We start from the raw sequence: 288,358 nt of genomic DNA, 5'->3' as shown, positions 1-288,358 counted from the left end.
TCTCAACTGCTCCAGTCAGTTCCGATTGATTCTTTTTCAATCTGTTCCCATTAAATAAGGTTCACCATATCCCATTACGTTCCAGGAGTATATGAGGGGTCTTTGGCAGAAAGGTATCTTGGTGTCAACACACTGGTCTAATTCTTCATCAATGCACTCCTTTCCAGCTCTCTTGATTCAGTTGTCATCGGCAGCCACCAGGTGGTAACGTGTTTGAGCAAACTCTTTGCATACAAATGTGGCATTCAGAGTAAGTGAAAAGTCTGGTGAGAATGAGCAGTGACGACAGTCGTTTCATCAGAAGCGAGTGTGATGCTTTGGCGGCCATCGTCAAGATCGTTGAAACTTCCAGAAGAAGGAGGTGGAGGAGTACAGTGAAAGGGCTGTAAGTCTGCATTATAAGAAGCACAGTTGGTGCCGGACTCACAGTTTACATTGCTGGCACGGGAAATCGCAGGATACGAAGGAAGGATTCGCCACAAGACTGAAGTGATCGACAGGAGGAAAGAAGGTAGATAATTGCAAAGGTATACCCATCCAAATTTAGCATTGACTTGGCACTTTACCGGACTGAGTTGGAATTTAGCTTTTGTAATATTGAATACTGTGTAAACAACTCACACTCAGATAACCTCAAATCAAAGTACCAATGATTGTCAAATTCAAAAGTGCTTCTCTTTGGGGTCGTCTTGGTTGTGAGTTCTTCGGCACACAGACAAACCTAAGCAGTATCAATGTACATGTTCCGTGGAACTGGCTAAATGAGTAAAGTTGTAACCAAAATGACCCTAATGTTAGCACTGACTTGAGGTGCTATTGCAGTAAGTGCTACTTGTTGGGGTAATTTTGCAGACCAATGAAGCGAAAGCCTTATCAAAGATATATGAGGACAAATGAAAATTAATCTTGAGGATAACCAAGACTGGTTTTTTGATGGAAGTCCCACTCCTAACTTAAATAAGGGCTTGTCTCTTTAAGTTAATAGCTGTTTTTTTGGGGGGGAAAGCCGCACTTATGGTTGTTGGTGATGAAGGACGCATTTAACAGCCCGTATGAGAAGAAACATTTGTTTGTTGGCACATTTAGATAACCTCAAATGGAGACACTAGTGATGCACAAACTCACAAGTGCTTCTCTTTGGGGTTGTCTCAGTTGCGAGTTATTCCAATCAAGACAAGATGATTTGCAGATTAAATTTTGACAATACAGGCTGAAAGAAGGAATGGATAGATACAAACACTTGCTTGTGGACTAAAAACACTATGCGCTCCATCCTGGCTGGTTGTATGTGTATGAAATCCCAACAATCCTTGAAGATATTCTTTCGAAAAGATCCAAGAAGTTCCGGCATTCTGTCCAGGATTCTGCTTTGACATCATGTCATGAAGTCATCATTATGACCCTAATAAGAGCATTGACTTTATTGTTGCTTTAAGTAAGTGCTACTTGTTGGGGTGGTTTTGCCTGACGAAATTTCACACGAGGTGAGAGAGCAAACATGCCGGTCAACATGAGAGACACTGCTGAGTTTTGTGTTCACAAGTGCTTCTCTTTGGGGTTGTATCATGAGTGCCTTTTTTTTTCAAATGAGGAGACCCTGAAACCCCACTGGATGGATTTAGCTGGCCATTTAATGAACCGAGAAATAGAGCTCATAGAGAGGCACTCACTTGATTTCTGAATGACATCAGTGTTTTTCTTTGTGGATATTTCTGCTGACTGCTGAAACCATGGGTTCCAATATCCATAAGAGGTTTCTAGGCTGATAAAGATCTGTGTGTCTTTTTTTTCACGGATTTTGGAATTACCCTAACAGTTGCATCGACTTGACTGTTTAAAATCAGTAAGTGCTTCTAGTTGGGGCAGTTCCGATTGACAATAGGCACAAAATAAATTCGGAGACATTTTCCAGTTATCTGCTTTTTTCTATTTTATCTTGCGTTAACGTTGGTATTACTTAACTCACGATCGGAAAACCCCAGATCAAAGATCTAATGATTGTCGACTTAAAAAGTGCTTCTCTTTGGGGTCGTCTTGGTTGTGAGTTCTTCGGCACGAAGACAAACCTAAGCAGTGTCAATGCACATGTTCCGTGGAACTGGCTAAATGAGTAAAGTTGTAACCAAAATGACCCTAATGTTAGCACTGACTTGAGGTGCGATTGCAGTAAGTGCTTCTTGTTGGGGTAATTTTGCAGACCAATGAAGCGAAAGCCTTATCAAAGATATATGAGGACAAATAAAAATTAATCTTGAGGATAACCAAGACTAGTTATTTGATGGAAGTCCCACCCCTGATTTAAATAAGGACTTGACTCTTGAAGTCAGTAAGTGGTTGTTGCTGGAGATGGCTGTGGAGGACACATTTTACTGACATGAGAAAAGATCCAACATGTTCTCCCATTCCGTCCAGGATTCTGCTTTGAGATCATGAAGTCATCATTATGAACCTAAGAAGAGCATTGACTTTATTGTTACAGAAATATTTGTTTTTGGGCACATTTAGATGACCTCAAATGGAAACACTAGTGATTCAGACACTCACAAGTGCTTCTCTTTGGGGTTGTCTCAAGTTGCGAGTTATTCGAGTCAAGACAAGACGATTTGCAGATCAAATTTTGACAATACAGGCTGAAAGAAGGAATGGACGGATACAAACACTTGCTTCTGGACTAAAAACACAAAGCGCTCCATCCTGGCTGGTTGTATGTGTATGAAATCCCAACAATCCTTGAAGATATTCTTTCGAAAAGATCCAAGAAGTTCCTGCATTCTGTCCAGGATTCTGCTTTGACATCATGTCATGAAGTCATCATTATGACCCTAATAAGTGCATTGACTTTATTGTTGCTTTAAGTAAGTGCTACTTGTTGGGGTGGTTTTGCCTGACGAAATTTCACACGAGGTGAGAGAGCAAACATGCCGGTCAACATTAGAGACACTGCTGAGTTTTGTGTTCACAAGTGCTTCTCTTTGCGGTTGTATCATGAGATCCTTTTTTTTTCAAAAGAGGAGACCCTGGAACCCCACTGGATGGATTTAGCTGGCCATTTCACGAACCGAGAAATAGAGCTCATAGAGAGGCACTCACTTGATTTCTGAATGACATCAGTGTTTTTCTTTGTGGATATTTCTGCTGACTGCTGAAACCATGGGTTCCAATATCCATAAGAGGTTTCTAGGCTGATAAAGATCTGTGTGTCTTTTTTTTCACGGATTTTGGAATTACCCTAACAGTTGCATCGACTTGACTGTTTAAAATCAGTAAGTGCTTCTAGTTGGGGCAGTTCCGATTGACAATAGGCTCAAAATAAATTCGGAGACATTTTCCAGTTATCTGCTTTTTTCTATTTTATCTTGCGTTAACGTTGGTATTACTTAACTCACGATCGGGAAACCCCAAATCAAAGATCTAATGATTGTCGACTTAAAAAGTGCTTCTCTTTGGGGTCGTCTTGGTTGTGAGTTCTTCGGCACGAAGACAAACCTTAGCAGTATCAATGCACATGTTCCGTGGAACTGGCTAAATGAGTGAAGTTGTAACCAAAATGACCCAAATGTTAGCACTGACTTGTGGTGCGATTGCAGAAAGTGCTTCTTGTTGGGGTAATTTTGCAGACCAATGAAGCGAAAGCCTTATCAAAGATATATGAGGACAAATAAAAATTAATCTTGAGGATAACCAAGACTAGTTATTTGATGGAAGTCCCACCCCTAATTTAAATAAGGACTTGACTCTTGAAGTCAGTAAGTGGTTGTTGCTGGAGATGGCTGTGGAGGACACATTTTACTGACATGAGAAAAGATCCAACATGTTCTCCCATTCCGTCCAGGATTCTGCTTTGAGATCATGAAGTCATCATTATGAACCTAAGAAGAGCATTGACTTTATTGTTACAGAAATATTTGTTTTTGGGCACATTTAGATGACCTCAAATGGAAACACTAGTGATTCAGACACTCACAAGTGCTTCTCTTTGGGGTTGTCTCAAGTTGCGAGTTATTCGAGTCAAGACAAGACGATTTGCAGATCAAATTTTGACAATACAGGCTGAAAGAAGGAATGGACGGATACAAACACTTGCTTCTGGACTAAAAACACAAAGCGCTCCATCCTGGCTGGTTGTATGTGTATGAAATCCCAACAATCCTTGAAGATATTCTTTCGAAAAGATCCAAGAAGTTCCTGCATTCTGTCCAGGATTCTGCTTTGACATCATGTCATGAAGTCATCATTATGACCCTAATAAGAGCATTGACTTTATTGTTGCTTTAAGTAAGTGCTACTTGTTGGGGTGGTTTTGCCTGACGAAATTTCACACGAGGTGAGAGAGCAAACATGACGGTCAACATTTAGATCACCTCAAATGGAGACACTGCTGATTTTTGTGTTCACAAGTGCTTCTCTTTGGGGTTGTCTCATGAGTGACTTTGTCCTCAAAGGAGGAGAATCCCCAGCTCTTCTTTACAGACTTTGCTGAGCCTTCAAATGTATTGGTGATACTTCCTTGACACAGACACGCACTTAATGTCTGCATGACAGATCTGCTTTTCATTGGGATGTTTTTGCTGACTGCTGAAATCATTGGTTCCCATATTGATATGATGCTTATCAACTGCTCCAGTCAGTTCCGATTGATTCTTTTTCAATCTGTTCCCATTAAATAAGGTTCACCATATCCCATTACGTTCCAGGAGAATATGAGGGGTCTTTGGCAGAAAGGTATCTTGGTGTCAACACACTGGTCTAATTCTTCATCAATGCACTCCTTTCCAGCTCTCTTGATTCAGTTGTCATCGGCAGCCACCAGGTGGTAACGTGTTTGAGCAAACTCCTTGCATACAAATGTGGCATTCAGAGTAAGTGGAAAGTCTGGTGAGAATGAGCAGTGATGACAGTCGTTTCATCAGAAGCGAGTGTGATGCTTTGGCGGCCATCGTCAAGATCGTTGAAACTTCCAGAAGAAGGAGGTGGAGGAGTACAGTGAAAGGGCTGTAAGTCTGCATTATAATAAGCACATTTGGTGCCGGACTCACAGTTTACATTGCTGGCACGGGAAATCGCAGGATACGAAGGAAGGATTCGCCACAAGACTGAAGTGATCGACAGGAGGGAAGAAGGCAGATAATTGCCAAGGTATACCCATCCAAATTTAGCATTGACTTGGCACTTTACCGGACTGAGCTGTAATTTAACTTTTGTAATATTGAATGCTGTGTAAACAACTCACACTCAGATAACCTCAAATCAAAGTACCAATGATTGTCAAATTCAAAAGTGCTTCTCTTTGGGGTCGTCTTGGTTGTGAGTTCTTCGGCACACAGACAAACCTAAGCAGTATCAATGTACATGTTCCGTGGAACTGGCTAAATGAGTAAAGTTGTAACCAAAATGACCCTAATGTTAGCACTGACTTGAGGTGCTATTGCAGTAAGTGCTACTTGTTGGGGTAATTTTGCAGACCAATGAAGCGAAAGCCTTATCAAAGATATATGAGGACAAATGAAAATTAATCTTGAGGATAACCAAGACTGGTGTTTTGATGGAAGTCCCACTCCTAACTTAAATAAGGGCTTGTCTCTTTAAGTTAATAGCTTTTTTTGGGGGGGGGGAAAGCCACATTTATGGTTGTTGGTGATGAAGGACGCATTTGACAGACCGTATGAGAAGAAACATTTGTTTGTTGGCACATTTAGATAACCTCAAATGGAAACACTAGTGATGCACATACTCACAAGTGCTTCTCTTTGGGGTTGTCTCAGTTGCGAGTTATTCCAATCAAGACAAGATGATTTGCAGATCAAATTTTGACAATACAGGCTGAAAGAAGGAATGGACGGATACAAACACTTGCTTGTGGACTAAAAACACAAAGCGCTCCATCCTGGCTGGTTGTATGTGTATGAAATCCCAACAATCCTTGAAGATATTCTTTCGAAAAGATCCAAGAAGTTCCTGCATTCTTTCATGGATTCTGCTTTGACATCATGTCATGAAGTCATCATTATGACCCTAATAAGAGCATTGACTTTATTGTTGCTTTAAGTAAGTGCTACTTGTTGGGGTGGTTTTGCCTGACGAAATTTAACACGAGGTGAGAGAGCAAACATGCCGGTCAACATTAGAGACACTGCTGAGTTTTGTGTTCACAAGTGCTTCTCTTTGGGGTTGTATCATGAGTGCCTTTTTTTTCAAAAGAGGAGACCCTGGAACCCCATTGGATGGATTTAGCTGGCCATTTAACGAACGGAGAAATAGAGCTCATAGAGAGGCACTCACTTGATTTCTGAATGACATCAGTGTTTTTCTTTGTGGATATTTCTGCTGACTGCTGAAACCATGGGTTCCAATATCCATAAGAGGTTTCTAGGCTGATAAAGATCTGTGTGTCTTTTTTTTCACGGATTTTGGAATTACCCTAACAGTTGCATCGACTTGACTGTTTAAAATCAGTAAGTGCTTCTAGTTGGGGCAGTTCCGATTGACAATAGGCACAAAATAAATTCGTAGACATTTTCCAGTTATCTGCTTTTTTCTATTTTATCTTGCGTTAACGTTGGTATTACTTAACTCACGATCGGGAAACCCCAGATCAAAGATCTAATGATTGTCGACTTAAAAAGTGCTTCTCTTTGGGGTCGTCTTGGTTGTGAGTTCTTCGGCACGAAGACAAACCTAAGCAGTGTCAATGCACATGTTCAGTGGAACTGGCTAAATGAGTAAAGTTAGCACTGACTTTGGGTGCGATTGCAGTAAGTGCTACTTGTTTGGGTAATTTTGCAGACCAATGAAGCGAAAGCCTAATCAAAGATATATGAGGACAAATGAAAATTAATCTTAAGGATAACCCAGACTAGTTATTTGATGGAAGTCCCACCCCTAACTTAAATAAGGACTTGACTCTTTAAGTCAGTAAGTGGTTGTTGCTGGAGATGGCTGTGGAGGACACATTTTATTGACATGAGAAAGGATCCAACATGTTCTCCCATTCCGTCCAGGATTCTGCTTTGAGATCATGAAGTCATCATTATGAACCTAAGAAGAACATTGACTTTATTGTTGCAGAAATATTTGTTTTTGGGCACATTTAGATGACCTCAAATGGAAACACTATTGATTCAGACACTCACAAGTGCTTCTCTTTGGGGTTGTCTCAAGTTGCGAGTTATTCGAGTCAAGACAAGTCAATTTGCAGATGAAATTTTGACAATACAGGCTGAAAGAAGGAATGGACGGATACAAACACTTGCTTGTGTACTCAAAACACAAAGCGCTCCATCCTGGCTGGTTGTGTATGTATGAAATCCCAACCATCCTTGAAGATATTGTTCAGAAAAGATCCAACATGTTCGTGCATTCTGTCCAGGAGTCTGCTTTGACATCATGTCATGAAGTCATCATTATGACCCTAATAAGAGCATTGACTTTATTGTTGCATTAAGTAAGTGCTACTTGTTGGGGTGGTTTTGCCTGACGAAATTTCACACGAGGTGAGAGAGCAAACATGACGGTCAACATTTAGATCACCTCAAATGGAGACACTGCTGATTTTTGTGTTCACAAGTGCTTCTCTTTGGGGTTGTCTCATGAGTGACTTTGTCCTCAAAGGAGGAGAATCCCCAGCTCTTCTGTACAGACTTTGTTGAGCCTTCAAATGTATCGGTGATACTTCCTTGACACAGACACGCACTTAATGTCTGCATGACAGATCTGCTTTTCATTGGGATGTTTTTGCTGACTGCTGAAATCATTGGTTCCCATATTGATATGATGCTTATCAACTGCTCCAGTCATTTCCGATTGATTCTTTTTCAATCTGTTCCCATTAAATAAGGTTTACCATATCCCATTACGTTCCAGGAGTATATGAGGGGTCTTTGGCAGAAAGGTATCTTGGTGTCAACACACTGGTCTAATTCTTCATCAATGCACTCCTTTCCAGCTCTCTTGATTCAGTTGTCATCGGCAGCCACCAGGTGGTAACGTGTTTGAGCAAACTCTTTGCATACAAATGTGGCATTCAGAGTAAGTGAAAAGTCTGGTGAGAATGAGCAGTGACGACAGTCGTTTCATCAGAAGCGAGTGTGATGCTTTGGCGGCCATCGTCAAGATCGTTGAAACTTCCAGAAGAAGGAGGTGGAGGAGTACAGTGAAAGGGCTGTAAGTCTGCATTATAAGAAGCACAGTTGGTGCCGGACTCACAGTTTACATTGCTGGCACGGGAAATCGCAGGATACGAAGGAAGGATTCGCCACAAGACTGAAGTGATCGACAGGAGGAAAGAAGGTAGATAATTGCAAAGGTATACCCATCCAAATTTAGCATTGACTCGGCACTTTACCGGACTGAGCTGTAATTTAACTTTTGTAATATTGAATACTGTGTAAACAACTCACACTCAGATAACCGCAAATCAAAGTACCAATGATTGTCAAATTCAAAAGTGCTTCTCTTTGGGGTCGTCTTGGTTGTGAGTTCTTCGGCACACAGACAAACCTAAGCAGTATCAATGTACATGTTCCGTGGAACTGGCTAAATGAGTAAAGTTGTAACCAAAATGACCCTAATGTTAGCACTGACTTGAGGTGCTATTGCAGTAAGTGCTACTTGTTGGGGTAATTTTGCAGACCAATGAAGCGAAAGCCTTATCAAAGATATATGAGGACAAATGAAAATTAATCTTGAGGATAACCAAGACTGGTGTTTTGATGGAAGTCCCACTCCTAACTTAAATAAGGGCTTGTCTCTTTAAGTTAATAGCTGTTTTTTTGGGGGGGAAAGCCGCACTTATGGTTGTTGGTGATGAAGGACGCATTTAACAGCCCGTATGAGAAGAAACATTTGTTTGTTGGCACATTTAGATAACCTCAAATGGAGACACTAGTGATGCACAAACTCACAAGTGCTTCTCTTTGGGGTTGTCTCAGTTGCGAGTTATTCCAATCAAGACAAGATGATTTGCAGATTAAATTTTGACAATACAGGCTGAAAGAAGGAATGGATAGATACAAACACTTGCTTGTGGACTAAAAACACTATGCGCTCCATCCTGGCTGGTTGTATGTGTATGAAATCCCAACAATCCTTGAAGATATTCTTTCGAAAAGATCCAAGAAGTTCCTGCATTCTGTCCAGGATTCTGCTTTGACATCATGTCATGAAGTCATCATTATGACCCTAATAAGAGCATTGACTTTATTGTTGCTTTAAGTAAGTGCTACTTGTTGGGGTGGTTTTGCCTGACGAAATTTCACACGAGGTGAGAGAGCAAACATGCCGGTCAACATGAGAGACACTGCTGAGTTTTGTGTTCACAAGTGCTTCTCTTTGGGGTTGTATCATGAGTGCCTTTTTTTTTCAAATGAGGAGACCCTGAAACCCCACTGGATGGATTTAGCTGGCCATTTAATGAACCGAGAAATAGAGCTCATAGAGAGGCACTCACTTGATTTCTGAATGACATCAGTGTTTTTCTTTGTGGATATTTCTGCTGACTGCTGAAACCATGGGTTCCAATATCCATAAGAGGTTTCTAGGCTGATAAAGATCTGTGTGTCTTTTTTTTCACGGATTTTGGAATTACCCTAACAGTTGCATCGACTTGACTGTTTAAAATCAGTAAGTGCTTCTAGTTGGGGCAGTTCCGATTGACAATAGGCACAAAATAAATTCGGAGACATTTTCCAGTTATCTGCTTTTTTCTATTTTATCTTGCGTTAACGTTGGTATTACTTAACTCACGATCGGAAAACCCCAGATCAAAGATCTAATGATTGTCGACTTAAAAAGTGCTTCTCTTTGGGGTCGTCTTGGTTGTGAGTTCTTCGGCACGAAGACAAACCTAAGCAGTGTCAATGCACATGTTCCGTGGAACTGGCTAAATGAGTAAAGTTGTAACCAAAATGACCCTAATGTTAGCACTGACTTGAGGTGCGATTGCAGTAAGTGCTTCTTGTTGGGGTAATTTTGCAGACCAATGAAGCGAAAGCCTTATCAAAGATATATGAGGACAAATAAAAATTAATCTTGAGGATAACCAAGACTAGTTATTTGATGGAAGTCCCACCCCTGATTTAAATAAGGACTTGACTCTTGAAGTCAGTAAGTGGTTGTTGCTGGAGATGGCTGTGGAGGACACATTTTACTGACATGAGAAAAGATCCAACATGTTCTCCCATTCCGTCCAGGATTCTGCTTTGAGATCATGAAGTCATCATTATGAACCTAAGAAGAGCATTGACTTTATTGTTACAGAAATATTTGTTTTTGGGCACATTTAGATGACCTCAAATGGAAACACTAGTGATTCAGACACTCACAAGTGCTTCTCTTTGGGGTTGTCTCAAGTTGCGAGTTATTCGAGTCAAGACAAGACGATTTGCAGATCAAATTTTGACAATACAGGCTGAAAGAAGGAATGGACGGATACAAACACTTGCTTCTGGACTAAAAACACAAAGCGCTCCATCCTGGCTGGTTGTATGTGTATGAAATCCCAACAATCCTTGAAGATATTCTTTCGAAAAGATCCAAGAAGTTCCTGCATTCTGTCCAGGATTCTGCTTTGACATCATGTCATGAAGTCATCATTATGACCCTAATAAGTGCATTGACTTTATTGTTGCTTTAAGTAAGTGCTACTTGTAGGGGTGGTTTTGCCTGACGAAATTTCACACGAGGTGAGAGAGCAAACATGCCGGTCAACATTAGAGACACTGCTGAGTTTTGTGTTCACAAGTGCTTCTCTTTGCGGTTGTATCATGAGATCCTTTTTTTTTCAAAAGAGGAGACCCTGGAACCCCACTGGATGGATTTAGCTGGCCATTTCACGAACCGAGAAATAGAGCTCATAGAGAGGCACTCACTTGATTTCTGAATGACATCAGTGTTTTTCTTTGTGGATATTTCTGCTGACTGCTGAAACCATGGGTTCCAATATCCATAAGAGGTTTCTAGGCTGATAAAGATCTGTGTGTCTTTTTTTTCACGGATTTTGGAATTACCCTAACAGTTGCATCGACTTGACTGTTTAAAATCAGTAAGTGCTTCTAGTTGGGGCAGTTCCGATTGACAATAGGCACAAAATAAATTCGGAGACATTTTCCAGTTATCTGCTTTTTTCTATTTTATCTTGCGTTAACGTTGGTATTACTTAACTCACGTTCGGGAAACCCCAAATCAAAGATCGAATGATTGTCGACTTAAAAAGTGCTTCTCTTTGGGGTCGTCTTGGTTGTGAGTTCTTCGGCACGAACACAAACCTAAGCAGTATCAATGCACATGTTCCGTGGAACTGGCTAAATGAGTGAAGTTGTAACCAAAATGACCCTAATGTTAGCACTGACTTGAGGTGCGATTGCAGTAAGTGCTACTTGTTGGGGTAATTTTGCAGACCAATGAAGCGAAAGCCTAATCAAAGATATATGAGGACAAATGAAAATTAATCTTTAGGATAACCCAGACTAGTTATTTGATGGAAGTCCCACCCCTAACTTAAATAAGGACTTGACTCTTTAAGTCAGTAAGTGGTTGTTGCTGGAGATGGCTGTGGAGGACACATTTTACTGACATGAGAAAGGATCCAACATGTTCTCCCATTCCGTCCAGGATTCTGCTTTGAGATCATGAAGTCATCATTATGAACCTAAGAAGAACATTGACTTTATTGTTGCAGAAATATTTGTTTTTGGGCACATTTAGATGACCTCAAATGGAAACACTATTGATTCAGACACTCACAAGTGCTTCTCTTTGGGGTTGTCTCAAGTTGCGAGTTATTCGAGTCAAGACAAGTCAATTTGCAGATCCAATTTTGACAATACAGGCTGAAAGAAGGAATGGACGGATACAAACACTTGCTTGTGTACTCAAAACACAAAGCGCTCCATCCTGGCTGGTTGTGTATGTATGAAATCCCAACCATCCTTGAAGATATTGTTCAGAAAAGATCCAACATGTTCGTGCATTCTGTCCAGGAGTCTGCTTTGACATCATGTCATGAAGTCATCATTATGACCCTAATAAGAGCATTGACTTTATTGTTGCATTAAGTAAGTGCTACTTGTTGGGGTGGTTTTGCCTGACGAAATTTCACACGAGGTGAGAGAGCAAACATGACGGTCAACATTTAGATCACCTCAAATGGAGACACTGCTGATTTTTGTGTTCACAAGTGCTTCTCTTTGGGGTTGTCTCATGAGTGACTTTGTCCTCAAAGGAGGAGAATCCCCAGCTCTTCTTTACAGACTTTGCTGAGCCTTCAAATGTATCGGTGATACTTCCTTGACACAGACACGCACTTAATGTCTGCATGACAGATCTGCTTTTCATTGGGATGTTTTTGCTGACTGCTGAAATCATTGGGTCCCATATTGATATGATGCTTATCAACTGCTCCAGTCAGTTCCGATTGATTCTTTTTCAATCTGTTCCCATTAAATAAGGTTCACCATATCCCATTACGTTCCAGGAGAATATGAGGGGTCTTTGGCAGAAAGGTATCTTGGTGTCAACACACTGGTCTAATTCTTCATCAATGCACTCCTTTCCAGCTCTCTTGATTCAGTTGTCATCGGCAGCCACCAGGTGGTAACGTGTTTGAGCAAAGTCTTTGCATACAAATGTGGCATTCAAAGTAAGTGAAAAGTCTGGTGAGAATGAGCAGTGACGACAGTCGTTTCATCAGAAGCGAGTGTGATGCTTTGGCGGCAATCGTCAAGATCGTTGAAACTTCCAGAAGAAGGAGGTGGAGGGGTACAGTGAAAGGGCTGTTAGTCTGCATTATAAGAAGCACAGTTGGTGCCGGACTCACAGTTTCCATTGCTGGCACGGGAAATCGCAGGATACGAAGGAAGGATTCGCCACAAGACTGAAGTGATCGACAGGAGGAAAGAAGGTAGATAATTGCAAAGGTATACCCATCCAAATTTAGCATTGACTTGGCACTTTACCGGACTGAGTTGGAATTTAGCTTTTGTAATATTGAATACTGTGTAAACAACTCACACTCAGATAACCTCAAATCAAAGTACCAATGATTGTCAAATTCAAAAGTGCTTCTCTTTGGGGTCGTCTTGGTTGTGAGTTCTTCGGCACACAGACAAACCTAAGCAGTATCAATGTACATGTTCCGTGGAACTGGCTAAATGAGTAAAGTTGTAACCAAAATGACCCTAATGTTAGCACTGACTTGAGGTGCTATTGCAGTAAGTGCTACTTGTTGGGGTAATTTTGCAGACCAATGAAGCGAAAGCCTTATCAAAGATATATGAGGACAAATGAAAATTAATCTTGAGGATAACCAAGACTGGTGTTTTGATGGAAGTCACACGCCTAACTTAAATAAGGGCTTTACTCTTCAAGTTAATAGCTGGTTTATTTTTGGGGAAAGCCGCATTTATGGTTGTTGGTGATGAAGGACGCATTTAACAGACAGTATGAGAAGAAACATTTGTTTGTTTGCACATTTAGATGACCTCAAATGGAGACACTAGTGATGCACATACTCACAAGTGCTTCTCTTTGGGGTTGTCTCAGTTGCGAGTTATTCGAATCAAGACAAGAGGATTTGCAGATCAAATTGTGAAAATACAGGCTGAAAGAAGGAATGGATAGATACAAACACTTGCTTGTGGACTAAAAACACTAAGCGCTCCATCCTGGCTGGTTGTATGTGTATGAAATTCCAACAATCCTTGAAGATATTCTTTCGAAAAGATCCAAGAAGTTCCTGCATTCTGTCCAGGATTCTGCTTTGACATCATGTCATGAAGTCATCATTATGACCCTAATAAGAGCATTGACTTTATTGTTGCTTTAAGTAAGTGCTACTTGTTGGGGTGGTTTTGCCTGACGAAATTTCACACGAGGTGAGAGAGCAAACATGCCGGTCAACATTAGAGACACTGCTGAGTTTTGTGTTCACAAGTGCTTCTCTTTGGGGTTGTATCATGAGTGCCTTTTTTTTCAAATGAGGAGACCCTGGAACCCCACTGGATGGATTTAGCTGGCCATTTAACGAACCGAGAAATAGAGCTCATAGAGAGGCACTCACTTGATTTCTGAATGACATCAGTGTTTTTCTTTGTGGATATTTCTGCTGACTGCTGAAACCATGGGTTCCAATATCCATAAGAGGTTTCTAGGCTGATAAAGATCTGTGTGTCTTTTTTTTCACGGATTTTGGAATTACCCTAACAGTTGCATCGACTTGACTGTTTAAAATCAGTAAGTGCTTCTAGTTGGGGCAGTTCTAATTGACAATAGGCACAAAATAAATTCGGAGACATTTTCCAGTTATCTGCTTTTTTCTATTTTATCTTGCGTTAACGTTGGTATTACTTAACTCACGATCGGGAAACCCCAGATCAAAGATCTAATGATTGTCGACTTAAAAAGTGCTTCTCTTTGGGGTCGTCTTGGTTGTGAGTTCTTCGGCACGAAGACAAACCTAAGCAGTGTCAATGCACATGTTCAGTGGAACTGGCTAAATGAGTAAAGTTAGCACTGACTTGGGGTGCGATTGCAGTAAGTGCTACTTGTTGGGGTAATTTTGCAGACCAATGAAGCGAAAGCCTAATCAAAGATATATGAGGACAAATGAAAATTAATCTTTAGGATAACCCAGACTAGTTATTTGATGGAAGTCCCACCCCTAACTTAAATAAGGACTTGACTCTTTAAGTCAGTAAGTGGTTGTTGCTGGAGATGGCTGTGGAGGACACATTTTACTGACATGAGAAAGGATCCAACATGTTCTCCCATTCCGTCCAGGATTCTGCTTTGAGATCATGAAGTCATCATTATGAACCTAAGAAGAACATTGACTTTATTGTTGCAGAAATATTTGTTTTTGGGCACATTTAGATGACCTCAAATGGAAACACTATTGATTCAGACACTCACAAGTGCTTCTCTTTGGGGTTGTCTCAAGTTGCGAGTTATTCGAGTCAAGACAAGTCAATTTGCAGATGAAATTTTGACAATAATCGGCTGAAAGAAGGAATGGACGGATACAAACACTTGCTTGTGTACTCAAAACACAAAGCGCTCCATCCTGGCTGGTTGTGTATGTATGAAATCCGAACCATCCTTGAAGATATTGTTAAGAAAAGATCCAACATGTTCGTGCATTCTGTCCAGGAGTCTGCTTTGACATCATGTCATGAAGTCATCATTATGACCCTAATAAGAGCATTGACTTTATTGTTGCATTAAGTAAGTGCTACTTGTTGGGGTGGTTTTGCCTGACGAAATTTCACACGAGGTGAGAGAGCAAACATGACGGTCAACATTTAGATCACCTCAAATGGAGACACTGCTGATTTTTGTGTTCACAAGTGCTTCTCTTTGGGGTTGTCTCATGAGTGACTTTGTCCTCAAAGGAGGAGAATCCCCAGCTCTTCTTTACAGACTTTGCTGAGCCTTCAAATGTATCGGTGATACTTCCTTGACACAGACACGCACTTAATGTCTGCATGACAGATCTGCTTTTCATTGGGATGTTTTTGCTGACTGCTGAAATCATTGGGTCCCATATTGATATGATGCTTATCAACTGCTCCAGTCAGTTCCGATTGATTCTTTTTCAATCTGTTCCCATTAAATAAGGTTCACCATATCCCATTACGTTCCAGGAGAATATGAGGGGTCTTTGGCAGAAAGGTATCTTGGTGTCAACACACTGGTCTAATTCTTCATCAATGCACTCCTTTCCAGCTCTCTTGATTCAGTTGTCATCGGCAGCCACCAGGTGGTAACGTGTTTGAGCAAAGTCTTTGCATACAAATGTGGCATTCAAAGTAAGTGAAAAGTCTGGTGAGAATGAGCAGTGACGACAGTCGTTTCATCAGAAGCGAGTGTGATGCTTTGGCGGCAATCGTCAAGATCGTTGAAACTTCCAGAAGAAGGAGGTGGAGGGGTACAGTGAAAGGGCTGTTAGTCTGCATTATAAGAAGCACAGTTGGTGCCGGACTCACAGTTTCCATTGCTGGCACGGGAAATCGCAGGATACGAAGGAAGGATTCGCCACAAGACTGAAGTGATCGACAGGAGGAAAGAAGGTAGATAATTGCAAAGGTATACCCATCCAAATTTAGCATTGACTTGGCACTTTACCGGACTGAGTTGGAATTTAGCTTTTGTAATATTGAATACTGTGTAAACAACTCACACTCAGATAACCTCAAATCAAAGTACCAATGATTGTCAAATTCAAAAGTGCTTCTCTTTGGGGTCGTCTTGGTTGTGAGTTCTTCGGCACACAGACAAACCTAAGCAGTATCAATGTACATGTTCCGTGGAACTGGCTAAATGAGTAAAGTTGTAACCAAAATGACCCTAATGTTAGCACTGACTTGAGGTGCTATTGCAGTAAGTGCTACTTGTTGGGGTAATTTTGCAGACCAATGAAGCGAAAGCCTTATCAAAGATATATGAGGACAAATGAAAATTAATCTTGAGGATAACCAAGACTGGTGTTTTGATGGAAGTCACACGCCTAACTTAAATAAGGGCTTTACTCTTCAAGTTAATAGCTGGTTTATTTTTGGGGAAAGCCGCATTTATGGTTGTTGGTGATGAAGGACGCATTTAACAGACAGTATGAGAAGAAACATTTGTTTGTTTGCACATTTAGATGACCTCAAATGGAGACACTAGTGATGCACATACTCACAAGTGCTTCTCTTTGGGGTTGTCTCAGTTGCGAGTTATTCGAATCAAGACAAGAGGATTTGCAGATCAAATTGTGAAAATACAGGCTGAAAGAAGGAATGGATAGATACAAACACTTGCTTGTGGACTAAAAACACTAAGCGCTCCATCCTGGCTGGTTGTATGTGTATGAAATTCCAACAATCCTTGAAGATATTCTTTCGAAAAGATCCAAGAAGTTCCTGCATTCTGTCCAGGATTCTGCTTTGACATCATGTCATGAAGTCATCATTATGACCCTAATAAGAGCATTGACTTTATTGTTGCTTTAAGTAAGTGCTACTTGTTGGGGTGGTTTTGCCTGACGAAATTTCACACGAGGTGAGAGAGCAAACATGCCGGTCAACATTAGAGACACTGCTGAGTTTTGTGTTCACAAGTGCTTCTCTTTGGGGTTGTATCATGAGTGCCTTTTTTTTCAAATGAGGAGACCCTGGAACCCCACTGGATGGATTTAGCTGGCCATTTAACGAACCGAGAAATAGAGCTCATAGAGAGGCACTCACTTGATTTCTGAATGACATCAGTGTTTTTCTTTGTGGATATTTCTGCTGACTGCTGAAACCATGGGTTCCAATATCCATAAGAGGTTTCTAGGCTGATAAAGATCTGTGTGTCTTTTTTTTCACGGATTTTGGAATTACCCTAACAGTTGCATCGACTTGACTGTTTAAAATCAGTAAGTGCTTCTAGTTGGGGCAGTTCTAATTGACAATAGGCACAAAATAAATTCGGAGACATTTTCCAGTTATCTGCTTTTTTCTATTTTATCTTGCGTTAACGTTGGTATTACTTAACTCACGATCGGGAAACCCCAGATCAAAGATCTAATGATTGTCGACTTAAAAAGTGCTTCTCTTTGGGGTCGTCTTGGTTGTGAGTTCTTCGGCACGAAGACAAACCTAAGCAGTGTCAATGCACATGTTCAGTGGAACTGGCTAAATGAGTAAAGTTAGCACTGACTTGGGGTGCGATTGCAGTAAGTGCTACTTGTTGGGGTAATTTTGCAGACCAATGAAGCGAAAGCCTAATCAAAGATATATGAGGACAAATGAAAATTAATCTTTAGGATAACCCAGACTAGTTATTTGATGGAAGTCCCACCCCTAACTTAAATAAGGACTTGACTCTTTAAGTCAGTAAGTGGTTGTTGCTGGAGATGGCTGTGGAGGACACATTTTACTGACATGAGAAAGGATCCAACATGTTCTCCCATTCCGTCCAGGATTCTGCTTTGAGATCATGAAGTCATCATTATGAACCTAAGAAGAACATTGACTTTATTGTTGCAGAAATATTTGTTTTTGGGCACATTTAGATGACCTCAAATGGAAACACTATTGATTCAGACACTCACAAGTGCTTCTCTTTGGGGTTGTCTCAAGTTGCGAGTTATTCGAGTCAAGACAAGTCAATTTGCAGATGAAATTTTGACAATAATCGGCTGAAAGAAGGAATGGACGGATACAAACACTTGCTTGTGTACTCAAAACACAAAGCGCTCCATCCTGGCTGGTTGTGTATGTATGAAATCCGAACCATCCTTGAAGATATTGTTAAGAAAAGATCCAACATGTTCGTGCATTCTGTCCAGGAGTCTGCTTTGACATCATGTCATGAAGTCATCATTATGACCCTAATAAGAGCATTGACTTTATTGTTGCATTAAGTAAGTGCTACTTGTTGGGGTGGTTTTGCCTGACGAAATTTCACACGAGGTGAGAGAGCAAACATGACGGTCAACATTTAGATCACCTCAAATGGAGACACTGCTGATTTTTGTGTTCACAAGTGCTTCTCTTTGGGGTTGTCTCATGAGTGACTTTGTCCTCAAAGGAGGAGAATCCCCAGCTCTTCTTTACAGACTTTGCTGAGCCTTCAAATGTATCGGTGATACTTCCTTGACACAGACACGCACTTAATGTCTGCATGACAGATCTGCTTTTCATTGGGATGTTTTTGCTGACTGCTGAAATCATTGGGTCCCATATTGATATGATGCTTATCAACTGCTCCAGTCAGTTCCGATTGATTCTTTTTCAATCTGTTCCCATTAAATAAGGTTCACCATATCCCATTACGTTCCAGGAGAATATGAGGGGTCTTTGGCAGAAAGGTATCTTGGTGTCAACACACTGGTCTAATTCTTCATCAATGCACTCCTTTCCAGCTCTCTTGATTCAGTTGTCATCGGCAGCCACCAGGTGGTAACGTGTTTGAGCAAAGTCTTTGCATACAAATGTGGCATTCAAAGTAAGTGAAAAGTCTGGTGAGAATGAGCAGTGACGACAGTCGTTTCATCAGAAGCGAGTGTGATGCTTTGGCGGCAATCGTCAAGATCGTTGAAACTTCCAGAAGAAGGAGGTGGAGGGGTACAGTGAAAGGGCTGTTAGTCTGCATTATAAGAAGCACAGTTGGTGCCGGACTCACAGTTTCCATTGCTGGCACGGGAAATCGCAGGATACGAAGGAAGGATTCGCCACAAGACTGAAGTGATCGACAGGAGGAAAGAAGGTAGATAATTGCAAAGGTATACCCATCCAAATTTAGCATTGACTTGGCACTTTACCGGACTGAGTTGGAATTTAGCTTTTGTAATATTGAATACTGTGTAAACAACTCACACTCAGATAACCTCAAATCAAAGTACCAATGATTGTCAAATTCAAAAGTGCTTCTCTTTGGGGTCGTCTTGGTTGTGAGTTCTTCGGCACACAGACAAACCTAAGCAGTATCAATGTACATGTTCCGTGGAACTGGCTAAATGAGTAAAGTTGTAACCAAAATGACCCTAATGTTAGCACTGACTTGAGGTGCTATTGCAGTAAGTGCTACTTGTTGGGGTAATTTTGCAGACCAATGAAGCGAAAGCCTTATCAAAGATATATGAGGACAAATGAAAATTAATCTTGAGGATAACCAAGACTGGTGTTTTGATGGAAGTCACACGCCTAACTTAAATAAGGGCTTTACTCTTCAAGTTAATAGCTGGTTTATTTTTGGGGAAAGCCGCATTTATGGTTGTTGGTGATGAAGGACGCATTTAACAGACAGTATGAGAAGAAACATTTGTTTGTTTGCACATTTAGATGACCTCAAATGGAGACACTAGTGATGCACATACTCACAAGTGCTTCTCTTTGGGGTTGTCTCAGTTGCGAGTTATTCGAATCAAGACAAGAGGATTTGCAGATCAAATTGTGAAAATACAGGCTGAAAGAAGGAATGGATAGATACAAACACTTGCTTGTGGACTAAAAACACTAAGCGCTCCATCCTGGCTGGTTGTATGTGTATGAAATTCCAACAATCCTTGAAGATATTCTTTCGAAAAGATCCAAGAAGTTCCTGCATTCTGTCCAGGATTCTGCTTTGACATCATGTCATGAAGTCATCATTATGACCCTAATAAGAGCATTGACTTTATTGTTGCTTTAAGTAAGTGCTACTTGTTGGGGTGGTTTTGCCTGACGAAATTTCACACGAGGTGAGAGAGCAAACATGCCGGTCAACATTAGAGACACTGCTGAGTTTTGTGTTCACAAGTGCTTCTCTTTGGGGTTGTATCATGAGTGCCTTTTTTTTCAAATGAGGAGACCCTGGAACCCCACTGGATGGATTTAGCTGGCCATTTAACGAACCGAGAAATAGAGCTCATAGAGAGGCACTCACTTGATTTCTGAATGACATCAGTGTTTTTCTTTGTGGATATTTCTGCTGACTGCTGAAACCATGGGTTCCAATATCCATAAGAGGTTTCTAGGCTGATAAAGATCTGTGTGTCTTTTTTTTCACGGATTTTGGAATTACCCTAACAGTTGCATCGACTTGACTGTTTAAAATCAGTAAGTGCTTCTAGTTGGGGCAGTTCTAATTGACAATAGGCACAAAATAAATTCGGAGACATTTTCCAGTTATCTGCTTTTTTCTATTTTATCTTGCGTTAACGTTGGTATTACTTAACTCACGATCGGGAAACCCCAGATCAAAGATCTAATGATTGTCGACTTAAAAAGTGCTTCTCTTTGGGGTCGTCTTGGTTGTGAGTTCTTCGGCACGAAGACAAACCTAAGCAGTGTCAATGCACATGTTCAGTGGAACTGGCTAAATGAGTAAAGTTAGCACTGACTTGGGGTGCGATTGCAGTAAGTGCTACTTGTTGGGGTAATTTTGCAGACCAATGAAGCGAAAGCCTAATCAAAGATATATGAGGACAAATGAAAATTAATCTTTAGGATAACCCAGACTAGTTATTTGATGGAAGTCCCACCCCTAACTTAAATAAGGACTTGACTCTTTAAGTCAGTAAGTGGTTGTTGCTGGAGATGGCTGTGGAGGACACATTTTACTGACATGAGAAAGGATCCAACATGTTCTCCCATTCCGTCCAGGATTCTGCTTTGAGATCATGAAGTCATCATTATGAACCTAAGAAGAACATTGACTTTATTGTTGCAGAAATATTTGTTTTTGGGCACATTTAGATGACCTCAAATGGAAACACTATTGATTCAGACACTCACAAGTGCTTCTCTTTGGGGTTGTCTCAAGTTGCGAGTTATTCGAGTCAAGACAAGTCAATTTGCAGATGAAATTTTGACAATAATCGGCTGAAAGAAGGAATGGACGGATACAAACACTTGCTTGTGTACTCAAAACACAAAGCGCTCCATCCTGGCTGGTTGTGTATGTATGAAATCCGAACCATCCTTGAAGATATTGTTAAGAAAAGATCCAACATGTTCGTGCATTCTGTCCAGGAGTCTGCTTTGACATCATGTCATGAAGTCATCATTATGACCCTAATAAGAGCATTGACTTTATTGTTGCATTAAGTAAGTGCTACTTGTTGGGGTGGTTTTGCCTGACGAAATTTCACACGAGGTGAGAGAGCAAACATGACGGTCAACATTTAGATCACCTCAAATGGAGACACTGCTGATTTTTGTGTTCACAAGTGCTTCTCTTTGGGGTTGTCTCATGAGTGACTTTGTCCTCAAAGGAGGAGAATCCCCAGCTCTTCTGTACAGACTTTGTTGAGCCTTCAAATGTATCGGTGATACTTCCTTGACAGAGACACGCACTTAACGTCTGAATGACAGATCTGCTTTTCATTGGGATGTTTTTGCTGACTGCTGAAATCATTGGTTCCCATATTGATATGATGCTTCTCAACTGCTCCAGTCAGTTCCGATTGATTCTTTTTCAATCTGTTCCCATTAAATAAGGTTCACCATATCCCATTACGTTCCAGGAGTATATGAGGGGTCTTTGGCAGAAAGGTATCTTGGTGTCAACACACTGGTCTAATTCTTCATCAATGCACTCCTTTCCAGCTCTCTTGATTCAGTTGTCATCGGCAGCCACCAGGTGGTAACGTGTTTGAGCAAACTCTTTGCATACAAATGTGGCATTCAGAGTAAGTGAAAAGTCTGGTGAGAATGAGCAGTGACGACAGTCGTTTCATCAGAAGCGAGTGTGATGCTTTGGCGGCCATCGTCAAGATCGTTGAAACTTCCAGAAGAAGGAGGTGGAGGAGTACAGTGAAAGGGCTGTAAGTCTGCATTATAAGAAGCACAGTTGGTGCCGGACTCACAGTTTACATTGCTGGCACGGGAAATCGCAGGATACGAAGGAAGGATTCGCCACAAGACTGAAGTGATCGACAGGAGGAAAGAAGGTAGATAATTGCAAAGGTATACCCATCCAAATTTAGCATTGACTTGGCACTTTACCGGACTGAGCTGTAATTTAACTTTTGTAATATTGAATACTGTGTAAACAACTCACCCTCAGATAACCTCAAATCAAAGTACCAATGATTGTCAAATTCAAAAGTGCTTCTCTTTGGGGTCGTCTTGGTTGTGAGTTCTTCGGCACACAGACAAACCTAAGCAGTATCAATGTACATGTTCCGTGGAACTGGCTAAATGAGTAAAGTTGTAACCAAAATGACCCTAATGTGAGCACTGACTTGAGGTGCTATTGCAGTAAGTGCTACTTGTTGGGGTAATTTTGCAGACCAATGAAGCGAAAGCCTTATCAAAGATATATGAGGACAAATGAAAATTAATCTTGAGGATAACCAAGACTGGTGTTTTGATGGAAGTCCCACTCCTAACTTAAATAAGGGCTTGTCTCTTTAAGTTAATAGCTGTTTTTTTGGGGGGGAAAGCCGCACTTATGGTTGTTGGTGATGAAGGACGCATTTAACAGCCCGTATGAGAAGAAACATTTGTTTGTTGGCACATTTAGATAACCTCAAATGGAGACACTAGTGATGCACAAACTCACAAGTGCTTCTCTTTGGGGTTGTCTCAGTTGCGAGTTATTCCAATCAAGACAAGATGATTTGCAGATTAAATTTTGACAATACAGGCTGAAAGAAGGAATGGATAGATACAAACACTTGCTTGTGGACTAAAAACACTATGCGCTCCATCCTGGCTGGTTGTATGTGTATGAAATCCCAACAATCCTTGAAGATATTCTTTCGAAAAGATCCAAGAAGTTCCTGCATTCTGTCCAGGATTCTGCTTTGACATCATGTCATGAAGTCATCATTATGACCCTAATAAGAGCATTGACTTTATTGTTGCTTTAAGTAAGTGCTACTTGTTGGGGTGGTTTTGCCTGACGAAATTTCACACGAGGTGAGAGAGCAAACATGCCGGTCAACATGAGAGACACTGCTGAGTTTTGTGTTCACAAGTGCTTCTCTTTGGGGTTGTATCATGAGTGCCTTTTTTTTTCAAATGAGGAGACCCTGAAACCCCACTGGATGGATTTAGCTGGCCATTTAATGAACCGAGAAATAGAGCTCATAGAGAGGCACTCACTTGATTTCTGAATGACATCAGTGTTTTTCTTTGTGGATATTTCTGCTGACTGCTGAAACCATGGGTTCCAATATCCATAAGAGGTTTCTAGGCTGATAAAGATCTGTGTGTCTTTTTTTTCACGGATTTTGGAATTACCCTAACAGTTGCATCGACTTGACTGTTTAAAATCAGTAAGTGCTTCTAGTTGGGGCAGTTCCGATTGACAATAGGCACAAAATAAATTCGGAGACATTTTCCAGTTATCTGCTTTTTTCTATTTTATCTTGCGTTAACGTTGGTATTACTTAACTCACGATCGGAAAACCCCAGATCAAAGATCTAATGATTGTCGACTTAAAAAGTGCTTCTCTTTGGGGTCGTCTTGGTTGTGAGTTCTTCGGCACGAAGCCAAACCTAAGCAGTGTCAATGCACATGTTCCGTGGAACTGGCTAAATGAGTAAAGTTGTAACCAAAATGACCCTAATGTTAGCACTGACTTGAGGTGCGATTGCAGTAAGTGCTTCTTGTTGGGGTAATTTTGCAGACCAATGAAGCGAAAGCCTTATCAAAGATATATGAGGACAAATAAAAATTAATCTTGAGGATAACCAAGACTAGTTATTTGATGGAAGTCCCACCCCTAATTTAAATAAGGACTTGACTCTTGAAGTCAGTAAGTGGTTGTTGCTGGAGATGGCTGTGGAGGACACATTTTACTGACATGAGAAAAGATCCAACATGTTCTCCCATTCCGTCCAGGATTCTGCTTTGAGATCATGAAGTCATCATTATGAACCTAAGAAGAGCATTGACTTTATTGTTACAGAAATATTTGTTTTTGGGCACATTTAGATGACCTCAAATGGAAACACTAGTGATTCAGACACTCACAAGTGCTTCTCTTTGGGGTTGTCTCAAGTTGCGAGTTATTCGAGTCAAGACAAGACGATTTGCAGATCAAATTTTGACAATACAGGCTGAAAGAAGGAATGGACGGATACAAACACTTGCTTCTGGACTAAAAACACAAAGCGCTCCATCCTGGCTGGTTGTATGTGTATGAAATCCCAACAATCCTTGAAGATATTCTTTCGAAAAGATCCAAGAAGTTCCTGCATTCTGTCCAGGATTCTGCTTTGACATCATGTCATGAAGTCATCATTATGACCCTAATAAGAGCATTGACTTTATTGTTGCTTTAAGTAAGTGCTACTTGTTGGGGTGGTTTTGCCTGACGAAATTTCACACGAGGTGAGAGAGCAAACATGACGGTCAACATTTAGATCACCTCAAATGGAGACACTGCTGATTTTTGTGTTCACAAGTGCTTCTCTTTGGGGTTGTCTCATGAGTGACTTTGTCCTCAAAGGAGGACAATCCCCAGCTCTTCTGTACAGACTTTGTTGAGCCTTCAAATGTATCGGTGATACTTCCTTGACAGAGACACGCACTTAACGTCTGAATGACAGATCTGCTTTTCATTGGGATGTTTTTGCTGACTGCTGAAATCATTGGTTCCCATATTGATATGATGCTTCTCAACTGCTCCAGTCAGTTCCGATTGATTCTTTTTCAATCTGTTCCCATTAAATAAGGTTCACCATATCCCATTACGTTCCAGGAGTATATGAGGGGTCTTTGGCAGAAAGGTATCTTGGTGTCAACACACTGGTCTAATTCTTCATCAATGCACTCCTTTCCAGCTCTCTTGATTCAGTTGTCATCGGCAGCCACCAGGTGGTAACGTGTTTGAGCAAACTCTTTGCATACAAATGTGGCATTCAGAGTAAGTGAAAAGTCTGGTGAGAATGAGCAGTGACGACAGTCGTTTCATCAGAAGCGAGTGTGATGCTTTGGCGGCCATCGTCAAGATCGTTGAAACTTCCAGAAGAAGGAGGTGGAGGAGTACAGTGAAAGGGCTGTAAGTCTGCATTATAAGAAGCACAGTTGGTGCCGGACTCACAGTTTACATTGCTGGCACGGGAAATCGCAGGATACGAAGGAAGGATTCGCCACAAGACTGAAGTGATCGACAGGAGGAAAGAAGGTAGATAATTGCAAAGGTATACCCATCCAAATTTAGCATTGACTCGGCACTTTACCGGACTGAGCTGTAATTTAACTTTTGTAATATTGAATACTGTGTAAACAACTCACACTCAGATAACCGCAAATCAAAGTACCAATGATTGTCAAATTCAAAAGTGCTTCTCTTTGGGGTCGTCTTGGTTGTGAGTTCTTCGGCACACAGACAAACCTAAGCAGTATCAATGTACATGTTCCGTGGAACTGGCTAAATGAGTAAAGTTGTAACCAAAATGACCCTAATGTTAGCACTGACTTGAGGTGCTATTGCAGTAAGTGCTACTTGTTGGGGTAATTTTGCAGACCAATGAAGCGAAAGCCTTATCAAAGATATATGAGGACAAATGAAAATTAATCTTGAGGATAACCAAGACTGGTGTTTTGATGGAAGTCCCACTCCTAACTTAAATAAGGGCTTGTCTCTTTAAGTTAATAGCTGTTTTTTTGGGGGGGAAAGCCGCACTTATGGTTGTTGGTGATGAAGGACGCATTTAACAGCCCGTATGAGAAGAAACATTTGTTTGTTGACACATTCAGATAACCTCAAATGGAGACACTAGTGATGCACAAACTCACAAGTGCTTCTCTTTGGGGTTGTCTCAGTTGCGAGTTATTCCAATCAAGACAAGATGATTTGCAGATTAAATTTTGACAATACAGGCTGAAAGAAGGAATGGATAGATACAAACACTTGCTTGTGGACTAAAAACACTATGCGCTCCATCCTGGCTGGTTGTATGTGTATGAAATCCCAACAATCCTTGAAGATATTCTTTCGAAAAGATCCAAGAAGTTCCTGCATTCTGTCCAGGATTCTGCTTTGACATCATGTCATGAAGTCATCATTATGACCCTAATAAGAGCATTGACTTTATTGTTGCTTTAAGTAAGTGCTACTTGTTGGGGTGGTTTTGCCTGACGAAATTTCACACGAGGTGAGAGAGCAAACATGCCGGTCAACATGAGAGACACTGCTGAGTTTTGTGTTCACAAGTGCTTCTCTTTGGGGTTGTATCATGAGTGCCTTTTTTTTTCAAATGAGGAGACCCTGAAACCCCACTGGATGGATTTAGCTGGCCATTTAATGAACCGAGAAATAGAGCTCATAGAGAGGCACTCACTTGATTTCTGAATGACATCAGTGTTTTTCTTTGTGGATATTTCTGCTGACTGCTGAAACCATGGGTTCCAATATCCATAAGAGGTTTCTAGGCTGATAAAGATCTGTGTGTCTTTTTTTTCACGGATTTTGGAATTACCCTAACAGTTGCATCGACTTGACTGTTTAAAATCAGTAAGTGCTTCTAGTTGGGGCAGTTCCGATTGACAATAGGCACAAAATAAATTCGGAGACATTTTCCAGTTATCTGCTTTTTTCTATTTTATCTTGCGTTAACGTTGGTATTACTTAACTCACGATCGGAAAACCCCAGATCAAAGATCTAATGATTGTCGACTTAAAAAGTGCTTCTCTTTGGGGTCGTCTTGGTTGTGAGTTCTTCGGCACGAAGCCAAACCTAAGCAGTGTCAATGCACATGTTCCGTGGAACTGGCTAAATGAGTAAAGTTGTAACCAAAATGACCCTAATGTTAGCACTGACTTGAGGTGCGATTGCAGTAAGTGCTTCTTGTTGGGGTAATTTTGCAGACCAATGAAGCGAAAGCCTTATCAAAGATATATGAGGACAAATAAAAATTAATCTTGAGGATAACCAAGACTAGTTATTTGATGGAAGTCCCACCCCTAATTTAAATAAGGACTTGACTCTTGAAGTCAGTAAGTGGTTGTTGCTGGAGATGGCTGTGGAGGACACATTTTACTGACATGAGAAAAGATCCAACATGTTCTCCCATTCCGTCCAGGATTCTGCTTTGAGATCATGAAGTCATCATTATGAACCTAAGAAGAGCATTGACTTTATTGTTACAGAAATATTTGTTTTTGGGCACATTTAGATGACCTCAAATGGAAACACTAGTGATTCAGACACTCACAAGTGCTTCTCTTTGGGGTTGTCTCAAGTTGCGAGTTATTCGAGTCAAGACAAGACGATTTGCAGATCAAATTTTGACAATACAGGCTGAAAGAAGGAATGGACGGATACAAACACTTGCTTCTGGACTAAAAACACAAAGCGCTCCATCCTGGCTGGTTGTATGTGTATGAAATCCCAACAATCCTTGAAGATATTCTTTCGAAAAGATCCAAGAAGTTCCTGCATTCTGTCCAGGATTCTGCTTTGACATCATGTCATGAAGTCATCATTATGACCCTAATAAGAGCATTGACTTTATTGTTGCTTTAAGTAAGTGCTACTTGTTGGGGTGGTTTTGCCTGACGAAATTTCACACGAGGTGAGAGAGCAAACATGCCGGTCAACATTAGAGACACTGCTGAGTTTTGTGTTCACAAGTGCTTCTCTTTGCGGTTGTATCATGAGATCCTTTTTTTTTCAAAAGAGGAGACCCTGGAACCCCACTGGATGGATTTAGCTGGCCATTTCACGAACCGAGAAATAGAGCTCATAGAGAGGCACTCACTTGATTTCTGAATGACATCAGTGTTTTTCTTTGTGGATATTTCTGCTGACTGCTGAAACCATGGGTTCCAATATCCATAAGAGGTTTCTAGGCTGATAAAGATCTGTGTGTCTTTTTTTTCACGGATTTTGGAATTACCCTAACAGTTGCATCGACTTGACTGTTTAAAATCAGTAAGTGCTTCTAGTTGGGGCAGTTCCGATTGACAATAGGCACAAAATAAATTCGGAGACATTTTCCAGTTATCTGCTTTTTTCTATTTTATCTTGCGTTAACGTTGGTATTACTTAACTCACGTTCGGGAAACCCCAAATCAAAGATCGAATGATTGTCGACTTAAAAAGTGCTTCTCTTTGGGGTCGTCTTGGTTGTGAGTTCTTCGGCACGAACACAAACCTAAGCAGTATCAATGCACATGTTCCGTGGAACTGGCTAAATGAGAAAGTTAGCACTGACTTGGGGTGCGATTGCAGCAAGTGCTACTTGTTGGGGTAATTTTGCAGACCAATGAAGCGAAAGCCTTATCAAAGATATATGAGGACAAATGAAAATTAATCTTTAGGATAACCCAGACTAGTTATTTGATGGAAGTCCCACCCCTAACTTAAATAAGGACTTGACTCTTTAAGTCAGTAAGTGGTTGTTGCTGGAGATGGCTGTGGAGGACACATTTTACTGACATGAGAAAGGATCCAACATGTTCTCCCATTCCGTCCAGGATTCTGCTTTGAGATCATGAAGTCATCATTATGAACCTAAGAAGAGCATTGACTTTATTGTTGCAGAAATATTTGTTTTTGGGCACATTTAGATGACCTCAAATGGAAACACTAGTGATTCAGACACTCACAAGTGCTTCTCTTTGGGGTTGTCTCAAGTTGCGAGTTATTTGAGTCAAGACAAGTCAATTTGCAGATGAAATTTTGACAATACAGGCTGAAAGAAGGAATGGACGGATACAAACACTTGCTTGTGTACTCAAAACACAAAGCGCTCCATCCTGGCTGGTTGTGTATGTATGAAATCCCAACCATCCTTGAAGATATTGTTCAGAAAAGATCCAACATGTTCGTGCATTCTGTCCAGGAGTCTGCTTTGACATCATGTCATGAAGTCATCATTATGACCCTAATAAGAGCATTGACTTTATTGTTGCATTAAGTAAGTGCTACTTGTTGGGGTGGTTTTGCCTGACGAAATTTCACACGAGGTGAGAGAGCAAACATGACGGTCAACATTTAGATCACCTCAAATGGAGACACTGCTGATTTTTGTGTTCACAAGTGCTTCTCTTTGGGGTTGTCTCATGAGTGACTTTGTCCTCAAAGGAGGAGAATCCCCAGCTCTTCTTTACAGACTTTGCTGAGCCTTCAAATGTATCGGTGATACTTCCTTGACACAGACACGCACTTAATGTCTGCATGACAGATCTGCTTTTCATTGGGATGTTTTTGCTGACTGCTGAAATCATTGGTTCCCATATTGATATGATGCTTATCAACTGCTCCAGTCAGTTCCGATTGATTCTTTTTCAATCTGTTCCCATTAAATAAGGTTCACCATATCCCATTACGTTCCAGGAGTATATGAGGGGTCTTTGGCAGAAAGGTATCTTGGTGTCAACACACTGGTCTAATTCTTCATCAATGCACTCCTTTCCAGCTCTCTTGATTCAGTTGTCATCGGCAGCCACCAGGTGGTAACGTGTTTGAGCAAACTCTTTGCATACAAATGTGGCATTCAAAGTAAGTGAAAAGTCTGGTGAGAATGAGCAGTGACGACAGTCGTTTCATCAGAAGCGAGTGTGATGCTTTGGCGGCAATCGTCAAGATCGTTGAAACTTCCAGAAGAAGGAGGTGGAGGGGTACAGTGAAAGGGCTGTTAGTCTGCATTATAAGAAGCACAGTTGGTGCCGGACTCACAGTTTCCATTGCTGGCACGGGAAATCGCAGGATACGAAGGAAGGATTCGCCACAAGACTGAAGTGATCGACAGGAGGAAAGAAGGTAGATAATTGCAAAGGTATACCCATCCAAATTTAGCATTGACTTGGCACTTTACCGGACTGAGTTGGAATTTAGCTTTTGTAATATTGAATACTGTGTAAACAACTCACACTCAGATAACCTCAAATCAAAGTACCAATGATTGTCAAATTCAAAAGTGCTTCTCTTTGGGGTCGTCTTGGTTGTGAGTTCTTCGGCACACAGACAAACCTAAGCAGTATCAATGTACATGTTCCGTGGAACTGGCTAAATGAGTAAAGTTGTAACCAAAATGACCCTAATGTTAGCACTGACTTGAGGTGCTATTGCAGTAAGTGCTACTTGTTGGGGTAATTTTGCAGACCAATGAAGCGAAAGCCTTATCAAAGATATATGAGGACAAATGAAAATTAATCTTGAGGATAACCAAGACTGGTGTTTTGATGGAAGTCACACGCCTAACTTAAATAAGGGCTTTACTCTTCAAGTTAATAGCTGGTTTATTTTTGGGGAAAGCCACATTTGTGGTTGTTGGTGATGAAGGACGCATTTAACAGACCGTATGAGAAGAAACATTTGTTTGTTTGCACATTTAGATGACCTCAAATGGAGACACTAGTGATGCACATACTCACAAGTGCTTCTCTTCGGGGTTGTCTCTGTTGCGAGTTATTCCAATCAAGACAAGACGATTTGCAGATCAAATTTTGACAATACAGGCTGAAAGAAGGAATGGATAGATACAAACACTTGCTTGTGGACTAAAAACACTAAGCGCTCCATCCTGGCTGGTTGTATGTGTATGAAATCCCAACAATCCTTGAAGATATTCTTTCGAAAAGATCCAAGAAGTTCCTGCATTCTTTCATGGATTCTGCTTTGACATCATGTCATGAAGTCATCATTATGACCCTAATAAGAGCATTGACTTTATTGTTGCTTTAAGTAAGTGCTACTTGTTGGGGTGGTTTTGCCTGACGAAATTTCACACGAGGTGAGAGAGCAAACATGCCGGTCAACATTAGAGACACTGCTGAGTTTTGTGTTCACAAGTGCTTCTCTTTGGGGTTGTATCATGAGTGCCTTTTTTTTCAAATGAGGAGACCCTGGAACCCCACTGGATGGATTTAGCTGGCCATTTCACGAACCGAGAAATAGAGCTCATAGAGAGGCACTCACTTGATTTCTGAATGACATCAGTGTTTTTCTTTGTGGATATTTCTGCTGACTGCTGAAACCATGGGTTCCAATATCCATAAGAGGTTTCGAGGCTGATAAAGATCTGTGTGTCTTTTTTTTCACGGATTTTGGAATTACCCTAACAGTTGCATCGACTTGACTGTTTAAAATCAGTAAGTGCTTCTAGTTGGGGCAGTTCCGATTGACAATAGGCACAAAATAAATTCGGAGACATTTTCCAGTTATCTGCTTTTTTCTATTTTATCTTGCGTTAACGTTGGTATTACTTAACTCACGATCGGAAAACCCCAGATCAAAGATCTAATGATTGTCGACTTAAAAAGTGCTTCTCTTTAGGGTCGTCTTGGTTGTGAGTTCTTCGGCACGAAGACAAACCTAAGCAGTGTCAATGCACATGTTCCGTGGAACTGGCTAAATGAGTAAAGTTGTAACCAAAATGACCCTAATGTTAGCACTGACTTGAGGTGCGATTGCAGTAAGTGCTTCTTGTTGGGGTAATTTTGCAGACCAATGATGCGAAAGCCTTATCAAAGATATATGAGGACAAATAAAAATTAATCTTGAGGATAACCAAGACTAGTTATTTGATGGAAGTCCCACCCCTAACTTAAATAAGGACTTGACTCTTTAAGTCAGTAAGTGGTTGTTGCTGGAGATGGCTGTGGAGGACACATTTTATTGACATGAGAAAGGATCCAACATGTTCTCCCATTCCATCCAGGATTCTGCTGTGAGATCATGAAGTCATCATTATGAACCTAAGAAGAGCATTGACTTCATTGTTGCAGAAATATTTGTTTTTGGGCACATTTAGATGACCTCAAATGGAAACACTAGTGATTCAGACACTCACAAGTGCTTCTCTTTGGGGGTGTCTCAAGTTGCGAGTTATTCGAGTCAAGACAAGTCAATTTGCAGATCCAATTTTGACAATACAGGCTGAAAGAAGGAATGGACGGATACAAACACTTGCTTGTGTACTAAAAACACAAAGCGCTCCATCCTGGCTGTTTGTGTATGTATGAAATCCCAACCATCCTTGAAGACATTGTTCAGAAAAGATCCAACATGTTCGTGCATTCTGTCCAGGAGTCTGCTTTGACATCATGTCATGAAGTCATCATTATGACCCTAATAAGAGCATTGACTTTATTGTTGCATTAAGTAAGTGCTACTTGTTGGGGTGGTTTTGCCTGACGAAATTTTGCATGAGGTGAGAGAGCAAACATGACGGTCAACATTTAGATCACCTCAAATGGAGACACTGCTGATTTTTGTGTTCACAATGGCTTCTCTCTGGGGTTGTCTCATGAGTGACTTTGTCCTCAAAGGAGGAGAATCCCCAGCTCTTCTGTATAGACTTTGCTGAGCCTTCAAATGTATCGGTGATACTTCCTTGACAGAGACCCACACTTAATATCTGCATGACGGATGTGCTTTTCATTGGGATGTTTTTGCTGACTGCTGAAATCATTGGTTCCCATATTGATATGATGCTTATCAACTGCTCCAGTCAGTTCTAATTGTTTCATTTTCAATCTTTTCCCATTAAATAAGGTTCACCATATCCCATTACGTTCCAGGTGTATATGAGGGGTCTTTGGGAGAAAGGTATCTTGGTGTCAACACGCTGGTCTAATTCTTCATCAATTAACTCCTTTCCAGTCTTGATTCAGTTGTCATCGGCAGCCACCAGGTGGTAACGTGTTTGAGCAAAGTCTTTGCATACAAATGTGGCATTCAAAGTAAGTGAAAAGTCTGGTGAGAATGAGCAGTGACGACAGTCGTTTCATCAGAAGCGAGTGTGATGCTTTGGCGGCCATCGTCAAGATCGTTGAAACTTCCAGAAGAAGGAGGTGGAGGGGTACAGTGAAAGGGCTGTTAGTCTGAATTATAAGAAGCACAGTTGGTGCCGGACTCACAGTTTCCATTGCTGGCACGGGAAATCGCAGGATACGAAGGAAGGATTCGCCACAAGACTGAAGTGATCGACAGGAGGAAAGAAGGTAGATAATTGCAAAGGTATACCCATCCAAATTTAGCATTGACTTGGCACTTTACCGGACTGAGCTGTAATTTAGCTTTTGTAATATTGAATACTGTGTAAACAACTCACACTCAGATAACCTCAAATCAAAGTACCAATGATTGTCTAATTCAAAAGTGCTTCTCTTTGGGGTCGTCTTGGTTGTGAGTTCTTCGGCACACAGACAAACCTAAGCAGTATCAATGTACATGTTCCGTGGAACTGGCTAAATGAGTAAAGTTGTAACCAAAATGACCCTAATGTTAGCACTGACTTGAGGTGCTATTGCAGTAAGTGCTACTTGTTGGGGTAATTTTGCAGACCAATGAAGCGAAAGCCTTATCAAAGATATATGAGGACAAATGAAAATTAATCTTGAGGATAACCAAGACTGGTGTTTTGATGGAAGTCCCACTCCTAACTTAAATAAGGGCTTGTCTCTTTAAGTTAATAGCTGTTTTTTGGGGGGGGGAAAGCCACATTTATGGTTGTTGGTGATGAAGGATGCATTTGACAGACCGTATGAGAAGAAACATTTGTTTGTTGGCACATTTAGATAACCTCAAATGGAAACACTAGTGATGCACATACTCACAAGTGCTTCTCTTTGGGGTTGTCTCAGTTGCGAGTTATTCCAATCAAGACAAGACGATTTGCAGAACAAATTTTGACAATACAGGCTGAAAGAAGGAATGGATAGATACAAACACTTGCTTGTGGACTAAAAACACTAAGCGCTCCATCCTGGCTGGTTGTATGTGTATGAAATCCCAACAATCCTTGAAGATATTCTTTCGAAAAGATCCAAGAAGTTCCTGCATTCTGTCCAGGATTCTGCTTTGACATCATGTCATGAAGTCATCATTATGACCCTAATAAGAGCATTGACTTTATTGTTGCATGAAGTAAGTGCTACTTGTTGGGGTAATTTTGCAGACCAATGAACGACGGCCTTTCTTTATCAAAGATATACGAGGACAAATGAAAATTAATCTTGAGGATAACCAAGACTGGTGTTTTGATGGAAGTCACACGCCTAACTTAAATAAGGGCTTGAATCTTTAAGTTAATAGCTTGTTTATTTTTGGGGAAAGCCGCATTTATGGTTGTTGGTGATGAAGGACGCATTTAACAGATCGTATGAGAAGACACATTTGTTTGTTTGCACATTTAGATGACCTCAAATGGAGACACTAGTGATGCACATACTCACAAGTGCTTCTCTTTGGGGTTGTCTCAGTTGCGAGTTATTCGAATCAAGACAAGAGGATTTGCAGATCAAATTGTGACAATACAGGCTGAAAGAAGGAATGGATAGATACAAACACTTGCTTGTGGACTAAAAACACTAAGCGCTCCATCCTGGCTGGTTGTATGTGTATGAAATTCCAACAATCCTTGAAGATATTCTTTCGAAAAGATCCAAGAAGTTCCTGCATTCTATCCAGGATTCTGCTTTGACATCATGTCATGAAGTCATCATTATGACCCTAATAAGAGCATTGACTTTATTGTTGCTTTAAGTAAGTGCTACTTGTTGGGGTGGTTTTGCCTGACGAAATTTCACACGAGGTGAGATAGCAAACATGCCGGTCAACATTAGAGACACTGCTGAGTTTTGTGTTCACAAGTGCTTCTCTTTGGGGTAGTATCATGAGTGCCTTTTTTTTCAAATGAGGAGACCCTGGAACCCCACTGGATGGATTTAGCTGGCCATTTAACGAACCGAGAAATAGAGCTCATAGAGAGGCACTCACTTGATTTCTGAATGACATCAGTGTTTTTCTTTGTGGATATTTCTGCTTACTGCTGAAACCATGGGTTCCAATATCCATAAGAGGTTTCTAGGCTGATAAAGATCTGTGTGTCTTTTTTTTCACGGATTTTGGAATTACCCTAACAGTTGCATCGACTTGACTGTTTAAAATCAGTAAGTGCTTCTAGTTGGGGCAGTTCCGATTGACAATAGGCACAAAATAAATTCGGAGACATTTTCCAGTTATCTGCTTTTTTCTATTTTATCTTGCGTTAACGTTGGTATTACTTAACTCACGTTCGGGAAACCCCAAATCAAAGATCTAATGATTGTCGACTGAAAAAGTGCTTCTCTTTGGGGTCGTCTTGGTTGTGAGTTCTTCGGCACGAAGACAAACCTAAGCAGTATCAATACACATGTTCAGTGGAACTGGCTAAATGAGTAAAGTTAGCACTGACTTGGTGTGCGATTTCAGTAAGTGCTACTTGTTGGGGTAATTTTGCAGACCAATGAAGCGAAAGCCTTATCAAAGATATATGAGGACAAATGAAAATTAATCTTTCGGATAACCAAGACTAGTTATTTGATGGAAGTCCCACCCCTAACTTAAATAAGGACTTGACTCTTTAAGTCAGTAAGTGGTTGTTGCTGGAGATGGCTGTGGAGGACACATTTTACTGACATGAGAAAGGATCCAACATGTTCTCCCATTCCGTCCAGGATTCTGCTTTGACATCATGAAGTCATCATTATGAACCTAAGAAGAGCATTGACTTTATTGTTACAGAAATATTTGTTTTTGGGCACATTTAGATGACCTTAAACGGAAACACTAGTGATTCAGACACTCACAAGTGCTTCTCTTTGGGGTTGTCTCAAGTTGCGAGTTATTCGAGTCAAGACAAGACGATTTGCAGATCAAATTTTGACAATACAGGCTGAAAGAAGGAATGGACGGATACAAACACTTGCTTGTGGACTAAAAACACAAAGCGCTCCATCCTGGCTGGTTGTATGTGTATGAAATCCCAACAATCCTTGAAGATATTCTTTCGAAAAGATCCAAGAAGTTCCTGCATTCTGTCCAGGAGTCTGCTTTGACATCATGTCATGAAGTCATCATTATGACCCTAATAAGAGCATTGACTTTATTGTTGCATTAAGTAAGTGCTACTTGTTGGGGTGGTTTTGCCTGACGAAATTTCACACGAGGTGAGAGAGCAAACATGACGGTCAACATTTAGATCACCTCAAATGGAGACACTGCTGATTTTTGTGTTCACAAGTGCTTCTCTTTGGGGTTGTCTCATGAGTGACTTTGTCCTCAAAGGAGGAGAATCCCCAGCTCTTCTTTACAGACTTTGCTGAGCCTTCAAATGTATCGGTGATACTTCCTTGACACAGACACGCACTTAATGTCTGCATGACAGATCTGCTTTTCATTGGGATGTTTTTGCTGACTGCTGAAATCATTGGTTCCCATATTGATATGATGCTTATCAACTGCTCCAGTCAGTTCCGATTGATTCTTTTTCAATCTGTTCCCATTAAATAAGGTTCACCATATCCCATTACGTTCCAGGAGAATATGAGGGGTCTTTGGCAGAAAGGTATCTTGGTGTCAACACACTGGTCTAATTCTTCATCAATGCATTCCTTTCCAGCTCTCTTGATTCAGTTGTCATCGGCAGCCACCAGGTGTTAACGTGTTTGAGCAAACTCTTTGCATACAAATGTGGCATTCAGAGTAAGTGAAAAGTCTGGTGAGAATGAGCAGTGACGACAGTCATTTCATCAGAAGCGAGTGTGATGCTTTGGCGGCCATCGTCAAGATCGTTGAAACTTCCAGAAGAAGGAGGTGGAGGAGTACAGTGAAAGGGCTGTAAGTCTGCATAATAAGAAGCACAGTTGGTGCCGGACTCACAGTTTACATTGCTGGCACGGGAAATCGCAGGATACGAAGGAAGGATTCGCCACAAGACTGAAGTGATCGACAGGAGGAAAGAAAGTAGATAATTGCAAAGGTATACCCATCCAAATTTAGCATTGACTTGGCACTTTACCGGACTGAGCTGTAATTTAACTTTTGTAATATTGAATACTGTGTAAACAACTCACACTCAGATAACCTCAAATCAAAGTACCAGTGATTGTCAAATTCAAAAGTGCTTCTCTTTGGGGTCGTCTTGGTTGTGAGTTCTTCGGCACACAGACAAACCTAAGCAGTATCAATGTACATGTTCCGTGGAACTGGCTAAATGAGTAAAGTTGTAACCAAAATGACCCTAATGTTAGCACTGACTTGAGGTGCTATTGCAGTAAGTGCTACTTGTTGGGGTAATTTTGCAGACCAATGAAGCGAAAGCCTTATCAAAGATATATGAGGACAAATGAAAATTAATCTTGAGGATAACCAAGACTGGTGTTTTGATGGAAGTCCCACTCCTAACTTAAATAAGGGCTTGTCTCTTTAAGTTAATAGCTGTTTTTTTGGGGGGGGAAGCCACATTTATGGTTGTTGGTGATGAAGGACGCATTTGACAGACCGTATGAGAAGAAACATTTGTTTGTTGGCACATTTAGATAACCTCAAATGGAAACACTAGTGATGCACATACTCACAAGTGCTTCTCTTTGGGGTTGTCTCAGTTGCGAGTTATTCCAATCAAGACAAGACGATTTGCAGAACAAATTTTGACAATACAGGCTGAAAGAAGGAATGGATAGATACAAACACTTGCTTGTGGACTAAAAACACTAAGCGCTCCATCCTGGCTGGTTGTATGTGTAATAAATCCCAACAATCCTTGAAGATATTCTTTCGAAAAGATCCAAGAAGTTCCTGCATTCTGTCCAGGATTCTGCTTTGACATCATGTCATGAAGTCATCATTATGACCCTAATAAGAGCATTGACTTTATTGTTGCATGAAGTAAGTGCTACTTGTTGGGGTAATTTTGCAGACCAATGAACGACGGCCTTTCTTTATCAAAGATATATGAGGACAAATGAAAATTAATCTTGAGGATAACCAAGACTGGTGTTTTGATGGAAGTCACACGCCTAACTTAAATAAGGGCTTGACTCTTTAAGTTAATAGCTTGTTTATTTTTGGGGAAAGCCGCGTTTATGGTTGTTGGTGATGAAGGACGAATTTAACAGACCGTATGAGAAGAAACATTTGTTTGTTTGCACATTTAGATGACCTCAAATGGAGACACTAGTGATGCACATACTCACAAGTGCTTCTCTTTGGGGTTGTCTCAGTTGCGAGTTATTCGAATCAAGACAAGACGATTTGCAGAACAAATTTTGACAATACAGGCTGAAAGAAGGAATGGATAGATACAAACACTTGCTTGTGGACTAAAAACACTAAGCGCTCCATCCTGGCTGGTTGTATGTGTATGAAATCCCAACAATCCTTGAAGATATTCTTTCGAAAAGATCCAAGAAGTTCCTGCATTCTTTCCAGGATTCTGCTTTGACATCATGTCATGAAGTCATCATTATGACCCTAATAAGAGCATTGACTTTATTGTTGCTTTAAGTAAGTGCTACTTGTTGGGGTGGTTTTGCCTGACGAAATTTCACACGAGGTGAGAGAGCAAAAATGCTGGTCAACATGAGAGACACTGCTGAGTTTTGTGTTCACAAGTGCTTCTCTTTGGGGTTGTATTATGAGTGCCTTTTTTTTCAAATGAGGAGACCCTGGAACCCCACTGGATGGATTTAGCTGGCCATTTAACGAACGGAGAAATAGAGCTCATAGAGAGGCACTCACTTGATTTCTGAATGACATCAGTGTTTTTCTTTGTGGATATTTCTGCTGACTGCTGAAACCATGGGTTCCAATATCCATAAGAGGTTTCTAGGCTGATAAAGATCTGTGTGTCTTTTTTTTCACGGATTTTGGAATTACCCTAACAGTTGCATCGACTTGACTGTTTAAAATCAGTAAGTGCTTCTAGTTGGGGCAGTTCCGATTGACAATAGGCACAAAATAAATATGGAGACATTTTCCAGTTATCTGCTTTTTTCTATTTTATCTTGCGTTAACGTTGGTATTAATTAACTCACGTTCGGGAAACCCCAAATCAAAGATCTAATGATTGTCGACTTAAAAAGTGCTTCTCTTTGGGGTCATCTTGGTTGTGAGTTCTTCGGCACGAAGACAAACCTAAGCAGTATCAATGCACATGTTCCGTGGAACTGGCTAAATGAGTGAAGTTGTAACCAAAATGACCCTAATGTTAGCACTGACTTGAGGTGCGATTGCAGTAAGTGCTACTTGTTGGGGTAATTTTGCAGACCAATGAAGCGAAAGCCTTATCAAAGATATATGAGGACAAATGAAAATTAATCTTTAGGATAACCAAGACTAGTTATTTGATGGAAGTCCCACCCCTAACTTAAATAAGGACTTGACTCTTTAAGTCAGTAAGTGGTTGTTGCTGTAGATGGCTGTGGAGGACACATTTTACTGACATGAGAAAGGATCCAACATGTTCTCCCATTCCGTCCAGGATTCTGCTTTGAGATCATGAAGTCATCATTATGAACCTAAGAAGAGCATTGACTTTATTGTTTCAGAAATATTTGTTTTGGGCACATTTAGATGACCTCAAATGGAAACACTAGTGATTCAGACACTCACAAGTGCTTCTCTTTGGGGTTGTCTCAAGTTGCGAGTTATTCGAGTCAAGACAAGACGATTTGCAGATCAAATTTTGACAATACAGGCTGAAAGAAGGAATGGACGGATACAAACACTTGCTTCTGGACTAAAAACACAAAGCGCTCCATCCTGGCTGGTTGTATGTGTATGAAATCCCAACAATCCTTGAAGATATTCTTTCGAAAAGATCCAAGAAGTTCCTGCATTCTGTCCAGGATTCTGCTTTGACATCATGTCATGAAGTCATCATTATGACCCTAATAAGAGCATTGACTTTATTGTTGCTTTAAGTAAGTGCTACTTGTTGGGGTGGTTTTGCCTGACGAAATTTCACACGAGGTGAGAGAGCAAAAATGCCGGTCAACATTAGAGACACTGCTGAGTTTTGTGTTCACAAGCGCTTCTCTTTGGGGTTGTATTATGAGTGCCTTTTTTTTCAAATGAGGAGACCCTGGAACCCCACTGGATGGATTTAGCTGGCCATTTAACGAACCGAGAAATAGAGCTCATAGAGAGGCACTTACTTGATTTCTGAATGACATCAGTGTTTTTCTTTGTGGATATTTCTGCTGACTGCTGAAACCATGGGTTCCAATATCCATAAGAGGTTTCTAGGCTGAAAAAGATCTGTGTGTCTTTTTTTTCACGGATTTTGGAATTACCCTAACAGTTGCATCGACTTGACTGTTTAAAATCAGTAAGTGCTTCTAGTTGGGGCAGTTCCGATTGACAATAGGCTCAAAATAAATTCGGAGACATTTTCCAGTTACCTGCTTTTTTCTATTTTATCTTGCGTTAACGTTGGTATTACTTAACTCACGATCGGAAAACCCAAATCAAAGATCTAATGATTGTCGACTTAAACAGTGCTTCTCTTTGGGGTCGTCTTGGTTGTGAGTTCTTCGGCACGAAGACAAACCTAAGCAGTATCAATGCACATGTTCAGTGGAACTGGCTAAATGAGTAAAGTTAGCACTGACTTGGGGTGTGATTGCAGTAAGTGCTACTTGTTGGGGTAATTTTGCAGACCAATGAACGACGGCCTTTCTTTATCAAAGATATATGAGGACAAATTAAAATTAATCTTGAGGATAACCAAGACTGGTGTTTTGATGGAAGTCACACACCTAAGTTAAATAAGGGCTTGACTCTTTAAGTTAATAGCTTGTTTATTTTTGGGGAAAGCCGCATTTATGGTTGTTGGTGACGAAGGACGCATTTGACAGACCGTATGAGAAGAAACATTTGTTTGTTTGCACATTTAGATGACCTCAAATGGAGACACTAGTGATGCACATACTCACAAGTGCTTCTCTTTGGGGTTGTCTCAGTTGCGAGTTATTCGAATCAAGACAAGAGGATTTGCAGATCAAATTGTGACAATACAGGCTGAAAGAAGGAATGGATAGATACAAACACTTGCTTGTGGACTAAAAACACAAAGCGCTCCATCCTGGCTGGTTGTATGTGTATGAAATCCCAACAATCCTTGAAGATATTCTTTCGAAAAGATCCAAGAAGTTCCTGCATTCTGTCCAGGATTCTGCTTTGACATCATGCCATGAAGTCATCATTATGACCCTAATAAGAGCATTGATTTTATTGTTGCATTAAGTAAGTGCTACTTGTTGGGGTGGTTTTGCCTGACGAAATTTCACACGAGGTGAGAGAGCAAACATGACGGTCAACATTTAGATGACCTCAAATGGAAACACTAGTGATTCAGACACTCACAAGTGCTTCTCTTTGGGGTTGTCTCAAGTTGCGAGTTATTCGAGTCAAGACAAGACGATTTGCAGATCAAATTTTGACAATACAGACTGAAAGAAGGAATGGACGGATACAAACACTTGCTTCTGGACTAAAAACACAAAGCGCTCCATCCTGGCTGGTTGTATGTGTATGAAATCCCAACAATCCTTGAAGATATTCTTTCGAAAAGATCCAAGAAGTTCCTGCATTCTGTCCAGGATTCTGCTTTGACATCATGTCATGAAGTCATCATTATGACCCTAATAAGAGCATTGACTGTATTGTTGCTTTAAGTAAGTGCTACTTGTTGGGGTGGTTTTGCCTGACGAAATTTCACACGAGGTGAGAGAGAAAACATGCCGGTCAACATTAGAGACACTGCTGAGTTTTTGTTCACAAGTGCTTCTCTTTGCGGTTGTATCATGAGATCCTTTTTTTTTCAAAAGAGGAGACCCTGGAACCCCACTGGATGGATTTAGCTGGCCATTTCACGAACCGAGAAATAGAGCTCATAGAGAGGCACTCACTTGATTTCTGAATGACATCAGTGTTTTTCTTTGTGGATATTTCTGCTGACTGCTGAAACCATGGGTTCCAATATCCATAAGAGGTTTCTAGGCTGATAAAGATCTGTGTGTCTTTTTTTTCACGGATTTTGGAATTACCCTAACAGTTGCATCGACTTGACTGTTTAAAATCAGTAAGTGCTTCTAGTTGGGGCAGTTCCGATTGACAATAGGCACAAAATAAATTCGGAGACATTTTCCAGCTATCTGCTTTTTTCTATTTTATCTTGCGTTAACGTTGGTATTACTTAACTCACGTTCGGGAAACCCCAAATCAAAGATCGAATGATTGTCGACTTAAAAAGTGCTTCTCTTTGGGGTCGTCTTGGTTGTGAGTTCTTCGGCACGAAGACAAACCTAAGCAGTATCAATGCACATGTTCCGTGGAACTGGCTAAATGAGTGAAGTTGTAACCAAAATGACCCTAATGTTAGCACTGACTTGAGGTGCGATTGCAGTAAGTGCTACTTGTTGGGGAAATTTTGCAGACCAATGAAGCGAAAGCCTTATCAAAGATATATGAGGACAAATGAAAATTAATCTTTAGGATAACCAAGACTAGTTATTTGATGGAAGTCCCACCCCTAACTTAAATAAGGACTTGACTCTTTAAGTCAGTAAGTGGTTGTTGCTGGAGATGGCTGTGGAGGACACATTTTACTGACATGAGAAAGGATCCAACATGTTCTCCCATTCCGTCCAGGATTCTGCTTTGAGATCATGAAGTCATCATTATGAACCTAAGAAGAGCATTGACTTTATTGTTGCAGAAATATTTGTTTTTGGGCACATTTAGATGACCTCAAATGGAAACACTAGTGATTCAGACACTCACAAGTGCTTCTCTTTGGGGTTGTCTCAAGTTGCGAGTTATTCGAGTCAAGACAAGTCAATTTGCAGATGAAATTTTGACAATACAGGCTGAAAGAAGGAATGGACGGATACAAACACTTCCTTGTGTACTCAAAACACAAAGCGCTCCATCCTGGCTGGTTGTGTATGTATGAAATCCCAACCATCCTTGAAGATATTGTTCAGAAAAGATCCAACATGTTCGTGCATTCTGTCCAGGAGTCTGCTTTGACATCATGTCATGAAGTCATCATTATGACCCTAATAAGAGCATTGACTTTATTGTTGCTTTAAGTAAGTGCTACTTGTTGGGGTGGTTTTGCCTGACGAAATTTCACACGAGGTGAGAGAGCAAACATGCCGGTCAACATTAGAGACACTGCTGAGTTTTGTGTTCACAAGTGCTTCTCTTTGCGGTTGTATCATGAGATCCTTTTTTTTTCAAAAGAGGAGACCCTGGAACCCCACTGGATGGATTTAGCTGGCCATTTAATGAACCGAGAAATAGAGCTCATAGAGAGGCACTCACTTGATTTCTGAATGACATCAGTGTTTTTCTTTGTGGATATTTCTGCTGACTGCTGAAACCATGGGTTCCAATATCCATAAGAGGTTTCTAGGCTGATAAAGATCTGTGTGTCTTTTTTTTCACGGATTTTGGAATTACCCTAACAGTTGCATCGACTTGACTGTTTAAAATCAGTAAGTGCTTCTAGTTGGGGCAGTTCCGATTGACAATAGGCACAAAATAAATTCGGAGACATTTTCCAGTTATCTGCTTTTTTCTATTTTATCTTGCGTTAACGTTGGTATTACTTAACTCACGTTCGGGAAACCCCAAATCAAAGATCGAATGATTGTCGACTTAAAAAGTGCTTCTCTTTGGGGTCGTCTTGGTTGTGAGTTCTTCGGCACGAAGACAAACCTAAGCAGTATCAATGCACATGTTCCGTGGAACTGGCTAAATGAGTGAAGTTGTAACCAAAATGACCCTAATGTTAGCACTGACTTGAGGTGCGATTGCAGTAAGTGCTACTTGTTGGGGAAATTTTGCAGACCAATGAAGCGAAAGCCTTATCAAAGATATATGAGGACAAATGAAAATTAATCTTTAGGATAACCAAGACTAGTTATTTGATGGAAGTCCCACCCCTAACTTAAATAAGGACTTGACTCTTTAAGTCAGTAAGTGGTTGTTGCTGGAGATGGCTGTGGAGGACACATTTTACTGACATGAGAAAGGAACCAACATGTTCTCCCATTCCGTCCAGGATTCTGCTTTGAGATCATGAAGTCATCATTATGAACCTAAGAAGAGCATTGACTTTATTGTTGCAGAAATATTTGTTTTTGGGCACATTTAGATGACCTCAAATGGAAACACTAGTGATTCAGACACTCACAAGTGCTTCTCTTTGGGGTTGTCTCAAGTTGCGAGTTATTCGAGTCAAGACAAGTCAATTTGCAGATGAAATTTTGACAATACAGGCTGAAAGAAGGAATGGACGGATACAAACACTTCCTTGTGTACTCAAAACACAAAGCGCTCCATCCTGGCTGGTTGTGTATGTATGAAATCCCAACCATCCTTGAAGATATTGTTCAGAAAAGATCCAACATGTTCGTGCATTCTGTCCAGGAGTCTGCTTTGACATCATGTCATGAAGTCATCATTATGACCCTAATAAGAGCATTGACTTTATTGTTGCTTTAAGTAAGTGCTACTTGTTGGGGTGGTTTTGCCTGACGAAATTTCACACGAGGTGAGAGAGCAAACATGCCGGTCAACATTAGAGACACTGCTGAGTTTTGTGTTCACAAGTGCTTCTCTTTGCGGTTGTATCATGAGATCCTTTTTTTTTCAAAAGAGGAGACCCTGGAACCCCACTGGATGGATTTAGCTGGCCATTTCACGAACCGAGAAATAGAGCTCATAGAGAGGCACTCACTTGATTTCTGAATGACATCAGTGTTTTTCTTTGTGGATATTTCTGCTGACTGCTGAAACCATGGGTTCCAATATCCATAAGAGGTTTCTAGGCTGATAAAGATCTGTGTGTCTTTTTTTTCACGGATTTTGGAATTACCCTAAAAGTTGCATCGACTTGACTGTTTAAAATCAGTAAGTGCTTCTAGTTGGGGCAGTTCCGATTGACAATAGGCACAAAATAAATTCGGAGACATTTTCCAGTTATCTGCTTTTTTCTATTTTATCTTGCGTTAACGTTGGTATTACTTAACTCACGTTCGGGAAACCCCAAATCAAAGATCGAATGATTGTCGACTTAAAAAGTGCTTCTCTTTGGGGTCGTCTTGGTTGTGAGTTCTTCGGCACGAAGACAAACCTAAGCAGTATCAATGCACATGTTCAGTGGAACTGGCTAAATGAGTAAAGTTAGCACTGACTTGGGGTGTGATTGCAGTAAGTGCTACTTGTTGGGGTAATTTTGCAGACCAATGAACGACGGCCTTTCTTTATCAAAGATATATGAGGACAAATGAAAATTAATCTTGAGGATAACCAAGACTGGTGTTTTGATGGAAGTCACACACCTAAGTTAAATAAGGGCTTGACTCTTTAAGTTAATAGCTTGTTTTTTTTTGGGGAAAGCCGCATTTATGGTTGTTGGTGACGAAGGACGCATTTGACAGACCGTATGAGAAGAAACATTGTTTGCACATTTAGATGACCTCAAATGGAGACACTAGTGATGCACATACTCACAAGTGCTTCTCTTTGGGGTTGTCTCAGTTGCGAGTTATTCGAATCAAGACAAGAGGATTTGCAGATCAAATTGTGACAATACAGGCTGAAAGAAGGAATGGATAGATACAAACACTTGCTTGTGGACTAAAAACACAAAGCGCTCCATCCTGGCTGGTTGTATGTGTATGAAATCCCAACAATCCTTGAAGATATTCTTTCGAAAAGATCCAAGAAGTTCCTGCATTCTGTCCAGGATTCTGCTTTGACATCATGCCATGAAGTCATCATTATGACCCTAATAAGAGCATTGATTTTATTGTTGCATTAAGTAAGTGCTACTTGTTGGGGTGGTTTTGCCTGACGAAATTTCACACGAGGTGAGAGAGCAAACATGACGGTCAACATTTAGATGACCTCAAATGAAAACACTAGTGATTCAGACACTCACAAGTGCTTCTCTTTGGGGTTGTCTCAAGTTGCGAGTTATTCGAGTCAAGACAAGACGATTTGCAGATCAAATTTTGACAATACAGACTGAAAGAAGGAATGGACGGATACAAACACTTGCTTCTGGACTAAAAACACAAAGCGCTCCATCCTGGCTGGTTGTATGTGTATGAAATCCCAACAATCCTTGAAGATATTCTTTCGAAAAGATCCAAGAAGTTCCTGCATTCTGTCCAGGATTCTGCTTTGACATCATGTCATGAAGTCATCATTATGACCCTAATAAGAGCATTGACTGTATTGTTGCTTTAAGTAAGTGCTACTTGTTGGGGTGGTTTTGCCTGACGAAATTTCACACGAGGTGAGAGAGAAAACATGCCGGTCAACATTAGAGACACTGCTGAGTTTTTGTTCACAAGTGCTTCTCTTTGCGGTTGTATCATGAGATCCTTTTTTTTTCAAAAGAGGAGACCCTGGAACCCCACTGGATGGATTTAGCTGGCCATTTCACGAACCGAGAAATAGAGCTCATAGAGAGGCACTCACTTGATTTCTGAATGACATCAGTGTTTTTCTTTGTGGATATTTCTGCTGACTGCTGAAACCATGGGTTCCAATATCCATAAGAGGTTTCTAGGCTGATAAAGATCTGTGTGTCTTTTTTTTCACGGATTTTGGAATTACCCTAACAGTTGCATCGACTTGACTGTTTAAAATCAGTAAGTGCTTCTAGTTGGGGCAGTTCCGATTGACAATAGGCACAAAATAAATTCGGAGACATTTTCCAGCTATCTGCTTTTTTCTATTTTATCTTGCGTTAACGTTGGTATTACTTAACTCACGTTCGGGAAACCCCAAATCAAAGATCGAATGATTGTCGACTTAAAAAGTGCTTCTCTTTGGGGTCGTCTTGGTTGTGAGTTCTTCGGCACGAAGACAAACCTAAGCAGTATCAATGCACATGTTCCGTGGAACTGGCTAAATGAGTGAAGTTGTAACCAAAATGACCCTAATGTTAGCACTGACTTGAGGTGCGATTGCAGTAAGTGCTACTTGTTGGGGAAATTTTGCAGACCAATGAAGCGAAAGCCTTATCAAAGATATATGAGGACAAATGAAAATTAATCTTTAGGATAACCAAGACTAGTTATTTGATGGAAGTCCCACCCCTAACTTAAATAAGGACTTGACTCTTTAAGTCAGTAAGTGGTTGTTGCTGGAGATGGCTGTGGAGGACACATTTTACTGACATGAGAAAGGATCCAACATGTTCTCCCATTCCGTCCAGGATTCTGCTTTGAGATCATGAAGTCATCATTATGAACCTAAGAAGAGCATTGACTTTATTGTTGCAGAAATATTTGTTTTTGGGCACATTTAGATGACCTCAAATGGAAACACTAGTGATTCAGACACTCACAAGTGCTTCTCTTTGGGGTTGTCTCAAGTTGCGAGTTATTCGAGTCAAGACAAGTCAATTTGCAGATGAAATTTTGACAATACAGGCTGAAAGAAGGAATGGACGGATACAAACACTTCCTTGTGTACTCAAAACACAAAGCGCTCCATCCTGGCTGGTTGTGTATGTATGAAATCCCAACCATCCTTGAAGATATTGTTCAGAAAAGATCCAACATGTTCGTGCATTCTGTCCAGGAGTCTGCTTTGACATCATGTCATGAAGTCATCATTATGACCCTAATAAGAGCATTGACTTTATTGTTGCTTTAAGTAAGTGCTACTTGTTGGGGTGGTTTTGCCTGACGAAATTTCACACGAGGTGAGAGAGCAAACATGCCGGTCAACATTAGAGACACTGCTGAGTTTTGTGTTCACAAGTGCTTCTCTTTGCGGTTGTATCATGAGATCCTTTTTTTTTCAAAAGAGGAGACCCTGGAACCCCACTGGATGGATTTAGCTGGCCATTTAATGAACCGAGAAATAGAGCTCATAGAGAGGCACTCACTTGATTTCTGAATGACATCAGTGTTTTTCTTTGTGGATATTTCTGCTGACTGCTGAAACCATGGGTTCCAATATCCATAAGAGGTTTCTAGGCTGATAAAGATCTGTGTGTCTTTTTTTTCACGGATTTTGGAATTACCCTAACAGTTGCATCGACTTGACTGTTTAAAATCAGTAAGTGCTTCTAGTTGGGGCAGTTCCGATTGACAATAGGCACAAAATAAATTCGGAGACATTTTCCAGTTATCTGCTTTTTTCTATTTTATCTTGCGTTAACGTTGGTATTACTTAACTCACGTTCGGGAAACCCCAAATCAAAGATCGAATGATTGTCGACTTAAAAAGTGCTTCTCTTTGGGGTCGTCTTGGTTGTGAGTTCTTCGGCACGAAGACAAACCTAAGCAGTATCAATGCACATGTTCCGTGGAACTGGCTAAATGAGTGAAGTTGTAACCAAAATGACCCTAATGTTAGCACTGACTTGAGGTGCGATTGCAGTAAGTGCTACTTGTTGGGGAAATTTTGCAGACCAATGAAGCGAAAGCCTTATCAAAGATATATGAGGACAAATGAAAATTAATCTTTAGGATAACCAAGACTAGTTATTTGATGGAAGTCCCACCCCTAACTTAAATAAGGACTTGACTCTTTAAGTCAGTAAGTGGTTGTTGCTGGAGATGGCTGTGGAGGACACATTTTACTGACATGAGAAAGGATCCAACATGTTCTCCCATTCCGTCCAGGATTCTGCTTTGAGATCATGAAGTCATCATTATGAACCTAAGAAGAGCATTGACTTTATTGTTGCAGAAATATTTGTTTTTGGGCACATTTAGATGACCTCAAATGGAAACACTAGTGATTCAGACACTCACAAGTGCTTCTCTTTGGGGTTGTCTCAAGTTGCGAGTTATTCGAGTCAAGACAAGTCAATTTGCAGATGAAATTTTGACAATACAGGCTGAAAGAAGGAATGGACGGATACAAACACTTCCTTGTGTACTCAAAACACAAAGCGCTCCATCCTGGCTGGTTGTGTATGTATGAAATCCCAACCATCCTTGAAGATATTGTTCAGAAAAGATCCAACATGTTCGTGCATTCTGTCCAGGAGTCTGCTTTGACATCATGTCATGAAGTCATCATTATGACCCTAATAAGAGCATTGACTTTATTGTTGCTTTAAGTAAGTGCTACTTGTTGGGGTGGTTTTGCCTGACGAAATTTCACACGAGGTGAGAGAGCAAACATGCCGGTCAACATTAGAGACACTGCTGAGTTTTGTGTTCACAAGTGCTTCTCTTTGCGGTTGTATCATGAGATCCTTTTTTTTTCAAAAGAGGAGACCCTGGAACCCCACTGGATGGATTTAGCTGGCCATTTCACGAACCGAGAAATAGAGCTCATAGAGAGGCACTCACTTGATTTCTGAATGACATCAGTGTTTTTCTTTGTGGATATTTCTGCTGACTGCTGAAACCATGGGTTCCAATATCCATAAGAGGTTTCTAGGCTGATAAAGATCTGTGTGTCTTTTTTTTCACGGATTTTGGAATTACCCTAACAGTTGCATCGACTTGACTGTTTAAAATCAGTAAGTGCTTCTAGTTGGGGCAGTTCCGATTGACAATAGGCACAAAATAAATTCGGAGACATTTTCCAGTTATCTGCTTTTTTCTATTTTATCTTGCGTTAACGTTGGTATTACTTAACTCACGTTCGGGAAACCCCAAATCAAAGATCGAATGATTGTCGACTTAAAAAGTGCTTCTCTTTGGGGTCGTCTTGGTTGTGAGTTCTTCGGCACGAAGACAAACCTAAGCAGTATCAATGCACATGTTCCGTGGAACTGGCTAAATGAGTGAAGTTGTAACCAAAATGACCCTAATGTTAGCACTGACTTGAGGTGCGATTGCAGTAAGTGCTACTTGTTGGGGAAATTTTGCAGACCAATGAAGCGAAAGCCTTATCAAAGATATATGAGGACAAATGAAAATTAATCTTTAGGATAACCAAGACTAGTTATTTGATGGAAGTCCCACCCCTAACTTAAATAAGGACTTGACTCTTTAAGTCAGTAAGTGGTTGTTGCTGGAGATGGCTGTGGAGGACACATTTTACTGACATGAGAAAGGATCCAACATGTTCTCCCATTCCGTCCAGGATTCTGCTTTGAGATCATGAAGTCATCATTATGAACCTAAGAAGAGCATTGACTTTATTGTTGCAGAAATATTTGTTTGTTGGCACATTTAGAAAACCTCAAATGGAAACACTAGTGATGCACATACTCACAAGTGCTTCTCTTTGGGGTTGTCTCAGTTGCGAGTTATTCGAATCAAGACAAGAGGATTTGCAGATCAAATTGTGACAATACAGGCTGAAAGAAGGAATGGATAGAGATAGCAAACATGCCGGTCAACATTAGAGACACTGCTGAGTTTTGTGTTCACAAGTGCTTCTCTTTGGGGTAGTATCATGAGTGCCTTTTTTTTCAAATGAGGAGACCCTGGAACCCCACTGGATGGATTTAGCTGGCCATTTAACGAACCGAGAAATAGAGCTCATAGAGAGGCACTCACTTGATTTCTGAATGACATCAGTGTTTTTCTTTGTGGATATTTCTGCTGACTGCTGAAACCATGGGTTCCAATATCCATAAGAGGTTTCTAGGCTGATAAAGATCTGTGTGTCTTTTTTTTCACGGATTTTGGAATTACCCTAACAGTTGCATCGACTTGACTGTTTAAAATCTTTAAGTGCTTCTAGTTGGGGCAGTTCCGATTGACAATAGGCACAAAATAAATTCGGAGACATTTTCCAGTTATCTGCTTTTTTCTATTTTATCTTGCGTTAACGTTGGTATTACTTAACTCACGTTCGGGAAACCCCAAATCAAAGATCTAATGATTGTCGACTTAAAAAGTGCTTCTCTTTGGGGTCGTCTTGGTTGTGAGTTCTTCGGCACGAAGACAAACCTAAGCAGTATCAATGCACATGTTCCGTGGAACTGGCTAAATGAGTGAAGTTGTAACCAAAATGACCCTAATGTTAGCACTGACTTGAGGTGCGATTGCAGTAAGTGCTACTTGTTGGGGTAATTTTGCAGACCAATGAAGCGAAAGCCTTATCAAAGATATATGAGGACAAATGAAAATTAATCTTTAGGATAACCAAGACTAGTTATTTGATGGAAGTCCCACCCCTAACTTAAATAAGGACTTGACTCTTTAAGTCAGTAAGTGGTTGTTGCTGGAGATGGCTGTGGAGGACACATTTTACTGACATGAGAAAGGATCCAACATGTTCTCCCATTCCGTCCAGGATTCTGCTTTGAGATCTTGAAGTCATCATTATGAACCTAAGAAGAGCATTGACTTTATTGTTGCAGAAATATTTGTTTTTGGGCACATTTAGATGACCTCAAATGGAAACACTAGTGATTCAGACACTCACAAGTGCTTCTCTTTGGGGTTGTCTCAAGTTGCGAGTTATTCGAGTCAAGACAAGTCAATTTGCAGATGAAATTTTGACAATACAGGCTGAAAGAAGGAATGGACGGATACAAACACTTGCTTGTGTACTCAAAACACAAAGCGCTCCATCCTGGCTGGTTGTGTATGTATGAAATCCCAACCATCCTTGAAGATATTGTTCAGAAAAGATCCAACATGTTCGTGCATTCTGTCCAGGAGTCTGCTTTGACATAATGTCATGAAGTCATCATTATGACCCTAATAAGAGCATTGACTTTATTGTTGCATTAAGTAAGTGCTACTTGTTGGGTTGGTTTTGCCTGACGAAATATCACACGAGGTGAGAGAGCAAACATGACGGTCAACATTTAGATCACCTCAAATGGAGACACTGCTGATTTTTGTGTTCACAAGTGCTTCTCTTTGGGGTTGTCTCATGAGTGACTTTGTCCTCAAAGGAGGAGAATCCCCAGCTCTTCTGTACAGACTTTGTTGAGCCTTCAAATGTATCGGTGATACTTCCTTAACAGAGACACGCACTTAACGTCTGAATGACAGATCTGCTTTTCATTGGGATGTTTTTGCTGACTGCTGAAATCATTGGTTCCCATATTGATATGATGCTTATCAACTGCTCCAGTCAGTTCCGATTGATTCTTTTTCAATCTGTTCCCATTAAATAAGGTTCACCATATCCCATTACGTTCCAGGAGTATATGAGGGGTCTTTGGCAGAAAGGTATCTTGGTGTCAACACACTGGTCTAATTCTTCATCAATGCACTCCTTTCCAGCTCTCTTGATTCAGTTGTCATCGGCAGCCACCAGGTGGTAACGTGTTTGAGCAAACTCTTTGCATACAAATGTGGCATTCAGAGTAAGTGAAAAGTCTGGTGAGAATGAGCAGTGACGACAGTCGTTTCATCAGAAGCGAGTGTGATGCTTTGGCGGCCATCGTCAAGATCGTTGAAACTTCCAGAAGAAGGAGGTGGAGGAGTACAGTGAAAGGGCTGTTAGTCTGCATTATAAGAAGCACAGTTGGTACCGGACTCACAGTTTACATTGCTGGCACGGGAAATCGCAGGATACGAAGGAAGGATTCGCCACAAGACTGAAGTGATCGACAGGAGGAAAGAAGGTAGATAATTGCAAAGGTATACCCATCCAAATTTAGCATTGACTTGGCACTTTACCGGACTGAGCTGTAATTTAACTTTTGTAATATTGAATACTGTGTAAACAACTCACACTCAGATAACCTCAAATCAAAGTACCAATGATTGTCAAATTCAAAAGTGCTTCTCTTTGGGGTCGTCTTGGTTGTGAGTTCTTCGGCACACAGACAAACCTAAGCAGTATCAATGTACATGTTCCGTGGAACTGGCTAAATGAGTAAAGTTGTAACCAAAATGACCCTAATGTTAGCACTGACTTGAGGTGCTATTGCAGTAAGTGCTACTTGTTGGGGTAATTTTGCAGACCAATGAAGCGAAAGCCTTATCAAAGATATATGAGGACAAATGAAAATTAATCTTGAGGATAACCAAGACTGGTGTTTTGATGGAAGTCCCACTCCTAACTTAAATAAGGGCTTGTCTCTTTAAGTTAATAGCTGTTTTTTTGGGGGGGAAAGCCACATTTATGGTTGTTGGTGATGAAGGATGCATTTGACAGACCGTATGAGAAGAAACATTTGTTTGTTGGCACATTTAGATAACCTCAAATGGAAACACTAGTGATGCACTTACTCACAAGTGCTTCTCTTTGGGGTTGTCTCAGTTGCGAGTTATTCCAATCAAGACAAGACGATTTGCAGAACAAATTTTGACAATACAGGCTGAAAGAAGGAATGGATAGATACAAACACTTGCTTGTGGACTAAAAACACTAAGCGCTCCATCCTGGCTGGTTGTATGTGTAATAAATCCCAACAATCCTTGAAGATATTCTTTCGAAAAGATCCAAGAAGTTCCTGCATTCTGTCCAGGATTCTGCTTTGACATCATGTCATGAAGTCATCATTATGACCCTAATAAGAGCATTGACTTTATTGTTGCATGAAGTAAGTGCTACTTGTTGGGGTAATTTTGCAGACCAATGAACGACGGCCTTTCTTTATCAAAGATATATGAGGACAAATGAAAATTAATCTTGAGGATAACCAAGACTGGTGTTTTGATGGAAGTCACACGCCTAACTTAAATAAGGGCTTGACTCTTTAAGTTAATAGCTTGTTTATTTTTGGGGAAAGCCGCATTTATGGTTGTTGGTGATGAAGGACGCATTTAACAGACCGTATGAGAAGAAACATTTGTTTGTTTGCACATTTAGATGACCTCAAATGGAGACACTAGTGATGCACATACTCACAAGTGCTTTTCTTTGGGGTTGTCTCAGTTGCGACTTATTCGAATCAAGACAAGACGATTTGCAGAACAAATTTTGACAATACAGGCTGAAAGAAGGAATGGATAGATACAAACACTTGCTTGTGGACTAAAAACACTAAGCGCTCCATCCTGGCTGGTTGTATGTATATGAAATCCCAACAATCCTTGAAGATATTCTTTCGAAAAGATCCAAGAAGGTCCTGCATTCTGTCCAGGATTCTGCTTTGACATCATGTCATGAAGTCATCATTATGACCCTAATAAGAGCATTGACTTTATTGTTGCTTTAAGTAAGTGCTACTTGTTGGGGTGGTTTTGCCTGACGAAATTTCACACGAGGTGAGAGAGCAAACATGCCGGTCAACATTAGAGACACTGCTGAGTTTTGTGTTCACAAGTGCTTCTCTTTGGGGTTGTATCATGAGTGCCTTTTTTTTTCAAATGAGGAGACCCTGAAACCCCACTGGATGGATTTAGCTGGCCATTTAATGAACCGAGAAATAGAGCTCATAGAGAGGCACTCACTTGATTTCTGAATGACATCAGTGTTTTTCTTTGTGGATACTTCTGCTGACTGCTGAAACCATGGGTTCCAATATCCATAAGAGGTTTCTAGGCTGATAAAGATCTGTGTGTCTTTTTTTTCACGGATTTTGGAATTACCCTAACAGTTGCATCGACTTGACTGTTTAAAATCAGTAAGTGCTTCTAGTTGGGGCAGTTCCGATTGACAATAGGCACAAAATAAATTCGGAGACATTTTCCAGTTATCTGCTTTTTTCTATTTTATCTTGCGTTAACGTTGGTATTACTTAACTCACGATCGGGAAACCCCAGATCAAAGATCTAATGATTGTCGACTTAAAAAGTGCTTCTCTTTGGGGTCGTCTTGGTTGTGAGTTCTTCGGCACGAAGACAAACCTAAGCAGTGTCAATGCACATGTTCCGTGGAACTGGCTAAATGAGTGAAGTTGTAACCAAAATGACCCAAATGTTAGCACTGACTTGTGGTGCGATTGCAGAAAGTGCTTCTTGTTGGGGTAATTTTGCAGACCAATGAAGCGAAAGCCTTATCAAAGATATATGAGGACAAATAAAAATTAATCTTGAGGATAACCAAGACTAGTTATTTGATGGAAGTCCCACCCCTAATTTAAATAAGGACTTGACTCTTGAAGTCAGTAAGTGGTTGTTGCTGGAGATGGCTGTGGAGGACACATTTTACTGACATGAGAAAAGATCCAACATGTTCTCCCATTCCGTCCAGGATTCTGCTTTGAGATCATGAAGTCATCATTATGAACCTAAGAAGAGCATTGACTTTATTGTTACAGAAATATTTGTTTTTGGGCACATTTAGATGACCTCAAATGGAAACACTAGTGATTCAGACACTCACAAGTGCTTCTCTTTGGGGTTGTCTCAAGTTGCGAGTTATTCGAGTCAAGACAAGACGATTTGCAGATCAAATTTTGACAATACAGGCTGAAAGAAGGAATGGACGGATACAAACACTTGCTTCTGGACTAAAAACACAAAGCGCTCCATCCTGGCTGGTTGTATGTGTATGAAATCCCAACAATCCTTGAAGATATTCTTTCGAAAAGATCCAAGAAGTTCCTGCATTCTGTCCAGGATTCTGCTTTGACATCATGTCATGAAGTCATCATTATGACCCTAATAAGAGCATTGACTTTATTGTTGCTTTAAGTAAGTGCTACTTGTTGGGGTGGTTTTGCCTGACGAAATTTCACACGAGGTGAGAGAGCAAACATGACGGTCAACATTTAGATCACCTCAAATGGAGACACTGCTGATTTTTGTGTTCACAAGTGCTTCTCTTTGGGGTTGTCTCATGAGTGACTTTGTCCTCAAAGGAGGAGAATCCCCAGCTCTTCTTTACAGACTTTGCTGAGCCTTCAAATGTATCGGTGATACTTCCTTGACACAGACACGCACTTAATGTCTGCATGACAGATCTGCTTTTCATTGGGATGTTTTTGCTGACTGCTGAAATCATTGGTTCCCATATTGATATGATGCTTATCAACTGCTCCAGTCAGTTCCGATTGATTCTTTTTCAATCTGTTCCCATTAAATAAGGTTCACCATATCCCATTACGTTCCAGGAGAATATGAGGGGTCTTTGGCAGAAAGGTATCTTGGTGTCAACACACTGGTCTAATTCTTCATCAATGCACTCCTTTCCAGCTCTCTTGATTCAGTTGTCATCGGCAGCCACCAGGTGGTAACGTGTTTGAGCAAACTCCTTGCATACAAATGTGGCATTCAGAGTAAGTGGAAAGTCTGGTGAGAATGAGCAGTGATGACAGTCGTTTCATCAGAAGCGAGTGTGATGCTTTGGCGGCCATCGTCAAGATCGTTGAAACTTCCAGAAGAAGGAGGTGGAGGAGTACAGTGAAAGGGCTGTAAGTCTGCATTATAATAAGCACATTTGGTGCCGGACTCACAGTTTACATTGCTGGCACGGGAAATCGCAGGATACGAAGGAAGGATTCGCCACAAGACTGAAGTGATCGACAGGAGGGAAGAAGGCAGATAATTGCCAAGGTATACCCATCCAAATTTAGCATTGACTTGGCACTTTACCGGACTGAGCTGTAATTTAACTTTTGTAATATTGAATGCTGTGTAAACAACTCACACTCAGATAACCTCAAATCAAAGTACCAATGATTGTCAAATTCAAAAGTGCTTCTCTTTGGGGTCGTCTTGGTTGTGAGTTCTTCGGCACACAGACAAACCTAAGCAGTATCAATGTACATGTTCCGTGGAACTGGCTAAATGAGTAAAGTTGTAACCAAAATGACCCTAATGTTAGCACTGACTTGAGGTGCTATTGCAGTAAGTGCTACTTGTTGGGGTAATTTTGCAGACCAATGAAGCGAAAGCCTTATCAAAGATATATGAGGACAAATGAAAATTAATCTTGAGGATAACCAAGACTGGTGTTTTGATGGAAGTCCCACTCCTAACTTAAATAAGGGCTTGTCTCTTTAAGTTAATAGCTTTTTTTTGGGGGGGGGAAAGCCACATTTATGGTTGTTGGTGATGAAGGACGCATTTGACAGACCGTATGAGAAGAAACATTTGTTTGTTGGCACATTTAGATAACCTCAAATGGAAACACTAGTGATGCACATACTCACAAGTGCTTCTCTTTGGGGTTGTCTCAGTTGCGAGTTATTCCAATCAAGACAAGATGATTTGCAGATGAAATTTTGACAATACAGGCTGAAAGAAGGAATGGACGGATACAAACACTTGCTTGTGGACTAAAAACACAAAGCGCTCCATCCTGGCTGGTTGTATGTGTATGAAATCCCAACAATCCTTGAAGATATTCTTTCGAAAAGATCCAAGAAGTTCCTGCATTCTTTCATGGATTCTGCTTTGACATCATGTCATGAAGTCATCATTATGACCCTAATAAGAGCATTGACTTTATTGTTGCTTTAAGTAAGTGCTACTTGTTGGGGTGGTTTTGCCTGACGAAATTTAACACGAGGTGAGAGAGCAAACATGCCGGTCAACATTAGAGACACTGCTGAGTTTTGTGTTCACAAGTGCTTCTCTTTGGGGTTGTATCATGAGTGCCTTTTTTTTCAAAAGAGGAGACCCTGGAACCCCATTGGATGGATTTAGCTGGCCATTTAACGAACGGAGAAATAGAGCTCATAGAGAGGCACTCACTTGATTTCTGAATGACATCAGTGTTTTTCTTTGTGGATATTTCTGCTGACTGCTGAAACCATGGGTTCCAATATCCATAAGAGGTTTCTAGGCTGATAAAGATCTGTGTGTCTTTTTTTTCACGGATTTTGGAATTACCCTAACAGTTGCATCGACTTGACTGTTTAAAATCAGTAAGTGCTTCTAGTTGGGGCAGTTCCGATTGACAATAGGCACAAAATAAATTCGTAGACATTTTCCAGTTATCTGCTTTTTTCTATTTTATCTTGCGTTAACGTTGGTATTACTTAACTCACGATCGGGAAACCCCAGATCAAAGATCTAATGATTGTCGACTTAAAAAGTGCTTCTCTTTGGGGTCGTCTTGGTTGTGAGTTCTTCGGCACGAAGACAAACCTAAGCAGTGTCAATGCACATGTTCAGTGGAACTGGCTAAATGAGTAAAGTTAGCACTGACTTTGGGTGCGATTGCAGTAAGTGCTACTTGTTGGGGTAATTTTGCAGACCAATGAAGCGAAAGCCTAATCAAAGATATATGAGGACAAATGAAAATTAATCTTAAGGATAACCCAGACTAGTTATTTGATGGAAGTCCCACCCCTAACTTAAATAAGGACTTGACTCTTTAAGTCAGTAAGTGGTTGTTGCTGGAGATGGCTGTGGAGGACACATTTTATTGACATGAGAAAGGATCCAACATGTTCTCCCATTCCGTCCAGGATTCTGCTTTGAGATCATGAAGTCATCATTATGAATCTAAGAAGAACATTGACTTTATTGTTGCAGAAATATTTGTTTTTGGGCACATTTAGATGACCTCAAATGGAAACACTATTGATTCAGACACTCACAAGTGCTTCTCTTTGGGGTTGTCTCAAGTTGCGAGTTATTCGAGTCAAGACAAGTCAATTTGCAGATGAAATTTTGACAATAATCGGCTGAAAGAAGGAATGGACGGATACAAACACTTGCTTGTGTACTCAAAACACAAAGCGCTCCATCCTGGCTGGTTGTGTATGTATGAAATCCCAACCATCCTTGAAGATATTGTTCAGAAAAGATCCAACATGTTCGTGCATTCTGTCCAGGAGTCTGCTTTGACATCATGTCATGAAGTCATCATTATGACCCTAATAAGAGCATTGACTTTATTGTTGCATTAAGTAAGTGCTACTTGTTGGGGTGGTTTTGCCTGACGAAATTTCACACGAGGTGAGAGAGCAAACATGACGGTCAACATTTAGATCACCTCAAATGGAGACACTGCTGATTTTTGTGTTCACAAGTGCTTCTCTTTGGGGTTGTCTCATGAGTGACTTTGTCCTCAAAGGAGGAGAATCCCCAGCTGTTCTGTACAGACTTTGTTGAGCCTTCAAATGTATCGGTGATACTTCCTTGACACAGACACGCACTTAATGTCTGCATGACAGATCTGCTTTTCATTGGGATGTTTTTGCTGACTGCTGAAATCATTGGTTCCCATATTGATATGATGCTTATCAACTGCTCCAGTCATTTCCGATTGATTCTTTTTCAATCTGTTCCCATTAAATAAGGTTCACCATATCCCATTACGTTCCAGGAGTATATGAGGGGTCTTTGGCAGAAAGGTATCTTGGTGTCAACACACTGGTCTAATTCTTCATCAATGCACTCCTTTCCAGCTCTCTTGATTCAGTTGTCATCGGCAGCCACCAGGTGGTAACGTGTTTGAGCAAACTCTTTGCATACAAATGTGGCATTCAGAGTAAGTGAAAAGTCTGGTGAGAATGAGCAGTGACGACAGTCGTTTCATCAGAAGCGAGTGTGATGCTTTGGCGGCCATCGTCAAGATCGTTGAAACTTCCAGAAGAAGGAGGTGGAGGAGTACAGTGAAAGGGCTGTAAGTCTGCATTATAAGAAGCACAGTTGGTGCCGGACTCACAGTTTACATTGCTGGCACGGGAAATCGCAGGATACGAAGGAAGGATTCGCCACAAGACTGAAGTGATCGACAGGAGGAAAGAAGGTAGATAATTGCAAAGGTATACCCATCCAAATTTAGCATTGACTCGGCACTTTACCGGACTGAGCTGTAATTTAACTTTTGTAATATTGAATACTGTGTAAACAACTCACACTCAGATAACCGCAAATCAAAGTACCAATGATTGTCAAATTCAAAAGTGCTTCTCTTTGGGGTCGTCTTGGTTGTGAGTTCTTCGGCACACAGACAAACCTAAGCAGTATCAATGTACATGTTCCGTGGAACTGGCTAAATGAGTAAAGTTGTAACCAAAATGACCCTAATGTTAGCACTGACTTGAGGTGCTATTGCAGTAAGTGCTACTTGTTGGGGTAATTTTGCAGACCAATGAAGCGAAAGCCTTATCAAAGATATATGAGGACAAATGAAAATTAATCTTGAGGATAACCAAGACTGGTGTTTTGATGGAAGTCCCACTCCTAACTTAAATAAGGGCTTGTCTCTTTAAGTTAATAGCTGTTTTTTTGGGGGGGAAAGCCGCACTTATGGTTGTTGGTGATGAAGGACGCATTTAACAGCCCGTATGAGAAGAAACATTTGTTTGTTGGCACATTTAGATAACCTCAAATGGAGACACTAGTGATGCACAAACTCACAAGTGCTTCTCTTTGGGGTTGTCTCAGTTGCGAGTTATTCCAATCAAGACAAGATGATTTGCAGATTAAATTTTGACAATACAGGCTGAAAGAAGGAATGGATAGATACAAACACTTGCTTGTGGACTAAAAACACTATGCGCTCCATCCTGGCTGGTTGTATGTGTATGAAATCCCAACAATCCTTGAAGATATTCTTTCGAAAAGATCCAAGAAGTTCCTGCATTCTGTCCAGGATTCTGCTTTGACATCATGTCATGAAGTCATCATTATGACCCTAATAAGAGCATTGACTTTATTGTTGCTTTAAGTAAGTGCTACTTGTTGGGGTGGTTTTGCCTGACGAAATTTCACACGAGGTGAGAGAGCAAACATGCCGGTCAACATTAGAGACACTGCTGAGTTTTGTGTTCACAAGTGCTTCTCTTTGCGGTTGTATCATGAGATCCTTTTTTTTTCAAAAGAGGAGACCCTGGAACCCCACTGGATGGATTTAGCTGGCCATTTAATGAACCGAGAAATAGAGCTCATAGAGAGGCACTCACTTGATTTCTGAATGACATCAGTGTTTTTCTTTGTGGATATTTCTGCTGACTGCTGAAACCATGGGTTCCAATATCCATAAGAGGTTTCTAGGCTGATAAAGATCTGTGTGTCTTTTTTTTCACGGATTTTGGAATTACCCTAACAGTTGCATCGACTTGACTGTTTAAAATCAGTAAGTGCTTCTAGTTGGGGCAGTTCCGATTGACAATAGGCACAAAATAAATTCGGAGACATTTTCCAGTTATCTGCTTTTTTCTATTTTATCTTGCGTTAACGTTGGTATTACTTAACTCACGATCGGAAAACCCCAGATCAAAGATCTAATGATTGTCGACTTAAAAAGTGCTTCTCTTTGGGGTCGTCTTGGTTGTGAGTTCTTCGGCACGAAGACAAACCTAAGCAGTGTCAATGCACATGTTCCGTGGAACTGGCTAAATGAGTAAAGTTGTAACCAAAATGACCCTAATGTTAGCACTGACTTGAGGTGCGATTGCAGTAAGTGCTTCTTGTTGGGGTAATTTTGCAGACCAATGAAGCGAAAGCCTTATCAAAGATATATGAGGACAAATAAAAATTAATCTTGAGGATAACCAAGACTAGTTATTTGATGGAAGTCCCACCCCTGATTTAAATAAGGACTTGACTCTTGAAGTCAGTAAGTGGTTGTTGCTGGAGATGGCTGTGGAGGACACATTTTACTGACATGAGAAAAGATCCAACATGTTCTCCCATTCCGTCCAGGATTCTGCTTTGAGATCATGAAGTCATCATTATGAACCTAAGAAGAGCATTGACTTTATTGTTACAGAAATATTTGTTTTTGGGCACATTTAGATGACCTCAAATGGAAACACTAGTGATTCAGACACTCACAAGTGCTTCTCTTTGGGGTTGTCTCAAGTTGCGAGTTATTCGAGTCAAGACAAGACGATTTGCAGATCAAATTTTGACAATACAGGCTGAAAGAAGGAATGGACGGATACAAACACTTGCTTCTGGACTAAAAACACAAAGCGCTCCATCCTGGCTGGTTGTATGTGTATGAAATCCCAACAATCCTTGAAGATATTCTTTCGAAAAGATCCAAGAAGTTCCTGCATTCTGTCCAGGATTCTGCTTTGACATCATGTCATGAAGTCATCATTATGACCCTAATAAGTGCATTGACTTTATTGTTGCTTTAAGTAAGTGCTACTTGTTGGGGTGGTTTTGCCTGACGAAATTTCACACGAGGTGAGAGAGCAAACATGCCGGTCAACATTAGAGACACTGCTGAGTTTTGTGTTCACAAGTGCTTCTCTTTGCGGTTGTATCATGAGATCCTTTTTTTTTCAAAAGAGGAGACCCTGGAACCCCACTGGATGGATTTAGCTGGCCATTTCACGAACCGAGAAATAGAGCTCATAGAGAGGCACTCACTTGATTTCTGAATGACATCAGTGTTTTTCTTTGTGGATATTTCTGCTGACTGCTGAAACCATGGGTTCCAATATCCATAAGAGGTTTCTAGGCTGATAAAGATCTGTGTGTCTTTTTTTTCACGGATTTTGGAATTACCCTAACAGTTGCATCGACTTGACTGTTTAAAATCAGTAAGTGCTTCTAGTTGGGGCAGTTCCGATTGACAATAGGCACAAAATAAATTCGGAGACATTTTCCAGTTATCTGCTTTTTTCTATTTTATCTTGCGTTAACGTTGGTATTACTTAACTCACGTTCGGGAAACCCCAAATCAAAGATCGAATGATTGTCGACTTAAAAAGTGCTTCTCTTTGGGGTCGTCTTGGTTGTGAGTTCTTCGGCACGAAGACAAACCTAAGCAGTATCAATGCACATGTTCCGTGGAACTGGCTAAATGAGAAAGTTAGCACTGACTTGGGGTGCGATTGCAGCAAGTGCTACTTGTTGGGGTAATTTTGCAGACCAATGAAGCGAAAGCCTTATCAAAGATATATGAGGACAAATGAAAATTAATCTTTAGGATAACCCAGACTAGTTATTTGATGGAAGTCCCACCCCTAACTTAAATAAGGACTTGACTCTTTAAGTCAGTAAGTGGTTGTTGCTGGAGATGGCTGTGGAGGACACATTTTACTGACATGAGAAAGGATCCAACATGTTCTCCCATTCCGTCCAGGATTCTGCTTTGAGATCATGAAGTCATCATTATGAACCTAAGAAGAGCATTGACTTTATTGTTGCAGAAATATTTGTTTTTGGGCACATTTAGATGACCTCAAATGGAAACACTAGTGATTCAGACACTCACAAGTGCTTCTCTTTGGGGTTGTCTCAAGTTGCGAGTTATTTGAGTCAAGACAAGTCAATTTGCAGATGAAATTTTGACAATACAGGCTGAAAGAAGGAATGGACGGATACAAACACTTGCTTGTGTACTCAAAACACAAAGCGCTCCATCCTGGCTGGTTGTGTATGTATGAAATCCCAACCATCCTTGAAGATATTGTTCAGAAAAGATCCAACATGTTCGTGCATTCTGTCCAGGAGTCTGCTTTGACATCATGTCATGAAGTCATCATTATGACCCTAATAAGAGCATTGACTTTATTGTTGCATTAAGTAAGTGCTACTTGTTGGGGTGGTTTTGCCTGACGAAATTTTGCATGAGGTGAGAGAGCAAACATGACGGTCAACATTTAGATCACCTCAAATGGAGACAGTGCTGATTTTTGTGTTCACAAGGGCTTCTCTCTGGGGTTGTCTCATGAGTGACTTTGTCCTCAAAGGAGGAGAATCCCCAGCTCTTCTGTATAGACTTTGCTGAGCCTTCAAATGTATCGGTGATACTTCCTTGACAGAGACCCACACTTAATGTCTGCATGACGGATGTGCTTTTCATTGGGATGTTTTTGCTGACTGCTGAAATCATTGGTTCCCATATTGATATGATGCTTATCAACTGCTCCAGTCAGTTCTAATTGTTTCATTTTCAATCTGTTCCCATTAAATAAGGTTCACCATATCCCATTATGTTCCAGGTGTATATGAGGGGTCTTTGGGAGAAAGGTATCTTGGTGTCAACACGCTGGTCTAATTCTTCATCAATTAACTCCTTTCCAGTCTCTATTCAGTTGTCATCGGCAGCCACCAGGTGGTAACGTGTTTGAGCAAAGTCTTTGCATACAAATGTGGCATTCAAAGTAAGTGAAAAGTCTGGTGAGAATGAGCAGTGACGACAGTCGTTTCATCAGAAGCGAGTGTGATGCTTTGGCGGCCATCGTCAAGATCGTTGAAACTTCCAGAAGAAGGAGGTGGAGGAGTACAGTGAAAGGGCTGTAAGTCTGCATTATAAGAAGCACAGTTGGTGCCGGACTCACAGTTTACATTGCTGGCACGGGAAATCGCAGGATACGAAGGAAGGATTCGCCACAAGACTGAAGTGATCGACAGGAGGAAAGAAGGTAGATAATTGCAAAGGTATACCCATCCAAATTTAGCATTGACTCGGCACTTTACCGGACTGAGCTGTAATTTAACTTTTGTAATATTGAATACTGTGTAAACAACTCACACTCAGATAACCGCAAATCAAAGTACCAATGATTGTCAAATTCAAAAGTGCTTCTCTTTGGGGTCGTCTTGGTTGTGAGTTCTTCGGCACACAGACAAACCTAAGCAGTATCAATGTACATGTTCCGTGGAACTGGCTAAATGAGTAAAGTTGTAACCAAAATGACCCTAATGTTAGCACTGACTTGAGGTGCTATTGCAGTAAGTGCTACTTGTTGGGGTAATTTTGCAGACCAATGAAGCGAAAGCCTTATCAAAGATATATGAGGACAAATGAAAATTAATCTTGAGGATAACCAAGACTGGTGTTTTGATGGAAGTCCCACTCCTAACTTAAATAAGGGCTTGTCTCTTTAAGTTAATAGCTGTTTTTTTGGGGGGGAAAGCCGCACTTATGGTTGTTGGTGATGAAGGACGCATTTAACAGCCCGTATGAGAAGAAACATTTGTTTGTTGGCACATTTTGATAACCTCAAATGGAGACACTAGTGATGCACAAACTCACAAGTGCTTCTCTTTGGGGTTGTCTCAGTTGCGAGTTATTCCAATCAAGACAAGATGATTTGCAGATTAAATTTTGACAATACAGGCTGAAAGAAGGAATGGATAGATACAAACACTTGCTTGTGGACTAAAAACACTATGCGCTCCATCCTGGCTGGTTGTATGTGTATGAAATCCCAACAATCCTTGAAGATATTCTTTCGAAAAGATCCAAGAAGTTCCGGCATTCTGTCCAGGATTCTGCTTTGACATCATGTGATGAAGTCATCATTATGACCCTAATAAGAGCATTGACTTTATTGTTGCTTTAAGTAAGTGCTACTTGTTGGGGTGGTTTTGCCTGACGAAATTTCACACGAGGTGAGAGAGCAAACATGCCGGTCAACATGAGAGACACTGCTGAGTTTTGTGTTCACAAGTGCTTCTCTTTGGGGTTGTATCATGAGTGCCTTTTTTTTTCAAATGAGGAGACCCTGAAACCCCACTGGATGGATTTAGCTGGCCATTTAATGAACCGAGAAATAGAGCTCATAGAGAGGCACTCACTTGATTTCTGAATGACATCAGTGTTTTTCTTTGTGGATATTTCTGCTGACTGCTGAAACCATGGGTTCCAATATCCATAAGAGGTTTCTAGGCTGATAAAGATCTGTGTGTCTTTTTTTTCACGGATTTTGGAATTACCCTAACAGTTGCATCGACTTGACTGTTTAAAATCAGTAAGTGCTTCTAGTTGGGGCAGTTCCGATTGACAATAGGCACAAAATAAATTCGGAGACATTTTCCAGTTATCTGCTTTTTTCTATTTTATCTTGCGTTAACGTTGGTATTACTTAACTCACGATCGGAAAACCCCAGATCAAAGATCTAATGATTGTCGACTTAAAAAGTGCTTCTCTTTGGGGTCGTCTTGGTTGTGAGTTCTTCGGCACGAAGACAAACCTAAGCAGTGTCAATGCACATGTTCCGTGGAACTGGCTAAATGAGTAAAGTTGTAACCAAAATGACCCTAATGTTAGCACTGACTTGAGGTGCGATTGCAGTAAGTGCTTCTTGTTGGGGTAATTTTGCAGACCAATGAAGCGAAAGCCTTATCAAAGATATATGAGGACAAATAAAAATTAATCTTGAGGATAACCAAGACTAGTTATTTGATGGAAGTCCCACCCCTGATTTAAATAAGGACTTGACTCTTGAAGTCAGTAAGTGGTTGTTGCTGGAGATGGCTGTGGAGGACACATTTTACTGACATGAGAAAAGATCCAACATGTTCTCCCATTCCGTCCAGGATTCTGCTTTGAGATCATGAAGTCATCATTATGAACCTAAGAAGAGCATTGACTTTATTGTTACAGAAATATTTGTTTTTGGGCACATTTAGATGACCTCAAATGGAAACACTAGTGATTCAGACACTCACAAGTGCTTCTCTTTGGGGTTGTCTCAAGTTGCGAGTTATTCGAGTCAAGACAAGACGATTTGCAGATCAAATTTTGACAATACAGGCTGAAAGAAGGAATGGACGGATACAAACACTTGCTTCTGGACTAAAAACACAAAGCGCTCCATCCTGGCTGGTTGTATGTGTATGAAATCCCAACAATCCTTGAAGATATTCTTTCGAAAAGATCCAAGAAGTTCCTGCATTCTGTCCAGGATTCTGCTTTGACATCATGTCATGAAGTCATCATTATGACCCTAATAAGTGCATTGACTTTATTGTTGCTTTAAGTAAGTGCTACTTGTTGGGGTGGTTTTGCCTGACGAAATTTCACACGAGGTGAGAGAGCAAACATGCCGGTCAACATTAGAGACACTGCTGAGTTTTGTGTTCACAAGTGCTTCTCTTTGCGGTTGTATCATGAGATCCTTTTTTTTTCAAAAGAGGAGACCCTGGAACCCCACTGGATGGATTTAGCTGGCCATTTAATGAACCGAGAAATAGAGCTCATAGAGAGGCACTCACTTGATTTCTGAATGACATCAGTGTTTTTCTTTGTGGATATTTCTGCTGACTGCTGAAACCATGGGTTCCAATATCCATAAGAGGTTTCTAGGCTGATAAAGATCTGTGTGTCTTTTTTTTCACGGATTTTGGAATTACCCTAACAGTTGCATCGACTTGACTGTTTAAAATCAGTAAGTGCTTCTAGTTGGGGCAGTTCCGATTGACAATAGGCACAAAATACATTCGGAGACATTTTCCAGTTATCTGCTTTTTTCTATTTTATCTTGCGTTAACGTTGGTATTACTTAACTCACGTTCGGGAAACCCCAAATCAAAGATCGAATGATTGTCGACTTAAAAAGTGCTTCTCTTTGGGGTCGTCTTGGTTGTGAGTTCTTCGGCACGAAGACAAACCTAAGCAGTATCAATGCACATGTTCCGTGGAACTGGCTAAATGAGAAAGTTAGCACTGACTTGGGGTGCGATTGCAGCAAGTGCTACTTGTTGGGGTAATTTTGCAGACCAATGAAGCGAAAGCCTTATCAAAGATATATGAGGACAAATGAAAATTAATCTTTAGGATAACCCAGACTAGTTATTTGATGGAAGTCCCACCCCTAACTTAAATAAGGACTTGACTCTTTAAGTCAGTAAGTGGTTGTTGCTGGAGATGGCTGTGGAGGACACATTTTACTGACATGAGAAAGGATCCAACATGTTCTCCCATTCCGTCCAGGATTCTGCTTTGAGATCATGAAGTCATCATTATGAACCTAAGAAGAGCATTGACTTTATTGTTGCAGAAATATTTGTTTTTGGGCACATTTAGATGACCTCAAATGGAAACACTAGTGATTCAGACACTCACAAGTGCTTCTCTTTGGGGTTGTCTCAAGTTGCGAGTTATTTGAGTCAAGACAAGTCAATTTGCAGATGAAATTTTGACAATACAGGCTGAAAGAAGGAATGGACGGATACAAACACTTGCTTGTGTACTCAAAACACAAAGCGCTCCATCCTGGCTGGTTGTGTATGTATGAAATCCCAACCATCCTTGAAGATATTGTTCAGAAAAGATCCAACATGTTCGTGCATTCTGTCCAGGAGTCTGCTTTGACATCATGTCATGAAGTCATCATTATGACCCTAATAAGAGTATTGACTTTATTGTTGCATTAAGTAAGTGCTACTTGTTGGGGTGGTTTTGCCTGACGAAATTTTGCATGAGGTGAGAGAGCAAACATGACGGTCAACATTTAGATCACCTCAAATGGAGACAGTGCTGATTTTTGTGTTCACAAGGGCTTCTCTCTGGGGTTGTCTCATGAGTGACTTTGTCCTCAAAGGAGGAGAATCCCCAGCTCTTCTGTATAGACTTTGCTGAGCCTTCAAATGTATCGGTGATACTTCCTTGACAGAGACCCACACTTAATGTCTGCATGACGGATGTACTTTTCATTGGGATGTTTTTGCTGACTGCTGAAATCATTGGTTCCCATATTGATATGATGCTTATCAACTGCTCCAGTCAGTTCTAATTGTTTCATTTTCAATCTGTTCCCATTAAATAAGGTTCACCATATCCCATTATGTTCCAGGTGTATATGAGGGGTCTTTGGGAGAAAGGTATCTTGGTGTCAACACGCTGGTCTAATTCTTCATCAATTAACTCCTTTCCAGTCTCTATTCAGTTGTCATCGGCAGCCACCAGGTGGTAACGTGTTTGAGCAAAGTCTTTGCATACAAATGTGGCATTCAAAGTAAGTGAAAAGTCTGGTGAGAATGAGCAGTGACGACAGTCGTTTCATCAGAAGCGAGTGTGATGCTTTGGCGGCCATCGTCAAGATCGTTGAAACTTCCAGAAGAAGGAGGTGGAGGGGTACAGTGAAAGGGCTGTTAGTCTGCATTATAAGAAGCACAGTTGGTGCCGGACTCACAGTTTCCATTGCTGGCACGGGAAATCGCAGGATACGAAGGAAGGATTCGCCACAAGACTGAAGTGATCGACAGGAGGAAAGAAGGTAGATAATTGCAAAGGTATACCCATCCAAATTTAGCATTGACTTGGCACTTTACCGGACTGAGCTGTAATTTAGCTTTTGTAATATTGAATACTGTGTAAACAACTCACACTCAGATAACCTCAAATCAAAGTACCAATGATTGTCAAATTCAAAAGTGCTTCTCTTTGGGGTCGTCTTGGTTGTGAGTTCTTCGGCACACAGACAAACCTAAGCAGTATCAATGTACATGTTCCGTGGAACTGGCTAAATGAGTAAAGTTGTAACCAAAATGACCCTAATGTTAGCACTGACTTGAGGTGCTATTGCAGTAAGTGCTACTTGTTGGGGTAATTTTGCAGACCAATGAAGCGAAAGCCTTATCAAAGATATATGAGGACAAATGAAAATTAATCTTGAGGATAACCAAGACTGGTGTTTTGATGGAAGTCACACGCCTAACTTAAATAAGGGCTTTACTCTTCAAGTTAATAGCTGGTTTATTTTTGGGGAAAGCCATATTTATGGTTGTTGGTGATGAAGGACGCATTTAACAGACCGTGTGAGAAGAAACATTTGTTTGTTTGCACATTTAGATGACCTCAAATGGAGACACTAGTGATGCACATACTCACAAGTGCTTCTCTTCGGGGTTGTCTCTGTTGCGAGTTATTCCAATCAAGACAAGACGATTTGCAGATCAAATTTTGACAATACAGGCTGAATGAAGGAATGGATAGATACAAACACTTGCTTGTGGACTAAAAACACTAAGCGCTCCATCCTGGCTGGTTGTACGTGTATGAAATCCCAACAATCCTTGAAGATATTCTTTCGAAAAGATCCAAGAAGTTCCTGCATTCTTTCATGGATTCTGCTTTGACATCATGTCATGAAGTCATCATTATGACCCTAATAAGAGCATTGACTTTATTGTTGCTTTAAGTAAGTGCTACTTGTTGGGGTGGTTTTGCCTGACGAAATTTCACACGAGGTGAGAGAGCAAACATGCCGGTCAACATTAGAGACACTGCTGAGTTTTGTGTTCACAAGTGCTTCTCTTTGGGGTTGTATCATGAGTGCCTTTTTTTTCAAATGAGGAGACCCTGGAACCCCACTGGATGGATTTAGCTGGCCATTTCACGAACCGAGAAATAGAGCTCATAGAGAGGCACTCACTTGATTTCTGAATGACATCAGTGTTTTTCTTTGTGGATATTTCTGCTGACTGCTGAAACCATGGGTTCCAATATCCATAAGAGGTTTCTAGGCTGATAAAGATCTGTGTGTCTTTTTTTTCACGGATTTTGGAATTACCCTAACAGTTGCATCGACTTGACTGTTTAAAATCAGTAAGTGCTTCTAGTTGGGGCAGTTCCGATTGACAATAGGCACAAAATAAATTCGGAGACATTTTCCAGTTATCTGCTTTTTTCTATTTTATCTTGCGTTAACGTTGGTATTACTTAACTCACGATCGGAAAACCCCAGATCAAAGATCTAATGATTGTCGACTTAAAAAGTGCTTCTCTTTGGGGTCGTCTTGGTTGTGAGTTCTTCGGCACGAAGACAAACCTAAGCAGTGTCAATGCACATGTTCAGTGGAACTGGCTAAATGAGTAAAGTTAGCACTGACTTGGGGTGCGATTGCAGTAAGTGCTACTTGTTGGGGTAATTTTGCAGACCAATGAAGCGAAAGCCTAATCAAAGATATATGAGGACAAATGAAAATTAATCTTTAGGATAACCCAGACTAGTTATTTGATGGAAGTCCCACCCCTAACTTAAATAAGGACTTGACTCTTTAAGTCAGTAAGTGGTTGTTGCTGGAGATGGCTGTGGAGGACACATTTTACTGACATGAGAAAGGATCCAACATGTTCTCCCATTCCGTCCAGGATTCTGCTTTGAGATCATGAAGTCATCATTATGAACCTAAGAAGAACATTGACTTTATTGTTGCAGAAATATTTGTTTTTGGGCACATTTAGATGACCTCAAATGGAAACACTATTGATTCAGACACTCACAAGTGCTTCTCTTTGGGGTTGTCTCAAGTTGCGAGTTATTCGAGTCAAGACAAGTCAATTTGCAGATGAAATTTTGACAATAATCGGCTGAAAGAAGGAATGGACGGATACAAACACTTGCTTGTGTACTCAAAACACAAAGCGCTCCATCCTGGCTGGTTGTGTATGTATGAAATCCCAACCATCCTTGAAGATATTGTTCAGAAAAGATCCAACATGTTCGTGCATTCTGTCCAGGAGTCTGCTTTGACATCATGTCATGAAGTCATCATTATGACCTTAATAAGACCATTGACTTTATTGTTGCATTAAGTAAGTGCTACTTGTTGGGGTGGTTTTGCCTGACGAAATATCACACGAGGTGAGAGAGCAAACATGACGGTCAACATTTAGATCACCTCAAATGGAGACACTGCTGATTTTTGTGTTCACAAGTGCTTCTCTTTGGGGTTGTCTCATGAGTGACTTTGTCCTCAAAGGAGGAGAATCCCCAGCTCTTCTGTACAGACTTTGTTGAGCCTTCAAATGTATCGGTGATACTTCCTTAACAGAGACACGCACTTAACGTCTGAATGACAGATCTGCTTTTCATTGGGATGTTTTTGCTGACTGCTGAAATCATTGGTTCCCATATTGATATGATGCTTATCAACTGCTCCAGTCAGTTCCGATTGATTCTTTTTCAATCTGTTCCCATTAAATAAGGTTCACCATATCCCATTACGTTCCAGGAGTATATGAGGGGTCTTAGGCAGAAAGGTATCTTGGTGTCAACACACTGGTCTAATTCTTCATCAATGCACTCCTTTCCAGCTCTCTTGATTCAGTTGTCATCGGCAGCCACCAGGTGGTAACGTGTTTGAGCAAACTCTTTGCATACAAATGTGGCATTCAGAGTAAGTGAAAAGTCTGGTGAGAATGAGCAGTGACGACAGTCGTTTCATCAGAAGCGAGTGTGATGCTTTGGCGGCCATCGTCAAGATCGTTGAAACTTCCAGAAGAAGGAGGTGGAGGAGTACAGTGAAAGGGCTGTAAGTCTGCATTATAAGAAGCACAGTTGGTGCCGGACTCACAGTTTACATTGCTGGCACGGGAAATCGCAGGATACGAAGGAAGGATTCGCCACAAGACTGAAGTGATCGACAGGAGGAAAGAAGGTAGATAATTGCAAAGGTATACCCATCCAAATTTAGCATTGACTTGGCACTTTACCGGACTGAGCTGTAATTTAACTTTTGTAATATTGAATACTGTGTAAACAACTCACACTCAGATAACCTCAAATCAAAGTACCAATGATTGTCAAATTCAAAAGTGCTTCTCTTTGGGGTCGTCTTGGTTGTGAGTTCTTCGGCACACAGACAAACCTAAGCAGTATCAATGTACATGTTCCGTGGAACTGGCTAAATGAGTAAAGTTGTAACCAAAATGACCCTAATGTGAGCACTGACTTGAGGTGCTATTGCAGTAAGTGCTACTTGTTGGGGTAATTTTGCAGACCAATGAAGCGAAAGCCTTATCAAAGATATATGAGGACAAATGAAAATTAATCTTGAGGATAACCAAGACTGGTGTTTTGATGGAAGTCCCACTCCTAACTTAAATAAGGGCTTGTCTCTTTAAGTTAATAGGTGTTTTTTGGGGGGGGGAAAGCCACATTTATGGTTGTTGGTGATGAAGGATGCATTTGACAGACCGTATGAGAAGAAACATTTGTTTGTTGGCACATTTAGATAACCTCAAATGGAAACACTAGTGATGCACATACTCACAAGTGCTTCTCTTTGGGGTTGTCTCAGTTGCGAGTTATTCCAATCAAGACAAGACGATTTGCAGAACAAATTTTGACAATACAGGCTGAAAGAAGGAATGGATAGATACAAACACTTGCTTGTGGACTAAAAACACTAAGCGCTCCATCCTGGCTGGTTGTATGTGTATGAAATCCCAACAATCCTTGAAGATATTCTTTCGAAAAGATCCAAGAAGTTCCTGCATTCTGTCCAGGATTCTGCTTTGACATCATGTCATGAAGTCATCATTATGACCCTAATAAGAGCATTGACTTTATTGTTGCATGAAGTAAGTGCTACTTGTTGGGGTAATTTTGCAGACCAATGAACGACGGCCTTTCTTTATCAAAGATATATGAGGACAAATGAAAATTAATCTTGAGGATAACCAAGACTGGTGTTTTGATGGAAGTCACACGCCTAACTTAAATAAGGGCTTGAATCTTTAAGTTAATAGCTTGTTTATTTTTGGGGAAAGCAGGATTTATGGTTGTTGGTGATGAAGGACGCATTTAACAGACCGTATGAGAAGAAACATTTGTTTGTTTGCACATTTAGATGACCTCAAATGGAGACACTAGTGATGCACATACTCACAAGTGCTTCTCTTTGGGGTTGTCTCAGTTGCGAGTTATTCGAATCAAGACAAGACGATTTGCAGAACAAATTTTGACAATACAGGCTGAAAGAAGGAATGGATAAATACAAACACTTGCTTGTGGACTAAAAACACTAAGCGCTCCATCCTGGCTGGTTGTATGTGTATGAAATCCCAACAATCCTTGAAGATATTCTTTCGAAAAGATCCAAGAAGTTCCTGCATTCTGTCCAGGATTCTGCTTTGACATCATGTCATGAAGTCATCATTATGACCCTAATAAGAGCATTGACTTTATTGTTGCTTTAAGTAAGTGCTACTTGTTGGGGTGGTTTTGCCTGACGAAATTTCACACGAGGTGAGAGAGCAAACATGCCGGTCAACATTAGAGACACTGCTGAGTTTTGTGTTCACAAGTGCTTCTCTTTGCGGTTGTATCATGAGATCCTTTTTTTCTAAATGAGGAGACCCTGGAACCCCACTGGATGGATTTAGCTGGCCATTTCACGAACCGAGAAATAGAGCTCATAGAGAGGCACTCACTTGATTTCTGAATGACATCAGTGTTTTTCTTTGTGGATATTTCTGCTGACTGCTGAAACCATGGGTTCCAATATCCATAAGAGGTTTCTAGGCTGATAAAGATCTGTGTGTCTTTTTTTTCACGGATTTTGGAATTACCCTAACAGTTGCATCGACTTGACTGTTTAAAATCAGTAAGTGCTTCTAGTTGGGGCAGTTCCGATTGACAATAGGCACAAAATAAATTCGGAGACATCTTCCAGTTATCTGCTTTTTTCTATTTTATCTTGCGTTAACGTTGGTATTACTTAACTCACGATCGGGAAACCCCAGATCAAAGATCTAATGATTGTCGACTTAAAAAGTGCTTCTCTTTGGGGTCGTCTTGGTTGTGAGTTCTTCGGCACGAAGACAAACCTAAGCAGTGTCAATGCACATGTTCCGTGGAACTGGCTAAATGAGTAAAGTTAGCACTGACTTGGGGTGCGATTGCAGTAAGTGCTACTTGTTGGGGTAATTTTGCAGACCAATGAAGCGAAAGCCTTATCAAAGATATATGAGGACAAATGAAAATTAATCTTGAGGATAACCAAGACTGGTGTTTTGATGGAAGTCCCACCCCTAACTTAAATAAGGACTTGACTCTTTAAGTCAGTAAGTGGTTGTTGCTGGAGATGGCTGTGGAGGACACATTTTACTGACATGAGAAAAGATCCAACATGTTCTCCCATTCCGTCCAGGATTCTGCTTTGAGATCATGAAGTCATCATTATGAACCTAAGAAGAGCATTGACTTTATTGTTGCAGAAATATTAGTTTTTGGGCACATTTAGATGACCTCAAATGGAGACACTAGTGATTCAGACCTCCACAAGTGCTTGTCTTTGGGGTTGTCTCAAGTTGCGAGTTATTCGAGTCAAGACAAGTCAATTTGCAGATGAAATTTTGACAATACAGGCTGAAAGAAGGAATGGACGGATACAAACACTTGCTTGTGGACTAAAAACACAAAGCACTCCATCCTGGCTGGTTGTATGTGTATGAAATCCCAACAATCCTTGAAGATATTCTTTCGAAAAGATCCAAGAAGTTCCTGCATTCTGTCCAGGATTCTGCTTTGACATCATGTCATGAAGTCATCATTATGAACCTAAGAAGAGCATTGACTTTATTGTTACAGAAATATTTGTTTTTGGGCACATTTAGATGACCTCAAATGGAAACACTAGTGATTCAGACACTCACAAGTGCTTCTCTTTGGCGTTGTCTCAAGTTGCGAGTTATTCGAGTCAAGACAAGTCAATTTGCAGATCAAATTTTGACAATACTGGCTGAAAGAAGGAATGGACGGATACAAACACTTGCTTGTGGACTAAAAACACAAAGCGCTCCATCCTGGCTGTTTGTGTATGTATGAAATCCCAACCATCCTTGAAGATATTGTTCAGAAAAGATCCAACATGTTCGTGCATTCTGTCCAGGAGTCTGCTTTGACATCATGTCATGAAGTCATCATTATGACCCTAATAAGAGCATTGACTTTATTGTTGCATTAAGTAAGTGCTACTTGTTGGGGTGGTTTTGCCTGACGAAATTTCACACGAGGTGAGAGAGCAAACATGACGGTCAACATTTAGATCACCTCAAATGGAGACACTGCTGATTTTTGTGTTCACAAGTGCTTCTCTTTGGGGTTGTCTCATGAGTGACTTTGTCCTCAAAGGAGGAGAATCCCCAGCTCTTCTGTACAGACTTTGTTGAGCCTTCAAATGTATCGGTGATACTTCCTTGACAGAGACACGCACTTAACGTCTGAATGACAGATCTGCTTTTCATTGGGATGTTTTTGCTGACTGCTGAAATCATTGGTTCCCATATTGATATGATGCTTCTCAACTGCTCCAGTCAGTTCCGATTGATTCTTTTTCAATCTGTTCCCATTAAATAAGGTTCACCATATCCCATTACGTTCCAGGAGTATATGAGGGGTCTTTGGCAGAAAGGTATCTTGGTGTCAACACACTGGTCTAATTCTTCATCAATGCACTCCTTTCCAGCTCTCTTGATTCAGTTGTCATCGGCAGCCACCAGGTGGTAACGTGTTTGAGCAAACTCTTTGCATACAAATGTGGCATTCAGAGTAAGTGGAAAGTCTGGTGAGAATGAGCAGTGACGACAGTCGTTTCATCAGAAGCGAGTGTGATGCTTTGGCGGCCATCGTCAAGATCGTTGAAACTTCCAGAAGAAGGAGGTGGAGGAGTACAGTGAAAGGGCTGTAAGTCTGCATTATAAGAAGCACAGTTGGTGCCGGACTCACAGTTTACATTGCTGGCACGGGAAATCGCAGGATACGAAGGAAGGATTCGCCACAAGACTGAAGTGATCGACAGGAGGAAAGAATGTTTATAATTGTACAGTTATTATTACAGACCACCTTAAGTTCGAGTCATGTTGACGTTTTACTTCTAAACTAATCCAGCTTTGAAAGAAACAGACAATTTAAAAAATATAAGGTATGATTCAGTTGCCAGATCAGTTCTGGCAAGCTGCTAGGTCTACATTTAAATTTAGAGTTTGTTAGCTGCTAGTTTGCTAGCTGCCAGTGTCTGCAGCCTCAGGGCAATGAAACATATTGCTAATGTATATCTAACTTAGTTATTCATAATAAGCTATGAGGGAAGTTTGAACGGAAAGTAAAGGGGTGTGCTGCACACACACACAGCATTCTCTCTCTCTCAAACACACAATCACAAATACAAGGCCTAATTAAATTGTTTCTATTTCTCTCTCTGAGACCTCTTTGAAGCAGTGATGGTCATACTTGTTCAAGTTCACTATTTAGTGCAATGTTTATTGACATAATGAAATATTTATCGCAAATTAAACAGACGGTTGTCTTCCAGCTTATTATAGTTTTGTGACTTGACTTGTGACTTACTTGACCAAAGCTATGACTCGAAACTCACAAAAATGACTTGCTTGAGACTTGAGGGTTAAGACTTGTTGACTTACTCCCACCTCTGCTCTCCTCTTCTGTCCTCCTGTACTCATGCATGTTACTAGGGCAGGGCAAGACAACACAAGAACAAACAAAAATAACTATTCAGGCCTGGGGGCCGAGCAGCAAGTCATGGGGAGTGAGCGGCGTCCAATGATACCCTCAGAGCAGGAGCAGCATCTGACGAGACTCTTGGAAGCAGGTGTCGCGCCCACCAGGACCCTTGTCCAGTCTGGCATCCAGTCCCCCATCAAGCTGGCTTGCTCTCCCTGCCTCCCCTTCCAGAAGCTTCCTTCTTCAACTGTTATTAACCTTTCCATGTGTTCCACATGTTGTATTGTATTGTAAACTGTTTTCTTCTCTGTAACAACATCTACTGCACACCTGTTCGTCCTGGGTGAGGGATCCCTCTTCTGTTGCTCACCCTGAGGTCAGATTTTTCCCTGTTAGAAGGGTTTTCTATGGAGTTTTTCCTCAGTCAATGTGAGGGTCTAAGAGCAGAGGATGTTGTTAAGATGCCATGTAAAGCCCTTTGAGACAAACTGTTTGTGAAAACGGGCTATACAAATAAAATTGCCTTGCATTGCGTTGTCTTGCCTTGCCTTGCCTTGGTGCCTGAAAAGGAGTGGCACCAGCCAGGACCCTCGGCGGCGAAGCAGCGGTGGTCTCCATCAACACAGGAGTAGCGCCCACCAGGACCCTCGGTGCTGGGACAGGAATGGCGCCAACCAGGACCCTTGATGACGAAGCAGGAGCGGCGTCTGCCAGGACCAGAGTGATGCCCACCAGGACCCTCGGTGCCAGGACAGGAAAAGTGCCAGCCAGGACCTTCGGATTCGGAACAAGAGTGTCAGCCAATGGGACATGACTGATTCCCATTCCACCATTCCTGACCCTTGGTGCCGGGACAGGAATGGTGCCAGCAAGGACCCTAGGCATCGCAACAGAAGTAGGAGTGATGCCCCCAGGATCCTTGGCGCTGGGACAGGAATGGCGCCAACCAGGACCCTTGACGGCAAAGCAATAACACAGGTGAGACACATGAGGTAATCACAGGAAGGAGTACAGGAAGACAGGATATGACTACAAAGTAAAACAAAAAACACAAGACAGGGATCATCACAATGTGTTTGAGGAACACAGCCAGCAGCTAAACTAAATTGTTAGCTCCTCACTGACTGCAGTTCCAATGTATTCATGGCTGCACTGTGATGGACAGAGCTGATATCACCATTCCAGTAAATGCTTTGGTTTCCAGCAAAATGCTGTGGCGTATTTCAGGTGCCTCCCAGAATTGTTTGATTGACATGGTACACAGGAATGTATAACAGTGTGTTAGTGATTGAAGAAAATGTGGGTAGTTAAGACAAACAAATGTATGGTGATGTGATGTGTGCACACGCATGTGCATGTTCACACTCACACTGACCGCCAGCCCTGCATAAGCCAGTGATTTGGTATTTTGAAGCTGACTTCATTTGCTTTGGAATTGTATTTTACTGGAAGATTAAATTATCTGTTTACTCACATATTCAGTTCTCAGGATTCCATTTAATTTCTTTATTTTCAATTTCAGTTTACTGAGAAAAAAATTCAGTTCTGATGAGTAATCCAGTACAGTTTAAAGAACTCCTATTCACAACTGTGATGATTCCTTTATGGTTGGAGGGGTGGACAAATATGCCCAAGCTGATTAAACTCTTTCGAACATACTTTAATCCACATATGAATTTTGTGCAGGATCCACTCACCAATACAATTGGATATTCAACAATACAGATTCCAAAGCCACTGCCTGGCACTAGGTGGAGTAGCAAGAGTTGACTCCACCAACGCACTCAAAGAAAATTACATTAATATTAGCGAGTTCTTGGGTAAGTTTGCAAACATTGCAGACAAGGATGATACCAAGCATGAGGCAGCTTGTTTGAGATCCTTGATCCCCAACTCAAAAAAATCTTCAAATGTGGAGGGTTTCACACAATATTAATATGACATACTAAGGACAAAGAAACAAAAAAAATCCCCAAAATCTGGGGATCCATTTGATCTGTGATGTGTTTGATCTCTGTGTTCTGTCCGTGTCTTTCATTTATTCATGAATTCTGTGCTTTAATCTCCCTTTCTGTCTTTGATCTCTCACTTACTTACACTAGACTTTAGATGAGCATATTTGTGCAGACTTAACATAGTGACTTTACCAACTAAACTATAACAATCCTTGTTGCCATCTGCTGTTGTGGCACAAACAAGGAAAAAAATCTCTGACCTGTTGCTGTGGAGAAAGTCACAGCGTTGTTTAGCAACTGCTTTCTCCAGAATTTTGGAGAGAAAAGGAAGATTTAACATTGGTCTGTAGTTAGTTATCTGGGTCCAGATTTGTGTTTTTGAGAAGGGGTCTAATTACTGCTTCTTTAAAGGACTGTGGGACGTGACCAGATAACAGCTACACATTGATCATATCTTAGAGAGAGGCGCTAACTAGGGGTAGAGTCTTTAAGCACCTTAACTGCGATGGGGTCTGATTGCTCTTAGCTCATGAAGGCTAATGGGAGAAAAACTATTAAAGTGTATGTCTGTTCTTACAGCTGCCTCTAAGGTTTCTGGGGTTATAGGTGCTGTATTGTCAGTTGATGGCAGCAGGAGAAGAATTTTCTCTCTGAGAGGTTCTGTCATTGTCATATGTCATGTAATTCTGTCATTAAAGATGTCCATGATATCATTACTACCCAGGAAAACAGGAATACTTGGCTCTGTCAGTCTGGCTACAGTACTGAAGAGGAACCTGGGGTTGTCCTTGTGTTCCTCAATTAGTGCGGAGAAGTAGGCTGCTCTAATTTTATGACAGGCTTTCCTATAGGTTTTAAGGCTGTCTTGCCAGATTATTTGTTAATCCTCCAATTTGGCGGTGTGCCATATTCTCTCCAGTTTCTGGGTTTTTTGTTTAAGCTGTCTGGTTTCAGAATTGTACCAAGGTGCTTGTTTCCTTGGATATATAGATTTCTTTTTTAGTGGGGCAATCGAGTCCAAAGTTGCTATTAAGGTGCCTGCTCCACTATCGATAATATGATCAGTTTAAACTCTCCCCAATTGGGAGGGACTAAGGTTGACATCAGCGTCCTCCGTTATAATGGGACATGACACTGAATTTAGTGCCAATGGAATCGCTTTCTTAAATCCAGCTACGGCCTGATCAGACAAATACCTGGAAACTGCAGTTTTCCTGAGTGGAGTGCAGTCATTAGTACAATTCAAAAGTGATTAATTGCTGGTCAGATAAAAGCGCGTTCTGTGGAAATACAACTAGATGTTCAGCTTCAATTCCATATGTTAGGACGAGGTCGAGGGTGTCGTTGTGAGTCGGTTCATGAATAGACAGATGGAAACCAATTGAGTCTAGGAGAGAGAGAAAAACAGCACCCAGACTGTCGTTATCAACATCCACGTGAATATTGAAGTCACCTACAATCATGACTTTATCTGATTTGAGAACTAAACTGGATATAAACTCTGAGAATTCAGATAAGAATTCAGAGTAAGGACCAGGAGGGCGGTACACAATAATAAATAAGAGTGACTGTAGATGTTTCCAGGCGGGATGAGACAAACAAAGAATCAAACTTTCAAATGAACTGAAACTTATTTTGGGTTTGGGATTTATTACTTAACGTCTGTCAAAAATGGCAGCAACTCTACCTCCTCGGCCAGAGCCTCAAGGAATGTGAGTGTTAATGTGACTGGGAGGAGTGGATTCATTTAGACTAACATACTCATCATCACACAGCCAGGTTTCAGTGAGACAGAGCAGGTCAATACAATTGTCAGATATCAGTTCATTTACCAATTCAGTTTTTGGCATCAGAGATCTGATATTTAATAGTCCACATCTAATTTTTACATTCTTTTGACTTAATTTAGTGGTTGTGTTAATTTTGATTATTAGATGCATTTTTCTTATTAATCTTTTTTTTAACATTGAGCATGGGATTCATACGGCAAGGGACATGTTCAGAGGGATCCAGTGCAAAGAGACCCTGGTCATTGAAATCCACGACAGGACATCAGATCCAGGATAAGCCAAAAGGTGTGTTGGCTGTCAATTCCAGAAGTCTGTTGGACAGAATGTTGTAGGTTCTTCCATTTCCAATAAAAATGTTTGTGTGCGCGGTTCCTTTCATGTTCTGCAAATCTCTCAGAAAGCTTTCTGTATTTTATATGGATATTTTCATCCCATCTTTTGAATTTGGTGCACAAGTTGACATTTTCTCTACTCGAAAGGAGAAGTGCAAGCATTGCATGCAAAATAAGGGCTTATTAGAGCTGCTATATATTTTCCAGCCCCATCAATTTTATCCTGTCCATTGTGGGATGAGGAAAACGTTGAATAATTTGGGAAATCCCTGCCCTCTGTCTCTGCTGGCAACTCCTTTGCCCTCTTTGAGAACAGCGTTTCTTTTGCCATAACGCGTATGATGTTCACTCTATCAGTGTCGGTCACTTTATTTTGGCCAAAATGCAGGATCATTCAAATCAAGTGTCTAATAAGTCTCTGATCCAGCCTGCTCAATCAAATCAAAATATTGGAACAAAGAAAACATTTTTAAATGAAAGGGAACCTGGAATATACAATTTTTAGGCAAATTTTGCTTCATTATTCAGATGGTTTGCAGAGTTGCAGGTTATGTCATCAGTCTCCTTTAGGAACATAAACAACACTGTTATTAATATTGCAGTACTACAGCTCAGTTGTCAAACAGTCTCTCCCTTTGGACCGTGATATCAAGGAGTCCAACAGTAACTCAGTAACTCATCCAGGACTCTCAAGTAACACTACCCTGAATGGTATCACTGTCTTTCTGCTACACAGTCCACACAATGTTCACAGACAGTTCTTTTGTAAAGAACCAGTCTCATGTAGGTACGTCTGAAAGCCTGAATGCATTTTTCTTAAGATAACAGTGGATTATTGCATTATATTTACATATGGTGCATGCTGAAAATGAACAACAGACAGACAACTTTGAGCTTGTTGCCTCCTAAGGCCAATCCCAGGTCGATGTAGCGGCAGGAGTCTGTTGTTTTTTTCTGTTGATTTGGATGAAGAGGGACAAGGGCCTTGGAGCAAAATGCTGTCATGCACAGGTAAGGCTGTTGTAAAGTGGTTCCATTTTGAATGCACAGAATGCAGATCTGTAGTTGGATACACAGTTGTGAGCAATAGAATGCAGAATTCACACTGGTCATTTCATTTCCCACATTGCAATGATACAAAATGTACTGATAACTGACATACATTAATATATATATATATATATGTGTGTGTGTGTGTGTGTGTGTGTGTGTGTGTGTGTGTGTGTGTGTGTATTTATTTATTTCATTTATTTCATTTATATTGAGAGAGAAATACTGAGGATCAGCATTTTACAATGCTGAGGATTCCACTGCATTATTTCATTAACTTTTTTCATACTACAACTGCCAGAATACACTGAGTCTGAATTCTTGCTTGTGTTGTGTATGTCGCTTTGGACAAAAGCGTCTGCTAAATGAAATTGTAGAATTGTAGAATTGTAGCTTATTATTACCAGTGCTTGTGGCCTTGCTGCTCTCTCTATAATTTAAACTAAAATTTTTCTTTAACATTAACACATACATTCTACAATGACTATGACCTATCCTGTTATGAGAAATGATGAGGGTCTGCAACTGAATAATGAAGTAGGTATGTGAAATTAAATTAAATTTTTATATACACATATTGGATAAAATTGGTATATTCTAGAATACACAATATAACAACCAACTTTTAAATGAAATAACGTCAACCAATTTTAGTGCTTGTGGAAGATTCAAACGTATGCAACAGTATGTTTTCCTTCTATTTGGACACTTGCTATGGAAAAAGTCAGTCATTATTTTCTGTATGTGTCGTGCACATATTGTCTTCATTTTTCTCTTTTGTTATTCTGTGAACTAGATGACAGTTTTGGATGAGTCTGTATCACCGATTACTTTGCTTTGCTCTATTGTGTTATTTACGTTCTCATCTGCGCTCTATCTAGATCATTTATCCATCTCTTCTCAAGTTATCTGATACCTGCACGCTCTGTTCCATCTTCCCCCCTACAGCACTGAAAGAACCACCACTGCCAAACTCCTTGTCCGAAATTCTTCTGACCATCCCTCAACTCCTGGAACATATTAAAAAATTCCTTAATGCATGAACAATGCCTCAGTGGTAGATGGTTAATGGAATTTTATCAAATTCGCTGTCTGGCCGAGTGTAATGTCCACATTCAGGGTTCCCACGCATCCTGGAAAACCTGGAAAACAATTGACCAAATTTCCAGTCACGGAAAACATATGGAAAATGAGAAAAAAAGGACAAATGTCCTGGAAACGGTTAATATTTCCAGGAAAAATATTTATCCTCCCTCTGCCTTGTGAGCGAATGTAAATGGCTTAAAAGTTACTCGCATGCATGTCTGTTGTCACCTTTTTCTGGGCACAGTGACACTTGTTAAGTGTCATGAGATAACTTTTGCTGTGATTTGCCGCAATATAAATAAAATTGACTTGACTTGACTTGACAGTGAGTCTCTGCTTCTAGCTGGTGCAGCACCCTGCCAATCAAATTTTCATTTGATCCCGAGTCATATCTGATCCATGGAGGCTTCACCTTGCAATCACTGGATCTGCCACTGATAACTTTGTGCCCAATGCAATGTCATGCGATTGCTTATAAATAACAGGCCACTTATATGAACATACTGTGTGAAATATCTAAACATTTCCACATCATTTAATGCCCCATGTGTGTCATGTGCCTACACATCGTTTACAATGGTTTCCAACATGGTGGCATGGTATAAACAATCTTATTTTACAAACTTTTTGTACAATAATTGTTTCTTAATACATTTTATGTGAGAAATAGGCAATGTAGTAATTGAGTCTTAATTCACATTTTAACCATTTCATTGTTAAAACAAATTCGTACAAATTCATTATGTCATGCTGATTTCCATTTCAGCAAAATTATAAGAAATGTAATGACTTGAGTAAAAGTTAAAGTCACCCATAAGAAAATCACTTTGATAACCCTTTTTTCTGGTAAAAATAAATGCAGTTTTGATTCCAACTTTTGCAGATGTGGTCTGTATCCGGTCATTTTTCAATGCACTTTTTCATATCTATTGAACAGCATGCTATTTCACTGCAGTTCCTATGGACAAAAATGCAAATTTACGATATTGCTTAACATCAAGTTACAGATCCTGTATGATCTGTTTGTTTGTTTTTAAATAAAGTGAAGAACTTGATATTGAAAGTTTATCATTCGGGATATTCGAGCCCACCCTCCAGGGTGGACTCACCCCAGACCTTTTGTCTTCACACGGCTTCAGGAGATAAAAGACCAAGAGGCTGTTCTTAAATCTATGAGCGGTTTATTCACTCCTCACAGCAGAATTACATGTACAGCAAAGCACAGCACTGGAAGACCTATCTCAGATCTAGCTTCTGTGGAAACTCAGTGAGAGCTGACTCCCTCCTGCAAGAAAACAAAGTTATATTACATTCTTTTAGAAATTGTCCTGACTCTCTAGCATTTGTACCTAATTGGTCAATTTTGCATAATGACATATGTTGCCACAGCGTGCAGATGTATCAAATTTTTCAAATGAAACAAAGGTGTGTGTGTGTGTCTGTGTCTGTGTGTGCGTTGAAGCAAACCTGGTCAGTGCTTATTTGCAATCGCTGTGTCAATACATTTAACACAGAAACCTGATACATGGAATACATCAACAACCATGCAGGCCAAACAGTGAGACTTCTACGACTAGTGAAATGAATAAGGAAGACAACATGTTTTTCCATTTACCAAACATTCATCCCATCCAGTCTCCAAATGGATTATTTATACCAGTGTTCTGCCATTTCTTCAGACAGTGTTTTGAGTAATAAAGTTTTTAATTATTACTTATTCATACTCAAGGCTCATGAAATGACATCGGTAGCAATTAACAGGATTTAATTCACTAACTTCAATGTGTTTCTCAAGGTTGGGTGGAGAGTTTTTAAAAGCCTTTATTTCCTGGAGTTTTGGAAGGCACAAGGGGCTCTTCATTTGATATGTTTTGGGATTTTCCCCTAACCCAAGGTAGCCAAACATGGATGAAAGGTACGACCATGGGTGACGGTCGTTGTCAACCAAAGGAGCTGTCAGTGCATTAAAGTCTCCCATGTTATTGACATTAACTGCAGAGGTAGCTATGTTGATCATTGTGATCTCACTCTTTCCTCTAATCTTCACAAGTACACCTTATGTGGTTCTTCTCGGCCTCTCAGACATTCCAGATAATCCTTTGATGATTAAATTATAATGAGTAATGAGGACGCAAATGTCAAAGTAATGGAGTAAAAGTATATTTTTTAACTTTGAAATGTAGTAGAGTAAAAGTAAAAGTCCTGATGAAGGAAAAAAAACTCAAGTAAAGATCCTAAAAAATACTTCTTAAGTAGTGTAACGAAGTACATCCACTTCGTTACTGTCAACCTCTGCCTCAAGGGGGGATGCATACCAGAAGTTGCGGGCTTTGTCTGCAGTGATTGTCAGTATTTCAGCACCAAGGAACAGTGGCTGACCAGAGTTCAAGCAGAGCTGAACCGACAGGCGGTGAAGATCAGTCAGGTAATACATGAGCTCAGACTGCAGTATAAGACAGCAAGGGAGGAGGAAAAGGCTGACCTAGCAGATTTCCACCACATCTTGAGGAAAAAAACTCACCATCCTCCGACAAGCTGAGGCCAATTTAAGAGCACTTAAGTCACGCAGAGATAGGGGATGGATGCACTAATAATCTCAGTGGAATTTTTAGCCTCCCAGGCCAATCATAATTGCTTCCATCCATCGTCATCTTCCGCTTATTCCTACACATTAAGGGTCACGGGGGGGGGGGGGGGGGGGCTGGAGCCTATCCCAGCGTCAATGGGCAAGAGGTGGGGTTCACCCTGGACAGGTTGCCAGTCCATCACAGGGCCAACATAGAGTGTCGAACAACCATTCACACTCCCATTCATACCTACGGTCAATTTAGAGTATCAATCAGCCTAGTCCCCAATTGCATTTTTTTGGATGGTGGGAAGATCATAATTGCTTATTTTTTATCATATATAATCAAAGTAACAATGTTCGAAACAAAACAAAGAAAACTATCAATCTTATGATTGACAATTACTTCTTTTGAAAAAAAAATTTCCCCTGATGAGAAAAACTGTTCAAAAGTGCTAGCAGTGGAAAAACACTTTTGAAACAAATTAAAAGGCAGGAGAAGACTATGATTTATTTCCCCATTGCCTAGCGATTCATTGCTGTGTTGGTGTGTGGTAATGACAGTCATTTTCTTTGTCAGATAACGGAGTCAAAGCTGAAGCCTCTTCTAGTCAGTTGAACCCTGTCAAGACATCCAGGACTCACAATCAGCTTCACAAGGAACTGTTGCTGGCCCACAAAAGGTAAATAACCTTCTATGTCACAAACAACATAATGGTGAAATCCTTTCCTTTCCAAAACATGAACAAGTGAACTCAGGCAAATTTTCCTGAAAAAGTATTGCACTTAAAGTTTACAGACTTGTAAGACTACTAAGACCAATAGCTTCCTCTTACATACTGTTATAGAGATCAAGGCAAAAGTATTGCCACTGTTGATAAAATAAATACTATTTGTGTGAACAAATAGTCAATCCGTTTGTAAATGCAAACACATTACAGTTTACACAAATAAAGGACATCTGTCAGTACATGAAATTAATTTGGAAAGAAATACAGCATATTCTTGAATATCTTCCAAACATTCACAGCTTTAATACAGGCCTTTTCAATTAGATTCTTATTTCAGACTCAAAATGGTATTTATTGATCTCAAATTGAATTATTAAATTCATGTTTGTAAAAACTACTGTTGTTAAAATGCAGAATAATATTGATATTGGTAATTCATATGTGTGTTGTTTAGTCATAAAAGTGAAATTTATATAAGACTTTTGGTTTTGGTATTGTTGGACCTCAGTGCAGTTTCTGACATAGTCAACCATAACATATTACTTGATGATCTGGGAAAGTTCCCCAAGACTTTATTCTTGGGCTCCTTCTGTTTAACATATAAATCCTTCCACTAATTCGGATCATGGAAAGCAACAAATGAGTTATCATAACTATGCAGATGATACACACATCTGCATAACCATATCACTGGAGGATTATGGTCCTACACAAACATTGTGTGCCTACGTTCATCAAATCAAAGTTTGGATGTGCTAGAATTTTCTTCACTGAAACAAAGACAAAAGTGAGGTTCCAGTAATTTAAGTATGATTATGGACTCAGACCTGAATCTGAACAGCCACGTGAAGACAATTACAAAGTCGGGCTGCTATCACCTTAAAAAACATTGAGGATAGAACTGCTCAGGTCTCAGCAGGAGCTAGAAAAACTAGACACGCATTTATCTTGATCAGGTTTGAGTATTGTAATGAGCTGCACGGTGGTGCAGTGATTAGGCGGTCGCCTCACAGCAAGAAGGTTCTGGATTTGAGTCCCGACTTGGACATGAGATCTTTCTGTATGGAGTTTCCATGTTCTCCTATGGTTTAGTTTCTATGAACAAACTCTCAGAAAATTACAGTTCTGAAAAAAACTTAGTGCAGGCCGTTGTTTCTTCTGCATGTGGATGTTTAGCAAATTTTGTTTTGCAAAACTCACTTTGTTGTCACTTTTCTCTGGCTTTCTATGGCTCCTTAAATGTTTTGTTATTCAATTCACGCCTTTGATGCAGTGATGTGGGGGTTGGCCCACAGCACACAGGGCTCACATGGTAGCCAGTTTTGGGTTGCCTTTTCAGAGAATATAATGGTTTGGGAGGGCAGGAAAAAAGATGAATGATTATAATCTGTCCCTCTTCTTCAAACAGCTTTTTCTCCTTCATCCCTTACTGTCACCCTTTGCCAACTCTATTCCTGTCATTGCTTTCTGTGTTCTCTACCTGATTTGTCATTTCTACTTCTCTTTCCATTTTGAAAATGCTTTTTGCATTTCCTCTGCTCTCCACTCCACCTTCAGTTTGAGGACTATAAATAGTTGTCAAGAACTTTGAGGTACAGACATACAGACATTGAAAAAACATCTCTATGAGCTTACAATTTTTTCTTTACATTTATGAAAGGTGTATACATGAATGCAAAAATTGTCACAACCACCACGAATAATATTAAAACAATTTTTCCAATAAAACGAGTGTCAGTAAACCAATCATACCCTCATAATGTCACATTACCTTCTTTGAGGAGGCAACAAGTAATTTTCCTCTGTGAGACAATTACTGATCTTAGCAACATTATCTTTGCATTTTCTAAGGGCTTGTTTGCTTGCTGTCCATCATCACATGTAATACCTCTCTTCTCTGTCCTTCTCCTCTAAAGCGGGCACCATTAAAAATACATGTGACTCTTCTTGCTAACAAACCTGCAATCAAATACTGGCTCTCCATGCTGCTGCAGTGCCCTAGGCAGTGTAAAGTGATATTCCTACCACCAGAGCACTTCTTCTAATGGCAAAATCATTCTGTTTGCATGTTCTTGTGGAAGATTAAACATATTAAGCGCTGCTCCAAACTGATGGGGGGGGGGGGCCCTTGAAGCGGTGCGTCTACATAAATGCAGACTTGAGCATTAGCGATACCTGAATTTGTAACTTTACAAATGTAAGTTCAGTTTGACACCTCAAAATAATATTTACTATTTACAATCATTAACTACGGACTGATGAGTGATGAAAGAGATGTAGTATAAAAATTAGTCATCTTTTATGGCATAGAACATGGCTGCCAAATGTTACCATCTTTTAGAGTTTAAGAATTTAAAATTAGATTTTATTCAACACCAAATATATCCTCTAATCCAAAAAATGGTAGATGACGAGTTCATTTCATTGTTAAGTATAGTATTTATGCAGAGACTGCTTTGGCTCTCGAAGTGAATGGAAATAAATAAAAATGTTGTTTCACTATGTAATATTCAGTGTGTACATTAGTTCATCGGGTCACTTAAGTCTGCTCACATTAGCCTTCCATCCTCCATGAGTAATGCAGGACTTTCAACACTAACATGCAACTCAGTCAAGTCAATTTTATTTGTATAGCATCAAATCACAACCAGTTATCTCATGACACTTTACAGGTAGAGCAGGTCGAGAACCACACTCCTTCAATGAATTTACACCCAACAATTCTCCATCAGCAAGCACATCCTGCAACAGTGGTGACAAAAACCTTCCTTTTAACAGGCAGGAACATCAAGCAGATCCAGGCTCAATGGGGACGGCCTTCTGCTTTGACCGGTTGGGGGGAAAGAGAGCAGGAGAGCGGGGCAGAGACAAAGACAGATGATGGAAAAAGAAAGACATAGAGAAGGAAAGAGAGGGGCAGAGATAAAGAGAGAGAGGAGAGAATGACAGACAGGGCAAGAAGGAGAAAGACAGTAAAAAACAACATATAGTGACCAATAAAATCTACGGGTTACTCAGTCTATCAATTTCAGTCTTATATGAGCAATTATGTGCTTGCAAATACAATACAAACCCAATGCTGATGTTAATGCTGGTACATTATTGAGAATTTTATATAAATACTACTAATACTAAGACTGATACTAAGGTTGACAGCTTGAGCCTCTTCAGGTCGTTAGACTCCTCCAGTCAGATGTCTGGGACGTGGAGAAGCACAAAGGTTTTGGAGAAGAAGTTGAGTTAGTCACACGTAGGAGTAAAGGAGGACAGAGAGGACATAGAGAAGGAAAGAGGAGCCCAGTGAATCATGGGAGATCCCCCATCAGTCTAAGCCTATAGCACCATATCTAAATGCTAGCCTAAGTTAAGCTATAAGGTTTATCGAAAAGGAAGGTCTGAAGTCTACACAGAAACGTGGAGAGGGTGTCTGTATCCTGGACCAAAACTGGGTAACAGTTCCACAGGAGAGGAGCTTGATAGCTGAAGGCTCTGGCTCCCATTCTACTTTGAGAGTCTCTAGGACCACAAGTAACCCTGCAACTTGGGAGTGAAGGGTTCTGGCTAGATAGGAGGGAACTATGAGCTCTGTCAGAAAAAAGTGCCTAATTGCAGCTGCCAGCATTAGAAGAGGAAAGGTGTTTCCATTCATTGCATCAGACCTGGATCACTCCAAATCACTGGATTTCAGCTGACCATCAGACTGGGGTTTTGATAGATTTTTTTGGACTTGTTAATAGAAAAAAAGGAAAAACACACAAAAATAGCTGATTACAGATATTTATGCAAAATGCATGTCTGTAAATGAGGAGAAAGTTATTATCCTGCACCATTCTAATGCTGAGTTGTTTAACCAAAAATTACATCAGAATATTACTACTATTATTACAATTTAACATTTTTAACCAAAGTTGTCATTATGTTTGTCTTGCTAATGACAGATGCAACTCTGCACTGTCATATCTTTTTTATAAGGTGACAATTATAAAGAGGAGTGCTTTGAAATTTATGTTATGAAGGGAAATGGTGAAGTTGTTTGTTAATAGAGATTTTCCAATGCTTATTTTTCCATCCCAATTAAAATTCCGATACCTGCCAGTAGTGACTACTGACAAATAAAAGTAAATGTTGCCACTCCTCCAAACTAAAACCTTGACTATACATGTTGTTGTTTTACCATGACTTACTCATTAAAATTATTTTAAAAATGGCTGACTTGGTTTCTTTTCAACAGCACTGAGTTGCTGCAAGTTACTATTGATTTTATGTTAGTAAAGAGTAAGCAGTGATTTCCAGTAATGTTTGCAAGCATCACAGCTACTGCTAGCTACTTCTTCTTCGCTGTTCTAAAACAGTATTTGCAAATAGCAAAATAGCAAATAAAGCAAAAAAGCAAATAGGACCCTATTTCTAAAAAAAAGAATGAATACTATTTTTTTCTTGCATTAAAAATGTGGTATCAGATCAGCACACACAGTACTTGTGGATACGAACAGCCCACCAGGATTTTTAGTGGAACTGGAAGAATTTTCAATAGAAGTATTTATATATATATATATATATATATATATATATATATATATATATATATATATATATATATATATATATATATATATACTTGTAATGTAGAATCAGAGCAACTCTACTTCCTTATCAGTTGGAGTGCTCACTGGGAAACTAGTAGAACAAAGGAAGAGCAACAAAGATAACTTTTAAATTGTTTATAGTGATGTGAACACAAATTTCAAAGCACTAGAACTAATCAAAACCATGTTGTTAAAAAAAAAAGGTGTCATTGGGTCTTTTCTTTTTAAAATAAGTCTTATCTTCTTTTACGGACATCACGGTGGTGCAGTGGTCAGCACTGTTGCCTTACAGCAAGATGGTTCTGGGTTCGAGTCCCGGCTCAAGTATTGGGTCTTTCTGTGTGGAGTTTGCATGTTCTCCCTGTGCCTGAGTGGGTTTTCTCCAAGTACAATGACATGCAAGAGGGGACTGGGCTAATACTCGAAATTAAATTGCTGGTAATTTATTTACTGGTTGAAATGACAACACTTTTACATAGAAACAACCCACTTCAGTAAAAAGACCTGATATAGTATGACTATCCCTAATGTTAGCTAGCTAGTTAGCCTATCATACTGACTGAAACCAGCCTTGCCTGCTGTCCGTAAAAGAATTGTCACATATGGGAATAGGAGTTTCTTTAAATCTGTGTTCAACTACTCTTCCTCAAGGGCCACAATACCGTCTCGGTGAACTGAGATTGAATTATGAGAGCTGAAATAGAATTGACAGAAGTGAATGTGTAAGTATACACAGAATTGAATGTTCAGGTAGGGTAAAACGGAACTTCAAAGCAAATTAATTTGGTTTCATAAGATTAAGGTCAGTTTATTGTAATGCAGTGCCAAATAATAATTACATTTAAAAATTCTGCTATTCAAATCCAGTTTTTAATGCTATGATTCAAGCTGCCGAGTTCAATTTTTTTTTTTCAATTCATTCAAATTCAGTCTTTAGTGGCCAATTTTTCACCCCTAGGTTTTTATCGTGTAGTGATAAGAATGAGCTTAAGAAGACATTATGTGCTTTATTAAAAGAAATTTCCTCATATGTCTCCAATTTGAATTTATTTCATAAGTGCAAAAAGCATCTTTTTTGATTAGCCTGTACTTTTACTGTTCCACCATATCTAATTAAAAACCTGTCTCTGTTCTCTGTGATCTAAGGGGTCTTGCACTGACCAGCAGGTCAGAACTTCAGCATGTTTTAGAGAGGAGGAAACGGTTGCAAAGTGGCCGAAAAGAGGAGGGTCAGACCAGCACTCCTCTGGAGGATGAGCTGCTCAGACGTCAGCAGAAACAACTTGAGGTAACTGATTATGTTTTTAGGGAATCCATAACATAATAAAATTGTTTTCATGCTTTTGGAAACCCACTGTGTTTATTAGATTAATGGTGTACGGGCAAAGCTAAAACAAAGCACTAATGGTATGGTAGGACTGCAACGAGCTATAAAGGTCCAGGGCACAAATTACAAATGGTCAAATGTGATGGCATGTAAAATGACTATTTACATATGTAAACAAGATTTACAGAATAAAGGTGATTACACCTTCTGACTTGGAGCAGAATCCGATCTTGAAACCCCTGATGAATCTGTGAGGATCAGTCACATTCTTCAAATTCTCAAGCATATACAATACAATCTAGCCTTGACTGCTGAGAAGATGAAGGAGATGCAGGTGGAGCAAGCACTGGTTCAGTAGTGCATGGACTATGTGTCCTGCAGACTGTCTGGAGCAGCATGTGGGTGCGTCGAGGGACTGTCACTGTTCCTGTTTAAAATATATCAGCAAACTTCCAATATAACACTGACTGCTTTCTCCACAAATACTCTGATGATTCAGCAGGTTTTGTATGAATCACAGGTAGAGAGAAAAAGGAGTGCAGGAGAATGATTAATAATGCTGTGGTCTGGAGCAACCACAACCATCGCCAGCTAAACACCTTAAAGACTAAGGAGATTGATGTGGAATCCAAGAGGAAGAGGACTAAGCCAGCACCCATCAACATCCAGGGGGCCAAGGTGGAAGTAGTTTTCAGCTACAAATACCTTGGAGTCCTGTTTGCTGGACTGAACGAGTCACATGGAGACAATGTGCTAGAATGGCCAAAGCTGACTTTATTTCACCAGGAGGTTAAGGTCATTTAACATCTGCCAACCTATATAATACTGTGTAATGTGTTTGCCAGACAGTGGTGGCCAGGGCTCTGTTTTGTTGTAGTGGCATGCTGTGGGGAGTGTAGAATCAAGAAGCATAGTCAACCAATTAATCAAGAAGGCCAGCACTACTGTCAGGTCTGATCTGGACATAGTCAAGCAAGTGGAGATAACTCTACACCCTACATACCAACTCTATGCCCCAAAAGTGACTGAAAACAACACCTTCAGTCACGAACTGATTGCACCAACTTGCAGGAGTAAGCACATCAGCGGCTCCTTCTTCAGCTGCTATCAGGCCATTCAGTACACTATAGCTGGGGTTGGGTTGTCATATGGTGATGTCATACCCTGAAGTAATTATTATTATTATTTGACTGTACCATTTGTTTGTGTGCAGGTGTGCAAATATTTTATTTATCTTTTTTTATCCTTTTGACAGTTTTTATGTATAGATGGGTCCTGGGTTTGACAATTTTGTACCATACATGTCTATCTGTGAACATATGGGTGATGCTGCCAAAAAAAAAACAATTTCCTGCAAAAGATTAATTAGGATATATGAAATAAATTTCCAAGGGTTAGTGGTCACTCAGAAAGTGACGCTTGCTAACCTGAACCAAGGCAGTAGGGATGCAAATAAGAAATTTTCCCCATTAAAATAAATAAAACATTGTAGAATACAAAGCAAATATTCCCATTAGGTTACTTGATCACACAGGAGAGATATTCCAAGTGTAACATTCAGAAAATATTCTTAAGGCCTGAGATTACAGAACATTTTTGTTAAACATTCTGAAATTTTGAGTAGTAAGCAAAGGTAAAATACAGTATTTAGTTGGGATGTTGTTTTGGTAACAGACAATAGAATGTCATTTAACAAACATTCCTAAAATATTACTTGATAAGTGTCAAGTGATATTGTGTGTTTTCAGGTACGGACATCTAGTTTTGGACTTTTAGTTTGTATTAGTTGTTGTTTAGTTTTGGAGGTCATACATTTATTGTGGGGTGGCACAGTGGTGAAATGGTTAGCACTGTCGCCTCACAGCAGGGAGGTTGTGGGCGACCCGGCTCAAGTACAGGGTCTTTCTTTGTGGAGTTTGTATGTTCTCCCTGTACCTGTGTGGGTTCTCTTCAGGTAGTAGTTTTTTTTACAATTTTAAATTTTTTGTCCTCTTGCCAAAGAGACGTCTTTGGTTCTATTTAACTGGTAGAGAGTTGCCGGCTTTAAAATCTGTGAGTATGTGACTCCTGAAGTGTTAGGTTATGTGAGCTCTGGGTTTCAGAGTCCTTGGTGTCTTTAACTTCAGTGTTGTCAACTTTGCGACTTTGCTGCCATATTTAGCATGTATTCAGACTCCTCTAGTGACTCTTTTTCCAAAAAAGTGACTAGAGTCAAATCTAGCAACTTTTTTTGGTGATATTGGAGACTTTAGGGGACCCTCGCATTAAAGCATGTGTTGCTCTTACACTTCTCAACAAGCAGCATATGCTGAGTTGAGTTTGTCCCAAAGTGCTCACAGGCAGCCCAGTCCTTGCAGGCAACAGAAAGTCCATCACTGATGTTGTCAGAGCAGGAGATGTTCACCCCACTGCAAATTGTGCATGCATGTAGCTTCCACTGGCTCGTGTTGCCAACATTGTTTCTCAATCTGGTGACTTTCAAGACCCCCTCAGTGAAAGGTCACTCGTGGCAGCTATAATAACTTTTTCTGGTCTTTGGGAGAATTTTTTTGTTAACACCAATAGATTGTCCCAAAGTCCAGTTTGACATAGATGGTTGTTTCATTCTCCTTTCAAATCTCTGTTTTCTCCGGCCAAGATTTGTACCTCTGTCTTGAAAGGAATGTCCCCTCTTCTCCAAATGTAAGTGGGAAGCAGTGAGGTGTGAGTGTGAGGAGTTTCCTCTGCTGTGTTGTGCCATCCATTAACATTAAGTATAGTTACAATACAACTCATCACTTAAAAGTTATCATGACCTGGATGACTTTCAACATTCACAAACATTTTTTTAGGAAAATGGCCAAGACCTATTATTAAAATAGGGAGACAGAATTTCCATGTTTTGTCTTTCACAAGCATTATTTTCTCATATCATGAGATAATGCTTTTCTACTTTTACATAATATGTATTTACCTTTTTTGTCAGAGGGAGAAGGAACAGGAGGAGAACGTCCGGGAGGAAGTCCAGTTAATGGAGTTTGTCAGAGTCCGACAGAACCTGAAAAAGATCCACTCAGTGATCCAGAACAAGGCTGCAAACTGCTGAACTTCCTCTGACGAATGCATACAGACTGTTAATTAAGCACTTATCTATCTGTGTTTACTGCGCATTTATCAACCTTTGTGTGCAAGACTAACAAAAATCAGCATGCAGAAATCTGCTTAAAAGAGTATTCCAAGGAAATTGAAATGTGTATCCCAAAATGACTACTGTATTGAAATTTGCTGCTTTGTAAAACTCAAACTTTTTGTCAGTATTTTGAAAAAATAATTGTTACATTTCCGTGGATGGAAACCAGCAAAATTATTGTGGTGAATACTCATTTATTAGGCTTGGCCTTCTAAGAGCTTCACTATTCATTTATCCATAGCACACAACTTTACCCAACGGCATTTCTAGTAACAAGGATTTTAATTAGCATTTGCCAGAAACATTCTGATACATGCATGTGGTATGTGTTTCAGCTTGCGTTGTTTTTATATCTCTCCCTTTTCAAGTAATCCATAAAAAATGTCTCAAGGTGGATCTCACAACAGGGAGTGGTGTATCCATCTGACATTGTCAAACCATCTTGTCCCCTGGGGATAATTGGCTGCTCCTGACTGAACACAACCATCAAGGAAACAGTAGAAGAAGAATACAGATCAGATCAGACAGAGCAGAAGTCATCATTGCTGAAATCATTTAGTAGGGTTGATGAGTGTGAAACACTGCCATTAATGACATTTGTGATTGCAGTGATAATGATGAATGGTGACATGATGAATTCCAATTAATGCACTATACTTAAATTCTTTTAATTCCTTAACATTGTACCATTATTTTTACTGTCAAATGCATACACTTCCAGGGGGGCAAGATAATTTTTTTTTTTATTGCGGCCCCTGCAAAAATTCAGGAGAATGGAGTAAGATCTGTTAGACCTCTCAGTGCCCTGTGATTTTTTTCTGTTTGGATGCAAGATGGTGATTCAGTATTGATGCGTGCACCCACAAAACATTGGCCTAAAACATTGTTGTGAGCATTAACATCCCCCTTGTATTCTTATCCACGAATGAGAGCAGAGAAGCTGTCACTAATTATGGAAGTTCCCAAGCACATTAACATGTTATGGTTCTTTGAGATGTCACATCTTCTCAATGGGCGAATCATGTGGCTGACTAAGCACAAGCAGATGGTGCCATGGGCCAGCAATCAATCATCAGTCAGTGCAAATTAGCTTCACTCCTGAGAGGGGTTGGTTGAAGTGGCAAGGGCTACCACCTGCATTGAACTGAAAGCTCAGCATGTACGCCATGTGTCAACCACTAGCAAAGCTGTTAGAAGGCTATGTCTAGCCATTGTTTTACCTGCAGTTGGTCAAGGTCAAGAAAAGGTTTTAGGTACAACTCACATCTCATGAATGGTACTGGAGACATAGCCCATTTGTGAGATTAAGAGAGTGCAGCTCTGATGGTCAAATAAAATGTATTTGTATTGATTATCTCTGTGTGCATTGGATGAACAATACATTTATTTGTTGCCCTTATAAGAAAAAAGAAAACAAATTGCCATCTAAAAGCAGCAGAAAAGGTTTGTTTTGTCAGTACCTATTTCTACCTCAAGTTGAAGCCTATGTTAAATGACAGTGTCACAAGTTGTCTACAGAGGTGTAAAAAGTTCTTGGAAAAAAATGGAAAAGTACAAGTTTGAGTAGGTTAAAAAACTAACCCTGTTTAATTGACACTCCGGCAGAACAATTTGCGCAAGATATTATCTAGAATGTCTAATGAAATCGTTTGTGTGTGGGGGGATAGGTTTATTCATACACTACCATGTGTGACATTAACGTTACTAGCAGTGTTAGCTTGTACATAATGTCAGCTAACGAAATATGAAGGCTAAAATTATATTTTATCAGTAATTATTATATATTTATACTCCAGGCACATGAAATGACATTGGCAGCAAATAACTTTACTTAATTCACTTACCTCAAATTGTTTCGTAAGGTTCTTGAGGGATTTTTTAACAGCCTCTATTTTGTGCAGCTTGGAATGCTCAAGAGGCACTTCATTTGGTAAGTTTTGGCATTTTCCCCATCCGTAAGTAGCCAAACATTGATGAAAGGTATGACCACGGTGACAGTCGTCTTCGACCAAAGGAGCTGTTGGTGTGTTAACGGCTCCCATGTCAACATTACCTGCAGAGGTAGTCATGTTGATCATCCACAACCCACCCTTACCTCTAATCTTTGCGAGAACAGCTTACATTGTTCTTCTAGTCCTCTCAGACATGCATGATTAATTAAGTTGTAACAAGTAACAAGGTGGCAAATGTCAAACTAATGGAGTAAAAGTGTTTTTTTTTTACTTTGAAATGTAGTAGAGTAAAATTAAGTCCTGCTTCAGAAAACAAACTCAAGATTCTCAAAAATACTACTTAAGAAGTGTAACAAAGTACATCTACTTTGTTACTATCCACCTCTGGTTAACTGATATATCAAAAAAGTGACAGAAGTCACTGTCTTATTTCAGCAGAATGTCCGTGGTTAGTTCAAACACTGTGCAGAGCAGCTTATGGTTATTCTTTTTCAGTTGAGTATCATAGACATGTTGTCTTACAAGAATATATTGCAGTGTGCACTTCAGCTAGTCCAAGTCAGTTCAGGTTACATCCCAACTCTCGCTTGGTCTTAAGTTTATTTCAAGCTACGCAAAGATACCTGCTGTTGACTGGTGACATCGCAGATCCTGAGGTGCTGTTCAATACCAACAGCAAAAGTAAAAAGTTAAACAGTTAAAATATTGGAAGATGGATATAATATCCACCCAAAATTAGGATTATGAATGATTAAATTGTGCATATGACAAATACCTTTGGGCGAGAGGCGTGGTACACCCTGGACGGGTCACCAGTCCATCGTAGGGCCAACGTACATAGCCAGACAAACATTCACACTCACAGCCACACCTTGTTACATCCAACATTGTCTATTCCCAGTGTCTCCTCCCCTCCTTGTGTGTGTTCCCTCCTTCCTCCTCAGGGGCGGGTCCCAAACGCTGGCTGCTGCTGGTAGGCACGCCTGAAACTCATCTGCTCATCACACTCCTGCTTATATGCTCCGGTTCTCCATACACTCATCGCCAGATCTTTACAGTCTACCACGCGGTAAATGCATCAGGCCCATTGAGAACTTTTTTGATCTCTTGCTTCCCCGAGCTTTTTGTCACCTGTGTTTCCTGCCTCACGTCCTCACTCTGCTCTCCTGCCTTCCCAGATTCCCCGGCCATGCCAACCAGCAGCCATTCGGACCCGCTCCCTCCCTGACCTCAATCTTCCCTGTGCCTCATCCTGGACCCCCTCCTCCGTCTCTCCCTGCCGTCACCTGTCCCTCTGAACCTCCAGCAGCCCCTCCCCTTCCTCGGCAGCTCACAACTCCTCCAGTTCCTCACTCCCTCCGCCATTAACATCCCTGTGTTTACAAATAAACTGTGATTTTGAGTTAACCAGTGCCTGCCTGCTTGGTCCACCTGCCTCCTGTCGCTACACACTGACGGTCAATTTAGAGTATACATTTAGCCTAGTCACCATTTGTATGTCTTTGGACTGTGGGAGGAAGCCGGAGTGCCCAGAGAGTATCCACGCAGGCACAGGGAGAACATGCAAACTTCACATAGAAAGATCCCGTGCTGGAGCCGGGACTCGAACCCGGAACCTTCTTGCTGTGAGGCAACAGTGCTAGCCACTGCACCACCTCGCTACCCTGGATAGCATAGACTGTCCTGAAAAAAACAAAAAAAACAAGATATAGCACGTAGAGATTGACCATACTGACCAAGATAATTGCTCAAAAGCAAAGGATGTAAAATTACCCCAATCCGCTTACTTTGGGCTTGGGGCCCAAACAAGTAGTAAAGGTTTGCTGGGAAAGCCTGGTAGAAGAACCTGTCAGGTTGATTTTCAACTCCCTCCTCTGGCAGAGCTTTGACCGGGGGGGCAGTGGGGTACATTGAGTCTGAATGGACCATGTTCCACTCTGCCATCGTTGAGGCAGCTGTGCAGTGAAGCAACTCCATGGTGGCAAAGCTCTGAGGGTGGATGATATCCATTATGGGTATCTCAAGGCTCTGGATGTTGTGGGGCTGTCTTGGTTGACACATCTCTGCAACATTGCGTGGACGTCGGGGGCAGTTCCTTTGGAGTGGCAGACCGGGGTGGTGGTCCCCATCTTTAAGAAAGGGGACCAGAGTGTGTGTTCCAACTATCGAGGGATCACACTCCTCCGCCTCCCTGGAAAGGTCTATGCCAGGGTACTGGAGACGAGGGTCAGTGCAATAGTCGAACCTCAGATCGAGGAGGAGCAATGTGGTTTTCATCAGCTGTCTCTTCACCCTTGCTAGGGTGCTGGCAGGGGCATGGGAGTTTGTCCAACCAGTCCACAAGTGCTTTGTGGATTTGGAGAAGGCAATGACTGTGTTCCCAGGAGCACTGGGGGGTACTCCGGGATTATGGGGTGGATGGCCCCTTTCAAAGGGCCATTCAGTCCTTCTCCCAGAGGAGTCAGCATCTGGTTCGCATGGCTGGCAGTACAATGGACTTGTTCCCAGTGAGGGTTGGACTCCGCCAAGGCTGCCCTTTGTCTGTTCTGTTCTGTTTATAACTTTTATGGACACAATTTCTCTGCACAGCCAGGTGGTGGAGGGTGTAGAGTTTGGTGCCGGGAGGATGTCGTCTCTGCTTTTTGCGGATGACGTGGTTGTCTGAGCTCCATAAGGCCACGACCTCCAGTTCGCAGCTGAAAGTGAAGCGGCAGGGATGAGAATCAGCACCTCCAAATCTGAGGCCATGGTCCTTAGCCAGTAAAGGGTGGCCTGTCCACTCCAGGTCAGCGGGGGGGGGGGGTGGTCCTGCATCAAGAGGAGGAGTTTAAGTATCTTGGGATCTTGTTCACGAGTGAGGGTAGGATGGAGCGGGAGATTGACAGATTGACAAGCGGATTGGGTTTTAAACCAGTCTGCTGTGGTAAAGAGGGAAGCTTTCGATTTACCGGTCAATCTACATTCCAACCCTCACCTATGCTATGGTCATGAGCTTTGGGTAATGACTGGAAGAACAAGATCGCGAATACAAGCGACCGAAATGAGTTTCCTCCACAGGGTGGCTGGGCTCTTCCTTAGAAATAGGGAGAGAAGCTCAGTCATTCAGGAGGGACTCAGAGTAAAGCCGCTGCTGCTCCATGTCGAGAGGAGTCAGTTGAGGTGGTTCGGGCAGGTGGTGAGGATGCCTCCTGGGCGCCTCCCTCAGAATGTTTTCCAGGCATTTCCGAGCAGGAGGGGGCCTTGGGACCAACCCAGGACACACTGGAGGGATTATATTTCTTGGCTGGCCTGGGAACGCCTCGGGATTCCTCCAGAAGAGCTGTTGGAAGCAGCTGGGGAGAGGACAGTCTGGACCTCCTTGCTGAGGCTGCTGCCCCCTTGACCCGGACCAACTGGGTAAGTGGAAGATGACGACGACGACGCTTGGGGCTCTAAGGGTTAAGCTTTTTCCTTGGGGGAGTTGCTATACAGTACAGAGAAAGTATAGAGTGAAAATATTACTTATAGTGCTTTTTCTAACTGTTGTTTAAATATTTCATCATAGCTAATAATGCATCAAAATCCTATTTTATTCTAAACTGAATTAATTTTATAGTGCTACAGATTACCTGCCTGAATATTATACACTACAGACTTGGACAATGTCTTTATGTTATGGACTGAGCTACACAAACTCACCCCATGATCCTTTTGAGTTTATTGGGAATAATGTGAAAAATTTACATTTCCTCACCAATTCTGTTATATCAGTCCAAAAAATTACAAGTTTTTTTAAACTTGTAGAGACCTACCTTGACACCAGTGTAATGTTTCATGGATGAGACAGAAACATTGACAGTAGTATCACTTGAGGTTTATTAATGCAAGAACAAGCAGTGGCATTACAGTCTGTGCAATAATCTATAGTCAGACGGACATTCGCCCTGGTGAAGATACACACTACAAGGGAGGGCAACTCATGCCCCTCAGCCCAACCAATAACTGTTAGGTATTCTGGCCTTCCTGTTTTTAATGCCACTGCGAAGCTTCAGTTGATGGATTGACAGTGGAATCAGAAGAAATTGTCAACTCTTAGATGTTTTAGAGTCACGCTAAAGATCGACGTATTAATTAGTAGTATATTTGTATTCGTATCGCAGTCTTTCAATACTTGATACTAATTTGGCCCACTTTATATTTATATAGTACATTTTAAGTGTACTTTAAGTGTAAAAAAATAAGTAAACATGATGTACACAACTGCCTCTTATAGTTGTATTAAGTAAATTGGATTTTGGACTGAAAGTATACAATTGGATTGAGACATATGCTGCTAAATTACTCGTTACAATTGTAGCTCACATCCTAGTTTGTTAAAGGATACTTTGACATTTACCTCCCCATCCAAAAACAAACCAAGCCTATTTTTTTTTGCAGAAACTCACTTTACGAACAATAGTTGATATAAAAGTGAAACACTTTAATTTTTGAGTTTTTAATTACTAAAAAAATATACTCAAAAAGTAAACAAAAATAATGTCACAGTAACCAGTTTCTAGAGAAGTGAGATTTACAGTTTCCCAATCTGCAGTCTTGTACAAATAGCTGTTGGGTTTTAATTTTATCTATTAATGTAATATATAGTGTCATAAATTTATTACTACATTATACTACAGACCAAATATGCAATTCTGCAAAGTCGTTTATTGAAAATAGTCACATATGACAATTTGATTCACTATCAGAAATAAAGCAATTTGCTATCAATCAGACTCCTATTCGGAAAGTAAGGATGTTGCATTGTGAGGGCTCCAGCTGAATCCTTTATTCAACACCTTTCATGAACTCCAGGAACTCTGCCAGAGAGAAAATATGCAGTTAAATGCTTCGACAAGACATTGAAAAAAGCATTTTTCCTTTAGTGAGTCATGGTACAGGCTAAATGACTGCAGTTAGTCACAGGTATTTATCTACCATAGTTCTGATTGGCAGTGAAGGGAAATGAGTTGTAAATTTTAAAATGTAAATTTTAACCTTATTTCCACCACAGTGCTATGACATGTTTTCCTGCCGACAGACATGGCACCTGTCCAGCATAGTGCTGGTAAACCAGAGCAAACATTAGCATGACATTTCATGATGTCAAATAATATGCTCCAAGGTTTAAGATACAAACACATTGTATTTTCTGATTGTATAGCAATACATAATGTATCCTCAAGTGTCTTTGATACCCCTTTCACACTGAAAAACACGTGTCAACGCGAGTTTTTGGACCCACGTTTGCTCGGCATTAGGGCACATTCAAGCTTCCAGAAGACCCAGGTCTGAACTCCCGCTGTGAGGGCTGTGTGCCTGTGTTTTTCTCTCTTGTACATCATCGCACTGACAGCGTCACCATTTCACACAAACGTGCGCCGGAACACTGAGAGGTAAACAAACAACAACGTGGACGTCTCCACGTCAAACGTTAGCGTTGCCGTTGCATGCATTGCGATGTTGTCTCTTTTGCAAAGCATACAAACTCGGCACAGATTGGAAAATGTCAGAGCGCTAAAGCAGCAAAGGGGCATGGAGTTTTTGGCTCGTCTGGAAGGGAGCCGAAGAAGCAGGCGAAGCCTGACAGGCGGCACAGTGACAAAATCAGAATGCGACAGGAAGGTCGCGTGAAACCTGAGACGACGCGGGTTGCCTTTTTCACACCGCAGGCCAAGCTGAGCCACTAAATACCCCGGTCACTTGGCGAGTCGGTCGACGCAGGTCGAAATGCCGAGTCGACCCTTTCAGAGTGCCGAAAAACCTGTGTTGACCTGTGTTTTTGGTGCAGTGTGAAAGGGGCTTGACAGACACATAGGTTTAAAACTCCCAAATGAACACTGTGTCTATATAAGTTGCATTTGGCTTGACATTAATGTGGGAATGTCAGCAAGAGGTTGGAGCTGAGATGAGTTTCTCATTTCTGTCGAAACACTACCAACACTTAAATAGTGACCATAAATGGTTTACAGCAGAAAGCAATACCCCTTTAGAAGTTAGATGTAAGGGGATATTTGAAAAGAAAAGCATTAATTACCAAGCAAGGCTTGCAGTCATGCAATGCAGAAAAGCAAAGTGTGTCTTTAATACAAGAGCTTTATGTACTGTTACCAAGTAACTCTAATGTCTCTATAGCGATCACGGAACTAAAACTATATAGATATATTTATACGTATATATATGTACAGTAATATAACAGTATAAGAGTAATATAATATATAAATAAACTTAACTTTTTCTGTTTCATATTCATAATGGATCTTGCACTATTGGTAGTGGAAATTTGTGGGGACAAATTCACAAAGAATTTTACAATGCAATATAACCCCAGCAGCTAACTTTTACTTTTAGAAACGTCAGCTTTTGAAGTTTGGTTCTGTCTTTGTGGAAATAATGACAAGAAAATGCTCACAATTCATTTTTTCAGTTTCATATTCAGAAAAATGTATTTATCCCCGTGAGGGGTAATTAAGGAGTAGCAATGTATTTTGTTCTGTAGTTTGGATAACTATACCTTAACTAGCTACCTAACTTACCTAAGTTATCCTGCAAACCAAGATAGGTTTGCAAATCCAACTTTTGACATAATTGCAAGCAAAATTCAATTATTGAGTGTTTTATGAAGAGAGTGTTACTATTAGGTTGATTTCTGTACCATCATAGTCAATCTTGCCATCGTTGTTTTTGTCTCCATCTTTCATCAGCTCTTCAATGTCATCTTCTGTGATGGCCTCTCCAGTAGACTCCAGCATGGCCTTCAGCTCCTCTAAGTCTATGTAACCATCCCCATTCCTAAACACAAGATTAAGAAATTCAATCTTAAACTCGTGTGAAACATTTCACCCTTTTCACCCGTCCAACTAAGGTGGAAAAAAAGTTGGACACTAAACTGTTCTCAGAGTACCGTGCCGTACTTGTTTGTCATACTGATTTTTTGCTATTAGTCAAAGTCAACGTAATGCTTCAATTGACAACTAAATAACCATATTTAACACAATCATTCAGTCTGCTACTAGTACTCTGTGTTAATTTCTTTACATTGTGCAGCATGTTTGGATAAATTCAAAGACAAACCTACTTGTCAAACATCCGGAAAAGTTCTGCCAATTCCTCTTCTGATTTTCCTTTGCTCTCCTCCTTCATGCAGCGGACCATCATAACTAAGAATTCATCAAAGTCTACTGTGCCACTGCCTGTGACATACAAAAATGTAATATGTTAGGTGATGTAATGCCCCTCTAGTTACTTATATTTTATTGAAGTCATTTAAGACTTTGCTATCAGTCTCGTGAATTGATGTAGCATCTAGTTGTAACTTGTCATTAACTGTAGTGTTGTGTCCTGAGTGAAATATTCATATTCAAAACTACATCATTTGGTTTCAATGGGGCACCAATACCTTCAAACTAAACATATGTGGTGTGCTTTTTCTGCATTCTGGAAATGACACAATGGTGAAAAAGTATTGAGTTTAAGGCATCTACTTGGGATATAGGCTAAATCCCCTTACTGGGTTAAATATTTGCTTTCAGGGTCAAGCTATCATTTTGCAAATTATGGCACAGGTTTCACTGTTGCCTGTTCTGTTGTAACTATTTTGGCTAGAAAATGGTTATTGGTTGGATAAATTATTCATGATGTCATGCAGTAAATTATTCTTTTCATAATTTGATTCATTTGGCCTGATAACATTTGTAAATACATAAGAGCTGCATGATAATATTATTTATATACATTCAGTTTAAATGAGGGCTAACCTGAAGTAGCAATCTATGCAGTGGCCTGCTCCATTGTGGCTGCTGCAGCCAAATTGAGATTGATTTGTTGTTTAAAGCATCATATATGCCCTTTGAAATTATAAATTTCACCACCACAATCTGATCCATTTCATCTAATAACATTTAGAAAGTCTTGAAGAGCTACGCTACTAAGTTGTTTATCCATAGTCAAGATATCAGAGGGTTAACTGAAGGTTGCCAGCTCAGTCAGCAAAAGCGTCTTTGCTGCGCAGAAATGTTGGCACATACAAAAAAATAATCCTTGTAATGTGAAATGCAGGGATATTCCTGGCAGTGATGTTGATGACATTATGAGAACTAGATGGCAAGGGCTAGAATCCTTGTTCATTTTGTCTATTCTTAAATTATAGACAGTAAATTGCACAATTCTTTAAACAACTTGGAACTGTTCCTGATCTATGGGCATCGATATCACTGGCTTAACAGTGCTAACATACCATCTTCATCCACCTCATCAATCATCTCCTGCAGCTCTTCAGGAGTGGGATTTTGCCCCAGCATCCTCATCACCTTCCCCAACTCCTTGGTGCTGATGCAGCCATCCTCTGCATCCTGGATGAAGATATCAAAGGCAGCCTTGAACTCTAGAAGAGACATACGGACCGTTACTGTCTGACAATGTGATTAGTGGTTAAGTTACTCACTCATACAAACAGAAATGCATGTCCTAACTTTAATGTCGTAATTCTACATGACACTCAAATAATGCATCCACAACTATGACAAAAAGGCACATTCTCAAAAGCTACTACAGTGGTCCCTCGCTATAACGTAGTTTACCTTTAGCAGCCTCGCAGTTTCACTGATTTTTTTTAGTGCAATTTTGAATGCTTTTTTTTTTTTACAGCGCATTGTGTTCTGCGTCCTGATTGGCTGTAGACCATTGTCAATCAATCAGAATGCGTTCAGTTTGCCAAATTTACATAAATCTTTGATCGCTAGCAGTGTGACTCTGAAGTGCTGTACTGTATGCTTGCGATTTGTCTCCCCAAGAAACCCCATAAATGTCAACTAAATGTTGTGCACCGTACAAGCACCCCCTCTGCACCCCTCATCTCTTCCCCATTTCTCATAGCAATAGCATTTTCCTGAGCAAGTGTTTTTTAGAGGCTAACCTAACCAGACTTAAGCACTGATACATCATAAAACATCATTTTTGTTTAAGAAATGACTTTCCTTTTAACAGGGTGTATTATCAGTATTGATACAGGATATGTCAAACTATTGACATGTAATTTAGACGTATGCTTCCCCCGGGGACTGTCAAACTGTCCGTGAGCAACATACTGAACCCCTAATTGCTCCTGATGAATAGGTTGGCTCTTTGCATGGCAGCCTCCGCCATCAGTGTGTGAGTGTGTGTGAGCCAACATTGCTAAGCGCTTTGAGAACTGCTTTGGTAGAGAGGCAATGGGATATTACCTGCATTCTATCATCTACAAGAAAATGACAGACTGGAACAATCTTACATGTGGATTTCTTTCATCCTTCCCACTTGAAGAAAAATAATACATGAGTTTGTACGCGTCAAAAAATGGTACACATTTTGTTTTAACCACCACATACATTAATCAGATCACCAGATTAAACTGGGACAAAATTACTTGTGATCATTTTTACACATTCCCCCATGATCTACTGCAGAAATCATATTCCATCACAGGTAAATGAATACCACTTTTCTTGCTAACAAAAAACAAAACAAAACAAAACACTAATAAAAGCTGTAGGGGAACTTGGGACTTATAGTGCCCATAAAACTACAAGTAGTCACTGACATTTTTGAGCAACAAATTAAGGGTTAGGGTCCTGTCAAGAATTATTTTTCCAAAACTCTTTGTATTTCAATCACATTTGAAGAATATAGGGATATCCACCTTTCCTGCCTCAATGCATATTCATATGTACAGTATAACGGACCCATATCCCAAAGTAAATTTTTCAAAAAAAGCTCATTATTTTGGTTTATCTCGTGAATTATAAACTATCTGAATAAAATTAAATATTTTTAATGAGTGTGGTATGGTGTGAAGATACAACTTTGATTAATGTTCATCTGACAAAAAAAAAAGCAAGAATCAATTTGAGGGTATTTGTAGAACCGCTAGAGGGCGTTAAAAGACCATGCATGGGCCCTGCAATCTAGAAACACTTGGTTAGACCAAGAATGAATTCAAAATGACAGCCAGAATCTTTAACAGATTCCCTAATATTCCCTCGTAAAAGTGCTGTGAATGAATGTTGAGGAAAGTGCAATTTCCCTGGCGGAACGTCATAAAGGGATTAATAAAGTAGTCTGTCTGTCTGTCTGTCTGTCTGTCTGTCAGTCTAACCCATATACACAAGAAGCAACAGTGTATGCATATTTTATTTTTTTCATTTTTGAATTGTGAGGGAAAATTGTGGAAGTCAATAATGCAATTCAGTAGCAGAACGTCTTCTTTATATACTATCGCAGTAGTTGTTCTGGTCGGTTATTGTATAAATGTACTATATCAGCAATAACTGCAGGACTTTCCTCACCATTTTTTTGCTCCTCTGTCAAATTCTCAACCTGAAGAACAAAAGACACAGAACACAGAGACATTTACATGATGTTTTGACAAGTAGATTGGATTTTAAACTCCATGGCTGTACTAAACGAATTATTGTATTTATTTTATGATTAACAAAACATAAGGCCCTAATTATTCATGCTACATGTACTTTGTAACCATTCTTAGCTGCTCAGCTCCACTGACATGCTATTGATTGTTGAATTGATAACAATGTATGGAGTCAATCAATCTGCCTCTCTAAAGTATTATTTTGGTTCCATTATGTATGCATTGTCAAAGATGTATTTCTGTTTAATGTCAGATATAAAATAGACTCTTGAAGTGAGTCCCAAATCGTATACTGCAATCGCATTCCATACTGCATACTTAAAAGTTTCAAATTGACTATACTAAGCATACTATGTACTCACTCGGGCAGTACACCAGTTTCGAGGGTGCAGTGCTGTCCCAAATCGGACACTGCCGCGCAGAGCACTCACCGGAAATGACGACATGATGTCTTCTTCTACGCCGATATGTGATCGGCTCACACCGCATCAGCATCAGCTAATTACCGCCACCTTTGGCCTGCGCTTGTTTGTCAATTGTTGAAGCAGTAAAACAGCAAACTGAACGCTCATCGCGCACGTTGTTACGCCACAATCGGCCGCCATTTTTATCGATGAAATAAGTGCGGCGAGTGTCCACAGTCGCATACTCAAAACCTTGATCGGTTTGAGTAGGTCATCCGGGTACTTTTCATACTCAATGTTTGCATACTATCCATATTTTTTTCCATTTTGAGTTGAGTAGACTCAAAATTTTAAGTATGTAGTATGGAAGTATGCGATTTGGGACACACCTTTAGTTAGGACTGTTTTTGTAGACCTTTCCACGTGTGGAGGGTATCCATAGACCTTTAAAAATCTACTTGATCAAATGAAATTATTTTTAAAAGTACTGTTGGTTTATTTCATGCCTTTTGTAGGGTGTAATGTTCTAATTTACCAGAAGATGGCAGTATAATCAAAATCCCACAGCTGTGTGTGTGAGAAAACTTTCTATGGCAGAGCTTTTCTGGCTACAAAAGTTTGATTTATGTTGCAAAAGGCTTTTAGCTTGGCAGCTAACTTTAAGACATATGCACACTATTAAAAATTATGTGGCTATAGCCTTGTGCATTAGTTATCTTTTTTTGCCTGTAGGTTAAACTGAACCAGTTATTTTTGTGGAATTTAATTTAATTGACAGGAGATCCTTTGATCACCCTGTGATTCTCTTAGTGCACAATGACTGCAATGCACTGCAGTCATTGTTATGGAATTTTTATTCTTTTTTGGGGGTGGGTGGGGGTGTCTGTTCTTATTCTGTCCGGCTGATCTTTGTTCTACTGTCAGTCAGTATGCCCAACTCCAGCAGTATAATACATATATACAAACAGTATAATATACAAGTAATGCGTTTTTTTTTTTTTAAAGAAAATGATTGGTTAACACAGGAGATTGTGCATTAATTCAGAGATAATCTCAAACCACTACAATTTGGTTACAGTCCAGATTTGGAGCCCATCCACATGTAGGCTCCATCGTAATTATTTGAATATTTTCACATTTCTTTCAGAAAGCTAACTGTTATACTGTATATTTTCTGTAATAGTCTCAGAGAAGAAAACAATTCTTCTTACAAAAAAATTAAATCAAATGTTTTTAACCACGGAATATTCACTCCTCCTGTTTCCTAATACTTCAATTATCAGCCAAAAATACATGGCCACAGTGTCCTACACATAATTTGAAATGAAATGTTCATATCACCTTGACCTCTTGAAATATATATTACTTACATCAATGAATAAATATTCTTCATCTCAAAATGGCAATTTTGCTACAGTCCTTCTGTTCTGCATGTTGTGTAAGTTCTGTTCTTCAGAGTAATACCAAAACAATTGGATCAATCTTTGATATTCACAGCAAATTGTTGCTTCAAGGTTAATCGCTACTGCAGGACAGTCACGATTGATTATCATATAGTGTTGGGTGTTCTTGTCCTACCATTGATGAACTCTACAGTAACTCTGCTCCTCTAGTTCAAAGTCAACAACTGTCATTATAGCCCCAAATTTGATCAAATGGATCACAGTTAGCAGATGCCTGCCTGATCATTTTATATGAGGTTTTTTGTATAATTGCATATTTCAGAAATTGTCATCAGAGAGAGGAATGTACTTGGCCTTATCTGTACTCACCGCTGCTTTATATACATCATCCATGGCTGCTGGGCTGTCCCTGCCTCTGATACACTGCTGTACTCAGATAGAGGACAAAGACTAACAGCTGCAGTGCTTTAGCCTTTACTGTCAGAGGAGTGTGACATAAAAAAGCCCTTGACCCATCCCACAAAATTCAAGAGCAAGAGGGGGAGTGGTAATAGACCAAAGAAGAGAAAAAAGAAAGAGAGGGAGATCTATAAATGGGAAACAACAGAAGCCACCTGACAATAGTGGAACACTGACTGAAGCGCCACTCTAAGTGTAGACAAGCTGGAATTACAAACTGTCTCTGTGTTCAGCTGAGGATGTACTTAGACATGACCTCATTCTCATCTGACTAGTACTTTACATGGTATACTTTTATTGTCAGACTTCATCTACGGTATACTGCCCTTTCAAAAACAAATATGGTATTTTAAATCTGGTCAAACTTAGGTAAGATACAAGCTGTGTAACTATATACAATACTGTGATATGTGTGAAACTTCAAGCTAGAGACAGTCAAATTAAAAGAGCAATGCTAAGTTAAAGATAACATGATGCAGCATGCTGAGAATTGATTTGGCCATAACTAAAATTAGTAATGCAGTCAAATTTTTAAAAAAACAAAGCAAAAGTTGGATAGTAAATGTCTAAAATGATGTTTATCAGAGTCTGTTATGTTATGTCTGATATGTACTCTGTCTAGATTAGTACAGTATTTTGACTCTGATTTGTGGTTATTTCAGGTGCAGAAGTACAGGGAAGCAGAAGTTTTTGTCTATGGTCCTCACCTCTGGAACAGCCTGCCACAGAAGCAGAGGGTGTCAAAGTCACACAGCATTTTCTTAATCCATTCATCTATCATCGTTTGCTGTACTACAGGGTTCTACTGTACCTTTTATTAACTGCGCTGTCATTTTCCTGGATTGGAGTTCATTATACTGTGTTGCCTTACTTTACTTTTTGAGCCCATTGTATTGTAATTTTGTAGAAAAGCTCTAACTGATTGAAACTGATGAGAACCATTGATGGAAACGTTCTGTTGATGGACACTTAGCTTAATCTTGTGCATTCCCTCAAGATTGCTAAATTGCATCATATAAATCTTTTGTAACAGCTGTGAAAACAAATTTCACATTTTTATCAGGTGGGGGGGCTCTCTGGCAAAGAGGTGTCTCAGAGAATATGTATTTATGCTGATGTTGATATTGCAGATGACATATTCGCTACTATTTGTTTCAGTAACAAGCATTTTGATGAGAAGCCATTCAATTTTGTTCAATAATTGTAACTCAGATTCAGTTTGTTCAGACTGTAACATTTACTGGTGTAATATGAGCTTGTCAGAGCTCTCTGCTGGGCAAACCATGCACTCCACTCTTAATAAATCACTTTAACATGTCGTTTGCCTGTCTGTACGTATTTTTTTACGTTTTTTCTAATCCCTTGACAGCTAACCATGCCAATATGTCTGTAATAAGCTAATAGCAGCAGTAATGGACTCATTATTCCATCTTACATGATCCTCATGGGACAAAGTAAAGACTCTAAGATAAGAATTACATTACAAAGAATGTTTGTTAAGGTCAATCATATCGATTTCCCCATAAACACATAAGCCCTCCATATTGCAACAATCTGAAGAGTAGCGACCCTGGTCAGATTGAAGGTGAGGTGTTCATGTACTATGAAATGTTTAGTTTACATATCTACACATCATTTTCTTTTTTGTGTCATGGATATAGAGTTGAGTTAGATGCCTTGGTGATAATAGAGACACAGTTATGGCTATTTTGAATGTCTTGTGCCCTTGACTAGAAATAGTAGTCCTTTAGCAATGGGGAGGGAGGGAGGGACTATGGTGATAAATCTCCTTTGTAAGGCTAACACTATGCAGGACGGACAACTAACACCTGTCAATGTGCAGCAGCTGTAGAGTAAGATCAGAGGTCATGCTTCTGATTTTAGCTCTGGTAGCTATGATAGAGAGTGACACTTTTGCTAATCTATTTTCAAAATGTATTGACAAAAGTCAGTACAAACAGTAGGAGCTCACATGTTAATATTGTTTCGGGTAAGAACTGATTCAAATGACATCAAACAATTTTACCAATAAGCAGGTCAGATATTTATTGTCATAGAAATCAGATTGCTTCTGTAACTTGCTGTTGTTAGCTAAAATGACCATGTGTATAAGGTTCATTCATAGTTTAGTATGTTTTTAAAAAATAAAAGCCTGCTTTCACCAAACCTTTTCATGACTCATGATCAGTTTTAGCACTATTAATATGCTTAATTTTGTTTCATAGATGTCCATGTAATACTTTCTGAGAAAAGAATAGAATTATTAATTCCTCTCACAAATCAAAACATCTGCAATTGAAAACATCACATAGATCTGGAAATGTTTTTGAAACTATGGATATAAGTCAGAATTTCTACATGTGACATTTCCTCACCCAGTTGTTTTTGGACTCTTGTTTTGAGGCCTTGATTTGGGCTATTTGGTGCAAACCTTTTCCAACCTCAAATGTGTGTGTTTCAGATATTTAGGAAAACAATTTTTTTGTGCTTGAATCTGACCAAACCCTAAGCATAGTGGATACATCATGAAGATAATCATTTTCCCTTTTTGGGTACTTAAAGTGGGTACTGTAAAAGCACAACAGAACTTTAAAGAACTCGATGAGGTGTAGTTTTAGGACTCGTCTCTGAATTGTCACTCTCTTTTCTTATGCATACTCAATCACTTCTTAGCTGTCAAATACCCAGGGGCGTTACTGAGTTTCAGCTGTCTCTTCCTGATCACTTTATTTTCATGGCTGGCCTAACATATTGCTACTGTTGTTTTAAAAATGTCTCCCCTTCTGCTTAGTTTTAGCTTGCTGCTATTACATGCACGTCTCCTCCTCATCTCCCCGGCGCCTTGTCTCCAGAGGATCATCAGTCCCATCTCATCATCTGCTACTAGTCCCATTGATAACTATCTACTACCACTGTCACCTGTATCTCCACTCCATCACAGCTGCTCTGGGATCAGATGTCTTTGTGAAGTCTACTCGCTAAACACAATACTTTCTTTTTTTTATCTGTATAATAAAGATGATCCTTTTCCTTCTGTGTTCTCTCCTTATTGAAAAATCTCCAACTGACTCAACATCATGAAGAAGGATGAACAAAAAAAACATGCTGTACTGAAGTCAGCTATAGTCTCATGAACCCCCATTGTAAACTCCCTCGATAATCTAGTCTCATTTTGAGGAACCCATTGATAAGCATAGTGCCACCTAGTGAGTTGAGGATCTCACTTTGGTCAGACAGACCCAAAAATTTATAGATAGGGCCCATAGTCTTCCTAGTAACTCATCACCACCAGCAAATGAACTTGCGCTTTGCCTCCAGCTGCAGGTGCTTAAGTATGTTAATGAGGCATGCTCTGGTGCAACAAGGGTGTAAGGTTATTTCGGGACACCAGAAAACATTTGCGCCATGGATCAAAAAGAGGCTGGTCTTTGGTTAATGATGTTATGGGTGAAGTGCTATTTAAAGGTTGCATCAATCAGACAAGTAAACGCACCAGCATATGGGTTCCCAGAGTGCATACACACTGCACTGTAAACGACTGTGAGCTACACAGTATGATGGAGCTGCACAACCAATGCTGCCTCAGGAAGTCCCTGAGGGACCCTAGCCTGTTACTCTCACTGCCTTCAGGGAAGACCCTCACAAGTCAGACTAGCAGGCTGAGGAATAGTTTCTTTCCTCAGGCCACTAGACTTTTAAATACATGACCTAACTTACACCCTTGCACACATTTACACATATGTGGAATATTTGACTTTTGCAGTTCATTGATTTAGCATGTGACTCTCTTAATTTGATAGTGCTGTAAATTTTTGAATTGTCTTTTATACCTAGTGGGTTTTTTTTTTAACAGAATGTTTTATGCACTTGAGTTTTACCCAACAAAAGTTACGCTTGTACATCAGAAAGACAAAAAACTTCTTGAATCGTCAATCTTGAAAAAAGTCGGCATGATGTTTAAGCAAATAGATGAGAAGCTATTTCTCAGTAGACAATCAAAAAAAAACCTTTGGTCGTGAGTTAATGAACCGAATAAGGTAATGATGTCAAATCAAACAACGTTAAAGTGATCACTATCATGGCCCTGCGAACAAGACTGTTGCTTTGAATGGCATTTGCAGACAATTGCTCCTTAGACTAGTGCTGCAGTGCAGTTTTACTGCAACAAATTGCAATTGAGAGTATTTTGAGCAGTTATGTTGTAAAGTTTGGGGTGAATCTTTTTTATTCATCTTGACACATCTTGTATGCAACATTAATGGGTTTGCAACAAATACACTACAGCAGCCGGAGAAAAAATGTGAACACAATTTGAATTTATGCACCTGCAGTGTTGTTTTAAAAAAAACATACAGTAAATGTTGTGTTGTGTTTGCTATAGACAAAAAAAATCATTTTACATGTTATATTGTTTGATGTAGGTGCTGACTGTCTTTTGCACTGTTTTCTCTGTATCTGCTGTAGAAACAAAATGTCAGCCGACACGTTTTTCGGTTATTATTTTTATAATGTGGTTGAAAAAAATGTCTAATTTTACTTAGCAACTCATAAATAGCAACTTTCTCCGTGACATCAAATTAATACGGGTAATCCATCCAGCCATCCATCCATTGTCTTCCGCTTATTCCTATTAAGGGTCGCGGAGGGGCTGGAGCCTATCCCAGCGTCAACGGACGAGAGGCGGGGTTCACTATACACAGATCGCCAATCCATCGCAGGGGCAACACAGAGAGACAAACAACCATTCACACTCACAGTCACACCTACGGTCAATTTAGAGTATCAATCAGCCTAGTCCCCTCTTGATGTCTTTGGATGGTGGGAAGAAGCCAGAGTACCAGAGAGAACCCACACAGGCAGAACATGCAAACTCCACACAGAAAGATCCCATGCCGGACTCGAAGCCTGAACCCTCTTACTGTTAGGCGACAGTGCTAACCGCTGCACGGTGGTGCAATACGAGTAATAGTTTTCTACAAATTCAATTTTCACTCGGCCTGTCCCCCTCCGATATACACGGTGGCGCTAACACACCAATAAACTGGACAACGTCCTACCTAAATAATACGAACAAGAAGAACCCGGAACTGAACTCTCACGTAAACTGGAAGTTCTTTCATTTTAGCTGAGGAAAGAAAAATGTCCTGTTAAATTCCCCGTGGTGTCTGTTTGAGCACCCAAAACATAAGGCGGTTTCCTCTATTCTGGTCAGAAAGACGCACTGCTACAGATCAAGAGACTTGATGTATAGGTATTGAATATTCATCGGACAGTTAAACGGAACTGTTCTGTCCTGGAAGAAGCTTTGCTTTGCCAGAGGACGCTGGGATGCTAACTTATCGTTAGCTGCTACTAACTTAAATAGTATCGGACTCGCCAGGAATATCTAAAAGACGGGAGGTAATGTGACCTTTCATAATGAAACACTTCGCTCTGCTATCAACTTGACGCTGATTCTTAATCATTCGTGTGGCTAACGTAGCATTGACGTCGCCAGGCAGTGTTGACAAATGTTAGCGAATAGTCACAACAAACGAAAAGGCAGCTCTTGAAGGGACGACGTAACTGAATGTACACTTAATCAACCCTGGTAAACCACTGGCTTTCATTATCGCAACTCCCCGTTTTGACTCTGAACGTGTCGGTATTTAGTACCACATCCCAATGCTATTAATTACTTTGTGGGTGGTTATCGTTAGCCTGCTAGCTAACTTCTCTGTGAACACATTACCTTGTCACCGTTAATGATCTGTGTTGCTTATTGCTAGTACTCGTACAATGAGTGCTGGTGTGCTGCCGTCCATGGAAATCCTATAAATTATATAATTGGCATTTTATGTTGAATGCCTTGTCGTTGTGCCTTAGATGGCTAATGTAGCTTTAGGTTGTGTTGGCTTCAAAATTAACATTCACATGGTTACACACATACACACACACACAAACATATAGTTGCTGATCTTTCGGACATAAATGTGTATTACAGGGTACTACCCAAAAAGAGGAGTTTTAACCTGTAATGTAAGGAGCAGGGTCATGTGGTGCTCTTTTCAGGCTGCTTTTAATCCTGTAATCCATTGCAATTGTCCACACTAGGCTGGAAGAAAATATCTTCATACCCCCCATAGCATGAAGACAAACACCACACTGATACACCGAAATGTACCATTAGGTGTCACACATGGCTTAGCTGATGTTCAAGCAGTGGAAAAGGAGTGACCCAATGCAAGTGGTATTGATATAACTCTATTGCTTCTCTATATGCTCAAACAGTAAATAAAAGCTGACAGACATGAACACACATGTGGTCCCAAATGGGATTTTGTCACATCATCAGTGGCTTCTATTCTGATATGATGCAGTATTTTCACTATTTTCTTTTTAGCTCACCTGCCAAATGTATTTTGGATAAAACATTTGACTCACCAAAGTATATATATATATATATATTATACAGTGTGTATATATGTATGTGTATATATATACACATTATATTATATACATACATATATATTATATACATTTTCCTGGATGCATGGCCATTATGGAGATGCATTATGCAGATTCTTATCAACTCAAAATATATGATATGTTGTAGGTAAATTTGTCATGTTTGGCCAAGTAAAAGATGTTCAAACAGAAATGCTTCAGAAGCAGAAAATGCATAGAAGCGGCTAGAACGTACAGAGAGGGCCCGAGTCAGCACCAAAGTGTGCAGTATATGGGGAATCTGATGATTATTGATGGTGAACCCAGCTGGTGACAGCTCTACAGTTCTGCCATGTATTTCATAATCATGACATCGTAGATTAGCTCGGCTTTTCTTCAAGCCTTCGCAACATCACTGAACATCTTAAAAGTGACAAAGCCTTGGAGGTATACGGCTAAGAAAAGGACCATCATCTCAGAATGTGGGAAACCGCAGCTTAATCTGTGTGCATGCACTTACAATTCAATGTTAGCCCACTGTTGTTCTTACTAGTATTTCTTATCAGTAATCAGTCAAAGCAGATTGTAAGTAAATAATATTTTATATTTAGTAATATGTATTTTTCAGTTAAGTCAAGTAAGATTTCTGTTCAAATCAGTGGAATGTTTTGTAACAGTTGACATTTTACACAAAACTTAAAAAAAAAAACAATTTAGTGTATCTGAAATCTTTTCATATCTTGAAACACACATAAGGCAAACAGCTACAGTGTTTTATCATTCACAGAATTTGATCGTAGTATTTTTATTGTTGGCTTGAATAGCATCTGCATTCGTGGTGGTGCAAAAATCTAAGCGAGGCGAATCTACTATTTGTAGAATAGTAGACTCTGCTTCTGTGGGGTTTAAGTATGAAATCAAATCAGCTTGCTGTAGTGAGTGACTCTGACCTCAAACACAATTTGAAGAAAACACATAGATTTGCTAAGCTACAAATAAATAAATAAGATCTCAATCAGCAAGCAATAATTAAAAAGATGTTTTTAAAAAAACTTGCAGTTGTTAGCTTTGTCATGACATGCCTGACAGTTCAGTTTTCTTTGTAACAAGTTTATGTGCTCAAATTAATGTCAGAACTTGTTAAAAAAATACATAGTTGTTGAGTGCTTCTATAGTAAGCTCTAGGGAAGCCTGTATGTGTTTAATGATAACAAACTCTAACTCTGTCTAAAATAATTGTTCTCGTGATCTCCCACCCTCTGTACCCAGCTTATCCATCAGTTGGAGCCGAGGAAGACAGCAGAGGTCTCAGGGATTTGAGCATCCCTTATTACCATTTCGTCCTGAGATGACATCACAGCAGCCTCAAGTCCCTAATGCTGTTATTGCTCCCCAGTCTGCCCAGAACTCAGTTCAGCAGGCCCAGCCTCACATTCACGCCAATCAGTTTGAATCAAGTCAGAGCGGTGCAGCAGCTGGGCGTCTGGACAACAGGGTACTGACAGGGAGGCCTGGGTGCTCTGGTGTGGCAGCAGCCAGTGGGGAGGTGGCCAATCGGAACCTTTCTGCCCTCTGTCCCAACTCCAGCCTATCCAGAAGAGAAAAGGGATTGGAGCCATGGCCAGAGGAAGCAGTAGACAACTCTCATGGGTTGTACTCGCTACACCGCATGTTTGATATTGTTGGAGCCCAGCTAACACATCGCGATGTGAGAGTACTGTCATTTCTATTTGTTGATGTGATCGATGAGTATGAGCGTGGTGGCATCAGAAGTGGAAGGGATTTCCTGCTGGCTCTAGAGCGTCAGGGTCGCTGTGATGAGACCAACTTTCGACATGTACTTCAACTTCTGAGGATTATCACCCGCCATGACCTGTTGCCTTATGTAACACTTCGGAAACGTCAGGCCGGTGAGTATTAAAGTATCATCAGTATTTTCAAATCATGTTCAAACATCCCACCTAGTAACCCAAAATTTGTTCTAAAGTTCTTCATGTTACAAATGTTTCATCGACATGATCCATCTATTTTATGGGGCACAAAACAGCTGGATAAACTTTTAAATTGAAATCATGAAAATGCTATGCCTATTTAGGACTGTGGACTGTAATATGATATTCATATTGAGTAAGTTAACAATATTTTTATGCAACATTTTAAAATTCTTTTAAGTCTGAAAATTTCTTAAAATCCTGTGGTCAAGGGTTTGATCCCGACTTTTGAAATCCATTGAGTATTAAGAAAAATCTAAGAATTATGTGAAGTTTCATGGCCACAGAACAGGTTCAGCCACAGAACAGGTTCAAACTTTGTGGCGTGTTCAGTTACAGTTGGACGCTTGTCTGTACAATGGTGGCATGTTGGTATGTGCAAGAGAAACATGCAGAAATGATCACAGCAGCCATTAAAGGGAAAACAGGAGGAGTTTTTAGGAACGATGGGGCCACTGTCACTGTTTGTTTACTAGAGTTAACTAAAATTTGTGTAATGGGATGATAATGATATGTAACATGAAAGGGTTTGCCTCAAAATAAATGACAATAGACAGATGTGTATATTTATGCTTTAGATATATCATTTGTCATTACTTTGTAATTCCATCCATCCATTCATTTTCTACCATTTATCTTGTTAAGGGTCGGGGGGGGGGCTGGAGCCTATCCCAGCTGCCTTTGGGCAACAAGCGGGGTACAATCTGGACAGGTCACTAGTCCATCACAGGGCCAACACATAGAGACAGACAACCATTCACACTCACAGTCACACCTACAGTCAATTTAGAGTATCAATCAGCCTCGTCCCCTCTTGATGTCTTTGGACTGTGGGAGGAAGCTGGAGTACCAGAGAGAACCCACACAGGAACAGGGAGAACATGCAAAGAGAAAGGTCCCGTGCTCAAGCCGGGGCTCAAACTGGTAACTTTCTTGCTTTGAGGCCACAGTGCTAACCACTGCACGCAAGTCAGAAAATGGCAACCAAATATTGGTGTAATTGCGCAGTCTGGTATGGATTCATTACCCATCGGCTGCAACTCCAGCCCACTGGTCAGAGTTCACCTACAAGTGCATGCGAGGTGAGGTTGATTTTTATAAATCTATTTTAGCTGCATGCATGCGTCGGCATACAGGCGACATGTTGTCTGTCTGCAAACCTGCTCACTCAAGCTCTATTTCTTTGAATATATATTATTCAAATATGTGCGCACTTACTTCATTCCAACCCATGTTCACATGGCTCTTCCCTGTTGGGTCAGCAGTCAACAAAGAAGAAACCTGAAGTGGCATTCACAGCATGTTCATAGAAAAAGGTCATCAAAAGGGACATAGTTTGTTAGTGATAGAGGCTTCATAAGTGTTACTGAAACAGGATGAAGCGCTTAATTCCAACATACTTGAGTGTTTATAATGATAAATACCTTAGACACCGTTCATTTGCAGAGAGAGAAAGATAAGTGGCACATTATTGCTTGCACCGGCCCTCACTAATCATATTACACTGTGGAGATGAACCCTTTGTATTTTAGGCATCAGAAGAGAAACAGAGGAAGGGACAATGAAGGAAAGACAGAAACCCTGTATGCTAATCATAAACAGCTGCTAACCCTCCATCTCACACAGACACACACAGACACACACACACACACCATCATCATCATCATGCAGATCTTCAGTTATCAGTGAATATTGCAAACGTTCTGATTCATGTAGATAATAAAGCCCTCCTTTTTTTAATCCTGATGCAACCCTTTAAATAATGTGAATGCTTGTATATAAAATGATTCTCTTCATTAAACAGCTACAACCTTAGCCAATCATATAATTTTCCTTTTCTTGGTTTGGTTTGGTTGAATATTTAAACTTCAATCATATTTATGAATTAAAGAAAAAAAAATCCTGAAAATGCCAGATTTTACTATTTATTTATTTATTTTATTTTATTTGTTTGCATAATGCTCCTGCGTTCTCTGAAAACCCCCACAAAGGTCTTAACAATTTCTGGAAACTAAATGTCAGGGGGATTGTTTTATTAGGGATCATCCCAGTCTGGGTTGTGTCATTGATTAGAAACAACATTTATTTGCTGCATGTCATTTTCAGTGTGCCCAGACCCAGTTGACAAGTACCTGGAAGAGACATCCGTGCGCTACATTTCACCAAGAGGAGCAGTGCAGAGAAGAGACACTGCACCTCACAGAAGGACAGGTGTGTGTGTGTGTGTGTGTGTGTGTGTGTGTGTGTGTGTGTGTGTGTGTGCGCGTGTGTGTGTGTGTGCGCGCGTGCGCGCACACTCTGCTTTGTTACTTTAATGAACAAATAAGATGAATGATGTGCAAGCAGTGCAACAACCATTAATATCAAAACAAATGTCATCCTTTAGGTCCCCAGTCAGTTATTTGCTGTTCCCCGTCAGGACCCCATGTTGGCCCGTCCCGAACAAAGCCAACTCCGCCTATACCCAATCGTAAAAGGAAGAAAAGTCATTCTTCAGCGGACTGCAGAGAGAAGCAAACATGTGGTAAAAAGAAATACAGCATAAGATTGATCAAAATATATTTTTTTTCAATCTTATCTCAATATTTATTCAGTCTTAGATCACGGATGTATCTACAGAGGATACAGACTCCAGCTTAGTAAGAGCCTACTTTTTTCAGGAACAGATATTTCCTGAGCCAAGATTTCTTTGGCATATATACAGTTTAGACAATTTCAAGTTAATTATACTTGTCTTGCGCCAAATCACACAAAACGTTATCTCATGACTCTGTATGAGCAGGTCCAGCACCACACTTCTTTATTTAATTTACACCCAACAGTTCTCCATGAGCAAGCACATCTTGCAACAGGGGCAATGAAAAGCTTCCTTTTAACAGGTAGAAACACTGAGCAGACTGAGGCTCATTGGATAACTCACTATCTAACTGGGATTTTCTAAGTACACTGATTAATTTTGCTCTAGACAAGGCAAGGCAAGGCAAGGCAATTTTATTTGTATAGCCCGTTTTCACAAATAGTTTGTCTCAAAGGGCTTCACATGGCATCATAACAACATCCTCTGCCCTTAGACCCTCACATCGACTGAGGAAAAACTCCATAGAAAACCCTTTTAACAGGGAAAAATCTGAGAAACCTCAAGGTGAGCAACAGAGGAGGGATCCCTCACCCAGGACGGACAGACGTGCAGTAGATGTTGTTACAGACAAGAAAACAGCAAAATAACAAGGGAGGAAGGAGTGTGAGAGCATTGCTCCTACTAAAACTGTTTAAAAAATTCTCAGCAGGCTGCCTGGTTGGTGACACTTTTTCAAAAGGAACAAAACACCAACATTCGTGAGGATAATTGAAAGTGTTTTGACTGAAAGTCAGCAAGTGCTGCTTCCATAAATAAAGTCTGACTTAAATGAACTGCTGTTTATCCCACTTCATTTAACAAATTGAACCAGATATTCATAACAAAACATCTTGTGCCATTTTTTATATCAAATAATGTTATGTTACATTAATTAAACAAAACATTTATTGTCATTTGTGACAAGAAGGCATCCAATATTGCAGACAATTTTTCTTTTTTTTTTTTTCTTTTGTACTGTTGGATGGACAAAAGAAGTCATTTGAAAATGACACTTTGGGCTCTGGAAAATAGTGATGAGCATTTTTCTTTTTTTAATTTTACAAACGTAATTATGCATAGTGTAAATGGCAAAATAATCTGTAGAGTAATTGATGAAACTAATCATCCATTGCAGTCACAGAGTAAGTGATCAGACTAATAAAGAGGAGATTGGCAGATTGATTTAAATTTTAGGGGTTGGCAGGTTGTGATATTCTGAGAAGAGAGAATGAACAGACTTCTTTTTGGGGACTCTCCTACAATGCTGCATATCTAACTATTAACCTTTGCTTCCCTCCCTCAGATATCCGTCTGCGGGTTCGTGCTGAATACTGCCAGCATGAATCTGCTCTTCAGGGCAACGTGTTCTCTAACAAGCAGGAAGCTGTGGAGCGGCAGTTTGAGCGGTTCAACCAGGCTAACACTATCCTCAAATCCCGAGATTTGGGCTCCATCATCTGTGACATCAAGTTCTCTGAGCTCACTTACTTGGATGCTTTCTGGAGGGACTATATCAATGGATCATTGCTAGAGGCACTTAAAGGGGTCTTCATCACAGATTCCCTTAAACAGGCTGTAGGCCACGAGGCTATAAAACTGTTGGTCAATGTAGACGAGGAGGACTACCAAGCTGGTAGACGCAGACTGCTCCGTAATTTGGTCACCGGTGGAGGTCCACCTGGAAGTAGCAAAGACTGTACATCTTAGACACACTCTCCATGTGATAACATATGGGAGGAACACTGCCGTGTCTCTCTGTGGGGAGTGTGATGTGGTAGTGTCATATGTGGTGCCTGAAGTGTGCCTGAAAGGAACTTACAAACTTGCAACCCACTGATTCCTTTAGAGCTATGATTAGAGGAGATCTAGTTGGCGCCCCGAAGCATAGCATGCAAGGTGAAAGGAAACTGTCAGCAAAAAGAAATGGGCAGTGCATACAAATTGACACACTGAAATATGAAATTGCTCATTTCTGTCAAGGGGGCAAATCTGATCTCATTTGTGCATTCAATTTAAAGGCTAATTTCTTGTTTCAGGTATGCTAGCTCACATTTTTCCTTTTAACTCCTGTTCAATAGTGGGTTTATTTTGAATACAGAAAGTATTCTTAACACTGATAACTTACTCCAAGAGAGGATGTACCTTATGCAGATAATTTAAATTTTTTTTAGGTACATTACAGATTGATTGAAGTAACCCATTGCAAAAGTGTTCTGTAAGTTCTAGAAAGCACAGACTGTAGTAGACGCACTTTTTTTTTTTTTTTCAATTCCATTTTTGAAATTTCTTTCTTCTTTCAAGCATTCAAATAACTTTTTTTTACTGGCTCATATTTGGTCATTGTTGACATTATCATGTCCTGAATTTTTTTGTCACAAATTCTCATGGCTCCTCACCAGCTGCTAATTTGACATTTCAGTAATCCAGTCACTGCCAATGTTTATAACCTTGCAGATCTCTCTGTTGAATTGTTGAACTGTTTTTAACTTTTATTCGGTTTACAGTTGAGTCATACTGTGTCATTTACTGGTGTCTGGTGTTTGTTTGGATGGGAGACAAGTGGCTGTTTCATTGTCAGTCTGTACCTCTGGACCTCTACTCGCCCTTGAAACTCCACTCATTATATAATAAGGAATGGTTTTTTTTTGTCTTTTTAATTTGAAATGACACTCAATAACAAATGAACAGTTTGTTGTCCAAGGTAGTAAGGTTCCAGACATATTAAAATAATCCACCGGCTTGTTCTTGTGAAGTTGAAGATACTTTACTACCCATTTGCAGTTGATTTTGAAAGTAAATCCTTAGCAGCCTTCACTGTGAATATGTCATTCCTCCACAAGTGGGATTCATTGCAATCATTTCCTCATCGAAACATTTAAGTAGGCATTCATTGACCAAGCTGATGATTCTTGTAGTCAGGTTTTTAAACTGACAAAAAAGAAATACAAGTATAAGGAATAATATCCCTGTATAATTATGTGTGAAGCAACACAATAGTAATACAATATTTGGTTGATAATTTGGCATCGATCATATGGGTTGAGACAGGTACCATGTTTTAGTGCCACCTGAATTCCCTTTGGTTTGAAATTTTAATTTAGTACATGATAAAATCTTTTTGTTATTCATGGATTAATGAGGATTAAAAGGATGAGGTTTGACGCGTCCCCGTAAACAGCACATGTTGATTTGATCATTTCAACACTTTTATTTAGCTTTACTTCCTTAAACTAATTCTGGGAATGCGCTTGGTCAACCACAAATCTTCATACCGGTGGCTTCATAGAGGATGCAGGATATTTTTTTATCACACTACCGTAGATGCAGTAATGTGTTGGGTACATAATGAATGCATACATTTGCTGAAATCAAATCCAAGATTAATGATTTCTTGTACTCAGTCCCCCGTGATGTCCGAAAGGCTTGGGACATCATCAGCATATCTGGAATGATGGTTGTTTTTGTTTCATTTGTTTTTTTAAGGAAAAGACTCATGATGTCAGCAAACCACAGAAGGTATACGTCGTATTAAATGTTCCTGACACACCCACCCAAAAGTCCTGTGAGTGCAGCCACCTGGAGCTTTTGTAGTCCCTCATTTATTAGCTGTTGAAAGTAAATGATGAATGATAGTGAATGATAAATATTTAGTATGTCTTCCCACATCTGCTCAGAACAGTGGCATTTGATGTCAATTGCTATGTGCAAAATTTATCAGTGTGGAGTAACATGTATGGTTACTGGGCTGGAGCTGACACAAATGTCAAGAAGACCCCATGGTCTTGGATCTAAAATTTCCATGCGTGACTAAAAAGGTTGTCAAATGTGGAAAAATTATTTCTGGTCTACCAGGACTGGTATGTATCTTTGTTGGACACAAAGTTGAATAATGCAGTTTTCTGATCAGATTAGATCCATTATTTATATCTTGTAACTAAAGTAGACTAGGGACTGAAGGTCATCACTATTTCAACCTCTGATGACAATGTTTTTTCATTTCCTTCAGTTTCCTGTTATTCAATGCGTATAGCAAAATGGTTGACATCAACAAACTAGAAGTCAGCTTGGAAGTTTACACTAGTTGTATTGAATGTTTACTCACAATTTGAAAGCAATTCCTCCCCTACAAGTACATGCTGCAATATTTAGGTTTTTTTGCCAATTTTTGTCATCGGATGCCTCTCTTAAACGTTCAGCTGAAATCTCGCATTTCGCTTATATTAAAATTTCAACATTTATGATAATATGGTATTATCTTCCTGCCAAATAAGTGGTCTTTGCTGTCATGCGATTGATGCCCCCATATTCGAGTATGGAATTCATGATTGGAAAGCCACTACAATTGTGAATTATATCGTCTGCAAACATTTTCTATTTTTACCGCATTGGATTTCCCTGTAAAGGATGCAAGTCAGTATGTATTTAATAGGTCAGTGTATTTTACGTTAACTGTATGTTATGTTAGTTATTAAATGCAGGTCGTCTTTTACGCAAAATGCTAAATTGCATGTAACATGTTCTAATCCCCAGAAATGTCATAAAAACTCATTACTAACATTATGTAAATAACTTTATTGGATGTCAGGTTTACTTTAAACATTTTCCTTTCATTCATAAAACAGACAAATAGGACTATTAATAAATGAAGTCAATGGGTTTATGTTGGTCTCAGTACTAATCACAATGTTTTTGTCATGACATCACAAATATAAAAATGTGTCACTCATATATATACACACACACATATACATACATATATGTGTGTGTGGTTGTGTGTGCAATGCAGCCGCAGTGCACTATTTGATGAACTCTGTGATTACTGTTATCCTCTTCTATACCAAATATGCCTTTAACTCAACTGACCTATCTTGAACCAGGTAGCTCTTCACTCAAACGCAACCCGAGTAAAACCACATCACAAATATGTCAACACAGCCTCCATATGGCTCCATGTCAGCTTCTCTGGCATAGCACATACTTTCTAGTCTTCCAAATACACACCTGAACAAAATATTAAGTCAGTGGGAAAATTACAAGTATTTTTATTTCAAGGTGGTGGATTGCAACCAGGTTATAAGTAGAGCTTCAAAATAAAAAACAGAAGAAACAAGAGCAAAAAACTAAAAACATAAAGTAAGCATTATATTGAAAACTGCATTAAACTCAAGTAGGCTGGTTGGCTGATCAAAATTTAAGACCATAAACCCAAAAAACTCAAAGTATCAAAAAAGAAGTCAATATTTAGTCACCCCTCCTTCTTGTAGATCACTTTAAAATTTTGTTTAGGCATACTTGATGCAAGTGTTTCCAGGAGGCTGGTGGGAAAGTTGCTCCATGTGGTGAAGAGGGCTTCGTGAAGTGCATGCACAGTCTGGAACTGATGATCTTTTTTGCAAACTTCCCTTGCCTTCCTTCCCAAATGTTCTCAATGGGATTTAGATCAGGGGGACGCATGCAATGGTCCAAAAGAGCAACATTATTCTCCTGGAAGAAGTCCTTCGTCAGGTGGGCATTGTTGACTGCAGTGTTGTCCTGTTGAAAGACCCAGCCATCACTGCACAGACAAGAGCCCTCTGTCAAGCAGGATGCCTACTGCAACATCTTCATGTGGCCAGTTGCCATTTGGCACCCCTGCATAACCTGAAGCTCCAATGTTACATTGAAGGAAAAACTCCCTAGATCATGATGGAGCCTCTTCCACTGTGCCATGTAGAAAACCAGTGGGAGCTTCTTGTCAACATTGTAACATTGAAAGCCATATGGACCATCTATCTATCCATTTTCAACTTGTTAAGGGTTGTGAGGGGGCTGGAGCCTATCCCAGCAGGGCCATTGCAGGGCCATTGCAGGGCCAACACATATAAACAGAAGACAACCATTCACACTCACAGCCATGCCCTAGGTCAGTTTAGAGTATCCAATTAACCTGATCCCCTCTTGCATGTCTTTGGACTCTGGGGGGAAGCTGGAGTACCATGAGAACCTATGCAGGCACAGGGAGAACATGCAAATTCCACACAGATAGACCTTGTGCTTGAGCCGGAGCTCGAAGCCGGAACCTTCTTGCTGTGAGGCGAAAGTGCTGACCACTGCACCACCGTGCTGTCCGCCACCAGGACCATCCAGGTTACTTACTTCTCATCAGAGAATAAAACTTTCTTCCACTTTTCAATGTCCCATGTTTGCTGCTCTCTTGCTCCTTGTTTTAACCTAGTTAGATCACTATGGTAACTGATGCAGCAAACTTAACCTGGTCCAGGGCAGGTTATGTTTGGAGTTTTACCTTAAATTGGCTTTAAGAAGCACTGCCCTTTCACTAATTACCTCGTTTGAAAATGGCATCACCATTTTTAATAATCTGGTGGACCTTGGTGCAAATTATTGTGCAAGGTTCTCTTTGGAGGGAGAGAGTATAGACTGGAGTGAGCACTATCTTTTCCTGACGTCATTCTCGATGAATGCGTTATTTATGCAAACTGCTCAAGCCATATGTCAGTAACTCCTCAAAAAGGAGCTATGCGCTAATAGTAGAACAAACTTTGTGCATATCATTGTGTTTTTTATGCCACAGAAACCTACATGATTCAGTTGGTGATGCAGAAAGTCTGAGTAAGAATATCTGCGCTATTCACAAAGTTGTACTTGCTCTCACGGAACTACTGAATATGTTTTTAGTGTTCCCTTGCCATTTGCCCACAATGTATATAAAGGAGATCTTCTATAAAATCACAGGTAACATACATTTGTAGTTTACTATATTAATAATCAGTACGAAGTATACTTGCATGTGAAATATAATGTATAACTGTAATTCCTTCATAGGATTCCCTAGGGTGATAGGTGCAATTGATTGCACCCATATTCCCATGAGTGGAGCCTTAGGGGAACATGAGGGCAAGCTCATTAGCAGAAAGTAATTTCCTAGTATCAATGTTCAGGTAAACTACCTGGTGCTCTTTTTTGTAAGGTAATTGGTGGCACATAGCATGCAGGTACAGGAAAGCTTTTTAATATGGCTGCACATTAAACTTTGCACAATTGTATATATTATAATAACTACACACAGACTGTGTGTATACATATAATTATCCCTTTAAAAGCCTTAACTGGTACCTTTTCCTTGTTTTAGTGCTTTCATTGTGAAATTAACCTCATTGCCTTTGTAAATGACTTGTGACCACCAACTGATGGTCCCAAGTGTGGAGACCAAATGGCCTGGCTCAGTTCACTACTCCTGCATTTTCATCACTGGGTCATCAGTTTGAGCAAGGTATGGCAAATACATACAGTTAATACTAGTGCTTGTTTAATTGTTGCACTGTTCAAGGAATTTCCTCTCCTTTTATTAATAGGGCACTATGATGGGCTTCTGCTGGGGAACAGAGGATACTCATGTACAAGGTTCTTGACGACCCCCTATCCTGACCCACAGACACCACCACAGAGGCGCTTTAATGTGGCCCTCAGCAAATGCCAGGTGGGGATTGAGCTTATCTTTGGGATCAGCAAGTCTTGTTTTAACTGTCCCTCCTCAGGGTGTCTCCTGAGCAGGCCTGCCAGATCATAACAGCTCCACAACATCACCACCATCCGAAAGGAGAGAGCCCCTTATGTGCTATTGCAGCCTATTCCAGTGTCAACGGGCGAGAGGCAGGGTTCACCCTGGACAGGTCGCCAGTCCATCGCAGGGCCAACATACATAAACAAACAACCATTCACACTTACGGTCAATTTAGAGTATTCAATTAGCGTTGTCCCCTATTGCATGTCTTTGGATGGTGGGAAGAAGCCGGAGTACCCAGAGAAAACCCACGCAGGCATGGGGAGAACATGCAAACTCCACACAGAAAGATCCCGGGCCCGAGTCGGGACTTGAACCCGGAACTTTCTTGTTGTGAGGCGACAGTGTTAACCACTGCACCGCCATGCAACCCTTATCATTGGTTTCCACCTGAAATAATTTAAGAGAACTGCATGAAGTGGATTCAACACATCAGCAAATATTGGTGAGAGCACATGACACCTTGCTTTGACATTTACCTCTGTGTGGGGGTCAACAAGGATTTGTGCTGGCAGCTCTGGCAAAACCATAGTATCTCCGTCGACTGTAATTTAGATAAAGTCTTTTAACACCCGATGGCCAACACAAATATGCATTTAGTACTTGAACACCAAACAACTTACACATAACCAGGACCAACAAATGTTGCTGGAAGCTGACAGCACCAGGTTCAGATGAGACACCCCCCTTCAATCCCCTCTATTATCGGTCGACCTTCAGTGTTAGAGGGCCAGCTCCTCTGAAACTGTGAAGTTTGTTGATGCTGGCCCCCCTCTTTTCTTCCTCCTCTCAATTTTTTTCTGTTTGCTTCAGGTAATATTAACTTTTTTTTTCCATTTTACACGGCATATCATCCATGCACAAAATATGATTAAGGCACAGCAATTACATACCACTTTGGAGGATGTTTTTATGTCCTGTTTTGCTGCCAAGTTCTTTTAACACTGCTGGTACCACAGCTATGACAACACCAATTAGAAAGTTGATTAGTCATTTTAGTATATTTACCATTGTTTTGATATATCATCTTGCAAAGGTTGTGTTAGGGTTACTTGTGGGATGGGAGTTCCTTGAAATATATTAAACTGTATTTCAAATTGTAAAAAGAAACTAATAAAAAAAACTAACAACTAATGAAGACATCCATCCATCTTCTTCCGCTTATCCTGTTAAGGGTCGCTAGGGGGGAGCCTATTCCAGTGGCTTTTGGCGAGAGGCCTGGACAGGTCGCCAGTCCATCACAGGGCCAACATATATAGACAGACAACCACTAACACTCACACCTACGGTCAATTTAGAGTATCAATCAGCCTAGTCCCCAATTGCATGTCTTTGGACAGTGGGAAGAAGCCGGAATACCCAGAGAGAACCCACACAGGCAGAACATGAAGACTCCACACAGAAAGATCCCATGCCCGAGCCGGGACTCGAACCTGGAACCTTCTTGCTATGAGGCGACAGTGCTAACCACTGCACCACCACGCCACCTGCCCATTGGGTCATAAAATCTTATTCATTAAACACAAACAAATGTAAGTATGACAAATGAGAGGATTCCAAAAGCGTATGTTTTATGTTTTTATTTGTAGTTTCATAGCTCCCAATATTATTGAATCTGTGGACAGCAGTAACCCGTCTCCATAATTGTAATGTATGGAAGATGCTACCATTGCAGCAAGACTAGTACCTTTCCTCAAGAGGAAAGCAAGTTTATTCTCAGAAAAAAAACAAGTTTTTTTAAGGATTGCACAGCATATGCTTAGTCTGATTTTCTTGCAATTTAATTTAGGACTGCAGCACTTCTCTGGATGTATTCATCATCAATCATTCAATCATTTTACAAGTACATTACTTTACTTTGGGATTGCATTTCAGTAGTCACAGGTGCCATAATATAGATTGCTGATCTCATTCAGTGCTGAAGTGGTTTTGTTGTTGTGTGGTAGCATTGATGGCAGAACCCAAATGCAGAGAGGAGCCAACAAAATAAAACAGGAACTGAACAGAGTGAACAAAAACCCAGGTTGTAACACAAACTAGAGAAACACTAGTGAAAAACAAGAAACACCTTAACGACCAAACAAATGGTCAGAATACAAACCATAGAATACAGAACTAGAATTTTTTAACAAAACTAGACCAAACTAGGTCCTGATGGGACTGTAAACAGTCTTTTTCATTTTCATTGCCATTAGCTACATATGTGATACATAACTACACTAGCTGGAATGTCAATGCATTTTCACACAGTTTTTGCACCCACTTCTCTACCCATATAAACTATGTTTACGTAAATGCCTTCCCTAGACTTCATAAGTCTGTATATTGTATATTGTTCATCACTTTGTTTTTATATTGCTTTTATATTGTTTTTATATTTATATATTTTCTCTTCATTGGAAAGCCTGCACCTTACCTTTTCGTTATACTAGTTACAATGACAATTAAGTGAATCTGAATCTGGAGATTATCTTATAATGCACCCTTTCATAAGTTGGCACAAAAATTTTTGTTTTAGAGAAGTAAAATCACTTAAAATCTGCGTGTATAAATGAGAAGCAGAGGTTTGACTTTCCAATTGAAAATTGCTTGACACTGAGAGGATAGATTTTACATTTAATACTGTCTGGAAAAAATAGCAGTTGATCCCCCAGTTTCCTTCATGCATCAAGTGCAGCCAAGCTGAGCCAAATTATGTTTTAGAATAGGTTCACTGAAGAGGTTGTTTACAACTGTTTTATTTGAGTTTAACAAGTAGCAAGACGGCTAGCGGAGTTCTTCCTGCACACCAGGGTGTTTAGAGCACACAGATGTGGTCAAACAGCTCCTCAGAGATGCAAAGGAGAACAATCTGGCCAATGCCTATGGCTCAATGCCCCACAAACTCATCCATGAAACTCTGGAGAGGCACCATGTTCCAACCCTGGTAAGAGAACTCATCCAGGAGAGTCTCTGCAGGATCAGTAACATCAGAATGGCACAAACTAGAGGTGGGAATCATCACAGGCTGCACTTTCAAAGTGATCCTGTTTGCTCTGGCGAGTTGTGAACGCAACCCACCTCAGCTCCTCCCCTAGCTCCTCCCCTTGACCCCAGGTGCAGTATAAAATGCCCAGCATGGTACATTTCAGTCCCTGGCGGGTTGCCCCCATGGGTGGTGGTGGTGACTAAATACCATGGTATTTATTTAACGGCAAGCTTTCTTTTAACCGATCTCTGCCTTTTCATTTTATAGGATCCCCTGCTGCTGTTCTATTCTGTGCCGTTCTGTTCTGTTTTGTTGTAGTTAGATTTATTTTGATTTCTTTCTTTTTTCTTTTTTTGTGGACTAGTGTTTTCTTTTGGCCCCTCTGTTTCATGCTTTGAGAGCTCTGACTTTGGCCATTTTTGCTTTCTGGTAGTTTGTGATTTGTTGTTATGGTCCAGATTTAAGTTCGTATATTAAGTGCTTTTCTGTTAGGTTGTTGAGATTGTCTATCAGTTGGGTTGTTGGTTTTGTTAACTTTCATCTGCTTTTCTGTCAGGGAGTTCTTTTTATTCTTTTCTTTAATTTTCAGTGTGGCCTGGGTCTCGTCAGGTGGGAGGCTAGGCACCATGGTGAGGACCTCACTCTCGTTGCATGCAAGTCGGCACTGGGCAACACCTTTAGTGCATGTTATGTAGTGATTTGTGTGTTGCACCCCAGGCCAGTGGGAAGGGTCACATTCCTAGTAGTCTACCTCCCACTGAGGCCCCAGGCCACTGATTTTAGTTTTCTGTTACCGAGCTCCTCCAGGGGCTCCGTCAAGATAACCGCCGCTTTAAGCGGTATTTTTCGGATGGCGACTGGCCAGTTTGACGACCTGCTACCTAGGATAGAATTTCACCAATGGACACCAATTTATTCAACTGGTACTTGTAATTTTGACACAAAGTGTCATATAGCACCAGGTTTCCACACATAGCCACAATCAACTTGTACGCCATCTTGTCAGTCACAGTCAGTCAGTCACAGTCAGCCGTGATGTCGGGACATCCTTAACGCTGATTGGCTCTTGTAGCGAATTTTTCGCCAAAATTCAATATTTTCAACTTGCGCAAATGGCAAATATTTTGCCTCGCAGATTCGCGCCACCAGACTGAAAATTCACATCATTCATGGGTTTGCATTGACTTTGAATAGAAACTGTTCGCACGAATGTACGAATTCGCGTTCGGTGTAAACACACAGTTAGGTTGAACTTCGCTTTATTATTTAAATAAATTATTTATGTTACTTACTGCCTCTGCCTCCTTAGTCTCTCGACCCTGTGCCCTTGTGTTTTGCATTACACTGGTTTAATTTCTGTACTTTACTTCCTAGGGTGTAAGTCCCCAGGTGACGTTGTCGGTACCTCTTTAGTTATCTTTGGTCCCCCCCCCCCCCTCCCGAATACCGTAGCCTATTGCACCTCCCCCTCGCCACATGTGCAAGAGACTCTGTGAGTCATCAGACCTGAAAGTCTCTGGAGCAGGGGTAGCAGGCAGAACTGGAAGGAAATGGAAAGCAGAGGCTGTAGTGGAACAGGTGGAGGCACTGTTATGCCATCGAGTCCTGGTGGGAACAGTGGCCAAAGGAAGGGCAGGGCTGGAACCATCACAACCCCCCGGTTTGACAAGGCTCGGGGGAAGGAGCAGAGCTGGTCCAGAAGGAGGTGAGAGCAGTTTCAGAGGAGGAGAGGACCAGCAGGGCAGTAGGAATGAGACAACCATGGGTTTGAGGCAAGATGGGAGCAAGTTGTGGAGAAGAAGATCACGTGGGCTGACATCTGGCAGGCTGAGCCATACCACATAATGTCCCAAGTCCAGGCATTCTACGATATCCTTCCCAGCCCATCCAACCTGCACTGCTGAGGCTTGGCCAACACACCAGCATGCCCCCTCTGCCAGAGGAAGGGGACACTGGACCATATATTGAGTTGCTGCCCAAAAGCTCTGGGGGAAGGCTGATATAAATTGTGACATGACCAGGGCCCTCGTGTATCAACGCAGTTTACGCAAGAAAAACTTGTGTATGCCAGGATCGACGCTCACGTTCAGATGCATCAACACGAAATGTTCGTCGATTCTTGCGCTGTTTCACGTCAACTCCGGAGGTGCCGTAGAAGTTGGTGGAAAGCCGATCCTTGCGTTAACTGCACTTTGGTCTGTTGGCGACACCCTGTGGTGGTGTTTGGTAACTGACATTATTTGGTAACCGCACATACATCAGGCACAAAAAAGCCTTCCAGCGGGAGATGGCGGACCGTTCAGGGGTGAGTCAGTCGACCCTCGACCGGGCTATGCCCTGGTTGGTGGACCTGATCATTGAATAATATTTTATTAAATATTAAAGTACAATTTGCAGCAATAGCCAGATTCTCTAATGTATTCAGAGCCACTGATAGCACTCCTGTTTCCATAAAAGTGCCGTCCCATGAGGAACACGCTTACGTTCATCGTAAGGGTTTCCACTCCATCAATGTGCAGATCGTTGATGCGCAGAGGCTGGAAGGATGGACGCCGATCCCGGCTGGGCAGCTGTCTTCACACGCCAGAATTTCATTTCCACAATGTGAAAGGGTAAGAAGCGATTACACAATTCATGAAGCCAGATTAATTTATTTTGCCACGAAACATCCCAGAAAATTTATCAGTTGGTCGAGCCGCTCATTGTCCTTCTTATTCCCCTAATATTGTCCTCCTGCGAGTACAGGACCGCCCATGTGAGGACGGGCAGGCCCAAATGCCGTTGGTTGATGCCGTTGGGGGATGACTGAGCCGGCAGGTGTGCTGCACATCGGCGGCATGGCTGACGGATCAATTTCTATTAAACATATAGGTTTATTTAAGTGGCTGATTCTGTGTATTTGTTGCCTTTACACCTGTGGCAAAGCATGTGGAAATGTTGCGTAAGAAATGGAGTTGCCACGTACCCTCCAAGCACTGGGTGGCAGTGACAATGCCCCCCCCCCCCACAGAGGTGCTGCCCATGACTGCCGCCACCCACTGCTCAAATTCCGTCAGGTGCCCCTCTCCCTGACCCCCACCTGTCTGGCCCGCACTCCTCTGGAGGGCAGCTGTACGCCACTTGACCTCCACCTTGAGGTCCTGTTCGTGTCATTTTCCATATTGTTATTTAAATTTAAGCCAATTCATTATTGTAGTTATTGCATTTAGTGATTGCACAGTGTTGAATTTAGTCCTACGTTAGCTTGCATTGTTTAGGAAGTTAGAATTGCAGACATGCATTAGAAACAGAGGAAATCTTTCAGAGCGCTAGCAGTGGTGCAAGCTGATGACGTAGTGATGCTCACACAGGTTTAGGAAGGAAAACTGTGCTTTGTATCACTTTGATGTTCAGTAAAGAAGGAGCGAACACTTTTCTACCGTCGTCATAAAACTTCAAACACGTAGCGACTAATTCTTTCCATCATTAGAAGAGGTTATGATGTATGAACATGATGATAAACAACACTGGTGATGAGAAGGGAACTTTAGCCAATAACCGGTCTGACCACTTTTTTTTCCATCTCCGTGGGGGTGCGTTGTTCTGAACCCACCATGTTCACCCTCTCACTTCTTATCCCACTCACAACGTTTATTGTTTATCCTGACACCACTGGACAGGCCGCCAAACAAAATCTGCTGTCTCTCCTCCACCTCCCCGACCTGCACCTCCAGCTCGCACGCCGTGAACCTCCTTTTCTTCGACATTATTTTGCACGCGCGGACAGCGGAGACCCTGTTTAAATGAATTTGCGTATTTATAGGTGGGCGCAACAGGGGCGGACCCGGTCCTCCGACATCTGCGCTCAATTCCACGCTGATTGGGATGTATCAAGGAAACGTGCGTGGATTCCGGCGCTCGCACAAATTGATACATCCGGATTTTTTTGTGCGTACGCAACATACGTGATTCTTGCAACCGCAGTTTTTTAGTATGAGATCCACGCAAGTATTGATACATGAGGCCCCAGGTGCTTAAGGTCATTGCAGAGTGCATATGCAGTGTCATCATAAGTTCTCAAGGGTCCAAACCTGTGAAGAAAACCACTTACTTCATCAGAGCTGGGGAGAAACCAACATCACCATCTAGAGCAACATCAGGGCTTCTCAACACTGCACAGGACTGGCAGCTGTCAGTGGATATTGACAGCCAACTCAAGCTCCCGCAGCATGTTGCTAAGACCACCCTCAGGTCTGACATCGTCCTGGAGTCAGAGGCAATGAAGGACATTGTCATGCTGGCGCTCACAGCGCCATGGTGTATGGAAGAGGCATGTGAGCACAAGAAGGGTAAGTATAGCCTAGTCTAGTCAGTGACTGCCACAGAAAAAGCTGAAGGCAAAGTGTTTGCCCGTGGAAGTTGGGTGGAGAGGGTTTGCAGGACAGTCTCTCTGCAGAGCTTACACTGCACTCGGCTTCACAGGTGAGAGGAGGAGAAAGGCCATCTACAACAGCACAGAGGCAGCAGAGAAAGCCTCTAGGTGGCTCTGGTTAAAAAGGGCAGATCCATGGTCGAGCACTGCTAGGACACAGGCTGAGGTCTGATCAACCTAAGCTGGGTCACCTGAGTGAGGGTGTCTGATGTTCGAAAGACTTGAAAAACCCAATGACCTCAGGTAATATCACTGATAAAGGGCCTTAGCTTTGCATCAGGAGATGTATCAATACAACAAAAAGGGGTTGCTTTGCTTTATTTGTGCTCGGATTTTTCTTGATCAGAAATAAAAACTTTAGTTATTGACATCTAAATGAGTTTCAGAATTGACATCACAGTGTGAATGACCATGTACACAATTTTGATATACTGAATTTCTCATCAGCCTGTGAATAGTGCCCTGTTATGCATCTACAAAGTCTTTTAATCACAGTAAATGATCCATGAAGTTCTTGGCAAACCCTGATGCTTCTTTTCAACTCAAGCGTCTATAATAAAGCTGGCCTACCCCAGACAGTCCCAATTGACATTAAAATACAAATTTAAATATTATTTTAGTTTGAAAAGCTGAAAATTCCTGAAAAAGCAAGTTGTCAAATTTCTTGAAGCTAGGGATCACTCTTACCTTCCCAGTCAAGTGCAACAAGAACCTTACAGGAAAGAATGTATGGGTTTGAACTGTTTGAGGACCCGTGGAGGGACATTATGTCACCTATGATTTTATGCTACAATGCATCGTCACCTGAATTACAAGGTGGTGATGACAAAGGGGATGAAAAGGTCCGGGGTTTCCCATGAGGCAAGGGTATTGAATGAAAGTGTCCTGAAGCAGTTGTTTGAAAGGCACTTTTTGCTGTTGGGTATCATTGAAAAGGAGATAATTGGAATTCACGCCAGTGGCTGCTCACCCCTGTCCTTATGTCCATATGTGTCCACAATGTTGGTTTTAAATGCAACAATTTCCATGCAGTTCTTGCTGAGATGTACTATATCATTTTGCAGTCAGATGGTAACCAAATGTATGAGACGTGGAAAGCATATAAATGTCTGGAGATGTTAGTCCATACCTTTCTTGGTTTTTCTGGTTTCAACTGAACTTCTTTTTGTAATATGTTTCCTGTGTTTGATTTAATCATCTAACAGAAGTGCTTGTCCCTCACTTCAGTTTTCGTTTATTATACAAGGTGCAAACATAAAGTTGTTAATCTCATAGATTTATGTTAGAAACATTTCTTCTTCTTCTTCTTATTATTATTATTATGCATCTTCTTGGAATGTTTGTTTAAAGTAAACTTGACTAAAGATTTTCACAATTGAATATGGAATTTGTCTGAATTAATTTTTACTCAAATATATTATTAGAAGCGCTCTTATGGGAAATGTGGATCCATGGGATGCTTATCAAATAATATAGGCAAATCTGTTGATGATGACGCGATGGTGTCACTTCCTATGGGACAATTTTGGCTTAAACTATGTAGGTGCTGATGAATTATTTTAAAACTTTTTTTTATCTAAAAATGTAATTTACAAAAAACCCTTACTAAAATTAGTAAATATACCCAAAATAAGAGAACAATAAAACTATGAAATGCATGGACTGTGATTTAAATGAGAACACATTTAGAAAGACTGACTGAAAGTGAAATGATCAACATATCAAAATGAACCTACATCATAACACTGCAATGCTTTTGTTTGGAATTACAGTTGTTGAGCAACACGTGTTTTCTTACAAGTGAAAACATTTTTGAGTTACACACTTGTATTAATACAGAAATCTAGTGAAGAACAGTGCTCTGCTGTTTTAAGTTCCACCTTGTGGAAGTGAATTGCATTCTGAGATTAGGATGTCATAATTCTGAGAAAAAACTCATAATTAAAAGACAATACCCTGGAAATATTGATCAGTATCTCATTATAATGAGACAATGATAATGAGAGTCTTGCAATTATGAGATCAGGCCTATCCACCCATCATCATTTTCTACCGCTTATCCTGTTAAGGGTTGCGGGGCGGCTGGAGCGTATCTCAGCAGCCTTTGGGCGAGAGGCAGGGTACACCCTGGATGGGTCAGAGATCAGGCCCGTATTCAAAAAACATTTGATCTTACCAAATAAAGTTAAAAAAACAACTTGTTAAATGTTTCCTCTCCAGGCCTCAGCAAGGTTTGGTATGGCAAGTTTGAATGCAGTGTGCTTTTGTACCACTTTAATCAATGAATAACTAGTTTCTTTAGTGCATCAGTGGCTCAGCTGAATTTTAGCTGAGGTCAAACTTTTATAGAAAAGTGACAATAGGTGCAACTGTGATCAACAATGTCAAACAACTAGATGATGACGATGATGAGAAATGAATGATGAAATGTTTGCAAGGTTTTTAGGATTTCAGATCATTCTTTGTTGTAAATAGAAGTGTGCACTTGGCTGTATTGAACTGTCAACAACACCTCAGTTTCTAGCATGTCAGGTCCTTTTTACTGTAGGGCTTGTGTCCCAAGATGCAATCCACCTCAGAAACAATGGACAGGGATAATTTTGGAAGAACCTGTGGCAGGAAAAGAAAGAATATACTTTCTCAGATACTATTTTTACAAGAGAAAAAACAGGTTTTATTATGGACACAACAGTCATGTTTATATGGCTGTGTCACAAAAGCACAATTGTGAGAACAAACTGGGAAACTTAGGTTCTCATGGGAACCCGATATTGTGTTTAACAGGACTTCACAGTTCAGTTGAACTCACAACATTATGCAACATATCATGAACATTTTGTGTGTGTATGTATATATGTTTATATATATATATGTGTGTATATATGTGTGTATGTATATATATATGTGTGTGTGTGTGTATATACACATAAAATAAGCCTGACCTGTATTGCTCTGATGTTTTCTATCAGCTGCTCAGTTTTGGAAGCTCCCAACAGGACAGAATTCACACCTTCGTTCCTCAGGCACCAGGCTGCAGGAATGTGTAAAGAAAAAGAGGGGTCTCTCAAGACCACAGAGGCCAGTGTAATATGTATGTGTAGTAATTGTATAATTCCATATATTTTACTTTGTTTTACGTGTTACCAAATTCATTTATATAATTAGCATAAAAATAACATTAAAATATGCAGCAATATGGAATGAAGCACTGGTATATAAGGATATCACTGATGCAAAGAAATACATTTTTACCAATAGCCAGTTGAGGTAGAGTGCAGCCCAATCGCTCAGCAACTGCCAGTAGCTCTTTCAGCTTCACTTGCTGTCGGTGCCCCTCCTCACTCAGGATCTGGTCCTTCATCCACTGATATCCCTGCAGCAGACAACAGAAATCAGAGATACCAAAATGCAAGACAGATTCTAGTAGCTCTGAACACAAAAGGCAACTTCTCTAGTTTGAACTGCACAATAAGACTTTGTCAAAACTTTCATCATCTTCTTATTACCTTCCACCCTGGACCCCCTATGGTTCACATATTGCCACAGCTATCAACAGATGATGCCACAGCCCACATACTCCAAACAAACTTTGCCCACTTGGGCACCAGGAAGGGGGCTTATATTATTGCTCTTTGTCAACCAAAGCACAGTAGCAGTAGCCAGTATGTGTGGATCATGTCAGGGCCTATCACTCTCTAGCTTTTCATAATAGACACTGTGTTGGATGTATGCCCTTGTAATGGTAATTGGATCTTGTTCTGGGCAATCACTGTGGTCTACTATTATCCACTAGCCGCTGACCATAAGTGTTAACTTTGAGATTTACATATTCAACAAGATAAACTTGTTAAAAAATTCCCCTTTTATGATGTTTGAAATATGAATACCATTTGCTAGAGGTGAGAAAGGTAACTTTAGTCTATATACATCACAGAGTTCAACATCACCAGAACTATGGTTCAGAGAGAATCCCTCACATATCAAACATCAGCTGCTTTATTTATCATCTTTGTGTGATTAGGATATGATTTTTAAAAACCATTGTTGTAAGAATTCATCAAGGTCGTGGGTCAAGATGAGGATTAATTTGATGAAACTGAGACTAGTTCACAGGAGGGATGTGACACAATGGAATAACAAAATAGAATTGTGGGAATGATAATAGTGTTACCTTAAGTGAGGCACGTGAATAAGGTGGGATGCCACTGTCATACTTCCCTGAGATAATCCCACAGGCCAGTGGAGACCAAGTCACAGCTCCAATGCCTGCAGACACAAACAAGCCTTGAAACTGACCAAATCACACTTCATTTATGTACCTGTTCCTTGTAAAATTGCCATTTTACAATCTGGGGGAATGGGAGGCCAAGAGTAACTTAAGTGCTTCTTCTCTTTTCCAGTCTGCATACTCGCTATTTTCCTCACTGTCCTCTCCTCACATCTAATTTCAGATGTTGAAATTAGACAAATGAGAAGAGGCTCAGAAAGGCCATGAAAACAAAACAATCTCAAGACTATCATTACATACTCCCTTTAAAATTGGCTGAAATCCATCCATACATCCATTTTCTACCACTTATCCTGTTAAGGATCATGGGGGCCCTATGCCAGCAGCCTTCAGGTGAGAGGCGGGGTTCACCCTGGACAGGTCACCAGTCCATCACAGGGCCAACACATAGAGACAGACAACCATTCACTCTCACAGTCACACCTACGGTCAATTTAGAGTATCAATCAGCCTCGTCCTCTCTTGATGTCTTTGGACTGTGGGAGGAAGCTGGAGTACCAGAGAGAACCCACGCAGGAACAGGGAGAACATGGAGACTCCACACAGAAAGATCCTGTGCTGGAGCTGGGGCTTGAACCCGGAACCTTCTTGCTGTGAGGCGACAGTGCTGACCACTGCACCACCGTGCAGCCCAATGTACTTAAATGTTATCTTGAATTTGTAATTAAAATTTCCAACAGGGACCAGCCATCAGCAATGACTCGAGGGGTAGGGATGGCCCATAGGTTCACTCCCTAAACTGACAGGATAAACATGGGTTGGGAAAGAGAAGAAACTGTGCTTGCAACTCCTTCAGTCGTCCTCAGTAGAGCTGCTCGGTGGCATCTGATCAGATTGGGGTTTTACTGAGCATCTTCCAGGTATGACTTTGCAATTTATGAGTGTGATCAGAATATTCCTGTAAAATAGAGGTCTCAGTGAACTGCCCTTTAATGAATAAAGACAATAAATCCTTTTACAATGCAATTAGTGAGTATTCATCATCATTATTATCAATGGCTGCTGTTTACCTATCTTATGGAAGAGTTGAGGGAGTTGCACTTCAACTTTCTCTCTCTGGAACATGTGGTACTCAGCTTGTTCACAGATGGGTGGGATTTGGTTGAACTGTCGAGCCACAGAGTATGCCTCCTGCAGAAAAGTATATTATCATTATTATTATGATTATACTATAACTGCTTCATGAAAAACATGGTCAGACCAAATAGGCAGAAATCAATGCATACAAAGAATCATGAGTAAACCAACCATGATCTCCATGTAGCTCCATCGAGATGTTCCCCAATACATTGCCATCCCCTGGTTGATCACATGAGTCATTGCCCTCACTGTCTCTACAGCCGAAAGAAACAAAAAATATCATTTGGATAAACAAAATCCCACTCCAAATATAATTGTACCAACAAACGTGATTATTGTTTGGACAGACATGTTGGACCAGGCCAAACTATAGATAGTAGTGTCACCTACTTAATAGGAGAAAATTCCATGGAAACATTGTAAGGTGCTTTGAGTTTAAGATTAAAAAAAAGACCAAGCACATCTATTGAAGGTTAAGAGCAGAAAGAATGCTCCAATCAACACAATAACGCCAACAAATGGAAGTGACGGAGTACAAATACATTTCAGGCTCATTTGCTCTCTTATGTATGCCCACCTTCTATAGGTGTGTTGGGATCTGGGCGATTGGCGAAAACTACATCCACGTACTCCAGCTGAAGTCTTTCTAGAGATGCTCTTAGACCTATTTTCAAAGTATAAATGCATTATGTGATATGACACATGGCATACATAGCATTCAAAAGTTACATGGCTGCAAAAATCAATTCATTTTTGTTTTCACAAACTGCTTACAACCTTATCTTATAAAAAATCTTACCTTCAATTATGTGTTTCCTAGATAGTCCTCTTTCCATTTCTGCCCTGAAAAAACAAATTTCATTACTCGAGGCATTAACTCTAGAAAATCTAAAAGTCAATGAATATTTTACACATTTTATTTTCTTCATTTTTCTTAGAACATATGGTTTATTATAGTATTATGAAAAAAAAATGACAGGACCAACAGTATAAACTAATCCTCACAGAATTTGAATGTTTTTTTATATAATATGGTATTATATCAGTAATTATAATGTTTATAAAGAATTGCCTGAGAGGAATCAAGTTAATCACTCTCCAAGGAACTCTCGTCTTTACAAGGAATTAGTTTCAAGTTTTGAAACCCCGTGTCTTGGGGGTTTCTGGGTGCTCTGGTGGCCTGGTCCTGACCTGCCTGCTATCCTGGACCGGGGGTGTGATGTCCTGGCCCCCCACATCAGCTACAGTCAGCTACACACAGCATCCAAGACAAACCGTAGCACACACATGCGGTGCACAACTGATCCATAATCACACACTCAGACATTCATTTTAAAATGATATCAAACCAAATGGTAAGCCTGCACTGGAAATTCTGCAACCAATTTTTTTCTTTTTTCCTGTTGTTATTGTTGTTACTTGTTTTTTGTTTTTGTTTTTTGTTTGTTTGTTTTTGTTTTTTGTGCCCCCCCCCCTTGTCTTCCCTATCCTGTCCCTGTTCTCTCTTCCTGTCCACTCCTGAGCCTCAGTCTGGTAGCTTTAACAATGAACCAACACCATTCCTAATCAAATTAAACACAAATGGCGATAGGAGGAGTTTATCAGATTCCTCCTATGCAGAGTAAAACTGCTTCAGTACAACAAGGCACCAGGAACATTGATGCTGCTTGCCTCAGCTGCTGAACAGGACAGGTTAAAAAAAAAAAAAAAAAAAAGGAATTAGTTTCAACAGCCTATGTTGATCCTGGCTCATTTGAATGAACCTCCCACCTTTTTCACTTCTTTTCATGCTCACAATATTTTTCATACTTTGGTTTGAAAAAGAGAACAAAGGAAAGAAAAAGGCAATATATACATACTTTCCTCCCCAGAAGATTTTGGTGGTGATGACTAAACTGGAACGCCTATGGGTAAAAGACATAAAAAGGTCTGGACAGTTTGTACTGAAACTGGGTTGTATTGACCCAAATGCAATCACACTTAACAGTTGTTTAATTGGCAATGACGTTTATTCCAACAGATTCAGAGAAAGGGACAGACAGGAGCATGGCCGAGGTTCAGGTGTAGGTCAGTACTGGGAAATCCAGAGATGTCGGGGCAGACAGGGGCAGTTACCGGGATGGAGGTAGAGAGAGGTGGTTGAAGCAAGCATGGTCAAAGCCGGGAAGTCAGTCCAAAAGATTTTGCTGGAGAGTCTGGCATGAATGTGAAACAATCTGGCAGAGAACAAAGGGAGAGGGAGACATACAATGTGGGGACAGGTGCAGGTGGTCGAGACTGATTGGCAGAGGAAGTTGGCTGAGAGAGTGAGAGGGTGACCGAGAAATCAGTGGTGAAAAACTGCAAACCATGACAGTTCAAACTCATGGGTGGGGTGGGTGCATCAGCGACCGTAAACTCTGCTGGTGAAAATACCTCCCAAGGAGTGGCTGCCAGTGGCTGGAAGGCATCAAGCCTTCATAGTCTGGACTGATGAATCCTAGCATACATCCTATTTCAGAGGTGGCTGAACTATCCAGTGGTAACATTCTTTGAAAGGTTTAGCTTTATTCTTAATTACTGTCCTTGTTCCAGGAATATAAAATCAGACACACCCTCCTGTCAGTTCACTGACAATGCCCCTTCTGAGCCCAAGGAGCTACTAACACTGGAAAGGCAAGTCAAGTCATAAAATTCTTTAAAGTAAGAACATGAACATACAGACTGATAAGATGTCAGCCTGCCATATCCTTTCCAGAAAGACAAATTTCAAGCATGCCACAATGCCTTGGTTTGTAAATAGAAATCACAAGTCTGAGCTACAGAGGCAAGCAAAGAAACTGAAGGGGACAAGTGTACTTAAAAGAGCATCTCACAAAAAAAGATTATTAAAAATTTAAGACAGACATGGATCTATAGGAAACAAAACAAGATTCAAATGACATGGGTACAAGACTGCAAGATGATGCTATGACTAAATGAGAAAAAGCCAAAGTAGTCTTGTTAAGAGATCTAAAGGACCCCTATATATATATATATATATTCATGACAAGAAAATCAATTCAAAAGCCATTGTTGGTCATGACATTTGATGCCTTCCTGGGCCAGAGGAAAAACACAGGTGGATTTGGGCAGTGTTGGAAAGTTCATTTTCTACATGAACTAGTTCAAAGTTCAGTTCACAGATTTTAAAATGAACTAGTTCAGTTCAAAGATCATAATTCAAAATTTTGAACTAAGTTCACAGTTCTAAAAATGAACTCATTCAGTTCTTTTTTCCCATGTTGCTTTGAGCTCTTATTTTTTATAATTATTGCTACAGCCCATGTAGTACCACAGACAGCAATTATTTTATCAGTTCTAACAATGAAACAATGTGTCAGATTGTATCTTCATTTTCAATTTTGTATCCTTCTACATCCTTTATCTACTTGCACACACCTTGAAAGGCTACCCGGGTGCTTCAGTTCAATATGCCGTTTCAGGTTTGCGGTGGATGTGACTGAAGTGCGCATTTTCTTTTTGAAACCTGGCAGGCAAAGTTTGCACAGACATGTAAGATTTTTCCCATCTTCCTCGACTTTGTCATAAAACTCGTTTAAATGACCATACGACGCATCCTTGCTGGTTTGTTGAGTCGAGTTTTGTCTTGTCCGTGGGCTACAACTACATGCCGCCCCTGTCACCTCCTCCATGCTGCTTTCTGTTTTGATGACGCGTGCGGCGGCGCGACACTGGTGGCTGGCGTTGCCAGATTGGGTGTTTTTCAGTTATATATTAAAAGGTGTTTACGGAGTTTTTTCAGCCGGATTTTTACCTGAAATCTGGTACCCCACTGAACGAAGATGAACGAGAGAGCGAACCGTTCACAGACACCAGATGGAACGAGTTCACAGTAGCGTTCACTAGGCAGCAGTGCTGTACGTTCATTTCATGTTCCTCCAAAATATGAACGCGTTCATGCATGAACGCTGCAGGCACAACACTGGATTTGGGACAAAGTGATGTAAGTGAAAGACTCTGCGGTGTTGGACTTCACAATCCAAGATGGACGCAAATTTATTGCATTACTGTTTTTTTTAGTCGATATTTTTGTCAAAGTGAATTACAATTGCACATTTTGTCAACAGTAGTGAAATTAACTACACACCACCTCCTGGTGACTATGTGAAAGTGTCCTTGGGCAAGATACTGAGCCCTTAATTGCTCTTGATGGCTCTGCGACAGACTGGCGACTCATCCAGAATGTCGCCCTCTCGCCAAGTGTCAGCTCGGATAGGCTCCAGCCACCTCTACCCCTCGCCCCCCGCAACCCTTAATAGTCTAAGCTGTATAGGAAATGGATGGATGGAAAATGGATGGATGGATGGATGGATGGTCATGGTAAGAAGTAAGGATTAGTTTAGGAAGGCTCCAGGTGTAGTCTGAGCAGATGTCTTTATTCACCTCTGAAAGTTGGCCAGTGACAAAGAATTTATCAGCAGCTATAAGAGAGGCACTATCTAAGTAGCCTACATATCTGCAAATCTGATCACTCTTGGCCACTGAATAACATAAGAATGTAAGGCCAAAATGGAGAAAGGATGAGAGTTGTTCCAACATTCGGTTAGCTCAACTTCAATAGTATTTTAACTTCACATGAGGTCAGACTAATTGGTCTGAAGTGAGAAGAATGCCATTACAAGCAGAAAATACGAGAGCGATAGTTAGTTACATACTGTAACTCCAGCTTGCATGAATACATGGGCAGCCCTCTGGTATAGCTGGGGCTCCTTCATGCTACAGTGACTGAATATAGAAGAACAAAGTGATATTACAAGACAATTCAGTTCAATTGCTTTTAAGGTGCTTACACATTATCCCCTTAACTGAATCTTCTTATATGCTTCTTCTGGGTCTATGTGAACAAGTATGGCCCACACAAGATACACAATAGGAAAACTGTACCTCCATCCTTTCTTCTTTATAATCTTTCCCAAAACCATTTCAGCCCTGTAAAAGATTAGCAGAGAGAGAGAGAGAGAGAGAGAGAGAGAGAGAGAGAGAGAGAGAGAGACATGATTTTACTCAGTTACAGACAGTTCCCTGTGTCCTTGGGGTTTCTGGGTGCCCCGGTGGCTTGGTCCTGACCTGCCTGCTATCCTGGACCGGGGGTATGTTCTGGTCCCCCACATCAGCTACAATCAGCTACCCACAGCATCCAAAGACAAACCGTAGCATACACATACACACACATACACATACACACACATACACACACGCGGTGCACAATTGATACATAATCACAACACCCAGAAATTTATTTTAAATTATATTAAACCAAATGGTAAATTTGCGCTGAAATTTCTGCAACCAATGTTTTTCTTTTTTTCTGTTGTTATTGTGGTTACTGTTGTTTTTGTTTTTTTTTTGCTATTGTTTTTGTTTTTGTCAAAGACACAGTAAGTAATTGAGAATTAAAACTTAAGTTAGGGATGAAAAAATGACTTCAGTCTAAAGATTTGAGTTCTTGAATGTATTCATTTGGGCTATACTTACATTCCATCATTATACACTTCAGCTGTGTCGAAGAGATTGATTCCATTCTCATATGCCACAGTCATCAGTTCCTCTGCCACCTTCAACAGCAAATTTGAGATGATAAAATAATTTTTTCATTGTATTTTCTTTATACCTGATATCTCAGAAGTCAGGATTTACTGAACAGTTGAAGTTTTCCTCAAAATCCAGTTAATATTATATTATACACATTTGATGTCTTTTAAACAATCAAATAAAAGTACATTAGGACAACAAGTGTAAAGTTAACGCAAACACAATGCAAATGTAAAGCTGTACTGGATTAAATACAAAGTTCTCCAACATCTTCATGATGGGCTTTTTAGAGATTTAAAGATTAGATAGCAACCTAACAAACACAAAGAAACCAGATTCTTGTAATTGAGTAATATAATGCTGGTATGGTGGATTTTTTTTTTTTACACTGTCAATGCACTTTGTGTGGTGGACAATATTGGCATGTTGAAAATTTGTTAAGCTTAGACTGATTTAGTATTCGTCAAGGAAGCTGAAACATGACAAAAATATACTATTTCAACATGTTTCACTTTGAATGCTCAATAAAAAAATAAGAAATCTTAATTTTGGTTTGTATGTTTATTCCAGTTATTTTATTTTCCAAGTTTTGTATTTTTCTTACCTCATCTGTTATCTGGCATCCAAAGGTAACCCATGTGCCTGTACAGAAAGTTAAAAAAAAAGAAAAAAGTGGTTATACTTTGTGTGTGTGTGTGTGTGCGTGTGTGTGCAACAAGTGGCCAAAAAGAATGCACATTCATGAGGGCAATGCATTTAATCCCTTTATACCCCATCGGGGGGGGGGGGGGGGGCAGTAAGTTTTTGCTTGTCTTCTGTATTGCATAATTGTTAAGTTTTTTCATCCACTGGTTTGAATATATTTGAGAATGCTTCATGCAATATAATGTCTTTACAAGCCTGGGCCAAGCCTGACTGCTAGTTTTACTGTTGTTTTAAGTTGTTTTAGGAGGTGATCTCAAAATAAACTGTGATATAACAAATAATCATTACATTTGATAAAAAAGGCCTCTATTTTCTGGAAATCATGAAATGATTTATCATAGCCAACATTGTCTATAGAATAGATGGGATAATATGGATAAGCTGCCTGGAGACCACAAATACACATGCAAAGATGGAGTAATATGTTGCGGTCCTGGGTAAATCCAGGTGCACTCTGGATCATTAAATGGAGCAAACTCTCCTATTGCATATGGTGATCGCAGTCAATGTAGAACTGACTTGAATTCTACATAGATAGTAAATTGTAAATGGTTTATAAGATTAAGTGTTAACTAATGAGCCATGAGAAGGGTTACAAATGGAAAGTGTGTTATTCTCTTTTTTAGACATTTAGCATTTTTTATTAGTGTTGTGTCAGTAAGAATACTTCATTGTAAAAGTTTATTTTTCACTTTTATGTTTTAACTTTTTGATTTTATTTATTTGGGGACCATTGCCAATATAAAGTCTTTTTGATTTTCTCCTCTTCCAGTTCCCCACATTGTCATATTGTCTTTCACACATTGAATATTTTCTAGCTTCCCAGTTTTCTCACAAAGCCTTTTGTATTTTTACTATTGTCTTCTTTTGTCCTCTTTTGGTCTTTTCAGGTTATCTACCTGTCAAGGGAATACAGATGTAATACAGATGTATTCTACTAACTCTGGCTAAATTGTAAATGTATTAATACTGATCAATATACACTATTTATCTGTATTTATCCATCCAGATCTTTGTTTGTCATTTCTGTTTTGCCACCAAAATGCTGTCATGTATGAATTTCTAAATTTACCATCCAATTTTCACTGTGTAAAAAAAAAAAAAAAAAAAAAAAAAAATATATATATATATATATATATATATATATATATATATATATATATATATATATATATATATATATATAAAGATAAGATACTCACCTAATCCAAGACAGGACACCCTAAGGCCTGATTTCCCCAGATTTCTGTTGACAAACAGTAGAAGCTGAGTGAGAACTGTTCTTTATGAGCTACCGCAAACAGTGGGCATAAATGATTTATGATTTAAGTAGAGTATACTTAATGTAGATACAAGGTCATGCTAAAAAAGGTCAAAAGTGATCGCAAATCCTTCAGCATTCAGCCTCCAGGGGAAGTCTCTCAGCCAAGAGTATCATAGGATATCTGCAAGCTGTCTTTATGGCACAGACAAAAAAAAATCTTGACCACAGTCCCAAAAATAAATCTTCTCTTTAAAACCATTAATCAGGCATATCCTCCATTTAGGACTGATGATGATCTGTGTCCATTCATTTGGTGAAGCAGCTGGATAGTATAGTTTAACTGACTTGAACACTGGAGGTCAGAGGTTTGAATTCTGCCCATGTCAAGGGGTCATCCGGTAAGGGTTCTTAGGTAAGACCCCTAATGCTACACCGTGTCAGGGCATGAGTGACAAATAATAGAGTCATACTGGCTCGAATGTCTCCCGGGTCAACAGGGTCTGCGTCAGTTGTTAGGGAACTAGAGAAATCTGATGAGAAATGGGATACTGGGATGAGACACACGCGGACATGGAAAACATGGAATTGTTGGAATGCTACTATACAAGCAATCCCAGAGAGAGGGGATCATGCAGAGAATGTGGGACCTATGCGTACTTGTGTTATAGCCCAGTGTTCCAACATTCGTAACTAAAAATTACTGACACAACTAGAGATTAATGAGATGCAACAACTATGCTACAGCAAGGGGGGGCCAGGATGATTGGTTGGGGGGCTGCCGTTATCACCCCCATAAAATGAGATTGGGTGCCAAGCCCCAAAAGATAAGAACAGCTTCAATACAAGAGCTATACAAACATCCTCAGTAGAAGAGCTGCTGACCTAAGAAGGAAGATCGTAAACCAACTAAACTCCAACAAGCTGACGACAGTATGGCAACAGTAGTCCTGGAGATACAAGCTAGCCATGGACATAGAGCATAAGAAACAATACCCTGGATGGAAGAGAAGGATAGATAAAATAAAATAGGATAGATAAATAAAGGTAACACGGAGAAGTTAGCCAGCTAGCAGGTATAATGAAGGTGTGCCCCAGAAATACACCAAGCTATCCATGTTATCCAGCTATCAATGCTTACAGGTCTGGCCACCCAACTGAAGAACTACACCAAGGAGATAGAGGGCAGGAGAATAGCCGAAGTGTACTCTCAGTGGCAGGGCAATAACAACAAAACCAGGCCCACCAAGGACTGAGATGGAAAAGTACTGGAAGGGCATATGGGAGAGAGTAGCATCGCACTACACTTATGCAAAATGACTAGTTGGCCTGAGAACTGACCACAGAATAAGAACCAGTAACCATCTTAATGGCAGGCATCTATGACAGGGTGTCAAAGATGAGAAGCTGGGCAGTACCGGCCCTGATATGTTCCTCACATACTGGCTGAAGAAGCTAATTGCACTCCATGAATGCCTTGCAGCATACATGAACCACCTGCTAAGGGATTGATGCAGCCAGAGTGGCTAACCTCGGGCAGGACAGTCCTGTTCATGAGGGGGCCCCCCCAGAAGGGCACCATCCCATCCAACTACTGACCAATAACCTGCCTCTCCACAACATGGAAGCTCCTGTCCGGTATCACAGCAGCTAAGACAAGTAAGCACATGGGTCAATACATGAACTGGACTCAGGAGAGGACTAGGCACTAACACTTGCTAGGAGCCAAGGATGAGCTAGTATTTGACAGGGCAGTTGCCTTAGACTGAAAGCACAGACAGACCAACCTGTGTACTTATACTTACACTGTGTACTTACTTGTATGACTCAATGCCACACACATGGATACTAGAATGTCTGTAACTGTACAACATCCACAGTAAACTGAGAGCCTTTATCAGAAACTCAGTGGGAGTGTGGAAAACAACCCTAGAGGCAAACTCAAAGCCAATAGCCCAAGTTAACATCAAGTGCGGCATATACCAAGGAGATGCACTGTCACCGCTACTGTTGTGGATAGGACTGAACCCCTCAGTCAGATCATCACAAAGAGAGGTTACAGATACTGATTCTGAAGTGGGGCAACAATCAGCCACCTGCTCTACATCAAGCTGTATGCCAGGAATGAGCACACCACCAGGAACGACAGCAACAACATTCAGATTGGACATGTGGCTGGATGATATCAAGGAGAGGTCGACCTACCAGAAGGTAGACCTAAATCATAGCATTAAAGTCCTTTTCATTCTTTTCACCCCTTCGGCTAGAAAAAAAACAAGTCTGTCAAAAAAATCAAACAAAATTAGAAAAAAAGAGCAAGAACAAATCCACTGCCCTGAATCCATCCTCTCCACCTCTCACCCAAATGACTGTGTTTTTCTGTTTGGACTTTTAACAGGGCTAGGTCATTTAGGCAGTCCCATCCATGACTCTGCTGCTTCCCTAAACTGAAAAAGAAAACCTAAGCCCATCCTTGGTAAAATGAATTAACTTAGTTGAATGCACAAATAGAAGACGGCTGAGAGCTCTTTCAATATCCTGAGAAATTGTCTGCTTGAATATGAATGCAACAAAGACAAAAAATGTGCTCTGATCACATTACCAAAAACAGCCACAAATCTAAGGTCCTCTTTTAACACAAAATGTACACTTGTAGTGGATTTTTTTTTTTTAGCAAAGCTGCATCACTACAAATTTGAACACATGTAATACAGTTTTATGAATGCACACATGAACATGAATACATATTAATGTAATATGCACAGGTGGTCAACTTCAGATTTGATCATTCACTTTCTATAAACTTCATCTGCACAACTTCCTAAACATATTTGACATGGTTTTGTTTTCATTTACAGGTTTTATCTGTATGCATGGACTGCCTGATGCACACAAATCAGTTTACCTTTATGAATGTTAAGTTCTGAGTCACTGTCTCGAGCCAGTTTCATAAATGCATGCTGCATCTGAGTGCAGCTGGAAGACTGTGACATGCATAATTTTTGGTGGATTGAAAAGCCAAGGTGGTAAATTATTTATTTTTATTTTTACTTTTCCCATTAAAATTTAATGCAATTTTTTTTTTTTTACCAAAAGCATAGCAGACTCAGTTTTCCACCAACAGCAAAGACAAGGCAGAAAGCAAGACAGCAAAAAAAGTCAAAAAGTGAAATGAACACATTCATACCTCATCCATGCATATCAGGGACTCTGTGCCAATACATTTAACTGTAAATCATTCCTGTTACACTTTAAATGATTTTTAAATGTTAAAGACAACTTTTTAGATCTTGAAGTTAAGCTGTACATAAAATATCAATATTTTGGTTGTAAAGATGTATTTATTTGTAAAACATTTTTACATTTATAAGTTTATTTTCTACCATTTATGATCCACTTTCTTGATTTTGTTCTCTCTTTCATATTGGGACAAGCAGAGAGCAGCCTAAGGGCCTGACCACACAAAGTATGAGGATCTATGCTTGCCATGTACCAGATGCAGTGGACAGCATTACTGAGGGAATCCCATGCTTGCAGATCTTGACAATCTTGCCAGAGCACAGTGCGTTCTCGTTGTATACCCAAAAGTTCCAGTATCCATTCAAGTTTTGAGAAATGTCTGAGATGTTTCAGACTTCTCATTGGCCTCAAAAGCAAGTTCAGCATAGCTGGTCAAACATGACTGTCAGCCTGGCAATCATTCTGTTTCCATTGAAAAAAATGTGTCTGAATAGGATAAATGGAATTCCTTTGAATGTTGTTCCGGATCATACTTGATAAGGAATTTCATCTGGTATCCTTTTTTTAAACTTTCTTGGTCTCATCCTTGTAATTTGTCTGTAATGATAAGAGCTGATCTGACCCAGGCCTTGACCTGAGGCTGGGAGTGAACCTGTGGCATCTTCCATTTAAGTTCTTTTATAATTGTAAATCCATTGTTAGAATACTTACTGATAGTAACACTTGTGACATGAGTGTTATCCTGATGCATAGCTGTGTTTAGACTGTGTGAAGGTCACATTGTGCCGGATGTTCCAACCAGGTGTTACTGGTAGTGTCCAACATTACTAGCGCGACTGTATACAAAGGGTGGAACAGAGATGTTCTGGGGGAGCTGACTCAACCTCATCTCACAGCAAACCTTGTACATCTGTTATGGACATCCATGAAAGTGTCCAGTGTGAGCCATCTCAGAGTCTCCAGTCTGTTTCTTGTGTCTGACGAATTTGTTCATCACACACAATTCCTCTACAGTACTGTAAAGGCTTCATATTAACCTGCAGGTCAGATTTTTTTGCATTGTAATGTTAGCATTTAAGGCACCGCTGTGAATTTTTTTTTGGGTTACTTCATAAGCTGCTGTGTAAATTGTTTCTAGTTTTACTTTTTCATTATCACAGCTTGTGGTAGTATAGTAACAACTCATACAGTTGCAGTGTCTGCCCCAGCTCTCAGACGCAGCTGAACTTTTGTTGCCAATAACATCAAATGATGCATTAGTCAGAGGTGATGGTGGATATCGTGGTGTTATGAATATAATAATGTTTATTTCTATTATTATTATGTGTATACCACACCACTTATTGCTTTATAAATGTTCAAATCAAATACCATTAATATTTTAGATGCATTGATGGCTAAGTGCTTCAAGCACCTGCACCTTTAAAACATAAAAAGAAGAATTGGTCAAAGGGATTAAAACTCATCTATACATTGTCAACCACTTATCCTTTTTGCAGTGTCACCGAGGGCTGGGGCCTTTTCTAGTTGTCATCAGGTAAGGGGCATGGTATACTCTGGACAGGTCACCAGTCCATCACAGGGACACATATGAAGACAGACAACCAATCACACTCAAATTCACATCCACAGAATCTCCATTTACCTAAAAAAGATGTTACCTTAACCTGGGAGAAAGCTGGATTACCCAGAGAGAACCGATGCAGACACAAGGGAAAGACTCAAATTCCAGCCAGCTGATGGATTTGAACCCAAATCCTTCTTGTTGTGTGACAACAGTGCTCCATTGCTACCTGGATTTAAATGCAATTCTTAATTATCCCTTTAAATGTTACTTATTTAGATTAAATCAGATGTTGTTAAATTGCTGTCATATTTAAGAATGGTTGAATTTTATTTCTTGGCTCTTTTTGTAGTTGATTTAATATTTGACCATACAATAAAATGCATTCATTTTTACTCACTTTGATTTCCTTCACTCTTTTTGAACAGTTTAACAGCCCCTTTCACATCTCTTCTAGGAAATTTTCCTCACCACATCTTCCCCACATTTTTGCTGCACACCAGTGCAATTCAGTGACCCGTCCATATTTCTAACAGCAACGACATCTGAGGAAAGTTCTCTCAAACAGCTTCACTCTGTAGCAGACAAAGTCTCTCAGGTAATTCCTCTTCAATAGGTTTGCAGACAGAAAAAGTTCCCTCAGGCCATCATGCACCCAATCAACATCCTCCAATTGCTCAGTGTTCACTGAAAGCAAAACACCACCCACCATTTCTTTCCTCCCTGTTTATAGTGATTGAAGAGAAACAATTTGAACTGTAGTCTCTATACAGACACATCTGTAGGGCTTTGTAAAAATGTCCCTTTGACTCACACTCCAATGATTCCCACAGACTCAACATCCTTAAATATCCTGTCAGTTTGTGTGAGCATTGTCATCTCCTTTAGATCAACTTTTCGACTGACTTGAGTCACTTTCTTGTTATTACAGACAGATACAAAAGTAACAGTTATGCTAAATCTTGAGCTGTCATATAATTTCTTCAAAAAGTTGAAGACAGTATCATCCTCATTTGGTGAATTAAAAAGAGCACTAAATATTAATTAGTATGTTGTATACAATTATTATTCACTTTTTCCTTTATCCATCCATCCATTATCCTGTTAAGGGTCGCAGGGGGCAGCCTATTCCAGCGGCTTTCGGGATATACCCTGGACAGGTTGCCAGTCCATCACAGGGCCAACACATAGAGACAGACAACCATTCACACTCACAGTCACACCTATGGTCAATTTAGAGTATCAATCAGCCTTGTCCCCTCTTGATGTCTTTGGACTGTGGGAGGAAGCCGGAGTACCAGAGAGAACCCACACAGGCACAGGGAGAACATGCAAACTCCACATGGAAAGATTCCATCCCCGAGCTGGGACTCGAACCCGGAACTTTCTTGCTGTGATGCGACAGTGCGAACCACTGCGAAACACCATGCCGCCTACTTTTTCCTTTAAGTATCCCAAAAAATAATTTTCATTCGTAATTGTGTTTTGTGATGTGTTTTGAGATGTGTGCGTGCTTTTTGTGCCTGTACACTTTTAAACTGACCTTCTGGTTAATACATTTTTTAATGAAATTGAAAATGGTTGTAGACATGCTATGTACATTAACCGCTCTGGCCTTAGCTTACCTGTAAATCATTCCAGTGGCATAAGATATGCTCTCCCTCAATGAAACATGGTTCATCTTAAGGAAGTCCTCAAGGTTTTTGAGCTGAGCAGCTGCACGAACCTCTCTCAGGCGTTGTAACTCCGCCAGCTGGCGACTGCGTCGCTGCTTTTCTTCCTGCTCCATTGCCTGCTCTGACCAGAAGCAGCTCAAACCACTGCGCATGCTCTCACTCACAGATGACAGAGACAATATCCTGCTTCCAGACCCACCACTTCCACTACTGATGCTACTACTTCGACATATCACACTGCTGTCTCGACTCCCAGGCGGTACCCCTCCACAGCCCCCAGGCTTGGGCATCTAGAAATTGACAACAAAGCAAAATCTTGTGTCACAACAAACAGAAGTGAAGAGGAAGATTGACTGAACACCACCCATTCCTCTTTTATCTGAATTTGTGAATGAGGTGGTCAATTGTAAGTGGTACTAAGGACACGCAATAGGATAATGGCAATTTAGGGCTCAAAAATGCCTTCCCATTAATTGCTGGAGCATACTCAGTTTGAGGTTGATGTGAACAGACCATCCACCAAATTATCCTAAAATGTGAGTTGTTAATATCCTTTTAAACATGATTGCCAGTGACAAGAACTACCATATACATGTATTTAAAGAAGAAGAAGTTACTGATAGCCATTAGGCTTCACTTCTTGTCTGTAAGACTAGACTGAAGGTTAAAACAAATTTACAAATATGTAAATAAGAACATTTCATGTTCCTGACTGAATAATTGGTTTCCCAATCGCAAACCAAAATTAATCTTGAAACATTATTATTTTCATTATTATATAAATACATATACAGCTTCCAGCACAAAACTCTATAAGTGTGTACTAAAAAAAACAACCTGTGGCTATAAGATCAGAGGAAAATTAAAAGATAACATGTCCTACAATTCTACAATTTAATTTAGCATACGCTTTTGTCCAAAGCAACGTACAACACAAGCAAGAATTTAGACCTAATTAAGGAAAAAAAAAAGATTGTTAAAAATGATTGTTACAAAAAAAAATGATTGTTACAATTCACATTATCACAGGGTTCACTCTTTCCTCCACCCATGTACAAATAATGTTAGCTTGTGTACAGTATATACAATTGCATATGCAGTACATCCATCCATCCATTTTCTACCACTTATCCTGTTAAGGGTCGAGGAGGGGCTGGAGCCTATCCCAGCAGCCTTCAGGTGAGATGTGGGGTTCACCCTGGACGGGTAGCCAGTCCATCGCAGGGCCAACACATAGAGATAGACAACCATTCACATTCACAGCCATACCTCCTGTTAATATGGGTCAGAGTTAGACAATGTTTTTTTTCTCTCGTTTTTCAATCTCCAAAGGGAAAGAGGTTCCCTTCGCTTCCAGACTGTCATGTCCTTTCATTTACCAAGGGTGGATCAACTCATGAGGAGACTTTGGAGAAAAATGCATTCCCATGTCTAATTGTAATTCTACCACCAGTCAAAAGTGTAGACATTAATTGATTGTAACAAAATAAGAAGAACACAACGTTTTTCAAGTCTTATCACAACACTTTCTGCCATTCAAAATAAGGTTTCGCCCCATAGCCACCACCACCCTGTGTTTGTGTCCATACTGCAACTCAAAAACTCTATCCATCCATCCATCCATCCATCCATTTTCTTCCGCTTATCCTGTCAAGGGTTGCAGGGGGCCTGGAGCCTATCCCAGTGGCTTTCAGGCAAGAGGCGGGGTTCACCAGTCCACCAGTTCACGGGTCGCCAGTCCATCACAGGGCCAAGACATATAGACAGACAACCATTCACACTCACAGTCACACCTATGGTCAATTTAGAGTATCAATCAGCCTAGCCCCCATTTGCAAGTCTTTGGACTGTGGGAGGAAGCTGGAGTACCAGGAGAGAACCCATGCAGGCACAGGGAGAACATGCAAACTCAAAATGTCCATAAAGGCATCATAAACAATGGCAGTAGGCAGTTGGTAAACAGGCTAGGACATACTATGGAACACCATGGAAAATGGTGACACGCTTATGACAGAAACAAGACCACCTTTTTCAGACAGGGAAGGAGACAATCACTGTGTCCAAGAACTTAAAGCAAACAGAGGAGGAAAACAAGTAGCACAATCAACTTAGGTGTAATACCTCAGGGCAAGTCTTGCAATCACACAGGACACTAGACAGTACAAGGGACAAAGGTTACTTTGGTTCCTAGAGTTTCTAAAAGTAGCAAGGGGGCCAGAGCCCTCAACTATCAGGCTCCCCTTCAGTGGAATAGTCTCCCAGTTTCAGTCCAGGATGCAGACACGCTCTCTCATTTAAGAACAGACTTAAGACTTTCCTTTTTGATAAAGCTTATGGTCAGGACTGGCTTAGGCCAGCCCTTAGATATGCTGCTATAGGCTTAGACTGCTGGGGGATCTACCATGTTGCACTGGGCTTCTGTTCTCTCCTCTCTGTCCTGCTATACTCATATGTGTAACTAACTTGTCTACTTCTCTGGAGTCTTTGTGCTTCCCCTCTTCCCAGATCCCTGAGCAATGCAGCTGCTGGAGGAGGCCACAGACCTGAAGAGGCTCAAGCTGCCCCCCTTAGCATTACCTGTTCACGTCCCTGTCTGTCCATCAGTCTCTTCCCCTTCCTCTCCCTCTTTATCGCTGTCCTTCTCTTTCCTTCTGTGTATTTGTCTTTTCTCCATTATCTGTCTTTGTCTCTTCCCCACTCTCCTGCTCTCTTTCCCCCCAACTGATCAAAGCTTATGGCTGTTGAGCCTGGATCTGCTCGATGTTCCTAGTTAAAAGGAAGGTTTGAAGGATGTGCTTGCTCAAGGAGAACTGCTGGGTGTAAATTCTTTGAAGGAGTGTGGTGCCAGACCTACTCTACTTGTAAAGTGTAATGAGATAACTTTTGTTGTGATTTAGTGCTATACAAATAAAATTGACTTAACTGGACTTGATAGACATTCCATAAAAGTTAGCAAAACCTAGGAATTTTTGGACATTCCTCCTGTAGCAAGGAATTGGCTAGTAAATGACAGATACTCATAGTGGGCACTGGGGGTGTTACAAGCAGTTTTACACTCATTAATCTCCCATATTCTCACAGGAAGTTAAAAATTGTGCAGATCAAGCTTTTTACCAAAACTTTCACATCTTTCAACAAGTTGGAAGCCAAGGAAATCAAAGAGAGGTGGGAAAGGTTGGTTTTCAATACCTGTTTTCCTCAGTGATGTCACTGAGGCCAGGACAGTCAATGCAGGATCTGATTTTTTTTCTGTCCACAAAGAAGAAGCCACCAGGAGACAAGAGGGATAAATGATACCTGCTTTCAAGTTCTGGACAATGTAAGCCTTCATGGCCTGTTTCAATGCCAGAACGAGGGTGCAGTCATCCCTGAGGAAGTGCTGAGCAAGGCAGTGAGGAGGCAAAGACGTTGCTTTGGACTTGATAAGAACCTCCAAGATTCATAAAGCAGCTGGGGACCATGACCATTATAGATATGAAGTCATGGATGGTCGATTATTTCCTGCAGTTCAAACAGGACATAATTTAACTTAATTATTTCTCCTGAAGGCAACAGAGAGAAAGTTTTAATAAAATTTTCTCTCTGAGAACTACAAAAAAAAAATCTGGACATAATTTTTGACTCTGAGCTCAATTTTATTCAACACATTAAAAATGTTACAAGGATAGGTTTTTAATCATAAAAATATAGCCAGAGTCTGCCTGTTTTTCTCCCAGGCTAAGAGTTGCTGATGCATACTTTTTTTCTCCAGTAGTTTCGACTATTGTAATGCCCTGCTTTATGATCTTCCCAAAAAGACAATTTCCAAACTTCAACTACTTCAGAACTCAGCCACACATGTTTTGACGAAGATCATAGGACAGCCCTCATTACAACAGTTTTAAAATCACTGCATTGGCCCGCCATGCCCTCGGGACCCAGAGGACTGGGTGGATCTGCAACATGTGTGGAGTTTACCCTTGACTATCTGGGTTGCGGAGGTCTCTGTGGAAGCATACCCTATGGCCATAGGCTGTGACACCTCTTGGTGTAGACAGCTCCTGAAGATGTTTTTTTTTTTCATCACAAAGAGCCAGCTGATTCCAGACATTCTCTGCAGCTAGTGCGTGAAACTCAATGGCAAATGACTAGGAGAAATCACCTGGAAGATTTGGGTTATGACTTGGTGAAATGTTCAAGTGAGTTACAGTCTCAGTCTTTCTTCTCCAATCAGCTGTGTACCATGCTTTAGCTCACCCAGTCAAGTGAGAGATGAGGAAGATGAATTTTGCATGGTCAGTGACATCAAGGTTGTGTCTGCATTTTCTCCATCAAGAGGTTCACTTGGTTACCAAATTCTGTCAGTAACTCCTCCTAATTCTGAGCCATCTCCCTCACCTTGTGACAGATTGCAGAAACCTGCTCCTCTTGGTGATGACTCTTCAAGCCTTGCCCTGCACCGCAGTCCAGAGTGGGTCTGCATCTGCGTAATCCATTGTCCTATCCATCCATCCATCCATTGTTTTCCGCTTATTCCTTTTAAGAGTCGCGGGGGGGCTGGAGCCTATCCCAGCGTCAACGGGCGAGAGGTGGGGTTCACCCTGGACAGGTCACCAGTCCATCGCAGGGCCAACATATAGAGACAAACAACCATTCACACTCACATTCATGCCTACGGTCAATTTGGAGCAGGTGTCTCAAATTGGTCCAGTAAAGGGCTGTGTGGTTGCAGGTTTTCATTCCAACCCAGCAAAAGCAACACCTGATTCTACTTAAATCAATTAAGCTGTGTTCACACAGCTAATTTGTTGGATCAGGTGTTGCTTTTGCTGGGTTGGAATGAAAACCTGCAGGCACACAGCCCTTTACTGGACCAGTTTGAGACCCCTGATTTAGAGAGTCCAATTAGCCTAGTCCCCAATTGCATGTCTTTGGATGGTGGGAAGAAGCTGGAGTACCCAGAGAGAACCCACGCAGGCACAGGGAGAACATGCAGACTCCACACAGAAAGATCCCATGCCCGAGCCGGGACTCAAACCCGGAACCTTCTTGCTGGGAGGCGACAGTGCTAACCACTGCACCACCATGCAGCCCCCATTGTCCTGTCATATTTATAAATCAAGCTTGAATCTCAAAGCAGCTCTCACAAAGGTTTATTCCAGGCAGGGTACTGTACACAGGTAAAGCAGTCCAACAGGGCAGGAGGCAGAGTCTATTAACACTCAGGAAAAATGCTGGAATGTTAACCATGAGACAAAACAGTCTGAAACAAACTAATGAAGAAAGCCACCCACACAGGCGTAATACATGATGGCGGGGCTGTCAAGCACACATAAGGGAAACTTGATAAAGATAAACAAAATAAAGCAGGCAACCCTGAAAATCATGAAAATTAAGTGGAACCATGTAGAACTCCACCCTCTATAATTCACACAAATTTAACACAGTTTGTTTGGGTTTTTTTCTTTTGGCAGTTGCATGAATGTAAAACATGTTTTGCTGTGTTGTTTATCCAGTCATTTTACTGTTAGGTCATGTCTTAGTGAACAGAAAATGCAAAAAAAGAAAAAAAAACATCACAGAGGACCGTGCTTTGGAATCATAATATTTGGATGTAATGCTCAACAGTAGATACCCAGAGTCAGCATTTATAATGAATGTATACATGTTTAACAAATTCTTTATGATGCAATATAATATATTTATGAGGAGATAGACTAAAAAAAACTGCATTAGTTTTACTATTGTTATTCATTGGCTCTACTATTGATACCCACAGAATGAGTTGCAGTTCTTCACAAAATGTCAATAAATACTCATAATCATTTCATAAAGTTATAAATTATTATGTTTATAAATGTTAAATTGTATTTTCTTTTCCAGAATACACACCCTGTGAGATAATCGTGTCAAGTTAGCCTATTAGAATATGCAGTGAAAATAAAATGCAGAAAATCAAACTAAATCATTTTAGCATAAATATTCAAATTAGACTACAGGTGGCTTTTTCAGGATATTCCTAGTGACCATTCTGTAAATTACAAGCTGATCACCAGGCTCAAATAATTCATGTCAGATTACTTTACAATCCAAGTCATTCAATAATTTAAGGCCATCTTTCCCAGGGATGATGATGTAACATCATCACTACTTTGTTTGAGATGGAACAGAAGAACAGCAGCATCTCAAGAAAAAGAGGAACAAGAGAAAGACATATCTCAGAATCATTCTATATTTTGATCTTGGATTACAACAATCTTCACTTTACATGTTGTCATGGAGGTAAAACCACTTAATGCACCACAAATGGACAGCATATCTATATAAACCATATATTATCAATTAATTCATCACAAATACATCTAGCTACTCACCCGAGCAGTCGGAGTGCGGCCAATGTAGGGGTTCTGTACTACACTACTCATGGATGAAACAGATGATGGCCTGATGTAGCAGTATGTATTTTTACACAGTCCAAAGCCAAACTAAACAGCTCCTTGGTTGCTCTGAGTGTAGTAGGCAGAGGACTTAATATGGCTTCCACACCCTCCTACTAGGTCACAAGACACACAAAGAGTCCTATCAGGGACCATGCCTGTACTGCAGAGGGCTGAAAAAAATTCTCACAGGTAAATTATTCATATTGGTACTACAACCAGCATGGGTACTAAAAGCTTGCGATTGTGTGCAACATCTGAAAGCATGCAAAAAGCCTGTCATTTTGCTTGTTCCAAAAGTGATGTGATCCTTTGTCGTAAAAAAATATAGCTTTCCTCTTTGCACAAATACAGTCATCTGGGCATTTGTAATGACAGAAATTACATAGAAAATGAACTCACACTGTTTAAAAATAATTGAATGATTACTTTATTGTATCAGGTAATATGAGGTGGCTGTTCAGGAGACATCTGCAAACACAGTGAGCCAATTACCAAGTGAGAGAGGGAAAGGACGGAAACAGAGGAAAACAGGAGATGAAGTTTCGTAGGGGAACAAGTAATTAGGGTGTGAGAAAAGCAAACATTAAGACAATCTAGGTGGAGAGGAGTGGAAAGATAGGTAAATGATTTTTGAAGTTAAGGTTTGGATTTAGGAGTGAGGAAGAGACAGAAGATGGAGGAGTTTCAAAAAGGGAGGAAGAGATGGAAAGGCTTGTGAAGAAAGCAGAGGAGAGACTAACTTTGAATATGTGCTGAGAGGAAAGAAAAGAGTAGAAGAAAAAAGGAAGACAAATCCAATGCGTGAGTCTTTTTCATCTTAAAGTTATGATCAGAAAAAATGTAAGTTTTCATATTTTTCACTTCCAGTTGAGGCCATTTCCAGGGATAAATGAGATGGCCTCAAACTGTCCTGAAAAAAAAAGAACTCCTCACTGCTAGAGAAGAAATTGCTGGAAGGAAGCATGTGGTAGTCAACAGCCCTCCTTAGATCAGCAGAGCAGCTACAACTGGGATAACTTGGAAGTAGGATACCATGGTCTGTGTGAAAACTCAAATATGACTGGCTACTGGGTGTCATCTGGGAGCATATTAATACCTGATAACCAGACACCTACTTAGAAGTTATCAAGTGGCCCGTTCACTTTCAAAATGAGAGTCCCAGATGCCATTCCAGCAGGCAATAGCCTCGGTGGAAATTTTGAACCCTCACTTTTGTGAGTGGCGGCACGGTGGTGCAGTGGTTAGCACTGTCGCCTCAAAGCAAGAAGGTTCCAGGTTCGAGCAGTGTCAGGGAGAAAACATGGAAATGTAAGAAAGAAGCCAACTAAAAATGTATGAATGTTCAAGATGAGAATCGAAAATAAAACATGAACAGACATTTTTTCTTTACATTTACAGACATTATTGTTCAATAGATCCAAAAATCACCAGAATCTCTCATTTTATATAAACTCTATTGATATTTCAACTGCCAAGGGCATCCATTCATCCATTTTCTACTGCTTATCCTGTTAAGGATCATGGGGGCCCTATGCCAGCAGTCTTCAGACGAGAGGCGGGGTTCACCCTGGACAGGTCGCCAGTCCATCACAGGGCCAACACATAGAGACAGACAACCATTCACACTCACAGTCACACCTATGGTCAATTTAGAGAATCAATCAGCCTCGTCCCCATTTGCACGTTTTTGGACTGTGGGAGGAAGCTGGAGTACCAGAGAGAACCCACACAGGCACAGGGAGAACATGGAGACTCCACACAGAAAGATCCTGTGCTGGAGCTGGGGCTTGAACCCGGAACCTTCTTGCTGTGAGGCGACAGTGCTGACCACTGCACCACCGTGCAGCCCAATGTACTTAAATGTTATCTTGAATTTGTAATTAAAATTTCCAACAGGGACCAGCCATCAGCAATGACTCGAGGGGTAGGGATGGCCCATAGGTTCACTCCCTAAACTGACAGGATAAACATGGGTTGGGAAAGAGAAGAAACTGTGCTTGCAACTCCTTCAGTCGTCCTCAGTAGAGCTGCTCGGTGGCATCTGATCAGATTGGGGTTTTACTGAGCATCTTCCAGGTATGACTTTGCAATTTATGAGTGTGATCAGAATATTCCTGTAAAATAGAGGTCTCAGTGAACTGCCCTTTAATGAATAAAGACAATAAATCCTTTTACAATGCAATTAGTGAGTATTCATCATCATTATTATCAATGGCTGCTGTTTACCTATCTTATGGAAGAGTTGAGGGAGTTGCACTTCAACTTTCTCTCTCTGGAACATGTGGTACTCAGCTTGTTCACAGATGGGTGGGATTTGGTTGAACTGTCGAGCCACAGAGTATGCCTCCTGCAGAAAAGTATATTATCATTATTATTATGATTATACTATAACTGCTTCATGAAAAACATGGTCAGACCAAATAGGCAGAAATCAATGCATACAAAGAATCATGAGTAAACCAACCATGATCTCCATGTAGCTCTATCGAGATGTTCCCCAATACATTGCCATTCCCTGGTTGATCACATGAGTCATTGCCCTCACTGTCTCTACAGCCGAAAGAAACAAAAAATATCATTTGGATAAACAAAATCCCACTCCAAATATAATTGTACCAACAAACGTGATTATTGTTTGGACAGACATGTTGGACCAGGCCAAACTATAGATAGTAGTGTCACCTACTTAATAGGAGAAAATTCCATGGAAACATTGTGAAGTGCTTTGAGTTTAAGATTAAAAAAAAGACCAAGCACATCTATTGAAGGTTAAGAGCAGAGAGAATGCTCCAATCAACACAATAACGCCAACAAATGGAAGTGACGGAGTACAAATACATTTCAGGCTCATTTGCTCTCTTATGTATGCCCACCTTCTATAGGTGTGTTGGGATCTGGGCGATTGGCGAAAACTACATCCACGTACTCCAGCTGAAGTCTTTCTAGAGATGCTCTTAGGCCTATTTTCAAAGTATAAATGCATTATGTGATATGGAGGGGTCACCAGTCCATCACAAGGCCAACACATAGAGACAGACAACCATTCACTCTCACAGCCACACCTACGGTCAATTTAGAGTATCAATCAGCCTCGTCCCCTCTTGATGTCTTTGGACTGTGGGAGGAAGCCGGAGTACCAGAGAGAACCCACACAGGAACAGGGAGAACATGGAGACTCCACACCGAAAGACATGCTGTGAGGCGACAGTGCTGGGCCGCGGTGGAGAAGTCACATTTGGCATACAATTTTTTACCATACCATAAATATTATCCCTGATATTTACTAGAATGACACTCAGGGTCAGAGACAGGTCGAAATAGATCTGCAGTGCCTAGCCTTGAAAAAAGCAAGCACCTTGCTCCTGTCAGATTTCAAGCAGGCAGATTAAGTTCAAGTTTAAAAGTTAAAACATAAAACCATATTAGAAGATATACCTCTAACTGCAAACATTTACGCTCAAGGCTATATTGATGATTTAAATTCCTGACATGCCAGAGTGAAGTGACCAATCTCCTTTTCAGCTGATTTATTTTATATGTGTCGTATTCACGTTTGTTGTTGTATTTGATGATTTTATTCAATGATCTGAGAAGCTGTTAAGACCTTATAAATATAAATGTATGAGGATTCTGAAATTAGACTTACAAGTGAAAAACATCACATTGTAGTTTTGGTTTAATTTCAAATCCAACTGTTGATTTAAAAACATGTGACTGATAAGAGAGGCAGACTCAGGATTGCAGAATACAATAACAATTAGTTTTAATTGTTATGCTTCCACCACATGGACTAACTCAATTAAATAGATGAACAGGTTTAACAGCACAACACACCCAAGCACACACACACACACACACACACACACACACACACACACACACACACACAGGCGTATCCACTCTCCACTCCCACAACGCGTCACTGCATCAGTGTACTTTGGTTTTACATTGAAAGAGGAAATCCCTGACTGAAGTCTAACAAGTGCACTTCCTCATACAACTGCACTTGCTGCCTTGTTATTACGAATAACAGAAACTGCACCTGCATATGCTGCGGGACAACTGCTATATGTTGATGAAGAAATTTAGTCAAACTGGTGCCAGAATCATCACATTAGCTTTGGATTCAGCTGATTCTTCACTTCAATTGCCCAGGGAAACAAACAGACAAAATCTCACAGGAGGTGAGTTGGTTTCTCCCACTGGCTTTGAGCTAGAAAGTTAAGGCTGTGTTTGCTATCTGTTATTGATTGATATGAGATTCCTGGATAAATATGTCTATTACTGATTAAGATAATACTGGATTATTGGATTTTACTCGGAAACTGTTTGAGACACTGGATCTTTCTGACAATGTCATGACAGGAATATACAGTAGAGCTCATATGTGACGTCACTTTCACTCACTCTTCCTGTTTGTTTGTGTGTGTGTCATCACTGCCATCACTGTACTTAGCTAATTAGCAGTTAGCCAGTCTGTTTGGGTCTAACCACCCTGATACACGCCGATATGAGTCTTTTTGTCTGGGTCTGGAAATGATGGTAAATGTTTCCCAAAACGGTGGTGTGTACAAAGTACAAATCCAAATATAATTTCAAGTATCAGAAGGAAAATGAAAAGCCCGTCACTGCCTCTGTTTGTGTTGTGTTGATTAATAAGCCAGTCTGGTTGAAAATGAGTTTTAAATTTTCAAGTCTTCAATAAAGTCAAGAATATTAAGGATAGTAGTAGGCTCTTTATGTAAGCTATTATGTAGACAGGGGTGGAACAGATAATACAACAACCTTAATTTATTTAGTTGAGTTGAGTAGATAAGCTGAAGAAAGAGACTGCAATCATGCCATAAATGTATGTTTGTGATGAAGTCTGAAGAAAGCACATCTGGGTGGGGTCATTGGAGGCCATCTGTTCTATAAAGTGAATGATACCCCAGAAAGAAGAACAAGTTTGAACATGTTTAAAAGCACCCAATGGCCACTTGTCTTCAATGACATTTACATATTTTGGCGTCATAATGTTTTTTCAAGACCTGGACAAGATTTAAAATGGCAACACTAGGATATCGTTGCATTTACTAGTACTGCTCATTGTACATAAGCATTATCATTGTGATAATAGTCTATCAAATCATTCAGTTTTGTTATGGTTGCATACTGTGGGAAGTACGTTGCCAATGGTTGTACAATGGGTAATTTACTATTTTGCTGGGAGTTATCCAATCGGGCATCCTCATTTCACAGTTTGTGGAGACAGGGGGATTCAAATACAGTGACTCAACAGCAGGATGGCCGGATTTACATTTTTTGAAACGTTAAAAAGCAAAATTCAGGAATCCAAGAATCAGATAAGCAAAATACTGAAAAAAAAACTGACCATTAAAAGAGGAACAAACTAGCCAAAAAGAACAGAGAATATGACAAAGACAAAGAAAGTCAACATGGAACCACAATGGAAAATAACAAGATGGGTGTCCAAGGACAAGGAAGCTGCTAATAAGTTGAATGAACTAAGTGAAACTTGACATGCAAGTAGAAGTCCACCTTGTAAATATATCATATCAATGTTTAAACGATCACTTAGTTTTAAATTTGATTACTTCTTTGTTCCCTTTTCTTTTAGGATATGGAGCAGCAGCTGTCTCCAAACTCAAGGAGGAGCTTCAACTTCTCGTCTCTGCGTATAAAAAGTGAGGAAGTAGATCTTTAGCTACTGACCATACTGGTGACGCATGTACATATATCATAGTCATCTAATCTTTAGAAAAGAAGACAAAATCTCTTTAATCACCTCAATTTGAATTATTTTGCAGAAAGACACAACAGTTGTGAAGAGAGTGGATTTACAAGACGACGAGGTCTTTTGTCTTTTTCATCAGTCCGAACATCGTCAAGAAAGGGTAAACCATCACTCTACTTCTTTTAAATCTACCAAGGCAAAAATTTAAATTAAAAATATTGATATATTATAAAATTATATTGTTCCTTAATAAAGATCCCAACTGGTCACTGCTTGCAATGCAAACTTCATATACCTGAGGGTAATTTTTTTTTTACCTTTTATTCTTAGACACAGTCCCAGATGAAGATGGTTCCTCACTGCAAATTAGTCCTCAGGACCACAACACAGGTATGCTAGACGATACTGTAACATGATCATACATCAAGTGTGTACAAAATGGAGCTCAGTTCTGTGGTCTGCTTTGCTATCATGTTTCTATTTTGGCATTGTTTTTGATAAATTTTATTGAAATTAAATTGTGCTTAATTTTAAGTTGGAAGCAGCAGTCATCCAGTTACAGTTCCTGGAGAGGTGGGGCTTCTCAACTAATTTTACTGGGTTGGGGATGGGTTGTTTTTCAGAAGGGAGAGAGAGGCCCTGTGCAAACCTGGAATAAATCTGTTTGGATGTGATCTCATAACATGTTACTAACTCTCCCAAGAGAGCTTACACTTGCTTTTATATCTACTCTGACCAGTTGTGATCAGATTACTATTACTTCTGTTTCATTGTTGTTGTCATCCATGTAAAACTGTGAGCATCTTTAGCTGTGACAGTTTGTATTTATTACAAGTAGCGCAGGCCTATATGTCATTCAAACAGTGGGAAGGAACATGTTTATCTTTTACTCAGTTGACTGACATTTTTTTAATATTTTAGAAATTACTGTCTTGTTTTGGATGATCTGTCTGGTATATATACATGTTTGAGCAAAGGTAGAGAGATCAGCTGATGGGCAAACTATAGGTTAGCCTCAAATAAGTTAGCTAAGCTGGTGATGCTTTCGCTGTGTTTGTTAGTGGGATATGAAAAGCAGAACAGAAAGAAATCAAAATGATCCAGACCAAGTCTGTTTCACTGTGTGTTCATGACAAACCAAAATGATGAGTCTGTCCATCCATCCATCCATTTTCTTCCGCTTATCCTGTTCAAGGTCGCGGGGGGGCTGAAGCCTATCCCAGCGGCTTTCGGGCGAAAGGCGGGGTTCACCCTGGACAGGTCACCAGTCCATCACAGGGCCAACACATAGAGACAAACAACCATTCACACTAACATTCATACCGCCGGTCAATTTTAGAGTATCCAGCTAGCCTAGTCCCCATTTGCATGTCTTTGGACTGTAGGAGGAAGCTGGAGTACCAGAGAGAACCCACACAGGAACAGGGAGAACATGCAGACTCCTCAAAGAAAGATTCCATCCCTGAGCTGGGACTCAAATCCGGAACCTTCTTGCTGTTAGGCGACAGTGCTAACCACTGCATCACTATGCCACTCTGATGTGTCTGTAATATCTCTTAATGAGCTTTTCATATGATCAGATGCATTGATAGTGTGCCGCTGCTAATAGTCCCTCTTAAATAGAGGGCATTAGCTATTTAGGTGGTCTTTCAATCTGGCCAAGTATGCATTTGTGTTTACATCACACAATAATGAAAAAATGTGACCACATGTGGCCCAGACAACCTCTAAAGATGTCACTAAAAGACTTTTTTTATCATATAGTACAAGCACAAAAAATGCATGATTAGTTATCTTGTTAGGCATTGTTTGTATATATGTTTTTGAATGATTTTAGAGTTGAGATTGGTCAGTTTTCTCAGATTAATTGAGTGAGGAAATGTACGAATAAAGTGAGGCAAAAATTCTCATCTATTTTGGTCTGAACACACCATGAGGGTAGCCTGGACCTAAATTTAGCTCTCTGATGTTAAACAGGTTCCATGGTAAAAGTCTATCTTGGCCTGCTGCTTTTGTTGTTTGCTGTGGTGAATAAAACAACTATATCATGGTTTATTTTAAGTTATTGACCTGTTGATTACGTCGGGGCTGGAATAAACCACACGGAATTTATGTTAAGACAGTTGCAAGTTAGAATTTGATATGATCATGCTGCTTAATTCTGTGAGTGCTGACTTTAACCCAGAAACACACACAGGCTGCGCGGACGTGAATGCCTCTTAGGGGCAGCCGCTGGGGTGCGCACACATTTGCAGAAATCAGTCTGTGTAGAGCACGCGGCTGGTGGGTGAACGCCAGACAGGATGCCTTGTTATACGCAGGAATGGAACCCGTAGCGTACTGCTGCTGTAATCGTGAGCTTTCTGACAAAATCAGCTGAGAGGGCTACATTTACAGGAGTTTATCTGCAATGAGTGAAACGGTCACGAGGAGAGGAAAACGACACCGTCTGGCGGACTTGAGGAGCCGATGGAGTGAGTTGGGTGGCTGACACATTCGAGCCTTTTCAGCATTCAACTAACTTAGAATAAAATATAAAAAGTAACGCCCCACTTGGATAAACGCAATGAATTCCATTACGTTTGTATATCAGCACCGACTGTAGCTTAACTTCTGCTTGAATCGGGCACTGTTTATTGACAGGTGGTTTACTGGTTTACTCAGCACCACTTTTTGTGTGAACACCTCTCTCTCTCTCGCTCTCTCTTTATTCATGTATATATATATATATATGTATATATATTTGGCTGTTGATGTTACAAATACGACATGTGTGACTCAGGCTGACAGGGAGTTTTGCTGTGCAGTGTCTTAGTTGTCATTAGTTGAATAACTAAAACTTTAATATCTATAATATCCTCTTTCGCAATAAGTCAGTAAACTTTTGTTATCAATATTTTCAAAGCGTTTTTATAACGTTTAGGTCTCAGAAATGGACATAACAAGCCTGTCATTTTTGTTAATAATAGTAGGCCTCCCTTCATTTTTGAAGTCCTCCACTCTTTACTCAGCAAACCCAGGTGAGGTCCTTCATGGCTGACTACACATTCATCCTGGAATGTAGGTGCTTGTTGAAGGGGAAAGGCTCACTGCTGAAATAACACCTATTAGAACCTGCTGTAATTTGGATATAAATTGAAAGATTCAATTCGAAATGTAAGGGCTTGGGATTTTCTAGGAATGTATGGTGAGGATTCAGGCATCAATTTGTAAGAAGCTGTAAGTGGGCCTGAATAACTGCACCATTCCTTTCTTATAGAACGGACAGCCTGGTGTTGTAACATGTTCAAGAGCCCCAGGGCATGAGGCAGTTAAACAGGACTGTTTACACCCACATCTTTGCACCAAAGCCGTAGTACAACTGAGCTGTATATTTAAGAAATACTCTCTGTATATAACAAAAGCAACTTCTTTTTAGGTCAAACCATGCTAATATAGTTTGAAATGTTCTTTGGAAGCTAGTTGAGTACAAAGTGTTGCAACTGCAACGTGTTGGCTCCCACTGCTATTGACAGTGTAAACACTGTTAGCAACAGACACGGACTTCAGGCTTTAGTAAAGATTGAAACTGAAACCTGGAAAATGTGAAGGGGAATGTCTTTTTTTTGGCTCTTGCAAGAGGTTGTCTTTGAAATGTGTTGATGAAGTTATTCTGTATGGAATACTCTCTATTTTTGACATTGCAAAAAGCAGCTGTGGTAAACTCAGTATCGACACCCTGAACAAACTCTCCCCCTCTCTTCCTGTCCTAGTGTGAGCATGAGACCTTTTGTTTACCATTACTGAAGGAGATTGAAATCCTTTCTCTTCTCCATAGTGATCTGATTACTAAACTGGTTTGACTCCACAAATGTGTGTCAACTCAATGACAACAATTATATATACAACCTCAGTATTTTCTTACATAGACTGTGTGTGTGCATGTGCAGGTCTGTGGGTGTGTATATATGTATGTGTGTGTGTGTGTGTGTGTGTGTGTGTGTGTGTATATATATATATATATATATATATATATATATATATATATATATATATATAAATATATATATCTATCTCCCTGTTGTGAGCCACCTATCCGTCCTTACACTGTAATTTCAGCCATCAGCATCAAACGTGCAGTGTGGTCCCGCTGCGAAGTGGTCCAGCCAATAACAACAAAATTTCTTAACTCTCATTTTCTTGTCACCTCTAATACTTAAAGGAAAAACAAAACAAAATAATGAAAATAAAATTTAAAAATTTTAATATCCTTTTAAACTTAACTGAGTTTTAACAATTCTACAATTTCATTTAGCAGACGCTTTTGTCCAAAGCGACGTACAACACAAGCAAGAATTCAGACTTAAGGAGAAACCCATAGGAAGCGCAAAAGTGCTTCAGTTGTGATTTGGTCACAGGTATTGCCATCTAGTGGCAGAAGAAGTGTCGCCCCCCCTCCCCTTTTTTTTTTTTTTTTGGACAAACATACAACATCACACAACACAGTTAGTGCTACATAATCACTAAGTGCTGGGTTTTGGACCCTCTGACTTATTCTACCCCACAGGACAAAGAGGAGAAGAGTCAGGTTAAGTGCCTAGATGCTCTCTGAACAATTGAGTCTTCAATTGTCTCTTAAAAGTAGAAAGGGACTCAGCAGAACGCACAGAGTTCGGTAGTTCGTTCCACCATTTGGGAACAACAGAAGAGAAGAGTCTGGCTAGAGATTTGGAGCAGCGCTGGGCTGGAAGCACCAGGCGTCTTTCGCATGCAGAGCGTAGTGGGCAAGAAGGAGAGTAGACCTGGATCAGGGATTCCAGGTAGGCTGGAGCCGTTCTTGTGATTGTTTTGTAAGCCAAGAGAAGTGCCTTGAATTTGATCCTGGCTGCCACTGGAAGCCAGTGAAGAGAAACTAGCAGCGGGATGACATGTGCCCTTTTGGGCTGGTTGAAGACCAGACGTGCTGCTGCATTCTGGATCATCTGCAGAGGCTTGAATGAGCATGCAGGGAGGCCTGCCAGAAGAGAGTTGCAGTAGTCAATGCGTGAGATGACAAGAGCCTGAACCAGAAGCTGTGTGGTCTTTTGGGTCAGGAAGGGTCTGATCTTCCTGATGTTGTAGAGGGCATAACGGCAAGACAGAGAAACTGAGGCCACATGAACCTTAAAGGTCAGCTGGTCATCAATCATGACACCCAGGTTTCTGGCTGAGTTTGTGGGCACAAGTAGGCTCGAGTCAAGTTGGACTCTGACTTGAGGCTGAACAGATGGACAAGCTGGACAGACCATAAGTTCAGTCTTAGACAGATTCAGTTGAAGGTGGCGTTCCTTCATCCATGTGGAGATATCAGCCAGACACGCTGATATACGATCTGAGACCGTTCTGTCATCAGGTGGAAAAGAGAGGAAAAGCTGAGTGTCGTCAGCATAACAATGGTAGGAGAAGCCATGGGAGCGGATCACTGCACCAAGTGAGGTGGTGTACAGAGAGAAGAGGGGACCAAGCACTGACCCCTGAGGAACCTCAGTCGATAGGCCATGTGACCTAGACAGAATCTGATGGTTCACCGTGTCGAAGGCAGCAGACAGGTCCAGCAGAAGTAGGACAGAGGACTGACCAGCAGCTCGAGCTAGTCTCAGTGACTCAGTGACTGACAGGAGTGCAGTCTCAGTGGAGTGGTCACACCTGAAGCCAGACTGAAAAGAGTCAAGTAGGTTGTTGTTCCGCAGATGTTCAGAGACCTGGTTAAATACTGAGCGCTGCAGTATTTTTACAGGAATGGCAGAAGTGATACTGGCCTGTAGTTTTCAACCTTGGCGGGGTTGAGATTAGGCTTTTTGAGCAGTGGGGTGACACGGGCCTGCTTAAAAGTAGCAGGAAAAATGCCAGTTTCCAGGGAGGAATTGACAATGTGTGTGACTGCAGGTTTGATAGTGGGCAAAATGGTCTGCAGGATGCTGGTGGGTATTGGATCGAGAGGACAAGTTGTAGGTTTTGAGCTCAGGAGAAGTCTGGAGACCTCATCTTCGCTCAGAGGAGCAAAGGAGAAGAGTGAAGCAGCAGTGGCAGGTTGGTGCTGGCTGGACTGGTCAGGCTCAGAGAACTGGTTGCTGATTGCAGCAACCTTTTCAGTTAAAAAAGGAGGCAAACATGTCTAAAGTCAGTGCAGTGGAAGGCTGAGCAACTGGAGGAGAAAGCAAGGAGTTAAACGCCATAAACAGTTTTCTGGAATCAGAAGTGGCACAGATCTTGTTCTGATAGAAGGCTTTCTTAGCGGACTGTAAGCATGAGGTGAAGGAAGCAAGTTTCTGTTTGTATAAGGACAAGTCAGTGGGTTTACATTTACGCCACTTTCTTTCTGCTGCCCTGAGTCCAGCTCTTTGTTCTCTCAGAACTTCAGAGAGCCATGGACTTGGTTGTTTTTTTTGGGCTGGTTTGGACACCAGGGGGCAGAGTTTGTCCAGAGAGGATGCCAGAGAGGAACAGAGTGTTTTTGTAGCCTCATGAACAGAAAGTGAGGAGAAGTGCGAGTGGTCAGGCATGACGGAGTTCACCTCATCAGACAGCTGTGCTGCTGTGAGGGACTTCAGGTTTCTGCGGAAGGAAACCGTCTGTGTGGGTGTCTGCAATTGCGGAAGGCGCCGCAAATTTGACCAAGAAATGGTCTGACAGGTGGAGTGGGGTAACTGTCACATCTGTTATGGAGCAGTTACGAGTCAGCACCAAGTCAAGGACTTCAACAGCTTTGTGGGTGGGAGGAGAAGGAGCTAGTACGAGTGCAAAGGAGGAGATGAGTGCCAGGAAGTCGTTTGCCAGAGTTCTGTCAAGGTGAATGTTCATGTCTCCCATGACAATCAGTGGTGTGCCATCATCAGGGATGTCAGAGAGTAACATGTCCATCTCAGAGACAAAGCCATCCAGATTACCCCCTGGTGGGCGGTACACAACCAGAACATATGCTTTGATGGGAGCAGTGACACTTAAAGCATGATATTCAAATGTTGTCTCGCTGTTCGACGGGCGTAGTGCAGAAAAAGACCAGTTCTCAGGAATGAGCATGCCAGCACCGCCTCCTCGTCCAGTAGAGCGAGGGGTGTGGCTTAGTGTGGCGGACTCAGAGAGTGCGGCTGGGGTAGCTGTGTTTTCTGGGCGGATCCATGTCTCAGTCAGGGCTAGGACCTGAATGTCTGAGAGTTTCATCAGTGAACTGATGAATTCTGTCTTATTGACTGCGGACTGACAGTTCCAAGGACCAAACGTGACCAAGTGTGGGCTGGGACCACTTTCTGGGAGTGTGGACAGGTTTTGCGGATTGCGTTTGCGGTAGACTGTGTGTTTTTTCCTATTGCCAATAATGACCGGGATGTGTGTGAGGCACATTGTGCGTTAGACTTAAGTCAGACAGGCGGCAGCGGTAGTCGGGATAAACGGATACTCCTTTAACATTTAAAACATTCCTCTGTATATTTTATTTTTATATAATTACATTTTCACCTTCCACAAAAAACATTGTCGTTGTCACAAAAATCATACTATTTTGAAAATTAGTCGGTGGCCCACTTGCGATACCTTCGCGGCTCACAGGTTGGGAATCCCTGGCCTAGACTAATACTTACAGATTGTACCAAGGAAGAGTCAGGAAATAAAAGTTAACTGATGCAGATGTCAGACACCTCAAGATTTTAAGCACAAAATACAGAAGGAAGACCACTGCTGATCTTCAGGCAGAGATTAATGCTTCGAGATCAAAGTCTGAAAAAGTCTCCAGCATGACCATAAGCAGACAACAAACTGAAAAAGGCTTAAAAGGAAGAATAGCTGCTAAGAAGCCATTATTTAGGCCTGCAAACATCCAGAAATGCCTCGGGTTTGCCAGGGAGCACAAACACTAGACTGTTGATGACTGAAAGGTACTGTTGACAGACAAGTCAAGCTTGACCCTCTTTGGTCAGTGTTGTTGTGTTTATGTTTGCAAAAATGCTGGAGAACATTTGTAATGTATTGCAGTGTGATAAAAGTAAATGGATCTCTGCTTGCAATTCTTAAACCATTAACCTAAAGTTATTTGCAACCATGAAAACAACAAATTTGGGCTTGTAGTCAACATTTGTGTTATAAGCAGCATCTACATGTGATATTCATTCATTTGTCTCAGTAACCAGTTTTCCTTTTTTTCTCATGTTAACTTCAGACATGGTCCTCAGCATACATACTTTACATTTACTGGAATTTCCCAGATTACCCTGTTGCTTACTGTAAATACTTCAAAAATATAGACCAGTTGATGGTTTTAAATTTACCTCCATTCAGCCTCAGGCAATTGTTGGATTTTTTTGGGGGGGGGAGGTTGATTTTTTTAAGGTGGAAGAAGACATTTTAAGTACAATTTACTTTTGGGTTCACATTAGAAAATCTGAAGTTTAATTGGTCAAAATTGAGATGCTGCAAGGATTTCACAGGCACATCTTTTATGAAAGTGAAAACTGTTTCACTCATCTAATGTTGTACACTACAAAGGACTACATTAAAACTCAAGCTTTACTTAATTGATATGTTTCAACCAAAAAACATATATAACATTGATAAAGTAGGTAAACAATGTACACACCTGATCAAAATCTTAAGACCAGTTAAAAAAAAATTGCATGAATTTGCATTTTGCACTGTTGGTTCTTTGGAAGGTTCTAAGTCAAGCTTCAAAATGCAAAATGAAGAAATGGAAACAAGAGACCAAAAGTTGTGAGCAGGCAATTTATTGAAAACAACAATTTAGATCTCTTGATGGCAAAGGCAAAAAAGCTCACTGTCGTTGAACGTGGTAGGATTGTTGAGCTGCATAAACAAGGCCCCTTACAATGTGCCATCGCTGCTGAGGTTGGACACAGTAAGACAGTCATTTTGCAATTCTAAAAAGATCCTGAGGGTTGTGGAACAAAACAATCAAGAGGATCCGAATGGCTGTCCGTCAAGACACAGGACGATACTCCTTCCAAATTAAGGCCGTTACTGGTGCTGACTGCAGTAACCATTAGATGCCATCTGCGAAGAAAGAGCTTCAAGAACAAAAAAAAAAACGACTTCAAAGGCCACGTCTCCTTCAACGCCACAAAAATGCCTGTTTGGCTTCCAATGTTACTGGCATGACAAGGAGATGCCACCTGAGATGTTTTCTACGCGGCACAGTAGAGGGGGCGCCATCATGATCTGGGGTGCTTTTTTCCTTCAATGGGCCCTTGTCTGTGTGGTGATGACTGGATTTTCAGCAGAACAACACTACAATTCACACTGCCCGTCTGTCTAAGAATTTTTTTTCCAGGAGAATCACATCACTCTTTTGGACCATCCTGCATGTTCCCCTGATCTAAATCTAGTTGAGAATACTTGGGGATGGATGGGAAGGGAAGCTTACAAAAATGGACATCGGTTCCAGACAGTGGATGCCCTTCGCGAAGCCATCCTCACCACTTGGAGATTCCCATCAGCCTTTTGGAAACACTTGCATCAAGCGTGCCAAAACGAATTTTTGAAGTGATCAACAATAACGGTGGAGCTACTCATGACTGAGTCAGTTTTTGACTCTTTAATTTCTGTTTTAAGAGGTTTTGCGTTTTTTTTTCAGCTGTGGTCTTAAACTTTTGATCAACTCATTAACAGCCAATTTCAGTTAAATTGTTGTTTTCAATAAATTGCCTGCTCAAAACTTTTGGTCTCTTGTTCCCATTCCTTATTTTTGCATTTTGAAGCTCTACAGTACTTAGAATCTTCTTGAGAACCAACAGTTCAACATGTAAAGTCTTGCAATTTTTTAACTGGTCTTAAGATTTTGATCAGGAGTGTATCATCACAACATCTACAGCAGTGGCAAGTTGAAGCGCTTAACTGCTACAAACTTCGCTGTCCATCCTGAAGAAATCCCCAGGTCCGTGACACTGCAGCATCCAGGAAGACACATAGTAACGGCAGCCTGGATGACACCTTGTAGCATTATCCAAGAGGACACATATGCCTATGTGCTATGAGCCTCCAGGCACCCGCAGCCAGGTAGCGTGTCGTCCTGAATCCAACGATGTATTTTGGAGAGCGGTGGGACTTGTAGTTTAGGAGATGGAAGCCTAAGTGTAACACAAAGTGAGTGCAGAGATAAAAGCTGTGCCTTTAAGAGCCCCTCCCCCACTGCTGTCTGCCACCTGTGTCACAGTGGAGAGGAGGATTTTTTGACAATTTTTGTGTGGAAAAGGCTGGAAAGTCAAAAGTAGAATCTAATACCATCTTTTTGTAGGGATTTTTGCCAGAAATTCAATGGTGTGTTTTTTGAAAGTTTGGGAGTTTTAGTTTAGACATGACAACCGTGTGTTTGAGAGAATGTAGTTGAGAGGAGACAGCTTCCACATTGGTTTCCATTGTTGGTGAAAAATGTCTCCCCAACTTTGAGGGCTTATAAAATCAAAACTGTTTGAGTTAAATCAAAGTTATTAATAACTTTTGATCAGCACAGGCTACTGAGTTGTGTAAAATTTTGGAATCAATACCATTGACCATTAGGAGGAGATAGCATTTGTTCGGGGGCCGAAATTATCCACAATTAGATGTTTGCGTCCATTTTGTGGCCTTCCTGTTGGATTAAAAATAAAGTAAAGTAAAATTTTATGGTTTGTAGGTCTTGATGAGACGAATAAATTGGTGTTGGTCCCATGTCTGTGTCAAAATGTCTAAATTTTTTGCTGGACCAGATGTGCATGTCAAATTTGGTGAGTTTTTGAGTGTGTTTAGGGGGTCAAATTAAGCATTAAAGTGGTGGAATAGTAAAGCAAACACGATAGGGTCTTTGCCCTTAAGTACCTTCAGGTAAGGCTCCAACCTCATAGGCCCTGCATGTCTGCATTATGAAATTAAGGAGTAATGTGTAAATTCTTACCCACCTCCGTCCCTACACACCCCACCCAACCCAACTGTTTCCTCACTAGAATGGTGAACCAGCCTTGCAAAGTCAGCTATCCTACAGTATGACTAGAGGCCTTAAACATGTTTTGTGAATTGCTAAGAAACTCTAGTCAGTGAGATGGGTGTGAGCTTGTGTCTGTTTCTAAAGGGTCTGCTGATGGTTTTGGTCAGTGCAGAAAAGAACCTCCTAACTGCGGCGCACCTGGGCCCTTTAACAATGTTCTTCTTGAATGAGGCGACAATGCAGTTTTTAACAGCTAAAATGTCCATCAGTGCTACCACAGCCTGTGCACTGCCCCATTGATCTAGAAGGTCTTAAAAAATTGCCTTGTTCAGATTTATTAAGGTCTTCTCAGTCACTTCGAAGACCATCTCATTAAGGCTGTTGGCCATATCTTGCAGCATTTGCCCAGTCAATGCTCTGTCTACCTTTCAAAGTGTTATCGAGACAAGCTTAAAAATTAAGATGTGTATGGTCACCCCCTTCAGTCCATCAAATGTGTGAACCTTTGGGGTGCTTCACCCTTTGAGGTTGATGATAGCATGTTCTCTGTAAAAGGGACCTCTTCCAATGTTGGGTTTGCTGCACGTTGACATGGGGCAAACAGTTTCTTTTGAATGGATGTAAGCAGTTGCACAATCAGGCACTGAGCCCTGAATTTCAGCCATTACTTAATCAGCTGTTGGAAGATTAATACCCCGCACCAGACGTCAGTATACGTGCCAGCATGTGAAGAAAGGACAACCCTTGTATCACTGACGACGTGTCTGTAAACCTGGTCTGTTAGTTCTTTGGTCACACTCAGAACTTCCTCATCTTCAAATTCTTCCAAACTGGAGAAAACTCACTGCTGGTTTAAATCGGTTTGATAATCTCTGCTTCTCCTGAGGATTTGACAGTCCAGCGTATCAGTGACAGACTTCACTGATGCCTCACTGTCTTCCTGGACCTCGACTGTTCCTCGGTTGACTCTACTCTTAAACCTTTTTGCCTGGCGATGAATTGCTGCTCTAGCAAAGCATTCTGCAAAGTAGCTTTTTAGGGTGTGGCCCAGTATCTTTACCAACTGCTGCTTCTTTTTCTTGGACACAGTGCTCCCCACACGCACCTCCTCACAGCTCTCTTCCTCTTCCTCTTCGTCTGAAATGACTTGAGCGACTTCCTCCACGACAGTCTCTATCTCTTCTGCAGATTGAGAACTCAGCCCATCATCCATCATGTTTTGGATGTATAACTTGAAGAATTCAGCAAGCTGCTTCCTGATGATCTCTCGATCCGTGGACGCTACATGGCTGTCTTCTGGGGTCAATGCCTGTCCAGTTGGGGTTCGAACAAAGAATCTGCATTTGCTGGCTCACCCTTGTGCTGTAGCTCCTCTCTCAAGTCATGTTGAGAGACTAGCTGTGACTTTTTCTGTCTGGGTACAGAGGCAAACATGTTTCTTTGCCTTAGCTATATATTTTTTTAGCATGGCATTAGTGTGACCGAGCACACGGTTCAGCCTGCAGGTGGAGGGGATGCATTTGCCTGGCCCCTCGGCGGCAGCAGCACTCACACTGTCTTTGACCTCCTGAACAATCTTTCCTCCCCCCAGGTCCCCCACAGCTTATCATGTCTATCAGGGTCCTTTCCACCATCTCCACTATGTGTTTATGCAAATAGAAGATCTCATTCAAGATGATAAGCTTGACAGACTGGATCAACTTGGGCAGGACTGTGCACCTTGATGACTGGGTTTAAATCTCATGAAACTTATTATTTTCAAAAAATAAAACATCCCCTTATATGCATATTATAACGGTGTCTTTGGACTGTGGAAGGAAGCTGGAGTGCCTGGAGAGAACCCACCATAGCTGACTGTTGCGGTCAACATCCACACGAATATTGAAGTCACCTACAATACTGACTTTATTTGATTTGGGAACTAAACTAGATATGAACTCTAAGAATTAAGATAAGAATTCAGATTAAGGACTTGGGGGTGGAAAACACAAGCGAATACAAGCAGCTGTAGATTTTTCCATGCTGGATGAGACAAACTGTGAATCAGATTTGTGGTTACTGATACAATTCAATGATGAGATTGGTTCATTTAGAACGATATGATCCGAAATGATTCAGTGACTTGAAATCAATTCAGTAACTTCTTAGCCAAAAATTCAACCATTGTGACTGTGAAATAAATACCTGGATACCGGACAGTGCAGGTGAGGTTTCCTGTTGTTTCTTACAGAGAATAGGCATAAATTAATTATGGATATAAACAAACAACAATTAATGGCAAATGCATTCAGGTTTTACTTGAATACAACCAACACTTCAGGTTGAATTAACAGGAGGTTAAACTTTTCTGCTCTCATTTTCGATATTCAATACATTTGCAATAAAACAGTGATTGCAACCGACATTTCAACAACAGGTTTACCGGCTGCTTCTGCTTTTGCTTTTCAACTTAAAAATAATACAATATTTAATATCAAAAGTAAAGTGCAACCAACATCTCTTCAGGTTGATTTTAACTCATCCAGGGTGAACCCTGCCTCTCACCCAAAGGCTGCTGGGATAGGCTCCAGCCCCCTCATGATCCTAAACAGGATAAGCGGTAGAAAATGGATGGATGGATGGATGGATGGGTGGATGGATGGATGGATAGTCCACTCTAACAGTAAATAAATTCTATCATCTCATTTACAATAGGGTTGCATTTAAAAATAAAATGGGCATCATAATGGCATCTTAGAGTATTCCTCTTTTGAGTCTTTAATTTAGATTTGCATGTGTATTTTTGCTCCAAAGTGGTACTTCACAGTTGCCATGATCTCAATATAGGAATAAGTATTTGTTCAGGTTAATGCACATAACTATAGTTGGTATGTAATTGCTTTCAAAGTCTAGAAGAGCTACGCTCAACAATGTATCTGAACACCTCATGTGTTGCTGCGGCTGGACATATGGAAGTTCCAGCTAAGGGAGCGGCTCATTGGTTTATTCAGTTTCAAGAGGAATAAAAATAGATGTTAGGAGCTATAAATAGTCATCAGGCTTTGCTGATAAAGTCTGGAAGCCTAAACTGAGGACAGAAAGTTTGTTATTATCTTGATACAAATTTGTGAGTAAGAATATTTCATGGTTGTAACCCATCATCATGAGGTCTCTTGCTCGAAGTCGGGTTGCGTCATGCGTAGAGCCAATCAGGTTCACCAGGGTTTTCCATTTGGGTTGATCTAGGGTTAATTGCTCAGCTTCTGCCATTGACAGGGCCAGTTTTTGCAGGTCCCCTGTTAACGTCCATCCATCTGGTACGGGGTTTTCTGCGTGGGTGACTCGATCTGGCTGCTTTTGGATCAAAATCAAGGATTGCGTGCATGGGATGTTCAGGGGGTAGCCTTTTTACATTGCCAAACCAGCACATCAGACGTTGTGCTGTCAGGCAGGAGGCTGGGGATTGTTGTGTATGTTTCTGGAGTGTGGTATTGTGAACTCGGTGATGCCATTTTATACCCTCAGTTGTGCAAAGTGCTCTGGTGCCAAAACCATCGGTTCTACATCTGTCTTTTTTCCATATCTGTTTTTGTCTCTGCCACTGCCACTGCCTCTGCCACTGCCCACTTTCCTGTCCAGTCTATGTCAGTCTTATAGTTGGAGCTTTGTCAACCCTTGTTAGTCAATGTCAGTCTTTCCCAGTCTCATGTTCTCTCCGTCATGTTCCTAGTTTCCCCCACGCTCCAGAGTAAGTTTCGGTTTTGGTTGCTACTTTGTATTTGCTCCTCAGTTGGTACTTTGAGTCCTTTGTTGTACGTTGTCTTTTTGATTATTAAATACCCCTTACTTGTTGAACAGTCCTTGCTTCCGTCTGCATTTGGGTCTTATTCCTCACCCTCGTAACATGACAGCTGGAGTGTGTCAAGTCCCGTGTAAAACACCTCACCTAATAAACAGAGATTGTGGCATATGGCTTACTATTAATAGATAATAAGTAAGGTTTTTGCTTCCACCACTAATTTACTTGTACTTCAGGCAACCCCCAGAAAGATATCTGTGTAAAGAGAAGAGTCAAGAGTCTGTCTTTTTATATTTTTCTCTTTATTTTTCTGACATTTGTAATTGTGAAATGTTTTTTTTTTTTTTTTTTGTATTAAAGTCACTCCTGAGCTACTCTTGTGCTAAAGTATTTGCTTGCTTGTACGAGCTATATTGGGTAAAATATTGAGAAATCTATCACCAAACCTAGAAGTGGGCTTTACTGTCCATTTGCTGTCCACAAGCTGAAGCATCAAGTGAGCCTTTTCCTAGTGGTATTTAGTTATTGTTTTAAAGATGAGATTTCACAAATATTCCTTTAGAAAGTTACAGCTCAAGTATGAAAATTCCCTCTTCAGAGACTGAAGTAAACTAATGACTCAACAGACTGTCAGTGCTGCAGCCTACTCTAAAGGCGTGTTCACACCAAACGTGGCGCTATACGTGTAAAGTCTATGTAGAGAGGTGATTAGATGCGAATTCACATGTATACTCACTGGGCGATGTGAATTACGCAAATAACGCAACGCAAATTGCGCGTCTACGCGCAAGTTTAATATTTTCACAAATTTGCGCGACGTTATGTAGAGAGAGCCTATCAGTGTTGAGATTCCCCTGGCGTCAGTGAAGTCACGTCAACGGTCCTGACGCTTGCAGTTGGTGTCTATCCGGGATATCCTGGCACTGATCCTCGCCAACAGGTCATCGAACTGGGCCCTCGTCAGCCTGAAGTACTGCTGGAAATGGCAGTCGTCCAGGCACAGTTGCCGGAGAAAACGGTGAAATTCACCCAGCTGTGTGCTCCTCCGGCTTATGCAATGGATCCAGATACAGCTGCGTTTTTTTTCCGCTGTATCTGGGAATTCCACAACCAATACAATCCATCAACGGTTGTTCCATCAGCCATGGTTGATGATGACTCGAATAAAAACATAAAAACATAAAAACAATTCTCGCAAATAAAGTGACAAAAATTTGCATCGTGTTTGGTGTGAACACGCCTCCAGGATTAATAGAGAAGATCCATGTTGTGTTGTTAGGCAACAGGAAAATATTCATAGAAATGTCTTCAGTATACTTGAATTTCCAATAAATACAATACCAAAAAAGTTTTAAAATGTTAAATGCTACAGATACAACTGCATGTATTCATCACAGGAAGATAGATTGTGCAATATCATAACTGGATTTTATAAATGTGCATATTGTGTGCTGTGCACAATTTGCACACAAGCCATTAAAGTTTGGTCCAGTAGTACTTTCAAAGCTACTCATCTGTGTTTGACTTTGATTTTTCAACTCAACACTTTATGATCATTGTTTTCAAAAAGCTGCCATCTAAATCACCAGTCTACAGGCTCAACTGTTAAACTGAAACACTGCTGGAAGTTAGATTCCATACCAAGGGCTATCTGCTGCTAAAGATAACAGCTTTTTTTTTTTTTTTTACAAATATTGATTGGCTCATTAATCTTAATGATTGCCATTTTTTAATTATCATCATTGGCTGAACATGGAGGAAAATTTTCCATGTAAACTATACAAGTTCACAAATTTTTGTTCTCTCAAGGCTGCTGTCAGTAGGTAAAAGGTATTAACTTCAATAAATCTATATTTGTGGCAATTGAACAGTCATTAATGCAGTAATGCTACATTAGTTGTTAAATTATCAGATGCTAAAAACTACAACGTGATATCAGGATAGATAGCAGCTGCTGGCCTCAATGCTCTCGGGCATTGAAGCCCCATATTGGTCGACCACTCATGACTAATGACACTTAGTCACCAGCCTTATGGGTAAAGGCAGCTACATTAGGTGCTGTGGCAACCAGATTAATGCTAATATTAGCATAAATCAGATTTGAGTGATGTAAGACCATTATTATTAATATTCCATTATTCTATATATAGAAGAAACTTCCATTATTACAACCTAAAAATTAAAGAGGTAGGAATTTCATGTATGCACATTGTTCCAGCGTGTTGTAGTAAATGTTTCTGTACAATTTACTCAACTTTATTTAAAATCAATGATAACTTTGAATTCTGGTCATAGCCTGATGACAAGTGGCAAAAGCAATCTGTTTTATCCTGGGTCCATGGACATGCAAACCAACTTATTATGTTTTAATATAATACTTGAAACTTGCACATTGGTACAGTATTATTGTTTTCTGCATTTTTGATACCAAGGAAGCTTACATTTTGAGCTTATAGATGAGAGGTTTTGAACTTAAAGATGAGATGAACCCTGCAGCTCTGAGTTTATCTATTGTATCAATTTCCCATGAATGTCCTTCTTGTTACCTTTCACACCACCATTTGGTTGGAATTGCAAATTGATGCAAACATCATGTAAAATACACAAGCTAGCAGAATTTAGTAAAGCTGTTTCTTAAAAGAGAAGATGCTGTTTACTCACCCCATTTCTTGGTTTTCTAGGTGAACAGCCCAGAGGTAACCTTATCTCAGCTGTTGCGGGGAAACAGGGTAAGTTCTGAATCACCAACCTACAAGAATTATTTCAGCATGAATAACTGCCAGCACTTGTGTGGATGAGCATAACCTACTGCATGTACTTGCAGGGGAATGATGAGGAATATCATATTGCTGCTTTGAATTTTGTAGTTCACACCTGCTGGTGTTGTTTCCCCTATAGGGAGCATCCCTTCAGGTGAAGATGAAAGTGGACGACAAGGGGCCCTCAAGAGGATTAGTGCCATGTGGTCTTCCTTCCGCAGGGGCAAAAGAGATAGTAAGTGATACATGATATTGAGCTGCTGAATGAACTTTGTAATTTGCGATAACAGTTTCTAAATGTTGTGCATTGTAGCCAGCTTTGGACCTTGACATCTATACCATCCATCTCCATCCATATCATCTAAATAATCTTTGTCATTTTGTATATTTTCTTTTCATTTTCTTTGTTTACATCTGTGCTCTGAACAAAACAACTTGTACAGAGCATGAGGGCACACGGCATAGAAAAGGATTGATTTGCAAAAAGTAAAACAGCCTGTCATTAAAGTGAGACCAGCTGGACCAGAGGGGCGTACTATGAAGTAAGTTCAACGTAGCGAGGCTTTCTTCCAATAAATTGGCTTGACAAACCCTGAACTCGCAATCAGAGATAACTGGTAGCATGAAATTCAGGCTTTCTGCTTCAGGCTCTATGCGTGTACCCATAAAAAGGGGCGTTTAATGCGTCATTTGACTCTTTGGAAATGGATAGATTGTGTGCCGCCTACTTTAGTCAAGAAAAACAAGTGACTATAATGGAGGGTTATGAACTATATCGGACAATTATGACAGCAAAAGGCAACATAGTTGCTGCAAATAAGGTTAGAGAGGAATGCCTACAGAAAATTGTCAGTCATGTAAATTCATAAGTTTATATATTTATTATACCACTCAATACACTCTCTGTGCCTCCCACATCCAAAGCTCTTAATTTTTAAACTTGTTGCACCAGATTTAAACATTATATTCAAGAAAAACATTTAGGTCTGACTATGTTCCCTTATAAAGGATAAGTGGGAACACTTTAGTTTTTGGCCAAATCAAAGTGAAATTAATTTTATAGATTGAATATTATCTGTGATGAATACCAATAGTCTATCAATTTTCTTTTTTTTTCAAAGTATTGTCTACATAAGTGGTTATATGGCTCCAGCGGTTTGGAATAAATAATGTATTCCCTCAGCTGAGAATCTGTAGCATTCACAGGGAATGAAAGAAAAAGGCAGTAGGTCACTTCAGTCTTGAAATACTCTCTCCCTTTGAAGAGAACCTTGTACAATATTTGAGGTCCACCAGATTATTCAAAAATGATGATGCCATTTTCAAAAGAGGTGGTTAGTGAAAGGGCAGTGTTTTTATCGCCGATTTAAGCTGAAACTCGGAACATAACCTGCCCCCGAACCAGGTTAAGTTTGTTGCATCAGTTACCATGTTGATCTAGCCAGGTTAAAGAGAGCCACCTTCATTACATTGAAAACCTTGGCTTTAGGCTCAACATACCTTGCTCGCCCACTAATCTCACTTCACACTACAACACTTAGGTCAGTCCACCTTCATTAAGCCTGGTAGCCTAGTTTAAAGATGTTGCTAGTTGCCTTTGAGGCTTATTCCTTATCTTTAGCAGCTGCCCACAGGAATGTGGCTTGGTTATTAAACTCTTCCATTCACAGCATATTTTCAGGAAGAAATGCCTGAAAAGACATACCCATAGTAAATGTGTAATTACTTCACTTTACTAAAGGTTATATGTATGTTCTTGGTGTCCTTGGACATCTAGGGACTTCAGAGAATGTGTTCCAAGTGTCAGAAGTGTTGTATCTGTCATTAAGCCTGAGTAAATTGGAATAAACCAGAGGAAAAATTCCGTTTTTTTTTTACTCTCGCCAAAAAAAAATTTTTTTGACAGAGGAAAACACTATGCTCGCAATTACTTCATGCGCCCAGACACCACTGATTAGCTTCATCCACTCCTTGACCACAAATTTACCAAAGTTGATAGAATTTGGGCTAACATTGAAGCCTACATCAAAGGTTTTGTAAGGATACACCCAGGCGAGAACTCAGTTCTCAAATTGTGCCAAATTGTGCCAAAGGGATTATTTTCTACCTCTGATGAAAACTGGCTCCAGATTACAATAAATTTTAATTTTAGTTGTCTACTACTAACTATTGGAGCTTTTGGCTTTTGTTCAGCGGTCTGCCTTTGTCTGTGGGGCGCTGCGTGTAAAAGACGGCGAGAGCGCATAGTTTGCGCAGGTTTTACGCTCGAAGTTTTACGTAGCTGGGATTTGTAGTTCTTGGAATAGTAGGTGTCGATCGATTCAGTAGCTTCTCCCCTTTCCAAAGACTACAAACACTGCCATAAAGAAGAAGTCTACGCGACACTATTCAACTTTGATTCTGCAGTGGTCGCAAAATTTAAATGTCCAGATTTCGCACCGAAACAGATGAAAATCACCATAAAAAGGTAACATTTGCACTAAAACAGACACCCGACCCTGTTTTGTGAGCTTTAGAGTCCAAACTTTGATCGGGAATTGAAAGTAAACATTGCCGTCAAATTTCAGTACATTTTTACAGCGCCCAATTACGCACAGCGTTTTTTCAGCCCGGCGGCGGGCCGATCGGGCCATAAGGGTTAAGGAGTTTTAGCAAGTACTTCTCAATAAATATCCAAAACTGGAAACATCCTAGTCTGTGTATATTTGGTACATCACCTAGTGACCCATAGATGCTTTATTTTCTAGCAGCAGCATGGTGCTGGAGCTTCTGAAAAGGTCACACAGGTGTTGTCTTTCTCAGCTACGCAAATGAATGCAGCAGAAATGCTGCTTTTCTGTTGTCTGTATTTCCTGTCCACAAAACCACAAGCAGACCTTGAGCTGCATCTGACCTTGCCATGACCATTGTATATATTTTTCAATACATACAGTACTTTCAGCACAAAAGAAAAACAACTATCATTCAATTTTAACAATTTTGGCATTGAGTTGATACCAAAGTATTGGTTCTTTTGACGACTCTACTGCCATTGTTCTGAACTGCCTGAATATGCTGAAGGTGAAATTACCTCTCAAGTTAAACAAGTGATTTGTGTGGCTTTCCAAAATCATGTTCTTGTGTTGACTTGTTTTGTTAATCTAGCGTGCATCTTTTCTTTACGGCAATGCACCTTACCCCCCCCCCCCAATCCTTCAGTGGTGTCTCCAGTTCCTTCGTTTAAGCGTTGGCCATTAAGGCTTACTGACGAGCAACACTCATTAACAATGATTAATTGGTTTACCAACACTATTAATAGGCAGAATGAAAAAGGGATTATGCTTTAAGTGTTCCTTCTTGTGCATATGTGCACTAAAATGCCTAAACAAAAATTCCCACTGCACATGTGTTTCATCTACATGTAAGAAAATCAGGAGGCACTTGTAACAGAAGCCAGTTCAGCGTAGTTTGGTCAAGGGTTGTACCAGCAGTTTCATTTGGTCGTTAATGTTAGTTTGGTCAGGCTGTGCCAGCAGGCTAAAACATACAGTGGGACACAAGGCTGACAGCTCCTTGCTGGGATGCTTTTAGACAAAAGTGAGGAATGTAGCAGAGAACACATGAGCAGGCTGGCAGCCTGTGAATGAGGCAAGATGAGTCAGGGCTGTTGGTTTGGGAGAGAATAATGGTGAAAGGCAGTAGAGTGCAGTCAAAGTAAGAGATGGGAACCAATGTTTCAGAGGGGCTTTTTTTGAAGTTGCACTGTAAACCAGTTAGTTAGTCAGATTCTATCAAAAGATAGGGTATGTGAAAAAAAATGTAACCTACACAATTGCCGGAGTAACAAATACAGCATAACTTCGCTTGGAGTCCAAGAAAATTAAAAAATGAGCACAAGTTGCAATTGTCTGAAGAAAAAGCTGAAAAAAGATGCACATTGTTAACATAGCAATAACACACACTATATAATATCATACTTGCTACTACAGATGCTGTAGATGCATTTTTGGAATATTGCATAGAGCAGATAATCATCACAAATAAATGTCACAGATATTTTAAGTTTCAATCAAATTGTATTAGTAAACTCCTCAAAGTCTTTACAATCTGTGCATAATGCAGCATCCTCTGTACTTCTGGCCTTAATAAAGGTGAGATAAAACCTGGAAGAAAAAAAACCCTGTAGGTGGGGGAAAGAGGCAGAAACCTCAAAGGGAGTCACAGAGGAGATGGGCAGATATGCCATTGATGTTACAGGGACACAGAAGATCAACAGAATCCCAGACCATATAACAAGATGACAATTCATGATTACAAAAATGGTTTGATACAAAGAGATTATAATTCAATTTCAGACACCAGCTACTGGAGAGGACAGATCCAAAGATAGAAAGGGAGTGAGAAAGATAGACAGAGAAGGCAGAGAAAGTTGGCCAGCTTGAGGCAATGTTGGAGTTGTAACAGTTATTATTTGCATTTACCAAAAGTTAAACTGAACAGATGACTGTTAAGGTTTGATTAAAAGGCCTTAAAAGATCATGTCTGAGCAGAAGAATTACTAAAGTAATAACAACATTTGATGTACAGCTCTTATCATCATAGTTGTGTCATGGTAAGATTTTGCAGGTTTTGCCTGTACAGAAATTATTACCTGTTCACCGGCTGATATTGCGTACTGCTCAAACAGTCAGTGACACATTTCTGTTTGTGCACAGATGAAATAAAACAATGTATAACATGGTAATCTACATGACCTTTGAACAGTGACAGATTAGCAGTTTGCCCTTGATTCCAGTCTGGGCAATGCTAGGCTAATCAGATATGAGATTATATCCACTTTTTGTTATTACTCTCATAGTAGATAAGATATTCCTACAACATTGAATTGTCACTTGTCTTTCAGCAAAGGTGTTTTATTTATATATGTATGTATAATAATTCAGTTATACACTGTATAACCTGACAAGTTAACTCAAATTATTTGGGGAAACTGATTGCACCAATTGATTTAAGTTTTGAAACTATTTTAGTTTATCTTATTATGTGATTAGAGTCTAAAGTGCCCAAAGAAATTATGATAAGGTAACTCAAATGCATATGTTTATTAACTCATTTTATTTAGTTTGTTGCACATTGATCCATTAATTATGTTCGACTAAAATACTGTATTTATTCATACTTATTTAAAAGAGTTACATGTTCGTATTCAAATTAAGTCAAATTAACTTGAATGGTTCTTATTTAAACAACATAAAACCCTAAGAGTTACTCAATTTGACAGGGGAAACTGGGGAAACAGCAAACTGTATGAGTAGTATTCACACAACAACAAATTTGGACTTTTTCCATTCAGCTTTTAGTAACTGACAACTGTAGCTTCAAACATAAATTAAGGCGACAAATGTCTTTATCAAATAACTAAAATTGGTCTTTTAAACCTGTCACTTTCAAGGTACTTACATATTTATTTTTCAATATGCTAAATGCTAATAAAACATTTTTATGTACATCAATAAAGCTGAATACTGTACAAAGTGAGAATCATTTCAATATTTTTGAAGCAAACGCTTTAAGTTGTCATTAACTATCATCTATAGCCATCAAAATTTTAAGATAGATTTTGATTGATTATTTTACTTGTGCACAATATTCTGATGTATTGACATACATTGACAGGAAATGCAAATATAGCTAAACTACAAGAATGTTTATAACAACAATTATCCATGCATACAGTAAGAATGCAACATTTGAGTTCATAATGTAAATGTAAAACAGTTTGCACAAAGATATGTGGCTTTTTAACTGCTTTGCCCAAACCTCAAAGTCAAAATGGCAAGCTCTCATCTCACAACTCAAAAGGATTGACAAAAAAAGGACATCAGAACATCGTCGGGTGAAGTGGCCCCAAACTAGCAAGGAGAAGGAGTGGCTCCAGTTTGATGAAGACGCTGATACCATCTTGGAGGCAACTTTCAAAGGGCAACCTGAATGATGCCTCAAGATGATGAGCACAATCATCATCAGCCTAGCTGCAGAGAGGTTTGGACTTTAGGAAAAGCGAGCAGCGAAGCCCCCGTATACCATGAACAACAGAGCTAGTAAGATTCATCAGCTCAGGCAGGAACTGAAGACCTTGAGGCAGCAGTTCAAGGTTGCGCATGAAGAGGAGAGGGGACCTCTTGCGGAACTATGCAGCATAATCCACAAGAAGCTGATGTCTTTGAGGAGAGCTGGGTGGCACAGGAGGAGAAAGGAGAGGTCCAGGAGGAGAGCTGCCTTTCTAGCAAATCCATTTGGATTCACAAAACAGCTGCTAGGACAGAAGCGCAGCGATCAACTCTCCTGCTCCAAAGCTGAGGTTTACCACCACCTCAAGCAAACCTACAGCAATGATAGCAGAGAGCAAGACCTAGGCCAGTGTCTGCAGTTTTGGGTGGAGTTGCTTCCTCTCATCGGGTAGCTTCAGCAAAACTACTTGAATGAACTCAAAAAAGCTACTACATTTCACAGGATAGCTCAGATGCAGAGCATAGATTCGCCCAAACAAACACACCAATGAATCAGTCCATGAGTGATGAGTCATTACAACCTGATGCTCAAGCACAATGAACACCTGGTGTGGTGAGAAAGCAACTCCTGCAGGTACCTTCTCTTTATCCATATCAGCAACCAGAGCAACTGCGCCTTCATAAAACTCCATTTCATCCTGAAATGTCACGCAGTTTGCAAAATCATTGATCAATAATATCCGTGTCAAAGACAAAAGTGAGAATACCTTTATTTTTAAACTTCATTCATTGACCTTTTTAAAAAAAAAATACAAAGGGCAAATTATTGTAATCCGAAAGTATAACATACCTTGCATGTTTTGAAAATGCCTGAAGAATCCTCTTTGAGGTAAATGGGTAGGCCAGCCAGGGCTGCTGTTCTTGTTGCATGAATGTCATTTTTGTCCTTAAAGGATAAAAAAAAAAAAAACATGACAATGGGAACTATCATGCTAACAGTGGAGTCAAAGTATTTTTAAGTACCGTACCTGTTTCTTATACGCCAACAAAAGCTGGTCCATCTTTTCACCAACCCGTCCAGTTTTCTTCTTTTTGTAAAGTCCAATCAGCTGATGAGCATATTTATCCAAGGCAGATGCTGATTGGTAATCAGGTGAAATTTGCAGTAGAGCTGAGGAGAATTAGCAAAAAAGGATAAGATTCTTGATGAGCACTACCTGTTAAATAGTTGTACTTACCGGTCTCATAGTGCTGGCCATCTTTCATTCAAAGTTCTGACACAGGAGAAGTTGTGATGATCTCTTCACGCCGGATGGCAAAGGTGTCCTTCATGGTAAAAATGTTAAATGGACTCAATTTTATGAAAAAAAAAATTCTACCTTAGCGGTACACAAAGCACTTTACAGTGTCACCTCATTCACCCATTCATACAAACACACTAATGGTGAAGGCTGCCATGCAAGGCACCAACCTTCTCATCAGGAGCAATTATGGGTTCAGTATCTTGCTCAAGGACACTTCCACATGGTCACTGGGTCGAGGATCAAACCAGAAACCCTTAGGTTGTTAGACGGCCACTCTGCCCCTGAGCCATACCGCCCAACATGTCCATCATTTGCTGATTAATAAGGGGGATGTCTCTTTCAGCAGAGGTCTTCTGGAAGTCCTCTACCATCTCAGCCCTCTTAGTCTCCAGAGACTCCTTTGTTTCTCCAATAGGAGAACAGGGGAGGAGGTTGACCTCACCTCTCCTACGTCTTTTAACATTGGCCCTTGGTGCAGTTATTTCTGGGTTTGTTCTGCTGCGCTTCCTAGAATTTACAGCTACATCTTTGATGCCAGCTTTAGCTAACTTCTTTCTTTGTTTCCTATTTTATGTCTCAGACTATTCTTTCATCCATCCCACCCAGTGTTAGTCTTCTCCTTCAGACAGGGATGTTGCAGCCTTTCCAATTTGTGTGCTACAAGGATATGCCTTCAGTCAATAGATTTCTTCCCCCATTGTCTCGAGTATGTCGTGTTTTTGATCACTAGGGAGTCTGATTACTGTCCCATCTTTGTCATATGCTGCATTACCTCCTCTTAGTACATGTTCTACCTCATAAGAAAGTGTTGGAACAATAAAAACATCTGGCCACTGACTATTGTGGTGTATCTGTGTTATCCGTGCTATCAGTCAGAATGATTGTGTCATCAGTGCTAGTTGAAATCTGGTCCAACTCAACTAATCTGACAACTTTGACAGATGCTCAGGTGTTCTGGTTCAACAAAATTACACAATGCATTATCAAAGTCTGGGTTGTGAAACTGAAGCCGAAAGTCAAAAGTCAGCTTTAGCCTAGTTCTGATCTCATCAGTGAGGGCTTGTACACTACTTGGGCGAGATGGCAAAATAAGTCTTTCAGTGTTATCGGTATCAAGGATGACCCTTAGCTTCAAACTCTGTGTTGCCTCCATCTGAGGTAGTAGTTCCTGTAACATACAGGATTCAAATATTCTAGTTATTTCAACACATATTGAGTTGTCATGTAATGTGACATATGTTTTACCTTTACATTGACTGAAGGGCTGGGGAGATCCGCTGATGTTTCAGTTTGCTTCTTTAGTCAGACACTGGGATGAAATGTTTTGTTGTTAGAATAAGTTAATTTGCAATCTTTTAACCAAAATGTGGCATGTGGTCAGAGAGCTGGGAGAGAGATTTTACACTATGACCCTTCGGTTGATGCTCCACCATTTTGTATGACCTCAAGTGTTCAACTTACCAAGTATCATGGTCTTTCAACATAAAATAAATGCTGTTTCTGATGAGTAGTACATTTCAAATCTCTTTGAACTCTGGCAATGCAGCATAAGCACCAGTACATACAAAGTGCCAATTACAAAGTTTTTGCCATCAATTGATACTTGTTTTTTTCCATATACAGTGTTGCTGTCGGCAATACCTGGGATAAATGATTGTGTATCTGCAGGTAATCATGCAATGTACAAAGACTCAATTTTGGATGTCAGTACAGGTGGTTTGAAAAACTTTGATGACGACAAGTAAAAAGCTATCATGCTTTGATGTCGCTCTGACAAAGCTTTTAACAAGTGTGAGACATGGCAAGTTGAAAGACATCCTTTACGTCCATTAGAACTTCCCAAAATGTGTCTCTTTCTGGGACTTTTGAACCAATGAGAGAGGCAACAGTCTAAGCAGGGCATGATTTTCATGTCCATTGCCACCAATTGTCACACGACTGGCAAAATTTGTGGGTATTGGATGAGGGCAATCAACTTTGTCGGAATGTTGGTATGGAAAGTGCAATATTGCTCTGTTTAAGTATATTAGAGTAAATATCTTATAGAAATTAAACCTTTTAAGCAGTGCGCCAACTCCACTGGCACAACACCTTCAAACAGGTCATGCAGGAGGTCAGGTGGGAAGCCTGTGACAGGGTGGAAGTAGGAGAGATGGTCAGAAAGAACACAACTGTTTTTAACACCATAATTTTCCTCACTGCCATCTATCTGAAACTGATTTACAAGATTATCATGAAAATCTTTTTGTTCTCATCACATTATGTCCTGTTGCAGCATTTTTTGTTTGCATTTCTGTTTGTGGGGCATGACAAAGCCTGCAGAAATGTGTAGACCTGAAGCTGTCATTGAAACCTGCAAGCCCATGGGCAGCAAGTTTATCTGCCACAACAGAATAGATGGTGCTTTTAAGACATTCACCAAGGGTATCAATATAGACATCTACTTCTTCAAGAATTTTTAGATCATTTAAGATTGGTGACAACATTTTCTTATACCCAAACAGACGTACGTCATAAGTATTGTACAAGAGAGAACTGGAAGGTTTGCCATTGTCCAATAAACTGCAAGAACTGTATGTATTTTCTTTGAGGTACCAAGTGGGTTTGTGATCTCAAAATCATACACATAAAGTAATATTGACAGTTTTATTCAGTCTTGTGACAGTAGAACATTTTCTTGGTGTTAGGATCCTTCACAAAATGACATGAAATGTCCAGGTATCTGTGTGGGTGCTTGTTTAACTTCTTAGCACATCTGGGGTTTTTTTTTCAGCAAAGATTGCAAAGATGTAAGAATTGGCACAAACATGTAGGTGTGTTTTGATGATTCAATTAAATATTCCACAGGCTTGACATATGGAAAGTTTGCTTCATAGTATGATTTTTCTCATCTTAGCTGTTGACAATTGTCCTTAAGATGTGACACATTTATGTAAAAATTTCTATCAGAAACTGCCTGACAATTCTCACCGACCAGTTCGTCGGTATACAGACAGCTGTGGACAGTTCTGCTTTTTTAGTACATCAACAACTGATTTTCTAAGCAGAGGTTCTGATAACAAAAACAGATGATCAATATGCTCAATGATATCCCGTGTTGCTCTCTGGGACACATGGAGAATGCTCTGCATTTTAAAGAAAAAGCCAGCCAGATTGTACTGCAACTGCCTCAGTTCTACTGATACCGCAAGTGGATGCCACTTGGTTTTCATGTCATGACTCTAGTGATTCAAGCTGCATTTCATCTTTTTGGTTTGTCCGGGTTGTGGGGGCATCAGCCTCAGCAAGGAAGCCCAGACTGTCCACCAGCTCTTCCAGGGGAATCCCGAGGCGTTCCCAGGCCAGCCGAGAGATATTATCCCTCCAGCGTGTCCTGAGTCGGCCTCGAGGCCTCCTCCCAGTTGGGCATGCCTGGAATGCCTCCCGAAGAAGGTGTCCAGGAGGCATCCTCAGTAGATGCCCGAACCACCTCAACTGACTCCTCTAAACATGGAGGAGCAGTGGCTCTACTCTGAGCACCTCCTGAATGACTGAGTTTCTCACTCTATCTCACCCCACCCCATATTCCTGGAGTACCCCCCGCAGGGTGCCCCTGGGAACACGGTCGTAAGCCTTCTCCAGATCCACAAAACACATGTGGACTGGTTGAGCAAAGTCCCATACCCCCTTCAGCACCCCAGTGAGGGTGAAGAGCTGATCCACAGTTCCATGGCTGGGACAAAAACCACTCTGCTCCTCCTCAACCTGAGGTTCGACTATCGACCTGACCCTCCTCTCAAGTACCCTGTCGTAGACCTTTCCAGGTAGGCTGAGGAGTGTGATCCCCCGATAGTTGGAACACACCCTCTGGTCCCTTCTTAAAGATGGGGACCACCACCCATCCATCTTCCATGAGGAGTCTATTGAACCGTTCTTTGTCTGGTACTTCAACAGTTTTATCCAAATAAGCCGCGGACTGTTATATTTGAAAATTTACAGGGAGGCTTGTCCACTTACTCTAAATGAATTACTATTTTCACACATGCTGTGTATACATTTGGACAAGAAAAGGTTCAGTTAAAAATTCTTAAACTTTATTTTATCATCAAGTTTTGTGCTATGTAGCTTTGAAAAAATAGCTTCCTTAACTATTTTACCAAAATAAGCTACCAACCACTATGTTATAAATTCTTACAGGCGGACTTCAAACAAAGCCAGACGGGAGCTGTGCTAGCAAACCCCATGTGCTAGCTTGTTAACTCTTTGTGCTAACGAGCACAATTTTTCTTCATATCAGCAAAATAGTAAAATAAATTCACCTGCAATTTCTGTATAAGCATTTACAATAGTTAAAGAAAAAAACATTTATTTACCTTGTAATTTTCACGGTGTAGTCGCTAAAATTCTTCTGTGTTGAATCTTGTCTCTAATGCCGGGCAAGTCTGGGCAACACACCTTAGCACCGTGTGCAAAGCTCACCAATGATGTCAGAAATTGGAGGGGTTTTATTTCTTTGGTCTGAATCAGCGATCACAGCTTACACAGTTTAAAGCAACAATACTCAAAATGAAAGATAAACATATGTGTACTTTTTGAAAGTGTGTTAGCAAATCAAAATTTTCACTTTGGATCTACGTAACTCAGTTTACTGATGCTGGAGGCTACCGTGGTTATTATGGGATTCAAGGTTTTGCTTGAGGATACTTTAACATTTTGTCTGGAGAAACAGAGTTTAAAAAATAACCTTCTGATTGCATTACTATCTCCTGAAACATGCTACATCTGGACTTCAGTTGTAAAATTGTCTGCTAGTAATTATTTAAATTTTATCTAGGAGTGAAAGACCAAGAACCGTCAGCACCACTGGGCCTGATGGGGGCGGATAACACTTCCAGGCAGTACCGTTATGTCAGTGGTCAGTACTTCTTTGAGTATCTGGTGGTGGTCAGCCTCAAAAAGACCAAGGATGGCAGCAGCTATGAACCACAGATCACCTACCAGTTCCCCAAGGTCAGTTTGATTAAACTTGAGAACAAAACCTGGTTTGGCTCAGTGGTCTGCAATACACTGCGGGAAACCCTGGTCGTAGTAGTTATTGTTTGCTTTGTATTACTTATGGATATCATTTGTAGAAACAGATTTTCTTTGTGTTTTCAATTACATTAAGCTTTTGGAGCCTTACCTGTCTAAGCTTACATCAGTCTTTTTTTTTTTCCATTTTCAGTCATCCAAATCTAAACTACCATCTTTTAAATCTACTAGTGGTTGGCTGGCAACATAGAAATATGAATATGTCGCAAGCCTGGTGGTATTTTAACTGATTGAGTAGATGTTTGTGTATTCAGAATGTTTATTACCTAGTCACAGAGAGAGGCTGTTTGTGTGTCTAATATATTTTGATGATTCAATGATTATTACTTGGTTGCAGAGAGCATTACAATACCCAGTAATGTGACAACATGTACAGTAACGTACAACATGACAATAACATGTGCTGCCTGCCTTTTGTTGTGACACTGTTTTGTGTACAAATTACTTTACTATCAACCTGCCTCAGTCAAAAGAATTTGCAGGAATATGAAATGTTTTTGAAATGACACAGGGTAACTGAGTTACAATTTCTACAAGTTTTTTGAGATCATTGTTGCCAGTGCATTTCAAACTGTGTGTGTGTGGGTGTGTGTGTGTGTGTGTGGTTGGGTGGGTGGTTGTGCCTGCACGTGCATGCTTTTAGAGAGATGGGATGGCCAGATTTCAGAAGGAGGAGGAGGAACGGACACTCAAAGCAATCACTCTCTTTTGTTTCCCAGAGGGCATAAACTGGGCTCCTTTGACAGAATACCACAGGTACAACTGAACCTATGTCAGATTTTTTAACCACTTGATAAACCTTGGTCATTTGTCCATGGCTCACTTCATTCTGTTCAACTCTTGCTGTGGCTTTTTTGTGTCTGTTTGCAGTGAGACATTTTCTTTTGTGTTGACTGAGATAGACGGCAGCAGAAGAAACGGTTACTGCAGGAGGCTACTAGTGAGTATTTTGTTCATACACACATCTATGATATTTTTAAAGTTTCTAATTTGTTAAAATATCTTTTTTTTTGCTCCTTCTCACGGAATGGTGAAATACTAAACTATAATTGTATTGCAGCTCAAAGTGGTTGATAATGAAGAAAAAAAAACATTAACAGCATGTTAAAAAAACAGTAAAATCAGGACCAGAGCCAAAAGTCACAAGCAAATCATTAAAAAGAGTAAAATACATTAAGTTTTTTTTTTTTTAATGGTGCAAGCGCAAATGCAAAACAAAGTAAAGGCTAATGTAAAGAAATATGTTTTAAGCTTTCTTTTAGAAAACATATTGTGAGCCAGCTTCCTTGATATCTAGGGCTACCGTCTTCCGCAATTTTTGTACATAATTGTCAAACAATAGCCTCTGTACACAATGGAAAGGGAAATGATAGTCTTAAAAGGTTTGATCTAAACAAGTTATCACAAACATTATCACAGTTCCAATAAGATGAAGTTTAGATTGTTTCATAATCACCAAATCTGTAAGCCAGTAAAAATTATGTTTTTTTAAAAATAAAAGAAAACAAACACATTTCATTGCATGATAATCAATCTTAAGAGAGGTTAATAATAAAACAAAAAATACCTAAAATCATTGTTACACTACAAAAGACTGAATTTGTCTTTTATCAAAAATCAAGTTAAAAAAATGAGAGTACAGATTATGCAAAAAAACATTTATGGAATGGTTTTGACAAGGAATAGAAAAAAAGTGAAACTTTTTTCATGAAGAAAAAATAGAGCTTTTCTTTTTGTTAAATGTTGTTCAGGTATGGACTACTTAGATATGAACTGCTTCTATAATGTACTATAATGTAGAACGTGTAGCTGTAGTCTGAAGCACCTTTTGCTGCCATTGTATATGATGTATTGAGTATGTACACACATATGACTATGAATTAAAATAAACTGAACTGCACTCCTTTTTGAATTGAAGCTTTCACAGGGTTCCCTTTGTTTAAAATTCTGTTGTAAATATGCTTTTCATTCTCTAATCTGCAGCCTGGAGGGAAGGGGGCTCGCCCTCCTGAAGCTTACTGCATCATCAGCAGCCTGGCTTGTTTTGGCCTCTTCTCCAAGGTGATTTGAGCTCATGTTTGCAAAGAAAAAAAAACGTTAATAATTTTTTTTATTGATTTTGCCATTTCAGACATTTTTGACATAATTTCCAACACACAAAGGGACAGACAGTGCATATGCATCCTCCCTATAAATTTGAGTGTAGCAACATCCTGTCCAATAAAACCTAGAAGGAAAGAAAAAACGGTTTTAGCGTGTGATCTCTGTTCCCCACACTTTCCAATTTATCAAGATTCTCGCCAAGGCTGCCCACTGTCTCCTCTATTTTTTTTTTTTATCTCTTGAGCCTTTAGCTAAAAAAAAATACAGCAGTCCACAGATTTCATCCCCATTACAATTAAGTCCACCATTCACATTTATCATTATATGCAGATGATATACTTGACTTTATTTGTGAATTGTCGCAGTCTCTTCCTCATGTCTTCAGGTTGCTCACAGAGTTTAGCAGTATCTCTGGCTTCAAAGTCCATCCATCCATTTTCTTCCACTTATCCTGTTAAGAGTAGCGGGGGGCTGGAGCCTATACCAGCGGCTTTCGGGCGTGAGGCAGGGTTCACCCTGGACAGGTCGCCATCTTTGAAGTCAACTGGCAAGAGTTGTCACTTCTACCTTAGTGACAACAGAGAATCTCATTGTAAATCAATTTAAATATTTCGGAATTGACTTCTTTCCTAATTTGGAAACTACTGTGGAGAAGAATTACATTGTAGATCTAGATAAAATCAGAACCAATTTAGGAAAGTGGATGCTAAAACCTGTAACTTTTGAGGGTAGGATCTCAATTCTAAAAATGATGATACTACCTGTGATTATCTTCACAAGCTCCATGCTTCCTCTGAATCCACCAAAGGGTTACTGGGATAGACGTCATAGTTTGATTGGTGAGTTTATCTACCCTTAGAATTCATTTCTATATCAAAATGCAATGAATTTGCAAAATTCTTTCGTGATAAAGTTCAAGATATTAAAAAAGCTATCATTTCTAACACACAAATGATAGCCCAGCATCCACCTGAACACCTAGAGCTGGCACATTTCACTCCTGTCAGTGACAAAACAGTCGAAGAGATTATTTCAGGTCTGAGTTCATCTACGTGCTGCATTGATGAGTTACCCACTAGATTTCTAAAGACTGTGCTGAGCAGCCTGTTACCAAAAGTTACCCATTTAGTTAACATTTCACTAGAGACTGGAACATTTCCAAGGGCCCTGAAAACTGCGGTCATTAAGCCTCTTTTAAAGAAGAGCACTCTTGATGCCATGGTTCTGAACAACTACCGGCCCATATCAAACCTGCCATTCCTAGGAAAAGTCCTCGAAAAAGTTGTTTATCAACAACTCACTGACTTTCTCCTGTCCAACAATGCTTTTGATACTTTCCAGTCTGGCTTTAGGCCCCACCACAGCACTGAGACAGGTCTGATCAAGGTGATAAATGACATCCGCCTTAACACAGACAAAGGCAAAGTCTCAGTCTTAGTCCTGCTTGACTTGAGTGCTGCCTTTGACACAGTTGACCATGAGATCCTTTTACAGAGGCTAGAGAATTGGCTAGGAATCTCTGGTTCTGCTCTAAACTGGTTCAAGTCCTATCTTGAGGAGAGAACATACTTTGTTGAAATTGGAAATTGCACCTCAGACAAAATGGCCATGACCTGTGGTGTCCCCCAAGGTTCAATCTTGGGGCCCCTCTTGTTCAACCTATACATGCTTCCACTAGGCCAACTAATAAGCAGCCATAATGTGTCCTACCATAACTATGCAGACGACACTCAGATCTATGTGTCTCTGACAGCAGGTGAACATGGACCTGTGGATTCACTCTTCCACTGCATCCAACATATAAGCATGTGGATGCAAAACAACTTTCTCCAGCTAAACTCAGAAAAACGGAATTAATCGTTTTTGGGCCACAGAAGCAAAGAGAAAGTGTGATCAGTCACCTTGAATCCCTTTCTCTAAAACCAAAACAACAGGTTAGAAATCTGGGGGTAATATTGGACTCAGATCTTAACTTTAACAGCCACATAAAGTCAGTAATATCAGCAGCCTTTTACCATCTAAAAAACATTGCCAAAATCAAAGGTATAGTGTCTAAACCAGACTTGGAGAGACTAATCCATGCATTTGTCTCCAGTAGGTTAGACTACTGTAACGGCCTGCTCACTGGTATCTCTAAACAAGCTGTTAAACAGCTACAATACATTCAGAACGCTACAGCTCGAGTCCTGACTAGAACCAGAAAATACGACCATATTAGTCCAGTGCTCAGATCTCTGCACTGGCTTCCTGTTGCTCAGAGAATAGACTTTTAGACAGCTCTGCTTGTATACAAGTCTCTTCATGGTCAAGCACCAAAGTACATCTCTGACATGTTAGACCCATATGAGCCCTCCAGGTCTCTGAGAACCTCAGGTAGAGGTCTCCTACAGGGGCCCAGAGTCAGGACTAAACATGGTGAAGCTACTTTCCAGTTTTCTGCAGCTAAAATCTGGAACAGTCTTCCAGAAAATGTGAGACAGGCATCAACTGTGACAATGTTTAAGAACAGGCTGAAAACTACTCTGTTCAGTCGTGCATACGACAGCTGAAAGTATTTTATCTGCACTCTTGTCCTTTTCTTCTCCTTTTCTTTAAATTAATGATTCTATTTATGTTTTATGATTTTATCTGCCTTTTTGTGATTTTCAGATTTTTCTGCAACTGTAAAGCACTTTGAGTTGCCATGTGTATGAATTGTGCTCTACAAATAAACTTGCCTTGCCTTGCCTTTATATGGAACCACAAGAAACTTGAGGATCAAAACCCTGCAAAGAGAGAAATCAGCTGGGGGCTGGGGCCTGCTTTGCAGATCACTCAACAGGGAGGGAGGGGTTGTCTCTTTTTGTTTTGGTTGTTGTTAATTTGTTGACATGTCGCTGCCATTTGGATGTTATGCATAAGAGGTTATGTATATCGAATGTGGAGCAATGAATGTGGGTATGAGAGCATGTGTTGTTTTGGCTTATTCAATAATGCCTGTAGACATATAGTTGAATGAATGTTGGGGTGTGTGGGTGGGGAGGTGGGACTCTAAGGCATAAGCAGGTGCATAAAATTGGTAATGGTAAAAACCTGTTTTTCATTTTCGGATATTATGTACCTGGTGCTTTTTATCTCTCCCTTTTTTCCTCTATCTCCTTTTTTTCTCTTTCCTTCAAAAATAGATATTTTGTATTTTCCTTCACCTTATTCTTGGTGGTTCAACATACCAGTGTGCAAACCCTTTATATTTCCAGGATATTCATTATCAATTTTTTTAATCAGTTGGGTTTTTTAAAATCCATACATATATCTATTTTCTACCACTTATCCTGTGAAGAGTTGTGGGGGGCTGGAGCCTATCCCAGCAGCCTTTGGCCGTGAGGGGGGGTTACACCCTGAACGGGTCGCCAGTCCATCACAGGGCCAACACATAGAGACAGACAACCATTCACACTCACAGCCACGACTATGGTCAATTTAGAGTATCAATCAGCCTAGTCCCCTCTTGATGTCTTTGGACTGTGGGAGGAAGCTGGAGTACCAGAGAGAACCCACACAGGAACAGGGAGAACATGCAGACTCCACATAGAACGATCCTGTGCTCAAACCCAGAACCTTTGTGCTGTGAGGCGACAGTGCTAACCACTGTGCCGCCTCAAAGCATGTTGGACTTGGATGTTGGTAATCAGCAATTAGGGGCTCAGTATCTTGCTCAAGGACACTTTAACAAGGTCATCAGGTGAAGTGAGGATTGAACCTGCAACTCTGCGGTTGCTAGACGGTCACACTACCTCTGAGCCATGCTGCCCCTCTTTTTAAAATCCATCCATCTATCCATTTTCTTCCGCTTATCCTTGTTAAGGGTCACTGGGGGGCTGGAGCCTTTCCCATTAGCCTCCAGGCATGAGGCGGGGTTCACCCTGGACAGGTTGCCAGTCCATCGCAGGACCAACATATAGATAGACAACCATTCACAGTCACAGCCACGCCTACAGTCAATTTAGAGGATTCAATTCACATAGTCTCCACTTGCATGTGTTTGGACTGTGAGAGGAAGCTGGAGTACCCAAAGAGAACCCACACAGGGACAGGGAGAACATGCAAACTCCACACAGAAAGATCCTGTGCCCGAGCCGGGACTCAAATCTGGAATCTTCTTGCTGTGAGGTGACAGTGCTAACCACTGCACCACCGTGCCAACCCTTTTGAAAATCCATTGTTTCGAATTTAATTAAATTGGGAAGAGAAATAAGGGGGAAATAAAATCAATGCTTGTAAAAAAAATAAAAAAATAAACAAACTTTTTTTCTAGTCAGGAACAAAGATTCAAGATGAGTGGACAAATTTTTGTTTTATGAGTTCTGATGTAGTTGTTCAAAGACAAAGTTATTACATATTCATCCTAAGTGTTCCAGAGGTAGTGCAAGGCAGCAATGTGAGTTGTAATTTGTTGTCATGAAACTGTAGTAAATTTGGAAATACATGCACAGAGAAGATGTTTTTGTAAAACCACTGGAAGAGTAAACAATGGTAGGATTTTAAAGACCTGTTTCATGGTGGCTATCTGATGCACCATATACAGGCCCTGAAACTAGGGGGCACTCTGAGAGCACATACTACCACTGAGGCAAGCAGCCAAAAAAACAGTTTGACAGATCTATCGCAATTAGATGCATTCGTGCTAAATTTTGTTTGCAAGTTTGGTAAAGTTTGGCCTCATAGTTATTCCAGATGGACAGGCAGACAACCACAACTGAAAACTTAACCCTCTTACCGGAGGTAATTTAGAAGTGAATTCAGAGAACGCAGGCTTCCACTCAGCGCAATAGTTCATTTAAATAAACTTTTATCTGGATGCACACAATCCTAAACCTTTATGAATATGGATAATATTAATATGCCTGAATAGTTCTTAAAAGTTCTGGCTTCATTTTCCTGGCAAATAAATGAAAATATCAAATAATCTTGCAAATTCTACTAAGATCATTCATTCTCAAACTGAATGGCCCAGCCTCTGTCCTTAAAGCCAGTGGACAGAGTACTAACCAGTGGGCATTAATGAATAAGACTGTGGACAATGTTGAAGAAGTTGGGTATCATTTGCATTTATTCGTGGTCTATCTTATGAATGTGCTCTGATGTTTGTGTGTTTGTGTTGTGTCCGTGTGTACGTACCTGTGTACTTGCAGATATTTGACGAGGTTGAGAAGCGACGTCAGATCTCCATGGCGATGATCTACCCATTCATGCAGAAGCTGCGGGAGGCTCCATTCCCAGCTCCGGGAAACACAGTGGAAATTAAAAGCTTCATTCCTGAGTCGGGCACTGAGGTCAGAGCAAAACCCATCACTCAGCTTTTACAGTCCACTTCAGATTTGATAATATTGATATTAAAAGCATATTGACTTGTTTTTCAATTTCACAGTGACCAAGCACCATAAAGATAACTTAATAATCTCTTTTTTTATATTAGCAGCATGAAACTCAATGACCTTAGATTATACAGTAAATGTTGGGCCAACAATATGTCAGCAGCAGTTTATTTAAGAAAACATCTCTTTGATAAAGATCCACAAAAAAAAATGCACCAAAAAAAGTCATCAATTTTCTTTTAACGTAAATGAGAATAATGATATAAAAAATTCACTATTCATTTTGCAGATCATATCGCACTTGCAATATTGTTGGAAATTATTGCAGGTATATATTTTTGTGTCACGTTTCTTGCATTTGGGCTTGAATGTGTCGTCTGCTTTGTGTGATAACTTGCAGGAGAACTACTTTGCATTTTATTGAGGAAGAGAAAGAGAGGAGGGTGCAAAAATACATAGGTTGTATGGGTGGTATCAATGTGTGAAAAATGGGTATTGGTACTGTTTTGAGAACTGGTATGTATCAAAAAATTGATTCATATGACAAAGCTTCGAGCAAGACATAAGTACTCTTACCATGAGCAGGAGTGTGATGTAACCCAGTAACTTCATATCCTCCAAGTGGGTGTGTTCAGAGGGTTTAAGTCTCAACCTGTCCCGCATTGCCTATCATAACCCTCAGAGCAGAAACCTTAAACTTTTCCCATAAGACAGTGTACAATGTTTCAACAGCTCAGACTCGTCTCATGTATTCACCGATGCTGGCTTGTGTTTTTTTTAGTGAGGCCAGCCTTCCAAGTGAAAGAACAAAGACATTGTTCTTCAACCATGTCAAGCATGAATGTGATATGAAAAAAATCCTCCCTTTCTTTTGAGATACAGAAGGCTTTAGGGCGCTTAGAATTGGTCTAGTAACAAATGAAAATAAGGCACATGTCAGGCTATTACCACTGTTGACATGTTTTTGACAGTGGTGACTCTCTACTAGATCATCAGGCTCACCCGGCCCTTGGACTCCTGGCTGGAACACGTCAACTTTGCTGAGCTCTTCAGCTGTCTTGAAGATGAGGAGGTGTTACTGGTGTTTGCTGCTGCTGTGCTGGAGAGACGGATCATTTTCATTGCTGATGAGCTGGGGTACTCTGTGACACACACACATCGCATCCAGATCAATGTCATAGAGAACTAAAGGTCATATTTCAAGCTTGTTAATGCCAACCTCACCATAGAATAGCACATTTGCAGAACACTATGTGTTTCTTCCATGACCGGGATAAAGGTTTACACTGGTCATGTCATGTCTTCCTACAGCTGTTAGTTCATGAATTAGTCAACTACTCATTTTAGTAATTACTACCTTACATTTTCGTTAAGCTCTTTTTTTAACCAAATTAATTTTGGCAGACCATTATGTCATGGTAAGACGTGATAGTAGGTCACAAGTCAAAAAGATTGTGAATCACTTAGTTAACAGAAGATAAATATGCAACTTTTTGGGGGGGGGGGCATTTTATGCCTTTTTTTAAAGAGACTGTAAAGAGAATTGGAAAACACAGGGAGAGAGAGTAGAGGAATAATTTGCTGGGAGGGACTCACTACTGTACAGACAGAATGGTGATTGAAACTTGCATTTTGTCACCTTCTTAAAATAATTGCTGAAGTCATTTTTTCTTAAATCAACTCCTTATGATGTTTTGTCTGCATTTTTTGTATTTTCTGAAAATCTTAAAAAAAAAGACTTAATTGATTCTTTTAAGAAGGTGACAATGTGCCAATTTTAGTGACAAAGTCATTATGTATTAGAACTACCTGGAACAAAGAATGTGTGCACATTAGCATGTTCAGACCCATGGATATAAACATTTTCAACACACATTTGATTTATTTTGATATCAAACGAGTGAAATTTAAATGATCAGGCCTAACCGATTCCAATGTTAGAGCAGAAAAAAATCACAAATTATCAATATGTGCAACTGCTATGGTGAATTTTTTTGCTGGCCTGAAAAGACGCTCTCTATGTTCACAGTGCACCAATTTTGTAGCAATTTGTCTATGTAAAGGTAGATGGCTAACTTCTTTAAAAAAATTCTGATTTTATTAAAAAATATTTAACATTGCCAGTAGCCATAGCCAGTTAGATAAAAAAAACAAAGGGATTACAAAGTGTCGGTAGTTTTATTGTAGTGTTCATAGTGTTGGTTTTAAAAATATTGTCACTTGCATCCTCTTCACCACCGGCAAGATTGTTACAGCTCTCACAATCTGGATTGTCCACATGCTCTTCATCAGTCCTGATCACAATGCAGCCAAGACTATGAATAAAATGTCACCTTCCATACTTCCTCTTTTAAATAATGTCAAGACACCTCTGATTAATGAGATAATTTTGTTCAGTGTGAAGCAATAAGTCTAACAGCTGTAAAGATAAATACTGTGATGACACACGACGTAACAAGCAAAACCCAGTGGCTTTTGTACCTTTGTCCATTAGAAAGAAGTTCACCTCAGAGAAATGATTGTTTGTAAATGTGATTGGCTGGTCTGGCTACTCAGGTGCATCCCAAATAAAACTGCAGTTGCAGGCTCTTTACACTTTATGTGATTGAATAGACTTTTGCTGTAACGTCTTTGATCCAATGGGAAGTTAGATTTTTTTTGTGCAGGGTGATTACATACAGGTATGTCTGCGTGTCAATCCAATTTGCATCTTGCAAATCGGAAGCACCTACTATCTTCGAACTAAAATATTTTTGAGTTTTGTTTTGTGTCGTGGGACACAGGCGCAAGCCATCAGTATGGTTATTTTGGCCACCATAAAGCAGCATATGTACACAGTATGAAGCCCTTGCTAATTACCAAGCTGATAACTTGTGTTTATTCAATTTTCCTCATACAGTAACGAGCACAAACACAAATCACCCACACGTAAACTTGTTAGTAATATGAGACAAAACTGAGCATGATATTTAGTCTCAATATAAAATTTTGTGGCAAAAACCTTATTGATAATATTATGAAAACTGAAATATATATATTATGATGAGCTAACACCCGGACAGTTTGATTATAATTGGTCTGATATAATCTCTTATGTCTGCAGCACCTTATCCCAAGTTATTCACGCAGTAGCAGCCCTCCTTTATCCCTTCACCTGGCAGCACACCTTTATCTCCATTGTTCCAAAGATCCTGATTGACGTAGTGATGGCACCCACCCCCTACCTTTTGGGCGTCCAGAAATGCCTGTTGGACCTGGTAACTGACCAGAATGATGTGAGTTATTGAAGGGGACATAACAGAACACCTTTAAAAGGAAGCAAAGTTTTATTCAGTCTACACAAAGTACTGGTTGCTGCATTTCAGTGGGATGAGTCTTAGATGCTGGAGTGACCTTCTCTGCTGTCTTTAATATAGCTGCTGTTAGTGGACTTATCTGAGGATAAAAAGGACACCTTCATCATTTCAGTAAGACACTACTCACTCTATTGCATCAACTTAAAAAGTACTAAGAATGGAAATATATATCTTTAAATTAACACATTTTTAAAAATTCACAGCCATTTTTTTTTCAAAGTTAATACATTTCATTTTTCATTTTTTTGAAATGATGCTTTTCTAGATTGGTGATGAGAGCTCTATTCTGCCCCCAAAGCTCCAAACTGAAATATTGCAAGCACTCAGTCACAGAAAAAAAGCATCAAGTAAGTCATCCAGGCTCCCACAGGCATGCACCCTGGTAAATGTAGTCATCACAGTATGTTTGTGTTTTGTTGCAGCTGCAGAGGAGCTGAACCGAGTGGTGTCGGAAGCCTTTCTGCTGTTCTTTGTGAAAACAGTCGGTCATTACATGTCATATGTGAAACTCAGTCCTGCTGGAGACCAAAGTATATTTGAAAAGAGAAGTTTCTACAAAGCCATTGAGTCTAAGACAACTCGGCATTTTGTCAAGAAGTTCATCCAGACACAGATGTTTGACCTGTTTATCCAGGAGGTGGAACAGCAGCAGCCTGGACCCCAGCAAGGTGAGGAGTATTAGAGGTCACATTTGTGTTTAGCTTGTCCTTCCACTGTGGCAGCACATACACGCTCAGAGGCATGGGGGGGATGTCTCACAGTGGGGTGAGAAAAATCATCGACAAGAGTATCTGCACAGACTTTTGAATGTCTTGGGGCAGATTTTAATTTGAAAGCAGCAAGGTATCACAAAAAAAAGACTTATCTAAGTAAAGAACACCTCTAAAGTGAGGATAATTCTCTCTGAGGGACTAATGCATGCTTTTATTCGTAGCAGGTTAGATTACTTTGATGCTCTTCTCTCTAGTCTACCAAAGAATCCAGTCAGTCAGCTGCCATTCATGCAAAGACCGGAAGGGGAGCTCACATTACTCCCATTTTAATTCTTTACTCTGGTTTTCTGTTAGTTTTTTGTGTAGATTTATAAACCCATGTACTAGCTTGCACCTGACAGTATTTCAGAGATGCTTTGGTTTACAAACCATGAAGGCCCCTCAGATCATGTGGTTCTTTTCTTTAGGCTGTTCTACAAAGAAGTAACAAAACATTTCATCAAGCTCCTTTTTTGTATTTATGCTCCAAGATGCTGGAACAGGCTTCCTGAGGAGCTGAGAAGAGCGATTGTACACAGAATCTCCCTAATAGATTATTCAGGCAATTTTATGTACTATTTTGCAGTGTCAACAAAAGTTGTAAAAAAGAATGTGTCTGCCCTGAAAATATAATCATGCTTCACTTCTCCACCACATTTATTCACAATTAGCCTGGTAGTTTTTACAGATGTTGCCAGACATTCCTTTATCATGTAACCTTAAAAAGCAGCCCTCAATTATTTACGAATAAATCCAACCTAAAGGTTTAGCAGCAACCTTTGACACATTTACTGATTCAAACTTTTCTTTTACAGGAATTTTTCACCAAAAGATCATTGAATATCAGGAGAAGAAGAAAAGGGACAAGACAAAGAAAGACTAGCTCTTAACATGGGACTCTGGGTGTATATAAATATAGGAAAAGATGAGAATGATGCACTGTGTGTTTCCATTTGTGAATATTCTCAGTCATCCAGGTCATCGTAATTCTCAAAAATGATCAAACTAGGCAACTGGACTCACCTCTTGTAAGTGAAGATGTTTAGCCTCTCATCCAAGAAGCTCCTTCAGTTCTAAATTTCTGATGGAAAGTATCAGGTATGTAATCACCCAAGGGGGCAGTGGCAAAAAATAAGTGGTCATAAGGCCAAAACAATAGGCTCACATGACCACCTAATGTCCCTATTGTTCTGGCCTTACGACCTCTCGTAAACACCACTGGGTGATTATATACCTGATACTTCCCATCAGAAGTTTAGAACTGAAGAAGCTTCTTGGATGAGAGGGGAAACATCTTCACTTACAAGAGGTGAGTCCAGTTGCCTAGTTTGATCATTTTTGAGGACTGTGTGTTTCCTCATTGTCAGATCTTTGTTGTAATAATATACCAAAGTGTGACTTACTGTAATGCTGTGTTGTCTACTCTATGAAACACTGACACATGGAGATTGAGTTGGTTATGTTGGTTCTCAGTCGGTGGTCACAGACTCTCGCTGATGAGCAGAAAAATAATTCCAAATGAAGACCTTTTTTTTTTTTTTTTTTTTTTTTTTAACTCCATGCACCTACAGTCTGCTTGGTGGGCTACCAGTCCCAAATGACTGGTAGCCTTTTGGGATTTTTGGCAGCAATCTAACACTATTCTTTCTTTCATTCTTTTTTTTATTGTGACTGTCTTCCTTGAAAGTAACCTGAAACCTTCTATCTCATTACCAAAATTCAATAGTGTAGCTACTTTGACTTACATCATCTGACCTTCTGCAGTCAGATGTTCCCATTTTCAGACCAGACAGTAGAACTGGAGTGGAGTGAGATGCAGGCTAAAGCAGCCACTCAGTGAATGGCAGTTTTTGGCACCTCTTGATTTGCTGTCACTTTTCAGCCCTCAAGTTTGCCACTTAGTTATAGCCAGATCCATTTTTTAATATCACTTTGTCGCTTAAGTGGATTTGCCACCTTCAATATTGGAAAAATAAGGGACACTTGCCTGGAGACACAAATCAAACAAGGTCCTCGAAATATTGATGTTGAATTTTCATGCACCAGTTTCAAAGTCTTATTTGGTCACAACATGAATGTCAGGAGTCAGTAAGCGTAAAGCAGAGTAGCATGAATTGTATTAATAAATTGCATTCAATAAATCATAGACAAGTGCAAAGTGTTTGGTTTGTTACATTAACTGTTTCAGTGTAGTTGAGAAAAGAAATAGCCACAATAATTTATATGTGAAAAGTAAGTTCTCTTTGCCTCGGTGTTGACAGCAGCAACCATCACTTTGAATGCATAAAATGCATGTTTGGCCTTATTTGTGTGATCTCAGCAGTGCCCTGAGAGAACCCCTTACACTTTGACACAAACTGGCTTGGTCTCAAGGGCAATCTTATTACATTTTTGCTGTTCATGATGGAACAAAATGTTTTTGGCCAAAAGGGTTTTCCCCGCCAACAATGCTAACTATACGATAACTTAGCAATAATGTGTTTTTACAGTGATGTGGTGTCACCAGGAGCTCAGGAAAATGGACATTTATTATTGGTTGAGGCACCTTAGCCAGAGAGAGTGGGCAGTCACTCAATGAAATGATTAATGATGACATTTTAAATTCGAAAGGTCAGTGTTGCATCATAACGTCATGCAAAATCTTCTCTTGCTGTTATTCAGTGCCATATCAGGAGCGTCAATGAGTTTCCTTGTCCAAAAAGCATCGCTACCAGGCACTAGATAATAAACACACTGACAGCAATAAGTGTGCTTAAAATTGACTCAAGAGACCAGATACATGTGAGTGTGTGTATAAGATCAGGAAGTCCTAAATGTCCCCAAGGGACAATTTGCTTTGCCGCAGTTGTCAATACTACCAACAGCACAAGTAATATATTTAATACACTGGTAGTGGATGTCATCATTTGCAGCGACTTAAGTACAACCCCTACTCCTGCTGAGACAAAAGACTGAACATATCAATTTTATTTGGCCCTTTGAGAAAACATATTCTTTGTACCTGATGGGAGGAGTCCAAACTCAGCATGATAATGAGGATTTGCCAGGACCCTTGCACTCTGTATAGCTCTGACTTGGAAAACCTGGTCCTCCAAATCAGTATACATGGCCTTCTTGTGAAGCTTAATTCCCAGTCCCATACTAAGGTTGCCAAATCAGCTGCTCGTGGAAAACATTAACATATCATCAATCGGAAAAGAAAAGATTTCCAGTAGTGACCTGTTAACGTTAACACCAATTACCCTTTAGAAGAACAACCTCTGATTTGCCCTTTTACAAATGGAGAGAGAGAGAGAGAGAGTGTGTGTGTGTGTGTGTGTGTGTGAACGCACGGCAGTGAGAGAGAGCAAAAACCCATGCCTGTGTGTATAGGATCAGGAAGTCCGAAATGTCCCCAAGGGACAATTTGCTTTGCCGCAGTTTTCAATACTACCAACAGCACAAGTAATATATTAAATACACTGGTAGTGCCTGTATGTTATCAGAGACCAACAACGCATCAATATTGGTGGAGTATGGATTTGAACAGTAAATATATGAAACTGATAAAACTGAATATATGAGACCGCACAATCAAAAACCATTAATGTCTGAACATATAGCTGAGCACTATTAGAGAAATAAAGACAGATTGTCGAATCATTTGCAATTGTTCAACATTAATAGTTTGTTTATTAATTATTAAATTATTTTGGAGCATTCAGAAGTTTCAGAAACAGTTGTGATGATTTTCAAGTCTGGATGATACTACTACCACTACGGCAATTGCAGTTAAAAACTAAAATACGACATTATGGCATCTTTTAAAATCAAATATTTGGCTTGTGAAAAGTAAAAGGCGTCAAACAAAGAAGCTTATTAGATGACTTGAGAAATAGAAAACTACACACCATAGCAAACCCACTGTTAAATATTATGGGGTGATTCATTATGTTCATTTCATTCAACGTGGCCACATTCAAAGACACTGCTGTGAGCACTACAATTAGTCGTCCATTCGCCTTCATTTTACTGGACAGTGGCATAGATCCTAGGCACAAATATCTACAAACTTGGGATATCACGTTTGTGTGTGATTGAAGCGAACAAGACAGGAGGTTTCAGGTTCGAGCCACTAGGTGTCACGCTGACCTTAAACAGAAGGTGACGAAATAAACTTAGTCAAGTAGAGGAAGAAACGCCAGACACCGCACCTTCGTCCAAGGTAAGCGAACAAAGACAACTTCTGTATGTAGAATGAAAGGCCGTAATGTTGCTTGTATAACATCTGCCTCAATAAGTGGTATGCGAATAAGCATATGTAAGTGAAATCAATATATCGCGTAATTTCCTTTTTAGAACAATTTAAAACTACCTAACTAATAAATGGCTAACGTTCTCTAGCTAACTATTCCTTTAGCAATGAGAATCGGGTAATTTCATTGTGAAGGTGGTCAAAATGTAAATCCAGTCATTCCGGTTGAAGCTTTCAAAGTAAAACATCCGTCTCCGAATAGTATGGTACATTGTCAATTGCACTCGAACTACTCAAGGAAATTCTGGCTTTTACTCCGTGAAACTTGACGGAGTGTGGTCAGGAACTTTTAAAGCTAACTAGTTTAGCAAATGTTAATGTTAGCAGGTAACAGAATTTGCTTTTTTGAGTAGGTAAGTTAACCGATACTGTGGCAATTCAAAATATGAAATTACGAGTTTACATGTGTTTATTTCACTTTGCCGTCATAGTAAGCATAGCTAACGTTCGATCGCGGTCTGAGAGACTACCGTTGCAGAGCTACAACAACTAACAATTTCGGAAGCTAACGCTACGTGTTGTTGTTCCTGGCTGTCTATGATAAGAGTTGGACAAAACAACCCGTGAACACCCTCAAGAAAATGACGCCATATATACATATGTAATCAATTTCATTACTCTTGGTACAAAATTATAATTGTCTTTTAACGTAAAAGTAATTCTTTGTACTCATCTGAGTTGTGTATGTTTACATCGTGTGTTGATGTGGGTATACTGTCACATGCCATGGGCTTGCACGTCTACCCTGCTGTACTAGAAAGCTTACACTGATGCGTGACATTAATGCCTCTCTATCTAAAATTAAGAAGTAACTTATATCAGTAAGACTGGCTGTGAGCTGAAAACCTTTTCAGGTTTGCTAAACACTTAATTTGCAAATTGGTTTCTTCTTTTTCTTCAAACTTTTTTTACCCAAGGACATAAATATCTCAGAGAAGGTTTTGAAATGTTCTGTCATTGAGATTGTCCAGTGTGATATTTTCAGGCTGCATGTTAGTCGTTTCCTTTTTTTTTTTTTTACATTTGATTAAATGTACCTATTTAATGGAAAATTGTAGACATTATTTAGTGTACTTAGAGTAATGCGGCATGGATAGAGTAATCTGTACTGTCTGTGTTATGATTGTCACTAAAGCTCAAAGTTTAAGTTGTTGAGAAAATTCATAAACTCATCTCTATTTATACTGGTGGCATGCTAAAAAGTGATTTCAGATCATAACTTGGTTTCAAGGGTGGTTTCTGCATTCAAATGACTTGATTTCATTCCTGTGGATTATATCTAAAAACTTGTTTTCCGCTAGGTCCATTTCACTAGTTGAAGTATCTTCTGGGAGAGACACTACAACTGCATAAATGCTTGTTTACCAGTGCCAAAAAGTGATTCCCTCTCACAGCTTTAGATTTAAAAGTTATATCCGCCTCAAAGTCACTCAGTTGAATTTCTGTGTGTTTTGTTTTAAAGATTATGGCCCACTCAATCCATTTCAACCCCTGAAATATCTCTAAAGGGGTGATAAAACCCCAAACGTGCCAATTTTCAAAGTGTGAGTCTAGCTCATAACTTCTGGCTGTAACAACATCTACTGCACGTCTGTCCGTCCTGGGTGAGGGATCCCTCCTCTGTCGCTCACCCTGAGGTTTCTCAGATTTTTCCCTGTTAAAAGGGTTTTCTATGGAGTTTTTCCTCAGTCGATGTGAGGGTCTAAGGGCAGAGGATGTTGTTATGATGCCATGTGAAGCCCTTTGAGACAAACTGTTTGTGAAAACGGGCTATACAAATAAAATTGCCTTGCCTTGCCTTGCCTTCTAACTGAACAGTTGTTTCTGCATTCAAAAGACTTGATTTAATTTCTAAAGTTTACTTACTTTTACCTACTTAATTTAACGATTCTTGTCCTTTCACTGCATGAAAGAGGCCAAAATGTGATTTAAAGCCTGTAACTTTTAAGTGAACACTGTCATTTTCTGCTTTTCGAATGCAGGGAGTGGACTGGAAACTTGAAAATATTGCCCCCATGAATGAAAATAAAATTTAAAAAATTTGGAGAAAAAAACAAAGCACTTGAATCCCTTTTTGGGAACTGAAAATTTATGGTTTGTATCATCCTCAGAAGGTTTTTGATCTGTTGAAATGCATTTGGAGAGGGCTGGAACCCTGCAAGACATATTTTGTTATTGATTTGATTTTCTTGCATTATCGTGAAATTTTCACTGTCCAAAACTATATTGGAACTCCTCATGCCCTGAAATCAAATGAACTGACAGTATGACGCCGCAATCAGTGGTTGCATACATTCGATTTCCTGATTGTTTCTTCATAACTGTACTGTCACAATGTTATTATTTTTCTGCTCAAGCAGCAAAGCCAGTGGCTTTCCTTCCTCTTTTTTTGGGTCACTTGTCATCTTATAGTTCCAACTGTTTAGAGCTCAACCGGAAGCTGTAAGGACTGAATCATTCTTCTGTTCATATATTTTTCTGCTGTAGTATAGCATTTTTCTCACTCCAGGTTACATAGCAGAAGTCTTGATTGGACAATTCCCAGTGATGTGGAACAACAGAGGTTATATTGTGCTGTGGACATATTTCCTGCTCATTTCATTCCCTGTACGTCCATCCAGGTAAAGCATGGCAATGACCGGTCAGACCTCATGCTCATCCATGAGTAACCACACCAAGGAGCGGGTCACAATGGCCAAAGTCACCCTGGAGAACTTCTACAGTAACCTTATTGCCCAGCATGAGGAGAGAGAGATGAGGTAACATCCACAGATTCCATCTCTATGTTCATTTCAAGATATTTTCATTTCATTTACTGTGAAGCATAAAAAAACCTTGCCCATTTCTGATTTTGTGTTTTTGTTGTTTTTTTTAACTTGAGACATCCAAAACATATTTTGTATGAATTTGTGTTGTCATCTGTGGGTGTGGGTAGGTTTGAACCACTTTGCCACTTCCTGTTTTGAGAAGTTAGGCTTTTTTTTCTGAAATTACCAGAGTAGTTTAGTGCATAATTTAGGATTCTTGGTTCAATACATTTTTTATTAAACAGGGAGATGGCATTTATGAAATACAGAGTGTAAAAAAAAACAACAGCCCATTGACCAGAATTTTTCTTATTCAAAATTCTAAATCCCGGTTTATTGCCCAGGCTGGTTGTTAAACCTTATTCATCTCCAAGATGAAGCAGACAGCTGACTTTGAACACCTCAATCAGATTAAACTGACCTGACTGGAAGGAATTTTTTTATTCAGATTCAGTGTTGTTTTTGGCAGGCATTTTAGATTTAGTTTTAGTCTTAGTCTTTTGGACTAAATGCTTCTTAGTTTTAGTCACATTTTAGTCATTTCTATCCTTGATAGTTTTAGTCAACGAAAACTCAAAGGTTTTAGTCAAATATCAAAGATACCTATAAATAAAAGATGTGTATGGACTTAATAGGCCAATACAGGTGTTAGAATGAAGCACACTGAAACTGATCTAACTTTCAAAGGTGAGTTTTTTTCCCCTCTTTTTCTTTCTCTACCTTTTACTTCTATTATTTTGTTGCAGATGCAGACAACACACTGGCACACAATATGAGTATTGTATCACAATAAAATAGGATTAAACAAAAAATAAAAGCACACTTGACTTCCATATGAATGACCTCATGTCCTACATATTGGCTTTAGCTGCTACTATTGGTTAAAGCATCCAGGTGTGTTGCTTAGATAGGGAACAGCAGCAGGTCTGAAGACTACCGTGTTTCCCAGTCCCACAAACGTGGGTCAAAGCATTTCACTTGCCACCCGTCCACAAATGGACAGGGGTTTTATTCATAACATGCTAAATGAATAGAAGGGCTGGTTTAAACGAGCCAACGTCAGCGGGGCCCTGGCAGCCCCATTCATTCTAGCTTTAGCATGTAGCACTAGGAAGTGCTCTCTGCACCACAGGGAGGCAGAACCACCACCACGACCACCAAACTTTAGGCTTAATACAAAAAAGAAAATGCATCACAGGGCTGGCCCAACATTGACGAAAGCTATGCTCTAATCATCCCTCTTTCTACGACCACCCGACACCGCTGCTGCTGCCATGGTGTGTGTCTCGTCCGCTGCAGACAGGCCCAGACTTGTCTCTGTGTGTATGTGTGTGCGCGCGGGAGGCTTTTAGTGCGTGTGTACTGATGATGGGGGCGTGGCCATTAGGACCAACAGCTACAGCTGGCTCCATTCTGATGTTTGAGCTCTTGATTGACATTGCACGCATGTTATACTTGGCGGGAAAAAAACGCATGTTTTGAAACTTTGATCATCCACCCTCTAACATTTTAGTCTCGTCTCGTTCTCGTCAGACGAAAATGTATACAATTTCGTCACATTTTAGTCTTTACAGGGCGATGGTGACGTTCGTCTTAGTCTCATTTTCGTCATGGAAAAAAGGGGTCTGACGTCATCATTTTCGTTTTCGTCCAGCGTGACGAAAACAACTGTTCAGATTGAGAGAGGAAGTGAAAACTTTCCTAATTTGTTCAACACCAAAATATTAACCATGTAAGTAGTTAAGTTTGGATCCTTTATCACAGTGATTTCAATCAGATTGCAGCAGCAGCCTACATAGCAGGGTGGGGCTTGTATTTACCAATATTGTTGGGTGTATCACTATTATTTAGTCTTCATTGGAAATAACAAAAAAATATTCAAATGAAAACTCTGGAAACCCAACGACCAATAAATCTAATTGGTGGGGCCAGATGTTCATATTTAATTGTCATCCATGTAAAAAAAAAAATTTGAACGCTGTTAATTGGAATTTGACTAACACCTCTGTGGTTGTTTGGTTTTTTCAAACAAAAGAAAATTCAGAATAGTTTGTCAAAAGACCTGGAATTCAATCCAGGGTTAAGTCAGGAAAAGTTTTGATATCGATTTAATGGGATGTGCTCAGTTGTTAATTCCTATACCAGTGGTCATGGTAATATTGTCTTTTTCAGACAGCAGAAACTAGAGAAAGTGATGGATCAGGAGGGCTTGGCTGATGAAGAGGTGAGTGGAAAATTGTCCACATGACTGTGCTGGAGCAGAAACAGCTAACTAGGTTTGTTGGTATCTACGAACAATGATATAAATGTTGTATCTAGATTTAATGACTAGTTATCATAGATGAATAATCACTTAAAATCAAGGCTATCAGTCTTGTTGAAATTAATATTAATGAGGCTGTGTAATCTAAATAAAAGATGCTAGAGACTAGATTAGCTTGAGCTTGATAGTTGGAAAATAATTATCCTTAGTTCCCCCTTGGCAGCAAAAAAGAAATTAACAAATTGACAGACAGTGAAACTTACTGTACATCAAAAATAACACCAAGTGAGAAAGAATTGAGAGGTATTAGGTTTTTGTGCTCACCGGTGCATTGTTCCAGCCATTAGGGCGTCTTAAGATATACTGTATCTCCAGTGTATCTCAGTGATGGATATTTGCCTGTTGTAAGTTTCCTGTCTGTTTTATGATTCAAAAGTCAGTGTTGAAAGTGGAGCTCTTGTGTTCCCTTCATCTTTTCTGACCTGTAAATCGTGCCGCAGTGTCAGATATTCATAACAAGGAACATGCATTTTGAATTAAACCTTGCAGGCTATTTAGGCTTGCTTTTCACAATGTGATTTATGATCTTTTTTTCAAAAATGTTTTACCGAAGACTGCATCCTGACTCCGTCATATGTGCATGCACACAACCCTCTAACCAACCTCTCCCACCAGTCGGCTTCACACGTTTTACTGCTGCAGACTGCTTGTTTCATAGTGTAACACCTTGCGTTGGCTCCCAGAAATTTTTTTTTCGAGGTCATTTTGCAGGGCTCTGGCAGTGCTCCTCCTGTTCCTCTTTGCACAAGGTGGAGGTAGCGGTCCTGCTGCTGGGTTGTTGCCCTCCTACGGCCTCCTGCACATCTCCTGATGTACTGGCCTGTCACCTGGTAGTGCCTCCATGCTCTGGACACTACGCTGACAGACACAGCAAACCTTCTTGGCACAGCTCGCATTGATGTGCCATCCTGGATGAGCTGCACTGCCTGAGCCACTTGTGTGGGTTGTAGACTCCGTCTCATGCTAGAGTGAAAGTACTGCCAGCATTCAAAAGTGACCAAAACATCAGCCAGAAAGCATAGGAACTGAGAAGTGGTCACCACCTGCACAACCACTCCTTTATTGGGGGTGTCTTGCTAATTGCCTATAATTTCCACCTGTTGTCTGTTCCATTTGCACAACAGCATGTGAAATTGATTGTCAATCAGCGTTGCTTCCTAAGTGGACAGTTTGATTTCACAGAAGTGTGACTGACTTGGATTTACATTGTGTGTTCCCTTTATTGTTTTGTGCAGTGTATTTCTGTTGGTATTGTATAAAATGATTTTAGAATCAGTTGTGTTTTTTTTCATATCCCTACTTCTTGCTACTTATAATTTAATCAAGCTTCTATGGTTTTATTTAACTTATGTCTTAACAATTTTGTCTTATCTTTTATTGTTTGGTGTGCTTAAGTCTCCGAGTCTATAATATTTTACTTATTTATTAGGGCCCGAGTTGAAGGTACTAAGGGGCGAAGACCCGCTCAAAAACTCACTAAATTTAGCATGCACATCCTGGCTGGCAAAAAAAGTGATAATCTTTAAAAAAATAAAAAGAACGCTCTGCTCAATAGCGCCACCTAGGTACAAAAAAGGCTCACCCAGGCCTGTAGAAATGTCCTACAGACATGGGACCAAGTCAAGTCAGTTTCATTTAGATAGCACCAAATCCCAACAAAAGTTATCTCATGACACTTTACAGGTAGAGCAGGTCTGGTACCACACTCCTTCAATGAATTTACACCCAACAATTCTCCATCAGCAAGCACATCCTGTAACAGTGGTGATGAAAATCTTCCTTTAACAGGCAGGAAAAGGAGCAGACCCAGGCTCAATGGGGACGGCCTTCTGCTTTGACCGGTTGGGGGGGAAAGAGAGCAGGAGAGCGGGGCAGAGACAGGGATAGATAGTTAAGGAAGATAGACACACCGACTTGTCTCATCAAGACGGACAAATCATACACTGACACCCCTGACCTAACTCCAGCAGGAAGTTTAGTGTTTGTGTGTGTCCAGCAAACTTAATAGGGTCCTCGCCCCGAAGTACCTTTGGGTTCAGGCCCTAACTAACTAACTCTGCTCAATAGTGCCTTCGGGCTCATTCACAAAAAGGACTGCCACGGCCTGTCAGAATGTCCCACAGACATGGGACCAACACCAATTTATTCGTCTCATCAAGACCTACAAACCATAAAATTTTAACCCCCAAGTAAAATCGAACAGGAAGGCCACAAAATGGATGCAAAGGTCTAATTGTGCACAATTTTGGCCCCGGAACAAACGCTGTCTCCTCCTAGGGTATTAATGGTATTGTTTCCACGCGTCCTAGATTCTTCACCTTTCTTAATTAAAACATAGAAGCACAGCAGAAAATTCCTGATGCCGAAGTATTAGAGTGGTTTTCAGTTACTGCTTTAAACATTTACATTTGCTAATAATTTATAATGTAAAGCTTGTATAACTCAGAATTCTGATGTTAATGGCAGCAACTGTCTTTGCAGAAACGTATTCGACGTTCTCAGCATGCAAGGAAAGAGACAGAATTTCTCCGTCTGAAGCGCACCCGACTGGGCTTGGAAGACTTTGAGTCCCTTAAGGTTATTGGCAGAGGAGCCTTTGGAGAGGTAAACACACTTGCATAAAGATGTCCATAATGAGTCCCATTTGATGTTTTGATCCACGAGTATGTAACGTTACAGAGCTAGAGGCACATCCTCAAACATCTGTAAGCCTCAGATAATGAAATAATGCCTGGTGGAATACCAGTGTCCCCTGGTTTGACAAATTCCCAGTGGTTCAATGATTGTTAGCTTGTGTAGGATATTTGTAGTGCAATATCTGAGAGCACAGAGGAACATTAATATAAAATGGTAGAGATTAACCTGTTAGTCATTTGGATGTAACTGGCTGTTTTGCCTTATGCAGTTTATGTTAACAATGCTGAACTCTAATCTGTCTACCATGGACGGATAATAGTTGACATTTAAAAATATATGCGACAGAACTGGATCCATGTTTACACTCTGCATTCATCTTTCTTTCCAAAAATCTGAAACAACAGACAAGTGGCAAACGCAAAGAAAAATCTGAGTAGATTAATAGTGTAACATCAAGAAATCTGTTACTTGGTTGTCATTAGTAGTAGAGATCAACCAATTTGGATTTTTTTAGGGCCAATGCTAATACTTTTTTTTTAATCACAGGCTGCCGATTTTATTAGGCGATAAATGGGGCCAGTACTGCTTTTGCTCCCTCCCTACTGAAACACAGTAATTACTCATGTTCTGTCCAAGTGGCAGCCAGCCTGAATTAGCATCCCTATCTCTACTGAGTGTTGAAGCGCCCTCAGGCGAGTACTGGGTTCACTGATCTCAATAACCTGTCTCGGGTAATTGATAGGCATGGAAAATGCAAAAGCCACATTTGTAACATTAAACTATGATACGCATTTTCACATTGCTTTGGCCATTTAAGATATTTGATAAGCCTATCTGAAAGGCATGTATACTCGGACAATTTGTGAGTGGCAAAATCATAAGGGATTATCCAGTGTTCCTCTGATCCAGTTGTTCCATGAAAATACACTAAGTCTCAATGCAATAGCAATGTTTTGCAGCTTTGTGCCTTTGCACGTCAAGAACACACAAAAAAAACAAAAAAACGAGAGTTGGGTCTCTTCTCTTGCTTGGCTTCCCTGCAAAAAAAAAAAAAAACCCACACCACTGAACTCACCCACCACTGAACTGGATTAGTACAGTTTTTAGAGCCGTTTGCTGTTGTTATCAGGAAACATTAACAGAATTCTTATTCAGTTAGTACTACCTCTAAAACATCTCCCTCATCGTAAACGTTACCGCTGCTATGGCTGCTCCACCCTGCTCTAGGGGAGAGGGATAGAGAGAGAGACACATGAGACATGCAGCGAAAGCCCTGTGCTCGCTGAATGAAACTCCTAAAAACACCACAGAACTGACAACGTCGAGATTGGATGGCAAATATTTAAGCCAAGTTTGACAGGTAAAAGATGCTTTTAAAGTTTAAAACTTACCATTGTTTTGAAGTTGCTTCACTTTGCACTCTCCAAGCAGGGGAGGAGCAAGGCATTGTCTGCATGTAGACTGTAGTGTCTCCTAGCAACACAGAGATGCCCATGGATGCCAGCAAGATTATATCGGCGAACCCACTCGCATATCAGCCGATGCCAATAGAAGTGAAAAATGCAAAAATCGGCCGATGTATCTGTCGATCCTTAGTTAGTAGCTAAGCAAACATCATTCAGTGCCTTATTTTTGTGCTTCATAGTGTATATTAACAATACCTACTTTCCCATCTGGTTTACTAATGTCTTGAATACATTTGTATGAGCATGAATTCCTCTCATCTCGTTTCATCATCCTCCGCTTATCTGGGTCGTGGGAGCAGTACCCTCAGCCATGAAGCCCAGACCGTCCTCTCCCCAGCCACTTCCACCAGCTCTTCCAAGGGAATCCCAAGGCATTCCCAGGCCAGCCAAAAGATATAATCCCTCCAGCATGTCCTGGGTCTGCCCCGAGCCCCTCCTCCCTCCCTCCCTCTCCTTACCTAAAGCTCATGACCATAGGTGAGGGTTTAAACAATGATTGGCCAGTAAATTGAGAGCTTTGCTTTTTGGCTTAGCTCCCTCTTTACCACAACGGATCAGTTTAGCCACCCAAATCCACTTGTCAATCTCCCGCTCCATCCTACCCTCACTCATGAACAAAATCCGGATACTTAACTGCCCCACCTGAGGCAGGACCTCCCCCCAGACCCAGAGTGAGCATGAATTCAATCATAGAAATTTATGAAACAACCATTAACCTTCTTCAATAAAAGTAGATCAGCTTCAGCCACTGCTGTAAGTGCTGTAGAACATAGACAATGTCAAAGACTAATCACAGTCAAAAGATTTAAAAAAAATTGAAATGCATTACAGCACTACTGCACCTTATAAGTTATAGATATATGAGATATATTCTTCATGTATTTGATCCAAAATCAGATTTGAAACATGAGTAAACATACACACTTATACATTGTAAAATAATTTTTTAAGGATGCTTTCAATTGGGACCTCATTGTCCCAAACTCGAATCCTTAATGCCAGGTTATCATAAGCAGTTTATTTTTATTTAATTTTTTTAGGTGCGTTTGGTACAGAAGAAAGACACCGGCCATGTCTATGCCATGAAGATCCTTCGTAAGGCTGACATGCTAGAGAAAGAGCAGGTGAGGAGGTAGAAGTATATGGAACGCTGGCCTTTTGTCCGTTGGATTCCTTTTAATCTTATGTGTGTGTGTTTTGCTGTTTGTAAGGTTGGTCACATTCGAGCTGAGCGGGACATCCTAGTGGAGGCAGACAGCCTCTGGGTGGTCAAGATGTTTTACAGCTTCCAGGATAAGATGAACCTTTACCTCATCATGGAGTTTCTACCTGGAGGTATGAGCCTCACTTTGTAGTCTGGAACATGTGGAGAACAGATCCACAGGCCTGTATCAGAAGCCAACTCACTTTCTCGCAGCATATAATTGGCTTACCTATATAGATCACATCGTAAGCCATCCTACTCAGTTTGCCCTTTCAGTTAAAAATGTGGATAATATCAGAAAAAACACCTTGGATTTAGTGTTAAACTGTATTGGCTCTCTCTAAACTATGATAAGAGCTAGTGTGTGTGGGGTCTATGCCAGTGAACTGGTATGCACGCTCCCTCAAGTGGTACACAGAGGAATCCCAGAAATATTTTTTTTGAAGATGAAATGAGTAAAAAAAACATTTTAAAAACAAAGAAAATTATCAAAATGGTAAATAATTAGGAATTAAATACCTTAACTTCCCAATTAGTTTTGTCTTCTTGGTTGCGTTAAGTCATATTGTACATGTGCATTTGGAGCTCACAGCCAGTGTGATCCAACTAGTCCTGCTAATATTAGAAACAACTGACAAACAAACAACATCATCAAATGACTCAAGATGGTAAACAGATATGACGCCTGTTATCTCCAATCTGGATTCAGTTGGAGTACAGAAAAGGCAAGGCCCCTCTGTGTGTCTGTGTGTGTGTGGTTCTCAGCAGTGAATCCCTAAAACCAGCGTACCTCAGATGGCACCTTTCAACCAAACACCCAAGACTGTAAGACAAACACAACACACTGAAGCAGTCCAGGTCCTAAATACAAACATGTGCTACAATAGTAGCTCAATAGCAGGTATTCTGGCTGAAGGAAATCATAGATAAGAAAAATCTTATATAAATAAATGAAAAGATGATCCTGGTGGCGTTAAGTGGGAAATAATCCTGGAAGTGATTATCATGACACCATAGCTCCTGGATGAGACGAAACACTCCCAGCTGCAGTGTTGTCCTGAGCATAAACACGCTTTGTTTTTGCTGCTCACCTCCTCAAAATAACCGGAGCCAGTGTTTTCCTAATTTTAGGGGTTGGATACATTCTGATGTGTCTGATTTGCAAACTTCATGGTCGCATAACAGCAGTGCTCAGCTTGTGCAGTGACCCATTGCGTCTTTTGTAGGAGCCTGTACTTAGTGTGTACTTTCACTGAGTGTGGACCCTCATTGACTTCATCCAAGCCGGTTTGCCCCTCTTAGAAAAAATGTTATCCAGCCCTGCTGAACATACTGGCTCCGCTACTGTATTATTAATTATGGTCATTGTGGTGGTACTTGGTTAAAAAAGTTTGAAAAACACTTGTCTCTTCTCTTTTCCCGGTAGGTGACATGATGACTCTCCTGATGAAGAAGGACACTCTGACAGAAGAGGCCACTCAGTTCTACATAGCGGAGACGGTGCTGGCAATCGACTCCATCCACCAGCTGGGCTTCATTCACAGGGACATAAAGCCTGACAATCTGTTGCTGGACTCCAGGGTAACCACCATCCATCATGATGGATTATTGTGTTTGTCTTCTATCCATTTTTTGAGATTTAATTTTGGAAGAGATGCATAGAGAGCAAGAATTGCTTTACATAAATTTACACTGTGTTGTTTTCTGGTTACATTTTTTTCAGGTTAAACCAAGTTATTTATTATTATGTTATATATTGTTGTATCAGTTTCTTCAGCAGTGACAATTGAATGTGTTTTGTTCATAGGGTCACGTGAAGCTGTCTGACTTTGGTCTGTGCACCGGGCTAAAGAGAGCTCACCGTACCGAGTTCTACAAGAACCTGAACCATAGCCTACCCAGTGACCTCAGTAAGCAAAGTCAGGCAACCCTTTCCATTTGATCCCACAGTAACTTGCATGCAACCTTAGCCACTGACACGTGCCAACAGTGATGATTTATTGCATGAAAATGTGTTAGTTTCAGCTTTAATGGCCAAATGTGTTAGTATAGAAGGAATTTGAGGCAGTTTGCTACTGAGACACAGTTCTAAGAAATGTGTGTAGGAAGATGCTCAGCCAGAACAATGACAACAAGTTAAACAAAGAAGACTATACACATGACCTAGCAAGCAAGCTTCACATCCATAATTCAAAGTTCCAATTATATATGCTGACAGTGCAGATGGGACCTGTTTACTGTTGGTGTTAATGCAACAGTAAGATGACCACTTTGTAATCATGAACTGCCGTCTCTTCACAGCCTTTCAGAACATGAACTCCAAGAGGAAAGCAGAAACCTGGAAGAGAAACAGGAGGCAGCTGGTGAGTTGTGAACAGTTTGGAAATGCATTTAGGACTTGCATATGTAATTTCACTGTTTTTAGGTGGTAAACAGAAAAAAAAATTCAAGAGAGAAGGTCATGAAGAGGCAGTGTTGGGAGTAACGCGTTATTAGTTACTGCCAAAAAAGTAACTTTGACAGTAACTAATAATCAAACGCATTATTTTTAAAATTCAATAACTCAGTTATAGTTACTAAACGATCCGTTTATTAGTTTATTTTACGTTATTTTACTTTCTCGGCTGAGCCACTGTGTTTACTTTTGTGTCGGGGGGGCTTGGGGGAAGTGCAAGAGACAGGAGGAGAGTGAGCTGTGCTGTGGGGGCGTGTTTGTTTATAACAGCAAGAACGTGCAAGACATTATGGCGGAACCAAGGGCGAGTTTCTTCACGTGGAAGTACGCTCACTACTTCTTCGTTGAGCAGAAGGAGAAAAATGTTTAAGTTAAATGCAACTTGTGTCTCGGAACTAAAACCCTCTCTGCGGCCGCAAACAGCAACTCTAATCTGTTAAAGCATCCAGGCACGCAGCATGCGGCGCCGACGAAACTTGCTGCTAAAGCTAGCGGGTCAGGGGCCAGCACAGATACCGACACAGATGTCACCTCACTCCGTGCACCTAAGCAACAGCGCCTGAGTTGTTCTTTTCAACGAGGGAGTGCTACTGCTAGCCAGGCTAAAGTTCATCAATCAATCACTTTGAAACATCTTAGTGTTTGTATAAATATAGACCATATTGCTTAGCAGAGTTCACTTCAGTGATGAAAATGCATGTCAAGTAGTACAGAGCTTACAATGTTGACAGTTCTGAACTTTTTTTGTAACTAAATAGTTACTTTTCATAGTAATGCTTTACTTTTTGGTTTTAATAACTGAGTTAGTAACTGAGTTGCTTTTGAATCGCAGTAACTAGTAACCATAACTAATTAATGTTTTTCAGTAACTAGCACAACACTGTGAAGAGGACACTGAGGGGATAGCAAAAAATACTGTTGTGATGAATGTATAACCAGCACGGTGGTGCAGTGGTTAGCACTGTCGCCTCACACCAACAAGGTTCCAGGTTCAAGCCCCAGCTCAAGCACGGGGTCTTTCTGTGTGGACTTTGCATGTTCTCTTTGGGTACTCTGGCTTCCTCCTTCAGTCCATGGACATGCAAGAGGGGACAAGGGGGGACTTAATCGGATACTCTAAATTGACCATAGGTGTGGCTGTGAGAGTGAATTGTCTGTCTGTATATGTTGACCCTGCTCTCGGACTGGCGACTTGTCTAAGGTGACCCTTAACAGGATAAGGAGAAGAAAATGGATTGATAAATGTAAGCGTCGAAACAATTACTACTACGATACAGTTAATAGATGAGTGAAATGCTCCGCCCCGCCGTTGTCTATGGCCCAACCTGTGTGAAAAACTTAAAATATGATGGCCAGAGAATTCATTCTGTAACAGCTGATGGGGTTATTCTTTATCTTTGTATTGCAAGTTCATGTAAACTTGTGAAGCAAATTGTGTGGAAAACTTGCTGTTAGACAAGTATTTCTGTCCTTTCTGCATATTCAGGGATTTTAACCTGACTTCCAGACTAGGCCAACACCAGTCCTACAAGACTGAGCCAATACCAGTCCTCAAAGGCTTGGGGCATTAAATAATTGCTTTTGTTTCTTTTTGTAAAATTTGATTTAAAAAAATAATATTTTCCCTCATCTTCTGAGCCAGAAACCTCCTCTTTTGTAGCACTTACAGATACTGAACTCATTAGTTCCATACACTGAAGATTCTTGTAGAGATTTAGTTTATCATTTATAGAACATTTATACTGAAAACATGGTGAAACCCTTTACTGCTATTGACAGCATTTTCTGTTAAAATTAAATATCCAAAATCTCCTCTGTTAAACTCTTGGCTTTATAGTTCATATAGATATATTCAAAATTTGTAAGCTTTGAGCCCATGATGAGCTTTCTATCTAGAAAATAAAAATTTGAATTTGGGACCTCAGCTTCACTCAGTGTTTACTTCTAGAACTGAATGTAAATTTGCTAATATTTAACCAGATAATACCTCCTTTCAATACTTAAACAAAACACTTCAGATAATATGTATTACAACATACTGGCTGTCTGCTCAATGTATGAACCCCATATAAGCTATAACAGGATTACCGCAGGGTGTTAGAAAGGCCTTTCTTTAGTCATTGGAATTCTAGGCCTTAAAAGTCTCAAATTGTTTTTATAAATGTGACTTTTTGGGTTCCATATGATTTTGAGAGGTCTTTAAAAAGGAATCGAATTAGGAAGTTGCTTTGGTGTCACATTAACGTCTACATTCACATTCCACATCATCCTTCACATCCACATGCAACATTTATATATTCATTATTTTTGTGGGTTGTCAGTTTCTCCCACTCCCCTTAAGCTATATTTAAAAAACATCAACAGTAGATGGAGTGACAGTGTTGGTTCCAAGAGGTTTGGTTGCACAAGAAGATGCTGTCAGACCTGCAAAACATCCAGCTGACAAAATCTCTGGGATGAAATGAGGGAAATGGCTTAAAATGTTGAATCCTACATTGGAGTTAAATTTGTTGACACGGGACAGTGACCATTACGGTGTCACATGACCTTTTTGAAGTTATTGTGTGGTTCATGTAATGGGCTAATAATTATTAAAAAAATCTAGGTAATCTTGTGGAAATCTGTTTTTATAGCAGGTCTCAAGTTTGATGTGTTCAAGGCACTTTATTGCATGGTACATGTACTTTATGAAGCACTTGGTGCCAACAACCCATCCAAATCCATTGTTGGCAGATGCTATGGAAAGTGGCTCAGTCTCATACACCGATGATGAAAGTATCAGGATCAAAAAAGGATAACCCGGTGGTTCCCCCCCCAGAATTATTCCTATATATCTGATCTTATCTTTGCATCTCTGTCATAAGCATCTCTAGGGGAAGCTTATTGTTGCTAATATACATACTAGATTTTAGTACATTTAGAAAGCTGATGTTTTATTTGGTCTCTTGTCCTCCCTGTTAGGCCTTTTCAACTGTGGGAACTCCAGATTACATTGCTCCAGAAGTCTTCATGCAAACCGGATACAACAAGCTGTGTGACTGGTGGAGCCTGGGTGTCATCATGTATGAGATGCTGATAGGTTAGAGACATCATATGCTTAGATGTACTCGTTCTAGGCCAGGCAAAGTAAAACAAACAATTAGTGTGTTTGTTCGTTTCCATCTGCAGGTTATCCCCCGTTTTGTTCAGAGACACCTCAGGAGACGTACAGGAAAGTGATGAACTGGCGGGAGACACTCACCTTTCCTCCTGAAGTGCCTATATCAGAGAAGGCCAAAGACCTCATCCTCAGGTGGGCATATTTAAGTCTACCAGTACTTCCTGTTCAGGGTGCATCTTGTACAAGGAACATGTGGAGACCAGGTTTTCCATAGCCTCATTACCTGATATTTGCCAGTAACAGACTTTCAGAAGTAACGCAATTCAAAACTGTGTCATATCCAAGCAATGATGTACAAAAGAAACGGTCAAGGAACACATCTTGCTTAAATTAGGCCAAGCACTATTAAATATGCCATTTTATTTCCAAAATAGAGAGATGAAGGTGACAAATTATCAGCATTTGACAGACTGGTGTTACGCTGTCACTGCCACTGCATTGGAAGGTACACATCTGTGAATCGTGGTATAGACAAAGTCTGTGGCTCCAAATGGAGTCAGCATTTCTATATAATTTGGATATCTTTGTACCAGCTGAGAGAATCAGTTCATTCCCGAAAGAAAACCAATCTCACACAATTCCAGAGGGGAGCTGCTTCGTTGCCGGACATCAGAAACTGGTACGAAATGTGCACATCAACCATCCCCAATTTTTTTTTGAGTGTATTCCAGCGAATGGTAATCGGTTTTCAAAACTGCACGTAAGGCACTTTCCAGGTTTAAGAAACTGAAATACACTAAAACAAGATTGTAACAAAAACACAGTCATAGTTTGTCCTTAATTAATGTTGACGTGAATGCTTGTCAGTTACGGGTATTCGGGAATTAAAATTTTTTTTTCTACATTTAGGTACCGGTACCTTGATTTCGGTGCTGGTTCCGGTACGGTACTTTTTGGGTAACAATTTAATTTTTAAAAATTAGGTTAAGTAAGTAAGTAAAATTTTATTGGTATAGCGTTCTTCACAGTACTAATTAATACACAGAGTGCTTTACAATAAAAACAGATAAAACAGAACAGTCAGGTGACTGATATCACCGACACAACAACAAAAACATCAGTAATAAAAGCCATAGCTTTGTGACAGAGGCCGTCCGACATAGGGTGCAAGTGCATTTTTCACCAGCAATAAATAAGAAGACCATACAGCTGTACAAATGAAAAATAATAAAGCCCTGGAGAGGGTGTAACCTCAGGCCTACGTTAAAGAAAATAACATTACAGCGCTAGCCCTGGCCGACTCGATGGATATGCCGAATCACTTGTGTTAGCTTAAAGTTAGCTTACCTGTTGAAGACGTCCCCGACATGGCGGCCGCCCCGTCGTCTGTTTTTCTTGGCTAAGGAGGATTCCTCCGGCGGAAGAGATTTCGAAAGAGGCATATCCATGACAGGTGGACTTGAAGGCTTGAAGGAAGGCTGCAGTCTGCCCTTCATAACATCAAACACTGTGCAACATTCTGCTCTCATATGTATCCCGTGCACGTTTAGGTGCTTCATCAAATTTGACGTGTTGCTGTCTTTTGCCATGACACCCCTTTTGCAGATATTGCATCGTGCTCTAATGGCGTCGATTCTAAGAAAATGCAGCCACACTTTTGACCGCGGGGGCATTTCTTATTACCGTCTCTTGCATCTTTCTCACACACATGCAAGTAACAAAACATACACACGCAAGTAACACGTGTTACCGGACACAAAGTAAAATGTTCATTGGATGGTGAAGTCATGAACCACCCTACTCTGCCCCTCATTGGCAGTTAGGATATCAGGGTAAGCCAATCGGAGAGAGAGAGTAAGGCGGGGCCTTCCTCTACCATCTGAGACCACTCGTCGCCACCGGCAGTACTATCAGAGTTTCGCTTTTTACCTTGCAAGTACCTAAAATTGGCACCGAAAAACCCTGCCATTTTCGGTACCCGGTAGTACCGAGGCATTTCGGTCGGTGCTATTAAAGTACCGAAGTTCAGTACCCACCCTTAGTTGTGAGCAGGCAATTTATTGAAAACAACAGTGTAACTGAAATAGGCTGTTCATCAACTGATCAAAAGTTTAAGACGACAGCCTTTAAAAGCCAAAATCTGTGCAAAAATTTGAATTCCATGTCATTTCCTGTCAAGTAATCACACTGTAAAGATCTCTTGATGGCAAAGGCAAAAAAGGTCACTGTCTTTGAACGTGGTAGGATTGTTGAGCTGCATAAACAAGGCCCCTTGCAATGTGCCATCGCTGCTGAAGTTGGACGCAGTAAGACAGTCATTTTGCAATTCTAAAAAGATCCTGAGGGTTGTGGAACAAAAAAAATCAAGTGGTAAACCCCAAAAAATCTGGTTTTAAGATGTTGATCAGGAGTGTATAATCCCTCCTGTGTTTCCTGGGTCGGCCCCAAGGGCTCGTCCTGGTCGGACATGCCTGCAAGTTGGCTGAACATGTTTGAACATGGTGTTAGTTTGGACAAACTGTGACTTGCACAGAAGTCCAATAACTGCACACCACTCAGGTTCAGGTTGGGGCTGCCGTTCCTCCCAATCACACCTCTCCAGGTCACGCTGTCATTGCCCACGAGAGCGTTGGAAGTCCCCCAGTAGGACAATGGAGTCCCCAATAGGGGTGCCATCCAGAACCCTTCCCAGGGATTCCAAAAAGGGTGGGTATTCTGAACTGCTGTTCGGCACATAAGCGCAGAAAACAGTCAGGACCTTGGTGCTGCCTGCCTTGGTCTGCTGCCCAAAACCACACTGTACCGGACCCTTCCGGTTCCTCCTGCAGGTGGTGGGTCCATGGGGGACGAGGTAACCTTTTCGGGCTGGGCCCGGCCGGACCCCATGGGCTAAGGCCCGACCACCAGGCGCTCGCCAACGGGCCCCTTTGCCTGGCTCCAGGGCGGGGCCGCAGTAACCCTCCGGGCTGGGTACAGAAAAAACCTAGTTCTTCTTTCCATGAAGGATCTTTTGATTTTTGTATGTATGTTAGTTAATGTGGACTTCTGTGTAGGTTCTGCTGTGAGGAGGAGCATAGGATTGGTGCTGCCGGTGTAGAGGAGATCAAGTCCAATCCTTTCTTTGAGGGTGTGGACTATGACCATATCAGGTGAGACTCTTCATCATACATTCCTGTTCCATAATGATTTACTTTTCTTGTTTTAGTGAGTTTAAATGTTGTGATTGGACTGACTGGTGTTTTTGATGCCGACACTTTGCTTCTTCTGCAATTGAAATGAAAATGTGTTTCAGTCATTTCCTCGTTAATTTATTGATTCCACAAACATGAGCATTCAGTAATTCTAAACTGACATAATATTTAACGTTATAAACTAAGACTACTACTATGTTTCTGACGTCCCTCACCACTCAAAAATAGAATCTATCCATCCATCCATTTTCTACCACTTATCCTGTGAAGGGTCACAGGGGGCTGGAGCCTATCCCAGCTGCCTTTTGTACGAGAGGGGGGAAGCACCCTGGACAGGTCACCAGTCCATCGCAGGGCCAACACATATAGATAGGCAACCATTCACACTCACATTCACACCTACAGTCAATTTAGAGTATCAATCAGCCTCGTCCCCTCTTGACGTCTTTGGACTGTGGGAGGAAGCTGGAGTACCAGAGAGAACCCACACAGGAACAGGGAGAACATGCAAAGTCCGAGCTGGGGCTCGAACCCAGAACCTTCTTGCTTACGGCGACAGTGCTAAGCACTGCACCACCATGTCACCCCTAAAATAAAATATGGCACAAAAACTCAAAATAAATCTTTCTGTATCATCAAAGGAGGGAGAAGGATGTCAGATGTTTCAAAATCAGCAGAAAACTCTGTGAAAGCATTGTGCTTTCAAGATGTGGTCTGGGGTCAATAGTTAGCTGATCCATCCACCCAAGCCCTACAAGATGGTACTCTAGTGAGCCTGGGAATTCTCCTACTCGCTTATTCTTCGGAGTTAAAGGGGCCATATTATGGTAGTCATGTTTACAGTGCTTGTGCTTATACTGTATGTTTGGATCCAAACAGTCTGACAATAACAGAAGTGGCTGGACTCATTTTTGACCATAAATACAGCCCAGCCTAATGTAAGTTAGAAAATATTGAAAACATTAAAGGAAATGGGCATGATTTGGCCCCTTCTGAAGGTGCAAGAAGTAACAAGCGGTACATTTTTTTTTTCAATGTACAATTTTTAGTCAATCCCAACATGATAGTCCTTCATGTTATGATTCATATTTCATATTTATTTATTTAAAAACAAAATCGGTAGCACTTGGACACTAATATGTCCTTCACTGGATTCTGGAGCGGAAAAGTCCTCCACGTCAAAATTTTTGTCTTGTCCATTTTTCTGTGGCCAGATCATGATGCATAATACCTTCTGTCTAAAATTATTAAAGCCTTCATATCTGTATCGCACCTCCGTTTCTCAATGGGTCAATTTCTGATATTGTCAACTTGTATGAAGTTTTTCTGTGGGGGACAGCATGGCTTAGCAGCGGCTTTTTGATGGTCTGAGTAATCAGTGTCCTGGTCTAAGATACCGCATTTCTAATTGTCCTTGGAGTAGCAAGTCATTACCTCACCTGGTGGCCCCCACAATTAGTGCATGTGTGTGTGCACAAAGCTCTTTGAGTGGCATTAAGGTGAAAAGGTGCTGAATATAGCGATATTTACCATGTTACACTGGTGTGTTGTGTAGAGAGAGACCTGCTGCCATTCCCATCGAGATCAAAAGCATCGATGACACATCCCACTTTGATGAATTCCCTGATTCAGATATCCTAACACCAACAGGTATGTTGACAGTCTGTCCTTTCATACTCTGTGCTCTCTCCATCGTGATGTGTGGAATGAAGCCATCTCCTCTTGTCATCCAGCTGCTCCGGTGTCTAACCACACGGAGGCCGACCTGAAGAACAAGGACTGGGTGTTCATCAACTACACCTACAAACGCTTCGAAGGCCTGACTGCTCGAGGAGCCATCCCATCCTACATGAAGTCCACAAAGAGATAAACATCTTGCTGCTGGCTATTTAGCCACCACCATAAAAACCTGAATGAGTCCTTGTCCAAGGGCTATTGTCTAAGGATGGACGCAGGGATAAGGAATCTCATTAGATTTCATCCATGGCTTTCCACTGTAGAAAAATGCTGCCTTCATTTCTGCAGGTCTGCTCTTTCTCTGATGCTTCCAAGGGTACCTTTCTACTTCCTGCTCACACACGGCTGAACTAGGATTCAAGTGATTGGAATTTTTTTTCCACTTGCCTTTTACATCAGTGGATACAGTGGGATTTTATTTGAGATACCAGCATCATTTACATTCCCTCTCTAAACCAGCACCAGTCTTCTTTCAAACCAGGACATCCTTTTGATTGACCCTTCTATGTCCAGTTGGCTCAGAGATTGCATTTAGTCATCACTTGGTGTGTATCAAGTGCTCTTCAGGGATTCTGTTCAAATGTGTGTTGTTTCTTACAAGAGCTCACTTCCTTACAGTTGCTGGTTTGTAAAGATGGCACCTAACCAAAGACTAAGTTAACTGAATCATGTTTCTGCTCGATCTCTCTGTCATGTCACCTCAAGTAACTTAAAATTGCTGTTTTATAAAATACCTAAAAGATTTGCTTGCTGAAAAGAGCGAGTATGTAAGAATGATGCATTTTTATAGAACAAATGTGAGATTTGTGTTACATTTTCACACGACCCTCTTGTGTTCCCCTGTCTTAAGTTTTATGTGATGGTTGATCCAACTCTAGTGTAGTTTGACCAACAGCTCATTTGTTTGCATGTTTACGTGGATTTTTTTCCCACTGAAATAGAAACATGTAGCAGGTTGGAATAGGGATTGAATGCATTATCTCAAATTTGATGTTGCAGTTCTACATTTGACTGTTTTAATGCAATTTCCTTGTTACAAATGTAGACCAGAAAACCTTCAGCTCATGAAACATAAAACCGTCCCACTGAAATAAGCATAGTTCTGTTTGAGGCAGGTTGACCCACATAAATCCATCCACAGTTTAAAGCTTACACAAATGCATGTAGAAGCTTGAACTTCGTATGGATTTCTGCATTGGACTGACTCATTTTTATTTGGGGTGTGATAAAATGGCAAACTGAGGAACCTGAGTAAAAATCGGTGGAGAAAAGCCCCTTGTAAAATTTAACCGATTGGCATCTTCCAACCAGACAACATTGTGGAGTAATCTATTACTTGGAATTTCCATGAGTACTATGTACCTTTTTTGAAGAGCTTTTTGTATTTGCATTGGCTTTGTCAGGAATGCTGAATCTGCGGTTTGTACACACATTTCTGCATGCAACTTTGGTCCACTTGTTCCTTTTTCATAGAGGGGAACTTCAGCTGCGTGTATGGCTTTTGTTCTGCTTATTTTTAAACATGGCGATTGCATGTGCTGCATCTGCTCATTGTGTTATATATGTGGGGGTGAAAAAGTGTCCCAAAAAGTGTAGTTCGAAGAACTATGATCATTCATTGTCCTGGGGTGCACATACAAACCAGGGTTACTTCTAATCTCTTTCCTTGATGCAAAACCAGAAGTCAATTCTCAATGTAGGGCGATTTACATACACAGATGAAGTGCTGGGTGACGCAAATGACGTGAACATGTGTCAAACTTCCTGGTGCTGATCTGATCCCAACTCCCTTAAGGAAAAGAAAGTTCACTTGTCATCTTGCAGACACACCTGACACAAAGCACAAATCCTCATTATGTTGTAGTGATTTTGGCTTTTATAGCTATTAATTCAAGGCAAATTTAAAGTTGTTTCACTGAGCTTTTGTGTGCATTTCCAAATGATGTTCCAGACCATGATGTGCGACTGCATTTGGGCTTCTGAAGTATCTGGAACTTCCATCGGTACAAGGCAGGGAAAGGGTTATTTGGGTCATGGTTAATGATTGAAATAAACATGGGTATCTAAACAGAAAAGAACTGCACCTCTTCCCAAGAATAGACACGCAAAGTTCAAGGTTGATTATTTGTGTGCATAAATTTCTCGCAACATTTGGGGATGCATAAGTGAAGTTTTCTCCTGGCAGAGCCCCAACCCCAGGAATTGTACAAATTCCATCCTAGTTATTTTTCCATGTGTTCACTCATCCTCTAATTCAGTAACGTCACAATGCAACAGTGTTCCTCATGTGAACAAGCTCGAGTGTGGAGTGACTGCTCAAAGGTAGAAATGCAGGGCTAAACCTTTCCAGAGACCACGATATCCAAAATGCTGTCATTTGAAATGATTGTAAATTGAGTTGTATGATGTAACAAAGAGAATCCTTTGCCATAATAATTCCAAATGCTGTTTATTTGAATGTGGTCTGGCTGTCCTTATGCATGAGAGATTACTATGGAAGCCGATTTCTAACAGAATAATAGAACACAAATTTAAGTTATTAAATTAATAATAGTGCTTAGCTTTACCTTGAATAGGATTTTAACATAACTCTGGTTTGGTTTTCTTTCTTTTCTTTTTCCCTGGAACAAATTGGCTTCCATGTAACCATTGTATGAAGGTCTTACTTAACTGTATGTAATATCAAAGCTTGTGTATTGAAGCACAGTAAATTGTAACGTAATTTAGAAAAATCTGCAGTGGAGATTTTTTTTAATGGCAGGGGTACATTTTATAGGGAAACTCTCCGATAATGGAGTGATCTGGCTTTCCGTGCTTACGAAGCGGCAGATCATTCAATTTAAAGCAATAGAGAAAATGGCAGGATTTGTTTGTTGATTATGACGCCATGTGGGGGAGGAGATTGTGTGTGTGTGTGACTGTAGCTGATGATGCTCATTTAAAATGATGCAATGCTGAACTGTTTGATCGCGTGCTCCAAGATGTTGTTTTTTTTTATCTCAAACGTGTATGTCTGCTGCTTGTATCACTTGGGAGGGAGAATTAAGGCTCATTGGAATGTGGATGTACATTATTTATACCCCTCTTTGTAGCGTGTGGCTGTTGCATTTTTCTGCTATTTGACAATGAATTACTCTGCACTTACTGTGTTTTTCTTCATGAACATAACTTCATGTCATCTTTGAAAAACGGACTAAAAGAAGTAACCCGTGCAGGGTAAATCGATTTCAATTATCATAAATGTTACCAAACTATTTTTTTTATAGATGATAATTGTAAGAATTTTAACTGGTTAAACTGTCCCAAAAATATATCTGGTATTGATATGAAACCAAACTGCTTAGAAAGAGTACAGTGCCTTTAAAAACTATGCATCGCCTTGTATGTTTCTCCCTTATATTGCCTTTATAAACTGCATCATGATCATATAATTTGGCTTTTTTGACTGAACGTTACAAAAAGACAGAACAGATTTAGAAAACCTGATGTCTAATTACAAATATATGTCATTGTATTAATATTCACCTCCTTTTTAGATTTACCTCCCAATGACTATCGTAAGTATTCTCTTAAATCATTTATCATGTGTTGAATATAACTTAGGAATTTGATATTTGACACACTTTATGTAAGACTATTCTTCAATGAGGAAATCTATTCAGTGATTGGTTCTTATGTCATCACCCCAAACCCTGTGTGGTGAATGAGATTCCGTCCTACGCTTGGCTCTTAGCTGCACTCACAAGTTAGTTAATGAGCATCTCAGGCCCAATTTAAACTCAGATTTTTTTATGCTTAAACCATATTCGGACAGGATTAGTTTGATGTGGGGTCAAATAATTTTACTTTAGGACATCTTTAATAAAAATGACCAATTCGCATGGGACAAAAAATCTCAATAACTTTATTAGATGTGGAAGAAGTAAATTTGTTCACGCCCTGCCGTCACGTTCTCATCCTCTGGTCAGCTCTTATCAGCGTGACTAAACAGTTCAGTTCAGTTCAGTTTACTAAACAGTTGAAGGTTCTAAGTAGCTCATAAATTGTTGATTTGGGGGTAAATCTGAAAAATAAGGGGCATGTTAGTCCTACTTTTTCACAAAGCTTTGCAGCACTAAAACCAGCTCTAAATCTGCGAAAGGTTAAGGGGAGTGAATGGGACTCAAGAGCATTAATATGAAGAGTCCAAATCCCAAAGAATCCCAACAGGGCTGCAGTCATCCTCTCTAACAGGTTAGTATTTGAGAGGTTTTCAGTGGATTTGAGCCGTAAAAAGGAATCGTCTTAATTGTCACTTTTAGATTTAGAGATTTCCAAATGTTTCAACGATTTCCCCCCCTTCTCATAGAAGGAATAACAGGTTTTGTATCCAGTTTGGTTTTCTCATTCGTGTGGAGGTTATATTTTATCAGCCCCACTTAGAATCGAGGTTCCGGGTGAACAGGCTTCTCATATGCACATCCGCTAATTGAAGAGCAAGACACAGCCATATGAAAAGCTGCTGGCAATTCGCTGAACATATATGATGACTCAGGCTAGTATTCTTTGTTTCATGCGTAGTTAGTGACCTTAATATTTGTTCAACGATGTCAACATACCTTTGACAGCAGATCATATGTGACACATCTTGCATCCACGCTCAGGAAGTAATAAGGAGAAAAGATGATGTTGGCTCAATAACTGGCATGAAGTCAAGGCCAAACTTTGCCTACTCCTTCATGGCTACCAGGGCCTGGGCATCAGGTGTTTAGTGAGATGGCTTTAGAACCCCTCCAACATGCCTATTATTCAATCACTGTTACACCCAGGGTTTAGGGAAACCTACATCTAACACAAATGAGAGGGACTCCCCACTCTCCCCACTTCAAAGCAATGCCAGTGCAGATTTCCATGTTCAAAATTTGCTGTTTATTTTTCAAAGGTGTGCTATTTCTAAAATAACAAACAAGGTGGTGGGCTCAGTCCTGCTCTTCACCCTGCTGACACATGACTGCACAACAACCTGCAGCACCAATCACATAGTGAAGTTTGCGGACGACACAACTCTGGTGGCTCTCATCACCAAGGGCGACGAGAGTCACTACAGGAAGGAGGTCAATCTTCTGACCACGTGGTGCAAAAACAACAATCTCCTGCTGAATGTCAGCAAGACCAAGGAGATTGTTGTCGACTTCCGGAGAGGCCACACCCAACACCCGCCACTGACCATCGACGGTGCTGCTTTGGAGAGAGTGAGCAGCACCAAATTCCTGGGGGTGCACATCAGTGAGGACCTCTCCTGGACGACCAACACCACATCACTGGCGAAGAAAGCCCAGCAGCGCCTCTTCTTCCTGCGCAAACTCAAACGGGCAAGTGCTCCACCAGCCATCATGAGCACATTCTACCGAGGCACCATTGAAAGCATCCTTTCCAGTTGCATCACTGTATGGGGTGGGAGCTGTACTGACTACAGCAGGAAAGCCCTGCAACGCATAGTGAACACGGCTGGAGGGATCATTGGTGCCCCACTCCCCTCCCTGCTAAACATATACACCACCCGCTTCAACCGCAAAGCGATCACAATAGCGAATGATTCAAGCCACCCCGCACATGACCTGTTCAGCCTCTTGCCCTCTGGGAGGAGGTATAGGAGCCTCCATTCTTGCACCTCCAGACTCACCAACAGCTTTATCCACCAGGCTGTTAGGCTGCTAAACTCTCTCCCCTCCCGACCCTCAGCTACGTCCACCAGGCTGTCAGGAAGCTACCCCCCCCCCTCCCCCCATCACACCCCCACAGAATGAAAGACTGTCTTTTTGCACTAAAACCCCTCCCCTGTCACACACCCCACAGAACGAAAGACTGTTTCTTGCACTATAACCCCCCTTTCCCCCAGAAGGAACTGTCTTTTGCACTAGAACCCCCCCCCCCCGTCACACACCCCTACAGGATGAAGGACTTTTTTTGCACTACCATGCCACCTGCACATTTTTGCCAACAAATAACTTCTGCTGCTCCTACTGACTCCTTTCTACACTGTAATTGTTTATATCTTTTTATAGGATCAGTAAGTGTCTTAAACCACTGTGCACTTTATCTGTTTTTAGCTGTCTGTATGTCTGTCCTTATTTGTTGTGCTTGTGCACTTTAGTGTTGAGTCTACCTCATTGTCAGTAGATGTCCTGTCTTCACTGCAGCATAGAGAGAAACGCAATTTCGATTCCTCTGTATGTCTGGTGCATATGAAGAAACTGACAATAAAGCTGACTTTGACTTTGATAAGTCACCTAACCCTGAGCTTCCCTGGCATTGATTAAAAAATAAAAAAGACACTCATTTTACCTGGATTCCTAACTATAAACAGAGTAAAACAGTAGAAACCACAAGGGATTCTCCCTCCTACTAACTGTACAAGTATTCATATATTCACAACATACTTGGAGATACTGGCTAATGTTAGACAAATCCTGCACAAACTACTCTGTAGAGAGTCTCCCTTATCCACCTAAAACACAGCTAAGTTGGTGGTGCTTTCAGTGGTGGGGGGGTTGAAGCGCACTTGATTGTCATCATCTGGTGCTTTTAAAACTCGCAGGCCTCTAAGGTGACCAGTGAGGTGGAATCAGGCGGAACTCTACCTGCTCACACACATAACCCCAATACACTGCCAGGCACACACATGGAGAAACGCAATTAACACTAAATAATGACCTGGGGTCATAACAATTTCCATGCTGCTCAGTCTTGATCCATCAAGAATGATCAGGTCCACCAGTTTCGGAGACAAAGGAACGGCCACCTATGTTTCATTTAGGTGCACTGCGCTTCCTGGATCCTACTGGCCTGTTTCCACAAAGTGAAAATTGCAAAAATCCCACAATACAACAATGTCCCTTGAGTAATGGAGGGTGAGCACAACTTCATATCCAATAATTATTGTGTAACTGGAGAAACACAAACCATATTTTCTTAATGTCCTACAACTGATCTATAAAGCTGAACTAAATGATAATGAAGCATTCCCGTCTGAGTGGTGCATAGTTGTATACGTGACATGGGCACTGCTGAGTGCTAGATATTTTCTTTTAATAAGAGCAATGTTCACAACACAGTCTCATCTTTACAGTCACAAAGTGATGTGTGGTGCAACGCCATCCTATCTATCTATCCAACAGGCAAGCATGGCAACACGTTCACACCAAACACCAAGCAAATGTTTTGGTACACAATGATTACATAGAAACTTTACACTTTGCATTGGAAAACTTCAAATCAGACAAGAAATCTGTGTGGGAATGTGTCAGTCTTACTGTGGTCGATCTGATCCCTAGTCCATTCAGAATAACATGCATTTAAACATGGCTCCCGGGTCATCCTGCTGGTAGCCTGACAGCACATCACACAGAGTACAAATTGGCATCGTGATTATTTTCATCAATCTATTGCAATTACAGCTTGTGTTTATATTATCAGTGACAGACTCCCTATGACCACGCCATTTCAACACATCACAGTCTGGGAAGTCAAACTCTTTGTCACATATAAAATAATTATCTGAGAACACAGGGTTAAAAAAATAAGATGGTTGTTTCCATTTACTCAGTACAAGATCATGTGGCATTTGCTCGGTAGTTGCTGTCATACATTGGACTTGACATTGTAGCAAACAGGTTTTAGACATGCAGTTACACTCATTGCAATAAATATCATCTTTCTGTTGTAATTATTTTCTTCAAATATACACATCTATAAAAAAAAAAAGCAATTCTTGATTTTAATAGTCAAAAGAAACATTTTCCATGACAGGAACAAAAGACACCGTTTGGAATATCAAAGAAAAGCAAAGCCTTCAGAAGCAATGTGTTGACACTAAATGCTACTTAAACACTGACCTACGGACATCGAGGGAGGGAAAGTTGTTATGAGGGCCTGAGCCCGGAGTCCCTCCGGGGCGAAGACCCTATCATGTTTGCTCGTTGTTGTTATTATTATTGGTGTTAATGGAGGACAACTGCAGTTTGGAGAACTGGCAATGTTTCGCTGTGTTTGAGAGAAGAATAAAAATAACACAAATATAAACCTGGAAAGTTACTTATAGATATATTGTTATTGATAGTTAAAACTGCATTCTTATTTTTTTTGGTATATTTGTATATTGAAGCAGCAGTGGGCAAAGCTGCATGTTCAGGATTCTTTTTCTGACAAAAGGTTATCACTAGCTCAGTCAGCTCTGACCAGGCTCACTCAAAGTTAAGCACGTGCTTGACTTTTAAAAGAAGGCATCATAAATGGAGTGCAGATAAAATGACTGACCTATTTCACACCGGAAATGTTCATGCATACTCAAGGTGAGTACGAGAACAGTTTCCCAGGAAAAATACTATGGAGCACACACGGAGGATGCTTCTTGAACCAATGCACATTTAGTCTTTTTTTCTTTTCTTTTTACATTTAACCAAATTTTCTATGTAACAAAAGGGGTGGAATCAGTATTTTTTTTATTTAAATCCAACACAGTTCAATCCAACACAGCACACTTGGAAGCGACTGAAAGTGAAATATAAAAATACATTTCCAACAGTTATGGCATATTTAAGCCTTCCGCCATTTAAATCATGTTGCAGAGCTTGACCAAGAGCCCTATGAGCTGCAGCACTCACAGTGGGGGGAAAAAGTATTGGGCAGCCAATGATTCTGCAAGTTATCCCACTAATAAAGATGAGAGAGGTCTATAATGTACATCATTGGTTAACTTCAACTGTGAGAGCCAGAATGTAAAAAATCCAGGAAATCACATTGTTTATTGGATTGCGTGCACCAACAGCACCACAACAAATTCCTCGTATGTGTTCAATCGTACTTGGCAATAAAGCTTTTTCAGATTCTGATCGTAGGATTTTTAAAGAATTTATTTGTATAATGGTGCAGAAAGTAAGTATTCGGTCAATATCAAAGGTTCACCTCAATACTTTGTAATGTAACCTTGGTTGGCAATGACAGAGGTCAAACATTTCCTGTAGGTCTTCACCAGGTGTGCACACACTGTTGCTGGTATGTTGGCCCATTCCTCCATGCAGATCTCCTCTAGAGCAGTGATGTTTTGAAGCTGTCGCTGGGCAACACAGACTTTCAACTCCCTCCACAGATTCTCTATTGGATTGTCCGGAGACTGGCTAGGCCACTCCAGAACCTTGAAATGCTTCTTACGTAGCCACTCCTTCGTTGCCCGGGTGGTGTGTTTGGGATCATTGTGATGCTGGAAGATCCAGCCACGTTTCCTCCTCAATGCTCTCACTAAAGATAGGAGGCGTTTGCCCAAAATCTCACAATACATGGCCCAATTCATCCTTTCCTTAATACTGACCACGTGACATTCTCTCAATCCTCCTCTGGGTCATCCAGATGGTCTCTGGCAAACGTTAAGACAGGCCTGGACATGTACTGGCTGGGGGACGTTTCGAGCACTGCAGGATTTTTATCCATGACGACGTGGTGTGTTACTAATAGTAACCTTTGTTACTGTGGTCCTAGCTCTCTTCAGGTCATTGACCAGTTCCCCCCGTCTAGTTCTGGGCTGGTGCCTCACCGTTCTCAAGATCATTTGTACCCCACAAGGTGAGGGGAGAGGTGAGGTGCATGGAGCCCCAGGTGGAGGAAGACTGTCAGTGACCCTGTATTTATTCCATTTTCTAATAATTGCTCCAACAGTTGATCTCTTCTCACCAAGCTGCTTGCCTATTGTGGATTGGCTCATGCCAGTCTTGTGCAGGTGTACAATGTTGTCCTTGTGTCCTTAGACTAAAAAAAATGAACTGTGTGAGATGTTGAATTAAATAAATACACCTATGTTTAATTTAATTAACATTTCTATGTTTCATTTTAAAACCTGGTGTACTTTAGTAAGTTGAACTTACATGAAAAGCAAAATAAGCTAGCTAAGGAAATTGAACAAAACCCTACTGAGTGAATCGCACACTCACCTCAACACACTGATTGTCCTTGATGGTTTTCCGAAGTTCATACTGCGACCGCGCCTAATTAACTATTGCTGAAGTTTGGTGGGTGGAGGTGCGTTTTTCACAGGCAATAATTCGGGGTTTACTTCCATCAAATGACTCCGATCTGAGTAAATATATACTGTATATTTTATACGCTGCTGACCAATAGTGCGTGATGCTTTGCCTGGCCTTGTCTTTTTTATATGGAAAAAATCGATTTGATATTCGAGAAGAAACTATCCTGAACTGTCAATATTCATATAATGTAATTTTCTTTTTAGAATCACACCACCCGATTAGGGGACACATTTTTATCTTAAGATGTCACAAAAACATGTCGTTGGTCCAGTTTTTCTGTTTTGTTTTAATTGAACTGTGTCCTGTTGCTATTTTTATAAATATTGTTGAATGTCTGTAGGTGGAAGCAGAGTTTACCTGCATCACCACTGTCCCACTGGGATCAAAGTTCATGCAACCGCTGGATCATCACTCGATGCAGCTGATGACCATTTTCAGAAAACAAGGAGGAGCAGCAGGACTAAAAATATGGAATATCATGAGAGACTTGGATGAGGTATTTTTTATTTCATTCATTATACACAAATCTGATCTTCAGTATAGGTATTTTTTGAAATAAAAATAGCAGGTCACTTGTTGGGGCCTTAGGACTGCGACACAGCTGATGGTATATTGTTGCATGCCAATTAGAATAAAACAAACGTTTTGCTTCTACTTCTTGTATGACAGTGATGATCTGTTGCAATACGATGCAATACCAATATCACCTCATACATTGCCCTTGTTCACTGCTGTAGACTGATGCTGTTGAAACAATTAGAGCCCGCGAGCTCAAAGCACTCATGGTCGACCTCAATGAACACCCTGACCATCTCATTCAAGAGTATATGCTAAGTATTCTGTCCCCTGGTTTCTCTATCATAAAAATCCCTTCAGTGAAATCCCATTAACAGGAATTTGTCATCTATTAATTGAAGGTTGGTACTTCAATGAAGGTGCTTTTCTGATGTGTATGTTGGAACTGATGGTTTGTTTTTTTTCTTGTTTTTGAGGATGTTGAGGACAACCAGAGGGCTATGGACCAGACAGTCCTGGGAATTTTTGCCATCAAGGTTAAAGGTGCAGAGGCCACAGATTGCCTGGCAGATGTTGGAACAATCATCGAGGGGGTGGATGTGCTCGATGACCTTGGTAACATTGCAAATGCTGTCGCCATTTTGTTTGGCCTCATGTACTCACTTGACTTGAGCTATCCAGCCAACCTGCAGTACACATTTGAGGTTCAGCAAAAACTTGTCATGGAGCTGGATGACAAAAAACTCTCAACAAAGGTGCAAGTTTTATTTTGCTTTATTTTGGTGCTTCATTTGGTTTTGCAGGTCCTCTTAAGATATATTTGTTTTCATTGGGCCCTATCTAAAACTATATTAAAAATTCTTAAACAAAGGGGACTAACATGTTGAAAAAATGGTGTTTGTGGTTTAAAATATTATGTGCAGTAAATGTTTTCACAGAACATAGTGTTGTTGTTTGATTTTTATTGAACTACTTTGTATGGAAATTGTTGACATAAGTAGGTCTAGTAAGTCCAACATAAATTCACCACTTTAATACAATAAAACCTTATAAGTATTGCTTATTCAAAGCAGTTACATTGGAATTACAAGGAGTTGTTCAATTGGTTTTACTCAATTCAGTTGAGCACAAGTTACGTCAGTGAGTTAGGTTACTGTAATGAATGTATGTTTATTTAGTGGAGCGTCACCTGTTCTATTAAGTCTAACTAAACCAGATGACATTAAAATGACTTAAAACGGTCTTGTTGGTTTCACATAAATTAGAATTTCCCCTTGTAATAATTTGTTTGAACATAACTCAGTTATGTGGAAATTGTTGACATAACCATCTTATGTAAATTGAACAAATCTATTTTTTGATTGCAGACAGCTCTTTGGTCTTGGCCATGGTGGAGAGGTTGCAGTCTGAGTGTTTGAGGTTGTGGACAGGTGTCTTTTATACAGATAACAAGTTCAAACAGGTGCCATTAACACAGGTAATGAGTGGAAGAAAGAAGAGCTTCTTAATGAAGAAGTAACAGGGCTACAGGGACCAGAATTCTTGCTTGTTTGTTGGTGCTAAATACTTATTTTCTGCACCATGATACAAATAAATTCTTTGAAAATCATAAAATGTGATTTCTTGGATTTTTTTTTTTTAACGTTCTGTCTCTCACAGTTGAAGTGTACCAATGATGAACATTACAGACCTCTCATGTCTTTTAAGTGGGACAAGTTGCAGAATCGGTGAATTTTTTTGCACCACTGTATAACTTAGAACCATAATCATGTATAACCTTTAATATTAAAAGGCAGCAGGTCAGTCAATGCACCTGCCCATTCCTACTGTGGAGGGACCTCCTATTCTCTTAGTAGGATGTGTAATCAGTGCAGCAAGTCTTAAAATGAGCTAACTCTCAGGTTAGTAGCACAATGCCGTTAGCACAATTTAATTTGAAGTCTTGCCCTTAAGTTGAACTAAATGATTTCTACGGCAGACACCTTTAGGATTAATCTCTGATGATCCTCAGAGGGTTGTTCCCAGTGAAAGCTAGAGAAGTAAACAGTAATATCCCACAACATGAATCATTTCTGTTTCTGTTGATAGAGGTTGTCCATTGAAAAGCCTAGTTTCCATAACAGTAATGACACTGCAGGAACATGTGTTGCCAATGGAAATTTTTCATCTCAGTTTCTTAGAGATCTTTCTTTTGATGTGCTTTACTACACTTCCATAATCCTCAGAAATTATTAGTATGAAAAAGCTGGGAAATCAGGCATATTCTGAATGTTTCCTCTCTAGAGTCAGTGTTGCATAGTTTATGACTGAATACTCCCACAACCTGCATCTTTATCACACATAACTGAACAAAAACTCCAGAAGCAAAAAATTCCTTGGCACTCCATGAATGTAGTCGCTGCTGTTCCCACTACACCTGGGTGACAGCACGAGAGGCTTACAGGTAGGGTGTGTCTTTGTAGAGTACTTCTGAGCAGGAGGAAGAAGAACAGTTCAGAAGGCGATGGAGATGACTGGTGTCAGTCATCGATGGAGGGCAGGGTGGTCACAGGTACCCGTCGAGAAAAGAAGCTGGATCCTCTGAAGAGGAGGCCCTGGTGGCGGCATTGGTGGAGGAAGGACATATTTTAAATGTCTAAATTTCTATGGAAACACCACATTACTGTGTAAATATCAGAAGCTCAGGCTTCTCACTTAAAAGGATCACTTGTCACCAAACCAGAAAATCTAGCGCCAAGTCAGTGTAGCATCATACTATTTGTTCCTCAAGAGGCGATCGTGACTCACTGTCGTGCAAAGTACCAGGCACTGTAGAGCTCCACCTGCCAAAGTCTGGGAATTTCTGAACACAATGTGGCAGCTTGAATGGCAGCCACAAACAAACCCACACACTTCCTCCAGATATTGATTCTCATCCCAAATCTCTAGTGAATCAGAGTGCAGGCATAGCAAACCACTTTGTAAAACAGAGAGAGAGCTTTGGTCTGGATGTATAGACAAATCAAGTCCTTGTAAAAGACCGAGTTAATTTTTAACAACTGAATACCTTTATATTTATCCACAAACTTTGAAGGAGTTTCCTTGCGTAAGTTCAGCAAGCTAGCTTACTTTCATGATGCTGGAGAATTTGTGTATTAATAGTTGTTTCTTATCAAACAAACTGTTCAATACTTGACGGGAGTTTTGTTTTTATTAGAAATATTATTTGCAAGTTAATGTTCATGGAATGAGTCCATCTTGAGTTATTATTTGGATGTCTGCCCCTTTTGGAGGTCTGCAGAATGAGGCATTCATTCAGATGGTTCCGGTGTTTCAACGCCGTGTTTGCACCCTCAAAATGAATTCGATCAAAGCTTTGCTCAAATATGAGGGCTGAGCACCGTGCAAGGACCCATTAGCTGTAGATTTATGATATTTGCAAACCTTTGTTTTACTTCATATGATGAAAGAGGGTATAAGACAGAACTTAACAGGACTGCATCATTTTAATGGCTTCTGCTTAACTGTTTTCATTAGTTAATTGCTCTGTAACAGCAAATAGGGGCTGCTGTGTTAGAGCTATTTTGGTTGCCCGCAGAATTATTCTTGTTGATGGATTGGGGCCATACACTGATTTGTTGTTATATTATTCATTGCTAGATATCTGCCCACTGCTGACCATTTTACCAGCACAGAGCTGAGTAGACATGTGGAGGAGACAATTTAACTTAACGTGCCACCTCGTATGTATGATGTAGGACTATGGAATATTATGAAAAAAGATACTATTGTCAGTTTCGAGATCCATAAAAGCTGCCAGAGGTATACTTTCACAGATGAAGGGAGTGAGCTTACCCTCTGGCTAAGGTGATTCCAGCAGTGCAACCAGGACCTGAAGATGGGTGAGTGAGGAGGAAGACCTGCAGTCAAACTGAAAACACAAAGTTCAACAAATCAGACTCCCGAATTATCAGAAAACAATCACCAATGTTTTTCCTATAACTGATTTGTGAGCAAGATAATGTTTCCATACTTGACTCACCCACAGTTGTTGACTGCCATCAGGTCAGCAACCAGCATGAAAGGATATGTTAAAACACTCACTGCAATCTAGAGAAGAACAATTATTAGTCATCTGGAACACTGCACAAGAGAATCCTTTCATGAACGGATATCGATGGAAAACTTACGCCCATCACAAATTTAGTGTAACTCCTCACTGCAGAGGCCTGACTGAACTGCAAAAAAATTTAGAGGTAATGGAACACGAACAAAAGGCATTTTAACACCACAATGTTTGCTTTTGTCCTGCAATTATGTTTGAACCTCCAAGGGCACTCCTTCTTTGAACCAAGTGAATTTTGTTGTAAATCCCTTTTTATAAAATTGCGTGAAAAAGAATGGACTTACACTTTCATCAACAGCATAGGTATTAATAAAGTGAGCCAGAAGATTGCAACTCCACAGAAAGAGGACTTCTCCCAACACATGAGGCACGACACCACTGCAAACACAACAAAGCACTGGTCAGACTCCATCCGTCCATCCATCCATTTCTACCACTCATCCTGTTAAGGGTCACAGGGGGGCTGGAGCCTTCGGGCGAGAGGTGGGTGAGAGAGGTGACAGGTCGCCAGTCCATCACAGGGCCAGCATATAGAGACAGACAACCATTCACTCTCACAGTCACACCTACGGTCAATTTAGAGTATCAATCAGCCTCGTCCCCTCTTGATGTCTTTGGATGGTGGGAGAGAGCAGGAGTACCTGGAGGGAGCCTTCGCAGGCACAGGGTGAACATGCAAACTCCAGGAAGATCCCATGACCAAGCCGGGACACAAACCTGAAACCTTCTTGCTGTGAGGCTACAGTGCTGACCACTGCACCGCTGTGCCGCCCCCTGGTCAGACTCACTAGCCATAAATCTGAACTAGTATTTGAAGCAAAATTAACAGTAAGACAGCATGACTCACACGTAAAACCCAGCAACTCCTTCTTCCTTGAAAATGCTGACGATACAAGTGAGCATTCCACTGCAAATGTGACAGAAAATAAACATTAAGACGGTTTTAAAGGCTTTATAAAAGTTTTTTTTTTTGCTTTTGTTTTTTTACGGTAGTTCTCACCTGTATTTGACCTCCCTGCCAACGAACTGGGCCATACACCGCACTGACATAACTGCCACAAGAAAATGACACAGGCAAAGCTAAAGAGACTGAAAACACACACAGTAGTTGGCAGCACAACAGTAACGGATGGATTCCACATATAATTTATCCATGCACATCAAAAAGAGACCAAACACTTTCTAATTTCAGTTTCTCCAGTATGAAGAATTGCTGACTTAACAATTGGTTTGCATTTCATTGGCTAGTTCGTTAACAAAAAGTGACATTATGTCCCTTTTTAGTACTCACTTTGCACCACAAAAAACCCCATCAACAATAGTGTATTATGACAGATTTTTTTTTTCAAACTATGATGTGGACCTCCCCAGTGGCTCTCCAGAGAATTTCAGGGGGTTCAGTGAATGGATGTCAAAGAATATCATATATCAGAGGAAAACATGAAGATGTATGTGATTTGGGGAAAGATATATTTAGTTAGGAGATACAGAAGTTTTGGGGGAATTCTACTGTTTGTCCTACTTTCATAGAGTCAGAAACTATTAAATAAATGAGGACAGAGTTTTTTCATGTATTTGGTGTTGGCTAAAGTTCCATAAAACATCAATATTAGGCTAGTTTGGCTAAATAGCTGACCGTCCTTTGGATCAAATACTAAATAATGATCATGATAGCTATCCAGAAAAAAACCTACAAGCAACATAAGGAGGGATAAAGGGAGGGGCTTGTCTAAGACTAAAAGGGAGGTCCATCATCTAAGATTTGAAAAATCCCTTGCAGGACCACATCATGTCTTTGCCCCTGCAAAGAGTATTCACATTCCTACTTAAACTGCTTCTTTTTTAATTTGTACTAGGCAAAAGTAAACACTATTGATGTTTTCAAAAATGGTGGGGACAAAATTTGAATAGGTCTTGTTCCCACCCTTTGCAACTGACATAAGCATTTTGGTTGTTAGAGTATTGCCAGTTTTTCTGGCTGAGATCTGGTTCTTTGGAACTGGTTCAGATTAGTCAAGTCAAGTCAGTTTTATTTGTACAGCGCCAAATCACAACAGAAGTTATCTCATGACACTTTACAGGTAGAGCAGGTCTAGTACCACACTCCTTTATTGAATTTACACCCAACAATTCTCCATGAGCAAGCACATCCTGCAACAGTGGTGATGAAACCTTCCTTTTAACAGGCAGGAATGTGTTACTTGGAGAGGAAAAAAAGAGCATGTTTTTATTTGTTTTGGTTGTGACATTTGTGCAGGTAAGTACAGACCTTCCCAAACAAAAACACAGCTTTTTATCATGGAAAAAAATTTATAGTAGTGACTGAAGATCATTTGGTATATATAATATTCTACATTTTGCTTAATAACACATGTTGTCAGCATGAGTAAAAAACAAATAGATCAAAGGAAAAAATCCTTACGTACCATGAAATGGATGAGTGGCAACTCTGGACAGGAACTGGATAATCATCTCATTAGAGGTCTAGAGAGAGGAAACATTTTGAGGGGACACCTTGTCTGAAAATGAAAATGGAACCGAACACCCTGCCACTGCAAAGCAGAGATGTTAGGGTTCATGACAGAAAGAGCTGAATGTTGTCTAATTCTACTGTAATCAGAGGAAATGCATCAAGACATCGTGAAGGAAGTGGCTCACTATCAGCGCTGATGCTGTGTGTGATGGGTGGGTGTGACCGTGGTCAGTCCTTGTCAACATGCAACTCAAAACCGAAATGTGAACATTTGACAAAAAAAAGCAGTAAAAATCTTATAAATACATTGTACATATAAACTCATATTAATATAATTTCTAGGTGGGGGTATATTGGAGGATAAAATTAGTCTGTCCCTGTGTGACAAGCTGGCCTACATCTTATAAAAAAGGTAAAAACTCTGAACTATGACTTGAATAGAGATTTGTCCCTTATTCACTATGTTTTTGTCCTCTGAGATTCTCTCCCATAGGTATCATCTCACCTGTCAGACAGACACTAGTGGTTCAGTTTATCTGGTGACAAACAAACATAATATGATGTTAATCACACTCTTATTACTGATGCATTACAAATTGGATTTAGTGGTGTGTTACTGTCACAGTTCACTGATTTAGGCTGCTGCAAGTTGCAATGCAAGTTCAACCAGTTTGCACAAGGGAGGCTATCAGTCATTCTTTTTTTTTTTTTCATACTTTATGTTTATTTTGTTTTAGTAAAACAGAACATACAGGTCACTGGTCAAGGTTAATACACTACGTTTTACACATTCTGAGTACAATGTCATGTCAGGGGTTACTTTAAAGGAGCAAGAAAAGAAAATAAAATATATGTAGCATCAGTTTTATGTTATGTCCATATTCATATATTTAAACCATTTACACCAGTTTCTTTGAAATGCATCTATACAATGTCTCAGAGAAAAGGTGAGCTTTTCCTTATCACTTATTTCTTTAACAACTGAAATCCACTCTCCTTTCGTTGGTGGTTCTTTATTGAGCCATTTCTTAGTGATTGTTTTTTTACAAGATACAAGCAGTATTTTAAGAAGGTATTTGTCATGAGCATTAAGAGAAGGTGAAATATTACCTAAATATATAGTAATGAAATTGTCTTCAATTTCAAAACCCTTTATTGCTTTTATTTCTTTTACTATCTCTAGCCAGTATGGTTGGATTGACGGGCAGCTCCAAAATATATGAAAGTGATCAGCTGATGGGTTGTGACAAAGTCTCCAACAATATCCAGCTTCTGGCCTGCCGCTCTGTCTAAACTTTCTTCTTGGAGTAATGAAAAATCTGATAATATTCTTCCATGCAAATTCTCTCCACTGGCCAGAGCTGGAAGTGCTGGATTGTATTTTACATATATTTAACCATTCTTCTGCTGTTAAAACCATGTTTGACTCCTTTTCCCGTGCAGTTTTAATATAGAAAGTAGAGTGATTCTTAGAAGTTTGAATAGCTGAGTATAGTTTGGATATTAGTTTCCTTTTGATGTTTCCTTTATATGCGTCAATAAAAACATGAATGAGGCTCACTTCACTTTCTCCATCAATTTTAACATTTTTGTCAAAGTGGTGCCTAAGTTGCAGTTACCTGTAAAAATCCTGTTTATCCAAGTTATGGGAGTCACAAAGACTTTGGAAACTTTTCAAGCATGTGGTGGTTGAGATTGTACTGTATGTTGTTATGCCTTCCGCCATCCATAGTTTAAACCTAGAATCTAATTCTGCTGGCTTAAAATCTCTGTCATATGCTACCCACAGCAACAACCGTATGTTTCTGTCCAATTTTAAATTTTTACAGTCTTGAAACCATATATTGAGGGGGACCATTGTCCATCGACTTCATTTATCTGAATACAGAGTCCTAGTGGTTCTGTCCCCCAGCATGGACTGCAGGGGAATATCTAATTGTTTTAATTCTAGCTCTTTCCATTTCGCATTGTAGTCCTCAATACACCAACAGACTAAATATTTTAATTGTGATGCCTTATAATAGTCTTCCAAGCATGGGAGGGATATTCCTCCTTTTTCTTTTGGCAATTGAAGTGTTTTGAGTCGCACCCTCGGCTTCTGCCCTTTCCAGATGAACCTGGAAATCATTCGCTTCCATTCACTGAACTGTTTTATTGGTATCTCTACCGGTAGAGATTGAAAAAGGAACAACAATCTTGGTAATATGTTCATTTTTATAGTTTCTATTCGATTATACAAGTTTAGTGTTAAGGGAGCCAACCTGAGCAAATCTGCTTTTATTTCCTTTGTGATAGGACCATAATTTATATTATAAATATTAGCCAAATCTTTTGGAATATTAATACCAAGGTATTTAATATGACTGGTTTTCAAAGCTATCAGTCATTCTGACTTTGATATTTGCATGGAGGTTTCTGTTAGTACTGCAGCAATTAACGAGTGTGTGTGTTTCACGAAATGAAGTTAGTCGTGTCAGCTCTGGATAGGCAGCACAAAAGCTTAATTCCTAGTTTAAGTATATTAGTAGCGTGCAGGTGGTAGGGTTTTCTTATGAAACAGTTTTCTATGATGAAGCTATTTTTGACTCATCTACATAGCCTTAAATTCTGCAAACACTTCTTAAGTATAAGCGCAGTCTGAAATAGAAGACCGACATCACTAAAACAGTCCTGGTGGAAGCAAAGTGGCAGAAGATGCACCATCAATAATACACCAAGACCTTTCAGCCCTAAAGAGGGGTCCAGGAAGTTGTGAAGCACTCTAGAGCCATTTGGTACACATTGCAACTACACAGCTCTCCGCTCAGTGTGCAGGTAAAGGTCTTTCTTATATATACAATTTCATGAAGAATGACACAGAAAGGAGAAGTTATCACACATCTGATCAGAAGATTAGCCTTGTGACATTCTCAGTCAACTCATCCAAGAAATCAAGAGGGCAAAATGTTCATGCATATCAGCCCAACCCTCCTAACCTGATTCCACCTGTTGTAGTTCACACCCACAGCCTGAATATCCTTAGCAGTTTTGGAGCTACCAAGTGAAGATGTTACCTGTGGATGGTGCAGTGGAGGCTTCCACTGGACTGTTGTGAAGCAAGTGCATATGGATTGTATTTCTTTTTCATTTTATGTTTATGTCAGTGGCAGTGGGAAGACTGCCCTTTCTCTCAATAGCACTGATTATACATAACGAGATGACTGTGAATGACTGTGAATGAATGAACATTAACTTTATGATAACCTTACAGAGGGAACGTATTTAGCTACTACGACAATATCCAGACGCTAAACCGCCTGTTTCCATCAGACACAATTCAAACAGCTACTGTTCCCTTTAAATTTATAGAGGCCTTTCAGTTCTGTTTAGATGTTATGTAGCAACAACTCTTACCTCTTTCACCACTTTCCTCAGAGAAGTCTGCTGCTCATCTTTCTTGGAGAGAAACTCCATCTGCTGAGTAAAGACACGGCCTCTCACAATTAGATATCGTCCACCCATCCATTTTCTTCCGCTTATCCTGTTAAGGGTCACAGGGGGGCTGGAGCCTATCCCAGCTGTTTTCGGGCGAGAGGCAGGTCGCCAGTCCATCAAAGGGCCAACACATAGAGACAGACAACCATTCACTCTCACAGTCACACCTACGGTCAATTTAGAGTGTCCAATCAGCCTAGTCCCCATTTGCATGTTCTCCCTGTGGGAGAAAGCCAGAGAGAACCCACACAGGCACAGGGAGAACATGGAGACTCCACACAGAAAGATCCCACACCCGAGCCGGGACTCAAACCCAAAACCTTCTTGCTGTGAGGCTACAGTGCTGACCACTGCACCGCTGTGCCGCCCCTGGTCAGACTCACTAGCCATACATCTGAACTAGTATTCGAAGCAAAATGAACAGTAAGGAAGCATGACTCACACGTAAAACCCAGCAACTCCTTCTTCCTTGAAAATGCTGACGATACAAGTGAGCAAATAAACATTGAGACGGTTTTAAAGGCTTTGTAGGACTATTGTAAAATATTGTGTTTTTGTGATGATACAGAATCTGACACAATATTTTTACTTAAAATATACACTACCAGTCAAGAGTTTGGACACATCTTCTCATTTAATGGTTCTTCTTTATTTTCATGACTATTTCCATTATAAATTCTGATTTAGACCTTAGTGCTGCCTTTGACACAAGTGACCATCAAATCCTGCTACAGAGACTTGAACACTCATTTGGCATTAATGGAATGGCATTAAACTGGTTTAAATCATATTTATCAGGTCGATTTCAGTTTGTACATGTTAATGATAAATCTTCTATGCAAACAAAAGTTAAACACGGTGTTCTCCAAGGTTCAGTGCTTGGGCCACTAATTTTCACTTTCTATGCTTCCTTTAGGTCATATTATTTGGAAACATTCCATAAATTTCCATTGTTATGCAGATGATTCTCAATTATATTCATCAATAAAGCTGGATGAAGGCCAACAGTTATCTAAACTACATGCATGGATTACAGACATAAAGGCCCCAATGACACAACTTTTTACTGTTAAACTGATAAAACAGATGTCATTGTTATTCCTGTGCTTGGCCCTAAACACCTTGGAAAAACGTTACCTAGTGATATTACTACTCATTGGCATTACTATGGCCTCCAGCAGCACTGTTAAGAACCTCGGAGTTATATTTGATCAGGATTTGTCCTTCAGTTCCCCCATTAAACAAATTTCAAGGACCGCTTTTATTCATCTACGCAATATCTCTAAAATAAGAAACCTTCTGTCTCAAGGTGACACAGAAAAACTAGTCCATGCATTTGTTACTTCTAGGCTGGACTATTAGAATTCTTTATTATCAGGCCGGTCAGGCTTATCCGGGATTAGCTCCTAGTTTATGCTGCTAAAGACTTAGACAACCAGGGAACTCCCATGATGTACTGAGCTTCCTCCTTCTCTCTGTTTCTATCCATCTTCATCCATAACATTCACATATATAAATGCATCCATTAACCTAAACTTCTTCCCCGGAGTTGTCTGTGCTCTCTCGCCCTGCAGGTCACCTCGGGCTGTAGACGCTGGGGCTGTAGACATTGGGTTGATCGCTTCCTGTCCTGTACCAACCACTCTCTCACCCTGGCCCTGTGTTTCTCGCTCTTCTCCACTGCTCCCTCCCTCTCTCTCCTCTTATCCACCTACCCTGGTAGGGTAGGTGGAGGTTTCTTCCTGTTAAAAGGGAGGTTTTTTTCTTGCCGTCACTGAGTGCTTGGTCATGTGGAAATGTTGGGTCTCTTTCATTTGTAGTAAAGAGTAAGGTTCTAGACCTGGGGCCTCATGTATCAACGCGGTTTACGCAAGAAAAACTTGCATATGCCAGGATCGACACTCACGTTCAGATGTATCAACGCAAAAAGTTTGTCGATTCTTGCGCTGTTTCACGTCAACTCTGGAGCTGCCCTAGAAGTTGGTGGAAAGCAGATTCTTGTGTTAACTGCACTTTGGTCCGTTGGCGACACCCTGTGGTGGTGTTTGGTAACTGACATTATTTGACAACCGCACATACATCCGGCACGAAAAAGCCTTCCAGCGGGAGATGGCGGACCGTTCCGGGGTGAGTCAGTCAACCCTCAGCCGGGCTATGCCCTGGGTGGTGGACCTGATCATCATTAGAGAATCCGGCTATTGCTGCAAATTGCGCTTTAATATTGGCCTGTTCAACCGCACCGGAAGGGAATTTAATGTACCTGCGGGAGAGGCGGATGATCAGGTCCACCACCCAGGGCATGGCCTGGCTGAGGGTTGACTGGCTCACCCCGGAACATTCCGCCATCTCCCACTGGAAGGAGCCAGTGGCCAAGAAGCCGAGTGTGCTCAGCACCAGTTTCGGCACTAGCACAGCTCGGCTCCTGGCGTTTCTGCGCTGGAGCGCCGGTCACAGCTCCTCACAAATTTGTGGGAGGATGGACCACGGTAGCCTGAACCGGCTCATCAGCCACTCATCAGAATTGTGGAGCAAGTCTTCCCACTCCCTGAAATGTCGCTCCCTCTTATTGCACTGTTTGCCACGTCCTCCAACAGCGTGTGCTGCCATTGTTGAAAGTTGCACATTCAGCACAATCGTGAAGACTCTCTTATAGCTGCTTCAGTAATGCCAACAGGTGTTTGGGTTTGTGTTGATGGCTTTTTTGTGCCCGATATATGTGCGGTTATCAAATAATGTCAGTTACCAAACACCGACACAGGGTGTTGCCAACGGACCAAAGTGCAGTTAACGCAAGAATCTGCTTTCCACCAACTTCTACGGCGCCTCCGGAGTTGGTGTGAAACAGCGCAAGAATCTACAAACTTTTCGCCTTGGTACATCTGAACGTGAGCGCCGATCCTGGCAAGTTTTTCGTGCGTAAACCGCGTTGATACATGAGGCCCCTGCTCTTTGTGTAAAGTGCCTTGAGATGGCTTTTGTTGTGATTTGGTGCTATACAAATAAAAATTGATTGATTGATAGAGTCTCACTGAAGGCATCAAAACTATGAATGAACACATATGAAATTATGTAGTACACAAAAAAGTGTGAAATAACTCAAAACGTGTTTTATATTTTTGATACCTCAAAATAGCCAACCTTTTCTTTGATTACTGCTTTGCAAACTCGGCATTCTCTAGATGAGCTTCATGAGGTCGTCACCTGAAATGGTTTTCCAACAGTCTTGAAGGAGTTCCTAGAGATGCTGAGCACTTGTTGGCCCTTTTACCTTCCCTCTGCGGTCCATCTCATCCCAAACTATCTGGATTGGGTTTAGGTCAGCTGACTATGAAGGCCAGGTCATCTGGCGCAGCACCCCATCACTCTCCTTCTTGGTCAAATAGTCTTTACAAAGCCTTGAGGGGTGTTCGCCCTGTTAAAAAATAAATGATGGTCCAACTAAACGCAAACCAGATGGGATGGCATGTTGCTGCAGGATGCTGAGGTAGCCATGCTGGTTCAATTTTGAATAAATCCCCAACAGTGACACCAGCAAAGCATGCCCACACCATCACACCTCCTCCTTCATGCTTCACGGTGGGAACCATGCATGTAGAGACCACTCGCTCACCTTTTTTGCATCACTTAAAGAAACGGCGGGTGGAACCAAAGATCTTAAATTTGAACTCATCAGACCAAAGCACAGATTTCCACTGGTCTAATGTCCATTCCTTGTGTCTCTTGGCCCAAACAAATCTCTTGTGCTTGTTGCTTTTCCTTAGTAGTGGTTTCTTAGCAGCTATTTGACCATAGAGGTCTTATACTCTCAGTCTCCTCTGAACAGGTGATGTAGAGATGAGTCTGCACAAGAAATTTGTGCTGCATTTATCTGGGCTCTAATCTGAGGTGCTGTACTTGTGATGAACTTGTGATTTCTGAGGATGGTGACTGGATGAACCAATCCTCAGCAGCAGAGGTGACTCTTGGTCTTCCTTTCCTGGGGCGGTCCTCATGTGAACCAGTTTCATCATTGCCCTTGAAGGTTTTTGTGACTGCACTTGAGGACACATTCAAAGTTTTTGCAATTTTCTGGACTCACTGACTTTTAATTCTTTAAGTAATGATGGACTGTCGTTTCTCTTTTCTTAGCTGATTGGTTCTTGCCCAGATGAATTTATAATATATATGAATATAATATGAATTCCAACAGTTGTCAAAGAGGGCTGTCAGCTGTGTATCAACATGACTTCTCCATAACACAACTGATGCTCCCAACCCCACTAAGAAGGCAAGAAATTCCACAAATGAACCCTGACAAGACAAGTCTGTAAAGTGAAAACCATTTCAGGGGATGAATCTAATTAGGAGAAGGCCAAGGGTTTGCAGTGCTGTCAACAAAGCAAAGGGTGGCTACTCTGAGGATTCTAAAATATAAAACATATTTACAGTTATTTAATATTTTTTCTTTGCTACATAATTCCATATATCTCGCTTCATATATTTAATGTCTTCAGTATGTATCTACAATGCAGAAAGAAGTAAAAATGAAGAAAACATATTGAATAAGAAAACGTGTCCAAGCTTTTGACTGGTCGAGTTTCCAGAAACAAACGTTGTAAATTTATCAAAACAAGAAGCATGTAGAGTAGATGCAAACTGAAAATGTTATGACAATGACTTCTCTGTTATAGAGAGTGAGTGAATTATTGAGTGAGAAGTATGTCAGTACATCATTACCATTGAGGCTATAGTAAATAGCAAATTATATACTTAATTTTTTTCTGAAATATGCATTGGAGATCAAAATTACAGAGCAAATTATTAATAATTCATTATGAAGTATTGTTATTCTTATTGATAGAATAGAGAGGAGGAACAAAAACAAGCATCCGTGATGGTATGGGGGTGTGGTAGTGCCCATGGCACATCTGTGAAGGCATCATTAATGCTGAAAGGTACAGATTTTGGACCAGCTGCCATCCAAGCAACTTCTTTTTCAGGGACGTCCTTGCTTATTTCAGCAAGACAATGCCAAGTCACATTCTGGAGGTGTTACAACAGCATGGCTTCGTAGTAAGAGTGCGGGTACTAGACTGGCCTGCCTGCAGTCCACACCTGTCTCCCATTGAAAATATGTGGCGCATAGTCCATCCATCCATTTCCAACCACTTACCCTGTTAAGGGTCGCGGGGGAGCTGGAGCCTATCCCAGCTGCCTTTGGGCACATAACAAAGCGCAAAATAGGACAATGGAGACTCCGGACTGTTGAGCAACTGAAGTTGTACATCAAGCAAGAATAGGAAAGAATTCCACCCACAAAGCTTCAACAGTTAGTGCACTCAGCACCCAAATGCTGATTGAGTGTTTTTAGAAGGAAAGGTGATAACCAGTACCACAGTAGTAAAGATGGCCCTGTCCCAGCTTTTTTGGAATGTGTTGCAGGCATCAAATTCAAAATGAGTGAATATTTGCCATCAACAAAGCTTATCAGTTTGAACATTAAATATCTTGTCTTTGCAGTGTATTCAATTGAATATAGGTTGAAAGGGATTTGCAAATCACTGTGTTCTGTTTTTATTTTAAAAATCACTGTATTCTGTTTTTATTTTAAAAATCACTGTATTCTGTTTTTATTTTAAAAATCACTGTGTTCTGTTTTTATTTTAAAAATCACTGTGTTCTGTTTTTATTTTAAAAATCATTGTATTCTGTTTTTATTTTAAAAATCACTGTGTTCTGTTTTTATTTTAAAATCATTGTATTCTGTTTTTATTTTAAAAATCACTGTATTGTTTTTATTTTAAAAATCATTGTATTCTGTTTTTATTTTAAAAATCACTGTATTCTATTTTTATTTTAAAAATCATTGTATTCTGTTTTTATTTTAAAAATCACTGTATTGTTTTTATTTTAAAAATCATTGTATTCTGTTTTTATTTTAAAAATCACTGTATTCTGTTTTTATTTTAAAAATCATTGTATTCTGTTTTTATTTTAAAAATCATTGTATTCTGTTTTTATTTTAAAAATCATTGTATTCTGTTTTTATTTACATTTTACACAACATCCCAACTTCATTGGAATTGGGGTTGTATTTCCTATGGGCCTCTGGTTCATTGCTACTCCATCTAGCTAAACTAATTGGCTTATGTAAGCGATATTACACTGAGTCGTACACAAAAATAGAAAGTCATTGCATGACAATAACCAACTCAAGGGGGCAAGGGGGCAACGGGGCAAGGTGGCGCAGTGGTAGCACTGTCGCCTCACTGGCAGAAGGTCCTGGGTTGGATTCCTGCAAAGGACGCTGTGGGCACTCTGGGGTGTGCCCTCTCCTCCATGTAACTGGTGACCACAGCTTGTGTGGGGTCAGCTACAGGGCCTTTCTGTGTGGAGTTTGCATGTTCTCCCCGTGTCCTCCTATTCAGGAATCCCTCACAAAATCATGCAATAATCGTGGCCACTATAGCACCTCTTCTGGTCAATTGGGGTGCCTGATGGGAGGGGAAAAGAATCAGTGGGAATAACGAGATCCTCCCATACACTACATCCTACTGGTGAAAGTCCCCCGTCTCATGACAAGAAGCAGTCTGCTGACGGCCATGTAAGGTAACCAGAATATGGTTTTAACTGATAATGGCACGTGTTTAAATGAATGCAACACAATCAGAATATTGTCATATGCTGATTAATACAGTGTATGTCAACTTGGTCAATGTGACATAAGAACTAACTCTCAGTAAGGGCTTCCTGTTACTCTTACACTCGTAATGCTTCCAGATGACGACTGGCTACATACGCGCCATTAAACTTTGGATTCTTGGGAAAACTGTGGCAGGTGTTACCCAGCGGTAACTTGCACTTGCACTCAGCAGTATTTCTGCTGATGTAGTCGCTGTATATGGATTGAAGACATATGCGTTTACATTAGTGTTTAGAAGGTCAACTTAAGAGGTAGTCTGGCCAGTTGAAGCATGATCCATCCTCAATACTTCCTGGGTACATTTACGTTTACGTTTATTTATGAAGTGCCATCCTTTGGGGGTCTATAACACACAGTTCTTGTTTTGAAATACTCATTTATTCAAATTGAGATTATGTGTGACAACTCTAGATTTTGTTCTACAAGAATCGCTACAGCTATTTTTAGATGCAAGTATTTCTGACCCGCTAACCAAATCAGTGAAAGAAACCAAAATAAAATGTAACATTAAACCTTAGTCTTTATCTAAGTCCTCATTTACCTGTTTAACTTTGCTCCTGACCACCGTGGAGATGGCACTGGACATGATTCTTGAGGAGAGTCCACGGAAGAGTCCTCTCTTCCCATCCACTTTCACAATATACTGTGCTAAAACAAATCAATTTACTGACAGCTGCCCTGGCTGAACCAATTAACAGTCAAACAATGAGACAGTGAGTCATCAGAGCCCACTTACCATAAGAGAAGAAGCCAGGCAGGTATAAAACTCTTCTTCCAAACATAGTTGTGCCAACAGTTGGAGGAAGAGGTTCATGTCCAACCTGGAAACAAAAACGACCAATCAGAGGCTGTTATCCTGACTGGACGTGGAGTGTAAAGGCTTACACACTTGGAATGATATGGGGATGAACCCATTCTATCTGTGGATCCATCATAAAAAAGTATGCAATGTTGACAATAATGAACTCAAACTCACTGTATTACCCTCTCAGTATTACAGCCATGAGGTTATTCTCACAATATTGGCAAGCATTGAAAGATCAAAACTCCCAAGGTCCCTGGACGATATCAGCATGCAAAAACACATCGTTTTCTCCGTCTCAAGACAATGGCAGGGACAGGAGGAATTTAATGTAACCCAGCCCTGTCCCAGCCAGGAGGCTGTGTAGTAGTAAAATTGGGAAGACAACTTTCTGTCTTCATTCTTTCACATATTCAAGATATTAAATGTCAGCAAAACAGTTAACATAATTCAACTGTGATCTCACAGGCTTCTTAACTTCGATTTGAAAGGGTAATGTAGGAATCACTGAGCAAACTGTTCAACATCCAAGTGCAGCAACCTGGGAATTCATGAGCTGGCATTTATCAGCGTGCACAGCCATGTAAACAGCTTCTGCAATCAACCATGATCCTCCTGCTAAAGCTGGCAGGTTGTGGCACCACAGTGGAAGTAGAGGCAAAGCACTGCACTCGACCACTTGGTGAGAGACTCACTGTCCACCAGGAACGGGTCAGATTGCCCAGATTTTTCCAATATTGCAGAATGTGAACCCAGATTTAACCAAACGATGCACATGTGCTGTTTGAAGCCATTGATGGTGAGTTTGAAACAACATGTTGTCACTGGTTTGCAGAAGCAGGTCTAATCTCGTGTGGAGAAGCGCTTCCTCTTCCACCACACAGAGAACCATTTCAGAATATGAGAAGATGTAAGAAGCCGAAAACAACAGTTAAGGGGTTTGCCAACTTAATCGAGGTTACCTAGCTAGCTGCGTTAGCTACCTGTATCAGGAGCTTCACATACAGCAACGGATGTGTGATGGCTGTCACCCCTGCTCCCAGCAGTAGGACCGCGGTGTCCATGTCCACAGGAGCCGGCGTGGCATCCTGATCAACACCGTTTGTCTGGCGGAGAGGATTCTCCTGAGATTCCATCCTTAATTACGTGACGGAGGATACTTCATCCTCGGTCACTTTAGCGCTGTACGCAACTACTTCCGCTTTGTAACTTCAAAATAATACACTGTTCCTCAAGGGCGTCAATTTTGTAGTTATTGCATTGCAATCAATGCCGATGTGAGTCAGTTCCGTTCATGTCAAAGACACAATGAGAGCTTCATTATGTATGTATATAGACAACTTAAGTTAGGATGAAGGGGGGTGGGATGACCATGACCAATAGGGGCAGTAAAACATTATTAAACATATTGGCATTTATTTAAAAATCAAATTATTGCTCTGCTATCTAATATAATATGTTTGCAAGTTATTAATAAAACTGGTGATTTATTCTTAACCTAATCAAAGTAAAGTGAACCAAAGTAAAGGAAAATTAGGGTTAACCACTAACTTTGTTCTCTGATGATCAAGGCACAGTCCTAAGTAAGGGTGTAAATGACAGATCATTATCTGTTACAGTATTTTCATCCAGATAGTATATTTACTTTCCTACTGAATTTTCATAAAGCCTTTATCCTATTACATATTTTAAAAATACTTCTTAAAATGGCAATGTTTTTGCTGTTGTATTGTTTGTACTTTTTTTATAAACTCATGACATATTTGAAACACTTCGGTAGGCAATATCCACAGAAAAGGAAAAAAATCAAGCCCACAAAACCCACAGATTTCTCTGCTACATTGATTATCATTGTGGTGCAGTTTCAAAGGAAACCTTTATTTTAAGCAAATTAATGTGTTCATAGAAGGATGACAAAAAAAATAACAATAAACTTCATTTGTCTAGCAAATGTAAACATTAAACGCTTAACAAATGAACAATAAAACAGTGAAGCCCTGAAAACAGATCAAATAAGTTATATAAAATAGAAGTAAAGAGATAAAAAGAACTGATTAAAAACAACTGCTCAGAAAGATATAGGATAAGATATAATTTAGGATAAGATATACTTGTAAAGTGTCATAAGATAACTTTGGTGTGATTTGGCACTATATAGATAAAATTGACTTGACTTGACCTAACTGTGGTGGGTAAGTTCTAAACTTTTGGTGCATAGCTTGCTGCAAAAGGCCATCTTACCGTTCTTTTTGCGGTTAGTTTGTTGCATATTGTTAAGAAAGCATGAAGCAAGCTCAGTGAGCAGATTGGAATATTGGTTAGTAGTCTGGAAGATGTGAAGGTTCTAAAGATTTTTTTTGCTTTGAGAGAGAATAAAAAAGTCTGTACTCAATGTATCAGATCATGGGTAACAGGTAGCTAGATGACAATACAAGTGTGACATATTCCCTTACTGGTTTTGGCAGTTCTTGTGGCTGAATTTTGAACGAGTTGCAGCCAAACTATTGTTTTTGTTGTTGTTGTTGTTGTTAGCTTGCTTAGATTTTTTCTTTAAAAAACACAATTATAGTGCATTGCAATAGTCTAAGTGTAAAAGCACAATGGTGTGAGTACGTTTTTAGCATCCTGTTAGGAAAGGCAGGGTCAAACACTTGCAATACCTCCTAAATGCTAAAAAAAAAAAAAAAAAAAAAAAAAAAACTGCCTTTGTAACATAGAGAATATGACTTTCAAAAATTATTATAGAATTTTCCACTTACAACTTCACCTGTAGGGCCAGAATTTAAGACTTAAAAGGTGGGTAGATAATAAGAATTTAAATTCCAGGGGTATTACGATTGTCCTTAATAGTTTTAGAAACATATGCCTGGTTTTCACACTGCATTTTCTGTTAGGGGTCATGGGGGGCTGGAGCCTATCCCAGCAGCCTTGGAGGGAGAGGCAGGGTTCACCCTGGACAGTTCACCAGTCCATCGCAGGGCCAACACATAGAGACAGACAGACATTCACACTTGCAGCCACAATTAACCTAGTCCCCACTTGATGTCTTTGGATGGTGGGAAGAAGCCGGTGTGCCCAGAAAGAACAGGGAGAACATGCAAACTCCACACAGAAAGATCCTGTGTCCGAGCTGGGACTTGAACCTTCTTGCTGTGAGGCGACAGTGCTAACCACTGCACCACTGTGCTGCCCCCGCAGAGTATATAATTTTATAAGTACAAATAAATTATATCTTTGACAGTCTATTATTATATCAGACTTTAGAGGTAATGTTCTGTATGATATATGAATCAGGAATATATCCACACAGATAACAGTAACCACAGTATTTTTTAAGAGGAATTTGGACATAGGAGCCCTAACAAACCAGCAGGTGGTGCTATTACCCTTAAAATGATCTCAGATGTCCTCTTTCAGGTCCCAACGTCAGAAGTATGTTTTGTAGCATTATACAGAATTATAGAACTCTCTGAATCGTGTTAGATTCAGACTTAATTCTTGCATGACTTACGGACAGATATACTGTCGATAGGTAGACAGACAGAAGAGTCATGCAAAGAGTGTGGTTGGGCCCTAAGGGTCTGGGCTTTGTAAAAATTACTCAAACTCTTTCAACTCTCAATTCTATTCTTTCACACTTTTCCTGACATGACAGGATGTAAAAATTAAGTAAGAATACAAACATCAATAAAAATAGTCTAAGAGTTAGGCACAGACAACCAGACTTCTTTTTGGTAAAGGAGACATTTCACCTGGCTGCAAGGTGGTGCAGTGGTCAGCACTGTTGCCTCACAGCAAGAAGGTTCCTGGTTTGAGTCCCGGCTCGGGCGCAGGATCTTTCAGTGTGGAGTTTGCATGTTCTCCCTGTGCCTGCTGGGTTATTTCCGGGTACTCTGGCTTCTTCCCACCGTCCAAAGACATGCAGATGGCTGACTGGACACTCTAAATTGGCTGTGAGTGTCTATATGTTGGCCCTGCGATGGACTGGCAACCTGTCCAGCATGAATCGCGCCCGTAGCCGCTGGGATAGGCTCCAGCCCCACCGTGGCCCTTTACAGGATAAGCGGAAGACAATGGATGGAGATGTTTCACCCCTTATCACTCTTCAACTACTATGTCCTGGATCACTGAAAACCTTCACTGGCATGAACAATAATGATTCAAAGTAAAGGTAATGACAGAAAAATAAATCACAAAAGTAAACTTAATAGAAAAGTCCTAACAGTATTTTAGAAAAAAGATTGAATCAAGTCCATGTGTGATTGTGTGATGGATAGCTGTATGGTAAAATCATCATTAATAATAAATGTTCCTCTTCAAACCCTTGTCTGCTGAGATGCCAATTGACCTCATGTGTGTTATGAATGAATTGGGTTTTTGGTTGGGCCCAGAGCAAATAGCCTCATTAATATGTGCCAGCCACTTAACATAAGGTTGCCAAATTGTAAGCTTCATCAAGATGTAATGACCACAAGTAAAATGTGCAAACAAATCAAGCACTACCATTCCCCGAAATAACAACCAGTTGTTAAATTGAGTTTGCATTATTAGGGTTACTTTATTGTGGTTGCTGCCCAAAATAAATGTCCACTGGGCCCACTCACCAATATCTAATCATACTATGTTATTGTAGCCATTAAAGTGAACTAGTTTCACAGGTTTTCCTCCTGCTGCTGGCTGAAAATAAACATAATGCCTGTGTGCCTGAGCTTTGCTGTTCATATAGCATAAACTCTCATCATGAATGTGTATGGATATCCGTCAGCACAGATATTTGTTTTATATATATATATATATATATATATATATATATATATATATATATATATATATATATATATATAAATTTTTATTTTTATTTACTGACATACTCAAAAACATCAATCGGGTCAACTCAAACTTTATACAAACAGTCTTGGAGACACACATTACTCAGATATTACTCTACATTGTTCACCTACAAATACTCCAATTTGCTCTAACCACAGCTGCCTTTTTTAATTTTCAGTGAGCACCGATTAATGTGTAAAAATGATTCGACACAATGCTTATTGTATCAGGCAACAGAGCACCTTGTGTGTCGTTCCCCCATATCAAAATAGATCCATCAAACTAATGTCTGATCCTATATCAGTACGGATTATGCAGAACAGCTGATCAAGTGTGGAGAACACTGAGGAACACTGAGTATCCTGCATTAATTGATGCAGAAGACACTGCTGAGAGACTACAGCTCTGCAGCACAAATGCAGGCTCTTGAACCATAAGATTGAGAGTTCTCTCTTCTGTACCTGTCTGTTGACGCTTGGAATGTGTTCATATATGTGGTGTTTTTTGCTCTTCAGCAGAGCCCCATTGAAGCTGTACATCAGAGCGAAAGTTGATACCACTTCCTTGCGTGGCCTTCAGAATGTTTTCTCCTAACAGTGTCATTTCTGTAATGTTTTGCTGCTAACAAGTTTGATGGTTTGTCTGATTCTCCATGTCTGGAAAAGTACAGAATAGACCAGAATATAGGTTAAACCTTTTTGGTCATTGTTTGAAACATGGCCAATATGTCTCAAGTGTGGGTGAGTGGGTAAGTGAGTCTATAATGTGAATTTGTGTGAATATTAGATATTGATGTATAATAGTACTAGTACTAGTAATATTAAAACATAAAATCGTTTTTGTTGTAATGCTCTGTAGGTCTGAATCCTTAACATTTAATTACCTTTTTTGCATTTTGATCAGGCAGCAGATTGACATTTTGAGTGGGAAGTCAGTTTGTCGTTCGTGAGATAAGAAAAAAATCAGGGAGGCATGAGAGACAGCGGTAGACAGACAAGAAGCATAGAACAACACAATATGCATTTCCTTTTTGCCCCTTGCCTAACATTTGATTTAACTTTTAGCCAACCAAACCAACCAACCAACCATAATTTAGGCACCCCTGACCAACTCAAAAAACATTATAGATTTATTCAGAGATTAATCAATGGGGTATTGTAAATTTAAGACAAATCGTATCCAGGAAATGTTTCAAAAAAAAAACCTGTGAAATCAAACACTAGCAACTCTAAATGCTCATCTTCTGTAGACTTTACATTGTTTAGTATCATTGACCGAAGAAGGAAGACTGTATTGATGGTAAGCAGTATTTTATTTTAATTATAACACACAGCTTTTGCTTTAGATGTATAAACCTCCAGGGAGTGCTGCATTGTGGAACAGGATGATTGAAGCACTAAATATCAGTAGCAGCAGTTGACTGTGGACACAGAAAGCTTCACTTTTAGGAGCTGTGTTGTTGTTTTAGTCCTGCAGTTATCTGCTGAAAAATTGGTTAATTCGCCAGCAAGGATGAGAGTTTTGTCTCACTGGCACTGTAGAAAGCATCTTTGTGTCTCAAAGCTGCACCAATCAGTGCGCTTCTTTTTCAACAAGTAACTGCCAGTGACAAACTCTAATACTCAACCACTGACAGAAAGTACAAATATAATCACTCAGGAACTATGACAGCTCAGCAAGTATGGGCTCTCAGCACATTTACAGTACAATCCCAGTGGACCAGCTAAAAAATAAACCAGTTTTTCTTTATGTTAAAAAAAGGAAGTGTGCTCTTGTAACTCCTGATGTACCACAGATACTGACAGGAATCATTCTGTTTCTGCTAAACCATTCATCCATTTTCTACCACTTAACCTGGGCTGGAACCTAACCCAGCAGGCTTCAGGTGAGGGCCAACACATAGAGACAGACAACCATTCACACTCACAGTCACACCTACAGTCAATTTAGAGTATCAATCAGCCTCGTCCTCTCTTGATGTCTTTGGACTGTGGGAGGAAGCTGGAGTACCAGAGAGAAGCCATTCAGGCACAGGGAGAACACGCAGACTCCACACAGAAAGACCCCGTGCTCGAGCTGGGACTTGAACCCGGAAAATTCTTGTTGTGAGGTGGCAGTTCTAAACACCACACCACACCAATGTTTTCTGCTAAACATTTTTGATTTTATGAATACTGCCTGGATACAACACTGATTCACTCATGAAATGGATAATTCATTCCTCAGATACTGGAAATGTCAACAGGACACGTTGATTAACATTTAAACTGGTCTTATTGTTTGTGCATGCCATTATCACCATTCCATTCATGGCAAATTGAATTCCTGCTCTTTGGTATTACTCGTTCCATAATGTTACACTCAAAACCACATCTGTTGTGTCTAGATTACCAGTAGTTTAATACTAACTTTGTATAACATTTAGAAAGATGAGGGCTCATGCACACAAATTCAGACTCTCATTCCCACCTCACCCACATACAAATCTCAAACAAGGCCAACCAACCGAAAACTGTGGACAGTTGATTTGTAGTCAACAAGGAAAATGCTGCTTTCAACCCCCTCTTGGTTTCCATCTATCCTGACAGACATGAACCTCCACGTCTGCAGATGGACACATCAGTTATTTCATACTGCTCCTGTCAAAGCAGTAATGCATAACAGTAAATAGGAGTCTTTACAAACTATTTCTCTCCATCACAATGTCTAGCTGTCCTCATATTGCTTGAATGAAAGTTGGAGACCATCCATCCATTTTCTACCACTTACCCTGTTAAGGGTCACGGGGGGCTGGAGCCTATCCCAGCTGCTTGCGGGCGAGAGTCGGGGTTCACCCTGGACAGAACCCACTCAGGCACAGGGAGGTCATGCAAACTCCACACAGAAAGATCAAGTGCTTGAGCCGGGGCTCGAACCTGGAATCTTCTTTCTGTGAGGCGACAGTGCTGACCACTGCACCACCGTGCCGCCAGCTGTAGACCAACAAGTTTTAATCTAAGTTCAAGCCCTCACCAAATGAGCGCATCCAAAGCTAATGAAGCTCACTGCTGCGACCAGAATCTGTGCATCTCCCACCAAATGGGGTTGGATTGTACGGCAAAGGAAAAAAAAGAGATTGGCACTCCAGAACAAATTTATTGTGTGCATGACATTTCATGCCTTCGACTGTCTTCGTCCTTTATTGAATATTTGATGTGATGAGATTCGGTGTCTCAATTTAAATAAGCACCCCTAAATAATTATTACATATGACAGATATATAGCCTGGGTCCAGCTTTGGAGTACTTATCCACTGGAGGTTTTATTTTTTTATTTGTATCTTAGTTTATTATATTTAATAACCTTGTGTATAATGGACTATGGGTACTTGTCTTTACATTGCAAATGTTGATGTGCATATGGAATTTGTCGAGATTTAAAATGTTAATTCATTTTTTTCACAAAAATAATCCAGAATCAGCAAAAATAAATGTTAATGATGTGGTCCTAAACAATCCCATTGAGTGTTTAAGGAGGGGTTTGTCCCTGCACAGAAACTTACAGACTGGCTGATGAACAAAGTGGTAAAATAAAAAGGTAAACATGACCAAGGTAGATGATCCTGAACTATCATGGACCACAGTGTTAGCAGTGGTGGCAGACAATGAGACATTCATTGCTCATTTTTTTTATTTTTTTCCCAAGTAAAACAAAAATGAGAAGTGTACTCAAAAGAAGTTCAAAAATTGAGGATTTCTTCCCTGCTTCTAAAATATTGTAATACCCGTTCTAAAATGATAGCACAGCAAACACCAAAAGGTTTTGAAATGGAGAAAAGAGTAACATATTTGATACCATTCTTGGTATAATTGGATTCAGAATGCCAGTCTTCCTGGGCGGGCCAGTTGTAACCTAGAATTAAAAAAGAACAACAAAAATCTTTGTGGCAACCAAAAAAACGCTTCATTTTCTGAAAACATCTGCCGCTGGAACATGGAAAATGTATTTACTGCATTTTTGAAACAAGATATTGTTCAGGAACTAGACCCTATATGTCACTTAAATGATACTTTTTAGGTTACAGTGACTTATACGAAGTGCAGAAAATAAATACACAACTTATCTCTGAAAAATGTTGATTTTTTTTTTCAATGTCCAAATGTAAGAGTAAATGTAAGTGGGAATTTGCATTTCTATTAAATATACTGTAATTACAAATGGAATCTCTGTCCAGCTCATCATAAATATAAATGTGTGAGCCACTTCGGCTGCTTAATATCTGCAGTGCTGGGTCAAGCAAAATTTTATTTGCCTCAGTTTAATTAACAGCATCTTCTCTCCCCATCCTGTATCGATCTCAGGGAAATCATTTTTATGCTCTCTGATATATATACAGCTTCTCTGTTTTACTAGCTGGTGGTCAACCAGGGTTTAGATGATGAATGCGATGTGGATTCCTGCCCCTCTGTGAGGTCAGTGGGGTCGATTTCAGGTTTAGATGGGTCAAATAATAAAATAGGTCATCAGTATGCATAGAGTTATAAAAATCCTCCTGCCTTGTCATTTCTTGTCCAATTGTTTACTGTGAACAGGTCGTATAGTTGTATGGACAGTCATTGAAGTTTGTAGCTTTGATTGAAGTGGTCATATTAATGCAAAAGCATGCTAGCTGCTGGATAAGACCTGTCTTGGACATGTTCAACCCTCTGTGTGTCTGCTTGCGCTGAGCAAAGCACTCTACAAAAGTACGCTTCCACCTGAAGCACCTCAGTGCATTTAGATGCAGCTTCCTGCTCAGTTGAAAATATATGCTGTTAAAGGCAAAAATCTGACCATGAATGAGGTTTCAGTTCAGGAGCAGAAAACACAAAGGAATATGCAATACAATCAATTTAACTACGTACATTTTTTAATTCATAAAAGAGGCACAAAAATCAAGGGAAAATTAAAGCTGCTGCACCACAATGGGATGGGCTAAGCGTTTAAGGGTGAAACAAAAAGGTTGAAGAAGACCAATACAGGAAGACAAATGAGAAATAGAGGAGGGTCCATCATCAGAACTGCCTGGATCAAAATGATCAATACATTTTATGGCATGTGTCTCTACATCACGCAGCACCTGAGCAGAAATTATGGTAGCATGTTTGTTTATTCTGCGTCACTTATGACTTTGACATGGTGATTTATCTTCTTACCACAGTCCAAAGACATCCAATTGGGGACGAGGCTGATTGATACTCTAAATTGACTGTAGGTGTGACTGTGAGTGTGAATGGTTGTCTGTCTCTATGTGTTGGCCCTGTGATGGACTGGTGACCTGTCCAGGGTGAACCCTGCTTCTCACCTGAAGGCAGCTGGGATAGGCTCCAGCCCTCCCCCCCCCCCCCCCCCCATGACCCTTAACAGGAATATGAGTAGAAAATGGATGGATGGATGGATAGATGGATGGTGATTTATCACAAAAATGAATACAAATCTAAACCAACAGATAAACATACAGTATTAATCAAAAACACATCATTTAAGACACCCTAAAAAAAGAGAAGTGGTGAATCAATAAAAACAAAAACAGTTAAAACAGTTTTATGTGTATGAAACTATAGGCCTATGATTTTCAGTTTGTTCGTCTCTAATTTTGTACCTAAAAAGTCAAGTTCCACAGCCGGGGAATACATAGAGACATTTTTTTTTAATCACACTTTTAACTGTCTTTGTGAAGAGAAGATTAAAGCTTTTCTCAGAATCTGTGGTGGCACAGCATCCAGCACAGATGCCGTGAAATGAAAAAGTCTCCAGAGTAAATTGATATAAAGCAGCTTGAACAACTTCTCGACATTCAAATATTTTTTTGTGATTAACAGACATTTTTCAAAAAAGTGACATCTGCTCCAACAACTCAATGAATTTTTTTTTTTTTCTGCTTTGGCATACAATTCATATCTGTATTGAAGATCTCTCATCCTGAAAGCAACTGTGGGAATATTAGTTTCATGATATTGCTCTTTATCTGTACAAAGAACCATTGGCTCTCTCAATCACCATGCCAGGATTTTAGATTTGGCTGGGCGTTTTAATAAAGCTATAGAACCTATGTCTGCCTTTCTTAGACTTCAGGCTGATAATGCAACTTTTCTTTTTCTAAAACATTTTTGAATGTAGAGACAGCTTTTTATTTACTCAACTCTTCACAATTACTCTTATTCACACTAGGCACAAACTGAATGAAAGTTAAGCTTGTTTTTTGGTGTGAATTGTGACTGCTCAATCAATTAGCTGAGAACATATTTAAGGAAGCCAGATCATCCAAACAAGGTGGTTAAGGGCAGAGGATGTTGTTATGATGCCATGTGAAGCCCTTTGAGACAAACTGTTTGTGAAAACGGGCTCTACAAATAAAATTGCCTTGCCTTGCCTTAACTAGTTGTTTGAGCTGATTGCACAGAGGCACAGAGACCATAAACACAGCAAGGGTGCGGTTCACCGAGGTGAAAAAGATTGAACCAAGGGCTGAAGGCATAATTTAAAGCCTCTGATTAGATGCTGATTCCCTAGCCATAGTCCACAGCACTGTGGTGCCATACACTGGTGTTATATATATATATATATATATATATATATATATATATATATATATATATATATATATATATATATATATATATATACACATATATATGTATATATATGTATGTATGTATATATATATATACATATATATGTATATATGTATGTATGTATGTATATATATGTATATATGTATGTATGTATATATGTATATATGTATATATGTGTGTATATATATGTATACACACACACGTATATATACAGTATATATATATGTATATATGTATATATGTGTGTATATATATATGTATACACACGTATATATACAGTATATATATATATATATATATATATATATATATATATATATATATATATATATATATATATATATATATATATATATATATATATGTACTGGTTACCGGGGGGGGGGGAGTCAAAGAAAGAATATAAGACAAACACATTATTTGAATATTTTCTAATCAAACTCATTGCCCTAAACCTGTTGTAACAGATTATAATTACTCAGTTATAATTACTTGAGTAACTTTTTGGATAATTGCACTGGTGACCACATTGTTTTTTTCGTTTTATTTTCATTCCTGCCTGATGGGAATGGGATGTACTTTGAGACATGCAGGATGCTGCGGTGGTATGCTGGACACGCCCTTCATTACATTCTCTTGCTCTAAGCAGTTAAGAATCTGATTCAGTCTTTGGGAATCTGTTGTTTCATTTTTTCACAAAAGTTTTATGGGGTATGACGGTATTACATTGAACAAAAGTAGTTCTTTTAAAGGTCTTTTTGGAAAAAAATATCCCGACAGTCATCGGTCATCAATTGCATATTCATATTCATATCATAAAGTACATTTCACAGACACTCCCTTTCTATTAAGCGGATGTATTGCAGAGCGTAGTCGTCGTCACCAGAGGGCAAGCACAGGCTACGTGCTGTACGGGTGTGACAGGCAGACAGGCAGCTCAGCAGAATGAAATGGTAAACGGTGTTAGTGGCTGTGGGATTAAATTGACAGGAGGACAAGTAAAGGGAAAAAAATGTGACTGCCCTTATTTGGGATTATTAGGTTTTAAATCCAGTAATAAAAGTGGGCCAGCCTATACAGAAGAAGTTGAGTGCAGAAATTGCCTTAAAAGTGTCGTGGCTGAAGACGGAGGAGCCGGCTTTGCCATGCTCCTACTACGATGTACAGTAGTTTTCTGTCCGTGCAGAGGATATTGCCTTCGGCAGTGTCCCAAACAAGTGGCGTTTTGCCAGTTCAGTTTTACAGTCTTGTTCAGATTCTGTTGATGTGATTGTTGTACCTATCATGGCTTTTACCCTATGCCCAAAGAATAGGTCATTGCTGACTTTTGCTTGCCAATTGATGAAATCCACTAAATCAGAAAACCTGGCTCCTTTCCAAGTTCTCTTTTTTTAAATTTCACATGCTTTGCAGCTCCAGTGTTCTCTCCTTTCATTGGAATTTTTGAAATAACGATTGTCATATCTCTGGGGTCATCTCATTCATGTACTCGATGTCATCCATAGTGTTTCAGCATCTAGTCAGTGTCAGAGCATATCTAATCCTTTCCTGTCTTCTGTTTCTATCTGTGGCCATTCAAGGGCTTTACTCATGAGGGCAAGTGCAATTCACAGTTCATCACCATAGTGTTGTTGGAGGCGCTTCCTAACTTCACCATTACCTTCATCTGGCCTCATGTGTTCACAGCTACAAACAGGGTCTTAAGGTTCTCCACTTGTGAACAGTTGCAGATGAAACAGTTGATCACGTTGACAATCGTAGTCTGCTCAAAGGCTCAAATGAACTATAGCTCTCTGGGGAATGTTTGAATGCAACCAGCTTTCTTCTTTGTGGATGTTTGACTGACAACCTTTGAAATACTGTCACTTGGCTGTATATCATCACAACCATCATCATGGTTTTCACCGTCAACTTTATCTACTTTAGGACTGCTTTGTAGCTTTTAAATCCAATCTCTTGTTTCCTAAAAAAGTCTTCAATTTCTACACATTTTGGAAAATACCAGATAGGTATAATGGCCTTTTCATCTTCATCATCATGACAAGGTGTTATTTCTGCTAAAACAACAATTACTTTCAGTACCCACAGGTTCTGATTGGTGTTTTGATGCACACAAACTGTCCTCTTTGCATGGTGGTTTGTAAGACTTCACTAGCACAACACCAGGTCTTGGGAAGACAGAAATCTGCAGTTAAATTTCTGCTTACTCACAACATTCAAGATCCACATGTCAATTTTAGTCCTTGTAAAGCAAGTTTTCTTCCTCTATGCTTGACTATAAGTCTATCCATATGCTTTGCATCTTTAACTAGCGATGGTTATATAAATATGTGTGTGTGTGTGTGTGTGTGTGTGTGTGTGTGTGTGTGTGTGTGTGTGTGTGTGTGTGTGTGTGTGTGTGTTGCGTGGGTTCTCTCTGGGTACTCTGGCTTCCTCCCCGAGTCCAAAGACGTGCAGGAGGGGAAATTGGTTAATTGGCCGAAGACTGCTGGGATAGGCTCCAGCCCCCCCTCCCGTGACCCTTAACAGGATAAGTGGTTGAAAAATGGATAGACGTGTATATATATATGTGTGTGTGTGTGTGTGTGTGCGTGTGAGTGTGTGTGTGTGAGTGAGTGAGTGAGTGTCTGGTCTTTATTTCTTCATTGATCTACAAAAAAGGCAGCATGATCATTGTAGGAGAGAAATCTCTGTGGGTGATTTTATCTCAGAAGGATTGTAATGTGAAATGAAACCAAGAATAAAATACTGACTAGTCAACACAGCAGCCTTTTAAAGGTGATCAAAATTCTAATCAAGGCTGATGAAACTCAAACCATGTCCATAGAAAATCAGCAGTCACTGACTAAATTATATATTTTATTTTATATATTTAGTACAACAGACTCCCTTTAGCCCTTGGCTTTCCTCAGTGTTACATCATTTTTTGGTCGAACCCGTTTAAAGATTGAGCCAGGACCTTCCAGGAATCAGACAGCTGCCAGTCACCCTAGAAGCAACAAATAAATATTATTTTGAAAAATCATAAACATATAATGATAAACAGACAATCCCACTTGTACGATATTTAAGGATCAGAGACCAAATGGATCTATCGCCATGCATGTAGATGTGTATATGATAAAATATTCACATTATACACGTTCATCAAAACAGTATAGTTAATGACAATGAACAAATAACATGAAGGGGGTAGTGATAGATGTAGTTTATGTATCTCAAGCGACAGCCACATCCACTCTAGAGTCTGTAAAGGAATTGTAATAGGCATGAAGAGGAATTCTGTGAATCTGTGCTTGACTACTCGTCCTCATCGACTGGAAGTCTTTCTCAGTGAAATGAATGGTCATTGTAGGAACTGAAATTGATTTGCAAGAACGGTGTTGTGTTCCAAGTTTCGTTCTGTTAGTGTTGTGTTTTTTGATCCAGTGTTTCTGTTAGCGTTTGTTTTTCATGCAGTTCTGAGGCTGGTGGGAGGCGGGGCCAGGTGACACTGAGCTCACACCTGATTACTATTGGCTCGTTTGGCCAGCCTATATCTGTCGGCACTGCCAGTGGTTCAGTGCCGGATGATTCCTTCTCCTGACCGCACGTATCTTCTTGTGCTTTCGGCTCCAGTCCTCCTACCAGTGCCTACCACTCGCAGTGTGCTTGCCGGTAGTAGTTTTGCTTTGGTTCTTTGTTTAGTCTTGTTATCCCTCAGAGGTGTTTTTGGTTTTGTCATTTCCCTCACCTTTGTGTGAGGCGCTTTATATTAACCTTTTTCCAGGCGAAGTTCTCCGGTTTTATTTTACTTGTCCCACGTGACTTTGTTTTGCACTTTCTGAATAAACTTTGTTACTCCTGCCTCTACCTACCAGGTCCTGGCCTTTGTCTCCAGAGCAGAAGGTAACAAACAGAATGTATAAGTATAAAGAGAACTGAAAGTTCACATAGGATGTTCATGTCATTTCAAAGTAAATGAATTCAGTGCCATTAAATTCAATTTCAAGTTTGTTGCAGTGCAATTCCAAATAATAACAATATCTAATTATACTCGTCAAATCTAGTTTTTAATGGAATTGCAATGTATTCAAGCTACCCAGTTCAAATATAAAACTTTCAAAATTCAGTTTCTAATGGCACATTTTCAGCCCATATTTTTTGTTCCTTAATGAAAGTTTTGTTCTGTTCGTTTTTGTCCTTGATAATTTTGTCCCTGTCTCACTCTTCGTTATATCTGTCAAATCATGATTGTATTAGGTTTGTTACAGTGTTACTGTGTCTATATTCAGGTTGCTCTCAATCATAAGATGATCCATCAACTTTGAACATCTCTGTCCGCTCTGAGCCGCAATCATCTTGCTATCAATATGCCTTTGTTCTCTTAGTCTGTCCTTATCAATCTAGCTAAATGTCCTTCTCATATTTAGAGCAGACGGGCTGATGAAAACATGGGATACTAACAGCAGCTCAATATGCTGTGACAAGGACAGGGCTAGTCTTTACTAAGGATGCCTTTTATCTGTGAGATATGGCAAACTCATTAGCAGCAAAGACTTGCGTCATATTGTTGGCGGTATTGAAACAATGCATCAGTATTAAATGAAGTCTTTTGTGTTGATTATTATTATTGTGGTTTCAGTCGACTTTAAGTAGCATTATGATAAGCCTATTCCTTGCTGCTTTATTTTAGAGTGGGGAACAACTCTAATTGAGTTGAGCAGACAGACGTGTGTCACTTTGAATAGTTGTGGACCACATAGAATAACTTTGATCTCAGTCTTTATTTGCACGTGAAGGTGATTTTAGCGAAAGATTAAATTTTTGTCATGCACCAGTTAGGGGAAAATGTAGTTGGGTACAGTTCATCCAGTTTCCATGTAATGTGCCAAAAAAATTACTGCTAAATCATTAAGTACATGTACTCAAAATATTTTAGTGACGTAACTGTACTTCTAAACATAGGCTGCCACTGATCATATCCATATATGTGTCTGATACATGGTGGTGCAGTGGTTAGCACTGTCTCCTCACAGCAAGAAGGTTCTGGATTTGAGCCCCGGCTTAAGCACAGGATCTTTCTGTGTGGAGTCTCCATGTTCTCCCTGTGCCTGTGTGGGTTCTCTCTGGTACTCCAGCTTCCTCCCACAGTCCAAAGACATGCAGGAGAGGAAATCGGTTAATTGGCTGAAGACTGCTGGGATAGACTCCAGCCCCCTGTGGTCCTTAACAAGATAAACGGTAGAAAAATGGATGATGTGTGTGTGTGTGTGTGTGTGTACACACGCATATAGATAGACCCTGGGGCACAAGGTCTTTCTGTGTGGAGTTCTCCTTGTGCCAGCATGGGTTCTCCGGGCCCTCTGGGGGACCCTGCCTCTTGCCCAAAGGCAGTTGTGATATGCTTCAGTCCCCCGTGAACCTTAACAGGATAAATGGTAGAAAATGGATGGATGTTTCTGACATTATAGCATGTTGGCAGATTTTAGATTGGCACCTTTTCAGTGATACACACCTGCATACATGATCTGTGTCTTCCTTTTAAAGGTTACAACCTACAAGACTATGGCCTCTGGAGGACCTGACTTCGAATGATCCCTCCTTTCAAGAAAGGATTCTGCCATTTTACCAATTTTAAAAAGTAAAACTCAATTGTAATCTGACATTCTGAGAAATTCACTTAGTTTTAAGTCCCGAACAGACTGAAGGCCTCAGGATGTTATCATTGTGCCAACTTCACACAAAAGCTGAGGTGTATGGACCCTTTGGGTTGTGGAATTGCTATATTGATCTGTTTGGCCTTAATTCCACCCACAACCTCAGTACTCAAGTGGAAATATAGCTCCCTCAAAGGACATTTCATGTAAAATCAGCAGTGTACAAACCAATGTTTGTAGAGGTCTTCATACTCTCGTATCATTTCATCTCCCATCAGGGTTTTTGAGCACATGGTTGCCATTATAAGTGTATTATCTATTTTTATCTGTAAATACCTGTACTCTTAGTGCCCTTGACTGTTTGTTTTTATTGCGTACTATTTATAATTCCTTGTTAATTGCCTGTTTGCTCTGTGGGTCTGAGGACTAAAATTTCATCTGTGCTGTCGAGCATATATGGTACATTTGACAATAAAGCTGACTTTGACTTCAAAAGTCACAAAATACTTGAACAAGGAGTTGATACAACAAATGATTACATCACTAATTTTTCACTTGATTGATTTGAAGTGCTTGAAAACAGGCCTCCAAATTCTTTGAACACAAAACCAGTTTACAGTAAATCCCATCAAAACAGTGAATGTCGTAAACATTCATAAGATTCATTCCCTTTTATCCAACGGCTGAAAGAAGCGCAGCAGATATTAGCCAATACTTAAATCAAAGTGACCCACATTCCCTCAAGATGAAGAGATTCTTTTCACAGGAGATACAAGCAGGATTACAGCAGGAAGATTCAGCTCAGTGAAATTTATATACAACAATAAAATGTTCTGCTCAAGTCAACTTCTTGATCTGGACTCTATAAATAAAGACCATAAAAATATAAACAAGGGCCATACTTGTTTGGCTGGATTGTTAACAGGAGTGGCACCACTTCAATAATGAAGGCCTTCATCACTGTGACATTACAATGTATCATCCTTCATATAGAAGGACATATATCACTTCATCTTTATGACATACCATTACTAGGTACAGAGGTATCACAATATACTGTACCACAAACTCAAAGCTTCTACAACTGTTCTGTTAGGTTTTTTTTGTTGTTGTTGGTATAATTTTTTTTTTTGTCAGGATACCAGTAGGACTTCTTGATATCAGCCACTTCTTCTATGTACCATTGATACATGTTATGCAGTGGCTTGTCCCTCCATCATGGTTCATCCTTCTCCTCTGTATCATCAGATTTCTGCTGCCTGAGGTTTTCACTTAGCAATTTATCTTTGGGGGGCATCTTCCTGATGTATTCTTGGATCTTGGCTGGAACACTAATCAGTCCTTGGCCTAGCTCTGCCGAGTGAACATTCTCAGGATGCTGGAGCTGGGGTGAAACCTCCTTGCATTGTGAGGAGCTTCCCTGTCTTGACGTCTTACAGACTTGCAGAGTGTATGTGTTGATGGCCTAGAACTTGTTCCTCCCATTAAGCTGACTTCTTAGGGCCTCCCCTACCCTGTGGAGCTTTTTTGCTTTGGCTGAGTTCCTTGAGGCCTCCCCATGATTTCAGTTTGTCTGCAGTATCCAAAGGTAGTTGTAGCTGTCCTGAACATTTGCAGTGCTGCCTTCTGGTGGGTCAGCCCCATCTGTTCAGATCATCTTTTCTCTCTCCAATACAAAAAGCAAAACTCATGGCAGCAGAAGAGACAGTCTCAAAGAGTGGCTATGGGCTCCAATTCCAATTCCAAAGTGGAGTAGCCATCAGTCACCTCCTTTACATGGATGATATCAAGCTGTATGCTGGGAATCCAGGAATGAACCACTGGAAGGTTATTTGTTTACAGCTCTGCAGTAAATTAATGTCCCTTCATGAGGATTATGATGAGTTACAGTGGTGTTGATACGCACTAAGTTTTACTGATGGGTGTATTTTATGGTGTGTCCATCCCATTTAAATGAATTAGATAACAAAAATATTAAGAACAGCTCTTTAATAGGGCAAAATAAAACTGAGTGGAAGGTTATGTGCTTGAATGGACATGGAAAAAGTATACTAATGTATCTCTTGTCCTCAGGAAGGTATATGTCTGGTCAAATAAAATCTCATTTGATTTTCTTCTTTTATGTAAAATACAGTATAATGACAAAAAAAACAGAACAAATATTTGTCTATGTGGAGTGAGATAATATTTGCTCTGGATAAAGAGGCAAATATAAAAGACATGCAGTTATTTGTACAGAACACATTCAGCTGTACTGCCATCTTTCAAAGATATGTAAACTTAGTGAAAAGAGGGTGATAACAGAGGTGGCACGGTGGTGCAGTGGTTAGTTCTGTCGCAGGTTCCTCTTCAACACTGTGACCAGGCTCACCAAGAACCATAGTGCTGTTGAGCCATGCATCCCCCCAACTCTCAGCAGTAACGACTTCCTATCTTTCTTTACTGAAAAGATTGTGAATATTAGAACAAAGATTGCCAGTAATGGAGGACAGACTACAGTCCCCATAGAAGCACCTCGCAGACTTGGTGCATACTTGGACACCTTCTCCCCCATCGACCTGTCAGAATTAACTTCTGCAGTCACTTCCTCCAAGTCAGCCACTTGTCTGCTGGATCCCATCCCAACAAGCCTCCTTAAGGATGCCTTCCCTCTAGTCAACACGTCCATATTAAATCAAATTAATCTTTCCTTAGTCACAGGTTATGTGCCACAGGCCTTTAAGGAGGCTGTCATCAACCCTTTACTTAAAAAACCTTCTCTTGACCCAGATGTGTTAGCCAACTATAGGCCTATATCCAACCTCCCCTACATCTCCAAGATCCTCAAGAAGGTTGTCCTGGAGCAGCTACATGAACATCTGCACAGCAACGAGCTCTTTGAAGCCTTCCAGTCTGGATTCAGGGAACACCATAGCACTGAAACAGCACTTGTCAGAGTCTCTAATGATCTTCTCATAGCTTCAGACAGAGGTCTTGTCTCTTTACTTGTCCTTTTGGACCTCAGTGCTGCATTTGACACCATCAACCACAGCATCCTACTTCAGAGACTAGACCATGAAATTGGGATTAAAGGAACTGCCCTAAAATGGTTGAAGTCATACTTATCAGATAGGTTTCAGTTTGTTAATGTTAATAATGACTACTCAGAGTACAGCAGAGTTACATATGGTGGACCACAAGGTTCAGTTTTAGGACCGATTCTCTTCAATCTTTACATGCTTCCATTCGGTGACATAATCCGGAAGCACTCAATCAACTTCCACTGTTATGCAGATGACACACAACTTTACTTGTCAATGGAGCCAGACGACACAAGCCAGTTTACTAATCTGCAAGACTGCCTAAAAGACATTAAATCCTGGATGTTTTCTAACTTCTTACTGCTAAATTCAGATAAAACTGAGGTCATCGTGTTTGGACCTAAACACCTCAGGGACACACTCTTGAATCGGATCACTACTCTAGATGGCATCACCTTGACCCCGAGTACAACTGCAAGGAACCTTGGAGTCATTTTTGACCAGGACCTGTCCTTCAGCTCCCACATGAAGCATGTGACTAGGACCGCCTTCTTCCATCTGCGAAGTATCGCTAAGATTAGGAATATCCTTTCCCAGAGTGATGCTGAGAAACTGGCGCATGCATTTATCACTTCTAGGCTGGACTACTGCAACTCTCTCCTGTCAGGATGTCCTAAATACTCCCTAAAGAGTCTCCAGCTGGTCCAGAATGCTGCAGCAAGGGTTTTGATGGGAGTTAAGAAGAGAGAACACATCTCTCCCACTTTAGCTTCTCTCCACTGGCTTCCTGTAGGATTTAGAATAGACTTCAAAATCCTTCTGCTGACTTATAAGGCTCTCAATGATAAAGCTCCATCCTATTTGAAAGAGCTCATTAGTCCCTACTGTCCCACCAGAGCACTCCGCTCCCAGAATGCAGGTCTTTTAGTGATTCCCAGTATCAATAAAAACAGACTGGGAGGTAGAGCCTTTAGTTACCGGGCTCCTCTACTTTGGAACCAGCTCTCTCCATGGGTCAGAGAGGCAGACACTTTAACTACGTTTAAGTCCAGGCTTAAGACCTTCCTCTATGACAGAGCCTTCAGTTAGGACTGGTTCAGGTAGCTCTGAACCATTGATAGCTATGCTGCTATAGGCTTAGACTGCTGGGGGACACATCAGATTACATGGAGCCCTTCCCTCCTCTCCTCTCCTCTCCTCTCTTCTCCTCTCCCCCTCTCTCCTCCTCTCCTCCCCGCACATTTTTGGAACTGTCATTACCATTACTTGTTGCACTTTGTAGTTTGGCCTTGGTGTCACGCAGTCTCTCTGTGTTTCCACAGATCCACCAGAGCCCCAACCGCCGCCTGCATCGCCCCCCCCCCCCTCCTCTTATTCCCTACTGTTACACCGGCCTGCGCTCCCCTTCCATGAACCAGTCTGCCATCCAGTCCCCCATCAAGCTGGCTTGCTCTCCCTGCCTCCCCTACCAGAAGCTTCCTTCTTCAACTGTTATTAACATTTCCATGTTTCCCACATTTTGTATTGTAAACTGTTTTCTGTGACAACATCTACTGCACGTCTGTCAATCCTGGGTGAGGGATCCCTCCTCTGTTGCTCACCCTGAGGTTTCTCAGATTTTTCCCTGTTAAAAGGGTTTTCTATGGAGTTTTTCCTCAGTCGATGTGAGGGTCTAAGGGCAGAGGATGTTGTTATGATGCCATGTAAAGCCCTTTGAGACAAACTGTTGTGAAAACGGGCTCTACAAATAAAATTGCCTTGCCTTGCCTTGCCTCACAGCAAGACGGTTCCAGGTTCGAGTCCTGGCTCAGGCTCAGGATCTTTCTGTGTGGAGTTTACATGTTCTCCCTGTTCCTGTGTGGGTTCTCTCTGGTACTCCAGCTTCCTCCTACAGTCCAAAGATATCAAGAGGGGACGAGGCTGATTGATACTCTAAATTGATCGTAGGTTTGACTGTGAATGTGAGTGGTTGTCTGTCTCTCTATGTTGCCCCTGTGATGGACTGGCGACCTGTCCAGGGTGAACCCCACCTCTTGTCCGTAGCCGCTGGGATAGGCTCCAGCCCCCCTGTTACCCTTAACAGGAATAAGCAGAGGAAAATGGATGGATGGGTGATAATAGAATGCTTAATTATATTTTATTGGTTTGAAATTCAAACTAGTCACTATTAACTGAGGAGAATTAGGAAAAGCAAGGTTATGGACAAGATGAAAAATCAGAGGTCAAGAAGTTTATAATTTATTGATCCCACTTGTGTTCTGTTTGCTTTTCTACCGATAATTAACCAGCAGAGGGCAGTCTTCATCGACAAATTCTTTCTCTTTCATACCCTGACTTCAAGCTTTAACTATTGATTTCATGCCAGTGCATTTACTGCTGCTGCCAAACACTCCCAAAACTTGAACACACACACACACACACACACACACACACACACACACACACACACACACACACACACACACACACACACACTTGCAGCACAGGTAGTGACAGGACACCATAAGACAAATCCACTGGTGGTTTATGAAATACAACAATTTACACTTTTAGAAATATTAGTGTGTAATTATTATGAATGTCTTGTGGTAGCAGGAAGCAGTGTTGACTCACCCAAAAGTGACTCAATACCAATACCTTTGCTTTGCCTATATTTCTATCACTTCCTTTGGCAGCTGAATGTGTTGTCTTGCTAGGACCAGATGGTGGCTAATCATGATCTTCTGCCTCTGTTTCACTACCTCCTCATCCTTTCATCATGATCTTAGGGTAAACTACATATTGCAGTGACTCAATGTGACATCTTATTGTATGATGTGGTCTTACAAGCAAGGGTAACTACCTGCTTAGCATGCTAACAAACTAAATCCAGTACTCAGAATAGTTACACGTACATGAAATCCAAATATATTTAATGTTATTTCTAATTATTTATTGCTATGTACAATATTTTATGCTTTGTGTTGTACAAACTTCCTTTAGAATAGAATGTTTGATAGGTGGAGGGAACAGTTTCAAGCTGAAATCCAACTATATCTAGTCAGACTAAGATAATTTTATAAGAATAAAATGTGCACTGATTTATTTATTTATTGGTCAACAACAAAAAATTTACATTTTTCTATCCAAAAAATCATGGTCCTATCTCTTTTCACAACTATAACCTGCATTATGTTATTGATAACTTACATAAAGTCTTTCTGTATGTGCATAAACTGTGGGAAGTATCCTCTTGTTGTTGCTATTTTTATTATTATATTTATATCATGCATTGAACTCTAGCCATCCTAAGTCTGATGCACATAGTGCATTATTTTAATAATATTATGCAGGGATTTTTAATTAAATTGGGCAAATAATGAAAATGTACTGGAAAACGCAGTGAAAAGCAGCTACTTTGGCCTTGTATTGATGTGGGGTTTCCAAGTAGTCTCACAAGCAGAACTATATAACCTTTAGTATTCTATCTCCCTGTGTTATTGTTACGGTGTAATTTGCAGTAATCTTGTACACTGTTTGATTCAATGCCTATTGCGCAATGTACTGGTTCTCGCCTGTACAAAATACATACACAATTATCATGGTGTGAAAATGTAATGGGAACTAATGGAAAAACATAGGAGTGCACTCAGTGCAGATTCCTACCAAGGCCAACAACCAACTCTTAAATAAGCTTTTATAAATGGAATCAACACAAAATAGAATTAGAAGATGTCAGCATTGTACATAAGACAAATATTCTACATCAATGAAATATTCCCTAAAAAAATAATGAAAAAACTATGTACAAGACAATGCAATGAAAAGCAACAAATATCGCAAAATACCTTTTAATATATCAGACTTACATTCAGGACAGGATAATCTTTTATATTTACAGCTAATAGTTCGATAAAAGTACCATCCATCTTCTTCCGCTTATTCCTGTTAAGGGTGGCAGGGGGGCTGGAGCCTATCCCAGAGTATCCAGTTAGCTTAGTCCCCAATAGCATGTCTTTGGACTTTGGGAGGAAGCTGGAGTACCAGAGAGAACCCTTGCAGGCACAGGGAGAACATTCAAACTCCACACAGAAAGATCCCGTGCCCGAGCCAGAACTCAAACCTGGAACCTTCTTGCTGTGAGGCGACAGTGCTAACCACTGCACCATCGTGCCGCCTGATCAAAGTACCTTTCTTTCTTATTTCATTGTAAAATGGAAAAGAGGCAAAAGCAAAAGAAATCAGATAGAAGAAAGTGAAAAGCATCCATCCATCATCGTCGTCTTCCGCTTATTCCTTTCTATTAAGGGTCGCAGGTGGGCTGGAGCCTATCCCAGCAGCCTTCAGGTGAGAGGCGGGGTTCACCCTGGACAGGTCGCCAGTCCATCACAGGGCCAACATACAGAGACGAACAACCATTCACACTCACATTCACACCCACCTCTCGCCCGTAGATGCTGGGATAGGCTCCAGCCCCCCGTGACCCTTAACAGGAATAAGCAGAAGAAAATGGATGGATGGATGGATGGAAGATGATGTTGTGGGACTGTATAAAAAGAAAAATACAATACAATAAAAGAAAATAATATGTGCAAATCAAATCACTTCAGGAAATACAAAAATTGAGACATGAACAGCACAGTGAGAGGCCATGGCACTCTTAAGTGTGTGGACGTAATCTGTCTGACTCAAATTTCCTGCTGCGTCATCCTCAGTGGAAAGACCGGATTTAGGATCTGTCATCCAGGCCAGGCCAGGTCATGGTGACACACTGCGTGTCCACAGTTTGTTCTCACAACAGATTAAAGGCCTGGATTAGGATTAGTCAGATCTACATATACCTGTGTACACTTCCCAGCTTTGGACTGGGTGAGAAGAAGTGAGGTCAGGAAGCCAGGGTTGTGTTTTCCTGTGTCTGACGTGGCAAACTGTTAAAACAGGAAAAGCTTCAGCTGGTAGTAATAAAGTGAAAGAGTGGTCATGGACATATTGGGAGTAACGTGTTACAAGTAACGTGTGACTGCAATCAGAATATATTTGTCTGTATTTTGTTTTAACTTGAGTAATAACATTAGAGTTTCTAATCAAAAAATAATTTCATTATTTGCATTATTTCAAAGTCCTCAACTCTCTGAATAATAGGAGGTCAGGAAAACCAATCAAAGAGAGATGTGGGTATATGTAAGGCAATGAAATGTAACTCGTGGTGTGAGTAATCCAGTAAAGTGAGTCAGTAATTAAAAAAAGATTCACACATAATGTGTAAAAGTCACTGGTCATGACTGAGAAATAATGCACATATAGAACAAGATAATAAAAAATGTTACATACATACATCATTTTTCTGAGAATGGACTAAAGAAACTCTCAAACAGCAGTAGTTGTAGGACCATCACCTTTCACAAAATTACTGAAAAACAGTACTTCAGATACTTCAATGCTGTCATTGAGGTACATTGCACAATACATCTTTTCTGAGGAGATGAAGTCTTAGATGAAAAGGCAAGCTCTTTCAATTCATTAATTACCACAGTCACCTTATATGATGCATTAAGCACGTGATTTGTGTTCCGTAAGATCTCCAGGATTAGCACAAAATCATTTATATACATCTCTTACATTAGAGGACATGCAGTCAAAAGGAGAAAAACAAATGCTTAGATAAATACATTTTTCAATATCATCACTCAATACACTCAGAACAACATTAACAACATCGTGACAAAGCTAGGAATGGCAGTCGGTCCATTAATGGAATTATATGCACTAGGTGATATCAAACAGTCCATGAAGAATGAATGGTATATTATAAAAATGGCTGCAGATTCTGTACTCACAAAAAACTTTCATCAGTAAATCAGTGCCTTCATAACTGCATTTTGACTCGTCCAGGGAAAATGCTGCATGTGTTAATGAGGCTTCATTTTTTACAATTTTTAAATGTTTCCTATATGGACTGTAATATCTTGTCAGTCTCAATTAGCCTGACATCATATTGATATATTTCTAAACACTC

The 288,358-nt window shown here is 40.3% G+C and overlaps 6 protein-coding genes and 1 long non-coding RNA gene across 16 annotated transcripts; 4 read left to right on the top strand and 3 right to left on the bottom strand.

Moving 5' to 3' along the window:
• Nucleotides 1-101,209: 101,209 nt before the first annotated feature.
• LOC147238264 (troponin C, slow skeletal and cardiac muscles-like) lies at nucleotides 101,210-110,072 on the bottom strand. Of its 2 annotated transcripts, none has more exons than XM_086198263.1 (6): nucleotides 109,960-110,072; nucleotides 107,701-107,731; nucleotides 105,615-105,761; nucleotides 104,457-104,571; nucleotides 104,034-104,170; nucleotides 101,210-102,198 (listed from the first exon to the last, which is right to left on the bottom strand). In XM_086198263.1, exons 1-6 carry the CDS (start codon nucleotides 109,981-109,983, stop codon nucleotides 102,167-102,169), a joined length of 486 nt encoding a protein of 161 aa, XP_086054389.1. In that variant the 5' UTR covers nucleotides 109,984-110,072; the 3' UTR covers nucleotides 101,210-102,166. The 2 variants fall into 2 exon arrangements, with proteins under 2 accessions (XP_086054389.1, XP_086054390.1); XM_086198264.1 differs by lacking the exon at nucleotides 109,960-110,072 and adding an exon at nucleotides 108,146-108,203 and having other exon boundaries at nucleotides 105,615-105,729.
• Nucleotides 110,073-115,131: 5,059 nt separating this feature from the next.
• LOC147238263 (death effector domain-containing protein-like) lies at nucleotides 115,132-125,710 on the top strand. The gene is made up of 5 exons (XM_086198270.1): nucleotides 115,132-115,449; nucleotides 117,745-118,385; nucleotides 120,573-120,677; nucleotides 120,853-120,990; nucleotides 122,387-125,710. Exons 2-5 carry the CDS (start codon nucleotides 117,824-117,826, stop codon nucleotides 122,788-122,790), a joined length of 1,209 nt encoding a protein of 402 aa, XP_086054396.1. The 5' UTR covers nucleotides 115,132-115,449; nucleotides 117,745-117,823; the 3' UTR covers nucleotides 122,791-125,710.
• A 9,027-nt stretch (nucleotides 125,711-134,737) lies between these two features.
• Nucleotides 134,738-161,891, bottom strand: LOC147238262 (voltage-gated potassium channel subunit beta-2-like). Its single transcript, XM_086198269.1, has 15 exons — nucleotides 161,765-161,891; nucleotides 155,361-155,701; nucleotides 148,873-148,916; nucleotides 147,570-147,607; nucleotides 146,909-146,988; nucleotides 146,318-146,362; nucleotides 143,251-143,295; nucleotides 142,191-142,234; nucleotides 141,969-142,055; nucleotides 141,560-141,645; nucleotides 141,322-141,442; nucleotides 140,195-140,289; nucleotides 139,276-139,396; nucleotides 138,966-139,054; nucleotides 134,738-138,633 (listed from the first exon to the last, which is right to left on the bottom strand). Exons 1-15 carry the CDS (start codon nucleotides 161,813-161,815, stop codon nucleotides 138,544-138,546), a joined length of 1,377 nt encoding a protein of 458 aa, XP_086054395.1. The 5' UTR covers nucleotides 161,816-161,891; the 3' UTR covers nucleotides 134,738-138,543.
• A 3,923-nt stretch (nucleotides 161,892-165,814) lies between these two features.
• Nucleotides 165,815-210,510, top strand: LOC147238261 (DENN domain-containing protein 2D-like). 4 transcript variants are annotated; one of them, XM_086198257.1, is made up of 17 exons: nucleotides 165,817-166,014; nucleotides 167,451-167,517; nucleotides 167,641-167,727; nucleotides 167,898-167,957; nucleotides 184,951-184,998; nucleotides 185,168-185,263; nucleotides 197,136-197,311; nucleotides 198,036-198,148; nucleotides 198,263-198,332; nucleotides 199,376-199,453; nucleotides 204,667-204,807; nucleotides 205,838-205,986; nucleotides 207,953-208,124; nucleotides 208,266-208,316; nucleotides 208,471-208,552; nucleotides 208,628-208,873; nucleotides 209,773-210,510. In XM_086198257.1, the coding sequence occupies exons 2-17, from the start codon at nucleotides 167,454-167,456 to the stop codon at nucleotides 209,838-209,840; spliced, it is 1,701 nt and encodes a 566-aa protein (XP_086054383.1). In that variant the 5' UTR covers nucleotides 165,817-166,014; nucleotides 167,451-167,453; the 3' UTR covers nucleotides 209,841-210,510. The 4 variants fall into 4 exon arrangements, with proteins under 4 accessions (XP_086054381.1, XP_086054380.1, XP_086054383.1 ...); XM_086198255.1 differs by having other exon boundaries at nucleotides 165,815-166,014; nucleotides 167,904-167,957; nucleotides 208,471-208,873; XM_086198254.1 differs by having other exon boundaries at nucleotides 165,815-166,014; nucleotides 208,471-208,873.
• Nucleotides 210,511-213,075: 2,565 nt separating this feature from the next.
• Nucleotides 213,076-237,315, top strand: LOC147238260 (serine/threonine-protein kinase 38). Of its 4 annotated transcripts, none has more exons than XM_086198262.1 (14): nucleotides 213,076-213,161; nucleotides 215,873-216,010; nucleotides 218,231-218,282; nucleotides 220,863-220,985; nucleotides 223,525-223,608; nucleotides 223,696-223,819; nucleotides 225,115-225,269; nucleotides 225,496-225,598; nucleotides 225,990-226,051; nucleotides 229,105-229,222; nucleotides 229,312-229,435; nucleotides 232,297-232,392; nucleotides 233,990-234,084; nucleotides 234,168-237,315. In XM_086198262.1, exons 2-14 carry the CDS (start codon nucleotides 215,880-215,882, stop codon nucleotides 234,302-234,304), a joined length of 1,404 nt encoding a protein of 467 aa, XP_086054388.1. In that variant the 5' UTR covers nucleotides 213,076-213,161; nucleotides 215,873-215,879; the 3' UTR covers nucleotides 234,305-237,315. The 4 variants fall into 4 exon arrangements, with proteins under 4 accessions (XP_086054388.1, XP_086054385.1, XP_086054386.1 ...); XM_086198259.1 differs by having other exon boundaries at nucleotides 225,496-225,607; XM_086198260.1 differs by lacking the exon at nucleotides 213,076-213,161 and adding an exon at nucleotides 213,478-213,604 and having other exon boundaries at nucleotides 225,496-225,607.
• Nucleotides 237,316-241,091: 3,776 nt separating this feature from the next.
• Nucleotides 241,092-263,477, bottom strand: LOC147238259 (mitochondrial carrier homolog 1-like). Of its 3 annotated transcripts, none has more exons than XM_086198267.1 (12): nucleotides 263,287-263,477; nucleotides 262,216-262,300; nucleotides 262,021-262,122; nucleotides 254,717-254,779; nucleotides 251,277-251,334; nucleotides 249,851-249,902; nucleotides 249,698-249,757; nucleotides 249,135-249,228; nucleotides 248,915-248,962; nucleotides 248,767-248,834; nucleotides 248,580-248,655; nucleotides 241,092-247,339 (listed from the first exon to the last, which is right to left on the bottom strand). In XM_086198267.1, the coding sequence occupies exons 1-12, from the start codon at nucleotides 263,415-263,417 to the stop codon at nucleotides 247,265-247,267; spliced, it is 912 nt and encodes a 303-aa protein (XP_086054393.1). In that variant the 5' UTR covers nucleotides 263,418-263,477; the 3' UTR covers nucleotides 241,092-247,264. The 3 variants fall into 3 exon arrangements, with proteins under 3 accessions (XP_086054393.1, XP_086054392.1, XP_086054394.1); XM_086198266.1 differs by having other exon boundaries at nucleotides 241,093-247,339; nucleotides 262,021-262,127; nucleotides 263,265-263,477; XM_086198268.1 differs by having other exon boundaries at nucleotides 241,093-247,339; nucleotides 263,265-263,411.
• A 13,791-nt stretch (nucleotides 263,478-277,268) lies between these two features.
• Nucleotides 277,269-279,863, top strand: LOC147238258 (uncharacterized). Its single transcript, XR_015111935.1, has 3 exons — nucleotides 277,269-277,361; nucleotides 277,565-277,592; nucleotides 279,234-279,863. It is a non-coding gene; the product is annotated as an uncharacterized LOC147238258 (long non-coding RNA).
• The last annotated feature ends 8,495 nt before the right edge of the window (nucleotides 279,864-288,358 follow it).

The sequence above is a fragment of the Aulostomus chinensis genome, unplaced genomic scaffold (assembly GCF_037954235.1).
Source record: "Aulostomus chinensis isolate RoL2024-O1b breed Wild unplaced genomic scaffold, RoL_Achi_v1.0 HiC_scaffold_31, whole genome shotgun sequence".
NCBI classification, from domain to species: Eukaryota; Metazoa; Chordata; class Actinopteri; order Syngnathiformes; family Aulostomidae; genus Aulostomus; species Aulostomus chinensis.
This window is presented reverse-complemented; position numbering and strand designations above follow the sequence as displayed.

What these genes read in the sequence shown, in the direction of transcription:
- LOC147238264 (XM_086198263.1), bottom strand. Translation starts at nt 109,983, where the DNA reads ATGGATGATGTATATAAAGCAGCG. An exon ending in ATGATGTATATAAAGCAGCG is followed by an intron (nt 107,732 to 109,959) that starts GTGAGTACAGAT and finishes TTTGTTCTTCAG; the next exon opens with GTTGAGAATTTGACAGAGGA. An exon ending in TGGCAAGATTGACTATGATG is followed by an intron (nt 102,199 to 104,033) that starts GTACAGAAATCA and finishes TCTCTCTGGCAG; the next exon opens with AGTTCCTGGAGTTCATGAAA.
- LOC147238263 (XM_086198270.1), top strand. Translation starts at nt 117,824, where the DNA reads ATGACATCACAGCAGCCTCAAGTCCCTAATGCTGTTATTGCTCCCCAG. An exon ending in TGCACCTCACAGAAGGACAG is followed by an intron (nt 120,678 to 120,852) that starts GTGTGTGTGTGT and finishes GTCATCCTTTAG; the next exon opens with GTCCCCAGTCAGTTATTTGC. An exon ending in CAGAGAGAAGCAAACATGTG is followed by an intron (nt 120,991 to 122,386) that starts GTAAAAAGAAAT and finishes TCCCTCCCTCAG; the next exon opens with ATATCCGTCTGCGGGTTCGT.
- LOC147238262 (XM_086198269.1), bottom strand. Translation starts at nt 161,815, where the DNA reads ATGAGTAGTGTAGTACAGAACCCCTACATTGGCCGCACTCCGACTGCT. An exon ending in GCCACTGGAATGATTTACAG is followed by an intron (nt 148,917 to 155,360) that starts GTAAGCTAAGGC and finishes GTTTGTCAACAG; the next exon opens with AAATCTGGGGAAATCAGGCC. An exon ending in AAAATCTTCTGGGGAGGAAA is followed by an intron (nt 142,235 to 143,250) that starts GTATGTATATAT and finishes TTGTTTTTTCAG; the next exon opens with GGCAGAAATGGAAAGAGGAC.
- LOC147238261 (XM_086198254.1), top strand. Translation starts at nt 167,454, where the DNA reads ATGGAGCAGCAGCTGTCTCCAAACTCAAGGAGGAGCTTCAACTTCTCG. An exon ending in GTTTTGGCCTCTTCTCCAAG is followed by an intron (nt 199,454 to 204,666) that starts GTGATTTGAGCT and finishes GTGTACTTGCAG; the next exon opens with ATATTTGACGAGGTTGAGAA. An exon ending in AGGACACCTTCATCATTTCA is followed by an intron (nt 208,317 to 208,470) that starts GTAAGACACTAC and finishes ATGCTTTTCTAG; the next exon opens with ATTGGTGATGAGAGCTCTAT.
- LOC147238260 (XM_086198259.1), top strand. Translation starts at nt 215,880, where the DNA reads ATGGCAATGACCGGTCAGACCTCATGCTCATCCATGAGTAACCACACC. An exon ending in AGGGCTTGGCTGATGAAGAG is followed by an intron (nt 218,283 to 220,862) that starts GTGAGTGGAAAA and finishes CTGTCTTTGCAG; the next exon opens with AAACGTATTCGACGTTCTCA. An exon ending in CATGGAGTTTCTACCTGGAG is followed by an intron (nt 223,820 to 225,114) that starts GTATGAGCCTCA and finishes TTTTCCCGGTAG; the next exon opens with GTGACATGATGACTCTCCTG.
- LOC147238259 (XM_086198266.1), bottom strand. Translation starts at nt 263,417, where the DNA reads ATGGAATCTCAGGAGAATCCTCTCCGCCAGACAAACGGTGTTGATCAG. An exon ending in GGCAGGGAGGTCAAATACAG is followed by an intron (nt 249,758 to 249,850) that starts GTGAGAACTACC and finishes TCACATTTGCAG; the next exon opens with TGGAATGCTCACTTGTATCG. An exon ending in GGAATCACCTTAGCCAGAGG is followed by an intron (nt 247,340 to 248,579) that starts GTAAGCTCACTC and finishes TGCCGCCACCAG; the next exon opens with GGCCTCCTCTTCAGAGGATC.